This window comes from Cyanistes caeruleus, chromosome 5, assembly GCF_971803275.1.
Source record: "Cyanistes caeruleus chromosome 5, bCyaCae1.hap1.1, whole genome shotgun sequence".
Taxonomy (NCBI): Eukaryota; Metazoa; Chordata; class Aves; order Passeriformes; family Paridae; genus Cyanistes; species Cyanistes caeruleus.
Genome location: NC_141705.1, coordinates 7,035,635 through 7,255,477, shown reverse-complemented (window position 1 = coordinate 7,255,477; position 219,843 = coordinate 7,035,635). Strand labels below are relative to the sequence as shown.

General features: G+C 39.7%; 2 protein-coding genes and 3 long non-coding RNA genes across 33 annotated transcripts; 3 read left to right on the top strand and 2 right to left on the bottom strand.

Annotated features, from left to right (window-relative positions):
• Positions 1–32,075: 32,075 nt before the first annotated feature.
• LOC147652904 (uncharacterized) lies at positions 32,076–33,646 on the top strand. The gene is made up of 2 exons (XR_015287056.1): positions 32,076–32,115; positions 33,545–33,646. It is a non-coding gene; the product is annotated as an uncharacterized LOC147652904 (long non-coding RNA).
• Positions 33,647–34,088: 442 nt separating this feature from the next.
• On the bottom strand, positions 34,089–81,563 carry UVSSA (UV stimulated scaffold protein A). Its single transcript, XM_023925669.2, has 13 exons — positions 81,181–81,563; positions 80,612–80,942; positions 77,178–77,298; positions 75,579–76,007; positions 74,406–74,515; positions 73,695–73,823; positions 60,323–60,437; positions 51,907–52,084; positions 50,853–51,002; positions 46,043–46,226; positions 45,049–45,160; positions 40,458–40,641; positions 34,089–37,384 (listed from the first exon to the last, which is right to left on the bottom strand). Exons 1-13 carry the CDS (start codon positions 81,276–81,278, stop codon positions 37,291–37,293), a joined length of 2,235 nt encoding a protein of 744 aa, XP_023781437.2. The 5' UTR covers positions 81,279–81,563; the 3' UTR covers positions 34,089–37,290.
• On the top strand, positions 80,914–85,933 carry LOC147652903 (uncharacterized). The gene is made up of 2 exons (XR_015287055.1): positions 80,914–81,010; positions 85,462–85,933. It is a non-coding gene; the product is annotated as an uncharacterized LOC147652903 (long non-coding RNA).
• A 10,737-nt stretch (positions 85,934–96,670) lies between these two features.
• On the bottom strand, positions 96,671–145,650 carry MAEA (macrophage erythroblast attacher, E3 ubiquitin ligase). Of its 27 annotated transcripts, none has more exons than XM_086889994.1 (12): positions 145,193–145,390; positions 137,300–137,397; positions 135,762–135,944; positions 127,295–127,477; positions 123,632–123,835; positions 110,508–110,630; positions 109,550–109,663; positions 107,494–107,570; positions 101,368–101,476; positions 99,241–99,374; positions 98,345–98,540; positions 96,671–97,942 (listed from the first exon to the last, which is right to left on the bottom strand). In XM_086889994.1, the coding sequence occupies exons 4-12, from the start codon at positions 127,400–127,402 to the stop codon at positions 97,847–97,849; spliced, it is 1,161 nt and encodes a 386-aa protein (XP_086746120.1). In that variant the 5' UTR covers positions 127,403–127,477; positions 135,762–135,944; positions 137,300–137,397; positions 145,193–145,390; the 3' UTR covers positions 96,671–97,846. The 27 variants fall into 27 exon arrangements, with proteins under 27 accessions (XP_086746120.1, XP_023781440.1, XP_086746121.1 ...); XM_023925672.2 differs by having other exon boundaries at positions 145,047–145,236; XM_086889995.1 differs by lacking the exon at positions 145,193–145,390 and adding an exon at positions 144,683–144,995.
• Positions 145,651–145,797: 147 nt separating this feature from the next.
• On the top strand, positions 145,798–199,816 carry LOC147652902 (uncharacterized). Of its 3 annotated transcripts, XR_015287052.1 has the most exons (7): positions 145,798–145,973; positions 148,888–149,041; positions 181,672–181,799; positions 184,012–184,107; positions 184,659–184,778; positions 184,886–184,986; positions 199,658–199,816. It is a non-coding gene; the product is annotated as an uncharacterized LOC147652902 (long non-coding RNA). The 3 variants fall into 3 exon arrangements; XR_015287051.1 differs by lacking the exon at positions 148,888–149,041 and having other exon boundaries at positions 145,807–145,973; XR_015287050.1 differs by lacking the exon at positions 148,888–149,041 and having other exon boundaries at positions 145,807–145,973; positions 183,750–184,107.
• The last annotated feature ends 20,027 nt before the right edge of the window (positions 199,817–219,843 follow it).

Here is a 219,843-nt window from a genome sequence, read left to right as displayed (position 1 = left end):
CCTTTACCTCAATATCTGAATGTCTCTATAGGATTATACCCTCATGACACTGCTCTGGCCAGGGGCACCAAATACTGTCCCACAGATGGGGAGCTGAGTCACTGGCCATGGAGCCAATCACAGAATCATGGAATGGTTTGTGGTGGAAGGGACAAGTAGCAATTCTCTTCTGCAATGGCCAAGGACACTTTCCACTAGACCAGATCACTCAGGTCCCCATCCATCCTGACCTTGAAGGTTTCCAAGGATGCAGCAGCCAGAGCTTCTCTGGGCAACCTTTTCCAGAGTTTGTTTCACCACCCTCGTAATAAAGTTATTTTCTTTTATTATAATGCATCTATCCTCTGTTATTTTAAAACTACTACCTTTTGACCTATCACAACAGGCCTTCCTAAAAGGTCTGTCCCCATCTTTCCTATAGGCCCCCTTTAAGTACTGGAAGGTGCTCTAAGGTCTCCCTGGAGCCTTTTCCTCTCCAGGCTGAGCAAGCCCAGCTCTCCCAGCCTGTCTCCATAGCAGAGGGGCTCCAGCCCTCTGAGCATCTTTGTGTCCCTTCTCTGGACAGGTGCATGTCCTTCCTGTGCTGGGGACCCCAGAGCTGGACACAGCACTGCAGGTGGGGTCTCACAGGGGCAGGATCCCCTCCCTCACCTGCCCACATTGCTGGGGATGCAGCCCAGGGCATGTTTGGTTTTCCAAGCTATGAGCACAAATATGTAAAAGCAGAAAGCAAGTTCCAACTCCACACTTCAGGGCTGCCCTTCTTTCTCCACACTCTGCTCAATCGCCCATCGATCAACACCCATTATCAACACTGTGGGGAGCACTCAGGGAACAGGGAATCTGCACAGAGAGATCCAATCTTCTTGTAGTAAAAGGATGCAGATCCCCAAATGTTCAGGCTACTTCTGGAGGGTATGCAAGGAGCTTGAGGTTGTAGCTCAAGTTTTAGGAATCACCTCGGATGTTGAAATGAATGAAGCTCAAATTAAAAGGAAAAAAATCTTCTATGCATGAGTTAGAGAGGAAACAACACAAATGTCATTTAATTTACATGACAAAGTGCTGCCATTATTTCAGTATGACAGAATGCCACTAAGGGCAATTTCTGAAAATTATTTAAACAACGTAATGAGTTAAATGTCAACATCAGCTAATTATGTTTATGCTAATTGTTAATTAGCCCCATAATGGAGACAGTCTTAATTAACAATAGTTATGTGTGTGTATATGTGTGTGAGAAAAGGAGTGTGTGTTGAGAGTGAGAGGCTGTGAAAAAAATGTTGTAAGTAATTTCATTTCCTGTAATCATAAGTATTTCATTTCAGACATTAACGAGAATTTTTCAATATACTTTGGACAAAATATGATTAACTTACAATGTATCTGTAAGCAATCCTTTCTATACAGCATCTGTTCTGCCACCATAACAGAATTTTATTTTTTTTAACCATGAATTGTGGAAAGCTGGTTTTGTTTCTGTGCTGCAGATTTCTCCTGTGACAGGGGAAAATGTACACTTTGGAAATATAGTCAGGGTTATGACAGGGAGGTCAACATAACTGAAGCTCAGGACAAAGATGATCACTAATTTCCAAGATAGCGAGAAATTCTTGTTATATTTGTCAGAGAAAAAGTCATAAACAGATTGATGTTCTTATCTCTATAAAGAGTTGACATTTTTATAGCAAAATTAAACTACCTACAAAGGGGTCTGTTCAAATAACAATAATCTAAATTTAAAAAAACAATACTTCTTTTCTTTTTCTTATATAACATTGGGAAAAAAACATATTATGACAGCCTGCACACTCACAGTACATGGGTTTAGAGTGAAGCTTTTAAATGCAGGTTTTAGCTTAAAGAGGATACTTCAACCTATCCCTACCTGCAAAGCAACTTGGAACATCTTAAAGGCTTTGCTGAGCTCAGATCTTTATCCCCAGGCTCTCACTCCAGTTTCAGCTGGGGAAGATCATGTCAAAATCTTCCAGAATTTTGTGTGTTTAGGATACTTAAACAAGCTCCAATATGTGGATACATGTTATAGGAAAAGCATATACAGGAAAACTGGGAAATATCTGTTCTGGAGTTTCCCAGTCCCGCTTGGAAGTGGCTCTCCACCTCCACAGCAGTTCTGCCTGACCTTGGACAGGACTTTGGTAAGGAATCACTTTGAATTGGAGAAGGTTGGACTAAACTAGGGGAGAGGGGCACCTGCTAGCTTGAAAGAACTTGCAAAAGAAAATTAACACATTAAGCTGTCATTGAACAGCCCAGGCTGGAAGGGACCTTGAAAGATCATGTGGTTCAAATCCAACCTTTTGTGGGAGAAGAAGCCTAGATGTGATCCCCAGATGTCCTTTGGGATTAGAGTGAATTATAGGCTTTCTAGTGCCATGAGGTGATCATCAAAATTATGGAGCCAGATGCTTTGTAGAATTTTATGGTGGGAGGATGAGAGATAAGAGGCACAAGAGGAGACAAGAGAGACTGGAAACAATCAGGAAATTTTTAACAGGCAAGCAGGGGACCAGTTACCTAGGGAGGATGTGCCTCCATCCTTGGAAGTTTTCAAAACAAGACTGGATAAAGCTGTGAGCAAACTGGCCAGATATGACCTTGCCCTGAATTATCCTACAAGCCTGTTTTGGATGCACGGCTCTACTCCACAGGCCACAGCTCCCACTACTCTCCCCCAAATTAAACCTAGCAGTGCATTTTTTAGATCTGAGTTTACTTGGAGCTGAATGACAAAACTCATCTCTGAAAACCAGAAGACAAACCTATCTGTCCTAGGAGAACTGCCCAGGTGTAACTGAGAAGAGAGGCTGGCCCTGAGTGCATTTCCTAAATCCAATTAAATGTCCGCAATGCTGTTAATAATGTCAGGGCTTTGATTTAAGTTACACCACCACTAAATATAGATGCAGCCAGCAGTTCAGTGGCTCACCAAAAAATAACAGAGGCCTATTAGTGACATTCCAATTCTTCAGGGCTGGGAGAGCCTCTGGGAATGGGATACCAGCACCTACAGCTACCCTCACTGTGCACTGCAAATCTGTGTTTGTGATGGACCTTGCAAAGTCAGCAGCTCTTGGCTGTGTGAAGCTCCTCAAAAGGAGAGTTAAAACTTTTCTTGAACTCTTTAGTGGCTTCTGTAGGGGAAAGAATTCTCACACAGCCATGAAGGTGAGGTAAGAGTGCCTGGAACAAGCACAGGACTCAAAGGGTCTGTGAGCTGAGGAAAGCTTATAAAACCAAGGTCATCTACACAGCTGATCCATCACTGCAGCCATGGCTCTCTGTGCCATCTTCAAATTCACCATGTCCAGTCCCAGGAGAATCTCATTGAATTTGGCCCTGAGTAGAAGACATATTTGCAAATGCATGACATAAAACTGTGAAAAAAATCAGTAATTTCCCAACCAACATGCCAAATTGCTGCTTTGATGCCTTTATTCTGTGAATGTGAGCATGAGAAGATCAGTACTTTTAATAGGCTTAATTAGTGTCTGAAAAAATTACTGTTGCCTTAGAAATACAGTTCTGCACTTCAGTTCTGCCATATGTATGCAGTAATGAGTATAAATGCAAATGATTAAACATAGAAGCCTGCAAAATTACCTTTGTAGCTACTTGTATATAACATAAAAGCAGCTTTCAGTCTCTGAGATATCAGTTTATAATTACATTCATAAAAATAAATTAAAAACATCAATTAATTCTACAATAGTTACATAAAAGAAACCAGACATCCCCTTCACAATCGCATTCTCCACTTTTTAGCCTGTACTCAAACAGTGGAAGTTATAAGTTTGTACATGAGCTTTTCTAACAGCAAACTCTCAGCCTAATCCCCACAAAGGAAGTCAATGAGAAAATTCTCCAGTTCTGGGCAAGGTCAAGGCTGAAATGTGGCAAGAGAAGGTGGGAAGTATGTATTATTAACTGATTAGCACACATGTTGTGAGTCACACTTCACAAGTGGTTTGGTTCAAATGGAACATTTCATTATATTTTCCCCTGTTTCTATTGCATATAACGTGATACCCACATCTCAAAATGAACAATCATTTCAAAAGTAAACTTACAAATCAAAAAGTTCTCTACAGGGATGCTACATTCACCATTGCCAAGACATGACTATCGGGAGATAACTCATACTGATACTGTTTTGAAAAGCAATTCAGTGGCAGTCAGAAACCTCCATCAACAGGAAAATGGATGTTTCCCTTACCTGCACACAATTTACCCTTCAACACACCCATTAGCCCATGGATCAGTCTACTCCCAAATGAGTAATACAGTATTCAGCTGCTTTTTTAAGGTTCACTCCTAAGATGTTCTGCAGTTCTTGAGCATCCTTCCAGTGCAAACCCAGGCACTATTGACAGCCCAGAGAGTTTGTTTCAAGGGCAGGAGAGATGCAGCTGAAGTGCCTACACTGAGCCAGGGCAAGGAAAAGCCCAGGATGCAAGTCCCTGTGACAGGACCCTGTCATACATCATCCAGCACACCCACTGGCCACAGTCAATCCAGATTACAGAAAGGCAGATCCTGATCCCAGACCATGGCACTAAAAAAAGCTCCAAAAATCTCCCCTTCTAATCCAAGGCCATGGCTGAACATCAACTGTGTGCAACGTGTGATGCTGGAGAGTTGAGTCATATCTGTATTTACCTGAGTGCAACCCTGTGTGTTGTGGGTGCTGCTGGGGAAGCACAGCAATATGTCCATAGAGGATATTTGCCACCTCATCATTCCCAAAGGAAAAGAGAAACTCTTCCACATGTGCACACACAATCCAAGTGGCCTTTTCTGTTCCAACATAGAGATTTAGTCACAACTTATGGTACTTGGGGCAGATAGGAGAAATTGGTCTTAATTAGCTAAACACTCTTTATGTGCTATTGCTCCACATCTATGTGGTTAAGGGAACATATGTCCAAGGAAACAATTTTGTTGTCGCTTCCTTTGTGCGTTGGTTTCTAAACAAGTGAGTTATTGTTTTATTAAGGCAGCGGATTCCGTGATTGATGGCTGCATTCACAGGATGACCTTGTCATTGTTTTCTCAAGTACTTGTAATTGTTACAGTGGAGAACATTGGGCTTTAATTATCTGTGCAAAAAAATTCATACACTCTGGTTACACTCTGCTGATTGTATTGGATTCACTACAATATTTATTTGCTGGAGAGGGAAAAATGGCAATGGCAAGTCAGTCTAAGGACTTTCACAAGAGAAAGTAATGGTGGATATTACAGGTTCCTAAAATACTGTAATAGCATATAGTAATTCAGGCAAGCCTGGTAATCAGTTGATGCTCAGGTTCAGTACAGATTAACTGCTATTGTATCAGGCAGTCTCTCAATCTTGAGAAAATATCTGTTAAGGTATAAACATTTAAGCGAAAGAGGTACTGAATGTAAATACTGTGGATTGGCAAACGGTGCCTGCTGCACAAACATCACGACTTCTTTCCCTTTTTAAATGTAATATATTCATTTCACACCCCCAGCCAGTGGTTAGCATTACCTAATTGCCAGGCATGCTCATTATAAATAATTTAATTCACACAGCCCTTCAACAAAGTTCAGTCCCCTTGAGAGCTTCCCACCAGCAGCCTGAGACCAAACTTTGAGCCAAAGTCTGTCAGCAACTACAGTGGGGGCAAGACAAAGAGCAGGACTACGAATCTAAGGGCTCAAAGACACTAAAAACTTAGAAATATACATTTAAAAATGTCATACTGTCACAGAAAGACTTTGAAGAAATAAAAATGTATATGTATATATGGGTGTAATCAGAGCCGTCTATGCCATGCCAGATTCCCATTATTATAACAATACTAAAGCATCAGGTTTCTGTCACCAACTTACTGTAGAAAACAGACAGAGAATATTCTGAAAGAATAAATCCATATAAAATATGAAAGAAAAGCTGAAGGAAAACAGTCAGATGTCAGAGATCCATTTAGTCTAATGGAGAAAAACAAGACTTGGGCCACTAGCTGTAACTGAGGCAAAAAAGAAATAAGGTTGACATTCCCTGCTTTTCTTCTAACAGAGGGTTTGTAACTCTTGGAAGGAACTGCTGCTTTGAGGAAGAACTCAGATGCCATTCTCAGAGACAAGAGAATCAAGCCCTAAAATCTGTTGTTTGTTCAGGGACCATTTTTCACAGAAAGTGGCATTAAAAAAAAGACTTAAAAACAAAGAAAAAGTCATGTAATAACTGTTTTGCCTTCATTGCTTTGAAATAATGAGGATGAGTTTCTAAACAATAGTGGGCTGTGGCTGAGAGCTGGTGGCTCTCTTTTAGAAAACTTGTATTTGTAACACCAAACATAGCTTTTTTCTGTAAATCCAAAGCAACATAACCCATAAATCCAAAGAAATGTAATAGCCAGAACCAGCCAAAAAATGTAAAATGGTTATTACTGAATTGGGGTGAAGTACTGAAATATTTCCACACAGAGATAGAAAATATGGAAAAATATGGAGTGTGTTAAAAAATACACCAGTTCACAGCCAAGCTCTGAAGGAGCTACAGTAAAACACCTCATGAAAGCGAGTCTCTACATAAAAAGACAAATTCTGTGGCTGCATGTTCCCTCCCTGACAACTCATTACAGGGATAGTCACTACCATAATATTACTGATGCTCTTTGCTATTTTGTTTTTATAACTTTGAAGCCCATTTTTGTCATTTTCTGCTGCACTTTATTACAGTTGGTAGTGTTTTGAGCAACAGAATTATTTGGGTTGGAAGGGACATTTAATGGTCACCTTGTTCCAGCCCCTTGCCATGGGCAGGGACACCTTCCACTAGACCAGGCTGTTCCAAGCCCCATCCTGCCTGTCCTTGAACACCGCCAGGGATGGGTGTCTGCAACTTCCCTGAGCAACCAGTTCCTGTGCCTCACCACCCAAGGTAAGATTTTTCCTAATATCTAATCAAAACCTACTCTCTTTCAGAGCGAAGCCATTCCCCCTTGTCCTGTCACTACCTGCCCTTGTAAAAAGTCCCTCTCCATCTTTCTTGTAGGCTCTCTTCAGGTACTGGAAGGCCACAATTAGGTCACCCTGAAGCCTTCTCTTGTCCAGGCTGAACAAGGCAATTCTCTCAGCCTTTCCTCAAGGGAGAGGTGCTCCATCCCTCTGAATCCCTTGGTGGTCCCCTCTGGGCTGGCTCCAGCAGGTGGATATCATTGCTGTGCAGGTGGGATCTCACAAGAGGGGATAGAAGGGAATCCCCTGCCTTGCCCCACTGCCCACGGTGGTTTGGGTGCATCCCAGGGGATTTCAGGGCTGCCAGTGCACCTGGCTAATTTAACAGCAAGTGCTACAGGTATGTCACATGTGAGCAGGAAAGGTGTAGCATGCTTTGGAGAAATCTTACTCCTGTTTGGATTTTATTATTGAGTTCATTTCTATCCTAATTCCTACATGTCTCCTATGACCAGGCCTTTTACAAGTTTGTCTCCCAAATACATGTATTAAATAAAAGCTTATTGTTGTTTATGGTGTAAACATCATATTTTTTGTTAAAAATTATTTTACAAGCCCACTTTAAAGTTGCTTCAATCCTCAACTAATCCAGCTAAACTTGCATATATCTACTAGGGATGACTTACAAGCCATCATTGCAGCATTGTGGTGAAGAGAGAAATGTTTGGCATACAAAAACACTGATGCAAAGTGAATTCGTAGTTAATTCATTTCAGTTCACAAAACACACATTCAATAGTGAGAAGTGATTTGAGAATAATTTTGTTTGTTATTAGGTTTAACATATTGTGGCAGTATTAAATAAAGCACATCTGTTCAACTAATTCTTTTCATTTTAATTCCCTCAATTAAACTGAAAATACGTTACAGTGGGAACTGAGCAAAACCACTTGTGCCAAATTCTCACCCATGAAAAAAAATGCTGCTTTCATTTTGCACCCTTTTCCTATACCAGCCTGCCACCTCCAAGTGTGGAAAGGGAAAAACAGCTGAAAGTTATTTAAAATGAAAAATGGGCATAGTCACTGCCAGTGTACACACTTCAGAGTGATCTGTATTTTTCTACTAATGTGACAGACACTTAAATGAAAGAAGTGAATTCACGGCCACAATAAAACAGTGGCCAAGTCTCCCTTACCCTTATTTTATTTCTAGCAACAGTAATAAAATGGCTGTTTATTGAGCTTTTCTTCACTCTTTCTTTTCTCTCTGTTTCACAATCAAACAAAAATGTTATTTTTGAGAAAATAAATTAACTTATTTTATTGAATTATTTTTCTTGTGGCTCCACAGTAAGTGATGGCAAAATTTTATATATTAACTGGTGCTGATAACATTTTCTGCTTTAATAAATGCTTGGATTCACCTAAAGGGCTCAGGTTTTGCTCAAGCATTTAGGATGAAAAGCAACACTGTAGAAGCACCATAATCACTGAGCACGTGTTAATGATGACAAGGCTATGCTAGTTTTAGTTTAAAATACCCATGAAATCTGAAACACTAACCAAATAAATAAAGCACGTAGCTATGCACGGGGTATGGGTTTAACAGTGTTTCTCCATCCTTGCAAAGCCATGCAAACAGTTTCAAATGCAAGACCAGTATAGATGTGTACAGAATATATTTGTACACATCTAACTCCCCAGGGGATGCCAGAACTTGTGTGTCACTGAGAACCTACCACCCCCTCCCCAAAGTCAGTGATGGGAACAGATGATCAACACTTTGCCTTGAAAGCCAGCCCAGGGCAGGGCAGGCAGTGCCCCTCAGAGCTCCCACAGAGCTGCAGACACACACAGTGGCAGCCCCTGGGTGCAGCTGATGGAGTTACTCAAGGACCAGGGAGAAGCAGAGTGTCATCAGCAGTGACATTCCAGGTACACCCTGCACCCTCAGACCTCTGTGTGCATCCTTTGGCTGCACTGCACAGCCCTGTGGAGCCCAGCACACCCTAGCTGGACCAAACATTGCTTCTCTGCTTCCCTCCCTCACGTGTGAATTCCCATTAACCTGACTGAATTCCTACGTGCATCAGCCAGGTACAGCTTGACCCATTTCCACAACAGCCCTCTTCATTTAATCCTCCTGCAGAAAGTGTCTGCTTGGATATTTGTTTCAATAAAGTTATTGATTTCATATCTCCACCACTTTTGCTACAGTATTTTGGGTCAGTAGGCCATGTGGCCCTGCCTCATCCAATAGCTGTCTGGTCGATAACTTAAAAAACCTCTGTATTGACTGCTGGAAGAATGATCATGCACAGAAATGGACCTGACATCAGTCAAACAGATTGTGTTTGGCAACCCAAGGGGGTACAAAGTGAACCTATACTGATAACTGGGTCAGTCTAATAAAGATACATGTGTCATCAGCTTTACAGCAATTGATTTGCTTAAAAATTAAATGGAAATGCGAGTGAAACAGTCTTTGAACTGAGCCTGTGTCCACTAACACAAAGATTCCCCTTGGTTTCAATTAGGCTTAAAATCAGGGTGTAGGACACAAGTGATGGCTCACTAAGAAGGACATGTATCTGATACAAACTCATCATCTTTACAGTTTGGAAATAAAAGTAGGACTAAGGCAAAAAGAACGTGCCAGAAACATCAATTTCAAAAATACTTCTGCCCTTCACTCAGTCTCCCAAAACACCTGGGAAATGGTTATGTGTGCTTGTGTGTTTAAACAACAAGCTGTTAACCAGGAACCTGGACTGGTTTCTCTGCCTGAAAAGGCAGAAGGAATGGTGCTTGTTATGACCTGTGTGAATTTTCTGTGTGCCTTGGATCCTAAGGAATCCAAGAGAGGTGGAATGAAATGTCCCATGGAAACATTTTCTTCTATACAGTAATTAAGGTGCCAGCTTAGACAGCTAATGTGGAATAGACAATTAAATTTTGGACAGCAGAATTGAAAGATAAAACTTGTAATTTTGGGAATCTTTCCAATCCCTATCTATTCTGATGTACTTTCCATGCCAAGTTTATTATGAGAATCTGACATCTGGGAATTTTGTTCCCATTCCTTGTTCTACTGCAGGTACAGATTATTCTTCTTGTCTGTGTCTGCAGTTGTTTCAATAGCCAGAAAATGGGAGTTACAGCATTTATGGGAAAGAACCATTCTTATAGACAAAATTATATCTATTTATGATTTCTTCTCCTTCCATTTATGATAAGCTTGTCAAAGCAATGTTATATATATAGCTGTAGTTATATTCCCATCATCCAGTGATAAAAACACGAGTGAGTGCTGCTTTCCCTGAACAGATGCTGAACTGGAGCAAGGACTCCAGGTTTGACACACAGCTCTGCTTAGTGGAGAGTGATATCATTTACAGAATGATACTATTTTCTAAGCAAAGCCCAGTGCAGTTCTGTTATAAATAGCTGAGGGTATAGTTCTGTTTGTTATTTCTGTAACTGCAATTACTGTACTGGCTGACACTTGTTTTTAGTGTTCTGGGTATTGTTGATTCACTACAAAGTACAATAAATATTATTCTTTTAACTACTCTTTTTTTTTTTTTTTTTTACATGTAGGGACAGGACAGGATTGCTTCCTACTTTGAACTTCAAACTGTTCAAAATTACAACTTTTCTGCAAATCTTTTCCCTGTTTTTCCCTAATCCTCACGAACTGATGTCCCACTGATATCAAAAAGGGTTCCAAATGTAACATTATTATCACCCACTGACCTACCACACTTTATGATATTTTTTCTTCCCATTCAGGATTCCTGACCAATGGATCCCACAAACTCCTCATCCTGTAGGACTGAAGGCAGATACCATGTGTCAGGTGTCCAATAATTTTCCTAGCACATACACATCAGCTAACATTGCATCTTTTAACATCTTTTCTGGCAATCAATCCAACTGCTTGATGAATATTTTTAATTTAAATAATTAATAAACTATAAATCAAACTGATTCAGACTCCAAGGTTCCTGGTTAAGAGCTCAGATCCAAATTTTCATGTTGAATTTACAGCTAAAATAGTAGTCCTAACTTGCATTTGGCATCCAAATTACTAAATTAATAAACATTTCTGTGTAGCACAGCAATTCTAGTCCTTCTTACCTAATGCAGTTTTTTGCATTTGTTCTAAATGCAGAGAAAATGGCTGCAAAATGCTTCAATATACCCACTAGGTTTGGCTATAAATAAGAGGACATGCTTTCAATCTGCATTTAGGCAGCCTAAAAAATTTCATTCCCTTCTTCCCAGTATGGAACTGAATAGTGAATTACCACCACTCAGCTGGGACCACAGTGTTAAGAAACAAGTAACTGCATGCCAGGCATACTTTAAACCACTCCAACCCAGTTACAAAAGCACTTTGGGTAGTGCCTTCAACACCCTTAGTTGAAAATGCAGGAAGTTTCTCAGTACTGACAGGAGCAAGGTTTCAAGTATCAACAGGGTCTCACAATGAGAGCATCAGGAAATTTTACATTCAGCCCCCTCCTGTGTAAATCAACTGACACAACCAGCCTAATTTGCACCAGTTTGTAAAGCTGCCCCTTAACTCTCTAGCTTACATCTAAAAGGGTTTTATTTGCACTAGTGTCTCATATCTTTATCATCTGCATTTCTAAATGCTTTAATAACAAAATCACAAGAGATGAGTGCTGCTCACCCATCTGAGGTTGTCTTTGCAAGAGGCATTCAATTCATAACTATATGAACAATCTATGGGCCTGCTGTGTCCCTTACAAAACAAACTTCACCACAAGTGGTGTTTTGGGGTGTCTTGGTTTGAAAATACAGGTGTCTACTAAGGAATCTCCTTTGAAATGGAAAAATGAAACACCCTCCTCTCCAAATCATTATAATCTTGAAATCAAGGGGCTCTCAAGCACAGACACTGGAATAGCAATAACACTTCTTTACTAGGAAAATTAAAATAAAAATCCAGTAGTAAAAAAACACAAAAAACAAAAACCAAATCCAAACCAAAAAAAAAAACCATAACACTGACAGAGTCAGAATACAACCTGACAGCCTGTTGCTCAGGGTGTTGGTAGCAGTCTGATTAAATGGTGGCTGCAGTCCTGCTGGAGTGACAGATGTGGTTCTGTTGAAGCAGTGATCCTATAGAAAGGTGTAGTTTTCCTCTGAAGGTCCACTGGTGATGCAGATGGGTCTGGTCTCTCCTCTGGGATCCAGTGGAGAAAGGCTGCCTGTGGTGTTTTCAGTGTCCAAAGATATCCAGGTAGGAATGCTTGGCTCCTCCCCCTGGGTGGAGCATCTCCCAATGGGATGATGTCATTTTATCTGTCCTGCAGTGAGACTCAATGGCCCAATAACAGAAGATATCCCCTGGAGGGAGGATGGGTCATGGAAGAGATAAAGAACACTGCCACACCTGGTTTCAACAGCTGGTAATAGAATACATACTTTATTTACATCTCGCATTGCAACTCGAGACATGGGGACATCAGTGAAGTTCTGCAGCAGATGGGAGAATCTTGGGATGTTGCAAAGCTTGGTCAGAAAACTGGGACCTGACTATGGAAAGACCCTTGGCACCATTTTCTGTAGCTCACAGTATCGGCAACAAAAGCAACCTGTCAATACGGGTAAATTAGGGATGTGGCAGTTGTTATTGAATTCACCAGGTTTATCCTACTGAGCAATTAAGTTGTTAGGCTGCTGTTTTGGCTTCTTGCTCTGCTCCTGACCTGAAACACTTTGGAACTCAGTGCCAGCTCCCTCCAACTGCTCCATGCAAGCTCACTCTTCACAATCCCTGGCAGTGTTTGAAAATCACTCAACCATTGACAAGAGCTGGAGACGTTTCCACAAACCCATCACATCTGCTAAGTCCTGGAAGCATTGCTAACCTCTTCTATAAACATTAGGAGTAAAACATTTAGGTCTTCTTGTAAATTTACTCCTATACATATGAAATAATGAAAGAAACAGAAGAATCTCTTTTTCTCCCTTCCTCCTCATCTCCTAAGACAAGTACCTTCATTTTGCCCTCGGGTTTGCCACATTTACCACTACTCCTGCCTGAGGTGCTGTGAGCAGCACCTGCAGAAGATGTTTCCCATGTCCATCTAGCAGCTTCTCAGTTTTGCCTTTGATTGGCACCTCATCATCCTGTAACAGCCTTGTTTAGGCACTGGCTGAGGAAAAAGAGGGAAATATCCGTGTTGGATGCAAAGGAGACATGGGACAGGGCATCTTATGCAGACTTGGCTTTGGCTTTCAACTAACAACAGAGAAAACTGGGGAAGGAACAAATCCTGTGGAACTGTATCAAACAGTTGTTCCAGAAAGATGTCTGCCATTGCAAGAGGTTTTTTTAATACTTCAGTGGTTTCCAGTTCTCAACAAGGACTATCTTATAAACATAGTGCTGAGAAAAGTATGACCAAGAAAGGCCTATTGAAAGTAGTGGAATTAAGGTGCTCCTTGGGAAAAGAAAGGATTAGTACCCTGGCTAATCTAAGCATAACTAGAAAATGTGGTTTTCATCATTCTGTACTAAAGGATGTTGTTCAACACATCCTCCTGTAACTAATAAGGGTAGAACTAAAATGAAAAATAACACACCCCTAGAAAAAGGATTATTGTAGCAGTAGAAGGAGCGATTTTTATAATCGATGTAAAATAGGTAAAGCCCTGAGTGTCACACCTCGAATATTGGTTAGTAACGCTGAGCAAGGAGTGAGTTTATAATGGACAGGGTCTGGCTTGAAGTTCATTTGCAGAGAAGGGAACAAAGCCATTTTATGTTCCTGATACATACAACACACATTAACACTTTGAGATAGAGAAACAGATGTATTTATATATGTGCATTACAATGCAGTCCTTCCTCATGTTTATTTTGTGTACATTCCTATAGAAACATAGGATAAAAATCCATACATTATATTATATATCCCTATATAATATATTCACAGATATTGCTATTTACACACACATGCATGTGCCATTAGTGCCATTGGGATGTAGAGATACATCTGAAGCCACTGCTTGAAAGCTGTGGAGATGCCAGGGACAATGTCAAACCCCACCTGTGAGCAGGGGCAGAGCAGAATTTGAAAGGAGGGTTGAACTTCATGAAGAGAAGACACCTGAAGTGTCCCCACATCCCAATAATAAGAGAAATTTGCTGCTAGGGGCAGGGGCAGGATAGATACTGTTGACTTGTTGGGGTTTATTTGGGATGTTTTTTCCCTTTTTTCTAGCATTAATGCCTTAATTCACATCCAATCTTTTCCCTTCTCTGGCTTCCCAGGGACTGTAGCATCCCAGTGAGATCCAGGCCTCTTCCACAAGCAGTGGGCACCTGCATAAAGGAGCAGGAGGAGATGCTATCGGGGCAGCACCTCTGGCTGGGAGATGAGCAGAGCAGAGGTGTGTGCACTGAGTCTGCAATAGCCCTTCTCCTCCCCTCTCGCTCTATCTGAAGTCTGTTGTATATTTGTTACTTCACGGCTCCTCGTCCTTAGATTAGATTTCTCCTTTCTCATTACCAACCTTAATAGACCCTTCAGACCTCATTCCAGCCCCAGATATTATCTGACCCGTATAATTAATTAATTATAGCCCAAATATTATAGATTATTAAAAATAGCATAACTAATAGTGTAATATCTCAAGCTGTCGACTTTAATAGTCAACATTGTCTTGGTCTCTCTTATCAGGCTGGGACACCCGGTGAGAATATTGATTTCTGGTAATTTTAACCATCATCTGCCATCCTGATGGGTAATTGTCAGATTTTCACCAGAGTCAGAGCTCATTTGAAATCGTTAAACCGTCGGCAAGGCTCACAGTTGATCTTAATGTTTCCTTTTTCTCCCCCTTCAATATGTTTCAGCAACAGAGAGGAAAATAAATAGAAAGAGAAAGAGAGAGCAAGAGAGAGCTGCGTGTGCGCCGGCCATCTGATTTCTCTTTTATTTTCTTTTTCCCTTTACATGTACGGCCCCCACGATGCAGAGGGGCTGTGTGTGCCCCCTTCACCACTGCTTCTCCCCCTATTTCAATCTTCCCTTAGAAATAGTAGTAGCAATAATAATAATAATACTAAATAATACTAATGGTAATCGAGCCGCTTGTCCTCGCAGCACGTGTGGGTCCCTGGTGCTGCAGCACCCGGCTCGGGAGCTGGGGGCAGGACAGGGGGCGGACATCCTGGCCCCCATCCTGGGCTGCTTCCCACGAGTGTCACGGGGGCTGCAGCCGCGGGACTGAGAGCTGCAGTTGGTACCAGGGCAAGACGGGGGCATCTCCCCTCCCTGCCCCTCCCTGCCCCGCATCCCGGCGGGCGGCGCGGGGATGGATGCTCTTGGCGGCGTCTCCAGCCTCCTGCCAGCAAAACGGATCGGCTTTCGCGAGGTGTGTGAAAAAGCCCCTGCAGAGCCGATCCCAGCCGCGATAAGTGACAACAAGGCATTTTATTAGTATTTTATAGAAACTCCCGGGCGCTGGGAGATAAGCGCCCAAATTAGGAGGCGGGGAGGAGCGGCTGGTTAAACGGGGCTCCACGGGGCTGAGGCTTGAAGGGCGAGGAGGAACCGTGAGTGCTCTGCCCCTCTCTCTGTCCCCGCGGTGACACTGGGGGCATCTCCCCCTCGGCCCCCTCCAGCAGCGCCCATCCTCAGCCGCCCCCGGGCTGCCCCCGGGCTGCCGCGGAGCAGGGAGGGAGCCGGAGAGAGGGAAGGGAACTGTTTAATAGATCCTCCGAGGATTCCCCTAGAGCATTATTTAAACTTCTAATTATGATTCATGTGTGTGATAATATTAATTTAATAATCAAGGAGCTGTGCAGGAAGCATTAACCTCAATTAAGCTCATTACTACTCTAACCTGGAATCCCCAGGGCTTTTAAATCTTCTACTATGAGGACCTGACACCGCATTGATAGAGGGCGAGATCTGCTTCAGAATCTTTTTTTTTCGTCCTAAATCATTTGCCTTCGTGGGTAAAGTTAATTAATTCCGCGATTTTAGCTTGGGGGTGTGTGTGTATGGATCCCCACTCTCCCGAGGAGAGACGGGCATCCCGAGGTGAGCGCTGATCCTCAGTTCTGCCCTGCACGGGGAGACCCCGCGGGGCACAAAATTAGGATGAGACCAAGAGCCATGTGCGAGGCTCAGGGGCTGATCCTGGGCCTGATTGCGGCCCCAAAAGCAAAGGTGGTAATACTAGTAGTGGTAATAATAATAATAATAATAATAATAATAATAATAATAATAATAATAATAATAATAATAATAATAATAATTCGAGAGTAACCCGTTCAAAGCAAGATGAATCTTGGAGCCCGATTGCCCCCGATTGCATTTGGAAACAATATGGGCAAGTGCAGAAGTCCAAGGGGGTGGTGGCCCCCCGGCCGGGCAGACACGGCCGTGGAAAGCGCCGCTCTCCCGGGGCTGCGGAGCCTCCGCGCCTGGTGCAGCCACCGGAGTGACCTTCTCGGAGCAGTGAAGGCTGCTAAATTGTTTTACCGCGGCGATAAATGCCCTTAATTACCCGAAGCTCCAGACCCCAAGGGACAGAGAGAGGGCTGGCTGGAGAACACTGGAGAACAGTAAAAAAAAAAAAAAAAAAAAAAAAGGAAAAAGAAAAGGTTGCTCGTTGATCGGCAGGTCGCTGAAATATAATTTGAAAATCGGTATTAACTAATTAAGTTAAAACCAGGGGGCACCCCGGAACCCGCAGAGTGCATGGCCTGGCTCCATCCCGGTGTGAAGGATGACCGGGCACCGAGGCCAGCAGGGACAGAGCCCTCAGCGGGTTCCCACCTGCCCTGCCCTGCCCTGCCCTGCCCTGCCCTGCCCTGCCCTGCCCTGCCCTGCCCTGCCCTGCCCTGGCAGAACCGAGACATCCATCGGCTCCCGTCCTCAAACGCGACTCCCCGGGAGCGCCCGGGGCTCGGCGTGGCCGAGGGGATGGAGGCTCCCGGGAGATGCTGTGGCCAGCGGTGCCTTCAGGCTCAGGAAATATCACCTCCCCGCAGGTATAATTCAGCCTAACTCCAGAGATAACCATCGCTGCGGCGGGGAGGCTCGTAAAAACGCGAGGGTGTTTCGTGTGATTCCCTATTTATTTAGGAGAAGAAAACGTTTCCGTGGGAGCTTTCCTCAGCAGGGCAAGGGATCCGGGCCCAAAATACGGGGACGTGGCTCTGCAGGGCGCCGATGCCGCCTGTGTGGGGGTGCCCTGCAGCCCCTCACCCCCAGCACCCTCTCAGCTGGTCCCCCAGGACAGCGGCGCTCGGAGCAGTGAGTCAGGGGAGGCTGTTGCTCGTCCACCCTGCAAGGAAAATGGAAAGAGAGGAAGACGGGACCGGTCACCCGGCCCGACCACTGGTGAGATATTACATGTCACAACTCATCTAGGGCCCCATAATCAGCGCTAACTTTCTGGTGAACAGATAACCAGAGATGGCAGATGGATGGAGATTGCACAAATGAGGCTCTAATTGACAATCAATTGTGATTAGGAGCAATAGAACATCTTTATAACACTCGCTTTAAACCTCCAACAAACAAAAGCGCCGTGCGGGCTGGGGGTCCCTGCGGGACGGGGCCCGGCAGTGCCTGCCCAGCACCCCTCGGCTCCCGGTGATGCGGGGGTGTCTGTCGGTGTCCGGTGGCACCTGAGAGCTCTGTTCGGGGGTGCTCCTTAGGGATTTGGGTCCTTCTGTTCCCAACACCCAGCGCTGATCCGTGAATTTGTGCTGATATCGCCGCTCTGGGTTCCGCACGCCTGGGAACGGTCCCTGCCCTGGCACAGGAGTCAATCACAATTAGAATATTTATTTTATTTTATTTTTTTTTCCTAAGAGGCACTGACCCAGGGAATAAAAAATATTCCTACCACTGCTACTCCCAAATAACCGCACTCGCTTCCCCCTACCCCCTCCCCCCACAAAAGAAAAAAAAAAAAAAGAAAAAAAAAAAGAAAAAAGAGGTACAAATACAGTCGAGTACGACAGCGAATCTGATACAGCCGAGTCACTGGCATCTACCTAAACCACCATCTATTTTTTCATAAATAATATCCCAGCGCTGTGGTCAGGAGTGATGTGAGGGAAATTTCTCCGAATGAAAAGATGGGACCAGAGGCACGGCCGGAGGAGGAGGAGGAGGAGGAGGAAGGAAAGAGGAGCTGTTAACAAACAAACAAACCAACAAACCCCTGAGTGTGTGCACACGCAGATTAAAACTTCACTCTCGCTGTGTGTTCGTGGCAGCCCCGTCGGTGAGGTCAGGACAAGGGGGAGAGGTAATTACCTCCACATGATCAGAGATTATACATACCATTTCAACCCAGGAGGTGATTTATAATTTAAAGATAAAGCATAATAAAGTCATAAAAGAGAAAGGACACTGTTGTGGTGTCTGATTAAAATCTAAGGGCTGGTGTATAATATATGAGCGGGGGCTGTTGTGGGCTCCTGCTCAGCGGGACTCCCCTGGGCCCAGCCCGCTGATGGACTAATCATGTCCAAGACCTACCAAAATTACAAGCTGATTGTTTTACCCATTATTTCTCCCAACTTTTAATTTCTGCTTTCTAAAGGATCATTGCCCGCGGTAATTGCAAAGGACCTGTCCTTGTATGTGTCACCAGCCTCAAAGACAAAAAAAAATCTAATTTTCCTTTTATGCTTTCTCTATTTTCCTACCGCCCCCCCCCCCCTTTTTTTTTTCCTGGCAGCTAATTCAAACTGAGTAGCGACTGGAGCGTCCAAAACAAGAATGAAATTGATACGATCAAAGAACACACAACTATACACGAGAGGGAAGGAAATTAGGTAGGGGATGGGAAAACATGCTGTATAATTCACTGACAATTTTATTCCTACGTCTTAATTTTCTACAATTAAAACCGTATTTAATAAGAAAGTATTTTTCCAAAGTGGAACTTAGGTCTGGTTATACCTTTACTCCTCGCATGCAAGGGAATAGACCTTTTCTCCCAGTTACTCAGGATTTATTTATCGTCGTGTTTTGTCTTGTGCCGTTTAAACGCATTAATTTTCTTCTGGCACTTTCCTGGCACTTACATTTGAGATTTAATTTTAATTAATTAGCTAAGGAGGAGAAAGAAGCGTGTGAGTGTACGCGGACACAAGCTTCACTCCAACCGCTAAACCTCCGTCCATAATTTTCTCCTTTTGTTCTAATTTAATAAACCCAGCAGGGAAGGGAAACAGGTGCTGGGGGCTGACACCTCTGAGCCCACACACACACACACAGTCCCCTTTTGATCATCTAACTCCACTATTAGGGATGGAAGACCTTAAGTTCCCCTTTTCTGTGTATAATATCTTCTTTATATTGATCCCGCAATTATTTAAAAGAAAGCGTCATCTCCTCCCACTTCTCCAAATAAGGCTATTTAGATGCTTTCCAGATGAGTGGAGGTGTGCTGAAACAGAGCTGACAGCCAAGTATATCACAGCCAACACCATCCTTCATTCGCTCTCTCCCTCTCTGCCCCCCTCCCCCCGGCACACACTTCCAACGTGTCTCTCTTCCAGTGATGAAGATTACAGACTATTATGGGCAAGGGATTAATTTGTAGCCAATTACAATCCAGTGCTAAATATGAATGCATAAATAAGATACAGCCTTGCCTCTGTGTGTGTGAGCGAGAGAGAGAGAAGGGAGGGGGGGCAGGAGCGCCTGGCAGCCTGGCGAGGATGATGAGAAGGAAGAAGGAGCAGCTGAGTGGAGGCTCTGTGCCGAGCATCACCTTGTGACTCCCTGCCTCCCCCGGAGGCTCCCGGCGGCTGGACCCAGCGCAGCCCCGGGGAGCTGAAGGCAGCGGCTCGTCCTGAGCCGGAGCGGAGCCGGGGAGGAGTTTCCAGATCAACTTCGCCGGAGGAAGGAGGGGGAAAGCAAGAGGGGAGGGCAGGGGGGAGAAGTTGCAACCGAGAAGGGCTCTGCAAAGAGTCATGAATGTGAGCAGAGACAAGGTCGGTGACATCTCCATCCCGGCGGTGACAGCCCCCGCTGCCGGCATCGGCGGGGAGCCCCGCGGCTGCCACGGGGAAGGGATGGACAGCCGCGGGGAGCAGCGGCTCTCGGCCGGCGGCGAGCTGCCGCTCTACTGCCCTGCCAGCCGGGACAGGCAAGGGGACAGCCAGAGCAACACCCCCGGACAAGAGGGGGCAGTGGCCGCGCTGCCCATGGTGCACAGAACCACCTCCTTCTCCGTGCTCGACATCCTGGACCCTAACAAGTTCAACAGCAAGCGGCGGCAGTGCGCGGGCTTGTACAAATCGGCGGGGAGCGAGTTCACTCTGGGGGCGGAGGATAAGCCCGAGGACTCAGGGACGGAGCTGGCCGAGCAAAAGGCTCTCGCCGAAGATTTCGACGCGTGCAAGAAGTCGGCAGAGCTGATCAGTAAGTAGGTCTGGGGGCTCGGAGCCCCTCCGAGCCGGAGCTGCCCCGAGTTCCCCCAGCAGGGTCTCGCATGCTTTGACATCTCATCCTTGCCCCGCTGGCAGCCTGCGGGCAGCCGGCTCCGGGGAAGGACAAATGCATCCTGCGCTGCTGCTGCCGGATGTAGAGAGGTGGCATTCTGTGTCAGGAGGAGGGATGGCAAGGGGGGAGCCGGGCGCATCCTCCCGGGACTGGCCGGGCTCCGCTCCCCGAGTGGCCGAGGAGCCCCGCGGGACACCCGGAGCTGTTCGTGTCGTGCACCCCCGGGAGCTGCAGGATCAGCCCCAGGGATGCCGGCCTGGCTGGGGTGGGCAGGAACCCCGCCATCCTCCTCCTCCTCCTCCTCCTCCTCCTCGCAGGGACAGCCAGCGCTGCCTGTGAGCTCCGGCTCAGGTAAACTTGGAAGCGGCTCCTCCAGCTTCGGAGGGCCGGAGTCCCGTTCCCGAGGGTGCGAAAACCCTCCCTCGATACCCCCACCTCGCCTGGGCCCCCCCAGGCGTTTATGACTTTGTGTCTCTCTCCCCAGCCTCGGACCCCTCTCCATCCTCCCCCCGCCGCCGCCGCCCGTTGCTCTGGGCGACAGATTCAATTTTCTCTCTCCCCTTGGCTTTTTTAGGACAAATCAGACTAATTGTGACAAAATGCTGGTTATCTCTGGAAAAACAATTAAATTCCTTCGATTACATTTAAGGTAAAATGTGCTTAGCAGCGTAAAGAGGCTGGATAATGGGGAAAATCGCCCCAGAGTGGCATGTAGGACTGCTTGGATCGATATCCTATTATCGAATTGTGCATATCTCTTTCAAGCACCTTGCAAACTCTTCCCTAACATCTAAATTATAGGGTCAAAATTCGGATAATTACTCGATTAAAACCTATTACACTTATTAGGGCTCGCTATTGATCGGGAATTGCATTCGACCCAAGCTCTAGATTGCTTTTTCTTTCTGGGTCCGAATATCCCAACTTTCTCACCTCTAAACACCGCCACTCTGGGGATCGCGAAGGGTTTCCGGGAAAAGCGGTGGTTGTGGAAAATATCTATAGCTATTCCATGTCCAGAGAGGGGAAAGAAGAGGCAGCGAGCTGCAGGAAATAAACTTCTAGGCTTAGGAGAAATAATTTCTCTGTGTCTGGGGCCAGAGAGGAGGACTCGGAGGTTTCCAACCTCGCCATAGAGAGACTCCTGTCAAGTAAAATTAGGCAGTGAAAGAGGTCTGGAATCTGCTCCAGCCCGAGCCATGACGCATTTTTCATCTGTAAAGCAAAAACAGCAATGGGGCACTAATAGAATTCAAAAGATATTGTTAAAAGCAGTGCGGAACTGGAGTAATTATTCCTCTAAACTCATCTGACTTTCGTCATATTAAACAGATCTGGGCGATCAAAAAGACTGACGAGGTTAACCTATCGCTAATCTCACACTTTTATCTCCAGACAAGAAGAGAAATGCAACTGCATCTCTTCTCTCGAAATAAATATGTTTGGAGGCATCACGCCGCGGTGCGCTTCGCCCGCTGCCACAGGGACACTGCACACAGGGACTCCTGCGGTCACATCGCCTTAATCTTATGGCAGTGGCCAGGAATAGATCTGGGACTGCTAGAAAATCACGAAATTTAATTCTTTTCTTTCCCCATCGTAATTAGTATTAGTTCAAGCGGTGTCTTAATGTAGGAGAAGCGTTCTGGAAAGTAGTTCTGTCCTGAAAAGTACCAACCCCTCCGGAAAATGCAAAGGCTTTCTGGCCAAAGGAGAGTAAAAACTGCGCTCGTCACTTGCCGCTCGTAAAACTATTTTAATGTTCAAAACAACAGTTCAAACTCCCCATTAAATCACAATTTAACACGTTCCAGAAACAAAATAACAAATCCGGCGTTCATCTCCGTCGCCAATTCTATTCGCGGTGCATTTCTTTTGTCTTAAAAAATTTTAGTTGAGCAACGGATGGGAATCCTCGGCTGGAAAATGAAACTCGGAAAGAGCTGCAGGTCCCCGCTCCGGTCCGTGTGTGCTGCTGGGGCTGCCCCCGAGCCTGCCCCCCAGGAGCAGCTACACGCACTTTTTATAAATCGTTGCTGCAAAAAAAAATTCCGTCCCGCAATTTCTAGCAGGTCCTACAGGTTGCAGGACACTTGTCTGCACTCACTGGGTCGGGATGGGAGAAAAGTGACCCGGTTCTTTTCTGTTCGGCCGCGATCGCTCGCGTTTTCCATCCTCCGACCGGAACAGAAAGTTGGAAAGGGTTCTTAATGAACCCTGAGTTATTAAGGGATATTTTCGGGGTGAAAAGGACAACAGAACTCTGCCCTAATTTCTCCTATTGAAACAGCCATATCTGAAATCAGCGTGTTGAACAAAACACGCTTTTAAAACCACGTCTGATTTTACATGCGGGAGTCAGGGGGTCGGGCTTGAGGAGCAAATTTGAGGAGTGTTCAGGTTTTGGGGGGATTATAAACAACTCAAGTGCGGACGGGATGAGGGTGACAGAGCAGCGGTTCATTTTCTATTCGCGTATCTCGGTTAACCAAGTTAAAGGAGTCCTTGATTAGGAGTTCCCGGAGCTACAGCCCCGTTGCAGAAGTGAGAGGAGGGAAGTTTAGGAGTGTCTGAAAGCACCGGCGAAAAAGGACGGTACTCACGGGCCTCTGCCCCCGACCTGTCCGCGGGGCCTCCCCCAGCCCCGTCCCGTGGAGAGGATTCACCTCTCGCTCCCCCGAAGGAGCCCGGCCAGGATGAGGAGGAGCCGGTTCTCAGGAAAACGCGATTTGCTTTCAGGCTTCATAATGACAGAATCGTCAGCAGAAGTCCAATAGCCTTAAATATCGGATAATTACCCTGTTCTCCGATGGAGACCCGTTAATTGGAGCGTAATATAAACCCAAATAAATTAAATGACCGTTAACTAGTTTGTACATTGCACAAAATGAGTTTAATTAAGTTTGTATCTGCTCTGCTAATCAATACAAGTATTTACTCCACTTTAATACTTCCATCTCGGGAAGTGACAAGAGGTCAAACCAGACGCAGGAAGGGTTAAAAATGCCAGAGCAAAACCCAGCAAACTGCCCATCGATTCGGAGATTTCCGTCACTAAAATTGCTAGAGGCTCTTTGCCATCCCTGCCCGCTCCCCCGGCACGGCTGGCTCGGCCCGGCCAGGGGGTTCTCCCTCGCCGCTGCCAGCGCCCCGCTGCCCCTCCGGGTACCGCGGGGATCCTCGCCCTGCTGCCTTCCCAAAGGCTTTTCCAGCCCTCGGGTGTTTGCTGGGTGCACTGGTGGCCGCGGGAAGTGGGGTACATGCCCAATCCCGGCCACGTCTGGGTACCAGCTCTTGCTGAAGGTGACTGGCTCGGAAGGGGCAGCGTTGGCACAGCCTCCCCGAACTTGAACAAGCCTTTCCCGGCCCCAGAGCTGCAGTTCCGAACGCCATCCCCACCTCTTTTCCGCAGCTCCTCGCCCTGTCCCCAGCGCACTCCCGGCTCAGGGCGGCCGGGGCAGCCCCGCACCCGAGGGGCCCGGCCCGGCCTCATCCCCACGGCGGCCGGAGGGGCCGGGGGGACCGGGGGGACCGGGAGGGACCGGGAGGGCCGGGAGGGACCGGGAGGGGTGGCCCCGCTGCCCGGGCAGCCCTGTCCCAGGAGCAGAGGGGACACCGGGTGAGCGAACTCCCGGGACGGACGGGTTTCCCCGGCTGCCCTGGCCCGGGGGCCGCACCGGCGGGGCTGGGGGCGGGCGGGCAGGGCCCGGGCCGGGCGGCGAGCCCTAACAGCGGCTGTCGCTTGTCCGCAGAGGACGGGGAGCTCTACAAGGCCGAGGAGTGCGACCTGGACTACAGCAGCCGGCCGAGCCGCAGCCCGGACAGCGAGCCGCCGGACGACGAGGAGCTGTGCAGCGAGGAGAGCGGCAGCAGCAGCGGCAGCAGCGGCAGCTCCGGCCCCGCGGCGCCCGGAGAGCCCGAGCCGGGCCCGCTCCGAGCCGAGGCGGCCGAGGCGGGGCCCGTCCCGCCCCCGGCGCCCCCTCCGCCGCCGCCGCCGCCCGTCGGGGCTCAGCCCGGCCCGCAGGCCAAGCCCAAGAGGAAGCGGACGGGCTCGGACTCCAAGTCGGGCAAGCCCCGGCGGGCGCGGACAGCCTTCACCTACGAGCAGCTGGTGGCGCTGGAAAACAAGTTCAAATCCACGCGGTACCTGTCGGTCTGCGAGCGCCTCAACCTGGCGCTGTCCCTCAGCCTCACCGAGACGCAGGTGAAGATCTGGTTCCAGAACCGCCGCACCAAGTGGAAGAAGCAGAACCCGGGCGCCGACACCAGCGCGCCCACGGGCGGCGGCGGCGGCGGCGGGGCGGGGGCCGGGCTGGGCGGCGCGGCACTGCCGGGGGGGCTCAGCCCCCTCAGCCACTCGCCGCCCATGGGCGCCCCGCTCTCCATGCACGGCCCCGGCAGCTACGCCGGGCACCCGGCCGGAGGGCTGGTCTGCGCCGCCCAGCTGCCCTTCCTGCCCAGCCCCGCCGTCCTCTCGCCCTTCGTCCTGGGCTCCCAGACTTACGGCGCTCCGGCTTTCTACACCCCGCACCTATAAGCCCGACGCTCCTTCCTCCTCCTCCTCCTCCTCGCTCCCGGCTCCTTCCCGCTGTGCCCGCCGCCCTCCGGGGCTGAGCCGGGCGGGCCCGGGTGCCGCTGGCAGCACGGCCCCCGCACCCCAGGGCTGGAACCGAGAACCGACCGGCAGCGACCCCGGGGGAAAGGGACAGCCCCGTGCTCCTGCCGCCCCCGGCTGCGACCCACGCCAGGGGCACGAAAGGAGCGGCCAGAGGCTCCCGGGACCCTGCGAGAGGCTCCCCCGCCCTCGGGCCTTTCTGTGACCCTTTTTGTACGCGATGTGTCCGGACTGCGCTGCTGAGGGAAGGAGGAGGAGAAACCTCCCTCCCCCGTGTACATACAAGTAGATGTAAATCATCGTTACCTGTATTTTTATTTTCACCGTCTCTCGTTGCTATGTGGGTTTAATTAATTTATTATTAATATTAATATTATTTGCCTTTGTTTTTTGTTTTTGTTTTTTTTATTCTGATCTGGCCACTAGCGAAAGACTTTCAAAGAATAATAATAAAGATTATGTACCCATTTGACTCTCAGGGTAAAACGGAGAACTATCGGTCCTGTCCCTGGACACTGCAGAAGCAAAGACCCGCCGCTCCCTCCGTGACCTCAAGGTGACAAGGGATATTTTTTACCACGTCACTGTCCATCGACCCCCGAGCGGGGCCGGGAAGGGGCGGCCAGGGCGGCTCCTGGGGTGCAGGGCTGGTTTTTTACGTTAATCGTTTCTGTATATTTCTGGTTGTTACAAAAAAAAAAAAAAAAAAAAAAAAAAAAGTTTTAACTTTATAATTAATGTATAAGACGAGGGAGTAAAGAGCAAGAGGTGATAAAGAGAGCACTTTGTTTGCTAAACACTTTAAATGAATCAATAAACTCTAAAGAAAAGGCGCTTTCCGTGGTGGCGAGTCCCTGGTTTTCGGGTGAATCTTTGTAAGCCAAGTTTCCTCTGGAAAACGCCTGCCTCATGAGACGCTCGGAGGGATGTCTTGCATCATCCTTTTTCTTTTCGTTTACTCTGAGAGCGTATTTCTTACACGCAAATAAACTTTATTCTTCTTGTACGAGGGAGGGTATTTCCCTTCTTAGTTTCCTTGTTTGCGTTTTCTTAATTGGCTTTGCCGATTTGTGCAATATTACGGACAAAACAAATTCATATATAGAGAGAATCCGACATTTCTTCCATGTTTCCGCTGATGGGAAGTCCGATATTTTGGATTTATGTAAATTTAATAAATCGGCTCTTTCATTCAGATTCCACAACTCTAAAAATAAAATAATCTTTTCATTGCCGTTCCTCTGATTACTTTTAAGTTTGTATCAAAGTTGATCTTTTATAATACTTTTTTTAGAACTTCAAAGGAAAAGTCTATAAGCGCCGTGAGCACCCCGAGGTGGCTCCTCTGCCGCTGTTCCCCCATTTTCCCACTCCCTGCGTGGCTCCAAAGCTCACGCCGAGGAAGAGTTTTCATTTTCCGCTAATTTTTGGTGGTTTGGGGTTTGCTTGTGGTTTTTTGTTTGTTTGTTTGTTTGTTTTCCTTCGGGAGCAATTCTAAGAAAGCGGTATTTTCCGGAGGGATTTTTGGGGAGCAGAGCATCCCCTCCCTCTCGGCACCCGCCTCCTCATCCCCCTGCTCGGGGGGTGCCGGGGGTCCCCGGGGTGTCCGGGCTTTGCTCCCCGCTCAGCTCCTTTCCCCTTCTCCCCCCGGACCCGCAGCCTGGCTCCGATCTGGGATTGTGCTCCACAGCCGCACCCCACTCCCTCACACCCTCTCCAGGATGGAATCAAATGTTTCAGCCCTCCCGTGGAAATAAAATCTGCCGCGACGGCCGATATTGGAGACGAGGGGGGAGCGGAGCCGGCTCCAGGCTGCAGAACCCGCGGGGCGCTGGGTGCGGGGTCCAGCAGCCCTCGGGAGCCGCGGGGAGGATGCGGGGAGGATGCGGGGAGGATGCGGGGAGGATGCGGGGAGGATGCGGGGAGGATGCGGGATGCTCCAGGTACTGCGGGATGCTCCGGGTTCTCACTTCTGCGTGCAGAAGCCCACAAGCACCTGAAGTCTCTGACCAGACTCGTTTGCATTTGTGAAAATAAGAACTTTTACGATGAAAGGTGTTCTGAAGTAAGTTTTCGGGGAAAACATGACAAGTGATAATGCTTGAAGTAGTGCTCTGCGCAGCTCTTACTGGTAGAAGAAAACCAGCTAAATTGGGAAACAGGCACTCAGGAGATTCTCTCACACTATGCCAGGTTTGAGTTAAGTGACACTAGCAGCCAAACTGTTAGCTCAGGTGAGGCATGACACAGATGAATAAAGAGATAATTCAACCCCTATCCTCACTCCAGGAGCTCCGAGCAGTTTCCTGCCAGTGGGAAATAATTTGGCTCCAGCAGGAGCTGCCCAGAGCTTCAGGGTGCTTGATTCCCCTGCTCCAGGCCAGTTAGCGTCCTGCCAGTGAAACCTGTTCATGTGAGTATTATTGCTCACAGCTGCTGGGTGAAGGAGTCGGTTAGCCTGAGATTCCCGGTCATTAAATGCGATTTAACAAGGCTTCTCACATTTTATGGCAGTGCTGAAAACAGAGCCGCAGGTATCTTTCTCAGCATAGTTTAGGAAGTTATTGATAACCCTTGCTCCAGTGCCTCATCCAGAGGTCTGAGATCATAAAATTCTGGAGCAAAACTGCACAGCCTCAACTCTAGTGTGCATCTTCCCCAGCATGCAGCACCAGCATGCAGTTTTACACTCTGCCCACAGGTACTGTCTGTGTCCAGAGGGCATTTGGAGCATCAGCACCAAAGACCCAGCTCAAATAATGATCCCTGGACCAAAACTCTGCAGCTGGCTCATGGTGTTGGATCAGAGCGTGTGGGTTTAAGCTTGACAGTGAGAAGCTGATGGTGTCAACACAGGGCAGCTGTTGAGGAACATCTCAGGTGTGAATGCTCAGCCCCTGGTGTGCTAAAGCAAAATGTTCCCACTTGTCTGAACCTCCCAACTCCATCCCCCGTGCTCCTGCCTGCTCACGCTCTGGCTCTGCAGGACAGTCAAACAGACCTTGGTGCAGCATTCGAAGTTGTTGCATTAGACAGTCACAGAAAGCCCCCAAAGCTCCTACAGTGACCCCTCAGCAAGGCCCAAAAGCCAATTCCCATGTGGTGCCTGTCTGATGTCCCAGTGCTCCTGCACAGAGTTCTTGGAGCTCCTTTTCCATGAATCATCAACGAGCCCTGGAACAGAGCAAGTGGAACACACTGACTGAGGGGATGATGGTTATGACACAAGCAGGAGGTGTTTGCTCTGGTTCATTCTGTCAGTCAAATTATTTTTTTAATTACTTTATTATTCATTCATAAAATTTAGTGTTAGGGGATTCAGGACACGGAACACATCCAAGGGGACATCGATCAAAGCGTTTGCCAGAGGACGGAGTCTCAGCTCTGACAGACTGAGCAGCACATTCAAAGCCTGATTCAGTGTGCTCAAGTGACGTCTTTGGCATGCACCAGAGATGATCTGGAGCATCAGCATATTTTTGGACTAATTCCCATGAAATCAATATTAAATCCAAGGCTGCAAACCTGTATTAGTAAGAAAAGATTCAGACATTAATAGCATCTTACTATTGTTCACTCTGAATGAATGAGGTTAAAAAAAGGAAAGTGCATCTATTTTACTTTAGGTTATGCTGAACAAATTTCAGTTTTCAGTAAAATGTCTACCAATCAAAACAATAGAAAAAAGCACATAAATACAGACAGATATGTTCCAAACAACTGAGAGAGAACTGAAAATATTTTGAAATATTTTGTGTCATTGATTTCACTCAGCAGTCAATGATGTTTCACAAAGTCACTGCAAGCCACTTCTGCACTATCACCTGCAAAATTCCTCGTGTTGTTTCCACTTGAGCAGGGTGCAGTGAGTTACATTTTTTTAATTCTTAGAGGTTTTTGACATGTATCTCAAACTTTCTGTTTCAGACTGAACTCAGTCATGTTGCTCATTTCTAGTCTTATACTACACAAGTGCAATGTTAAAGATAAAGCTTTGTCTGTATAAACTTAAATCCATTTCCCAAAAATACACCATGATGGCTGCTTGTAGTCTGCTGTATTAAAAAATATCCATGAACTCCTGTATTACATGACAAAATAATTCTGCTCAAACAGTTGAATTTAAATACTCAAGGGAAAATGACAATGTCTGGACATTTCTGGTCTTCAGGTTCTGTCTCAAAGATAACCAAGTAAATACAGTTGTTGTAGAGCCTTTCTTAAGAGCAAATAAAAGAAAGATTTATTTTTTTTTCTGCTATTGGAAGATTTTCCAAACTCCAGGAGGCAAAACAAGGCAGAGAGCAGAGGGACACTGGGGATGAAGGAGACAGACAAGTAAACAAAGAGGATCCTAATCAGTTTGTCTCTCAAAGTGGGCTTACATAAATGGTCTGCATAAATCACATTCTTCTCTGTCTGGTGGGGTTTTTTACTTCTTTCCCTCTTGGTCACACACTCATGTTCTGTGCCACATGCTCTCGTTAAACAGACATCTCAGGTGGACAGAATGGGGGCTGTCACAGTGAAAATAACCCTGACAGGAAGAGCTCTTTCTCCTTTCCTGATGCTGTCTGGCAAAGATGTGAATTCATCGTACAGAATAAGCTTTAAAACAGGTTATCACAGCCTTGGAAAGCTACAGCTTTGTGCCCACTCAGAAGAAACCCAACTGATGCTGGAAATCCTAAGAATGCAGCCTGTATCAATAGAGAAGGAACCAGAACACAGAGCATGGCCAGAACAGAAAAGTCTGGACATACAGGGTCAGGCAATATCTGTTCATGATTTACTAATTTATTCTTATGATGTGACACATGTTCAACTAGCTAAAACTAGCCAGGTCCACTCAAAGTGGTAGACTTTATTTTAGAATACATCTTCTAGATTTTCTTCTCTGCAATGACACAAACCAGAAACATTTTACAGTGACAATGAGAGATGACATCACAACAAAAAACTGAAATATTGTTACAGTAACATTTATGTGGGATGATGGTTTACACTGCAAACATTCACCTCCTTCAGTAAACTGCTGCTCTTTCAAGAGAGCCAAAATAATTCTATTAAACTTAGTACAAAGAAATCAATTATTGCTCTTTTTCTTCCTTTGTATTTTTTTTCCCTGTAAGCACACACATACATTACAAGAACTCATCCTGCACATATAGGGACTCTTTCCCGCCTTTTCACTGTCACACAGGTAGAGTGACAAGTTTATTTCCTGTTCCTCAGTTCCCAAAGTCTGCAGGAGGGGAGGAGAAGTGTAGGGAAAGAGCATTTGAATGAGCTGCTGCTTGGGCTCCCCCAACTCCTTGTGCTGACCGAGAGCTCACAGCATCAGTCTGCACTCTCTGTGACCTGTTAAATGTTTTGAGAGTTGTGATTAAGGATGCTCTTTGGGACTTCAAGCACCAGCACCATGCCTTGTAGGTGTGATTTGGAGTGAAATACTGTGTTTGCCTTGAGCACTGCAGCACACCTGATCACACTCACCTCTGCTGCTTCTGCTCCAGCACTGGGGAAAATAAACACTCGTGCACACCTGGAAGCAGCATTTGATTTCTGCCCTAGTGAAACCGTGTGGCACTCTCCTGGTGGTACTGGTAGCCTTCAGCTGCCAAAAATACTATTACAAAAACTCAAAGATATCCAAAAGCAATTTCCAAACAAGCAGGATCATATATTATATTTCCATATACCTTTTACAGTGCATGAGAATAAGAATGGCTCCATAATGGCATTATAAATACAGCAAATTAATGGTGGATGCAATGCCAACACCTTGTCATTATGCAAATTGGAATGTCGGCAGGAATGGTTACCCAACAACCTTTTTCAAAGCAACCAGAAGCCTAATGCTGCTCATTACATCTAAACTAATTAGCACCAGATTAAAAAAAAAAAATTAATAAGATTTTCCTTAACCCCTCAACAGAGAGGATTCCTCATGATAATAGAAAAACATACAAGCACTTGGCACAGGAGAGCTGGGTTTTCACTCAGGGCACTGGCAGGCAGAAAAGCAAGGGGAAATCTACCCAGAAAGTCAAATGATGATATTTCAGTCACAGACATTTAGAGATGGAGAAACAGATTGTGCTGACATAAGCCTAGCTCAGTTTGCCCAGGCTCTGGTGCAGCCTGTGACTAGCACAAACACCCCATGCCCTCCTCCCAGCGTGGCAGAGCCTGCTCCCCCAGCCCTCCCCTGAGCTGGCACGGCACTTAGGCTCTGTTCCCCAGACCCAGCTGACAGGAAAAGCTCAGCAAGGACATGAATCCTTTTTTTCTCCACTCAATCAGCTTTGAAGAAGAGGAGGGAAAGCATCAACTCAGAAACATGAGGGATCTTTCTCCTTCTTTTCCTTCAGGAGCAATATCTGACTGCCACCCCTGGAAGAACAACTTTATCCCTTGGGCCACAATTTGTCCAGCTGCAGGCAGCCCTAGCTCTCATCCACTCATATTTTCTAGGGGATGTGCTAAGTTTTGGTCTCTTTAGCATCCCTCCAAGCTGAAGGGGTGGGGAGGTGCTGCTGGATGGGGAGGGTTCAGACTGGTCTGATCTAGGCTGCTGCTTTGAGGCTTTTCCTTCTTTCTTAATTCCTTCAGTTTCTGTAGAGGATTTTGTAATAGGACCATTACCACATCCAGTAAGAGGGATGCTCCAGTAAGAAGGCTCTTAATGTACCAGTAGGATTTAATTTCTCTCATTACCCTCTCCCCACCTTTGTAATCCTCCTGGTGTCCCCATCCCACACTCCAGCAGGTGCCCAAGCTCTGCCCTGATGTGGCACAGCTGCAGCACCTTGGCTCAGGCTGACATGGAAACAGCTAAGCTGGGAGAGACTGCCCAGGAGCCTCCCCCTGAACCCTCCAGCAGGTCACAGGGGAGCTGCATTTCAGTGGGGTCTCTTGCCTGAGCTGTGCTTGGCTTTGTAGCTGACTCTCACCCTGATCTCTCCTTGCTGACTTGGCTTCAGACCTGCCTTTTATCTTGGTGATTCTTCAGGTAACTGGTGTCTGACTGTTGATATTGCCAAGATTGTTTCCTTGTTTGGGGGTGTGTGATGGTGCCCTTGTCAGGAAGGATATTGCCCTGATTTTCACCTTCAGCTCCTGGCTTGCCTCTCCCTGACACCTCGAGTCTCTCTGTTTTTTCTTTCTCACCTGGCTATGGACTAACTTCCCTCTGCACTCCCAGCCCCATCGAGCGCTCCTTGGGCACTGCTTGGGGCAGAACTTGATTGTTTGCAGATGCAAATTCAAGTGTTATTTTTACCCAGGAGCAGAGTGCTGTTAACTGTTTTGAGTATACAAACTTTAAACTTACATGCAGCTGTGCCAGAGCACCCTAGAACAGACATATACAGAAATTGCTCTGCATAAGTTACCAGAGTAACTCCTTTCTTAACACCCTTCTCTCTGTCTTTGGTGCCCATGGGGTCCTGAGGGCTGATCTAGCTGCTGACGATGTCTATGAGGAAGCTCCCTCCTGAATCCATGGAGTTCAGTGGTATTTTTCCTGGCAGTGTCTAGGGAATAAGAATGCAGATCCAGCCCTCCCTTGCCCCAGTCTGGGGACTGTAATCTGCAGAGATCTTTTACTCTGTCTGGTTTCCTACACGAAGCCAAAGTTTTACAGTTTTAGCTCCATGGTGGTTCAATTCCAGTTCTCACAGGGGAACAGGTGATGTGAGCTGTCTCACTGCATTTAAGCTCCCCTGAGGGCTCCTGAGCCGGGACACGGGACTGTCACCCCTGAGGCTGAGAAGGGACCTGGGCTCCCCCTCCTGAACGAGTGCTGTAAAATGCATCACGAGTGCCACTGCCTGCTCAGAGCCAGTGACTTTGCTGAGGCATTCCAAAACGCGCGGCTTTAAGCGGCAGCTTCTCATCACTTGAGTACTGCTGAAACAGCCTCACCTTTTCTGGTGCGTTACCTACAGAGACATTGACATCGCTCCGAGGAAAAGCATCAATGTGTCTAACAGCGCTGGGTAAGCCCCACACGGAGCTGCACCACAGCCAGGCACCTGCAGAGTGTGGGAGACCACCAGGTGGCCACCTGCCTCTGCTGTGCACTGTGACACACCTGAACTGCCTTTGTGCTGCCTGGGATCCAACACCTCTTGCTTCTGGCTGGAGGCTCCTTACAACTACTAACACCCTTATCACCCATTTCCACTGCCACTTGAAATGGAACAGGTTTACTTTTTGTTTTCCACAGAACAACGTTGGTTTCTTTGTTGTTTTTTCAATAATGCCCACTTTGATTAACTGAAGCCTTTCCCCAACATGCAAACTATTCTGTGTGGCACAATCTACTGTCCATGCAGAACTGCTTACAAAAAAAGAGCTACAAATAAATATTTTAACCATGATTTCTAGGAACTTTTTATTGTTACTGCTTTCTAATAGAAACTTTCTGCCCTACCCAGGTTGATAAAGCCAAGCTTCAAGTGAGTTTAGAGAAAATGAGGTCACAAGGCATTGTGCAAAAGACGAGTACGGGCCCATCACCCTGTCCCAGGAACCTCGGAGGGGATGTGCTGAAGGACAGCTTTCATTCAGAAGCCCCACTCACAAGCTCTACACCAGGCTCATTTATGTCACTAAATTCTTCCTATTTGAGTGCCAGACCATATGTGCTGCTGTATTTTTTCCTTCCAGGCTTTTACTCCCCAGGTGTAACCATGTGCTCAGGGAAGAATAACCATGCAGTCTGCTAACAGGTCTCATTTTTCCCACTGACACAACCCTGGCTAAAAAAGGATGGTTTAGATGCACCAGCACAGCTCACTTCAGCTCAGATTCCCTTCAGACACACAATATTCAACCTGTATTAAACTATTCATCTTAACACTCTAAGGACCAAATCAAGGTGTCTAGGTACCTGGAAACATACACAACATCCTCAGTAAAGTAAGCACAAGTACAATTGCAAAGGTGTTGGAGTGAGTTATAAAGACAAAACCATACATAGACATTATACGAATTATACCTTTATTATTTTTTTTTTCCCTCAGAAGTCCTGAGGACAGGAATAGAAAAGTTCCAGTAGAAATATCACAGGGACAGTTGAATGACATTTGAACCAGTGAGCCCAGGACCTCAAATTTGTAAACTGCTGTAAGTAAACTGACACACAAAAAGTGTGATGTATCAAAAACTGATAGTTTTTGATAGTTTTGGTGAAAAAATAGACTGATCTATTTTGAGTTTTTGAACTTGAAAGGATTTCTATTTAGTGAGGGTATACTGGATCTTTGGAGAGAGATGCCTTTTTACATTTCTTCTTCTAGCACAGCTACAGATAAACTCAGGAAAAGGAGAAAGCTCCCCCAAACCCTCTAAATTATGTCTGACCAAGTCTAACAAGAATGCTTAAGTGACAACATTCAAGACCTGTTGCATGTATACATGCTGAGTGGCTCTTGTAGAAAAATAATTGGATGAAAAGTGTCAATAATTAACATGGGTGTTAAGGGAAGGGTTTGTCCAACACTGGACCAGGGGAACATAAATACAGTGCTACAGGGGTTGTGCTATCTACACATTTTCCTATGAAGGGTCAATGGTTCATCTTGCCTCAAGGCAAAAAAAAGAAAAAAATGTAGAAGAAAAATACTAGAAGAGCTTTAAAGAAAGTCATCACTGGCCATCAACCTGTCCCAAAGTCCAGGTACCTCTGTGTGAGCTGGCCATTTCTGAGTCACCTGCCAGGGAACCTTAACTCTGAAAATTCTCCTTCTGCACAAAAGAGGCACTCCAGGAAGACACTTTTTTTTTTTTTTTTTTTTTTTTTTTCCCCAAGCATGCATGCTTCTAATAAAGGAAGGGGGAAAGCACACAGATCATGTGATAGGATCAGATTTAACTGCCAGATTAGACAATTGGGTCCAGACAGGAAGTTTTAGCTGATAATTCTAGAACTGATGTGACTGAGTAGCATCACTAGAACCACAGCATGTTTTGGGTTAAGAGGGCCCTTAGAGACCATCTATTTCCAGCCTTTCTACCAGAGCAGGGACATCTTCCACTAGACCAGGTTGCTCACGGTGGAACATGACTGACTAACCACTTTTTTTTTTTCCCCTCAGATTTGTGCCATTTCCATTCCCAGTCTTGCTCTTTAGGATCTTTATTAAAGACCCATAAAGGGAACTCCATGGGGTAAAGTGCATTGACAGTTTCCTGGGGACTTTGTAGTGCTGACACTTCATGGCCCCAGCAAAGCAGGGCTAAGTGTCACTGTACAACATAAATTCCCTATTCTTCTTACAGGGAGAAAACCTGTTTTATAAATGAACACCTTCAGCTTGTGCAGGCTCAAGAATCTCTGGATCAGTGGCACAGTGATCTTTGTGGCTCTTTGAACGTTAATCACCAAGTGTCAGTTAAGTTTGGGCTGTCTGGGAATCCCAGCATCCAGTGATTACTATCACATTCTAATGTGTGTGGTGGTGGAGTTGTTTGGTTTGTGTGTATTCTATTTTTGTGTGTGTGTGACTTTGTTCTTAGCAAGAAATCAAATCACTTTAGCAGTTGATTCAACTGACTTGGTGATGAACTTAGTTTGTCCTTACCCACATTTTCACCTGAAATCTTCACTGCTACACTAGCAAGACTGATAATAGCAGTGGCTTTACTTTCCAGTGCAGTCAGTAGATATGACTTGAAATTCTGTCTCTTTGTTATATTTTCAGTATTTCAGAAGTATATCAACCCATGTTGAAGAACAAAATACGTCTTCCAAATTACAGAGATCTTGCAAGATAAATTATCAGAAGTCAGCATTAATTGCTTCCTATGCAGTACGTGTGCAAGTCAGAAAGTATTTAGCAGAACTGTAAATTAGCTTTTGTTTGAGGTGGTCAGAAGGTAGAATGATTTGTTAAAATTTTCCAAACTTTTAATCCTTAGAGTCTTCTTACACATGAGGAAACACCTCCAACAGGTGAATAACGAAGCCTGTGCTATAGAGAATCCATTCTATTTTATAATGAGTATTTTACTGGAGACTTTTGCAGGTCACTTTGAAACTGATTTCCAAACACCACCCTCCTGATTCTCTGGATTATCTTTACCCATAAAGCCATATGAAATCTTGCAAGAGCACAACTGATCACTGTTTCATTCTCTCTCCTTAAGCTTGACTACAGCCAACAAACAAGTTTGGGAGATTTGCTTACGTACCCAGCCAAGAACTACAACCCACACTGAATCCAACTACACATTAACTCCCTGGAGTCAGGAGATTCCAGATTCTTGTGTTTATATCTGGGACCTTAGCCACACTCTGAGGCTTTAGCCTGATGTAATTGTATCTGATCCAAGCCAGGCAGTTCATTTGTGCCACTAGTTCAGTGTGCCACTTGAGTGATTTTTTTTTAAATCTCTCACTTTCACTTCAAACTGAGCTTTTTTGACAGCAGTTAAACTCTAGAGCACATTCTGTGTAAATCTACAGACTTTCACCATGTGCTGTCCAGTAGCAGTTCTGAAAGATACTGGGGTACCACCTTGGGAGGACAAGAAGCAGGCCAGGATGATCTTTCCCATTTCAGCTTTTCCATCTGTGCCACAGCTACCAAGATTCACTTAGCTCCTGAAATTCAGTTTGCAGAAATCAAACTCTACTCCATTCATCATCTGAAGGCATCAGCTGATTGTGTGCCAAGGTGTTTGTAAAGATGCTGCAGGAGCTGCTGTGCTGCTTGATGTGGCTCACTTTGTACAGCAGTAGGCTGAGAAAATGCTCTGTGTATTGTCATCACTGGCAGCAATCACATCATTTTTAAGGTATCTTTTCCCCTGAAGGCATGAATGTGGAATATTAAACATGTTTTGTCAAAGGACACATAAATTACACAAGTCCCTTAGGAAGGAAAAAAACCAAGCCCCAAAATCTGAGCAATCTACCCAAATTATGTACAAGTCATAAAACACCTCTATTTCATTTATATTTCAAATAATTATCAACTTTTTAAATTAATTCAATTCCATACCACATCTTTTCCAAAATTAATATTCATTATCAAATAAGTTAAACATGGAAACAATTTTAAAATGACACCTGTAAAAATGTGCCTAGCAAAATATTGTAGTGTAAATACAAATATCTTTGATTAAGGGTTTTGCAGTTGCACTCTTGTAATAAAGAAGGGCAGAGGTGAATAAGAATTCAATTCAGTGCATAATTAAACTGGTTGGCAAACTTCTCGTGCTTCCTTTGGTCCACCCGGTTCATGGCTTTCACGACCCGTTTCATGGCACCTCTGAAAGAGAAACAAAACAATAATAACAGTTATGTTGAGTCTACTCAATCCTGAAGAATGTTTATGAATGTTGGGGAATTTGATTAATCACTACCAGGCTTCTGAGCATGGCATTGATGAGGCTGAACAAATTTGTCTTGTTAACTAAATTAGCTGCAGCAATATAAATAGTTTAATTCAGCAATGATTTTATTAACAGGAGTAAACAAATTCAAGTCTCAGTTTAATGGCTGTGTATTCCACCCTCCCAGCATTATTTCTTAGAGCCACATAGAGCATGTTTGATTTTCAAAAGCACCTAAGTGCTCTCAGGGAAAAAACAACTAATAGTATCTAAAAAATATCTTAAAAAAAATAATACTCAGAAACCCTTACAAAATCTAACCCTCAATCCAGAATGTTTTTGTGAGGGAAGGGTTTGCTGTTCACTTCATGTGAACTTATCTAGCAACTTCTACAGGTTACTAAAACTCAGTTTCACCAGACGTGGTCTGAGTCAGACTCTTTTGCTCACACCAGTAGTATCCCCATTCCTGAGCAGCAGCTTTTAAGCCACAAGAACAACTCTAGTTTAGGAAGACACCAGATTATTGTGTATCTCTACACACAGACAAGCTTCTGCTGCAGAAGTGTCCAGAGTTTAGTACAGGCAGGACACTATGTCCAATACCTCATTCATACATTAGGTGGAAATGGGATCTCTGCTGCCTCAGCATGGGCAAGCACTTGTGCCCTCTGCATCTCCTGCTATGCTTGAAGAAGGTTCTAGAACATTCTTCTGGTTCAAAAAGGAAGTGAGGGAATAAAGTTCAGAGCTGTTAAGTTTTCTGCTGCTCCCAAATCCAGTGAGGGCCTGTCTGTGTCCCTGTTGCTGCTCTATTGGCTGCCACTGCTTCCTCCCAGTAAAGATGTACCCAGAGATTTCTCTTGGGATGGACTGCAATGCTTCTGAGCTGGGTAATTAAGACACCTGCACTTTTTTCTCCTCCACAAACTTGAGTGAAGATCACACAGCTAAGATTTTGAGGGTGAGGAAAATGATGCCTAGACAGCATGAACAGGAGTAGCAGATTGTCATAAAAGGCAGAGAGAGAGCAGGCCCCTATATCCTCCAGATGGTAAGGCAGAGGAATAGGTTCACAAATGCAGAGGAGTAAGAGGCAGCAGAAGCAGTCAGGAAAATGTTCTGTTGTGAACATCTGTCCCCTCAGAAACTTAAAGCAGCTGCTGTGCAGAGCTGAGAGCACCTTGCGTCAGGAATTTTGCTTCTCACTGGATTCTAAAGTTCCAATTTTTACTGGTTATTTAAGATGCCTCTGGCACAAAAGCTCAGCTGAGGCTGATGTTTGCAGGCGTTCTCAGCTGGCACCCTGCCTATGAAGGATGTTATCTCCTAACACCAGGTAAACACCTGGCTGTTCTGCTGATGTGAGAAGGTAGAGCAGCTAACAGGCTTGGTTTGAGGGACAGTGTCCCATTCAAAAACAGGGCACTGACTGATGTCTCCTTTGATTTCTACAAGTTTGGTAAGTTCCATTACACAAGTAGATGGTTTCAAGGCCCCTGCTGTTAAGACTCTACATTGTCACAGTCTGTCTTTATTACTTCTGTGGATGTTTCAAGCTGTGCAGGAAAATGAAGATAAGACATGCACCTGGGTAGAGTTCCTCAGCCTCTTTCAGGATCAGCCCCTACACACTATTCCAGCTCTGATTCCAGGGTTATCTCCAAGAAACAAGCTGACTTCTGGTTTGGTAACTGCTCTATGTAATGGCTTCATTTCCAAAGCCATTTTGAAACATCTGAAAACAGAGGTTTCTTCTTAATAACGCTCTAAATGGTGGGATTAAAGAGTTTCTCATCAGCAACCGCAATGAAAACCAACATTCTGAAAAAAACACCCTGGAAGAGATATACTTTTAACAAACTTCTGCCAATAAAGTTACCAGAGTAAGGAAAATGTGGTCATGGTTTTGCACTTCAAATATTACCTAATTGGTAGGAGAAAAGTGAGCCTTTAGCAGTGCAGAGTGGCCTTGACACTTTCATGTCATGTAGGTTTTACATTAGCACCAGTGGATTGTGTGATACTGTAAATGAAATGAGATCCCACTTTGATGATCTGTGTGCAATTTCACTTAGCTTTATTGGCAGACTAGAGCCTGGGTTTATCACCTATACATTTCAAGTAATTTGGGGTTGTTATAAGGAGCCAAGGTTATCATCTTGTTTAGTGCTGCAAAGCATGAAACCTATTAAAAACTTGACAGGTTTGATTCCCTATGCCTGGCACTAACACACACTCAAAATCATTAGCACAAACCACAGTAAACCATGATATGAAAATCTAATCATTAGAACTGTATGTCTCTGACTTCTAACTAAGACCAGGTGACATGAGTATTTCACAGAAAATGTGCTATTTCCATAACCAAAAGCAATGTGGATTTGGCTTTGTTATTATAACCAGTACATCAGTGAAGGGAAAATTGATTTTAAACAATACTGTGCCTTGGATGCTGTTCAACTCATCCAGTATGCATAAAGAATAACCCACCATATTGTAAAAATGATTTTACAATAATAATTTTTCTTTTTTGATTTGACAACTTTATTTTCCTTTGACTCCTTCATGCTTAAGCAAATTTTTGTTGTAGCCACATCTAAGGCAACAGAACTGTAAATAGTGGACAGATGGAGCTACTGTATGTTCTAAAGCCCATTTGGGAGTAGCTGGCAGGGTCCCACATTCACCTGAGCTGTTGTGCCTGACTCGTAAATGGTCATCCAGAGAAGCCAATCCAGCAATTAAAGTTTTTTAAAAATTGAGACAGGATGAAAAAAGTCTTTCATAGGGAAATTTTGCAAATTAATTGAAAATCAGTTTCAAAGAAATAACCTTGGTTGTCAGTACCTGCTATTTTTTACCCTCCACACATATGGAAGACATTCTTTCTTGCAGTTAGCCAAAAAAAGCTGTTTAGTAAGTACATGTTAATGTAGAAACAGAAAATACTGTTGAATCAAACAGAAATAGTTATTTAACAGGCTTTAGAGAATGGAAATATCTTACTTATTGAAAACTTTCTTCTCAAGCCGGGAACGAGAAGTGTTAGCCTGTTGCTTCAGGTCTGTCAGATTTGGGTATTTTTGCTTCTTCCCTTTCTTTTTCTGTCCTTTTCCATTACTTTTAGAGGAACCAAGATCCAGTCCTGTAGCAGCTTCAACTTCTCTCATGAATTCTGGATCTCGCCACTCTGTTGAAAAGACAAAACATGAACTTTGAAACTCCAAACCCAGGGAGGATTTGCAGTCCCCTAAGGAAGAGGATCTTGTCACCCATGGGTGAGGGCAGAGCCACTGTGATGTAAGTTGCACACACAACGGAAACAGAGGATAAAGCAGTTTCCCAGAATGACAGATCTTGATGAAGCTCTGCCAGTCTGGGTTAGTATGTATTAGTAGCTGCCATGGATAAAACTGTAGGAAGACTAAAGTTTTTTCAGTAGCACAGTAGCAAAATTCCAAGGAAACTATTCCATGTAGGAGAGATGAATAAACACAGTGATTATTATTTAGAAATTAAAATGCCAACAATGTAGCTGAGGAACTTATCTGCAGAAATAGACTCTGCTTAAGCTTAAAAATAAACCTAAAAAAATGGAATATATCACCTTTTGAGCAGAGTAGGGCTGACAATTTCATCAATAATATTTACTTTAAAGCATGAACTTGTATCTGACATCTACATTAAATTCTTAACTAGGACAACATGACCCTGTTGCCATGACATCCATTTTGCATCTGAAAAAGATTCTAACTATCCCACATTGCCTCTGTTTATTTATCAAAATCAAGTTTCTTCTCTTAACAATGGCACAAGTTAATTTATCTAAAAAAAATCTTGTTTTACATTTTTTCAAAACCTTAATGCTTCAGAATCCTGCCATGCACCATCAGTGGATTCTGATCCTAGATGCCACCAGAGGAAAAAGCATGAACTATTTAGACTGTGGACTGTTTAAGGAGGCTGCAGTTTTTCACTTTCAGTGTGGTCTTGTGTATCAGAACAAGGTAGCACAAAGTAAAAATGTGGCTGGAGGATGGACATCTGCCAAGGGGAAACTGAGAAAAAATTCATTTCATTGTAAAGACTTTGAGCATATGGGTTGGAAAAAAATCTAGGAAGTACTGCTTTAAAAAGAACATGGTCTAAACTCAGCAGAAATGCCAGAAGTCTGCATTTTAAAAACAGTAATTGCCAGTCATTTGTCATAGTTTCCCTTATGTCAGTCAGCCTTTCTTGCCTGCAGAAATTGTAACACAGAATGTCTATTCCTCTTACATAACATCTTTGTAGATATAGAAAAATAAACAGTCCTAAAGGACTATACACTTCATTTATACACCAAGATGGTGACTGAGTGTGACAAACACTGCTAACAACATTTCAGGAAGGTCAGAGACAATGTCCTCACTTAAGAACATGGTGTTAAGGAATACCAGAGCAATTTTCCAAGGAAAGGTTAAATCTAAACTACCATCATACATGAAAGCAAGGACTGACTAAAATCCAACACACCAAAAAGCATGAGGAAAACTTGAAGCTTTGAAACGAAGCTGTTCAAGAGTTGCACAGGAGGGAGAAAAGGGAGAAAATAGAACACGTTCACTCGATAGATCATAAGACCTCACAGACTTCTTTTTTTTTTTTTTTTTTTGAAGTGAGGGAATACAGAACAGCACAATTCAGACACAGGAACGATTAATCCAAGATTAAGGAAAACTGTCTAAACAGTTTATCTCCCAGTAATAAGAAGGCGTCACAGTTTAGGAACCCCGTGAATGGAGCAATTGTTTAAACACAAGGAAAAAATGCCGGCATCCAGTAGAGATGAAATGAGCATTTGAGTAAAATGAAGGAGCAATTTAAAAGCTTTTGAGAAAAATCAATAGAATGCCAGGGAAGAGCAGGCTTTTTGAGCATTGATGGGCCCCTAAAGCTCTTCATACATTGTTACTGAGTTTAGCAGCAGGGAAAAGAAAATTACACAGTTTGCAAGGGTAGGCGGGAATCAATATTGTAGTTAGTAAAGAGATGCTATTTCACATCTGAGTGGCCAGCGGCCTGCCTTCACCAGCCTGTCCTGATACCTGTTTGTTAACAAGTCACTAAGGGCTGAAAAACCAGATACTCTTCAGGGTTGACACAAAAAATAGGCACTTAATTTGCTCCTGTGTGCGAACTATTGGAAAAGGATGAACGCTGCAGATTAGCGGGTCAGCGTAATCCCACCTGATTCACTGTTTCAGGACTGAAGAGCCCAAAGCAACTTTCTGTGGACATTAGCTAGAGTTTAAAATTTTGTACTAAGAAAATAAATGATCCATAATAACAATGACAGTGCTGTCAAAAGACAATCATTAGTACACAAATCACATGACTTTTATATAACTGTTTCCCCATTTAATCACACAAATATAGAAATAGATCTACCATCCAGTAGGAAGGAGATGCAAGAATTTTTATGCAACATACATACAACATACATCAAACAACTGACCCCCAAATTTAAGTGTTTTCTTCCAAATTTTTCAAACTGCCATCATTTATGATGTTGTCAGTCAAACAATTCCTGATTGTTCAGTGGGTTCCCAGTTGTGTATTTCCAACATCAGCACTGCTCAGATTTGCTTCAAGACCCTCATTACCAAAAAAAACCCAAAACCAAACACCACTGAAAACCAACCAAACACACCCCTCCAAACCACAAGCTGCAAAACAAGCAAAAAAAAAAATTAAAAATTGATGAAAGTACTCCAAAGCAAATATAAAAATAGTGAGGCAGAGGAAAAAAGGAAGTGGATAGAAGTATTTAGTGACATCTGGTAAACGTATGGCTTCAGAAACATGGAAGGTTTTGTCCAATAAATTAAGTGCCACAGCTTGTGCAGTACATCCCCAGCCAAATGGGATGGACCTTTGTGTGACATCTCAGCTTAACAACCACACTCAATAACACAAGGAGCAATGCCAACACTGGTTTGGGACTAACACACACATCCTTGTGGACCAGAGGTGAGAAGCCTCTAACAACACCAAGCTGACACTGTAATAAAAATAAATACTATGTCTAGCCTCAAGCAACGGCAATTTCACAGGAAAAAAAAAAATCAATATTTTTCAGTCCAAGTGATTTTTATACCAGAATATTGGTTTCTAGTTTGAGATTTCAAGAACACCTATCAGTTTAATTTGCTAGTTTTAGTTTGTCTTAACTAAGGTGGGAACTTTCCTTTCTAACACAACATCCATACCCCTATCCTAGTTTCCCTGTGACAGTCCAACAGTGTCTGTGCTGCTGGCTGGATGCCAGTTTAAAGCACTTACTGTACCTGGACAAGGATGGAAACTACCTGCAAATGTAGCACTTTGGCACCTGCAAATACCAGAAGATGTTCAGTAATTGCTGCACTGGTGTGCTGTTGTAACCACCAAGCACAGTCACTCAAAGATGGTCAAACAATTGTATGTTTAAATGCACATTCATCCCACACAGATCTTTCTGAATACTGATTCCTGTTCTGAATACAGTTAACAGTTCCTCAGGCTCTCAAGAGGTTTCATGAAAGGTTCAGTAGCTTCATTAATAATATGCACAGCTGTCAAACACCAAGTCAGTCAAACCTAAAGAGAGAACTCCTTCAAGGAAGTATAGTACAGGATATCAAAATGCTAATGCCTATGGATAAGTTAAATTAGAATGCAGAATAATCACCTATAATAAATAGCTCAAACCAGAGAAAACTAAGACCTGCTGGAGGAAGGTAGATTAAAGAAAAGCTGTTCCCTCCAATTATAAACTGTGTCTTTGCTGGATAGATCCCTCTTTCCCATCTTCCTTTGCAGTCCATCAACTTCCAGTAGCTTCTGGGTTGTAGTCCACCAGGTACCTTCTGTCCATCACTAACAGAGTTTAGTTGTACTATTGCAAGAAAGTCTCTTATTCCCCTTGGAAGTCTTCCTGCCTGTGTACTCATTGCCTGCATTCCTCACCTACCAGTCCAGAGCTGCACCTTGGCTAAAAACGCCTGAATTATCTTGGGGGAAGAAGGAGCTTTCCCCTCCACACCTGAGGGCTGCAGCCAGGATGCGAGAAGGCAAATTGTTTAAAAACAAAATCCAGCCCCTCCTCCCCATACTGGTGGTAACACAATGATCCTAATAATATTATCATTATATTGCATATATTATATTGCATATATATCAATCAAAACTGTTAGGGACCAGCAAGATTAGACATTTTCCTTGCAGAAGCACAGGAGTAGTTCTGTCAAGCACTTCCCAAGGAACAGGTCCAATCATCCTTGATAAACATGTTCCTTAAGAGAAAGGTTATAACTTGGCTGTCTGAGCAGTGCTGGGAACATTACAAAAGCCACTGTGAATAAAGCACAAATGCAATGTTAACCATATTCTGTCTACACATGTATCCACATTTATCACATAAGCAAGAACCACTGCAAATGAGCTGTAATTTAAAATCAATAGGAATGCAAATGGAAGAATGTGGTTAGGAGCAAAACAGGTAACAGGTATTTCCCACCTCTGTGTAGTAATTTTTTTAACTTTTACTTTTATAAGATGCTATGCAGACACAGACCTGGCTGGGCCGCCTGCTTCTCAAACTTCATCTTTTCTTCTCTGGCTCTGTCCTCTGCATTTACAGGAATTCCAGAGTCATCCCGAGGAATTATCTTTCCATGGAAAGGGCACTTGAGAAAGAAAGGGGGAGAAAGAAAAAATCTCACAGGTTTTGAATGGAAAGAAAATGTTTATATTCTATGCAACTCAGCTTAAACCTGGAAAGTGGAATTGAACAACAAAACTACACTTGACTCCCAGTCCTCTTTAGAAAGCATCAGAATCCCATAAACATCATGAGTTTCATATATTCAGAATCTCAAAGAAATAAGCTCTTTTTGAAACAAACATCCAATTTAAAGAGACCAGGTGGCACATCCTTTCAAGTCTGGAACTAGGGCACCAATGCTGCATCATATATTGTTGTTTATGCTATATCTCTATCCTGTAACAGTCCCATTAAAATACTGAAGTGCATTCAGATCCTTCAATCTTAGATAATACAGGAGGAACAGGGATACTAGAATAAAGTATTTAAACAAAGTAGTTCTGCTCAACAGAGCTCATAATCTGAGGCTGTGTAGAATTTAGCTTTCATAAAACTTAATTCATAAATAAAATTTCTTTGCCCCTCAAACATGTGTATTTCTAGAAACAGTTAATATCAAATATGCTCTGAGGAAAAATTTTCAGCAAGGAACTATCTCTGCCTTACTGCCAGATACTCACACATCACAGTAATAAATAAAATCCAAATAAACTACAATGAATGCCAAAAAAATTAAATTTAATTTAAATTAAAATTTAAAATTAAATTTCTTTAAATGTTTACAGCTTCTTTACCAAGAGGATGTTTCCCTTACAAAGCATATACTAACAATGAACTTCTCCAACACAATGTTCTCCCACTCTCTTGAGCTATACTTAAAATGTGAAAAAAATGTTTATGGATGTTCTAAGGAGATCTTCTCCACACAGCACAGATCTTGGAAGTCATGTAATTTAGTGCCTACCTTAATTCGATCTTGTCTTTCACACAGAGTTCCACCTGGCATGGGTGCTCGACATTTATGTTTTACTGGCTCAAATTTGCCAGCAAATGTTATATACCTGGTTTTTAACATTTCCGTTATTTCTTTATTTTCCACCTCTTCCTCTACTTCACTGGGTGCCCAAAATCGATGTTCAGAGGTAAATCTGGGAAAACAACCAATGAAAATAATTCACACAAAATTGTAAGAAAACACATAGAGAACCATTATCAACCTGTGCTAAACTCACATGTGAAAGGAAGGGAAGCATTACTAGTGAATTAAAAACCCAGGAAATCTACCAGTCTTTCTTATGGCTCCTGTATTATGAAAATACTTTTAAAATACCACCAAAGCCTGTCTAGTATTGATTTCCTATTTAACCTGCTAAGCTAGTACAAGTCTTAGCTTTAGTTCATGATCTGACATCCAGAGTCAGTTATCCAATTTCCAGATTCAGTGAAAAACTTTTTAATTCTGTACTTAACATTCTTCATAACAAAATACTTCTATGATTAAGCACAGAAGACAGACCAAGGAGGAAACAGTTTGATTTTAACGTGTCTGATCTTATTCCTGATAGCTGGACTCCTGCAGCAGCAGAGAAGCAGAAGCTGAAATCAGAGGATGTTACAGTCAACTGAGACCAAGGGAAAGAGCAAACAATCAGCTGAGCCTCATACAGATTCTTTATTCCAGGTTCTCCTACACAGTGTCTGTAAATCTGAGAAATTATCAGGTGTTCCTCTAGAAAATTAAGCTAATCCATTGAAAATCTATTTTGAAATTAGAGACCTTACCTATATTTACAGATATATAAGCAAACAAACATTTTCTCATCAACATTCATATAATTTCATTTTAGCCACCCTGAGCTGCCAACAGTCTTTAGTGAAAAACAGGCAACCCCAGAGAGCAATTACCTGACTCATTTTAGATGCTAATCTTAGGAGGCAATGATGGTCCCTCTGATGATAAATGCTTCTTTCTCGTAATCATGAAAAGAAATTAGGGTGATCATCTTAAGCTTAGGTATCTAATTTTAAGATATCTGAAGCTAAAAACAAGCCAACCCAAATTTAAGGAAATATTAAGAGGAAAAAAATATAGCTAAACTAAGGGAAAAAAAATGCAGCTTGCATGTCTGCTGCTCATGACAAGCAAGATGGAGATACTTAGATGACAGATGTCTTGATAAGGACATAAAATTCCTAAAGGAACCTTGCAATCCCTTTCTTCCACATAGTTCTTCGACCCAATCAGTTCCAGAGTTATTTGAGAGGATTTTCTCTGTCCATATCCAGTTCCTCTCCCTCACTAATATCCATTCTGAGACTGCTTTCTGTACACTGCAGAGCCATATATATCTGAACACTGGCTTCACTCATCACACCAGTCACAATTTGGTAAAGCACATAAGCTAATACTTGAAAGAATTACTTTAGAGGGTCTGAAAAGTTTTGATTAATTTTATCTGACCAAGTTTTCAGCAGATGACAAGGAAAAAGATAAGTAGAGGAAAATATCTGACCATAGCAACCTACAATATATATAGCTGCTGGTTTTAATGCATTCGTTGAGAATTTGAACTATGTAAAGAGGTTAGAACTAGGTTAAAAAGGGATTAAGAAAACTCTGAAACTTCTGATTTGCCATCATCATAAAAATGTTCAATAAAATTCTTGTTAAACAGATTGATTCTATCCAGTAAATTCTCCATCAAATACAACCCATTAGTGCCAGAGAAATGCTAACCTGCCATAAAGTGCAAATAATTTTCTTCTGGTAAATTAGGGGATAAAGGCAAGAGAGTTCCAGTGGAGGCTAGTTCAACAGTAAACACAGTAATGTATTTTCACAGTTTTTGGTTAAACAAGGTGTTTTTAATTACACACTTCTACAGTGTAGCAAAAAACCCCAAAAGCCCTGAGAGTCTTTCTAAAAAATCAGTATTACATCAGCCCAATATTTGAATGGTACAGTATTTTAGCTGCAAAAATTACGTGGCAAGATTGTACAATAGACAGTTAATAAAAGAATGTCATCAATTTCTTATTTGCTTTGTTTAATGCAATACTGAAAGCAAGACTGACTGGCAGCTCTGTGTCACTAACCTTGCAGCCACGTGGAGAGGAGAGCATTCCTATAAAAGGCACCATATAGATTTTGCAGGCAATCTTACAGGATCTCTTAGTAAAATTCTAGTGTCCTTTGGTGGTCTGAACTCCCCTCCCCCTCTAAATTATCAAATTACAGTTACATGAGAATGAAGAAGAATTTAACAGTTGTGCATGTCAACCCTGCCAGTTAGGAAATAGTTCTATTTATTATATTAGTAATTTCTGTCTCTCTTCCCCTAAATATACACCAAACAAATGTCAAGAATATTAAAACTATGTTTTGCCCTATGTATTGTTGACCAGTATTTGGGAACTGAACTTAATTAGCCTGATTCCTACATACATATTAATACATATTACTGTTTACTACAAGCATATAACTTATTTTCTCCCAACATGACTTCCAAGCAGGTGAGAAAAGAACAAAGCAGTGGGTTTGTTTTCTGATTTCTTATTGTAAGTTAAGCAACATTATAAACAGGCAGACACTTGTTTGAAAAAATGATTCACATGACAAGTAAACCCTGCTTGTAAGATGGATCAGAAAAGGAACAGATAATCAACTAAAAGATGAGAAAAATCAACACCTCACTCACATTTAGAGTGCTCCTAATCCAGATAAATAACAGAGGCTTTAATGGCAATGACACAGCAATAAGGAGGAGGAGGAGGAGGAGAAATAAAAGACAAGTAAGGGTTAACTAAAATCTAAGAGAAAGCTCTTGGAGAACTGCTGCCCTCTTACAATGAATTTATATAATCTTAATCTCTGATCTGACAGGAAGCTTATAAAAACATTGAATAAATATAAATTCTAATCCCAGATGCTTACAGAGATCCTGAAGCAAGTACAAAATGGGCTAATTCAGACACTTTAGTCACAGTCAGTGCTGCACCAGCTATTTTTTTCTCTGCTCCTAAGAGTGAGCTGATTGAATTCAAGGAGGATGGTAGATGAGTTTGGCATGTCCATACTATCCAAAATAAGTCTGTTAAGCTGACATAGCAGACTCTACACAATTCAACACTGCGCAGCACACAATATTTTCTGCTCCCCCCACAAAAAAACCCAACAAAACTTCTTTAGAAAATCTTCCTGGTAGCTACATTCTCACTGACAAAGTCTTAATTTATTGTAAATGCTGTGATTAAGTAAATGCATTGTTGAATGAAATGGAGAGACTTTTCCACTTCAGATTTTAAAAATTCAAATTCCATACACATCCCATATGTGTTGTCTATTTTTCAGTTTCCTTTTTTCCCCTAAGAATCTTACAGAGCCAGTATGGGTGCATATAGAAATGCTAAAGGAGATGACTGATAACTACCTTAATTTTTCAGTAAGTCTATTTTATACCTGGGTCAATGGTATTGTGTGTGCAGAGTTACTTAAATTATCTTTAGTTAGATTGGCACATCTGTAGTTATAGACTGTATGGTTCAGAAGTGTGCCCTCTATTTTATTGGGAAGCATAAAAATAAAACAGTACAGCATGAGGCAGACAGGCAGTGAAATATGCTTCTGATTTCACTTATGACTTGAATAACTCATTTGCAATGTAAAATAAGGCCTTACTACCTTTTTGGCATTATCACAGACAAATGCTTCTTAAAGCCCTGCTGAAAATCTTTTCATAGGCTTTGAAGAGCCTATACCACATGAGATGGAATCCAAAGCCTGGGTTGACTGTGGTAAAGCACTTTTATGCATCAAATGGCACCAGTTTTTGGTAATTTAGAAGATATTCAGCAAAATCAGGTGTGGAGGCAAAGATTTCCTCTTGTTCCTTTCTGCCATGACTGTTATAGCACTGTGGTTACAGGCTGGGGGTATTTTTCTTTGTTTTGGTAATAAAACAAACTAAGTTAAAGTAATATGCTAAGAATATAGCAGCTTAATTTGCAACCCAGCCAGTCAATGATTTTTGCCTTGTTCAAGCCAGGTATGATACACACTGACACCAAAGTTCTGGTGGACTTAAATGAAATTTATACATAGAGAGAGGACATTGCAACCCAACTTCCATTTAAAAATTCAAAAAGGGGTTTCAAAAACGGACTGCTAGAAATAAATTCTGATGTGTTCCTACGACCTCTACTCCCCAGCAGTGCTAAAGCTTTCCCTAAGTCAGCAATGCTTCATGAAACACAAAACCTCCTAAATAGCAATGGAAAGTGAAAGATCCAAATCCAAATCCTGTAACCGCACCTTTCTCTTGTGTGACTGAATAAGCATATCAGTTTCCTCAATTACCACTCTGTGAAGTCAGGAAAAACACTTCCCCAGCCTTTCTCCTACCTTGCCTGCTACTTATTTAGTTCTTAAAGTCTCCAGCTCAGGGAATGTCTATTGCACACTTGGCAGAGCCCTTTGCATAAAGAGGTACCAGCTTAAATTGGAGTAACTGATGCCATGCTGCAAACATAAAAAGAGCAGGAAAAAAAATTGCTTTGAAGCATCAAAGGATATTTATATTTAATTAGTATCACATCTTCTCAAAACAAATAACATTCAAAGGTAGAATTTCTGACTTTGTTTATGGGTCCTACAACACAAGGTAAAGAAGAAAAGTAATTATCAAAAGAAATAGCAGTCACCTCACTGCATGACCTCTGAGTATAAGTAAATCTATTTATTTGTTTAATTTGTTTTAAAAGAAAAAGAGCATTACTTGATAATCTTCCCAGCACTTGGCTGATCCTCTCCCCAGTAGTGAAGATCTAATCCAAAAGGCATGAGGGGAGCTTTAGCTCTTTCTTCTAGTTTTCTTCTTTTACTGTCAGGATCTTCCAAGTTTGCCGTCTCAGAAGTTGCAGATTCACTGGAGAAAATTGATGAGAAGTCAATAACAGGACACCAATGACCACAACAACTTTTCTTCTGTTCTCATTAGATTTTTCTAGACCAGCACTAATACTACCTTACACGTACAATTACAACTACTTTTACAAGGTAGTCCTTTTTTTTTTTAAAGGCAAACCATATGACACAACACACTCTCTATGCAGCTCACTGCATGTTCTGCTAATCCTGGCTAATACATATCACACTGTGGGGGCAGAAGTCCAGAGATCTGATGGGGCAGCAGTGGATCATGCATGTTGTACTCCCACAGGAACCACAGATGTGGTACTGAAAATCTCAAATTCCAGTTTGCTACGTTTTGGGGGCTTTCATGGCCCATGCAGAAGTGTCTTTCCAGGAACATGCCACTAAGCAGAGGACTCCAGCCTTATCCTCAAATCACAGCCAAATGCTAGGCAAGGCTGGAGTTTCACCAAACTTTGAACAAGATTGATAACAAATATGTCTTTGGAAGCAATAGAACCACCTCCAGGCAGCACTGACAGCATAAGTCACTGGGAACAAAGAGATGTTGAAACTACTTGCTAACTGAACATTAGGATACACTCTGCTTAGCTCCAAACAAAATTTACACAAATAAATGGGGTGGGGGTGTTGTTAGCAAGGAAGGGAACAGTGTATTTTCATAAAGGCCATTTACACCAAGTCAGGTCTGTATTAACTGAGCAGTAAAAGATTCCTTAAAAGATCCTGGTGCAATCACCAACAAAATCCCAAACATTAAGCAATGAATGTAACTTCAAAATGAGACCCAAGTCAGCCTTGTCAGCTTGCCTGGTTTATGAATGCTTTTCTGTGTGCTGTCATGACTAATAAACACAAGAGCAAGAGGTTTGTACAAGAATTAAAATAAAAATGACCTGTCTTGAGGAGATGGTAACTTTGGTAGTTTGTCTCTAATAAGTTTCAGTGTGGCAGCTGCACAAGTTGGATCAAGTTCATCCTCATTCCCTTTGAGCTGAGTGTGGGAGCTCAGCGGAGCTGCTCCTGTTGATGCCTTCATCACCGGTGCTTTTGGAGGTGACCGGGGTTCAAGCCCTGCAAAATAAACCTTGATGTTTAGGAGTGATTCACTTCTCCCACCCTCACAGTCCCACCCAAACAGCTCAGGGTGCTGACTATGTGTTCCTGATTTCAGTTTGCATTAGACATCAATCCCATTCAGAGTGAAATGGAATTATTTGGAGAACATTTATCTTTCACAGATACTAAACCACACAATTTGCCAGGAGAAAATATTTAAGTGCTGGCAGAAGCAGGAAGTATGACCAGAGAGTCTGTCCAAGAGACAGGAAATGCCTGAGCTACCCCTGAGGAATGAGCTCTCTGCAAGGCAGTGCCAGGCACTGATGTTCAGCACCAGCAGCTCAGTGGTGGGGTAACTTTAATTACTTTATACAGCCAGATTAGAGACTCAGCATGGACTGTAAGGACAGGTAAGGTGCTGTTAGCACCTGCATCTACTTGCTGAGCAGGAGGAGCAACTCCATCAGCCAGTAGTAGCTACAAGAACTTTTCAGCCAATAACAGCTAAAATTGGAAAGATATGATCCCTCAAGCCAATGTGGTCTGTCCCCTCAAAAAGCCTTTTTATAAAATAATTTCTTACGCAAGGTCTCATCCCTCAAGAAATATCCCTAAATTTTATACAAAAAATATTCATAATTTCATAAACCTAAGATTTTTAGCAAATTATCTGAGCTTTCTTATGAAAAATAACTAAAGTTTATCTAACATCTTTTGGCCATTACTTAATTGTAACTTGTAATCTTTTGCCCAATTCTAACCAGCCCTGAAGCCACATTCAGAAGTATGCTTACTTTGTACGTCATTAAATGTATCACAATATATTAAGCAGAAAAGGAAAAGCTAATGTGGTATCTGTGACCAGCCACCTGAGTAGGAAATTGCAAGACCCACACTGGCAGGGAGGCTTGGTACACAGAATATTTTTATTTAAGAGAATAATGTATTTTCCATGAACAAAATTAGAACAATTTGCTGTGACCCATCTTACCACCTTCTAAGGTCTCCCAGTAATTCATCCTGACCTTGATTTGTTTGCATCACTCATTCCCTTTAACCCACAGGGTGCAACTGCATGGATAGCACCAGCCACAGGCCAAGGTGCTGAGGTAGACACCTTTGAGATCCACCTTCTAGGAACACATTTTCCAAGTACCTAGATCAGGAGCTGAGTCCTTGTGCAGGGAACGACATCCAAACCTGTTTTCCAAAGCTCCAAGCTCAGGGCACTGAGAAGGACACCTGTTAACCCTAATTCCTGGACAGCCTCTTCCCAGAGACAGTAACAATCCTAATTCAAAATCCAGAGTCCATCCTGCTGCTGAGCACATCTGGCACTAACAAAAGCTATGAACACTCTACATTCTCCTAAGTCAACAAGCCCTTAAAGAACATTATCCAAAAAAAAAAAAAACCAACCCCAAAAAACATTTAAAGGACTACTCTCTGCACTAGGAAACAGTCTCAATATTAGCAGAAGGACCAGGAATAAAGGAAATGGTAATAAAATATAATAGTATGGATCTAAGCAGATAAATACCTAAGTTAAATAGCAAAAGAAATAATTTCATTACACTTATTAGGCTGTGGACTTGCTGTTCAAGAGGGAGAATGGTGCCTCCACAAAAATGTGCTTTTAAACAGCACTTCAGTAACATAATAATGCAGGAGTTTTGAATTTATGTGTCTGGAAAGGGGGCAGGGCAGGGCTCCATCTCAGTTCACTTCACAGGCTAGAAAGGAAAAATGCCTTTCTCAGGTGCTTTTATTGAAGTGAAACAGATCCCAAAACACTGTTGTAACCACACTTTAGAAGCATCAGTACTTGGAGAAGTAAACTTCCTTTAATGATAGAAACAGTTACAAGCAGGGCCTCTGGCATGAAGGTTAACTGAGAAGAATACATCATAGATTATCTGTACTGCAGAACTGCTTAGACTGTATTTAGCATTTAAACTGCTTTCTTTTTCCTTTTTTTTTTTTTTTTTAAGGACTCTTTCTGAAAAGCATTGTTTAAAGCAAATGTTTTGAGAGCACTTGTATGGGTACTATTTACAAATAGTAAAAAGTAGTCAGAAGACAGTAGGTTTGTGTCACTCACACACCTCTCATCTTCAGAAGAAATATGTGCATATGTATTAAAAGTTCTCAGAAAGCCCTATTTTTTCCATTTATTTTACTGTGATGTTTACAGGAAGCATGACTGCTTGTTCACAACACTGGTTTTGTTGAGGAGGAAGGTAACAGCAAAGACAAGCAGACAGCAACAGACAGGAAAGGCAAGAGAGATAAATGGACAATGTGACATTTAGACAGATAAAAATCACATCTGGAAGATCAATACAGGAATTCTTAAGAGTAACAAGAACAAAATATTTTCTCATTGATTTCTTATTTTAAACCATTAACAGCAAAATAGCTAAAAGTAGATACACTAAGACATCGCCTCTACTGTGGAGTTTTAAAGAAGTATTTGTGCATGAAAGTAGTTTTTGCTAACAGGATAAAGACAAGAGCAACCAGGCAAACAGCCTCAGCTGAATGGTGTCCCATGTCAGGGTGGGGCTGCTTTGTTTTGGTTTTAAAATATAGATGGGATTAAGTACAGTTTTAAAAGTAAAAATTCCTCTTCAGAATCCTCCTGCACTGTGTGGTGTATTTAGTAAGTACAGTCCCTGGGTTCAAATTCTGACAGTAGCAGCTTTGAGAAAGAATCATAAAAGTGTTTAAATCCTCCTTTTTGTTTAAATTGACCAAATGGCACCTATTGCCTGAAGCAATAAAGTAGCCCGTGTTCACAAGATAAATCGATAGAAGGAAAGAGAGAGGCTGGGGTTTCAGCTGAAGTTAGGCTGCTGAATGCTGACATTATTGATTTTAGCTAGTTCAGCTGGCCTTGTAATTAAAATGTAAATTTGAGAAAGAGATTATGTCCTGACAGAAATGGTGGGATTAGGGGGAGATAAAAGCCCCTCAGTGAAAATTCAGAGAAAAAGCAAGCCCAGGTTTCCTCAGCTGTGTGGATTTAGACGAAATCAAACTACTTCAGATTCACTGAAGTTTAATTGAAAAAATGGAGATAGAATATAAACAAGTATTATGGACTTTACCTTTCCTGAAAAAAAAATTAATAATTTCTGTTCCCCATTTGTTGAATCTTAGTCAAGCCAAGTGTATGTGATTTATATTAATACAGACACTGTCCCAGACTGTCAGGAAAATCCAGCAGTTCAGATACACTATTTCCCCACCTACTCTACTGCGTTTACAATGAAAATGCCTGCTGCTATTTTACTCAGGAAGCACAATAAGCTTTGGACTTTGCAAAGCTTCCCACTGCCTTTGAAAGTAGCCTTGCTCATTTATGTGAAATGTTGGAATCCTCCTTTGGAAATTCAAATTAAAGAAAAAAATATAACTACGGTCCTTAACAAGAAGAGTTCACTAACATTACATAAACAATTTGGCTTACTGGAATTACAGAATATGTTGTTATACTCTCATTAATTAACCTTATTTATTACTGTTTTACAGTCATAGTTAAGAACCAGAAAAGCTCAAAACCACAACTTTGATATCAAGACCTTTCTACAGCTTACACCCTGACATTTTAAGCTTCTTCCTTACGATTTTGCATCCCCTGGCCATTGCATAGATCCTCTGAGGGATACTGCTGTGGCAAACTACTTCAAAATGTACCAATATCCTGTGCAGTGAGTATTGACTTCCAAGAACTTTAGTAGAAACCAAGTATATCTCATATCCTGTTAAATTTTCTGGGAACTATATTTACATAGAAGGATCTCTCCTGAGAATGAGGAAAGTTTCCATGATCAACTGACCAGGATGAATCAGAAGAAATATCTACAGTCAATAATTCTACATGGATGTTGAAGTATTTTTTGGGAAGGGATAAAAATTTTTCATAAATGTGAAAGGTTAATCTTAATTCCAAATACTGCATTACAGTTTTACTCATTTATTGTCCTAAGTGTAGCTAGGTCTCTGTAGGTTCAAGCTGCACTAAATGATGTTCAGGTTGGATGTCAGGAAATATTTCTTCACTGAAAAGAGCAATTAAACATTGGAAGACGCTCCCTAGGGAAGTGCTAGAGTCACCATCCCTGGAAGTATTCAAAAAATGAGTAGATGTGGCAACTCTGTGGTTTAGTGGGCATGGTGGTACTTAGTCAAAGGATGGACTGGATGATTTCAGACATCTTTTCCAATCTTAATGATAATTCTGTGTCCATATAGAACTTGTGCTTGTGCATATACATGTATACCAAAACACTCTAATATAATGAGGCAATCTCACTTGCAAACTTATAATTAAATATTTCTAGAGTTTTATATCCTAAGAGAAATGGAGACCACACACACATTTGATTACAGAAATTGTGTTCAGTGATTTTAATTTCAATGCTAAGTATCTGTTTTCAATACATTTATGATAAATCAATACATGATATTTACATCATGTAACAACTATATCTGTTTTTTTTAAGGGATTTATAGTAATATTAATAGAAAACTTATTCTAGATACTAGACTTGTCAGGCTGAGAAACACAACTGTGTGTTATTTGCATTTTCCAAATTTATGAAAAAGGAACCTGAATTTCAAAGAGGCAAATAAGTAATTCTGTCTGACATTCCCCCTGTAAAACATGATATGCTTTTTCCCCTTAGAGAAGTCAGGTAAAAGCCTTATTTAGCTTAGACAGTGTAATTCTAAGTCTCAAATTCAGCCCCTGACAATGGTGCTTCACACACTCTAGAGTCTGCAGGTTTGTTTCTGCTGTGGTCTCCACTGAGCTTTCTCCATACCCTTCACACTCAAGGAGAATTCCCTCAGAAGCTCCTGAGGAGACCAGATAAACGAAACCTGACTGAAAAGCTAGACCCAGACGGAAATCACTGCAGTAAGGAAGGAAAATGCTTAGGTATAATTTTTAATTTCCATCTAGCCAGCACATATGTGTCTATTTAAGGATTCGGCAGTAGCTGCTTAACACACAAGAAAGTATGACTGAGATACCATCAGATTAGGAAAGACAGTCTGGGGATATCCAACCCAAAAAAAGCACATCACATTTTGAGGAAAAGAAGGACAAATTACAGAAATTGATAGAACTAACCCTTGGGATTTTAGAACTGTAGCTTTGATTCCCACATGAAAGAAATCTCAAGCAGACTCTAAGATGCAAGGTGAACCAGTAAAGTAGCTATCAGTGACCTAAAAACATTCAGCTTAAGGCTCAAATACAAGAGAAATAATCTTATTAACCAGAGTAGAAATAATGGTTTGTGTCAGCACAGTCATTCCTAATATAATTTTGGATAAAGATGGAACTTGATAACCAACAGACTGCTTCCATGCTGATAGTCCCGAGTCAGACGGTTTCCTCATGTCACCTCTTGTAAAACAACAATAAGACTCCCCTGTTCTCAAAGCATTATTGCACGGGTAAGTAATGATTGCATTGAGACAAGAACTACCAACTGAAGTGGGTGCTTTGAACTAGAGCTGAGAATTGTTCTAATTGCACATGGAAAAGCACATCCCTCAAAACAGATCATTTCCCATGTAAGTCAGAGCACAGCTGCAAGCCAGGTGAAGACCACCAAGGGCAGGAAGGAATCTCTCATCCTTTGGCATTCTGTTCTATGGGACAAGAACAATGTCAGGGACTGCACAGTTCCATCCCTTACCTCATCCACCTAAGGCTTTAATGCCAATGGAACCAACAGCTGACCAGCAAAAGCTGTGAAGTGGAAAATCTCCGGTGGAAACAAGATTTTATTTCTCCCTAAAGTTTTCCTTTAAATGAATAATGGCTGCATTTTCCAGGGCTTGACAATACCAGCCATACAAGGGCAGGTCACTCGTCAGTGGTATCAGCAACATCAGTGCCCAGTGGCAGATCTGAACAGTCGTATGAAAATTATTTTCAGTGTTGTTTCTTTTTCAGCCAAATATTCCTCTTGAGCACCACAGTGTATTTTAAATGACCCTGTGTTCCCACAGGAGGGCTGGCCTCTTGTCAACTGTAGACATCAGATGCAAGTGTAAATAAGGATTATACAAATGGGAGGTCATTAAAATTCTGGTAATGCTAATTTGGCATGACACCTCTAATGGGTTATATCTTCACACTTCAATTATCTAATCACCTAAATTCTTTTAACAAATTTACATTTCATTTTACACATCAAGATTAAAATTGACTTGTTCAATTCTACCTCCATCCAAACTGTACCCATGCTCAATTCAACTTCTGTATTTAATATCATCACCAGTTTTGAGCTTGTAGGTATTAATCACATAAACACACAGATAATACAACTCCATATGTCTATATACTTACGCACAGAACTTGTCTTTCTAAATAAATTTTCATTTTTTAACAAGGTTTTCAGCTCTCAGGAGAAGCACAAAATTTACCTTGTTGGTAGGATACATTTTTGTGAGAGAAGTGAAAGGGAATAAAGTGACATTTAAATCAATAATTTACATGTCACATTTCAATCCATTTCCACAGCCATGTTTTACAGCTTTGTTTTCCGGTTTACTGTAGCAAGTTAATCTGCCTTGTTCAGGAAAAGGAACAACAAAAGGAAAAAAGCTTTTAAACATTCACACCTTCCATGTAATGCTGGGATTTTATTTAACGTGGAAGGTTTAATGTTCCAGTTAGAACATTTCACTCATGCAGACTTTTGTTTTCTAAGTTGTGATTTTCAGGAATTCTGAGTTATTTTAGGATCATTTCCTACACTTGGAATTTACGTAATAGCTGTAAATGGCAGTAAGTAAAGCTGAATGTCTTCAGAAGCATCAGGAATTATTAATTTCTTTCAAAATGTTATTTTTAACAAACACAACAGATAAAAAACTGCCAAGTGTGACCATTAGCTCCTACATAACCACAGGTATACAGAATGAGAGAGAGGTTTTGTTTTCTGATTGATTGACTTCTTCATTATAATGTATTTTCCTATCAGCAATAGTTTAAATACAAATTGGGAATTTTTTAATCTATTTTATACAGATTTTTAAAATATCTCTGAGCAGATAGCAGGCTTCTTCTTTTATCCTTTCCTACAAGAAGGAATTCAAATAGCAGCCAAGTATTGTGTTAGTGTGACAGAAAGGGTGGTAAGATGCTTTATTTTAAAAAATATGTGTCCATGAGGAAGATGGGATAAAAGGGAAGAGGTGAATACATTTCACTTCCAGTGGAAGCTGGCAAGCATAAACAGAATTTTTGCATGTTAGGATTACTTAGGCTGCTGCTAAAGATATGGAAATCGAGTTCCAGGTGGTAGCTGCAGCCTGATTTTTATAAGGTAAACTGCAGAAATGGGAAAAATAAGCATCAACAGGATTGAGAAAGCCACAGCATCAAATAATCATAGACAAATGTCAGAGCAAGATATGTCTTACAGGTTTTTAACTTCAAGCTTTTTGATGGCAGCTACCTTTCTCTACGATGTACTGAAATCTTGGGAGTTCTCAAATATATCAAGTTACACAGAGATAAAGCTGCAGACTTACTAAGCAAGAGGTGCAAAGGACAAGGAGCAATGTACTGAAGTTGAATTTCTCAGTAATACCACTCTCAATTGCACAAGAACACATAGTAAGTATTACTTCATTTAAAAATTATCTACTTTTAATAAGAACACAAAATTATAGCTTGTCATCTGGTATGTGCTCTGTGGCTGTAATTCTGCACTTGAAGGCTGAGCTGCATTTAACATCTTCTGGCAGCAATACCTAAACAGAAAGAGCCACCCAGCAGAGGTCTAAGTTGGCCATTCTATGGAAGTCAGTGTATATGCAGCTGCTACTAATGCAGGTGATGGAACAGCACCTTATCCCAGCTCACCAGACTGGCACCAGTATTTGTAATATTCAGGCTCATTGCCAACTTTACTTTGCAATCCCTTCACTCTCAATATGTGTTCTGCACACTTAAAAGCACACAGGGTGCTGCTTGTGGCTCTGAACTCCCGTGGAAGATGAAGGAATGAAATAAGCTGCTCGTCTCAGTTGCTCTTGCTCCTGAAAGTATTTGTTTATCCAGAGCCAATCGCTGCTCCGGTGTCCATGTAATGACTTCCTCAGAGCAGGCAGAGATTACCCACACCGCTGATCACTTTATTACTTCAGAATGGCTGTTTATTTACCTTAGTGCAGCAGTAACATGCAGGGATAAAGCTTGTCACAGCTGGGCAAACTCACCATATTCCTTACGCAGGTGGTCTGGAATGTGGGGCTCATAACCTTCCTTCTCAGGGACCTCCACAAATTCATCTTCATCCTCATCCTCATCATCCTCATCATCCGAGGCTTTAATCTACAGAGATATTTTTGTTGGGGTTATTTTCTCTTTATTTTAATGTGAAGACTGTTTTTCATTTCCCTTCACATTTTGCAGACATCCTGATAGCCCTACTGAGACTTCTCTATGTCAAAAGTATTTTCCTAAATATGTATTTAATCTTTATCTAAGATTAGGCCTTAACATTTTATCTGCTTAACATTTTATCTCTAAAGCCATACTCTATCCTAAGGGCTTCTTTAAAGCCCCTCTTATCCATTAGAACACACACAGTTGGTGAAGTCTGAGAAAGTGTGAAACTACAAAATAAGACCAAAAAATCTTAAAATAACATCAAGATTTTGACTTAATGAGCAAATTACAGTCTTACCTCTTCTCATTTGGATGATTTTACTCAGTTAGTAGCACCCAAATAATCTGTGGCATGTTAAATGGTATCACAAATTGTTTAAGAGCTCAAAACCAGGCAAACAGGAAGGGAAGCTGATGAATGGGAAAGCTAATAGTGACCCAAATAAGAGTATTCAGATCTCTATACTACAGTGGTTCAGTGTGTTTCTTCACAACAGCACTAAGAATAATTTGATACATTAATTTCTTAACTGATTTGGTACATCCCAATCATTTATACCACCAGACAGCACACACTACTGTGGTTAAGACCAACAAAACAGGATTTTCTTAAATGTGCACTTGGTCTGTCTTGCAGTCTGAAATTGAGGATCTATGAGTAGGTAGAAAAAAACCCCAAAAAACAGGGAGTTCCAACTAACCAGTATAATTCATCCACATAAGTGGCTTCCTATATACAATTTTAGCTAGCAACTGCTGTATATGTGCCATCAAATCTACACTTTTTCTAAGCTTGTTTCATACCTGAAAATGTTTTTTATTTCTAAATTGCACATAATCTAAAAGAATCTGTGTCACCAGACATTGCCTATATTATCAGAGTACTAATGCCAATTACTCTAAAAAGCCAACAGTGATGGAGACTTTATTTCCTTTGCCCATGCTCAGAGTAACCTCATTCCCAACAACATAACTAGCGTTCTATTTTATGTTTGCCATGTGCTTTTACAAGGAAACAGTAAGAGGTATCCACGAAATCCAACCTTAGCACAGGCTATCACTTTTTCCACTTTGCTGCAGCAACCCAAAGCAATAGATAAGGAATAGTATATAGTTCAGTATATAATTTATATATAAAAACTATTATATCGTTTATATATATATACTATTATATAGTTTAGTATATAGTTTTCACTGTTTTCAACTGTGTTCTTTACTTCTATTAGTGCACCTGGCTTCTGTTAATATTCATACCAACTACTCATTGTTACAAGCACCAGAGGATACTGCAGGTTTTGCCTGCAGGAGAATTTTCCCAATCTAATTCACTACTCTAATCTTGTTTCACAGCTGAGTTCCTTTAAGTCATACTCTGAAGCCAAAAATCTAGCAGCTAACCTTTGTTTATTAAATGTAGTTAAAAAATTAAAATAAATAATAACTTTTTAGAAAAAAATTAGTATTTCTTTTTGGCCATAATTAATTGTAGGCTGCACTGTATTAATTTCTAACAAAGAATGTTAACTGATATTAATACACAAATACACATTAACACATAATGAATGGGCAGTACAAGTTAGAAGTAAGATTCTTCCCTGTTTCAAAAGTTACTTTGAGCTAAGAAGGCTGCAGTTCCAGTGAAAAAGAAGAGAAAAAAAAACAGATTTACCGTCCCAATGACAAGAGCTGATTTACTATTGCATTCTTACTAGGGAACACCTAATTAGCCTTCATTTCAAAATAGTCTCAGGGCAATCATGTTTGAGAGCACCCTGCTGCCAAAGACAGGTAAGGAACCCAGTGCAGTCTCAGCCCAATTATCCCTCTCTTGAGAGCTGCCAACATTCAGGCTCTGCTGGTGGATCCTGCACCCTTGGTTTACTTTTGGTTTCCCACTGCAATCATTTTTCCTGATCTAAAGGAGAGCAGCAATTCAGGCCATACCTGGCCCAGCCACGACAGATGCACACTGAGCCTGACCTCCTCAGCAGAAACCAAAATAGAGTTCTAATCAAAGAAAGGATCAAATGTTCCACCACTAATCATAAACTCCCAACACCACTAGATTGGAAAGCAAAACATCTGTCTTAAACTACAACTTTTAGAAGACATTCCTAATAGCCCTTAGAAAGAAAAAAATCATGTTTTCTACTGCACATCTAAAGAAGGCTGGAGACTGAAGTTGGTTTGTACCTTGGTTTTGAAATTCTGCTCATGTTGTCATTCCCTTTTCATCTATTAAGGACAATTTAAATTTGGAAATAACCACCAGCAAATAACCTCCAGTATTTCTCCAGCTACAAGCAGGACATCACCATAATTCTCATACTTAGGTTCTATTTCTTACCTAGCTATTAAAAATATATTTCACCAAGATAAAACTTGCCATAGATTATCTTAGTCTACAACTTTGTGCCATAATGTACAAACTGACTAACTTTCATGTCATAAAACAGGGAAAGTAAATTCAGTGTATTTCCTTAGTTTTTACTCAGCCTGTAAACAAACAGCAACAGGTGTAAAGAACACAGAAATATTGTCAAACTAGCAAGAGGAAAAAACTCAGTCCAGCCTGATCATTTAACTTAAGTTGCCAGATTATGCCTAAAAAAGCAGGGGATATAATACCAGTTCTTCCTTGCATGTCATATCTGAGAGGACTAGAGGAAAAGAGTGCTATCTTTAATTGAAATTTCACCTAATTTGTTCATATCACTCGAGGCACATATCTCTCTGTATGGTAATATACTAAAATTCAGTGGACTTCACTAATCCTCCACTTGAAAACTGCACTGGAAGCAACTTTGCTGTATTACCTGCATGATCTAAAACTTTAAAGCACGTGAAAAGCCTGACAGAGAAAAGGCATAATCAGATGCAAATTCACTTTGTTTAGGTACAATCCATGAACTGTGCATTCAAGTACTATAGAAAACATTAATCATAGGAAACTGTAATTTTTGTTATCAGTCTAACACTAATCAAAAGGGAAACCTGTCACTACCGCTGACCTGTGAAACGTCCCAATTATACTCTTCAGAAATGACAGGAGCACTTAACTTCCTCACTGAGTAAATGACGACAATCAATCAAGTTTGAATAACAATGAGCCACGGAGCTGAAAATTATTTTTTGTATAGAATCTACCCAGGAATTTATGAAAGGTGAAAAGCAACCCAAGGTTTTAGGGGCATTATGGCTTTCAGCTAGTGCAGCACATATCAAACACTAAACAGAATTTATGTGTTTTAATTTTCTAAAAGGTAGATGTGGACTTGGTGCTACAATGCATAACATATAATGCCAGATTTTAAATATGGGGGTCATTTTCATAAAATATTATGCGTATTGTTCACACCCTTGAATTTCCCTGGGGTCTTCTATTAAATTTAGATTTCCTGTAAAAAAAATTAACTGCTTAGCTAACTATCAGGAATTAAGTTCTCTCTTCTCCTCAAACAGACATGAAGTCTTTACCTGGATAAAATCCTGAACAAGATAAGTTATTTATCTTTTTACTTTAAAATATTAAAGTTGTCACTGTTGGAAATCACCAAGTTGCACAGTAACAGCAGGTAGTTATATCTCAATTTACTTCATTCCAGTGGTACTTTATCAGAACCATCCCATTTATGTTGGTTTGTTCCATTTCCTTGCTAGAGAAATTGGGAGAGCTCATGGGCAACATTATTAGTTAGAAAAGTATGTTTTGTTATTTTAAAGTTTTGCTTTGCAAGCATGAAGACATCTCCAAAAGCAACTTCTACAGATGTAGAAGGAAAACTCAATCACCTCCTATCTATGTTTCCACTATAGGTAAACTTTTTCAGTCAATTAAAAAAATAAAAAGAAACAATCCTCCATTAAATCAGAAGAAATAAATATTTAAGACAATAGTTTTAAGTGGCCGATTAAGTAAATTATAATTCTTTTAGGAATGAGGGGTTAAGATACTTCCAACCATGAAAAAGGAGACTAAGATAAAAACAAGCAATACGAAATTTCTAATGTGCCATGTCTGAAGGGAAGGGAAGCAAAGTATAAGATCAAGTGATAAATACCACAATGTAAAGCTTTTCTTGTAGTGTACAAGATTAAATACCTCGAAGATAGGTAGTCACACAACTGCTTGTTTCTCAATCACCTGTCAAAGAATGTGAGAAAAAAGCTCCTGGTTTCAAATCCATTCTAATTATCAGGTGATGTGAGGAAACTCACTAACACAGGCCACCAGTCTTATCAGAGATGAAGGGTGAACAACCCCTCTCTGTCACTAGAGAATGGTCCACCTGAAGGGAGACCAGATCCCCAGACATCAGAGGCTGCTTGCACCACCACTGCTCTTCAAGTTCCACAGGGAAGGGAATTTTTAGCCTGTTAATCTGCTCTAAAATGCTGATATTTATTTTTGTATTTATTTATCCAAGTCACAGAATGATGCATTTGCAAAACTATGCGTTGGTTTTTGGTTTGTTGCTTTAACATGGTAGGATCACTGACTAGATATCTGTATTCCTGTGAGAAGAAAAGGGATTTAGCTAGACAATTTTCAGATTCTTGATCTGGACTTATTTACATATGAGAACATGGCTTAAAAAAAGACAGAAAACATACACACATTATTTCCACTGTAATCCCTCAGACCATCTTCACGAGTCTCCTGATTTTTCACTAAAAACTTTAAATAGTGCTGACTATTCCAACCAGACAAGTGCAATCAAACCATTTCCTCCTTAACTCATTAAAAAAACTTGAAAAAACAGATGTTTCCTTATTACTCTGCATTATTAAGAAAACCTGGAGAAAACACTGGATGCCAGTAGAAATGCAATTGTTTCTTTTACTTTGCAGTCAATACTCCATCTGTTAGTGCAGCTCAGCGCAACCAGAGCCCCAGTTAAAGGCCTTGTTCACCCATCCCAACTGGTAATGAATGTGAAAAAAGCCTCCACCCACCACACAACACCACACAACACTTGGAAAGATGTGAAGAAGAGCCCTTGATCCTACCCTTTTCTCACTTTTATATAAATCGACTGCTACATTCTGTTAAGAGGATTTAAAAACCCGAGTCTCTGCAATCATAATAAAAGCAAGCAATAAAATTACTGAAATATACAATGCAATCAGTTTATAGGGACTAGATGTACAGCCACTACTAATTATTTTAGAAAAAGAAAAGATAGCACACGAAGAAGTCATATCTACTCTCTAAAACACCACTTGCAAACTACAGCTGGGACCATTAAATAAATTTTGCATGGTCTAATTAACTTGGTTTGCAATCTCAATTACTTTTCACCCAAGAAATCACTTTTGTTCAGTTTTATGCGTGCCTGTTTCCCTTTTCTAAAAAAAAAATGATGTAAGGCATCCTCAGACAAGTGAACTCTAAACTTCATTTGTCTTTCAGCAGGCTTGATGGCTATGCATTTAAAAACCCATTCTATCTTATAAACTAAAAATTAAATGTACTCAGCTGTGATGGTCGTCATTGCATCTGCTATTTATATGCTAATACCCTCACTGAAAGATCTTGCAAATTATTCCACCATGCCAATATCTCATGTGCATCTACTCAAAGCCAACTAAATATTTTTCTAGAAGATTTTGGTTAGGGAACCAGAATATTTATTGCTGTAGAACCTAGTTAGAGGGGTAACCTTAAGCACATGCATTTTTTATTCAACTGTGACACAAAACATAGTTCAGTCACATTAAATGAAATTTGGGGATATTCTATGTAAGAAAACAGTGACTGGGGTAAAAATCTTCAGTACCAGTAATAGAAACTAAATAGTCAAAGTGTGTCTTTAATGTAAAGACATGTTCCTCCTCTTCCATTCTTTTATATCATCCAACACAGGGTGACATGGAAATAAATGCTGGCATTTGGACAGATTTTAGAACCATGCTTGAGTTTTCTCATGTGCAACACAAGGAAACCACAAACTACAAACAGAGCTGTATTTATAAGAACCTCCCACACACCCTCCCTCCCCTTCACTCTGTGATAAATTCAAACCCCGATGACTGCAAATTAGATATGTGGTCCAGGCAAAGCACATTTTATGTTCACCCATAAAAGTATCACCATTCATTCTATGTGTAGTTGCTCAACAGCACATAAGCATCTTGGCCAGGCTGACTTCTATTTAGGAATGCACTTTTCACAGTATTTCCTAATTTCCAGTAAAAATGCTTAAAGGGTTCCAGCCCAACACTTAGCCAAAGTACACTGAAGAATGAGCATACCTTGGATCCAAATTGCTTTGGCAATGTAACAGCTACCTGATGAACCAATTTTTCCCTAAAGCAAGAGTGTGTGAAGATTCTCAGAGTCCTGGAGGGCCAAGCTCAAAAACCAGTTCAAAAGACTCTGCATCTTCATGAATCCTTTCAGAAAAAACTGGTACATCCAATAGACCCAGAGGACCAGTGTGTGCCTTCACAGTTTCAGAGGACAGCAAAAAAAGGCACTCTAGTAAACTGGTACATTGGACAAAATTGTTACCTCAGGCAGATATTGCAAGGCAAGTTTAGTATTTCTCTAGCAATAACCTCTCAAGATGTGTCCTCAGATGTATTTTCATACCTCACCACTTGAGCTCCTACCATCTACCAAAATCAACAGTACATGGTTGAATAAATCATCTTAATCCTTAAGTAGATACATCAAAAAGGCCAAGTTCTCATGCACAATCCACATTTTTCATAAAATAAGTACCACATTCAGGGGAAACACAGCAGTTTTAGTTAAACTAGTGAAGGTTTCCAAGTGTAACAATAACAGGTGGATATGCATCTCAATTACATAAACCTAATTTATTACAGACAGGTAAACAAATTATTCTATGCAAGATACACATAACCTTACATGTATTTCTGATTGCGGATTTCAGGTACAAAGATACTTTAGATGCGAATATATTTATTTTCATACTGCTCATCGCCTGAATTTGGATGCATTGATATATGTTTCAAGCCTAAAAATTTTCTTCCTTTTCCATTTTTATAAATACACATTTAGAAATGTACCTCTATGAACCTCACAAAAAACTTCAATATACTATTTCCCCTTGTAAGGCAGGACAGATAAAAAGCAGGAAGCAAATTTGTATCTCCTACTTGCAGAGCACACACTGCTCAGTATTCAAAGACGAATCAAGGGAGATGACCCTTCGGCCTGAAAAACTTAAATACTTAAGGGTTAACTTGATGATGGAGACATCCTACTTTATTTTACACTCTATTAGAAGAGCTCCAAATTGCATTGTGCGACCTGCGAATCAGATAGGGATCAGAGGTCGTCACAGCGACAACCCTAAGAATTCATGGCTAGATCTGCATAACAAGATATTTTTAATAACTTCATAGCAGTGGCAGGCTGCATGGCCAGGGCAAAGCATAAAACACACCACAGCAGCATTCAGCTCTCAGGAAGGAACAAAACCAACCAAACCCATCATCCAGCTGATCAGACACTTTAACAAGGGAGTGCTGTTTTAAGGTCTAATTTTACAGTGTTCTATTTTATATCAGTCCTACAGCCTAATAAAACGTAAAAAAATAGAAAGCTCTTTTAGCTGAAAAGTGATTACAAAAGAGACATTTAACAGAAATAATAATAACATGATAAACATGACAATAAAAATATCACCAATTAAAATAGGGAGGAGGGAAGAGGAAGCATTAAGTATCTGTATAACCTATTTAATACTCTGTGTTTAATTTGACCTGGCTTTTTTGATAAATATTACCTAGACAAAAAAACCACCAAACATTTAAATGTTGTCTGGGCTACAAATCTGACCACATAAATATTAATAAATGTTATTATTTATTCTGACCTCACTACATGCTAAAATGTATAAAATCTAGTAAAGAACATCTTTAGGTGTAATGCTGATGTAGTTATCAAATATTCCTATATTTCTCTATAGAAAACATACTAACAATCAACATCAAGTCACCATCTAAATTTTAAAATTATATGCTTCCAGTTATCAAAGGGCAACTTTTTGTTAAGAGTTGGGGCTTTTGTTAAAAAGCAACACCTGGGCAAAAGACCTCTACAAAGGTGCCTCTCTTGCTGCATGGTCTGAGCATGTTTTAGCAAATGTGGTTTCAGGGACTGTGAAGGATCACAGAGGACAATTTTCTAACCTCCAGAAACAGTTTCTCTAAAATGAGCAAGAGCAGAAAAATGTAAGGATGTGACTACAGGAAGCTGTTACAGAGAGCTGTCAACAGGACTGGATTTTCTATGGCTAAAGAAGCAGAAAAAATCTAAAATTCAAGTGCAGCTTTTTTTTCTTCTAAAGTAGACACTAACTTAACAAAAAGAAAGACTTGAAAAGAGCCGGTTATAAAGCTATAAAATGATTAGGCAGAAATAATTATTTAGAATTGCTACAATGCCAAACTGTAGATGAAGACATGGAAAAAAAAAAAATCAGCAAGTAGTTGGCAGAACTCTTGGCTTAACTTATAACATCAAAATTTTAACAATTTAATGTATTTTAGGACTAAATAATTAGCAGCAAATATTTAGATTGCAAATTTGGAACAATTTTCTGACATCACTCTTTCTGAAAAAATCTGACTTCTATTATAGTGAGGTTTGAGTATCAGGTTCTGGACAACAGAAGGACAGGTTCCTCCAAATCTAATTATTAATGGCACTATTGAGTTCAACCAGATGTTTCACATGGATAAAATTAAGTACAGGAATAAATCAAGATCCAAGCGCATGCTCAGATTTGACAGAAGATAAGGAAAGGTGAAACAAAAAGTAGTGAATACAGTTAATGAAAAACTATGTATCCCTGGTTGTTAGTGTAATTTGAAATTTAAAAATTCAAAGTGTAGCAGGTCTGTTAAATGATCCCTCTGCTGACAAGACACATGAATGGGATGTTTCTCACATCACCTTTCCTCCTGGATTCTCTCTGCCCAAGTTTTAGCCAGTCTGAGTACTAAACCTTCCACAGCTTCCCAAGGTAATTACATGAGACATACTTTGAGTGTACAAAATCCAGCAATTAAGCTACATTTCTATTAACAATGTCAGGATTTCAAGTATTATCCTAATGAGTAATCCTTTATGGAAAGGATGTAAGTGAAAGGTAGTGTGCTTGATTTAAAATACAGTACATAATCGTCCTCTCTAAAACGGCAAGATCATTTGCATCTAATCAGAAGCAAATCAGACATTAAACAAGAAAAAAATTAAAATCCAGTACTATAAGAGAAGAAGACTTTGAGAAACAAATTTATTTCTAACCACCAAAAAAAAAAATTTAAGAACAACTTGATCATAAGCTATTCCTGCAAATGAATCAAAAGTCTGGGAACAGCAGTGTCTATTTAAACACCAATCTAAGTCAATAATTACAATTCTACTTTTACAATAATTCATAGAGTCACGAATTGACTTGAAGTGTCTCTGGTATGTTGCTGTTGTAGTAAGTTTAACTGAAAACACAGACTGAGCAGATGGCTGGCTCTCGATCAAGGTGGTACAGAGAAAAATACGTGCAGTTTGCACTCCCTCTACTGGGCACTGGAATTATCCCGAGCAGGCACTCAGAGAAGAAAGGGCCACGGCCGAACATCCTGGTACCATGAAATAAAAGCCTTTTTACAGCTCTCCCCACTCTTCACCTGGATTCAGCCAAAACCCAGATTCACAGAAAAATTAATTTCAAAACCCTTAAAATGTTTATACCCTCAAAATGCATTTCCTGTCAGGAACCTGACTGACACTCGAAACAAAGATTTAACTACAGTGAACGTGACCCATGTAAGCACATAAAAACTCATTTGCCTTTGACCAATAAAGGCAGTCAGTAACTTTTTTTTGTTCACCTTCCACCCATTTGAAAAAGTAACAGTTTGTAAGAAATGCCCTGACCTCTGATCTGCTGGGGGCATGGCAGTGGGAATGGGGAATGTGTAGACTGGCAAACTGGGATGTATTAATAATTACAGAATCTGATGTAAGGGATTTGTTTCTAGACAGTCAAAGTAAAACCTTTGTTTTTCTTTTCCCTTTCCTCCCACAGCTCCTGACAGGCAAGCACAAAACAGTCTACTCATGCTAGAAGGGTGTAGGTGACAAACAGAAATGATGGCCCTCCTTGTAATTAAGACTCCCTGATGGTTTGTGTTCTTCACTCATGGAGGAGAAAATAAAGAAGTAGTTATAGCTCATGTCCCTAGAAACCATTTTAAGTCAAAGTGTCTCCCACTGTATAAAATTCTGTGCTTTCCTTCAAGTGACTTTGTATAAGTGAAGTTCCCTAAACATCCTGTAAGTTCTCCTGTGGTTTGCAAAGCAGTTTGACTTTTCCATTTTTCAGTAAAGATAAAGGTAAAAAAGAACTTCAGAGAAGGTAACTTGTGCTAATTGTGTAACAGGCTCTGATTGCCAAAGACTCCTTCCTTGGAGGCTTGTGCTCTGTGATATGGAAAATGGAAATGAGAAACAATGGAAAACATGGACGTATTAATAAGGATTGCCAAAAAAACACACCTCGTGAACCAAGCAAATATTTCTTCTGTGGAATCAGGTCAGGTAACCACTAATTCCTTGCTCTCAGTGTAATTTACATCAAGCTACACTGCTGGTATATTCATATTAAACTGCAGCATCAAGAACTACTTCAGATACATACAATTATTTGCATTTAAGCCATATCCATGTGTAACTGACCAGCTAAAAAAGAGTAGTAATGACACATGGCAATGGTAAGGCACCCCAGGACCTTCCCTCTTTAAAGTGGCAATTCAAATCTCTGTGGGATTGAGAGTTATAGTAGAGTTAGAGTAATAAATCTTCAGTTTCATTGTCTCTCACTAAACCCTTCCCTTTATCAACTATCTTGATCTCAGTTTGAGGATGGGTAAAGCCTTTACTCCCTGTTTCCAGACAGAACAGAAATAAAGCACAACATAGAACAGATGAAAAGAGGGAAATCAGTGACCACAGAAGCATGGAGATTGAGCATGAAGAAAATGCAAAAAGTCCCAAGAGAATGGGCAAGCCCAGCTCAGCCAAGTTGCCAAGTCCCCATCACTGTTATATTTGCTGATTAAATAAGACCATTCTCTCTCTGAAAGAACAGCTTGCTGTAGTGCAGGATCATAATGACAGTTGAAATGAGCAAGTACACAAACAATTCACCTTTACAATCTGCAGTTCAGGATACATCTGCCACAGAGTGCACCACCAGAACTGCTATCCTATCCAAACAGAGATGGCACAGACCACCTACAGACCCGTTCACATGGGACCCTCTGCACTCAGACACTTGATTCACGTTCTCCCTCTCTGCTTACTGAACACTCCCCTCATTTCCAGGTGTGCTCATCTCCACACATGAGCAGGTCTAGCACTCACTGATCCCATGTGCCAACAAATCACATATGTAAAGCCTTGGCAGGACAGGGTGGCTGGGAGTCAGGGCTTTGAAAGACACACAGGCTGTCACTACTTCTTCTCTTGGCTTTAGAAATACAGAAGACAGGAAAATTTTGGCATGGCAAGAGCTACAACTCCAAGGGCATGAGGACACCTGGACAAAGCTGTAATACCTAACACAGACAGCAATGCTCAATTAAAGAGGAGATGTGTGCAATGTTTCACATGCTGACATGTAAATATTTGACAGATGGGATTTAATAACCATGGCCTAAGAGATTCTGTTTATTTTGCTCTATCAGACTCCCAATTTGCCATGTTTTTACGTTTCAATAAAGTCATCTGACACACGAACAAAATATAATTTATGCAGTTTCCTTCTGCTGTACACAGCTCTCTATGTTCAGGTTATAAATTTAAAATAACTCAGCACTAACACTAAATTTGGTTATTTTCCACTGGAGAGGAAACCTAGGAATATTTATACATTGTTTTCAATGCTTAAATTAATTCAGTCTGCACTGCTTCATTTTGAAAGTATTGTGAGCACTTTGAACTTCCTATATTTCTGGCCTTTTAGCAATGGAATTTATTAGCTTTCAAATTAATATAGGTATTAGTTCTAAACATACTATATAAACATACAGATAGCATTGGTCACTCTCATAAGTGGTAACAATACCATTCTAAACACACACACATGCATGTTCACACACACACATAGGAAAATCAAGGCTTGAATGTCTTTTATATCTTACAAGAAATATAGCAACCAATATTCCATGCAGAGGTGCAGCAAATGAAGTCCTGTCAAGCAAATGGCAGGAATGACAGCAGATGTCTGGATTCCTTCATAGCTGGTTGCATAAAGGTAGCACACATATTTCACTGGAGACAAGTCTGACAAGACAGTCTTTCAGTACTTTTCATTCAGAGTTGGCATTTTTGACTGGTGTGGCACATCAGGAGGTGTTAAGATGATGAACCAGATTAATCTTGATTTAGCTTCATTTGTACAATGAAGGCAAAGTCAACAACACTCAGTCATGGCTAAATGAGGCTACACAGTTTAGCTCAAGGTGTTATGTCCAGATCAAATTCTTACAATCCAGTAAATCCAAAGCAGACTCTAGTCTGGACTCTGACCCAAAGCACTTATTTTCATGTCAAGCAATGTGGTTATTTCATTTAATCACAGCCAACAGAAATTAGTATCATGCAGCCCTGCTTTCTATCTATGTAAACCAGCCATAGACTCCTTTCTGGACCTCAATAATGTAGCTGATCTTTCATTCAGCCTCTGTTTATTTGCAAAGTCTACCTATTTCACAAGAACTGTCATAGGTAGTTAATCTCTATGAAATAGTCTGATGCTCTAAATTTTCCTATGATAACCTTAATCACATGCTTAGTACAGAGTAAATGCTACAAAGCAGAGAAACTACTTTCCTGAACTGAGAGACTGTCAGAGTTAGCAAGCTGTGAAAGAACATGAACAGTACAGTGTCTACTGAGAAGTATGCACACAAGAAGCTGAGGACTTAACAGTGTTACACATAAAGCAACTAAGAGTAAATAAAATCTGCACTTCCTCACTTCTCTATCCTAAACAACAACAGGGATGCTTTAAACAGTTTTGGTCTAATAAATAGTCCCCTGGAAAATTATTCAGGTGTTTACTGCTCCTTGAAGGAAGCCACATTCAGCTGAATTAGTGTACTTTACAATAAAACTTGTGTTGAAAAGTTTCCCATGTTAGGGATTAAGAAACTCACCACTTTTCTTTTTCTTGCTTTAAAGGAAATGTTCATTTCTTTATATTTCTTCATAGCAGTCTCCAATTTATTTTTGAGTTCAATGGCACATCTTAGCCGATCATCATTGATTCCTGCTCTGGTAAGTAGCTGCAAGCCAAGAAAACAACATTCTTATTCTCTTCTGGAAGTCTGAGCCAAAAAAAAAAAATCCCAATTCATAATTAATGAAACAATGTCACAAATTCCTTCGATTTACAAGTGACAATTAGTGAAGCCAATTCTTTTTCCATCTAGACTATAAAAACTAATAGCAACTAGTGAAGCCAAAGAATGAACAGCTGTTACAAATATCTTCTGAGAGCGCCCATCAGCAGGCCAAATTCCACCCAGGAGGGTCCATGATATGCTGCTAACCTGATAAGAGAGATGTCTAACAAAAATAAGCTGTGTTTTAGTTTAAGACTTTGCAAAGAAGCCAAGCTTTACCTATCTAAAAAAAATTAACAAAGAATTACCTATAGGTATCATACCCAAGGCTGACAGCTAACAAACAAGCCACATAGCTCCTGCAGACTCCTTTAGTCTACCCTTACTGAAATGGAAATCTTCTCCAACTGTTCCTTCATTTCCTTTTGGCTCACTCTCCCTCAAGCTTTACTGTATCCCAGTCCTTGTTTCACCATCTTTTTATTAAAAACTGAAGAAAAAATAATGATCTCTTTACTGCACCTGAATCCAGGACTGCACAGAAGGCCAGAACTTGTTTCTGAGAAGTTTGTGAGCATCCATGACACTGTTTATGATGGCAGTATTATCTTCATTCTCTTGCACTTTAATATCTACTCAAAACAGGGGAAAAAGAGTTTGTGTATGGTATTTATGGTATCTTTACTACAGGAGCTAAAGAAGGCAAATAACTCTTTCTAAGGCATTTGATCACTTCAGGGGAAGTTACAAACATCAGAATGCTTCTCTGTTCCATTATATTCTGATTATTCTATTACTATCCACACACTCAAAAATCTGAGGAAAATATGAAGTGTTCAGTCCAGAAAGAGTTGTTAAGCCATCATTATTAAGGAATCACCAAATAAACCACAGCAAGTTCAGTCTTATAATTTACATTACATTTTGTTCCAAATTCAAATAAACTGGGCCTTACTGTACCAATTTCTTCATATTCAATATAAAGTAATCCCTACCCTGGTAGTAACAGGGGGTCAATTGCCAAAAAGCCAAGTATGCCATTATCCAAGTAAAAAATTATACTTTTTACCCACTGTTGTCAGCAAACAGAGAAGCAGATATCACCCTTACTGTCTTTAGGACAGGAATTGTAAGAGACTTCCAAAACACAAATCATTCTGATTTTTCTACAGGTAATTCACACTAGCAAAGTTATACAAAAAAAGGTGCAATCACTTGCTAGCAAAACTACTTACTTCCTTGCAAGGAAAAAGTCTCAGAAACACTCAAATGCAAGATTTTTAAAGTAGCAGCTTATTCCCCTACAGCTACAGAGAGAAAGAGGTGAATAGCAAAGAAGGAAATTGTATTTGATAAACAGTTCTTTTTTTAAACACAAGACTCATTATAGATACCATGAAGTATAATGGGTTTTCAACAACTACTACAGAAGTTCAGTCTTAGAAGACAATTAATGAAATCTGCTAATCATATGCAAGGACACCCAAAACTATGAACAGTTACTAGAGGAACCAGTAAAATAAAAAATAACTTTAAAAAAAAATCAAAGTGGTGTAGAGGAATCCCAGATCAAAATGGTGTCCAGTAACCCCAGCATTTAAGTAACAGAAACTAAACCAAATCCACAAGCACAAAACAGAGCTCTCTTCAGAGAGAGGCTGCCTCTAGCTATATGTCAAAAGTTTTTCCAGATACCTGTGGAGATTTCAAGGTCTAGAGTATATTTATGTGAAATAAGCCCATGGTTCCTGACAAAAGTCTGGTAATCATCGTCATGAAGAACAGGGCCACTGTATTGGATGTCTGAGCATGTGCCCCCATCCAGCTCTTCTTGCCCAGTCTTCTCATCTCCCTCTTTGTTTCCATCAGTTGCAACACATTGAGAAGGAACAGGAAGAATGTCCTTGCTGCAGCATGGCTGTTCATCATCCATGCACCCCAAATAGGATGGGTTAACTTCGCCCTGGGAGGACAGGGGGGATGCAGGGCCGGCCTCATTAGCAGACGTTTGTTTGCTGAGTTCTGGGTCAATGTCGTTCACCCCAAAATTGAAAGGATCTGGCATCAGAAGCTGGAAACAGTTTTCCATCTCTGTCAGTGTATCAGCAATCTCTTGGGACATTTCTATTAAGACACAAATGTTTTTTAAATGGTTAGACATGGTAAAATGTTAATGTCTCCAGAGCAGGCACAGAGGTACAAAACATATATGACTGCCAAAGGAGGAATCTGTTTATCCAGTGATGACTGAGCCATACTGATCCTCCTCTTCTGCAGAAATTGTCCTTATAGAAGTAACAATACCTAAGCAAGAAATCTAGAATTTCCTGAGCCAGGCATGTAGAATCATTTCATGCTTTCCTTCTCCTCTCTAAAATTTCAGTATGTAAAGATGACTCAAGTGCTTGACAGAATTTCAAGGAAAAACAAGATTTAATGAGATATTCTTCACGATATTGGTGGGTATTCATTTTACAGCCATGAATTTTATAGCTGTGTGTAGGAACAGCCATGAATGTATGTTATTGCTCAAACAGATGCTACCGATACAAATTACTTTAAGAAAGTTAAATCTCTTTAAAATTCCACTCTTGTGCATGAAAACATTTCCAGCATACAGAATAAATGCAGATACAATTGCATGCATTACATACACCAAAGTAATTTAATTAAATAACCCTTTGTAACTGCAGCATAATATACTTACTATCTCTGTTGTTCTTTGGGGTGACAGAAATGCGTCTGCTATTACTGTGTGTCAGCACATATTGCTCAGAGACTCAGACCCCAGTTACATTTTCTAGCTGCACTGTGATACTTTCCAGAGTTATCCTACACTGCATCCAGGACTCCTGTGCAGACCACTGCCTGTATTTTTGGAACACAATAACTGTATATAATAAGGAATGCCACTGACCAACAAGGCATCAGGAAGTGTGTGCCTAATAAAAATTAAGACACTAACTCCAAAATGTCTCATGGTTCATTTACTTGGGGTGATGCACTCATACTTTATTGAATTAGAGGCCAGATCTTTACTTGATAACATTTTCTTTCTCTTCCATATCTTCCTACTGAACTTACATGATAGTCACTTCTTTCCCCTGATATTCTTTAGGTGAGAAAGAGGGAGGGTTGAGCTCCAACAAATGCAGTATTCCTGCTTTCTGTGGTCAGCTATTATCTGGGTAACTACTCTCTCAGAATTTATTTTATATAACCTTAAAAAGGTTGCTTTAAAAAATAAAAACCAAACCAAACCAAAATTGCATTAAAAGAATCAAAGTAACCAACCTTCCATTTCTTTTTCAGTTCTTTTGACTTTTTCTTTGTAAATGTTCTCCAGTCGTTTTTGCTTCTCCTCTTCCCTCCTCCTTTCAGCCACAGTTCTGGCATGCACATCTTGAAAATCCACCTAAGGAGGAAATCAAGAAAAAAATGTAACATTCCTCGTAAGAAATATATAGAAAATCCATTTCCTAAGATCCTTATCTGTGGTGAAAAATCCTGTAACATCAGCTATCAGCCAGAAGCTCAGCAGCATTTCCTTTTATCTCTTCTCCCCCTTGAATCAATAACTACAGCAATTGTGAACAGACTTTTTACTCCTACTAATAAAGGACTGTTGAGAATCAATGGCTTTCAAAAGGAAATCATAAGGTAGAAAAACAAACCCCTCAGATTTTCACATCCAGAGTGCAGAACAAACTGGGATTTGGGTGACTTCTGTCACAGCACTGGAGTTAGGGAGAATGGGTAGGAGGAGTCTCTAGATCATATCTATGCAGGGTAGATATTAAGATCACATGAAAATATCACACTAGGTCCACCAGGAAATACAGGAAAATTTGTAAGCAGTATAACAACTATTATACATATATAACTTACAAAAGAACTTTGCAAGAAAGGAAAGTAAAAGAGATGACCCTCAAATTTATTAAGAAAGACTAAATTTGTGATTTTACAATTACATACTTGGATTTTGATATTGAGGGAAAAAACATTCAGTCTCACTTCCTTATGACTGAATTATAAATATTAATCTGAACAACTTAAAACACTGTTTCTTAAAATATTAGCAATGTTTTGGTTTCTTTTTTTTTTTAACTTTGGTCTTAGAAGACATTGAAATGCAAAAAAAAATGTCACTCCTGTTTTAAAGAAGGGAGGCTTGATTGCCTTAGTGCATAGGAAACCCTTTTGAAAAACACAGAATTTCCTTTGATTGCTACCACATAACTTTTATGAGCTGCCAGACAGACAATGCTGAGTGCTGAGAAAGCCTGCACTTTGCAGATCCTGCAGCCCACAGACTCTCTGGTGCAATGTATCCATCACAAACACTCACAGAAGGTTTATCATTCTTGCCATTGCTAGATGATCAAGCATGTCAACACCCAGTAGTGGCTCTCAACAACCTACATCAAAGTTTTGAGTCATATAAATGTTTTACTCTAACAGCTGTCCAAGAAACTGGCATGGAGGTACCATAGGCACACTCACCAAGCTGTTTTTTCAGTAGGGAATGGGTGGGCAGAAGGGTGGTTGGGAAGAGGTCTGGTTTCACAACCTACTGCATCATATGGATCACCCGAGTGAGCTTTCTTGGTTTTCAGGACCTAATTTTCCTACAGGTTTGCATAGCTCCCCATGCAGAACTGAGAGAAAGAGACGCACCCGAAGAGCAACACTGCCCACAAAAGCAGAACAAAGATACAGAACTCAGGAACTACAGCCACCATTTGCTGGCAGTCAGACTGGACTGCACAGAAAACCAGACACAGCCACAGCTTCCTAAAGCACAACTTCTGCCTTATGCCAGAGTACCTACAGTGGAGTCATTTTCCCATTCCTTCCCATTCTCTCTACCAAAAGGACCATGAAGCCTTTTATTGCTGGTCTGCAACTATGGAACTAAATGTGTGAGGAGCAAAAATCTGCTCAACTGAAAGCTAAGCAGCAGGCTGAGACAATTACTGCAACTTTTGTGAAAATACTGGAAGACAGAAGCAGTACACTATATGTGGATCTGTCTGAAATTCTTTTCTGTAATTCTATCCATGCATTCCTCAGACACAAAGATACTACAAGTCATGCGCCCAAATACGCAAACATTTGGAAATATGTGAAGTATTTTTCCTCTTTCTTCTTTTAAACTTTAAGATGGGAGTTTGAAAACAATTACTTTCATGTATACTGAAACATTATTTGCTCTTGAAGTTAAACACTTATAGAGACACCTGCTTGGTACCTACTACTACTGACCAACTAACATTAAAAGACTGGGGAGCTCTCTAGCTTTACACCCTAAAAGAGCAGCAGCTATCATCTGACTGTTTATAAAGTGATTTTGGTGATCATTAAGAAAACATCAACCAAAACCCAACTATGGATCACACATAGAGCTAACACTCCACCCAAGTTGTCCTATACCACTGTGCCAAACCAGTAAAACTCCACAGCTGATTTATTTTACTACAAAAAGGTAGCAAATGCCTCCTCAACCAAATGCCTTTTAGTTGCTTCTCACACTTCAAGCATTAAGCTGGCAAAAGGCCAGTCAGCTAACACCAAGTCTTTAAGTACAAAAGTTACCAAAATACCTGAGATTGCTTCTATTGATATTAATGTTTGTAGAGGAATTCAAATTCAGCTGCTCTAGAAAGTAGCACAGCTTGTATCAAAACCTGGAGACGGGTCCCTCAGCTGTTACTGGGGAACAGCCACTGACCACAGGAGCACAGACAAACCTGCCAAACTTCAGCAGGGCTGCTGTACACTTGTGTTCAATTAGGTGAAGCTGTGTTAAAGACCCCTTGTCTCAGTCTTGCACCTCTCCTCATCACTGTCATTTAGTTTTCTTCCTTTCTTAAACAAGATAAAAAAGGATAATTCAAAGACAATCAACTTTTGTGAGCAGATGCCAAAATCTGTATAAAAAACTAGCACAGCACTGTTCAGTTATGGAACCAGAACAACAGAAATATGTCATGTATCACAAAGGTTTTTCATCTACTGTTAGGAAGGCTGAATCTGTCTTTCTGAAGAGACAGAAAATCAGTATGTTTACTGAAAGTCTGTTATTATCATTGTAAGCAGTGTGAATGCTAGAACAGTGCTCCAAATTTCACTGTTGCACCTCAGAAGAAAGACTAAAGCAGTACAATGTTCCAAACACAGTAACTTGAAGTGGCATCATAAAGCTACGGTTTACATGAAATTTCTCTTTCATAAAATCTATTTTCTAGCACAGTAACACTGCAGCTAAGGGTGCCAGGCACATGCACTTGCAAAGCTGCACAGCAAAAGGGACCTAGAACTGGGCAGCTCAGTAGAGAAATCAGGCTACTTTAAAATGGCATAGAAAGATTTAATAGCTGTTTATCCTCAGGCATGACCATTTTTGCCCTTCCCAAAAGAGCTAAACCTTGGGGCTCCAGTCAAGAATCAGTGGGTGAAAGCCAGCTGAAAGCAAGCAATACTTGCACCCTGAGAAAGGCACAGCCCAGCTGTGAGCACAAGACTGGGGTTTCTAAAGCCTGCAGCACTGCAAGATGAGCAGAAAGCCTGGGGCTTGTTTTCCAAAGACCACGCTCAACAGGAGGTGTCCTACAGGCAATGTTGTTTCCTACAGCTTTTTTTCTTTTTTTACATTTATTGGTTTCCTTGCTTTGAACATCTGGTGACCATCACTTAATACCATAGAGCGGAGCAGAAGCACAGAATACCTTCTTGTTCTGCTTTAGGAAGTGGTACCCCAGGGAAAGCTGCTTGTAGGCCTCCCCATACTTCTCGTGCCAGTCTTGCACTGCCTTGATGGCCGCTTTCCTCAGCTTCTGCGCCACCTCCTTGGGCGGGGGGAGCGGCTGCTCGTGGTCTATCCCCACGGTGAGCTCCAGGAACTCATGGAAGTTGGAGATGAGCAGCGTCCTGAACTGGTGGGACCTGGCGAACAGCTCCTGCACCACCTGGAAGGCGGAGAAGCGCATCTCGGCGTGCTCCTCTCGGAGCCGCGTCACCAGCAGGTGATAGGCGTGGCTGATGTGCTCCTCCGACGACCTGAGCACGGAGAAAACGGAGAAAAAGGAGGGGGGAGATATTTAGAAAGAGGCTCAGCACATAAAAACGTAAGTCTGGGGACGCAGTTTATTTTAAATTTTAAGTGAGCAGCTTCTGTGCTGGCGGCACCCAATCCCCACAGCAGGCCCCAGGAACGGCGCTCGGGACGGCTCCGCCCGGGACTGCCGGCTTGGGGACAACGAGCGAGGCCCGGCTCTGTCCCTCCCTCCGGCCGTACTTGCAGATCTTCTTCAGCTCCTTCATTCTGCCGGGCTCCAGCTGCGGCTCCCCCGAGGTGGTGAGCTCCTCCACCAGCTCAGCCAGGCGCTGGTCCATCTCCGCCGGCACCGAGGCACCGGAGCTGCCGGGACACCAGCTCCGAGGATGCCTCAAGCCCGGGCAGCCCCGGCCGGGAGCCACCAGCACCGACGGGCCCGGCCGCGACTGGGCGGCGCCATCTTCCGGCCCTCAGTGGAGCCCCGCCCCTGAGCCACCTCCGCCCCTTGCACAGGCCCGGCCCCGTCTGGCCCTGCCCCATAACTCACGCCCCGCCCACCGAGTGCCGAGGCCACGCCTTTCTCCAGAAACAACGCCCCCCGTGTGAGCCCTGCCCCTTTGGGTGCTGCTCCCCCCGCCCCGCGGCGGGTGGTACGTTCCTCCAGCCCCTCTCGGCACCTACCACCGTCCCCCCCCCCGCCGCTTCCGCATGGTACCGCCCACGTGACGTCCAGTACCCGGAAGCGCGGCTGGGAAAGGGCGGGGAAGCCTTAAAGGAGCCGTGCCCCGGTTTTGTGTTTAACCCCTCGTTGTCCGCAGCGCTGAGCCCGCCGAGAGGGGCGAGCAGCCGGCACACAGCGCCCGTGCTTATCATAAAGTCAATTGCACCTCCGAGATCATCTACACCCACACAGTGTTCCAAATCTCACTTCCACCACTCCAGCCTTTCCTTAAACACCTCCAGGGACGGTGGCTCCACCACCGCCCTGGGCAGCCCGTTCCAAGGTCCAATCGCCCTTTCTGTGAAGAAATTCCTCCTAATATCCAACTTAAACCTTCCCTGGCGCGTCTTGAAACTGTCCTCTCGTCCTGTCGCTGTTTGCCTGGGAGCAGAGCCCGATCCCCTCCTGGTCACCATCTCTTGACAGGGAATTTTAGCGGGCCCCTCCGAGCCTCCTGTTCTCCAGGCTGAGCACCCCCAGCCCCCTCAGCTGCTCCTCACAGCACTTGTGCTCCTTCCCCAGCTCCATCCCGGTCTCTGGACAGGCTCCAGCTCCTCAGGGTCCTCCTTGTCATGAGGGGCCAACCCTGGACGCTGCTGCACCGCCACCAAAATGTCCTTGTTCATTACCTGCAGAGATCTGGTTCAATTACGGGACATCTGAGACTGCTCTGGATTCACTGCTGGCAGAACCTGACCGCCTCTGGTTCTGGATGCTCAATTACAAATGCTCTGAAGACCCCCAACTCTGAAAGTGCTGCTTAACCTCTTGGAATAAGTAAGACCTTGCAGGTGCCCTCTTCGAGCATCCTAAGGAAGAAATCGAAAATATCTGTTCCCGTTTGAAGATGCTGTCAGCTAATTGACAGGTATTTCCATTAATCCACAGTTAAGGCACGTGTTGGAAGCGATTTATGTGGATTGGCATTGCAGCTGTGTCTGCTGGCTCCTGTGATCGGGAGAGATGGCATTGGACAATTTTCACTAGAAATGGACTCACATCATCAACCAGATTTACTGCAGTAAATGGATACAGCATTTTGCAATGGCTCTGCTGTTTCTGACTCAATGCATGAAACCAATGACATCCTACTTTTTAATAATGTTTATCCATTTCCCGCTGCCTTTCATGAAGCACAATGCATTTCCATGTGAAAGTCATGCAGTGGCACAGCACGTCTTTAAAGTTTAGATCAGTTTACTCTTTCACTGTTTATATCTATTTCTTTTCTTCATTTGATTGAAAGTGCCAGAACAACTGCTTTCTGCTAGGGTATGACTTGCAAAAGGAGCATTGCTGTGCTATCTGGAAATGGAATTTCAAAATGAGCCTCAAGCAACAGACTTACCATCTACAAAGGCATTGATTTCATAGTTTTGCATAATCTTTAAAGAAATCCCTGCAAGGAGCCATATGGTATTGCAAAGAATCAGTTGATGAATGAATGAATGAGTGCTGAGTTATGTAACTCATTCATGACAGTCCCTTAGGCAAATCCCAGTGACAGCCAGGCTATTTATTTATTTATTTATTAAATTGAGGACAATTACATAAAATTGTGTTGGCTTAAGTTGCTGAGTCTCCTTTTCCCATCTACTTTTTAATGAACACGGCAAATATCCAACATTCAATCATTTCCCTACTCTTTTTATCTGGACCAGCCTGATAAAAGGCTGAAGAGAGCTGAACTATGAAAAATGCCTTCAGCTGCAAAAGTCACAAACCTCTGCACCTGTGTTGATTTTCCCAAGCTGACCTGGGATGTTCCATGGAGGGGAACACTGTGAAGCGCAGACGCAGAGCTGAACACCAGCTGATATCCCTTCAGACCCACAGAGTTCAAAGCTTTTTCTGTTTACACCTGGTTTCAGCAAAGCCTGGGTCTTTAGATTCATGTTACATGGATTGTTGTATCAAGGAGTTGCATTGCTTATGTCTGTCCTGAGACACCAGGAAGAGCAACGTGGTGGCACTTTGTGAGTGCTCTGAAAGGAGTGACACCTTGCAAGAGCAGACTCTTCCAGAAACACTGTCCTGTCCACCTCCTCTCCAGAACACCCAACACTGTCATTGTTAGCAGGAGGCATTTGAAATGGGAATGTTCTCCTACAGGAAGGCATCTCCAGTCAGGACCAGTTGGGCCATCCGGAGGTCATCTTCAGCCGGTCTGGTACCTTTGGCCAAACTCATAGGCAAAGGGAAAACTCCAGAATTTTGTCCACTGACAATGATTTGGGTCTGGCTGTTTTTACATTAAAGAAGAACCATTTGTTCCATTACAAATTTAAAGGGTCAAACTCATGGCTCTAGGAAGGATTGTTTCAGGCTTTGTGCAATACTGAATTATCTGGTTTAGTTTTTTTATAAAAGAAACATCTCAGTAGGAGTTCCACCATTTTACTAGATGATTCTTTGCCAAGGGTTGTTTTCCAGCATTGCAATAAAGGAGAATGTCAGTCAAAAAAAACCTCCCCTGAACTTTTAAGAGAGCTATATTCAGCTTAATGACATGAAATTAAAAAGGAAGATTTCTTTCCCTGCCAAAATGGAATTTAGGCAAAGAAAGGCTTCCCTACAAATAATTTTAAGTTAAAATAGCTTTTATTTCTGGTCTAAAGATACAGAAACACAATAAACACTTATAATAAATTGTCACAGAGTTTGTGCCAATTGGGCTGTAAAGAAAATTACCTTCTATGTGGGCTGAATAGATGCTGAACCACCAGTTTGAGTTAAGCAAAAAGGTGACAGATATTTCAAAGCTCTGAACTACCTTGTAAGGGGTAAAGACTATATTTAAACAGGTGTTCTTAAAGGGGAAATAGCCTATTCATTAAACCATCAATAATGCAAGGCCAAAGGTGACCTCCTCCAACTATAAGTAGTGACTGTGACAACACTTTAGCCTACTGTAACATTTTATAATTCCGCCATAGGAGGAGATGAATGAACCTGCTCTGTGTGGCCCAGATCACAAATTGAATATCCACTTGTGAGTTAGATGCAGCAGCAATAGTTGTAGGAGAACCATCACAAATCAAGGAGCACCTTCCTATACATGGCTTGTATTCATGTCTAGAATAATTTTTAAAAATGATCCTACATCAATTCCTGAAACTGCACACCAATGTGGGCACACTTGATTAGTATTAATTAGGGTAAATTGTTTTTTACTTCACTAGAATATCAGTGCAGACTCAAACTGGAGCTTAACGAATATTTTTCTGGGTTAGACAATACATATCCACACCAGGAGCTAACATTTCTACATGAATACACCCAAAAAAGACCAAGGCACATCCCAGTGCACTGCTCAGAGGTGTCTTTGGAGGTCAGGGGGATACCAACCTTTAAGGCACGACTAAGATCAGATGGTGCAGAAAAGGAGCAGCTTGAAGGTGGTTAACATGTAGAAAAGGAGACTGCAGAGGAAAAGAGGACTCTCAAGGCTACCCAAAGAGGAAATACAGCCCAAATTCTGCATAATGACCCTCTGATACTAAATCATACAGAGACAGAAATGATGCTTTCCTGCGTGTGTGAATACTGCTTTCAAACATTTGGTGTTAGCAGAAATTTCTTAAACAACCTGAAGAGACTGGTTTGGATGTCACACTGACTCACTGATGGTACTGTTTAGAAGCTCCTTCTGCCTGATGGGTGCCTGATCTGTCCCATCCTTGGAAAGCCTTAGGCTGTAGAAGAGCTGCAGTTGCTCAAGCTGGTTTCTCCAAATGAGAGACTGCATGGATCTGTGGCTCAGATACTCAAATTAATTCCTTTTTTCTTTTTTTTCCAAGGATGTGGGAGGGAGAGAACTGCTCTGAGGCTGCTAAAAGCTGCAGTGATGTCTCCAGTTGAAAGACAGTGAAGTCCATTCCTGGTGAGGAGCTGCTGTCGGCGTTTCAGACAGGGATGGGTGCCAGGTCTGTGTGTGTCTCGCAGCCTTCACACACCACTGCACAAGCACTGTCTGCTCTGGGGTTTTCCATTGCAGATTCCTCTGTCCTATTCAGGGACACCTGTCCTACACCAGGCAGCTTGGAGCCACAGTGACACTGCAATCACTCACTCAGAGGAGCGAGTCCTCAGCCGTCCATCTAAAGCTGCTGCATCCCCTCAGCACCAGGAGTGAGCCTGCTCTTGGCCTTCAGCTCTCTTCTGCATTTCCATCATCCTTTATTTGCAGTGAGCAAGAAAGCCTCATGGATCAAAACGAGCTTTTCCAGGGAGTTTCTTCTACTCTTATGATAAAATAATGCCTTGTCTCTATGAAGAGATTGTTTATTCAGGTTGGCTTTTGCAGGCAGGAGGAAAGTCCCTGGCTTAAGGAGATTATGAGGTAGTTGGGACAAAAACAGAGTGCAAGGACCACAGTTTGAGAGGGAAGAAAATGTTGAGGTATAACTAAAAGGAAGAAGAAAGTGTCTTGAAAAGTAGGAGGTAGCAAGTCTTGTGAAGTGTCTGTAGCTCTTTATTTATGCTTTTAAGGAGGTGTGTTGCACTTCTGTGGCTCAATACCTAAGTTGGAGAAGAAGAGGAAAATATTTATTTGTATTTCATGTATTTGGACCCCTTTGCATGCTCTCAGTTTCTGCAGGAAGTGCATCACAACAGTTCCACTGACCAACATCCTTTTATATTTTGCACTACTAGGATTCCTAAATGTTTCACAATTTTTTAAGCTGTTGAACCTCAGTGGAGCTTGTACTTGTAGGTACAGCCAACACATATGATCCCATCCCTTGAGCAGCAGCAACTCCTATGGGGTGATCTCAGCAGTGCAACTCATGCAGCCAACCCTGTTCTGTGTTTCAGCTTGTCTCACCTGAGTGCTAAAAGGCCTCTTAAATGAATCATTCCTACTTTTTCCTCTTTGCACAAATCATGTGGTAAAACTATATAAAATACTGAAAAAGCAGTATTTATGGTGAACATTTCTCAGTAAAATGTACAAAAAAATTCACTTGATATCCTTGACATCCAGTTCTGCTCCAGGTCATGGAACCTGAATTCAAGCAAAGTAGGGGATTTATTTTTTTGAAATGTAAACAAAACTAGCAGGCAGTAGTTTCAAGTGGACAAGGTATATTTACAGGGATAGTAAAGGAAACTGCACTGCCAGCACTGGTCTGAGCTGGGTGATTGTGAGAGCTTCTGCTCAGCTGAAATCACAGAAAATACTCTGTCATTGCCTTTGTCACTGCATTCCTGCATGGCCATGAGAGGCACAGCCCCTGAGAGACACAGCCTCCTGACTGCTGAAGGAAAAAGCTCTACATCTATTTAGAAAGTTTTTTATTCATTTAATAAAAAAACCCAAAAATACCCAAACAAACAAAAAAACCAAAAATAATAAAAAAAACCCCACTAAAGTTATGTCTTTTTTAGGGAAAAAATATATTAGTTAAATTCAAAGAGATATGTATATATATATATATATAAATTCAGATAAGTATATTTTCAAATGAGAATAAAAATGAAATTTATACAGAAGCATAATGTATTTTTACGATTACTTTATTTGCAGATAAGAATAAAAATTGACATTATAATTCTCTGAAGTTCGTCACTCTTCACCACAAGTGTGTCCAGTGAATTACGGACACCATAGGCTCTGTTTATTTCCCCCTGCAGGAGCAGCCCGGGACATTTCTGCCGGGGTAGAGGCACAGGACCGCTGGAGATGGGGCTCCTGCAGGAGGTGTCCCCGTGTCCCTGTCCTGGCGGAGCCCCCAGCAGGTGGCAATGCAGGAACACCTGTGGCCCGTCCAGCCGGGAAAGGCTGGGGCTGAGACCGCTGTTCCCGGGAAAAGCCTCGCCTTGGAAATCCCGCTCGATGCTTTCAGCATCAACTACAAATCGTGTTCACTTGTCAGCGAGAGATTTGATTTTGTTTTTAAGCCATTTGAGCTTACAGGCTTTGTAGCAGCACCCTGTGGCAATGGATGTGCCAGATCCAGAATCTTATGGGTCACCTGGGAAAGTAATGGAATTATTTATGTTGGAAAGGATCCCCAGAATAGTCAAGTCCAGCCATTAACCCAGCAGTGTCAAGGCCACATGTGACAGATCTTTAAATATTGCACATTATATTTACACACACACACATACACACACATACATGTGTCTATATATATATATATATATGTATTTGTATGTGTATATTTTTATACACACACACACACACACACACACATATATATGTATACATATAAAAAATGTCTCTTAAGAACCCTACTCACAACCCATTTTCCCATATTCTGTTGCATCTTCCGTCCCTGTGCAAAGCCACACTGTTTCCAAGCCAGGAATAAATCTTGAAATAGATCCGAACCTTTAAACATAATCACAGTCTCACAATAAAATCGGCAAAGAGATTTTGTTTGAACAAAGCATTCCTGAGTATCACATCATAGAAACTAATATTAATGAGAGTTTAAAAGAGAACACATGTCTATGAGAAGGCACTGAAGGTGGGGGAATTTTCCAAGAAGAATGACTGCGCTTGTATAGGGAAATGAATGGAGTAAACCAAAATATAGAAACAGAAAAATACAGAAACATTCAAAGTGTCTAGTGGTACACTGTCTTTTTTCTAAACAGACACACACTCACAGAAAAGCCTGGCTAAAACAAATAAAACCAACCCCAAAAAATCCCAAACAAAAGCACCTCCTCCTCCCCAAACTCTAGAGCCAATTTTAAAAATCAATATGGAAGATATTTGAGCTTGTTAAGAAATCAATGAAAAAAGCTTGATTGCGCCAAAAAGCTACTGAAAAAATTATTTTCCCTTCTTATAATAACTGTAAAACCTGTTCCTGTCAGAGAAGTGAGTCTCCCTTGAAAGGCCAGTGCTGGTGAACTGAAATCACAACAGAACTGCCAAAACACTGCCCTGGGCAGCACAACCACAGGCTGGTTAAAGTGCCTCCAGAGGAAATGATGCAAGTGCTGAGAGGTTCCCTTACAGGTGTCAAACACAGTGTAACTTTACTTAGTACAAACAAGGAATACAAATTATCTGCAATCAATATGGTTTCTCTCATCTCCAAACTCTTCTATTGCTGTTTGGATTCTGGTTTTAATGGTGCAATAAAAACCCTATGGAACAAAATTTATCTGATGCAAAAATACACTGCATTGTTTCTTCAAAAGTATCACAGATCTTGAACTGCACAGAAATATTTTAATATCAATCCATATTCTGCACTTGCTGCATAGAAAAGCAGCAGTTCTTGCTATTTTAGAACCATCAGCAGGTTTCAAATATGTCTCTATTATATGGAATCACACTGTGGGAACAGCAGGGTTAAACAGTTTCAGAGCAATAACAAAAAGCACTAAGTAGTTTAAACTCTGTAAAATGTGTAAACAGCACAGCAAATACTAAAATAATGCGCATTTTAAAAGTTCTTTAAAAAATTCTGTGACATATAGGAAGGGTACAAGAACAAACAGCAGAAAAGAAATAGTTGCAATAGTGCCTACTGGTAAAGATTTAAATCAGTTTCGATTGTTGTGGGGTAACTTGTTCGTAAAATAAAATTATCTTCAGGGAAAAATATCACATTAAATGATTCTGAGTATAGCAGTGAAAAACATGAGAAACAAAAGATTAATTCAAACTGGAAACCAGGCACATATTTTACCAGTGAGGAAACAGATTCTCTGTGTCACGATGATGTTTTTCTGACAGATGTGCTTGAACCAAACAGCCCTGGATTGTAAATAGTTTTGAGACTTGGCATCCAAAATCGGGACACTGAAGATCTGTTGCTACCGGCTCTTTTGGGAAGGCATTACATTACAAAGAAGACTTTTTACACAAAACAGAGATGGGACATGAGAATTCTGGTGACTCAGACAGTAACTGTTAAAGCAGGACCCTGGCTGCTCGTGCTGTGGAGTTGTCAGTGGGTCCTGGAGAGGGGACAGCACAGAGGGAGAGTTTTGTAAATAGAGTGTAAAAAGGATATTGTGTCTCTGTAAAGCATCCTTGATTTGAAGTGACTACTGGAAGTTTTCAAGAATGTTCCAAATGTCAAGACTTAATTACCTAAAGACAGGGAAGGGTGATAGGAAGGTTCCTCTCATTGTGGGAACAGCACCTCTAACTGCTTGGAGCAGATGAAGGTTTGAGGTAGCATTTTTAATCTTGGGTATTTTAACAGAACTGATCCATACTGGTGTGTTTAATGGTATTTGCACAAAGTTTTAGAACATTCCAGAAATGCTCTATTAGACTCCATGTTTTAGCCCAGATCTTTTAGTATCTCTTCACCTGAGCATGATCTTCACTCGTACCTTGAAATAATATTTTTTAAATAGTCACTCAAAGTTTCAGTGTTAGGTTCACCGGCCCAAAGATTCTTGGCTTCACTGGCCAAGATAAAACTGGCACCATGATTTCTTTTCATGGTGTTCCTGAAAATACAAGATGTGGAGGGAAAGAATTAAGCCAAACACTTTATTTAGATAAAAATTTACTCCAGCATCTCACACCCTCAAATGCAGAGATCACAGGTGATGTTATTTATGGTTTCCCAGTGCAAAGAAACCAGTCATTATCCTTTGCTAATTGGTTTAGAATAAGAGAGGTATTTCTGGATGCGGCAGCTGCTAATCTTTCTTCAGTGAGGAATTCTTAATTTTGCCTCCTCAGAAGAAGGTTCCAGAGACACAGGGAGTAAGTTTTGGCCAAGGGTAGGATAATTTATCTCTTAACAGGGCAGGTGACATTCTTTCCAGCTATTATAAAAATTATCTGTGTCAAAGAAGGTCTTTTACTGAAAGAGCAAAACAGCAATTCAGCTGTAGCCTCTGGGCTTGTCTCTATACATTGTAGATAAACAGAATCATTAGTTGTCCTATAACACCAGCACCTTGTTTATTCACTGTTTTTTGAAGTAGGATAATGCAGCACGGAAGCCAGATAGCTGGCAATGGATGTGACACTGACATTCAAAGAAAACAAATGCCACAAAGCCTGGATCATCAGAGGGTATGTATATCTGACATCAACATTTGCAAAGTGCTGCTGGAAAAGAAAAGCCAGCAGATTTGCATCAGCAACATCAATTCTCAACTGTTCTTCCCTGTCTGACCATCTAACAAGATAGGATCACTCACTTGATGGCATTTGTCCCATTCCAGGGTTGTTCCTCCTGAAGCTGGCTGTGTCTCAGCTCCCACACACAAAGGTCGGTAGCACAGCTGCTCCAGGCACCTTCTGTACCCAGAGGATGGGAAAGTTGTAAATGCCCCGAGGGCAAGATCCATGTACAGACTCCAAGCCTGTTTGGCTCAAGCCTCATGCTGACTCCAGGAGCCAGGAAGCAGGCTGTAATGCTCCTGAGAGAGGAATGTGATGCTGGACTAGTTGATCAGAGCTGGGAGTTACCCTCCCCTCCCTAGCAGACCTCCCCATCGTGCTCAGGTGTCTGCAGCTGGCACAGACAGCACGAGATGCTGCTGCTGCTTCCCTCGCTCCAGCAGCCGCCATAGAGATGCTCTCCTGGTGCATCCCCCACCACCCAGCATGAATTCTTCTCCATTTCCTATGGTGGAAGTCAGCCCTGTAAACTGATGTTCCTTGTGGCCACAAATAGGAACAAATAATTTCATGAGCTCCTGTGCATGGAGAAGCAGGACAATGAGACAGTGACTTGAACATGCACGGCTTAAAATAGAAAATCGTGTCAAAATCCTCATGGAGAAAGAGCCTCTTCCCCCACACCACTGATCAAAACAGCTTCCACAGAGGAGCCACCTCAAGAGGATGGGGGCCAGAAACAAGCAGCCAGGGGTTCAAACACTGCCAGCTGTGTTTCTTCTGTCCCAGAGCAGTTCTGCCAGCAGGGCACAGAGCTGGCTCCAGTGGAGACGTCAGATGGGCATTGCAGCACAATTCCAGGATGATGCCCTTCCTGGCAGGAATTAATACAAGGTTTTCCTTAATGACTGCATCCAGGGCAACTTGAGCTTTTCTAAGATCAATTTCCCTCTGACCCCTCCAGTATTCAATAAAATATTTCTCTGGTTTGCGTCCCTAATGCTGCTACTTGAAAGAGGAGGCATCTCTATAAGGGGCATGCACAGGCACCCTGAAGAACTTCCCACAGCTCTGCTCCTGGCTCTTCTGAGAAATTTGTCTTGGTGTGGTTTGCTAAGAAAGAAAAGGAAATTGTCTACTGGTTTATTATCTGTTTATTTCCTTTTGAGGAATTTGTCTATATGATCCTGCTTAATCTCCATGGGTGGGAAACAAAATATTTAAATTAGTTAAACATCTTTTTGTCCCGAAGTGAATAGATCTTATAATCTTTTTCGCCTCATTCTTCCTTCTGGCTCTGTCAGGGAGAAGTCCTGTTTGGGAATGCAGATGATCTCCCTGGGAAAATTTGCTCCTCTGCTCTGTGGGGTAAGTAGAACTATTTCCTTAAATGCACAATGACGAGTTTAATCTTACGGGACAGGAAATAGTGTCAAAGGAGTAGGTACAGATGTTATCCCCCATTTAACCAGCTTTAGTTTTCCATTTGAGTTTGGGAAACAGAACAGTGATTTCTGTGCTCCAACTGCAGTGTAAGAGGCATGACCTGAACACCCAGGACTGTGCTCCAGCTTCCAGCACAGCAGCACCAGACCCCTCTGCAGCCCCAACATCGGAAGGATCTGAACCTGCGGGAGTGAGTCCAGAGGAGGCCACAAAGGTGGGCTGGAGCCCCTCTGCTGTGGAGACAGGCTGAGACAGCTGGGGGTGTTCAACTTGCCCTCTGGCTTTGGGGAGACCTTCTAGCACCTTCTGGAACCTAAAGGGGTTACAAGGAAGTTAGAGAGGGACTTTTGACAAGGCCGTGGAGTGACAGGACAAGGGGCAGTGGGCAGGCTTAGATTCGATATAGGGAAGAAATTCTTCACTGTGAGTGTGGGGAGGCCCTGGCACAGGGTGCCCAGAGAAGCTGTGGCTGCCCCTGGATCCCTGGCAGTGTCCAAGGCCAGGTTGGACGGGCTTGGAGCACCCTGGGGTAGTGGAAGGTGTCCCTGCCCATGGCAGGGGGTTGGAATGAGATGATCTGCAAGGTCGCTTCCAACCCAAACCATTCAGTTTCTATGTGATACGATTCCCAGACTGGATACTAGAGCAGCTTCTTTCCATTAGAGCTGAACAATTAACAATCCCAGGAGTCTGATCACTTGGTTTCTATAACAGGCACGATTTTTTTCACTTCCATGTTGCTAAGTTATTTCTGGTTTCCTCAGCGCATCTCCCTCTCCATGCCGCCCACTGATGTTGCACATTCCCATCTTTATTAGGAGCAAGCAGCAAGGTGCTGGGTGCAGTTTTGTAACAAAGTCTGCATCTCTGTCACACAGTACTTCCATGTTAATTTTTTCTTCTTTCACTTTAAAAAGCTTCAGTTATTTTAATCTCTTTGAAAGGTCATTGGCTGATAACATTTCTTAGCTCTACCCTGAGGCTTGATCTCACTTTTAATGAGTCAAACCAAACAGCTTTTCTTGTTCAGCAGCCCTTTCTGTTTCTTGTTGTTCTGCTATTTCCTATTGTTCCTTTTGTGGTGCTACTTATCTTACAGCTGATTTCCTCTGGCTTAGGATACAGATCTCTGATAGTTGTAACATGATCAAATAGCAGGATTTTATGGTGTAGTTGAAAAAACCCGATTCATGACTCTGAGCTCCTCAGTGAAATCAACTTGTTTCCAGCTAGGAAATGAGGAGTAATTTTATTTTTGATGTTAAGAATTCCCATGTAGTTTTAGAGCTTCAATTCAAACTGAGATCAGGACTATGTCTTTTAGGATTTTTTTCCCAATGACTTGTTTTCACAAAAGCCACCTGTAAGGTAGAACTACTTTGTGCTGGCTCTACAGCTGCTGTGCCAAAAACATCAGCCCTCGCATCCAACAGTTACTGAACTGTAACTTCTTGCTCCCTGCCACTGGCCTGGACTGTAAATTTTTTCCCCTGACTGTGCCAGGGATACTTCTACATACAGAACCTACCTGGCTTTAAGATGTGTTAGTAAACAGATAAGAAATTCTATTGTCCTGCTCTGCCCATTCTACATCTCCTTCTAAAACAAAGTTGAGCTCCTGAAAACTTCTTAGAGCTTAGCAAACTGGGCAAGTCTTTAAAATAAATGACTGAATTAAGAAAAATGCTGCCTTTCAGTGTGGCTGATCACAAAACCAGCCAGACATGGAATCTTTGGAAAAGCATAATGGCAGGGAGATCCTGGTGAATATCTGACACCCCTCATCATCAAACAAGGAATAGATTCAGTGACTAGAGGAAACTACTGGAAACTAGTTTATCTGTTCAAGGATGAGATGACAATCAGTTTCAACCAACTATCACATGGATCTGGGCTGGGCTTTATTTGGTGAACAGAATAATGAGTTCAGAATACATCATTATGGAACCTGAAAAAGCAGGATGGGAAAGTTTTAAATACTCAATTTTATTGTATCAAGTGACCTCTATCGTGCATCAGAACACCCAGTGCACATTGTCACAGTGTGGGTCTCAAAGCACCCTCGATAAAAGTATTTAGTGTGTTTCCCAACAGGAGCTCAGGCTACCTGAGGCTGAAAAAAAAGCAAGTCAGAGTATTCCTTTTTATTTTTCTCTGAATAGCAGTCCATTATGCATGTTCAAAAGCTTCTTTTTGGCAGATTTCCAGCTGTAATTTTCTCATTCTTCCTGTCCCAAATAATATATTCTTTTTTTTTCCCAAAGGAGTGATTTTTTACTGAGTAGTAAAGGCCATGCTTATATTACAAAAAAACCCCAACCCAAACCTTTACCAGTTCATCAGTCTTAAAGATTGCAGGAAAATGTTTTGCTTGAGCTTGGTATCAGCTTTGCTATTTCCTACCTACAAAAGGTGACTTCAGCATCCTGAACTCTTCTCAGCCTGGAAGATAATGGAAGCTGAAACAGCCTATTCCCCAGGGCACTGTGAAGAGTTACAGTATCTCTCTTTTCACAATACTGGAAAATCTTCAGCATTTATTAAAGTAGGGTTTTGAACCACAACAAACAGAAGGAAAGGTCGAGGCAATTCTCATCCTTGGTCTAACTGTGGAAATCAGAGGAACCTGTCCTGATCACTACTGGGACAAACTGCTGCCTTCAAACAGGAACACAGTAACCAAAATCCAGAGCCTTGTTAAGTTGCCTGGCAAGACTAAAAAAAATCAGTTTTGTTATTGTTCATTTCCAGCTCAGCCAGATCTTGAGAGGAAAGAGTCTTTGCTTTACTAGAGAGCTTCTACCATTTCAAATAACTTTATACTCAGCGTGAGTCACCTGCTGCTCTTGGTTTGATGTCTGGGGCCACCTGTGAGATGAGCTGTGAACAAACACCTCTGTTGGATCGGGAGCTCAAGGCTGCACTGAGCAGCCAGGGAATGCAAACCAGAGCTCCAAGCTGCACCAAAGCAGTCTGTGCTTGCCACCATTTCTGACCCTCATACAGCTGGAGGCTTCCAAAGCCATGGCACAGCAAGCCTGAGAGCAGCCCAGCAGTTCAGAGGGGCCAGCCAGGAGGCAACAGCTGCCTGTGGCACACAGGCCTGGCTGCATTTTAGAATAGGTTGTGTGACTGTAGATTTCCAAAGTGAGCAATCAGAGCTGACAAACAGCTGAAGCTCCCCTACGCTCCTTCTGGAACACTCCCTTGTAACACACCATCAGGGACTGAGTCCTCATGCTGGCACCTGGCCCTCTGGAATCACACCTCCCATAAATGAAGGCCCTCCTTGTAGGACAGCTGTTCTCCTCCCATCCAAAACTAGGTTTTTTTGGAGCATGTGGGTTTCTCCACCGTTCTTCTCAGGTCACAGAAATCAAAAAAGGCTGGTCTCAAGAAACCACAGCTCTAACTGGTATTTAAGAGAAGCAAAAGCAGCAATTTCCATGCCCCACAATTGTACATTTACCATCCATTCCCCCAGGTCCAGCAGAAATCTGCTTCTTTCCTGCTTTGGTCTTTTATGAATTTCTGTAAAGTAGGGAAATGTGAAGTTGCTATGCTCAAAGCTATGCTTGCCCTTCTGCAACAATGCTACAGCGTCCCAAAGAAACAGAGGTGCTGTTCCATGTGGGTTTGAGTAACACTGCTCCTCAGGGTGACATCTTCCCCCCTCTGAGTTGAGGAAGCTCCAACACTTGCCCCAGGAGAAGGAAAGAGAGCAGTTACTGCAAAACTGATAGCACATTATTCCAGTTACTAATGTAAGTTCTCTCAGTTAACTGTCTCCACCTATTCTTGGTACATTGCACTTGTTCTAAGGAATCATGAGATCTGCCACTTCAGAAAATGCCCAGAGAACAGACCCTTCCCTTCCAGCAGTGCGTGCATGAGCACTGGCCCGTGCCAAGCTGGCAGCACTGCAGTGGTCCAGCCACACCTGTTCTGAAGCATCAACTGATACTTAGTGAAAATGGAACCTTTTCAGACACACCTCCCTGGAAATCCCATGTATTTACAGTTTCACAGTGGCTAGTATCAACAATTTAGCAATATCTGTGACCTTTAAGTGTTGAACATGAAAAGTTGTGGTCCTTTGTTTGTGCTTTGTTAGCATTCTTTAAAGCATGAAAAACCCACACCTAACATCACCCACATTTTATTAACAGGGAGGCTCTAGGACATGACGAAGTCTAAGAAAAGACAAAAAACCTGTGCAAAAATATGCTGTTCATATGTGAAAAGTTTAAACCAGAAACACTTATTTGACTGAAATGCTCTGAAGACCAACATTTATGGCTGCTGTGTGGCATTTTTTTTGGTTTTCTGGGGGATTTTTGGGGTTATTTGGTTTGGTTTTTTGTATGTGTGCATGTTGTTGGTTTTCTTCTTTTTCTTTTTAAACTTGCAAAACACTGAAAACCAACACTTGGAAGTTACACTCCTTTAAGAGAGGCCACTGAGAGTTAATTCTTTTTACATTTAAACAGAAAACAGCTTTCTGATTTTATATAATCAAGAAATGGAAAACAATTTTTATTAACATGTCTTACATTTACAATCTTTTATTAGCTAATCAACATCAACATGCAAAAATAAGCGCTAAATACAAACCTCTACAATATGGTTTTGTTTAAACTACAATGGTTTAATTCTTTTGAAAAGTCATAAGGATGTGTTCTGCAGTTGTTAAAATTGAACTATTAGTTTCAGTAATGAATACTATTTAGACCCTAAAATTATGTAATCATCCTGCAAGGCATCTTCAGAAACTTCGCCCAACACTTAAGAATACCAGCTCATTGTCATGTGAGTACATTCTCAAAGCAAGAAATAAGGCAGTAGCACTAATGATTTCATATTGAACCCTATGCACATAACTAATAACTTTAGAAGGACTTTAACACTATGGTAGACTGGAAAAAGAACATTTAAACAAGCATTGGATTTTGCCTGAAATGTTCTCAGTTCTTCTTGATACTTATGCAACCTCCTTAAAATATTTGGGTTTGGAAAAAGTCTTCATACTCCTTTCAAACCATTCCCTATTTGATCCTCCAGAGAAGACACCTTGTGTCAAAGACATAAAAAATATCTTCCCATGGAAATAAGTTACATCATTCATGTTCAGGATTACTTCACCAGAGGATCATAAAGAAGGCAAAGAGGAGCTTAAAGGAGAACATGTTGGTAGTACTGAGATCTTTGATAACAAAAGGGTCTTGGACAATTGTGAAAAAGAGGGAAGGAAAATGGATTTCATTTCAAATCTGTTGTAACTTTTCCCCCAGTGCAAGTGTCCATCTTTAAAGAAAGCTATCCTTTAGAAGATGAAAGTACTTTTCTTTGAGAAGAGTCCAATTTTTGACCTTATGTTACAAAACCTTAACAATCAAAATTTGCTTTTGCGTTTTTTATTCAAGTACAAACTTAAGTCATAATTCCTCTCTTTCTTTTTTTTTTTCCTTTTTTTTTTTTTTTTTTGTTTTTTTCCTTTCAAGAGTGTTTATTGTTGCTCATTGATCTTTGGTCGCAAGAAACAATAATGCCACCGACAGGTCTGCTCCCCAAGGTGGCAGATTTTGCTTCTTTGCCACACATTAAGGCCCCCCACTTTACAGGGTATGCCAAGATACACTGTTTCAGAATTCCAGCGGCACTTCATCGTGTGTTTTACAGACCTACATGATGTAGACTTTCTCAGCTTGTGAGAAGTTGAAGACTTCTTTGGTTCTTGGGCAAATTACTTTGTCATCTTGACGAATAGAAAGCAGAGACTGAAAAAGAGTGAAACCAAAAGATAATATTCACAACAGTCATTCAAAGCATTATTGAACTGTTTAGGAAATGAACTTTTAATTTAAAGAAATGTTGTGGTCTGAGATCAAACCACCTTTGCCCCCAGAAGTTACTTATTTTTATGTTATTGCCCTCTGGAGGGAAAGCTTTCCAATGCCATTTGATCTCATGCTATAAATTCACATAGTTAGGTATGTGACCATTAATATGTCTTAATTAAGACCAATTTAAGCAGCTAAATATATGGTCCTTAAAAAAACATTAAGCAAGAACTATTCTTCTAGCTTCTGACTGAGTTCATAAACTCTTATTTTGATCTAGCAAGTTATTCTAACCGCTGCTATTTTAGCCTTCAGCAAGTCATTGACTCCAACACTTACATTGTATCCATAGACATATCCATTTGGTAACATCATAGGAGGATTATTTTCATTCATTACATCCCCCGAAATCTTGCAGACTAGTCGGGAGTTGGCACAATGTGCCATCGGCAGGGGCTGAGCCAGCTTGTTCAGGGATTTGCTACACACAGGGCAGTCGGGGTTTTTTGAGCTCCCATCCTCTTTATAACACTGTCTGTTAACAGCAAGTCAGGGAAGAATCACCACAATGAAACCATAGTTAGTTTCTCCTTGTATGGAAAACATTAAAATTAAAAGATGGGCAGCAGCTGTGCCAACAGAGCCCAGGTGACAGAATGCGCAGAACATTTAATTCAAGTTTAACGTCTACACAAAAGAATCAAGGGTTTGCTCTGTTTCAAGGAACAAGAGAGAGCAAAATGCATGTCTGGCAGCCTGCACAGGCAAAACTTTGAGGTGCAGCACTCCAGCAGCACCAGCCCTTCTCCAGCACAACACACTGTGCAGCAAACCCAACGGCGTTTCAAAAGATGCAGCTATTTTTGAATATTCACACAAAACCTGGCAGGTAAATTTGTGTTTAAGTGATTAAAAACCAGTAACTGTGACCCAGCTCACTAACCCTTGCAGGCATATTCACTAATTTCAGACATGAAAAGACAGCCAAACCAAACAAAATGTGACATTTGACCTTAAATTTTTTGTTTGGGCATGCCTTTTTTTTTAAAACAATAATGCTATTTATTATAATCTCCCCTTAATTTAATTTATACTCCATTTGAACAACTCATGAGCAAAAATACTGAAGTGTCACATTTCTCATTTGAGCTATCTGAAAAGCATCCATAAGCCAAAAATAAACCCCCACAAGGCTTTTTTTTTCCACTCCCAGTAATATGTGCATTAAAGGATACGGTGTTTTTATAGCTGAAAGGCCTGCCTGGAGTGTTATAGTAAAAACAGAATTGTTTCCCAGCTGATGTAGTCTGTAGTTATCATATCTAAACTGTTGGATCAGCATTCTCCATCGAGCAGGGTCCAAGAGATCCTGTTAAAAAACAACACAACTTTAAGTTGCTTTCAATCTAATTGTCCCAGGGAGCAAAAGCCTGGGAGTGACAAATTGTACAAAACTCCCTCAAGCAAAGCAATCACAAAACTGAAGTGGACATCCCAATGCAAAGTGTTTAAAAAGTACCTTTTAACACTACTTTATTGAAGCAAGTATTATTTAAAATAGCCAGAGTAATATTCAATTTCTATCATCTATGTTCTAATCAAGGTATGTAAATCCTGGTGAGGTTACTTCTTCCATTTAGTTTCCTAGCATGCTGGACTTCTTCACAAACAGTATTAGTTGCTAGGGCAGATGAGGACATGGTTTTGTGGTGGTTCTGGGTTGATGGCTGGATTGGATGATCTGAGAGACCTTTTCCAACCTTAACAACTCAATGATTCTACTGTTCAAAGCCAGGTTAGATTGGGCTCCAAGAAATCTGGTCTAATGGAAGGCACAGTGACAACATATGATTGTTCAAGGAATATCAAAAGAAAATAGCTTGTTTTGCCACAAGGAAATAGTAAACATTTTCCTTTAAGTCCTGAAAGGAAAAGGTGGAGAAAGTTCTATTCACTGGTCATAGAAGGTGCTTCATTCCTTGGATTCATAAAATCAGTTGGTTACAGATATAATCTCACAAACTTTGTCAAAGATTTAAAAATAATTTCCTTAAAGGCATTTTAGGAAGCCATTTATGAACTCATAAACTCATTTATGAACACAGAACTCATAGTCAAGATATTAAAGGTAACTCCAAACAACCACTTGCTGTGATTGTGTTGAACTAGGTAATTATTAGAAAATTCAAAATTTAATTTCCAAAAACTACAATGTTTTAAGTCATATCCATAAGTGTCAGGGAATTTGTTCTCATTGTGTGGTTGTACATGAAACAATCCTAGGTTTTTCTCCTTGCTCTCCCTCACTGAAACACTCCATCCAAACCAGCCCTTAGAATAAAACATGGGATTTTTATTTCCTGCCTATTTCTTCCTAACTACTAAAATAATGATAAGCTCTATCTCACACCCACAGTCTTCTAACACATCTATCATTTATACTCACAACTTAGATCAAATCTTGCATGTAAAATACCAGGATCCTTCTAGGACTCTGAGATGAGCAAAGAAATTCATATTGATTCTGTGGGTTGCTCATTTCAGGGTTTTTTTGTGAGCTTATCTTGTGAAATTATGATTTCATCATCATGTTTAGAAAATGTGTTTATACTGGCACTGTCTCATATTGGCTTGGCATTTCATGGAATTCTTGTCTTGCTTTGACAACTCAACTCTCCTCTACCTTCTGCCTCCAAAGCCAAGTTAGAAAGAAGTGAATTAGCACATGACCATAGAATTCAGTCTAAGTAGAAAGTCTCAGTAGAAAAAGTAGCTACCTATGAATTTTGCTTGATTTAAATTTAGATGTAGATATTAACACTAATAGCTGCATCAATTAGCATAATCCAAACAAATGAAAACTTATTTTAAGTAACAAAAATACTGCTTTCATATCATTCAAATCATCCTTCCTTTCTTCATCCCAATCACTGCAACAACAGTAATGTGAAAAGTTGAATTAAGAATTGCTGCTGGTATACTGAAGCCACAGCTTTGTATGTTGAACACGACTCTTTTTTTTCCTTTGTACTTCCCCATCTTTTGCCTCTTGTATATTTAATTACTGTTCTTCCAGCCCTAGAGATCTCTAATGCTGGGTTTATGGTAAGCCTAGCTCAGTGTGAATCCATGTTACTATTACAATCCAACTGAAACAATACAAATACTTTCTGGATTAATGTACAAGGACTGGTTACTAAAATTAAAAACTCTTACAAAGGTGGAATTTAGGAAGTAAAATTAAAAAAAACCCACATTTATTTTGATATTATCAAAATCATTATCATTTTCCTGAAAGTGCTGAAAAAAGAACTGAGACATCTGTTTTAATGTTGTGTTGTAGCACTGAATTTCAATGTTACCTTATAGGGAGAGATATGAGTGTCTGAAGGAAAGGCCAACATTCCCATCACCTGTCGAACCTCATCCAGCTGGCTTCCCTCAGCTTGACTGAAGTGCTTTCTTGCATGTCTGAAATAGAGAATTGATACTTTATTAGACAGCCTTGTTTCTAAATCAAGTAAATTTACTTAATTATGGAAGATTTTGCAGAAAACCTCTAGATTCTGCTCTCAGTAGATGAACTCCAGAAGTGCTCTATCTACATTTAAAGGACTTGAAGAAACACATCCTGCAAATGGGAATGCAGGAATGACTAAGCATTAGCATTTTTACACTCTAATTCCTTAGAAACCAGAGTCTTTTTACTTTAGTCTTGCCTCACCTAGAACTAAACCAACCGTGATTATTAGAAGAAATGTCTCTTCTCATGGAGGCTCAGTGTATGACACTCCTCTGGCATACACTCACAAGTGAGATAAACCCAGTCTGAAAATCATCTGTGCCAGACCCATTACACATCAAGAGTACTCAAATATCTGCCCTGTTTATACTGACATCTGGGGCAATGTTTATTTTGAATAAATGATTTTTTGGGTTCAGGGGTATAGGCTAGAAGACAGTATCACTTCCTGTGCAGACTACAATAAATTGTAGGACAATGTAATATAAAACACCTTCTTAAGAGCACTTTTTTTTAGCCAGGAAAATAAAAATTAAATCAGAACTTTAGTATAGATTTTTGTACTTTAACATATACAGATTGTAAGGGATACACACATGGCTGAAAGCTTGGATATCGGAAAGAAGTGACAGAATTACCAGAAACATATTTAAATAAAAAATACAAACTTTAATATCTTTCAGGAAATAGTAAGAAACCACAAAATTATTATCAGATTATGAGGATATTCAGCTACTTTAAAACCCTTTATGAAAGTTTCCCTAGTCTATCCTCCCCAAGATCAGTAATTCTCAAGTTGGAGTCTAAGTGCACAGGAAGACCCTTCAGCCTTTAAACTGGATGATCAGTTCAGCATTTCTGTGGAAAGCTCCTGTTTTCAGTGGTGCACAGATGTAGCACAGCAGGCTGGGTATGGAACCAGCATTATATGGAATTTTTGGCATTGCATAAGAGTAGGAAAATTTTCCCTGTGCTGTCACTTCTGCGCAGTTTGTATTATGGGGAAGATATCAAATCATCGCTCAAGTTGTCTACTCAGAGCTTGCTCATTTTTAATTTTTGAAGAGTCTATTATTAATTCTTAAATTACTTTTAGGAATAGATAGTATTTTCAAAATTCCCATTTCATGGCTTGAATAAGAAAACCTAGGCAAGTTGGTTTGGTTTTTTTTTTTTCCAATTCTGAATTTGACTACTACACTGAGGTCATCAATACCATGAGAACAGTCTCTTTAGCAGTGTTTCAGAACTCCCACTTCCTCTCCCACCCAAGCCAGGAAGCAATGGAAGTTATGTAGGACAGAATGTTTCCACCCAATTTCCTATGCTGGGTGAGCAATTCAGGAATGTAAACATTGTTCCCCAGGTGATTACTGCTATGAAGGCAGAAGCACAAACCCCCTGGCCTGAGAGAAGAGACAACCTGGAAACACTGGAAGAAAGCTAAATTAAGGGTGGAGAGCCGCAGATGAAATGAAGAGCTTCTGAAAACAAAGATTAGGCAATCAAAAAAATTCAGATCTACCAGTTGAGACAAATTACTATCTGTGCATGCATGAGAGAAAAGAGGGGAAAAATTCTTCTCAAAAGAAATGATTAGATTTCAGTTGTGTTCTGTGATGGCAGAACAGAAGTGACAGTTCAGTTTGCAACAGCTTGGTTAGTCTTGAGGTTCTCCTCCCTGCCAGGCCATCAGCCATCCATCACTTACAAAGTACTGAGCACACTGGGATGTGGTGGCTGGTTTGGGTTCAGCCAGAATGAATTAGTTTTCCAAAGTGATCTTGTGTCAGTCAGTATTTATCTCCAGACTTTCCCTCTCTCCTGTATTCTTAAAAAAAAAAAAACAAAACAAAAAACAAGGAAGGAAGGTTTCCCACAAGGTCTGCATGCAATGGCTGAATTTCCTCCACTGAGAAATTAAAATGGAGCAAGATATCTTTCAAAGGTGAAGCAAGTTCATTAATTCATAGCACTCAAGTATTTTTTTAGATTGGTGCACACACACAATACTATAAGTTACTTGGGAATAACACTTTATTTGCCCTCATACCGCTATTCACCCCTTTCCTTGTCATTCAACTATTTCCCCCTCTGAGCAAGTGTTGTTATGCTCCTGGAGGTCTCTGTAAACATTACAATGCTTAAATGCAATATTTTTACCACCATTAGCACATATGAGTTTCTAAAGCTAAGGAAGGGAGCTAAATTTTTCTAGAAAATATTTTAAAAATCCTGGCAACAGACCATCCCTGAAGCCACTAAATTCCTGTGACAGATCTAAGTAATAGATAGAAAATTTTGTTTTTCAAATTCCAGAACGATTCTGTAAACTCTGTGAAGACAAAGTTCATCTTCTGTGTGCCACTCCACCCCATACATGTAGAGCTGACATATTGTACTTAACAAATATTTACAAAGACTTGAAGACCTACAGTTCACTAAGGGTAGATTAAATGGTTACAAAAGGATCCACATGTCCAGCTTATATATCTACATATGCCTGAATGTAAAAATGAACATACTTATTGGGCAGTGGCAATAACTGAACACAAATATAAGGTGTTATCAAGAAAGGACTTGTTTCTACTCAGTTTTTTGGCCAATGCCTGATTGGCTTTATCTCAGACCCTTATGACAAGCAGCAGAATTTATACTCAAAGTGCTCAAAAGTTTTATTATTTTTATACCCCTCTTCAGCCTCACCAAAAAAATTCATTCATCCTCGTAGGAAGGAAGTTGACTAAAATGATAGACTGTAGCCATTTTCTACCAACTTTGCCCACCATCAGCTATTATTTACTCCTTTTTGTCCTTTGTATCCCCAGAACAAGAAGTGCTCATGATGCTTTGTTAAGCTTTTAGCTGAGAACTTTGTGTATCACTGGCATTGCATAAGAGCAAAATATCAAAATGCTGTCAGATTTCCCAGAATGAAATTAGTGAGAGCTCCTAAAGTGTGAAACTGGTGTCATCAGTCATTCATTGTTACTTTAGTAGGTACAAATTTGACAAAAAAACTCTAGAGACAGAGTTAAAGGCTAATGATACTAGGCAAAAGACTTTGTGTTATATTTAAGGTTAAAAGATTTACTCTTTGTACTCAAGAACAGTTTTTTACATTCTTGGAACTTGCACTTTCAAGGCTACTCTGATAAGGTACCTTAGAGGAAAGTCTGTTTGTACTCATTCTAAAAAGCTACACAAATTCAAACACTTATTAAGTAAGATGGATAATTTTAAAGTTCACATCAATTTTAATGTAAAAGCAATGTCACTTCAGAGGTTCTCAGCAGGCAGCAAAAGCTTTCAAACTTATTTAAACACCAGCTGCGTTTCAACAAAATGTCAGTTCCCCCAGTTCCACTCATACAGGAAACTCCTTGGTAAACAGCCTCTTTCTCTGCCTTCTAATGGATGCCTGACCTATTTATTGCACCACAGACACAATACTGAAAGAATCCTGCTGCAGGCACTTAATAGAAGCAAGCTAATAAAACCACAAGTTGCAAGGGTTTGCTAGAAGCTATGAGATTTATGCCACACCTCCCCAAAACGTACTCCCTTATTCATTACTTACTTTGAAATTAAGTAGAATGCATTGGTAAAAACCTACAGTTTTTAAGCCACATGATTGAAAGGAAGCATTGAGATGTTGAGGTCTGAATGTACAAAATAATCCTAAGAAAGTATAAAACTCATCCTTCTAAAAAGGAGTAAATTAAGATATAGAAAGACTATAGCTCCATAGCTCCTTCTCCTTTTACAATTGGTTATGAAGTTAAAGCAGGAATGCCATGACTGGCAGTAATATAATTTCTAAGTATAAAATGTATGTCAACCCTGAATTTCAGCAAGTATATGGAATATACACACTCCACCTCAACAATACTCAATATGGATGCCTTGTCTGCCATATAGACAGAAGCTTTAAGTTGTAACCTCAACTCAGACATTATTCCACTCAAAGCATGCTGTGTCCTCTTCAGGGCTGACAGCTTGCAAATTTTACTTCTTATGAGGAAAAGGGATGAGAGGGAAACAAATACCCAGTAACAATAAAATACAGAAGGACCTTATCTGCTTTGTCCCACTTCTCAGCCTATTTCCTTATTCCAGCTCTGTGCCTGCCCTCCAGTTTCCAAGCTACACAAGGAAGCTGTAGCTCAAAGAAAATAGTTTTTAGAGCATGGACTACTCATTGTTAAGATGCATGACTGCACACTTGGCAAAGAAACAAACTGAGAATAAAGCTAAAGGCACAGTATTCATTTGGTATAAAGAGCACCATGGGCTTCAGAAGACAGATAATGGAGTTGAGTCTCTTTTATCCTTTTCTTAAGTACTTGACAATTCCTTAGGATTTGATAATTCTATCAAAGGGTAAGTGCACATATCAAAATGCTAGCTTGTAGGTTTTGTTTTTAATTATGTTTGATTTTAATTATTAACATTAAAATTAGCTGGAGTTTATCAGATTGCACATTTGCATTGGCTGGGACCAGAGCAAAGATGATTTAAGTGCAAGTAGGGCAAAGCAGGAATGATATTAGCTCAAAGCAAGCCACGCATTTGAATGAGATTAGAAAGAAAACCTCAAATTAACCCTAAAACTTTGGCCTGCAGGAGAGCTTCTCCATCTAGATTTGGGAATATGCTAGAATGTTTTCAGTCTGTGCATACATTACGATAAGTTTTCTGTATATCTGTGCTGCTCTGACCAAAAAATCAGCTCTGCCACAAAAAAATATGCCACAAAGTTTCAGTTCCTGAAGCACCTAGTCTGCCTTTAAAGGCAGCAGAACTTGCAACTTCCTTCACATAGAAATATTATGTGGCAACAGTGTCTTCATCAGGATGTATCAGCAAAGCTTCAGGTTGGGCCATGAACTTCTCACCTCTCTTTAGGTTTAAATATTCTTACAAAATAGAACCTGCTGAGAGTTCTCCCTCCCTTGAGTGCATGTAAGCTCCAGTAGCTCTGCCACCTGCACCGTACTTTGGTGCTGGCAAAGTCACTGCTTATCAAATTATCAATGCATTTCTTTGTCCCAGTATCAAAATTCTACTTATTTCAGCAGGACTAGTTTCCTGTGTTACCCTGGAACATTATTCCACCTTAAATCAGGACCATTAACCCAGATGTATAAATTGCTTCATGTGCTGATATGAGAAGTATTGTCAGAAAAACTCTCCTGTGGTTTGAGTCAGGCAGTGCTGAGGTGTGACTGCACTTCTGTTACTGATCCACAGCCCCACTGGGCATTGTTACTTTCTCCCTGTAGTCCCCATTGAATTACTTTAGAACAGGAAAAAATGGATATCGAGTTGGTTTCTTCATTTGGAGCCAGAGGAACAGAGTGAGGAAAACCTAACACAGCTCATCCTTCTCCCACCCACAACCATACAGAACTCTAAATCAGGCATCAATACAGGGAGTGAACATGGCCTTGCAGGTAACCTGCAGAACAAAAGGTTTAATGAAGATAGTACAGCAGAAGAGAATTCAGACAAAATTGAAATGTTAAAGCTGTATCTACAGGTTTCATTAGCCTTTTAGTATTTCTGGTGATTAAAACTGTAATGAATTGCCTTGTGAAGCTGGCTGTATCCCTCCTGAAGATTAGTTAAGAGTGAATATATATTTATATAGTACACTGTATGACACCAGAAAATCCATGTAATTTTTAAAACAGGTTAGTTTTCTAAACCTTGATTTTGAAGACTAAGAAGACACAGAGTTTCAGGGACAACATCAATACTTTAAGAAGGTGCATTTGTGGAATGACACTTAGCCTTTAAAAAAAAATCCAAGCCCAGCTTAAATCCAAAGACTTACAGCAGCCAAGAGACCCTTCAAGGCTTTACAGGGCTTCTGGGTGTTGCAACAATAGTCACAGATTTCTAATGAAGCATAATACCATCTTGTTAAGAAAATTGTTTGGAAAGCATCCTAATTTCATACCTCACAGCATCCAGTCTCTTGTTCTGTCGAATGAGTTCAATGAACTCCTGAATCCTTAGGCTGAACTCCAGACAGCTCTGAGATTAAAGACAAGACAGGGTCTTAGATAGTGCCAAAGTTGCACCGCATGGTTTGTTAACGACTATGTGTGCACAACAAAAAGAAAGTGTTAATAACATGCAACCTGGTTTGCTTGCTTTTAGGCATTCATGCAAAAAAAGTTGAAATGCTGACTCTACAGACAAGATCAGCACAGAATTCCCTAAAAGCAAACAAAATCATACTCCTCTTGCCTCCTTTAAAACTTCAGCAGGGATGAACTTTTTCCTCATGACTGAAAGCCTTATTTCCTGAGACACAAATGAAAGTAATAGGTGGTTTCTTTCTAATCTCTTACAATTTAAAGTAGTAGACTCAACTATAGTTTGGGGCTATGTGATAATTTAGACAGGTCTACCCAGAAGACTGCAAGGAAGAAACAAGCCTTGGAATATATTTTGAAAGACCCCAATATTAACAAAAACCAGCACAAAGTTTAAGTTGCTGCAATACCCTCCCCTCCCTTTCTTCAAGCTTCTATCCCAACTTTCTTGTCAAACACCTAAAAGCCATGCTGGAAACAAGTCTCAAACAAGAAAACCAAGTGGCATTTACCTGTTTATGGAAAAAGGTAAAATTTGAAGCCTAACGAAGTTGACAGTGTCCCTTTAAACCAAATTCCATCACCAGTTCACAAAATCTATAAAAAAACTTTGAATATGTGGAATTAAAAAGATTCTCCCCCCTGTAAAAGAACAAATCACTATGCTTCTTTATAGGGACACAGTCAACTGTTTTTTTACCTTATGAAAATAATGAAAACCCAGAGTGCTCTGAATCATGTAAAGAACTCTATTCTATTCCCTGTGTTCCCCTGCTCCACTTGCTGAGTGTTTTTTCTTTACCCATGTTTCTAATGAATAGTTGCCTTTTGTTTATTGTCATCAGCAGAGTCATATCAAAATTCCTCAGTGTCTTCAGTAGGAATTTGAGCAACTCTGAATTTCTATCAGTCAGCTGCCTGAGGTGACTAAGGCACACATTGCAACAACTACTTATTTAAGATTTAAAACATAAGCCATTTGAACATAAAAATTATGCATTCTTTTATATATTAAAACTTGCTAGTTTAAGGAACAGAAAAAAGTATTTTCCAACTATGCATTTTTTCTGTTTTCAAGCCCAGATTTAGCAGAAAACAAAAAATTCTCCTCTTGAGGTTTTCAATAAGATTGTTTTAAAATACCTTGTTATCCAAATCTACACAAACCCTTCATCTAGAATTTTAAATAAGCTTGTTTCTACTAAAAATCTGATCAAGCTTTTTAATTGTTAATAGTATTCAATCTCAGGGCTTCCTATTTTGCTAAGATGTTTCAACAGCAAAACCCATATGCCAAACAAATGAATTTTCAAGTAAGGTGCCAGCCAATGGCTGCAGGGGTTCTGCAGACAAGTGTAACTAGAAGCAGAGTCCTAAACAATCAGATGAAGCACATGCCAACTCTCTGTACCTTCAAACAACCCACAGCAGCTCTTCACAAGATTTCAGATTGCTCACATCTGTAAAGAGTCCATGACTGCTTTCCCAGGCCACCAAACAGTTTAGATTTTACGTAAGGTTTGCATTCAGGTAGGTGGTGGCTGGGATTATAGAACATTAACGTCGATGAGTAGCTAAGCAACTAAGGCAACCAGAAGCAGAAATATTTGTGTTTTGAAAAGAAGCATAGCAATTTCTCCCAACTCTTGTCTCTCACAGCCTTAGCTTTGGTTTTTGTTTGATTAAAAAAGAAACAAAAAAGAAAAAAAAAATGTAGGGCTTGCAGAAATAGATTTTTGTTGTAGTTTGTTTTTCAGAAAGAGGACGGGGAAGATTTTTTCTTGTTTACTGCTTGTTGAAAATTGGTGATGAAAAAGTAAGACGTTGAGATTTTATTTCTTGTATTACTTAACATTTTAAGATTACACAAGGGGGATTTTTTATCAGTATAATTATGCAACGTGGTTTACATACCAATTCTGGTTTTCCTTTAATGGTTTCCATAACAAGATCATCATTTTCTCTAGAGTAATCACTGCCCGATTTACTTTTGCGTCCCATCTTCGGCTCGTTCTCAGTTTGGCGCCCCTGAGTGACAGAGAATGTCACTCTTTGCTTATTGTTATGTGCACTCAAACATTATTGGTTAAAGAAAGCGCTTAGTTTAAAAAAAATATAAGACACAAACATCTTTGAGGGAGGCGGGGATTTTGGTTAATATCTGTTAAAAACAGATTTCTGCAAGCCCTATAAAAGACTACAGCATGTTCTGAAATGCATAATTTAACAGACAAGGAAATTTAAATGGACTGCATAGCAACAAGTACACAGGATGTTCAGTTCATGGCTTGAGGAAGACTTTTTGTGTTTATTATTTGATTAGATTCCAGCTTTTATTTTTGTATTTTCTCACTATAACTTAGTTCTTTAAAGTTTTGTCTTCTTATATTCAACAGCTAAAAATTACTAAGACTAAAATCTGCATGTAATTTCTCTCAAATTTTAAACCTGAGGGAAGAGATTACCAGTTAATCTCATTCTTAAAACACCTCCACATATAAACTGAGTTACAGTCTCACCAGGATGCACAGAGTCATAAATGTAAGTTTACATGCATCAAGACACTATGTATTTCTGCATTTATTTGTTTACAAATTGCACTAAACCCAGCTGAGCACTGTATTTTATTTGAATGTAATTTGTTGAGAAAACACTGAATCCAGAAGATGACTGACTCACTCACTTCCAGGTCTGACATTTGTGAGCCTGTTTAGCTCCAACTACCTTTTAAGAACATTTTTATACTTACTGTCCTTACTTTTATACAAGACCTTTTTCAAGACCTGTTATTTAAATCATATTGACCACATCCAGCATCCAAGTAGTTTAGAAAATAGTTCAAACAAAATGCGAACATGTTACATTTTCATACCTTCATTTTTCTGAGTCTGGATTTGTTGTCATGACACCAAGCCAAGCAAGTCATAGTCTCTTGTCTTTCCAATGACTCTTCCACTTCTTTAGCAGTCAAAAACATCTCAATATTTACCAAGTCCTTCAAAAAACAGAAAAAGGGAGGAAGGTCTTGTTAAATTGCACTCACACTTTACACAGCAATTCTTCAACTTAGCTGGAATACAGAGATGCAAAAGACTTTGTTCTCAAGAACTCTGGATTTTAGAACTGTACTTTGCAAAAAGACATTACAGAGTATTTCCAGACTGAAATATTCTGATAGCAACAGCAGTTCTCTGAGTCTAGTTATATAACATAACTAGAACAAAAAAACCCCAAAATACAATCCCCCCACCTTTATTATTAAAGATTACACCTAGAATATTGCAGATTTTTATACAATTGACATGCTTAATATCACAAGTATTACCATAGCTCTAGTGAACAAAACCACTCTCAGAAATAGATGGCATTTTCAGCTGAACAGCTGAATATACTTAATCTTAGAAGTTCTACCTTCCATAAGACAAAGCTGAAAACCAAGACTAGCATCAGCTATATCACATTCACATCTTGCGCTTCATTAGCCAGTCTTTCCTTATAAATGCATGAAGTCTAATACCATTGGGAGAGTGGACTAAATCAGGTTAGGGTTAGCAAAATGGTTATTTACAGAAATTTAAACAAGCCACATGAATTTCTGAAGTGCAGCAGAACTTGTACCTTTTACTAAATCTTTCTCTCATTACTTGAATTTTAAAACCAAAACATTAACATCTATTTTATAAGTTGTATGATCATAGCAACAAAACCATTTACTATCAAAAGAATAAACAGCCTCCCACAGCTCTACTGATATCAAATCCAGGTAAGTCAGACTGAGCTTAGAATTCAGACAGCTACAAGTTTACAGAAGAAGATTGAAATTGGACTTTAATGGACTCTTCCCATACCCTTAGTGTTAAAAAAATCCATCTATTTTATCAATGTGTTGGCAAATGGACTGAAAGAATGCCAGCCTATTCAACAGCTGTGTTTTTAAAGTATTCCTTCAAGAACATGAGAATAATCTTTTTGCTGGTCTGAAGTTTTTCTGATGATATGCTCAAGTGGAAGAAAAGTGCATTACTCTCCTGTGCATGATAAGGTGACCATTTAAAAATCTCTTGCCCGTTAACTCATCTGTGCAAGCACCTTGACACATAATGCAGTCATAATAATTATCCTGCTTGCATTCCATACAGCTGCTGAGTGGAAACACAATTCCATTTAAGTTACAAAAAAAACCACCTCCATATATCTACTCAAGCTTATTGGAGCTATGTGCCCTCTTAATGAACAGCATTTGCTTTTACAAAAAAATAAAACAAAAGCATTTGCTTTTACATAAAAAAAGGACTGGACCTACTAAGCAGAGACAAATCAGTGGTTTAAGCTAATTTGTTAACTTTTTATAGTTTAAACTTCATTACAACAAAAAAATAAAAAATAAAGAGGTATAAGGGCAGCATTTGTTATAAGCCCATGAGCTGGTGAGAGAATCCCAGATATCCGTACTTATCCATCAGGTGTTGGTACAGCAGCCCTCCACTATGAGCAAAAAGACTGCCATTGCTGCTGAGGCAGACAAAACTCTTAAACAAAAAGAGAATTTCTACATTGCTTTTGAAAATTTAAGATGAAAAAGGTTCTTTTTAACAGAAATGCTAATTAGATTCATGGTTGCCAAAAGAAGTCAAAGCTTGGCAGCCTTCTCTATTAAATAGACAGTATGTATCCAGAAAACAGAGAAGAACATTTTAAATTAAAAGAGTTTCTTTCAGAACCAACAATTACATTTAAATTGCACCAATAAATAGGATTTTCTTCTCTGTTGACTTGATAGAAAGTTAAGGAACAATATAAAAAAGGCATTAAAAAATCCTTTTGTAGAGACAGGAACAGCTTTTGCATTTGATTAGAAGTAGTCAGAAGTCTTAATCATACAGACTGATTACCACAAAAATACTAAGACACAATTAGGCAATAAACCTTTAAAAACTCCACATGCCACACTGCTTTATTTTAATCCAATCATACTTTCCTATCTTTTCTGACAGTGCATGATCTTGGTGCTTCTTCCTTACCTAGGACTAAAGAAACAGAATAAAGAAGAGTCACAGGATTTATCAAAACCAGCACAGCTCTTCTACACAGGTAAGTTGGGAGTACAACTTGTCTGCCTCATCTTGGATGGAAAGGAACTTTGTAACAAGTATCTCATAATCCAGTCAAAAAAAATCCCTGTTTAGATCCCAATCCTGAATAGCTTTCCAAAAGTATTCTGCAATTCAGAGTTGTACAGGCTGCAGACCATACAGAAACATTGTTTTTCTCAGCTCCCAAAAGAGGATTAAGATTTCACAGGCTGCTACAAAGTGCCTGTTATATAATTTACATATAAAATTAAATAAATGTAAATACACAATTTTAGAGAAATACTGGCGCTTGATTTTTCAGGCGCAGAAAAAGCAGAAGCAAGAAATCTGTTGCCACACACTCCCCTCAAAATGACACAGTATTCAGCACCATGGCAAATGTTTTCTGACTTGTATATAAACTAAAAAGGAATTCTGAGCTCTTTAATTACCCTCTTTACAACACTAGTGTCTCCATTTCACACTTTCAGCTTTCACACTGGAACAGGGGTTGCAATACTTTCCTGCCAGTATTGCAGAGCTCAGGAGAACCCTACCCTGCACACAGATTATTTCAGTGCTGGGATCAAACCATAACTCTCAGCACAGACTTTCCAGCCTCCTCTATATAACTTTGCCTAAATCACTTGATTACAAATACACAATACCTGAGGTTGGGCAGGAAGACTGATTTACGTGAAACTTTCATTTAATTCTACAACTGTACTGAAAAATAGTCTCAAATGTCTCAAGGAGGAGAACTTGGTCCATTAAGTATTAGCAACAATTATCCAGACACTCAAGAGGGGAGCTCAGTACAAACCAGGGAGTGCCACCTGGATTTTATAATTTCTGCTTTAAAAAGCCAGTATTGGACTAAAGTGGACTAAACTTTCCCTTCTATACAACAGTCACTAACCCGATTTTAGAAGGGCAACTATCTCAACACTAGGTGAACTTTATCATGAAAAAACTATTTTATTCCATTACAACAGTGAAAACTCCAGAGAAAGACATTTATTATTAGAGAAAACTGCACATGAAGGCTGAAGTCACTTTAGTGAAAGCAGAGATACTTATTTAAACAAGAATACAGCTATCCATCACCTTGTGCTCTGCCTGATTTACATATATATAGCTTTTAAAATATCACTGCTTCTTTTTAAGCTGCAAGTGCCTCCAGGGAGGGAGGTTAGCAACCCTGTGATTCTGCACAGAACTCCAATTATAAGGTATAAAATACTATGAAGAATAAGGATGCTTTTATGATGATGATTACTAGATACATACTCCTGGCCAACATAAAAGCTGGATCCCATTTGCTCAGATGGGTTCCTAGTAAGAACATCCCAAGCATGTTTCTGCACATCCCCTCCTCTGAACAGCTTCTGGACTCTGGTGAGCGTGAGCAGGAGCTGATGGGCTGAACACTCAGGGCAGCTCACTCCTTGCCAGGGTGCTCTCCTTAGCAGTGCCTTGCTTTCAGGAGACTCCAGTGCCTGCCCTCACTGGAGGGAAAGACTGCAGCAAAAATGAACACTAGTCTGAAACACCAAAACTAAGAGAACAATGAAAATGGGCCCAAAACATAATGAATTTATGTGGTTGTGTTACAGAAAAGAAGTGATTCACAAAAATACAGTGAAGGCTGTGGAGAATAACAGCTGTGAAATAATGAGAAGGTATGTATAAAGGCAGTAGGGTAACTTGGTTTAACTGGCAGATATATAAGCTTTGCATGAATTTAAAATTAAACACAGCTATGTCTAGTGTAAAGTTGTGAACCAAACTGGAAAATATATATCAAAATTCAAATTTAAACTGAATTTAAAGTGAAACAAAGGCTGTAACTTTAGATTGTGCACAATTAAAGAGAATTTAGCAGTGAACTGGAAAAGAACTGAGATCTACATGTGTGGCTCTAAATTCACCAAGAAAACTGCTCAGAATTTTCAGCATTAGATGCAACAAAATCAGCAACTTTGTATTAGATCGTATGTCAAAATGACTTAGAAAGAACAAAAACATTCTCCCTGCAGTAGCAAAATACCTACAGGAATTCATGTAGTGTTCACATGAGGATTTTTATGTAACATTTTAAAATTTGGAGCAGTCAGGTCGAGTCATTCCTCTCCATTGGTCTCCACTATACACATGAACTGAAGTGCTTTTACTTTATGAGCTCTCCAGTCACAAGTCTGGAAAGCTATCAGAAAGAATGTATGATAAAATCCCTTATAATTCATATGAACATTTATGTATGATATAATCCCCAGAATATTTCACATCAGAAATGTGAATCTTTAACAGGGCTCAAAAACAACCAGAAAAAAATACTAGAACACCCAGTGCTTAATATTTTCAAATCTCCCATAAGCTATTCTCAAAACAAGATTAATTCATCAAATTCATCAAAAAAGAAATGTTAAGCTTAAACAAGATAAAATGAAAGTGAAAAAAGGCAGTATTTTGCAGGAAAGAAAGTTTCCTCAGTGGAAAAAAAGCATTTCTCATAAAACAAGCTATTTGTTGTACAAAAAAAGCAGTTCATAATATCATAAGATGCTGTTTATGTATTTTTTTCTAAAATGCAAATTGTTTATTTTTAATTGCTTACTAGTATCAATATGAAATTGAAAATAGGCCAGTATGCCTCAAGCTATCAGTGGCTCATTGCCAAGAGTATGTACCAATAACAGCTTTAATAAGACTGACTAGCTATCTATCTATATACATTACATGCATAAGAGCACTCCCCTCATAAAGAAGCCTTTGCTGATGCACTTCAGCATTCAGCAGCATGGTAAACTACTTGTATATGAAACACAATAAACACCTAGATCACTCAAACAACAACTTCAGAAACAGCTGTGTTAAGCTTTTAATGACTACTCACATACTCTCCACTTGAAACACAACCTTCAGTATAATTTAGTTCTATGGAAGTGAAATAGAAATGCAGTAATGAACAGTTACAAACAAAGAGGTCAATTTAGTCTTCTATATTAATATATTCATTTGTTAAAATTTCCCCTGTGATGAACATGCAGCAAATCCAGGCATCATCTCAGGCTGTGATCATTGTTACACAATTCAGGGAGAAGGCAAATGCAAGGGGCTACAAGGTAAGACCGCAGGAGCAGCCGGGAAAGGAGAGGTCAGTGTATTCCCAGAGTGGGGAAACAGTGAAAGAGGTGTCACTTGGCAGGAGCAGGAAGCCTGGAAAACACCACAATCACACTGCCCACTTGAAAACATGCGCAGGAAGGAAAAATGAGGTGCAGGTGAAGAGGGGGACAATGCAGGTGGTTTTGATGGCAGTAACAGCAATTGGGACCCAAATCCAATTCCTCTGCCCCTGTACAAGGGAAGGAATAAAAGGCTGCTGGAGTAACAGTTTCTTTAAAGTCAACACTGGGTATGTATGAACTGCACTGACATTAAGGGAGACACAAATTAAGAAAATAATGGCATAGGTGGTGACAATACCGCAACACCACAATTACTGAAGACCAGTTAAAGTGGGGCACAAATTAACAGTAAGGGGCCTCCTTACTCTCTGCTCATAAAATAACATTGTCTGAAGTTCATTAAGCTGCTATTAAGTGTTATAATGCTACACACATTAACAGGATTAGAGAGAAACTAAACAAAGTAACTGAAAGAATTACTCAAAGCCAGCTGCAGAGCCAGTTATTGGGGGAAAATGCAAAAACAGACAGCCAAACCACAAGTTCATCAGCAGAAGAGCCAGAAATGTTTTTGCCTACAAAGTAAACACAGTACCCATCATGTACAGTTGAGCTTTCACATGAGAGCATCTTCCATACCCTCAGCATAGCACAGACCTTTTAGTTCTGCCTGGTTATTTTCGAAGGATCACAGTATCTTACACTTAGTTCTGTCAGAGGAGCATGGTCTTTATGTAACGTTAGAGGATACTGGTGCTTTTGTTAATTAGTTCTAGTGATTAATTCATGTTAATTTATAAAACATATCTTTATGTAACATTAGAGGATACTAGTGCTTTTAATTAGTTCTAGTGATTAATTCATGTTCTAAACTTATGTCCAACTTCAATTTATCTATCTATATTACAAAACTCCTTGGTATTTGACCTCTGCTCTCACACCTACCAAAAGCACCTACCCAAAACATTTTCCAGTCATCTTTTCCCTCCAGTTTTTCCAAAAGCTTTCTGAAAGTGTGTTTACCATAACTATATATATTCTGGCACTGGCTGCTCTACAGCCAAGCTAAGTGTTTCGTCCACTTCCTTTCACTCAAGGACATAAGCTGCTTGGAAGAGACTCAGAGTTGAAGCACTGAGGTTGGTTATTAGCAATCTGTTTCCCCAATGCATCCTCTGCTCCTGCATCAGCAATTTCTGCAGCTCAGCAAATGGCTACACCTTTACCCATCAGCATATTATACTATGCTAAGTATAGTAAAAAATGACTACACTACAGTAGTGTGACAAAGTGCTTAAGACGGATCATTGGGTAGAAAAAAAGTGCCTCATTTTCTGTCATAGCCTCTTCTAGCAGATGAAAAACACCCTAAACTTTGCCAGTGGAGCACAAGCCCTGCAGCTTTTGTCCATGTAGGATCAGTCTGTCTTAGTAGCTACACACATTCTCTGACAAAACATTATCCTATCATCTAATGTAGTAGTAGGACCAAGTGTTAAATGTGAGGTAAGATTTACACTTGAAGGAATGTCTGTCAGGAAGAAAGGACAGTAAGAAGAGGCATAACTTCTACTGCTGGGTAATTTCCAGGTGATAACACCATTACCCATTTAGATAAAATTTCAATTCAATAATTTTTATTGCTTCACCTGCCTTCCAGACTAAGTATTTTGTAATAAATTAGCTCAGTTATGATACACTACAGGTAACCCACTTTGTCTAAATGGACTGAAAAAAACAAGATGTTCAACATCACAGCACAATTCATGTTGTCGGCTTTTGAAGTGCCAAATGATTTGTAATGAGGAAGTTTGTTATTCTGCTTCGATCTTGACTATTTCACATTTACATAATTCTAATTCCTCAAGATGCTTGAGACAAACAGCAGATGTAAGGCTGTGCAGGAATTGCAGCACTTTGAAATTCAGATGAACACACCCAGACATTCATTATACCAATCTATTCAAAGTTGTCATGCCTACGCTAGGTACAGCCAAAACACATTTGAAGGAGTTTCTGAGCAGCTCTCTATAGCCTGGTACTGCAGGGTGTCTCCAAACACCACAACCTAAAATCCTGGCACCTTTAAATCAGTTATGCCAATTTAGGAGCTCCTTCATACATAGTTTTCCTGTAACATCTCCAGTGTGGGAACAGCAAGTCAAAGGAGAAGGACACAAACAGCTCCTGGCAAAAGACACCTTTTACCATTCAGCCTGCCTCTGGAAAGTCAGCTTGGCTATGTTCTGCATGACAGTGAAGTAAATAATACATTTAAGCACTATGATGAATATTATTTACCTATTTGAAATTGAATTGTTTTGACTATAAATGTGTTTTGATTAATTACTTTAATACACATGTATGTGTTTGCCTACAAGCCATTCTTGGACTATGCATCCTAACAAGGAGGATTTCTAAAGGTACGTTTGTGTGATTGTTAAAAGATGTGTTTATTCAGCTTTAACTTTTTTGAGTTAAGACTTAATACTGCTCCTTTTTGTGATGCTCACATATGCAGGTTATTTTCCATCTCCCATTTTCTGAGAGAATCATCAAATAGAAAAAGTTATTCAGGGAATGGATTACTTCGAAAATAGCAGCTTCAGGAAGATTTTGTCCCATAGCAGACAGAAATCCTCCAGCAGTATTCTACTGAGGTGTCAGCTGAAAGATCCACATCACAGTGCTGAGGAACACTTCCATAAAGCAAGGAAAGAACATTTAACTTTGGGGTTGAAAAAAGGAACACTGATATATAATAGCAAAGAGATCAGATACTTGGTCAAAAGCCATGAAGCTTGATTTTAAGAATTCAAGTTTCTCTTATACCACAGGACATCAAATAAGATTTCACAGCTTTCTGTAACAAAATTAAGAGAGTGGAACACACTTGAATTTGTTGCACATATCTTTTCTAGTTAGGCTAATCTCTCCAAGAACAGTTTTACTGCAATGATGCAGTAAAAAAGACTAACTGGACAAAACGGGAGGGAGAGAAGATCAGATGATAAGCTGTTTTTCCAGTGATTACTGTTCCTTATTTAAACAAAATTAATTTTTTTAAAATAAATGTATTTACTACATTTAAAGACATATTTTTAGACTGGCTTTTCAGTATCTGCCCTGTTTTGATATTCTCCAGTGAAAAACCATGACCAGAGATGTAGTTCTGCTCAGGATGGAGACTACTGACAATAACTGAAGACCTGAACTCCCACTTCAAGAAAATTGTTATCTTTTTGGGACTGGGTCAATTGTCAATACTTTAAATGTCAAGAAGCCCTTCTAATACTGATCAATGTTGACAATGGCCATATGTCTAGCCAAAACTTCTGAAGTCAATGGAATACTTGGTTTTACTCCCACAATTCTCAGAAGCAAAAAGCACGCTGTGGTATGAATGCAAAGGGTTAGTTAAGTATCTTTGAAGGATGATGCACATACTTAATTATTGATCTGAGAACATTAATTGGCAGAATCTTAATTGATATAGATAATCCCTGATTTACAGTCAAATTAACCAGTTTTAAGCTATTTAAGAGTTTTTTCAACTCAAGCAATTAACTGCCCACATTACAGTGTCACTGCCCACCCTGCCCAGGGGTGCAGTAGTTCTTCTGTTCCTTAGTGAGTTATAGTTTTTAAATAATTTGCTTCCTGACCCTACACACTAAAAATTAGGTTGTATTTATGCTATTCTTCACAGAAAAAACATTGCCACTTGTACAACTTTTGTACAGCATGAGCATTAAGGCAAGGAGACACATACTTTCACTAAAATAAATTAAGCAAAGACGGAAAGAGGATTTACAGCATATGATAAGGGAAACTGGAAGCTTCAGAATATTGCTTTGTTTTCAATCCTACAGGCAAAAATCACTACAGCTATACATAATTAAGCAAAGAATGTAAGGACACTTTACATGTTTATTTTTTCTTCCCAGCCTATTAAGGAAAGGGCTGGAAAAACATAAAATTTTAAAACCCACCAGCTCCAGAAACAGTAGACTAAGCACCACATACATAGGCTAATTATAAAATTTGTCTACAAACAGAAACCAGCTTCCAACTGGAACACCACTCTTCCTAAACTAGATTTGCATATCAATTAATGACACAAAAATGAGATAGCAGTGTAGCAGAACATAAAATAACAAAGTTGAAGTTAACAAACAACCTTGCCAGCTAGCTGAAAATAGGAATCTGCAGATGAAAACAGGCATTTTTATATTGGTATGGCATTACAAGGTTGTAATAATGACCTTATTTTGATTCTATTTATTCTAATAAGTCTATACTGATGAGTTTTATTCATATGCAACAAAAAAGCCCTTAACATCTAATTTGTATCTTCAATCCAAACTGTTTTTCACATCATTATGGAGCCAGAAGACATCAAGAATAATGTCCACAATAGAATCCCCTCTAACCCATATTTACTTTGGCACAAACATTTCTGTCTTTGACTGTCAGCTTTTCTTTCAATCTTATTCACATTCTAGTTTACTTTCCCAAGCACCATTATTTTTCTTTAAAGACATAAAACAAATATTTAATGTCTGGAATTTATTTCTTATATTGCCTTAACTTTATACTGTATAAATGCCTTATGCCCAAAGTTATTCCTTACTTGAGCTAGTTCATAACTCCGATATTTAAAATTTCCCTATAATTTTTCACATCCAGCATGGCTTTCCATTCTGTTTGCTTCCTAGTTTATAACCATGGTTTTCAAGCACCTATCTTTGATTACAAGATTTCATAGCTTATCATTCCTATGGAGGCAATTAATTTAGGAAATAGCCTAAAATTTGTCACGGACCATCAAAAACTATTAGCATCGGGCAGTATCGCAAACAGTCAATCTTTGCCAATAGCACAGCAGACAGTTTGCTCAAGCATAGGAATGATTTAATGGTTTCCCTTTGGTCACCGAAGCAGAATCCCTTCTGATCTGCTTTACCCACGAAGCACCTTGGCAGCTCTGAGGTCTCCTCATATTCAGGAGCCACACAAGAAACTTAAATCAGGCAAGCTGAGACTTGCTCCCAGGACTGGTCTAACAGCTACTGGAAAGTGTTTAACCTGGGATCCCCAAGCTACAATTGAACTGGAAAGAGCTGCTTCCTTCAGAAGAGCAGCAAAGGGTGCCTCGGCCATTTGCCCACAGTCAGAGGAACAAAGTCACAGAATGGTTGAGGTTTGGACCTCTGGAACTTTGTCGTCTCCCTGCTCACAGCAGGGTCACCTCTAACAGGTTACCTGGGATCTTTCCCATTCCAGTCTGGTTTTGAGCATCTCCAAGTACAGGGTGACTCCACAAGTCCTTGTGTCTGCCGGGGAGCCCAGAACTGAGTACAGCACTCCAGATGGGTCTAACCAGTGTTGAGTAGAGGCTGGAGCACCTCCCTTCTGCTGCTGCTGTTTATCCCAGTGCACCCCAGAGTGCTGTTGAACTGTCTTTGCCATGAGAGTACATTGCTGGGCCATGCCTCATTTGTCCACCAGCCTCACCTCTGGCTGCTGGACAAGCTGAACAATAACAGCACCTTTTCTCAGGTTCTTACTTAGGGTATAATGTCTACCCTGTGGTAACAAAATCAAGACAAGACTGGTGGTGGGGATATTAATCAAAATGCCAGGTGAGACCACAGTAAACAAAGATTACTTGGGATGAGAGAATAACATGGTATTTCGTAATCTCTACAGTGAAGTTACATTAGTAAGCATTAGAGAACACTTCAATGTTCACATCCTTTAAGAAGAAAGGAACAAAAATAAACAAAGCTGCTGTCTTATTAAACCAGCAAAACCACAAATTCTGTGTAATAAACAAGTCCCAGTATCATACACCGTAAAAGCTGTTCACAAAGAGGATAGCCATACAATAAGAAAGAACAAGTGCAAAGCAAAGAAACTGAGGGAAGCCTTATCTTCATTAAGCCAAAACAAACTGTAATGCTGACTAAAATGCATAATTTGAGCAAACTAGAAGAAAAATGGCCTCAGTGCATTCAATATGCAACTATGTTCTGTGTTATTCGAGTTACTCTGATGTTATGCAAATTATAAGAGTTAGGCTTGCAGGCAGAAGGTAAATAATCGTCTTTAAAACTTCCTTTTTAGCACAAAATTTTCTATTCAATAAACAGAATGAAGAGCTTTAAGTATGATGCTTTTACCACAGGGTCTTGCAGTATGTCATGACAGACTTCCACACTCACGTCCAAACCAAAGCTGAGCATTATTTAATCAGGCATAACAGAGCTGGCTATGAAAGTGAAAATATTTCCACAGTGCTTTTCCAGCAGACCTAGTAGGTACAGTAACATGATGATTCAGCAGAGATGAGCTCCTGCTCAAAACAGAGGGAAACATCTACCACAAGTGGGAGAGCTGCTGACCAGTCAAGCTGCAGTTATCCCAGCGTAATTGCCTTGGGTATTTTTGCCTCACGTGCATGGGCTGTGTCTCTTGTGAGGCACAACAGCCTCTTCAGCTGGTATTTTCAGGACTATTTCCTATTAATACTTTGTAACCCACTTCCCCTCTCATTTCTATTCAGTCTCTACATGCTATTTCCTATTTGGCATTTACTGAATTTACTGAAATTGCTGCTGGCTGAACAGGATTAGACCAGTAAAGCAGCCAAGGAATAAGACACACATGATAAACAGGTCCCTGTTACATGACAAAGAACTAGTACATATGCGGTAATTTGACATCAGTAACAAAAGTATCTTCTTCCCCATCAAAATGAGAGAGATGTATTCAACTACTCCACCTAAGAAAGGCAAAGTACATAAGTCATGTAAGAGAACTCAACTTTCAGCATCTTTAGAAAGGTAAAATTTTGACTATAAGAGTTGCATGCCTTCTGGAATCAGGAATATCAAAAGAAGATTCAAGGATCACTGAGGATCAAATAGCAGAGACTACCTAAAATCTGCAAAACATGATTTCTCCAGACAAACAGCAAATTCATTAAAAAAATCAGTTTTAATGTTCTCATGACTGTCAGAGGACCCCAACCAGGATTCATTGGTCTGCATAAAGAACCTACACCAAAGCACACAAACGCCAAACACTTCATAACCCACTGTGAGCCCAAGCAAAACCAACTAGCTAACCAGTAAAAAGGAAAGCAAAAATCACAAAATGGTGAAACAAGCAAACTAGCAAAACGTTCTTAGGATCATGCAAGATATAATGGCTACTAAAAAACCCAAACTGTATCAAAATTTCTTTTCCCAAGTAAAAGCCAGTCTTCTTCTCAGGGCATCAAACAGTGTAATGATACAATAGAACATTGTTCCTGCAATCAGCAAATGCTGTTTTGTTCAGCCTGGTCACCTACACGTATCAGCTGAGTGGGGCTAGACAGATGGGAAGCTCCACCACCTGCTTAATCAGCAGCCTAAAGGCTTCTATCAAGAAATTTTGTATGACATTTGAGAATTAATCTGAGCTTTAACAGAGAAAGGTGTTTATCTAAAAGCATTTAATTTGTGACTAATAATTATGACTTCAATTTTGACTTATTTAATTCATTAAAACACAATTTACGCCAAGCAAGGAGAAAAAATTCAAGCCTAAAAAGATTAACAGATAAACATTAGCAAGGAAGGCACACCAATACATAAAAATAACTGCTACAAGGCTAAAGCAGCTTGTTCTCATCTTTCAGTGACTTCTTTACTACTGTTTTGTTAGTCCACACTGCCACCCACCTCAATCCCACTTTGTCTGGCTAGTTTTACAGCTGTGTTGTAGTAGCCACAGCGTAGGAGATGTTCCACCATCATACGATCCATGCGTTTCTTCTTCCACATGTTGGCAGGAGCTGGCTGGTCACTGCTGTGCTCCTTCAGATGTTCAATCCTGCGTTTGCAGAGCTTTGCACTTTCATCTTCAGCCTGGATTGACTCAACAGCCTAAAAAGTAAAAGCTAACAGTAAGAGCTACACATTTTCAATCTCCTTTCAAAGCAAAAAACAGTAATTGATTGTAAGCTTTCTTTATATGTTACACACTACTCCCAGTAGTGTTTCTTTTTTTTAGAAATATTTCCTATGGCAGTGCATAAGTTTCTGCATGGCTGGTCCAGTTCTGAGAAATTCTTGCACAGAAGTAAGTTTTGATATATTTAACATTATGAATATATACATTTTTCTGCTTAATTTGCAGTTCATACAAAACCAGAAGCATATCAACTATGGCAGCAACTGCTGTAATAGCCTTCAAAGAGCTTTGTGAAGGTTTGCAGTCATCTGATCCAAACAGTTGAAAAGAAAATTTTCAATTTTCTATTGAAAATAGAAACCTCTAACCTATGCACGGCTTCTTCCTCCAGCAGCTGTCCTGCTGGATTACTTCTACTGAGGAGTGATGCCAAGTAAACTCTTATTACTTTTAATACACTGGAGCCATTTTAATCACTCATGCAATAATGGAAATTATACAAATGGTTGGCCTCTTGGCACCTGTAATTGAAGGATCTAAAAGCAGTTTTTCAAAATCATCAGTTTTGTTTAACTGGCACTATTTTATATAACTCTGCTACTGTGGGAACATGCATCCCTTCAGGAGCTTTACTCAGGAAAACACATTTGTCCAGAAGAACTGGACTGATGATTTTAAACCAACATATTGGCATACTCAGAAAAAAACACACACCACTCCTCCAAGGTATTGCCGCAGTATTTTTTTTTTAAATTAAAACCAAAACACTCAGCTCATAGTTGCTTTCCTTCAAGTCATCATTCCAAGCTGGCTGACTCAGTACAACTCTGGGCTATGTCAGGCTACAGAACTCCAGAAAGCTGGCAGTACCTTTAAGTGCCTGCTAAGATGAAGGCAAACCAGCAGAGGATGGTTAGTAACTTTCCCATCTGCAATGTCACACTAGTGATGCAATTGCAAGTAAGGCTGCCTTGTGGTGGCTTTAAGCTTTCTGGCTTGTGTTTGAATGACTGCACAGCTCTGGCAGCTGGGAGGCACAGGCAGAACCTGGCAGGCTTTTGGCAGCCCACTCTGCACTCCATGCTGATGCAGCTACCTTTCCAGAACTCAAACGATAGTATCATATATGGTACAGTTCCAGCTCTGGAAGCACAGGCTAGTTCTAATTGCATTTACCATGCCTGCCTATAGACATACTTCTGGAAGGATCAGTATGAAGAGCAAAGTGAAATGAGAGAAAACTTGCAAGGAAAGCTCATCAAGCTTATACCCCCCACCCCCCTTAAGCCTGACTCTGATCTGGCCCTTGATACCAAATTCAAGTATCTAAAACACTAACCGCTACACAAGAGTCTCTTAATAACATTCATGTAAACATCTGTAGCATGAGTTATTTTTACTACTGAAGTCTGAGTTATTTCTGCTGCTGACTTTATTTTGTAACATACAGTTTGGAGACAAGTATTTTATTTGAGTTATAAACTGTGTCTCTTCCTATTCAGCAAGCAAACACTTATTCAAGACAAAACACATTTTCACTTCTTAGATGTCTACAGTATTACCAGATGTGAAGGCAACCTTGAGAAATACTCCAAATACAACTAAAAACTCAAGGCAGGCACAAAGTTTAGACCCTTTTGACTTCTTCCTAAGGGCTCTTCTTATATGGCTTTGTATCTGGACCTATACAGCTCTTGCTGGGTTTTTGATCCTTCTACTACATTCAGAAAGGCTACAGATCCTTTTCAAAACCCTCTGAAAGAAGTCTATCTGGACTTGCCCTGCTGGACATTAACAGAACTTGGGGGAACAAGCATATTAAACAGGATACAAAAGGGAAAACACAAAGGCCTAGGTTTCCCCAGCATCATTTTCAGAACCCAAGAAACCTGCTGTATTTAAAAGCTCTCTTTCAAGAGTGAGTAAGGTGTTAAATAAAGGAACTATTTAATTCTATTATGGTCATCTCAGCAGTTCATGAGATCCTTGTCTAAACACAGGAGGAAACAGATCCCACATGGGTCCAAAGGCTCTAAAGAAAACAATCATTTTGCTCGGGGCAGAGATTATAGAGAAGACAGTTGGGAGTTGAGGGTTTGGAGCAGAAACAAGACCGTTGTATTTCAGAGGGCTTTTACTGTTAAACAATTTTTTTTTTGCCTTTTGTTCTTTCTGAGCAGCTGTAAGATTCCCCAGAGTCTTTCAGGCAGTCAAAAACAAATGAGCAATTAAACTAAAATGGAGCCTTGCACCCAAAACATTCAGCAATGCCTTCTGACACACCCCCACAATCAGCAAAGCTTTAACAAGTAAATAACTTTTACTCTTCCACATCATTACTACACATCTACAAACAACATCCAATACCTCTTTCAGAAATAGCTCCTATTTTTCTGTAAGTAACAGAGAAGTGAAGAAAACATATCCTTTAAGACCTCTTTAAGTCTCACAATTCGAGTATGAAAAGAGCAATTAATTAATGAAGTCTTTTGCAGAACAGCTTTTCAACACCTTGCTAACTTGCTCAAGCAGAAAACCCCAAATCAACACACATGACAGCGTTATTTTCATGTTGCAAACCTCCAAGGTATTTTGATGCTTCACATAGTACTGTCTCAAGATTTATATCTGTTGGTTATTTCATTTAAGTTTTAATGAAATGACTCTGCCACTATGTTTCATCTATTTATTTTTGGAGAAGCACTGCTCTCAAGTCAGGCGACAGAGTTATTTTCATTTTTCTGCAAGACTTGTTTCAAGTAAGTGTTCTGATGACTCTAGGGATGAGTAATATTCCCATCCAAAATAAGGATGGCTTATACTTCTTCTGAGAACACATACATTTTTTTCTAAGAAAGATGTGGTAAAGGCATGAAAGGATGGTTGTATTTTGTTCAAGCTTAACAGCTAGAAGCAGGTTATCCTGCCAAAGTTTGTTTAAAAGGCTCTTAATATTCCCTAGGAATCTTTCAAATTTCAGGTTGAGTGCTTATAAAAAAAATTTAAGTAACAATCCAGGATAACTTGCACTTTCTTCTGCAGAGAAGTCTCAACACTGCATACAACTCTCCCTGCACTGGGGGGTTTCACATTCTTCAGCTTCTTCTATCTGTTTTGCTCTTCCAGTGATCAATTAATTGCACAAACCTTTACATTAGACAAGCAGGTACTGATACAAATCGATTAATTTTGCTACTGTTTCTTTTCTGTTAGTAAAGGAAGTCCTTTTGAGGACTACAAATATATATTAATTTTACCTCTCGATGGAAGTTTGCTATACTTAGACAAGGACCACCAAATCATGTTTCTTAAGCACAGTGAAGCAAGGTTTCACTGTGCATTCCAAGGCCTTTAAAGAGACAGTAATGTATGTTATCTTGACAAGAAACTCCAAGCAAAAACCATTGCAATGAAGGTAGAACAGCACTCACCTTGCGTTTCAGAACGCTGAGTTTTTCAACGACTCCATCCAGGAGACTGACAACTGAGTCCACAGCAGGACAACTGCTCAGCGTCTTTTCCAGCTCTGCCACCACCATGGTAACGTGGCTAGTCTCTCGGTCAATGTTCTTCTGTGCAGCTCGAAACCGTTTGTTCAGTGTTTCATATGGCACCTGAAGGATAAAGACCAAGTCATCAGAATTTCTGTATTTAAAAAGTCAGGTCCTCTAGAGCTTGGAAAGACTAATGATTTCATCTGATGCAGCCCAAGGAACACCTTGGTTCCAAGGGACTAGAGGTCATTGATTAAACTTGAGTTCCCATACTAAAACCCTTATTTAAATTCTCTCAACAAGGAGCTCACACTTTAAAGATTATGAAAAAACAACAGGAAAAATGCTGCAGTTTCTTGTCTGATACCAGGTTCACTTATTCTGCTTTGGCTGTAGGAAGCACTGATGGAAACAGTTCAGGGAAAACAGAAAGTGGAGACAAATTAGTACCTACTAAAGGAAAGCTACAAATTAAACTACAACAAAGAGATCACCCTTCAGAACATGACTTTCTAATTTTACATTTCTTCCCTTCATGAATTCATTAAAAAAGAGAAAGTTACCTTGGACAGAAAGCATGTATAATGCATACTGGCTACTGAAAAATTTATACATAGTATACCAACAGTTATTCAGGAAATCCAACAAGTCTATACACCTCTACCCATGAAAGATTACCTTTTTAGTATTACTTCCCCAAGGACTATAAGGAATGCCAAGATAAACCCCATATAAACTTTCTTTTAGCAATAAAAGCCTACAGTGTATGACTAAACTGGTTAATGTCCTCCAATCTCCATTCCTGAGTTAAGAGATTTGCCAGTCTTGGAGGTCTCCTGTCCTACTTGTCCCACACCTTTGTGGAAAAGTCGAATCAAAACTGCTACTGATGGCCATTAGAGACACATGGATGGGAGCAGTCTGCAGCCTGGGGAACGATTTGGGAAAAGCTTACAGGAAGCGTTAAGCTGCTTCCACTACAGTGGCAGCACAAGCAATTTAGACAGGAAGTTCTATTACTTCACAGAAACAGGAATTTTAAAAATCATTCCAGTGCTATACACTTAATTCAGCCATATCTTTAATCTTTAAAAAGTCCGTGAGAAGTTCTTTCAGGTAGTTAATGATAATCTTGATTGCTTTCCTATTAATCAAAGGCATAATTTAGCTAGCAATCAGATTATCCATGTTAAAAGTAAAACAGGAAACACAAATCAGTGCTGTTTGGTACATATCACGTATATGTTTGATTACAAATCTTTCAAGCATGTAACTTCTAATCAATTATATCAAGGTCTCCATTTTCCTCATTCTAATTATCTGCATGCAAGGAAGTATCCCCAGGGGCCACATCCCTTCTGGGCTCTATTAGGAAAGGGGTTCCTATGGAACCACTGCAATTCCCCATTAGAGGACAGTTTGGTTCAGAGGAAGGAAGATGAGCCAAAGCATTTGCTTTCCAAGACTTTGCATTACCTACAAGAGGCTTCGCTTATTTGTGGTAGTAATAAAAGACAAGGATAATCCTGATAAGATATGAAAGGGCTCCTCAAGACTGAGACGATCTATTTAATGGTTCTTAGTATCTCAAACTAAGACCCAAACAAATGACAGGACAAGACTACCACAGGAAGCATCAAGCCAAAACGATTATTTTCCTTATACATTTTGTCCTAAAATCCCAGCAGCACACCCACCCAAAACTCAAACCACATAAATCATGACAAATAATAGGCTTCAACACCTACTTAGTTGTCTATATAACCATCTTCCATCTCCAACCCTCATTTCTTTTTTCCATTTCCACAAAAAAATATTAAATACTTTAGAGACCCACAAATAAAAAAGATGTTATAGGAGGCCATTGTTTTGACATTTCATGTTTTTGAACAAGGAAACTTATTTCCAATGTTATGACCTGATGCCAGACAGCATTAAGACAACTTCTTCCCTTATTTTTCCCCCACTGCATTTTTCTTACTGCTCACCAAACAATATTTCTGCAAGTATTTTGCTAATCAGCTTTCCATGCCACACTGAAAATCTGCATCAATGAAGACTTTCATAAGCTACTATTAATTTCAGTTATCTTTTTTAGTACAGAAAGTGCTTTTGGAAGTTTTGAACAGTCAGCTGGACACAGATCTACTCATTTGGAAAAAAAGTCTGGTTTTAATCTCCCTTTTCCCTAGTTCCTTATCTGCACTCAGGAACAGTAACAGCGCCCATTTCCTGTGCTCTGTCTCTTCAGCATGCAGACTTCTGGCACAGTTTGTGTTCATGTGACATTTGGAATAATTGAACTTTCAATTTCAGCTGTATCACTATATATCATTTAGAATGTGTCTAGGTTTTTGAATCTTCTCTTATCCTTCCCCCCCCACCACCACCATAAAAACAATCTGAATATCTTGCATAGAAGAGACTATGAGTTGAAATGTTTTCACTATACACTCTGAAAGTAAATAAAAGTAGACATACTGAGAAACATAATTTAGTGTGTCATAACAAGGGAAATTAAAGGTACAATGAAATTATTTACATAACTGAAGCTGACAGTAAATTCACTTTACCAGAGATTTTCATAATTTGCACAGGCACTTGTTTCTTATTATAGAGCCAGCAGTTTTCATGAAAATATTTGTGAATCATATCTAGGTACAGCTTTTACACTCACTTTACAGGGACAGAGTCTACGACTGCCAAAATTTAGAACTGTAACTGCTACATTCCTTACAAAGCAGCATTTATCTTTAATTTGCATCTTGATCCACTGGCTCTTTTATTACTCCTACAGCTCCGAAGCGCCAAAAGACCCAGCTCCCCAGCACTGGCTTGCTTTCCTGCAGAACCATTCAAAAGTTACACACATTGTACCAACAGGATAATTTTTTTCCACCAATAATGAAAATTAATGGAAGGAGAACATATAAGAAAGTGTTCTAGACAAAGCAATTCTAAAAATTTTTAATTAAAATTCACTTTGATTTTCAGGTACAATTGTTAGAATACTGCGAAAACCAAACTTTTCAGACCAAGAGACAGATGCAAGATTTATATCTCATTAATCACCATAAACCTATTAGAGACTTGGAATCTTTCCTGCCAGTACCATTCTGTGACCAAACCTGGATTACACAGTCATTATTTAGAGACAAGAGTGATGTACAGAACTCAGACTAGGGAAGCATTACCTTAAGGAAAAAAAAAATAAATCAGCTACTAGAAAATTTAAAATAAAGCAGCAAGTACTAACCAAAATGTGTTCTGTATAAGCACAATATTAACTTGTCCTACTCGTTAGAGCTTGAAAAACCACACCCAATTGGCTCATACCTTGAACATACAAGAGGATACAAAAGAGAGTTGTAAAATATTAGCGGGGAGCACATTTAAACCCAGTGGCACTAAATAGGTTCTGCTCCTTTTGTTCATCAGCTTCCACAGCTGCAGACACATTATTCAACCTAAGCATGTACTAAACCAGGTCAAACTTAAACCTAGTGAAAAGGAATTTGATTGAAGTTAGAACAACATACACAAGGGGTAAAATTAAAGTAACACAAGTTTTTCCAAGATCGAAATTTTGCTGTGATGTTAAGAAAACTCTGCTTCCCTGGAGGCTTCTGCATCTGTAGCATGACTGTTTCCAGGTGCTAAAGACTAACAAAAAGGCAGAGACAACTGATTAACCTGATCCAACTATTTTCGTCATTTCAGGAGTTACTTCATTCTGTTTTTAAAAAACCAAAATAGTGGTGTGTCCCAGAACATGCTCCAACAACCTCTAGCTGTGGAGACAAGGCTTAAGAAGAGGATTTTTCTGGGTGTACAAGCTTGAACTGGCAAAAGAGAAGGAAGGACTGCCATAAGAGCTACATGCTGGTCGCTCAGTTGAGAGCAGGGAGTAAAAAACTGCAGAGCTAAGGATGTCAGAAGGAGTTTTTAAGTGTACACTTAGGAACTCAACTGTGATGTTTATTACCTGGCCTTCGGCCCAAGCACAGTCCTCTTCCTGCTCATGAATGCAAATAAGGTACCAAAGCAAGGCAGAGCTCTCAAGTCGTGAAGTGGCTAAAACTATTCAAACTGGGCAACTGTAGGCAATCTTTCTTTTCATAAGCCATATCAAATGCAACTTGAAATACCCTTAAGCATTGTGAATTTAAATATATTTTCATAAAAATAAATTTTTCAATAAGCCATTTGCTTACAAAGTGATTTTATTTTCTTGAGTTTTTTGAAAACACATTAAAAATAGAAAAAAACCCCAGCCAGTATTAAATATATTGTATATTGTTGCATATATTGTAACCTGATGTTTTGTAAACTGTATACACTTCTCAAGTGTTAATTATCAGCCTGCAAATAAATGTTTAAAGTAATATAGATAATATTAACTGCATACAGGGCTGTAACAAAACAAGTTTGAGCAGCTGGTCAAAGGAGGCAATCTTGCCCATGTACTCTATTCTTGTGAAGCCCCACCTGCAATGCTGCACCAGCTCTGGGGCCCCCAAATACAAGAAGGATCTGAACCTGCTGGAGCAAGTCCAGAGGAGGCCACAAAAGTGATCAGAGGGCTGCAGCCCCTCTGCTATGGAGACAGGCTGAGAGAGCTGGGGGTGTCCTGCCTGAAGAACAGAAGGCTCTGGGGAAGACCTTATGGCACCTTCCAATACCTAATGGGGCTATAAAGAGAGCTGGATAGGGACTTTTCTCAAGGGCATGGAGTAACAGGACAAGGGTGAGTGGTTTCAAAATGGCAGAGGCAGAGTTAGATTAGATTTGAGGAAGAAATTCTCTACTCTGAGAATGGTAAGGCCCTGACACAGGTTATCCAGGGAAGCTATGGATGACCCATCCCTGGAAATGTTCAAGGCCAAGCTGAATGGGGCTTTCAGCAACCAGGTCTAATGGACACAGCAATGAGGCTGGAATTAAATTATCTCTAAGTTTCCTTCAAAGTAAACCATTCTGTGACTCTAAACCAGCTGATCTTTTACACAGCATCCTACAATGCATATTGCTTTTACACTCATCAAGATTTTACTGAGATTTAGGCTTCTTTTCTTCTTAAGGTTTTCTGAATGTATCTATGTGTGTACACTTTGTACTCTCACCATAAATTGAATATATAGAAACAGCTGCTGAACACCCTCCCACCTCAGCTCTTGCTTATCTCTAGAGACTCACAGAAAAATGCCTTTAGAAAACATGTGATGAGAACATACCATCTATGACCTTTAACAGTATCAAAAGGGAGAGGAGAATGCAGACCATTTTCCCCTCAAAGAAGTTCATTAATTTAGCGATCAAGGCTTAAAAAGCTTTGCTACCTCAATGGCATTTATGTTGTTGGAAGTCAGACATCCAGATTGGACTTATGCTTATTGTAGCATCTTGAATTCTATTAAGCAGCTTAATGGCATTTAGAGAATGTGGCGAAGTTTTAGCCTGTTGCCCACTTGCAGCTTCTAGAACTGACATGGTCACTCACTGAGCACCTGGGGTTTGCAAACAAATTGAATATGGACACTGCTGAAGAGCTCTCTGCTTGGGATAGAGTACAACATAACAAAACAAACATGAACTGTGGTGAAGTCTTCTTTGAAGAGGTGTTGTAGTTGTCCAGCCACAAAAGCCGTGAAGTCACAGCTAAAAATCCAGCACTTGTTACTATCACAGCCAATATATACATCCACTTCATTCAACTAGACTTCAAACAAGTAATTGCAATTACCAGGGCCTTATAGACACAAGTAGCTTAAGGAAGATGAAAAACATCTACAAAATTAAGTTTGTGACCCAGCTACAAAGGACAACAATGTCTCACTTCTAAATCCCTTCTCTGTGTTTACTGGTAAAGTCTTTTCCTAAACCTCGTTGATGATGTATGAGCAACTGAGTCTGGGGCAAGAGGTACTATTCACTCATCTAAGAAGTCCAAAGCAAGCTGAAGATACACAGGTACATAGGAGCAGAAGGGATGAAAGGAGATGACACTGCAAACCTGCTAGCATTGCTGGAATGTCATGGTGAACAAGAAAAGTCGTCTGTGACTGAAAAGGGCAAGTCTCGTGCCTCTACTCCAAAAAGAACTTGGAAGATCACAAAAACTACTGGCTGGTCTGCTTCATCTCAGCTCTTGTGAAAGTCACAGAAGGAAAAAAAAAATCATATGGAAACCATTTCCAATCTTATAAAGATGACTAGGAATAACCAGCCCAGATTTATCAAAAGCAAATCAAGCTTGACAACATTGTTTGCTTTCAGAGACTCTGAATGGCAGGAGCACACTGGAAGCCTTTCATGCCAACAGTAGTGAGGCTTTTGACATTGTCTCACTTGTGGCCAGACAGGGCCACACGTCTGTGGCCAATGGTTCACCAATGGTCACTGAAACAATGGTTCAGTGGCTGACTACAAAATGAGCGAGGGACTGACTGCATAGTCAGGCTCTAAGAATAATGGTCAGTGGTTCCAAAGCTTCCTGGTGGCCAACTACAAGTACTGCTTGACTCCCCAAGAATGTTATCAGCTCCAACATACATGCCATCTTCAACAATCTGCACTAAAGAACACATTAAGAAAGCTCACAGAGGACAAACTGGTGGACTGCTTGATAAATGGGTGTTGGAGTTGCCATTCAGAAAAAAATGACAAGCTGGAGAAATATACCAAGAACTTCTTGCAACATAATCAAGGCAAACACCAGGGCCCTGTAGCTGGCACAAAAACACCCCAGTTGTGGAATAACTGGCTAGGCCCACCACTGCAGAGGTCCTAATGGATAGCAGTTTGGACGTGGATCAGCAACAAGCTCTCATGGCAATGAAGGTTAACCTCACCCCAGGCTGCATTAGCAAGACTAAAGGCAGTGGGTTGAGAGGAGTGATTGTTTACGCTCAGCATTCATGCAGACTCATCTGGAATACTGAATCTGGTTTTCAGGTCACTCCTCACTACTAAAAAAGAGATGCTGACAAACTGGAGAGAGTCCAGAAGGCTGCCACCATGACAGTGAGCTGGTTGGAGAACTAAAAAAAAACAAAAATCCAAGAGAAGCTGAGAGGGGCAGGCTTGCTTCCATTGCAGAAGGGAAGGCTACAGGGAGTTGGAAGCGGCACGATCTGACAGAACCTTTCTACCACCAGAAGGTGAAGGTCACAGATAAGAGCCAGCCAGACTTTCTGGAGTTACAGACCAAAAAGGAAGGAGGCAGAATTGACAACTGTCACTAAAGAAAATTCCAGCTGGCCATAAAAATATTCCAGTCAGAAGACTTCGTAAGCACTGGAACAGCAGCCCAGAAAGGTGACGGAATCTCCACCCTCAAAAACTATCACAACTTGGCAGAACTCTGAGCAACTCAGATTAGCTTTTGAAGTTAGCCAAGGTTCAGGCAGAAGCCTGAATTTAACACTGTCTGCAGAAGTACTCTCCTATCTTAATTTAATGAATTCATCTTTGCTAATTTAGACATCAAATACATTTCCATATGAAGATCTGAATGACCATACCAGATAAGACCAACAGTCCCCTCTCTGTCGCTATCTTTTCTCGGATGATATCCAGAAAGAGGATGGCATTTGAAAAAAGGCAAGAACAAAGTTACTAATCCCAAACTCTTTGGACTTCATGAGCCAGAGATGGAAGTTTAATAGTAGAAACACCACAAGGTGTTTCTCACTCGTGAACTCTGCTGGTTGCTGTTGACCCAAGTTGTAACACTGCAACATCCTGTTGTGAGACATTTCACAGGCTCATGCTATGTGAAGAAATACTCTTTGACTTTTCAACAAATTTGAAACCCTTTTGTTCTTGTTTTGGACGCAAAAAAGGGAACCCTCTCTTTCTCCGACATACTTCTCAAGTATCTCACGATTGGAGAGACTCTTTCTACACCATTCCTTGAAGACAGACATTCCAGCTCTCTAATCATTCTTGCCCTTCTGTAGACATTTTCCAGTTCTACTACATCCTTTTTCAGGATGAGAGAAGGGAGTAAGTAAGATTAACTCATGCTGCTTGAGAGAAGAAGAAACCATGGATTTTTACTGTTGTGTATTGAGCTCTCCATTTTTCCCTTTCCCAACACTTCTGTCCTGTGTTGTCAACATTAACCTGGCCACTCACAGAAAACATTCACTATTATCCCCAAGATCCCACTGACCAATGATGATCATTTCCAACTCAGTTATATATTTAAGACTAGGATTAATTTTCTTTCCACCATACCTAAAAACTGTATCACAGTGCACTTGTCTATACTGCATTTAATGTATTTTAACACCCATTCAGTCTCTCACTATTTTTCTCTAATGGTTCACACTTGGGCTACCTCTGTAATACTTCAATTATCTTAGTAGCATCAAGGAAACTGCTTCATCTCAGCACTTACTCTTTCTTCCACGCTGTTCAAACAGCTGAATATCACCAGGATGCCAGCAGAATCCTAACACCAATCTTCCTCCATTGCAGAAGCTGGTTACTAAATCTTGATGTTTGTTTTCTATCTTGCCCAGTTCCTTATCTACATAAGGACTTCAGTCTTTCTTGCAAGAGTTCCTGGTAAGGCTTATCTCTAAAAAACATTCAGTAATATGAATTAACTATCAACCAAGTCCACCTCACTGCCTCCTTCAGTTTTTTTAAAAACAACTCCAATATCTTCACATGGAATGCACTTCTAAAAAGTCACATTAACTGATGTACATTATTCTGCATTGGATTAGTCAGGATACTATTTCTGCATCAATAAGCCATTGGTTGGAAGGGAAAAATCAATTAAATATATTAGGAAGTCTTTTACATTGTCTTTCTTCCACAGTTATCCAACAAAATCCCCAAACTACTTCAGCATTTATCAGAGAATTAAGAGGAGGACTGAACACAGGAGAAAGGAATCCTAAGACAAAAAAGCTTTCTATAACAAGTGTTATGTGCTGAATTTCTACTCTTTTTAAGGTGTAGGATGTTAGGCCAAAGTCTAATGGCCACTGTGCAAAATTCCAAATACCACCTTGATTCTGCCCACAAGTTTTTCTAACTGGTACAGACCAATACTAAAAGACAGAATTACACACTTCTTTCTTGAGTGAAGTTTTGAAAAAAATGTAAGCTTTTATTTTCCTCCATATCTTTAGCCTTACTCTAGACTTTAAGCTCAGCAGTTCTCACATTGATCTGGTCACATTCTGTAACACTGGACAAATTCCTTCTTTACTCATGTAGATTCAAACCTATGGAGGTCCAAATAAAAACGGAAACTAAGACACAATCACTTTCACACCACAAGATTATTCAAAATGTTTCCAACCCACAGCAACTGCATAGATGAAACCAGTTCAGATGCAGCAGAAAAAAAGTAAAAACAGTTTGTATAGCTATCATTTGGCTGCTGGGAATTATAAAGTGAGACTTCAAAGTTAATTGAAGGAAGAAATATTTCATTTATAAGTAAGACCATTAACTATTTTCCAGATTCCTGTTAACAGGAATTTTCAAAGGTTTCTTTTCTAAAAACTGATTTTCACAGAAAACAGTATAGACAACAGAAACAAGCATCTTTCACATAGGTTTGCAATTCTGTAAAGAATATCCAGTTTCCTTCTGTATTAGGTAGAAAGTAGTTAATTTGATCTAACTAGCACCAATTCCTAGAGGGAACTTTTAACTATATATCCTGACTTGACAGATCTCTGTGTGCATCTTCCTTCCTTAGTGTTAAAAGTATCTTGGCTGAAAGTAACTCCCTCCCACATAAAATGTGAGCCTTCAAAAAACATTAAAACCTACATTGTATATCTTTTCAAATTAAGCTCATGAGCAGGAGGGAATTAGAAATGGATTTTTAAAAATCGTATCAAGTATATGAAGTCACAAAACTATGGGGAAGAAAAAAAAGTTTCAAGAAATATAAAATAAAAAGAGTCCTACCCGATTACGTGGGGGGAACCATTACAGAACTATGCTCTCCTTTCAAGGGTCAGAAAAATGGCGTGCTTCCTCTCCTCAACTGTGTTAGCTTACAACACCTGAAAAGCACCAGAGATTTGTATGAATCTACATCCAATCCAAGACAATTCAGTTGAAGACTTTGAGCTATAAATAAGCTTTTTTCAAATGCCCTTACATGAAACTAAGCCTGGCCAGACAGCTAGGGAAAACAGAGAGGTGCGGTACTGAAATTGCTTTTCAAAAAACTAGAAGCAAAGACAACTTAGTACTACTTTAGGCAAGAAGAGCAAGGAAATATAGGAACATATAAGAAAAATTAAGCATCTCCTGAAGAATTTTAATGAACAAACACTGTCAAGAGAAAAACTAAACCCCACAAGAAACATCTTCAAGCGTTCAGCTGTTTTCTTGAGACTAAATTAGATCACCATGCTCACCACTTCAAAAAAACAGAGAAGTAGAGGACATCTATTATATATAATGCCATAGAAAAATGAGGCAGAGTACAATAAACTACTGAAAATTTTCCCTTAAAGAAGTAGAAATTAAGCATTTCCATGCAGAATTACTGAAATTCTGTATATAGTTCATCAGACCAGAGTCAATATCATTATTTGTCACTGGACTTATCTAAAAGGCAAATGATATCACCAGCTCCTCTCAGAACCCTTCTGATGGGTAGCTCTTATCAATTCCTTAAAATAGTAATAGTTTTTCTTTGTTCTAGGCAAAATCAGAAACAGAAAATAAAGTTAAAAGAGTAGTAGCATATTTCAGGAATGGATGGCTTAGAATAATGTCTACATTCAGGTTAATTAGGTAAAAGCATTAAAATAAAATCTTGAGGAGATATAGGTCCAAACAAAGTAATTTCATAAGCAGTTGGAGGTAATTTGGATTATTAAAAAATAGTTCTTTTTAGAAACAGTTTCAATGTTTTGGAAAGGTAAAGCCTAGTAGCTTGCCTTAGTTACAAATAAATCAGTTTTACAACTCAGGAAGACAATACTGTGTCTTCTAGAGCAGCTGTGTCTCAAAAGAAACCATCATTATATTATTCAAAGCTGTGACTTCAATACAGGAGAGAACGAGCAGCAAAAATTCTTGGACTATCCATCTGCTACACACATACTTAGTCAACAGAAGCAATCACACTCCTTCAAAATATTATCCTGTAACACAGACTGCAAGTAACATACTTCTGAATATATTATGAACTTCTGAACAAGGCTTCCTATAAGAAAATTAAGTGCTTTACAAAGCCATTTTACTGTTACAGGAAATAGTCTTACATACATATGGAAGTTGACAGCCATTTTAGAGCCCTGTCTAGAACTACCCTGGGGACATCAGAGGTCAGTCCTTTTCAATGCACTTGTTTATAGCTACCACCCTGGACTTACACCTCAAAAGAAATGTCTTTGCTTTTCTTCTTTTCGTAGGAATACTGGAGTACTAACAAGAACCTAAGCATTGCTCCCTGGCCAAAGAAGCAGCTAAGTTGCAAAACTAAGGTCACTCAGCAGGTTTGTGTCCTGAGCAAGTCCTTCCATTTGTTTTGATCCTTCTTTCTTCACCAAATATTTGTTCATTTTAATCACAGCACCACCTCTTTACCTCTTTAAATGAAAGAGGTCATTGTCCTTCTGCACGTTTGCACAGTCCAGACACCACGATACTGGTTAGAGATCCCATTTCCAATGAGATTCCTCCCAAATACCCTATTCCAGCCAAAGTGACAGCACTTTTAAAACTATTAGGCATTATTGATTCAAATTAGCAGACCTATATCAGAATATATGAATGACCAAAGTTCTACTCAATGTATTATCTGTTTTGCTTTCATTTTCACTAGTTTACAAGACAAGTTAATCCACAGAGCTCTTAAAAAAAAGCTGAGATAAACCAAAAGAAGTTGCGAAGTAGTTAAATTACTGGATATCAAAGTAAATGTGTCTTAAAAATTGCTTTATTTAAATCAAATCTCACATATTGTAAGTAATCAATTACTTTGGCATATTTCACATTTTGGGTTAGCAAATATTTCCCACATAGTGTATCTTCAGGCTATAAGTTGTGGGAGGCCAAGTGTACAATGCAAGCAGCTTTTTGATTTAACAAGGACTGATGGATCCTGTCGGTGTGCCCTTACAGCAAACACCCATCTGCCAGAACAGTACTTCCCTAAATCTGTGAGCCTGAAAGGTGCACACTTCTGTTGGTTACAGAGGGAAAGACAATGGGAAGATGCTTAGGGAGCCCACTGAGTAAAGCATTTTCCTCCTATTACAGTATTCAGGAAATGTTTGAAGCTCATCTTTGCTTGTTTCCCAGCTCTTGAAAAATACTCATTATGCTAACATTCAAATCTTGTCAACATTTAAAGATCCCAATGGGCTAGCTACCATACATATTATTCCTACACCAGAAAACATATACAAACCAAACTCGCAAGACCACAGGCCACTGTCCTGTGAAAACACTACAAATTGAATATGGTGCAACTAGCAACTGCAATATCAGGTAAGTGTTCACTTTGAAGATACTAACACAAGATCTTCTGTAAGATGTTTGAGAACACCTTTCTTCAAGTATTTTCCTACAGGCAAAATTGGGTACTGAAAACCAAGCAACAGCTGTGGCTCATGACCACAGCATTACTGCCTTTTACTGTGTTTTCTTCCTTCATTAATTACCTTAAAATGTATTTTATAGTGAGTGGGCAGGTGTGGAAAAGAGACCAATAGGAGTCAATTTCTTCAGCTACTTTACAACATCAAACTTCTTACAAAGTCCCACAGTGTTAGCTTTTTCTTAAAACAGTGTTTTTTAGAGCAGAGCCTAGTGCAGTAAAACAACAGCAGTACAAAAGATGTCACACTTGTTTGCTGACACAAACACACACATAGGACGTGTCAAAACAGGAAGTGCATTATTCAGCAGCACAGGAACGCTTGGCATGGACATTTAACACAGTCGGTGAGTCAGAGCAGCCAGGTTGAGGATGGATTTAGTGTGAGGTAAGTGTTCATGATGAGTTAGTCAGAGCTGTTACCAACATCCAGGCTTAGCTTATTGTGCCAACCCTCTGTCTCAAAAGCACTTAGAAAATCTTTCAAAAAAGAGCCTACAAGAGAGTTGGAATGGGACTTTTTGTAACAGCAGGTAGCAAAAGGACAAGGGGGAATGGCCTCAACTAAAAGATGGCAGTATTAGATTAGATATGAAGAAATTTTTTTTATTGAAAGGATGGTAAAACACTGGAACAGGCTGCCCAGGAAGCTGTAGATGTGTTCTCTGTGGGAGTATTCAAGGCCAGGTTGGATAAACCTTTGAGCAACTTGGTATAGCGGAAGGTGACCCTAACCCTGGCAGGAGGGTTGGAACAAGATGATCATTAATGTCCTTTCCAACTCAACCCATTCCATGATTCTATCATCATACACAGTTTTTTTACAATAATGTACAGACAGTGAATTAAATGTTACAAGAACTTCTGTCTTAAGTTCTGCTTGAACCATTTTCACTGAACAATTTTTGCTGCTACACATTCAAAATTTTGACAAAAGTACTCTTGACTCTTAAAATTAGGTTCAAAACCAACTTAAGGGTAAAGCTTATAAACATGGGAAAAAAAGTACTGCAACCAGCTATACAAAAAATTAAACTTGCACTTCTTCCGCCTCACTGTGTAAAAGTTATCTGAACTGTTTGACTTCTCCGTTGATCTCAATTCTCATTGGAGATGATGGGTCAGAGTGCACCTCCCCAGTCTCCAGAGGACACAAAACTGGGAGGAGCTGTTAATATGCCAGGTGGTTGTGGTGCCATTCCTATGGATCTCACCAGGCTGGAGAAATGGGCAAACAAGAACCTCATAAAATTCAAAGGGAAACAGTCTTCCACTTGAGGAAAAACAACCCTTTGTACCAGGGTTGTTTTTTCTCAAGTGTAAGACTTTGTTTCCCTCCAGGACATGCTGGAGACCAACAACCTGGGAAGCAGCTTTGCAGAGCAAAGCCTGGGGTCCTGATGGACAAGTTGCACATGACAGAAATGTGCCTCTGCAGCAAAGGATACCAACAGCACCTCCTGGTGCAGTTGGTACCAACTGCTGGCAGTGTTAGGAAAAACACTGCCAGGAGGTCAAGGAAGGTGATCCTTCCCCTCTACTCTATAGTAGAACTTAGACCCATCCAAAGTGCCATGTCCAGTTTTCTCCAGTACAACAGAAACATGGGCATACTGGAATGTGTAAAGAGAAGACCTCAGAGATCACTAACAGACTGGAGAATATGACATGGGAAGAAGGGCCAAGAGAGCTGGGATTGTTCAACCCAGAAGAGGCTCAAGGGAAGCCTTACCAAGGTGTATGAATACTCAATGGGGACAACAAAGATGGAGCCAGCAGTGCCCCATCAAAGTACAACAGGCAATGAGCACAAACTAAAATACAGAAAATTTCTTGTCAACAAAAGATTACTTTCTTTTAGTACCACAACAGTCAAACGCTGGAATAAGTTTACCAATAGGGGCTGGAGTCTCCATCTTGAGAGATAATTGAGAAGTCTGGCCATGGTGCTGAGCAAGCTGCTCCAGCTGACCCTGCTTGGAGAGCAGGCTACTGGACTAGACTGTCTGCAGAGGTGCCCTCTAACCTCAACTGTTCTATGGACTCAGGACAGAAACAATACACACTTCATATAATCTTAGTCTCGTACGTGATTCCCTGTAACAATCCGACAACTGCATTTCCATGAGAAATTATTATCTTATTAAATCTGCTGCCAGTATTTTCCCTGACAGAGCTGCCAACAAAACAAACCAAACAGTAGTTCTGGGAAGGCACTGACATATCCTGTGCTTCTACAACTCTCCTGTTGATCAGCTTTTTTAAAAAGCAGTAGCTGACCAAAACTGCTTGCCAACAAACCCCTCAGAATATTTTCAAAAGAGATCATCCCTGCCTCTGGGTCTTCCATCTTCCACTGCAGGATCTTAGTCTATACAGCTTGCTATCAGTTTAGTAATTATTCATACTTCTAAAGATATGGATGAATTATCCAGCTTCCTGTCACCACTTGTTTATTATTTTCAGCAAAGAACTATGATAACAATGTTTGCATTCATTCATTTTAAAATTGCCAGCTTTCATCTTACATGCTCTCATCTGAGACTAGCAGAATTCCCCATCAGTAGGAAAAAAAAAAAAAAAAAAAAAAAAAAAAAAAAAGATTCCACAGCAGCTTGGTAGAAGAATAGCTGACAACCTTCTTGTCCTTGAGAAGGGACTGGAGAGGGTGGGGGGGAATATTCAAGAATTATTTTATACACCTAAAGAGCTTCTCTAGATTCAGTTGAAGAGCTCTATTTACTTCCCCTGAGCTGAACTGCTGAAGACAGCTAAAGTATTTCCACTCCAGCAGCAACCACAATTTAGCTATGGAACAGGGATTTCCCTCTGCAGTTTGAAGCACTCTTCCACATAAAAAGCGCTCTGTGGAACACACTGTAAATGTAGAACTATTACACAACTATTATCTAGTGATGCTGGCATGAGGAAGCTAGAGGGAGGAAACAGGAAGGATATAAATACAAGTCTGCAATCTTTTATATTTTACTCACATAAGGGAAAATCACCAGTGTCCAGATCTCCAAGAGAAATAACTGAGCTACTGTGTTAGTGAAAAAATAAATAATTAAAAAGTGATACACATTCATTTTACACTGCATTTGAATAAACAGGATATAAAAATTCAGAGCCTCAGCTGCACAGAAACTTTTAGGTACGTGATTCCTAAAGAACAAAATGAGACTCCATATCAACTCACTTTAGCAGAATCTAGCCCTAGTGTTCATTTATGTGTGCTGCTTTTTCACCTCCACCACTAAAATGTTTTGATATATGACTCACAGCTAAGAACATTTCAGAGGACACATTCAAAAGATTTGAGCAGACACTGTTCTGGCAGGTTTTTTTCAAACAATGAAAAATGTTGTTAAAGATTACAGGAACAACCCAGAAGTTGAACGGCTGCTGGGAAGAGTCAATAAACATCACCTTTGCTTGGAAATTAAGACTTTCAGTGCAAGGGTGTCTCACCCACTTACTATTTAGCTTGCTAACTTTACAAACAACATTCCATTCTATTATGTGTATTTTTGTTAAGATATTTTTGGGAAAAAGAATGCTTGTGGAAATAAAATAATTAGTCCAAAATATTCTCTACCTTTGAAATGGCTGGCACCTTGACAATTCATCTTAAGTCATAAGCACCAAAACAAAAAACTCACTGATCCTCACTGCCAGTAATTTTTCAGGAATGTAGCAACCAAAGCTGTGGTAACAATTGGAATACACCTAAAATACAGTCTTAAAACGATGTTCTTAACATTAAATGGCTTCACATTGTTCTGGCTATAGAAAGTGCCAGAGAGCTCTTTACAGCTATTTTAAAATTTAAGCCTGATGCTGTTAGGTTCAAAGTACTTCTGGGTGACATAATGGAGGCTTCACATGTAAAATGAGAATTAACACTTTGTCCTTCTGCTTCTCGGGACCTGAGCATGATGGAGTTAGTGGAGGACATGCACAAGAAGAACACGGCCAGAGAGCCTTCAGAACCAACACTGCTAAGAGCACACAATGCTCGGCATGTGAAGGCACAGCATCATCTCAGCACAACAAAGTTGACTTTGCAAAAACATTTTCTATAGATGGCAAAATGCGGATAGGCTGATATGAGAGATGTTTAAATAAGCATTTTGCAATAGAGATCCTTCTCCCAGGTCCCTTCCACAGTTGCTGCTATTTACGTGGTAGACCTCCTGTATATACAACACGAGACTTCAAACAAAGGTTTCCGTTGACTCCTATGAGCATCATCCTTGCAGTTCAACAGTTCCCGGAGGCACTGAGCGTTAAGGTCATCGCTGAGTCCTTCACCTGCCTCTTAACACCTGGTTAAAGCCCAAGACCATTTATACAGGCTTGGGAGACCTCCATCCTGCAGGCAGACGCAGTATCTCAAGGAACAGCTTTTACCAAACTGTATTTTGCTTATTCGCCTCCACAGCCCTCCAATACGTCTGTCCCTTTTGTATTTTAAGCTCAGCTCCATCTTCGGGGGACCAAGCAGCCAGGGAACCATATTATACTGCCACCTCCACTCCCTCCCCTTTAACACGTCTCCTAACAACGCCACGTAGATTCAGATAATCATCTGGGATGAGCACTTCAGGCAGTCCTCGGTGTTCCTGAGGGAGTACGTTCCACTTACACACCCCAACCCCTCTCCCCCAGCCCGGCTCCGGCCGAGCCCACTCCCCCCTCACACAGCCCCGCGACCACAAGGACCTCACTTCTCTCACAGCTCCTTTCCAGCTCTTTTTGTGTCCCCACCGTGTCCCGGGGGCCTCCCCCGTCCCCTTAGGGCAAGGAGACACCAGGGAAGAGCCGCATATTCCAGGCACGTCCCTCTCCCTCCGCGGAGGGGGATGGGAAGAGCAGCAGCGGAGCGGCACCAGCCGAGACGTCAAGCGGAGGAAAAACGGGGACAGGCGGGAACTACGCGATAGGAATCGCTCCCAACCTCCATCCCGCAGCCCCGGGGCTCCCAAGGCGGGGAGAACGCGGGGTAGAAGGGGCTCCCCCTCAGCGCTGCTCGGGCGGGACGCTGAGGGCGTTAACGCGCTCCCCCCGCGCCGGGGGCGGCCCGGCACCCACCTTGAGAGTGGGGTACTCCTGCACCTTCAGAGTCATTGAGAGCTGAGCGGCTGATTCCTGCACCGCCATCTTGGATCGAGCACCGGCCTCCCCCCTCCCTGCTTTCCCTCCCGCCCTCCTTCCCAGCGCGTCCCGGCGGGAGCTACCTACGGCGCGCGCGGCATGCCGGGAAACGGCGCCCGCCCCGCCCCGGCCCTCATGGACACGGGCCAAACCAACGCCGCACGCTCCCCCCCGCCACCCCGCGCCGCCGCGGCTTGGTACGCTCCGCGGGGGCGTTGACGGAGGGAGAGCGACGGCACACCGGCCAATGAGCAGCTCCCTTCCTCACGTTCCCCTGCCGTGAGTGTTGACACCGCCCCAGAGCTCGGGGAGCCGCGCGTGAATGGGCAGCGGGTGTGGGAATGGGCGGGGCCACATGGATGCGCGGACAAATCAAATGGGATTACGGCATCGGGATAGGCGGGATTTGGGGGGGTTATGGACACCTAGCTACCCAGTGGCGGCTGAGAGCGATTTCCTGTGGCCCAATCACAACATGCTCTGGGGCTCAGTGGGCGGGACCTAAAAGTAAATTTTGCTGGTGACTTCAAACGGCCGTTTTAACACCCCCGAGGTGTCCGGGAAGGGGAGGGGCGGAGCGAGGGGCGGAGCGTGCTTTGATGGACAGCGCCGCCAGCCAGTGCTGTAGCATCTCAAATTGACGGGCAGGCTGCTGAACCAATGGGTGGCGCGTCTGGGGCGGGGCGGCGGGCGGCGTGTGGCTGTGTGTACATCGAGAGGGGCGGGGCCGCCCCCCGTGAGTTCCGCGGGGCGGAGGGAGCGAGTGGGAGCCAGTGAGGCGGAGACGGCGGGAAGAGATTTAAATAGCGGACACGGTGGCAGCCCCCTGCCCTCGGTTTCCCGGGCCGGCGCCGAGTTTCCCCGGTGAGCGGAGGCGTGGGGCGGTCGCAGCTCCCGCCGGAGCCGGGCCGGTCCCGCCCGCCCCGCGGGAGACGGGGTGGGGAGGGGGGGCGGCTCCATTCGGCCGCCGGGGTCTCTGGAGGTCCATTCGTGGGTCCTGCTGCCCTCGCAGCCGCGCCGGGGAGCGGAGCTGCCGTCCCCGGCACCGCCCGGTGCCGCCGGGCGCTACAGGTGCGGAGTTGGGGCTGCTGTGGCCGGTGCTGCGTGCGCGGGCTCCCGGCGGGATCCCGGCGAGCTGTGGGTCTCCATGGCTGCGCTCAGAGGCTTTGCGTGACCCGCTGACCTCTGCCCGGTCCCTGTAAGGTGACGAGCACCGGTTTAAGCGAGCAGTAATTCCTCTGCCGGACGTACGTGATTGTTTCCATTAAAGAAAAAAATAGAAAAAAAAAAAAAATAAAAAAAAAGGGGACGTGATCCTGAAGATTTCCTACTTGTGCGAGGGAATAAAACCGCTCTTGGAGTGTCAATCCTAATATGAAAGCTCCTTTCTGGGTAACGCGTAGAGCGCAGTGTGTCGATGTTCGGCTCCTCGCTGTGACCTGGGCACCTCAGTGCGTGACACAGGGCGCTGGGACAGACCTTCACCACACCAAGCTTGCAGCAGAAGGGAAATGTGCCCATAGGACCTGTATTGTGCAGTAAATACAAACTTCATTCTGCTGCTGAAGTTGGTGTCAAAAGTTTAGTTTCTCACTGCACTGGCATCAAATGTGCTTCAAGTGGTGTGCTGCTAGAGTTTGAGGCTTTAAAGACACCCCAAAGTATGTATCTGTCAATAACCATGATGGTTTTTTGCTCTCTAAACATTGTAGTTATGTTTTTACTGGTCTGCAGAAGACTGTGGGGGGAAAAACCCACCAATGCTGCCAGGAGGAGTGAACACATTTAACTTTCCTGGTTTGAAAGAGCAAGTATGTTTCTTAGAATACTTGGTGGCATTGTTTCTGATGTGCATGTACCTCATTGCACTGAAAGTACCTGCCCACCACAAAGGGATGGGGGTAAATAAAAGGGAACATGGGAAATCATTCAGTTGAGTGTTAGATTCTCTTCAGCTCTCAACTCTGAACTATTTACTGATGCTTACTCACAGTTGCCCTAGCATTCAGCTTTCTACTGACCATAACCAGAAAATGTATGCTAAACATAATTTACCAAGCCCACACCAGGTGCAGAGCCTTTGTTTGAGAAATGTATTAGTGAAAACTTTTGTCTTAGTTACACCTGGGATTAGCATTCATGTCTAGACACGATCTTGGGACCAGATCCTGCAAGATGATTTTTATAAGGGGGATTTTGACTCCATTAAGGTTCTGTACAGGGAATGGTTTACCCTGAGCTGCTTGGGTGGAGGATTGAAAACTTTGCTCAATTGTTGCTGTATTTACAAACATAATTATGTGGCATTGTAAAATATTCCTGTTCTTCCTGTCTGTCTTAAATATCCCGTAAGCTAATATTTAGAAGGAAATTTGCTCTTCAGTATTCCACATGACTGATGGTACTGAGCAGTTTGAATCTGGCATACCTTAACTCTGTGATGCTTATAGGGACTGAAGAAGTGTGACTTGCCTTGTAATAGATCAAGTCATGTATGCATTTGTCCGAGACACTTATATACAACGAGTTTTGTTTATATGAAATCTCTTAATGGTCCTTTCTGATAATACAGTAGCTAATTTAATGTAACACAGATACTCCGTGGATACAGGTTATGTGCTCAGGCTGTGTCTGCCTTTAAACTGAAGGGTTATTGGTGAAGCTTTGTCAGACATTAGTAGCCAGAGCTAAAGGGGTTGCTTAATGGAACAGATGGCCAAGCAACCATCATGTCAGAGAAAACAGCATGTATTCGTGTATTCTTAGTTTAACACAAGAGGGAGCATGTCTAATCTTTAACCTTTAAATATTGCGACTTCAGGGAGAAAGCTTGAAGTGTTGAGTGTCAACTAATTTATGTTCAAGGCTCCATGTGCAAATATTGATACAACCTATGCATATTTCTGGCATGTTTTCAGCTTTAGACTGCAGCTGTTGATTTATAGTGTAAATGTTGGCGTGATAAATGTGGGGATGAGAACCAAGCTAATGATCTTTTGAAGTTGTTAAAAATCTGTAGTTTCCTGCTAAATTAAACAAAATATTTATGGCTATTGTTATTCCAGGGTATGGTTATTAATATACAAAGGTTGTACTTTTTTCTTTAATATTAGGTTAATATATGTCTTGTGCTTAACCTACCATACAAACTTAAAAGATGAGTCTTAATTTAATTAAATTTAGTTTAATTGCCTATGTACATTTGCTTTTAGAGTTCTTATAAATCCTACCACTTTATTCAATAGGAAGTATGAAGTTTGATCTACTGAGAAGTTTTGTACAGTATCTTCTTTATTTTTTTCTTGTCCTCTGGTGTCATAAAAGAAAGATGAAAAATCAGTTTCCATTTTGTATTTCTTGGTATTGTCCAGCTGAATCATAATGTGTTAATGTTTGTCCTCATTCAGTGTCTTGTTAATGTGAATTAGCAATTAGTTTAACTTAAGCAGTGTGCACAGAATACTCCAAACCTTTAGGAGAACTTTACTCATTTGTTTCCAGTAGCCCTCCACTCCAGATTAATGATCAGAGAAGAACATCTGTCTACCATTAAACATTGCATGCAAATTATGTATCTTTCAAGAACATAAACACTCGGTGTGTTATTTGTTGGAGCAGAGCAGAAACCTCAGTGCTCTGTTTTCATACACTGGAAACTGCTGTGGATTGAGATTTTACTGCACTGGCTTCTCTTTCCTCTCTGTGGCCATTATAAACCCAGTGCCAGGTGGCAGAAGTGGGTGTGTGTCACCATCACCATCATGTGTTGTATTTGCAGAGCAGCCTGGCCTGAGGCAGGAATGTGAAGCCCTGTCCTGGTTGGAAGGAGTGCAGGTTGTCCCACTGTGTTCAGTAGAGTTCTCTTCCTCCAAGTCAGTGGGTGTGGTGGTATTGTCCATTATAATGGAGAGGCAGAATCCTTCACTATTCTGGTGAGTTATGGTGTTTGTTAAATATTTAGGACCTTACCTTTAGTCTGTGTTAATTTTTTCTTCGATTAATGGGAGAAATTTTGGTATTTTTTAACCAGTGTGCACAGCATTGACAGAAGAAGGTGTTAATATCAAATCAGCTTGTCTTCAAAACATGCCAGGCAGCTGTTCTTGCAAGGCAGAAATGTGAGATGACCTGTATTAACATTGGACACCTGTACTAATATTGGACACTAACATGGAATCATGGAATGGTTTGGGTTGGAAGGGACCTTAAAAATCATCCAGTTCCAGCCAGTGTCTATTGTATGGATATTATATATTCATCAGATATTAGGACTTTTTAGAAAGATAATGGGAATGAGACAGTTGCTACTAGGGAAGTTGCTTTACTGAGTTATTCACAGCAACCAAGCATCTTTAATGGCTGGCTCCATTTTAATGGATGCAATTGATTTTAAATTCTATGTATGAAACAGTACTGTGGAGTCAGAAGTTCACAGAGACCAGAGGGATGCTTTTTGATGGAAAAGTTTTGATGGACTTGAGTTTTGTAAGGATTAGATGAACTGCCTGTGTCTTTGCTATTCCATATCAGTCATGACTTATGCTTTGGTTTTCTTGCCCAGCAGGCTTAGGCTGCTGCACAGTCTTTACAATAAAGGTGTATTTTTACTTTAAAAGAAAGTAGTAATATGACTGTATAGTTCATGCTTTGGAGTTTTTCTTCTTCATTTTGTTATTGTAACTTTAAACGTAACCAAAAAGTGTCTTAGTGCATCTGGCTTGTGTAAAAAGGCTGGGGAAATTTTATTTCTGTACCTGAGAGGACATTACCAAGAGTAAAAACCCAACAAACAAACAAAAGAAAAAGCCCCTACGACCACAACCTGTCGATTAACAACAGCAGCAGCGACTGCCCTGATGTGCCACAGTTTAGAGGGTAGTTGTAAAGTAGTAAATAGAGATCAAATGCTTTGTTTCCTTATTTTAACTTGATTATGAGAACCCTTTCCTTATCCGAGGGAAATGCAGATGCTCTCAGCAGTTTGGGTTACCAAGTTACCATAATGAATTGGGTTTGAGACCTCATAGAGCTGTGCTGGATCGTCTGTGGGAGCATTTTCATATCTCTGGTACCAATCTGGTACCTTTCGGGCAATGTGTGTGTAGAACTTACTTAGAAATTATCCCATGTTCATGCAAACCGGGTTTCGCTGTTAAGGTATTTTTTATATTGCTTTTATTAAAAATGAAGTGGGGGCATTCACAATGTAGGTCAAATTCTTGTGAAGCCTCATTAAAAAAAAAAAAAAGACTGTATTTGCATAAAAAAAGGCATGTGGGACTGCCTGACCAAGTGCACAGCCTCCTGTAACTTTCTGAATGGTCTAAATGGGTGATTTAAAATGCAAAGGGAAGGGGGTTTACCTGCAATATTTTTGACCATAAGCATTTTTTCTTTTTTTTCCTTTCTGAGTTACAGCCCCCTGAAAATGGGGGGGTTTAGAAAGAAAGTGCTGACACAGCCTTGACTACAGAGCAGTGCTCTGCGTGCTGCTGCAATAATTGTCCAGGCAGTGTTTTTTTGCTTCCCTGCCATTGTGCTTTACATTCCTTCAACCCATTCAATTTTTAACTTTCCGAAAGTTTGGTATTATTGCGAGCCCCCGGCGTGTGTGCAGCCGCCGGAGGAGCGAGGTTGGCAGAGTAGCATGGACTTGTTAATCTCAGCCTGATCTTGTCAGCAACAGCAGAGCAGAGAGGGAGAGAACTCCGGCTGGGGCAGCGCTCCAAAGGTTCGTCTCTTGTGTTTTCTACCTAAATTGCGTCTCGGTGGCGAAGCGTTGGGCGTGCGGAGCGCGGGGGGCTCCGCGGCGGGGCCGGCTGCGCCTTCGGCCGCGGTGTTTGTGAGCCGGGGGAGGCTCCGGCTCCGAGACGGCCACCGTGTGTGTGTCTGTGTGTCTGTGCGTGTGTCTGTGTGTGTGTCTGTGTGTCTGTGTGTGTGTGTGTGTGTGTGCTACGGCCGGGGAGACGCCGAAGGAGAAGAAACCCTGTTGGTTCTCCATGCAAATGACCGCTTTGGTTGTAACAAAAGCCTTGATGTTGGGCTTGGAAAAATGATCTGACAGTGTAACAACCCCAGGCCACTTTCGCCATGTTTTTGTTTATTCATGTTTCATTCCGTTTTCCGTAGCTATCTCGCAGATGTTTCCAATTTCACTGTTTGTTGTTGGTTCGGTTTTCTCTCTCTCTCTTTTTCTTTTTTTTTTTTTTTTTTTTTTTTTACACCGTCGAGCCTTTTTGGAGTTAGCAAGAAAACGCGTGAAAGAATGTTAACAAAACAGAGAGGTGTTGCAGATGTTTATACTTTAGTTCTTGCGTTGCGCCTGGCGATTCTGGCAGAGGGATTCAGTGCATATGAAGGAACGTAAGAAGCATCTGTTTTACCTACCGAGCTCGTGGTTTCGAAATGTGCCCATTGTAACTTGAATATTTACATAAACAGATGAAGTGAGCACGTTCCCGGTGCAGTGTGGCAGGTCGAGATTCTCATTTGTTTGCTACTGTTTTTGAAGGGGGGGGGGGAAGGGGGGAGCAAAGGAAAAGAGCGAGGAAAGGAATATCTGTGACACAACATGTATGCTCCTAGATAAACTCCTGCCATCTCGGAGTGCCTTTAAATATTTGAACAGCTTCAGTTAAGTCAAATAAAATTGGTTACCATGAGAAACAAAAAAGTCTAATAGAATAGTTGAGCACACTAATGAAAATATGAATATAGCATTGTTTCAGAATCATTCAGAGAACTGGATTAGATCGAAAACCTTGTCAATAACGGTGATAGTAACACATTTAAACATTTTTGCTTCTGAGATCCTGGAAAACAGCAGTACACACAGTACAGAAATAGCAGAGGTGGATAGTATGTTATCTTACAGTCGCATAAATTGAAATGTAATTGTCTACTAATGATACTAAAATCAGTCTGGTTGTAGAATTTTATGCTTGATGAATGTATAGAGGCATACACAAATAAAATCTGGAATCTTAAAGGACAATGATTCAATGTCCAGAGCCAGTGGTTAAATCAGATGTGGTAACTATGGTGAGAGGTAAAGTTACTTAGCTTCCCACAGACCATGCATATGTGGATTTCTTTTCGTATAATGGAGATTAAGGAGAAAAGGATTAGAAAATCTAAAGAGAAATTTTGAGTAGGAGACCTGTAGCCTTGCTCTGGGAATTAACACTGTGGAGGCTTTTAAAAGAGAGGCAGGGTGGAAGTAAACACTCTCTTGTAATATATTGATGATAATTCTAGAAAGGAGTCTTTCTGGTTGGAAATATCAACAGCAGCTCATGCACACAGGAGCAAAATCAATCCTCTCCATATTAAAATAATCCTCCTACTCCAACAAAACAAAAGCAGAACCCAGCACAGATTTCTGCATTACCAAGTGACAGCACAAAATCAGGTAAAGTCTGCTATTCTGAATGAATGTATTTTAGGTTTTTGCAGAACGAAGCAATATTGATTTATTTGGATTGCTTCACATTCCTATTTTTAAGCATGCATATGATATGTGTTTAGGATTTTTTTAAACTTCAAAAATGGTGGTCATAGGAAGTAGGAAATAAAATCAGAGCTTAGTGTTCTAGCTGGTAAATATTGGGGGAGTTTGGACTGCAGCCAGAGAGACTTGGACCATGTTTTTCATTTTCCTTGAGTTGAGAGGCTTCAGTGTTATCCTGAGTTTCTCAGGGAACAACTTCAGATTATGCTGATCAGCTCCAAGGGGTATGGGAAGGATTGTCATGCTTGCACATAAAACTGTGGTGTTCTGAGAGAGCAACCAGAGATGCTAATTAGTGATTAGCGATTTGAAAAGCTTAGGAAACAGAAAGGGGAGAGGTCAGGTTCAGTTTCCAGCATAGAGGGACCTGTTATAGTGCAAAGTACATTTACTGTGAGAGTGCAGAGACATCTGGGGGCCGTAAGGTGTGTTCAGCTTTCTAGTAATAGATGCTAAAGTGTATTGGGGTTTTGGCAATGCATTAGACACATCTTCAATAAAATACTGTAAAGTTTTGGGTTTCCCCTTCTCCCTGCCCCCACTGAGGTTGTAAAACACTTGTTTTATGAGAAGTTTGCAGGATAGTTGAACATAGCCTAGACACACGGTATTACGAGTTTTAAGGTGTTTGTGGATTTACTAGGAAACACTTTGAGCTTTTTGAGGGTCATAATCCCACAGTTTCCCTTATCACCTGCTCTAAGAGGGTGTTATCAGGTACCTGTTCAGGAGATCGGTCACTATCACTGTGCAACGCTGTGGGTTAAACGCATGAATGGAATGTATGCTTCTGGACTTGAGGCCAAATCATAAAAAATAGACCAAACAACAGTGACACCCACATTTGTTACAAATTGTTTCACACATTTTATTGATTTTTCCTTTTAAATTGTTATTTATTCAAAAGTATACAAGTCCACTGATTGTATTCTGCACTATTAAGGAGGAAGAGGAGGGAAAAAAATTGCTGCTATCAGTGGACAGTATTTTGCTTTTTTTCTTCATGTTTGAGTTGATATTTATGGAATGGTACATTGTTATTACATTGGTAATGGATTATAATTTCAGAGGAAAATTTTTATTTATAGAGAGATTGCTATTTTAGATTGGAGCAGAAAGCTCCATATCTAAAGTAAAACTCAGATATAGCTATTGATGTGTAACAACTAATTTCCTTTTCAGTGTGTTTTGAAATTGTTTTATCATCCTCCTTTATTAGGATGTATTATATTTAAGAGCAATCCTGTACCTGATATTTCAGGTGCAGGATGCTGTATAACCTAATGGATAGGAATAGTGGAATTGGAAGAACTAGTGTTTTTCTTTCTTTGCTATTGGGTTAGGGCAGGTCAATTCACCTTTCTGTTTCTGTTTTCCATCTACAAAACAGGTGTAATGGTAATTCCTTCAATATCTACTGGTGAAATTTTGAGATAAGCAATATTTTGTCTTACAGCATCGTACATGGTAGATACTGACATATTTGCATCAAAAGTCCTAAAACATTAAAAATTATTAAAATACTAGTGATTTGATAATAAAATGCTTCCAGAAAAAAAATCAGAGTTAGTGCTGATGAAGCTCTTTCAGACAGTTGTGACTGTTGTGGGGGTTTTATAGGGTAGCTGAGTATCAGCTGGCTGATTAGTACCTCGAGAGTGAGTATTGACAGATTTTACATGTCTGGTTTAAATCTTGAACAAAAGATGGGCCTTTATTGAGTTGTTCAGGTGTTCTGTTGGGATCCAGTCAGAAGCGCAGTTTTAGCAAAACATCTTAGCATTCTGGAAAAAAACCCCAACCAACCCTCCAGTCAGTCTATTTACATTAGTATTGGAGAACCTCTGGACTTCCCAAATAAATTTGTAGATTGCAAGACTGGGAAGTCCTGTGGAAATGGCTGTGTTTGTGCTCACCCTCAGAGAGCTGAGTAATTCCACTGAAGTCGTTGGGTCTGCTGAAGTGAATAAGGGTTTCCAGCACTAACCATTGCAGTATTTACCTTGTTCTCTTTAAAAACAGTCATGGAAATTCTCCAGTGGGATGTGAAGTCTGAAGTGCTCTCAGGTATTTGAGAGATGATTCTTGTTCCATTTGCACATTGTATGAAGTTGTGTAAATCGGTTTCAGGTGCAGTATAGAATATATGGGGGTAGTTTATTGCTGAAAATTGTGAGATAATATTGAAAGAATTCAAGTAGACGGTCAGCCTGTGCAAGTTATTCATCACAGGTCACAATAAGGCTTATCATTTATGACTTGCCAATCTGATCAGTATAATCAATTGCCAGAGAAGAGCATTTACATATAAAACTTGATGACAGAATTTAGGAAATCTTAGTTTGAAGTACAAATTGCACTTGAAGTTTTCAGTTTCCCTCATGTGTGACCCTGCTTCAGTTATCTACTCTTACCTTTATCTTTGTAGACAGTAGAGCCGGTATTTTGTTACTGAAAATGATCACTTGCTGTGGTTTGGTTTAGGGTTTTGGATGTTTTTTTGATGTTATTGAAATAGCCCTTAACACTTTGAAAAATACACTTTCATTTTTCTCTTTAAAGGACAAGATGTTATTCTAAAAAGGACTCTAATATTAAAAACCAATTTTTCCAACAGTATTCCATTTGAAAGGAATATTTTTCTTCATCTGGAGAGCAAGACAATATGGCTTAGTTTGTAAAATTTGTTTATACAATGGTATTTTCTGAGTACACAGTGCCTGGAATATGTCTTAGCACATAAAAAATAGAATAAATAATAGCTTTTGTATCCAAACAGCTTCTGTTTATATTTCTCAGTAAGAAGTGTGTGTGTGGAGAAGGATTCTTGTAGCTTTGAGAAACTGAGTGTATGCTTTGTCTTGTAAATTATGTCATTCTTTATCTTGGTAAATCTTAGAGCAGCAACTACATGACAGTTTCCCTTTAGAACAGTAAAGATCAGGTGGTGTTTCTGTGTAAATGATTCTAACTTATGCTGTGTTCTTGAGGTATTTCTCTACCTTTCTCAGGTATCCATGCTTGGGTTTTGTAGAGCAAAGTTAACCAGGGATAATGATGTGATCTGGTAGTCCCTGTGCAAACTGCAATATATTCCCAGTGCTTTGCAAGGAAATAATGATGATTTGAAAGCTTTTACATGCCTTTATTTTTTTAGATCTTTCATAAATTCCCTGCTTTGCTTACTGATATTCCTCCAGAAAGAATATGGCATGACATTTTCTCATATCTTCTTTTAAATTGTAAAATGTATGTGTATTTTTCTGGTGCTTTGTTTATGCTGCGCTGTGACAGGCGTAGAGATAAAAAAATGCTGTACTTAAAAATACTTAGAATAATATATTCTTTAAATAACAACTTCTAAGATCCTCTCTTCTTTCATCCTTTATCTCTGCAGTGAGGGAGTAGTATCAGGGAGTGATAGTCATTCTGACTTTTTCATGTAAGTGATATGAATTTGATCTAATGCAGTTACTACATCATTCCTCAGGCCCTCTAGTAAAAACAGGTACAAAAAGAAGCCCATGATATTCAATGTGAGTTGAGAGGTGACCAGTGGAATTCAGACTGTGAGAAGCAGGCAAAGAGATGCATTGCATTTACATTGTTGTGCACAGGTTGATGTGTTTCCTCAAATGTTGGCACAGAAATAAAAGAAAAGATCCTGTTTACTTTTAAGGTCAAAGTATGTGGGAAGGATTCTCCAGAGAAACAATTGCTATTTCCCATTTTACTCTTTGACTGTGGGACGGGAAATGGATTTTGCAGATTTTTACCTCCTGGGAAGTCAGCTTGAAGAAGGTAAAGATTGTGGTAGAGTCATTGGACCATAAGAGTTAAGCAAATAAAATAATTTAATCTATTTGGGATAGAGTGTATTACTTTCAGCCCGATGTTGTTAGACGGGTGAAGATGTCAAAAACAAGGTGTGTTCATTCCAGTTGGAGTAATTTAAAATGTAGCTTTTCTGATCCTTATGAGACTATATCAAAACCAACACACTTGCATCCTGGCTGTGTGTCAAGGTTTCTGCACCTTATATACCTAATTTGAATAAGACTTAATTAAATCTCTGTCACATTGTTTTTAATTTGAGCATCTCTGCCACCTAATTAAGGGAGAAGTTAACCTGTGGAAATGCTAAAAGCTTGTACAGAAAGGATTGCCTGCTCCTGCTGTGATGGGGGCAGCAGTATAAACCTAGAGAGCACGAGAAGTTAGCAGTAGAGTGCACAAGTTGAAGGAATAGGTAGTTTCAAGTTTCTAATTAGCATTGCACATCAAAGTTAATAGATGCATAGAGAACTATGGTAGGTAATTCCAGCAGTCTTTAATGTCATTCTAAGTTTTGTATGCTTGCATTTGATTTTGTTCTGTATTTGACTACATTTCTACCTCTGTGCTGAGTTGTTGTTTCAATGTTTGTAGTTGATTGATAGTGTTTTGTCAAGCAGTAATGTGTTCTAAATACATATACATAATTTTCTTTTTCTGATTTAGAGTGCACTGGCAATTTCTCTGCCTGCTGGTCACAGGTTTCTCGGAAATGCCAGTAAGGTTTTCTGTTCCTCTGGATATGTTTCTAGATGGAGCAATGTCCGAATTAGGTAAGGAAAGGCACAACAGCCTGGTCTTGAGTTGGTTTGTAGATTGTGGTTGGGAGAGAGGGACACTCTATTAGCAAGCCTGAAGATGTAAGTGGGTGCTTTCTGTGGCAGTCTACAGGATAAAATGTTAAAGTGACCCTTCTCCTAACATATGGGCAAGCATGTTCTAATAAGAATTATGAGTACAGTCTGGGAAGTTCCTCAGTATGTTTATGATTGCTTCTGCCTCAATAAACAACTCCTTGCCAGCTCTTTTCTATCCTGGTGCTTTGATTTTGTGGGCAATTTCCGTCTGCATAATATTGATGAGTCAGAGTATTGTCAGCTGGAGTACCTCAAATTATATGAAAGGACATAGGGTACAAAATATTTCCTAGTGTTTTGAGAAGAGATGATGACATTCTGACAATTGAAAGGTAAGGCTGAAATGTGCAGGACACCATGCTATGCATTTCTGATGTATGTTTTGGGTGCAATATCCTCAGCTGGACTAGAGTAATTTTTGGGAATTCACTTCTCTGGTTGACAGCCATTTCCAAAATGCTATTTACAGGGAATTCTGGCAATGTCATATTTGGAAATTAATGTTTGATAAGAAGTGATCTGCACCTGGAACAGTAATTTTATTAATACCTGGTATCAATTTTCCTACTCCTCGTTAGAGTACCTCCCCTTCGTGATACATTTAATAGCTTTGTGTTATAAAAAGCGAGGGCTTTTGTCTAGTCTCAAATGTTACTTTCAGATTGGGATGACTTTTTTTATCCTGAAAGGTGTTGTCTTCATTTCATCATTTGGCATTAAATAGTAATTTCTAAAACATATTATAATATACCATCCAGTACTTGCACTTTGATGATTGTTGTGGGTGTCTTCCAGCTCAGGATATTGAATGATTCTATGATCTTTCTTATCACTAAGGGTCACAATGGGCTTTTTTTAGGGGTGCAGGCAGTGATTTCTAAGAGTGTGCTCACTGTAGTTTCAGTTTTCTTTCCTTAATTTGTAATTGCTATAAAATTGGTCGTAGCTTGCAGTGACCAAGTTTGGATGGTTCTGGCAGAAATTATTGTGTGTGTTGCAGTCCAGGAAACCAGTGTGTACCTGAAGCTGCTCCGAGGGCTTTTTATGAGCCCATAGTTATTTATTGTAACTACAGAAAGTCTTTTCTGTTAGCAGGCTGTTACCCAATGCTAATTAAAAATGACAGTCACTATTGTTGCAAATAGTAACCATTGACTATGCAGTAAAAACATCTGAATAAGCCTATTAACTGCAAAATTACTAAAAATATGCAGTGAAGATATTAATTTGTCCCATCATCCTGAGAAGTTTGCCGTCACTAAGGAACCCATCCAGTATTTTTCTCTTAAATTAGCTTTTTCTTGTTATTATCAGTCTTTGCATGTGTTTTAGAGCCTTGAAATGAAAGGTGTGATGTAAACACTAGGTATTAAAAGGATCAGATAATTTTAATGTGATTTTTAAGAGGTATTTGTAGAGTTCTAGCTTTGACTTGCTGCACTTTGATAGCAAAAATGCTACATATTTCAGCAGCTTGGGACTGCAATAAAATTTTATTTTAGGAATAGTGTTATATCCAGCTACTTGTTAAAATAATCCTGTGTATTGGTTTCAGTGCCATGAAAGTTTTACACAGCTTGCAGTGTGATTCAGTATTTTTTCAAATTGCTGTTCACATTGATGTCAAGACTGACAGTAAAAATGGTTCTCACAAAAAGAAGGATAAGGCAGTAGATTGTAATTCAGCATTATATTTTTTTAGTCATTCAGCATTGATACATACCTCTGGATAGGACAGTTAATTTGAGATTAAATTAAAACTAAATTCAGTTCAAATTTTAAATGAAATAAAATGCTGGTACATTAGCTATCACTATGCAGTAACAAAGAAATTGTCTTTTATTATGTGTGTGCTGATTCTCTGAGGAAGAATATTGTTCTTTCATAAAACCATTATGAGTAATGGAACCGGTGTCTACACAAAATGAGTCTATATGGGGTTTTAACAAAAGGGTGATGTATCAAAGACGGTGCTTTCCAGTGGTATTTTTGTCAAAGGCAATGCAACTCTTAAGCTTTACGGGTGCAGCTTGTCATCAGAATAAACAAACATGCTGTCGCTGTTTAGTTATGCTACCAAAATAAATAACATGACATTCAACCAAAAGTATTTTGCATTGTCCAAGACAAACATCCACAGCAATTGGCAGTTGCATGTCCCAAAGCACATTCTGTGATGGAGGCTTCCCTCTTCAACACTGACTCTTAAATAATTGGGAAGGTTATGCTAAAAAAACACCGGAGGAATTCCTGCTGTAGTTCTTGTGTGGGAAAAGAATTTGTCATGTTGCCAAATGCAAAACCCAGATCCAACAAGAATCTGAAATTTGAATTGACAAGCCAAAAGCTTCCATTGTTTGAGTTTTCAGACACCCTGGTACAATCCAAAAGGAGAGTCTTGAAAGTTTTCTGTTTTCAGAAATATGTGATAGAACTCTGTGAGGTTAGTCTACCCAGCATGGTTATAGTGCCTTATTAAACCAAGTTAGACACTGTTGGCAGTTATAGACTATTGGACACTGTGTCAGTATGGGGGGGGAAGTGTATCCTGAAGAGTCTGTCAGAACATCTAACAGGAAACACAAGATGGATTCACACATTAAGGAACTGTGAGAGTGAACAGGAAGTTCTCTGCAAGCCTGACTTGTGGTGGTGACACTTGAACAAACAGTAAAATTGCAGTGATGTCTGAGCTGGTTGTAGTGAAAGGCTTTTGTGGGCTCTGAGGGACTAAGTGTTTGCAGGTAAGGTGAAAGTAGACAATGGTTTCAAAAATATCTACCATTCTGTGTGTCATATTGATGGGAAAGGTGGCTCAGGCTCATCAATGTCCCTGTATCCTGCTCAAAGTGGAAGCTGAAATGGATTTTCTTCTCCTTCAGAGCAAAAAGTGTCCTACAGCAAGTTCTGTAGTCACCTGATGATCTATATATGATCTTTCTTCTTTTCTAGAGAAAATATCTGGGATCTTTTCACCAACTGCACTTAGTGCTTAAACTTGAAAATTTACAGTCTTCATCTCCTTCCCATGTGGTGTGGGGATGGATTGTTTGCCAAGACTTAATACCTATTCAAGCAGAGCAGAAAATTCACTGAGCCTGGAAATAAAATCATGCATTCAAATGGCAAGAGTTGATACAACCCACATCCTCTCCAGACAGAAACCTTCCCTATTCATTCTTTGCATTGCTTTTCCCTTCTTAGTGATGGTTCTTTGCTACCTTGTAAATCCCTTACCTGGGGAGGATATGATAGAGTCACTTAGATAACAGTGCAAGAGGGAGTAAAAATTGCCGCCTTATTTTTGTGGCTGCTGTTTTTCAAAATAGGCATGATTCCATTTTACTGTTCTTTTTGACTGGGGATGTGCTATTGCAAGATTTGAAATAAACTACTAATCATTTGTATTTGCTTATTTTTGCTTTCCAAACTCAAGGTATTGTATGTCACAGGGTACTGTTTTTCTAAACACAGAAAGACGTCCTGGCCATTTGGAGATGCATGTTTTATAAAATGAATAATGTCATAACGCATTTTTGACAGTCGTGTAATATGAGATGTTCTAACAGATGTGTCACAATTAGGTGTTTAAAAAAATTGGTGTTGACCCAATTTTTTTTTTCAATATTCTTCATTTGGTATTGGGGAGTATGATAGAAAAAGACTGAACATAAGTATCTTTATTAACTCTATAATATGCTTCATATGTGAAAGCACAAAAAGCAAAAGAGGGGTGCTGTCAGTTTTCACTTCTCTGTGTTTCAAAGTGTGGCACCTTCATTGTGGGCTTGTGCATCCTTGAGAATCAGGTTTAGAATAATGCTGTGATACTCAAATTATTAAGCAACTTTCTGCTTCAAGTGTTTGAATGAGCTCAGGAGAAAGAGAATTTGTTCCCTCCTCTACATGGTTTTGGGGGATAAGGCTTACATTTGATTTTATAACATTTAAACAGGCCGTTACATTTAGTTCTAATTCCAGATAATTTTTTGGGAGATAGTTGGTTGTGGCATGCTCTTTAGGCAGAAGTACACCTTTGTGGGGTGAAGTATGCTTTTTTGGTGAGGAATCGATGCTGGAAATGCGTAGATTCTTCTTTGGTAACTCAAAAAATAATCAGATGAACCCTTGGGTGTTCCAGAAATTTGTGTTAAAACAAGACTCTGATCAATCTCGGGGCTTGTATCTCCTGGCTGAAGTGGTTGCTGCTTTTATGAGTTATAGATCTCCATACTTCAAGACAGCCAAAAGAAAATGTGTGATTTAAAGATGACATAGAAACTTTTATTGCTCTAGATTCAATTTGTCATATAAAACTATTGTTGTATCTGATGCTGATCAAGTCCTAGGTTAAGGCGATAGTCACATTTATCCAGTGTTTGTAGCTTTCTGATAGTTTGATGTGGCTTTAATGGATTTGGATTATGGTCGATGAGCTACAAAGATGACGTAGGCCTGAAAGGTAAGGCAATAATCACCCCCTCTGTCTTGTGTCTTAGTCAGGTTTACAGCACAGCAAAACCCTGCCAAGCAATATAAAACCTTGTTAACATCTGTTGGGTATTAAAACAAATCACTGGTACTGTAATGCCTTGTTCCTCTTAAAGCTGAACATTGTTTCCTCCTTCCACTTCCATTGGAATCACTAGGGGATAATCTTGGTGATAGAGAATTGTGCTGCAAGTTGTGGTACGGCCAGATGATTACCAGGACAAAATTAAGATAATGCCTTTAGGATTTCTTTCTATTCCTTTTTGGTTTGTTTACTAGGTTTTTTGTTCATTACTTCTGGTTCTTTGTGTATGCTGGATTCTGAAACTGTTAGTGTCCAAAAATATAAGGCTGAATATTGCTGAGAAATCAACAAAGGCATTAAGACAAGTTGTTTTTAATAAAAGTCTGTCTGACGTAAAGTCCTTTTCTGACCTAGAACAGGCAATAATCTTATTTATAAACTGGATTTTCAATGTTGAAGACCTAAACTTTGGAAATAATCTAAAAAAAAAGAAAAAATTCACTTTTGCTCTACAGAAGTTTTGTGACTTTTCCTATTTCTCTGTGAGGGATTGCTGGAAGAATAATCTTGGAAAAAACAACAGCTGCTTTCAGCTTTTATTTGGGTCAGATGTTTTTGTAATATAGCATGTTTAAAATTGAGACAGAAATGAATCTGTAATTATAGAAATGCCTTTCTGTGAAGTAACATAAACTGACAAAGCCAGTGAGAGCGATGTGTGAGCTACACCTCAGTCATGTATTGTGGTCCTGGAGCAGTAGAGGTGGTGACAAAACTGTTCATGGGAATTTGTTTTCCATCAATACCAGTACAGTAGGAAAAGGGAAGGCAAACAATCCAATAAGAAGGTATGTGCCAGTGTGATACTTGTATGAGAAAAAGCATCTGGTTTGTCAGTTTGCTCATGATTTTATCTGTGAAAGTTACTGATAAAATTGTGATGTATCACCTGTAGTGATACTGAGGTTGGCTAAAATATTGAGACCAAAGAAACGCTTTAATTTCTCACATTTAGCTTTTTAAAATGTTGGTTTGATTTGAGGTTGTTCTAGGATTCTTTCAAGATTTTTTTGTTTGTTTGTTTCATAGTACTTCATTTTATGCTGGATTTTATTATAATATATGAAATTCTACTAAATTATATTAATTTTTAAATTGTATTTAATTATCATGTAGACTTAAGTCTTGGAAAACCTGACTTGCAATGAGGAATAAAAGAACTAATTAAAGTTTAATTTGAAGAGAAGGTTACTAAAGGTCAATGTAACAGCTTTTAGGTGTGCAAGAAGTATTTGTAGAGACATGGTGGGAGAGTACAAGAAATACAGAACTTGGATCAAAGCAAGTGAGTCAGGCAAGGTTGAGCTTTATATACCCTTCAACCAGCAGATATATTTTTTGTTAAGCATAATAATACAGAAACTCTGGGGACCTCTGCCTGGAAATCCTATGTGGTCTTTGTTACTGGAGACCTTAATCTGCTGTTGAGACAATTCTCTGTGGATTGAGGGAAGATGATCTGGGCTTGGGAGAGGAGCAGGCCACATGACCTCTTGATCAGGTCCCTTCCAGTTACTTTTTCTATGAACCTAAGAATAGAACAGCACAACCATTAGAAGCTTCAATACCTCTCACTTTTTTTTTAAATTTTTTTTATTGTGCTTTTTAATGATGGGATATAACTCTGTCAGCATGTTTTATTTGATTTTTTTGCATATGCATTCTGGGGCAGTCAGCTGTTGGCAATCACTACCATGTTTAACCAATTTCTAGTATGAAGCTATGAGTGCTACATGCTATAAGTTTAAGATTCAATCTGTCCATTTAATTAAAGTGTTCTTTAATACTTCCTAGTGTGTGCAAGGACATGAGTAGGCAGCTGTTTGGGAGCACCAGTCAGTGAGTTGGTGTGATCTGTGTTTTGGTTTTTGTCACTTTTCAAAAATCTCTTCAGAGTGTGCCACTTTTCCCTATTTACAGTTTGACATTAAAGATACGAGATGCAGCTCCAGAGCATTTTCATCCTGTGGTTGTTTTGTTTTTTTTTTAAATCTGGTGTGGCTTGCTATTTTATGAACTCAGTGCATTTGTATAAATGCTTATTCAGCCCTCATGGGTTTATTCATGACTATATTGCTGAAGCATTTGGGAGTTCATTATGGTCCATACTTCCACATGAATTAAGTTGTTTTCTCAGAAAGTGGAGTTTTAAAAGAATTTTCTTCTTGATTTCCAGAGCTGTTTGGCCTACTGTTGTGTTATTGTGCAATTGCTGTTTGGGCAGTGAAAGCTCAGCATTTTCAGCCCTTCTCCTTCCGCCCAGGCATTGCTTTAGATGCTGAATTTCCAGGACAGGTGGGTGGAAGTCGGGCTGCACGAGTCAGGCTCCACTCTGTGTTTACACCCCTTCATGGAGTCCACTTCTGGAGACCCCCCTTCTCCACTCCCATCCCTCCAAAGATGAGAGATTTAATGAGAAAACCTTTATGTCCTCCCAGCATAGGCTTAGTCACATCAAATAAGTGAACCTAATGAGCCTCTTGAGGAGAGTGGTGTATTTACTGTTCCACCTGAAACCTGTGCCCAGAAATTCGATGATTAGATTTATGTGTTTGTCCTTAAGGGCAATTCTGTCTACAGTTTTAGGGCTGATGGAATTTTTTTGCTATCTCATATGTCTGGCCAGACAATTCAAAGTTGTGCTGGAGAAACAGTAACTTCTCTTTTATTCTCATGTCCGGAGTGTTTAGTGAGATTTAATTAATCTGGATCTTGAGAGTTCCACCTAGAGAAATAGTATGATGAAATTGATCAAATGAATTTTTAATTAGAGCACACACCCACTAATGACAGTATTTTTTTTATTTAAGATTTAATCTACTGCTAATTTGTACTCGAAGGACCTTAATTTTTTTTTTAATTTTTTTTTTTCTTTTACAGCTGATTTGTTTTAGTAGTGTCTGCATGGAACTGCATTCCCTTGCTATTTTAAGGGGGGAAAAAAATCAAACTTCTGATATGGAAAGACTTAAATGTTGTTAGACTGTGCAATTTGAACTGTTCATTAATCCAAAGGTTTAAAAAGACTGTTTCCCAGACTGTTTTCAATGGCTGATTGACAGATAAATTCTTGAGCTTTACCATAGGACTGAATTATTTTTATACTTTCAAACCTGGTTCTTTTTGTCTGCCTCTTTCTCAGCATCAAGTTCTTGAAACTTCCTTTTGGATGATTTAGGAACTGTCTGCTCTGTGCTGCTGAACCAGCCCATGGAAATATGGCAGTGCTTCATGTGGTTCTGAAATCAAGAGCAAGGCTGTTGGAATGTGCCATGTTAGTCTAGCAAGGACTGCAATCTGTTTGGTTGTTCCTAAATTAAATCTGATTTATGCCCACAGAGGCTACTAAAGCTTCTCTCTTGCCCCCCCTTCTTACTTTCAAGTGTCTGTAGAAGAAAGTATGCTTCTGGATATTGAAACAGGTGGAACCACTTAGCCAAGAAACTATAAAAATAAATTAGTAGAATATCTGGTATCTTCCCCTAGAATCATGTGGGTTTTCTGTGCCGGAAGAGTCTGGTCAAGTTCAGAAGTGAATCTGGGCTTTTAATCTTGTATTCTGTTGAGGGTGAGTGTGTCCTATTGTTCTCTAGACTGCCTTGAGTGCTCCTGTTACTTGAAAATGGAGTTCTCATTGAGCCCTCTATACTATATTTTACATTGCTTTCGGGCCTGTTCCAGAAAATGGCTCTGTACTGTAGTAATAAATTTGTAATATTTATTAAAATAATTAGAAAATAAATAATGAAAATAACATTATATCTATCTATGCAGAAATTCTCATGCTATTTTTGAAGTAGTTTGACTCACACAAAGAGTCATGTTTGGCTATCAGAATGATTTCTGAAAATATCCCCTGTAGAAAGAATTGATATTAATTTTAACCACCATAGGTAGGTGGCATTACTCTGTTGTTCACTTTGCTTTTTCTGTTACTTTTTATACTTCAGCTGAACCTCTCTAGTATACTAAAAATTAACAAAGAATATCTATGTAGTATCTAAATGTTAAATTATAGCTTATATGGTTTAGATTTTATTCTAGAGGAGTTGGAAAGGAATTTGCAAACTGTTTTGTAAATGTTCTTGCATATTGTAATTTAAAATAAGTATCTCATTGTGTTACTAGCATTACTCATAAATTTGCATTTCTTGTTTTTCATTCTCAGTGTGTACATTCATATAGCAAAATTGCAGGACCAAATATGCTGATTCTCAAATTTATTAAGTTTTCCTTTCTGCAGCAAAATTTGTCTAATTTCCAAGTGCTTTAAATTCAAGCTTGAAAATACCTTTTAATAAATATATTTTTGTGGGGTTTTTAAGCGAATTGGGAGTATTTGAAATAGGATACTGGAACTTTTTTTGTAGTTTTAAGTATTTGTGGTGTGTAAATATTTGACACTAGGAACCCTTAAGAATTGTTTTTAAAGACAAGGGGAAAGGAGGAAGCTAACAAAATGCTTTTACTTATCTTGAAATTTTCTCTTGCTTTGTAATATTTAGAATGGTGACACTTCTATATGACAACTGCAATTTTTTGCTAAAAAGGAATTAATAAAATAAACTTCAAGTATTTGAAAAAGAGAAATAGAATTGTAGAATCTCTGATCTTTTGACCTTTCAGTGGGGACTTGTGGGAGAGCTGGTTGGAGTCAGCTCAGCACAACCAGGATGTAAAAGTTAAATAAACCAGCTTTTGAAGCTTTGCAGTACGCTTGCTGCTTTCTGGCAATACCTAGAGTATATGAAAAGCACTTGGATGTTTAGTTCTGTAAAAGCTGGCTAACAAGTTGTGTGTTTCACAATTAATTTTATTTGCAATACTTAAGTTACTATTTGATTGCTTGTTATTTTAATTACAACCAGTAAAGCAACAACAAACTGCCAAAAATTATACAGACTTGAATACTGTTTATTGATTCCCAGGCATGAACTGGAGCTGATCTGCTTTGCAATACCAGAGGTGGAACAAAGAGATGGAAAGAGCAGAATGGAATTCTTTCCAGTATTTCAAACAAACATTTTTTGTTTGTAATATAGCTCAGTCAGGGATTTTCTATTAAAAAAAAAAAAAAGTAAATGAAAAAGGATCAATTTGATTTAAAAAGAAGCTTTGCAGTTTTCTCATTAATGTAATTTTTAATATTGTTGGAACATGCAGTTTGTGACTAACAAATCCATCAAATGTATTAGCCAAGTGTTAATTTTATACTAGTGTGGGATGTTGCAAATAGAAAAATAAAGGAAAGATGAAAAATAAAGGCAACTTAAAAATTGGCATTAAAATGAAATTGCATGTAGCATTAAAAATCCTTACAATATGGTTTTTCTCCATCTCAGAAAAGGATAAGAAGAATGACATGTATCTCCAGCTGAAGAACATTTGAAAAAGGAGGACAGTTATTCATGCTTTCCAATGCTTGTTGGAAATTTGGGAAGATTGCACTTGAAATTTTATCTGATTATTAGCTTATTGGAATTTGCCCCAAGTGTTTTCATCAAAACTTGAAAATAATCACCTCAAAAAAGAAATAGAAACCTCAAAAAGTCAGTTAAGGAGTTTCTGGCTATGAACCTGTAGTCCATTAAAATGACATTGCTGTCAAAATAAGAACAGAGGAGTTGAAAATGAAAATAATTGGACTATTGAATTATTCAGTTCTTTAACCCTTCCCCTTCCCAATGAGATCATCACATGCTGAATTGAGACCAGGGGAAATGAAACACACGGTGACAGGACAAATGAAACACTCTTCTGATGTGTCATATGTGAAAATACAGTTTGATGTTCCCTCCTCCCTTATCCTCTATTGAAGTCTAATTCCTTTTAGCTGTATAAACTTTACTAATGACGTAAACTGTGCTTAAAAGGTGGTTGACATTTTTGTGGTCTTTTGTTTGATTGTTTGTTTTTTCTTTGATTAAAAAACGCAAACGTTTCAGCGTTGTGTTGCACTGTGCATTCCTGTGAACAGTTGCATCAGCATAGCTGGGAGTATTTATGGAGTGATGCCCTAAGGCCTGGTCTTGTTGCCCAGAGACAATTTATATCTGTTTGTTTTGTGGTCTCTGTCCATCATTGTCACTGCCCATGTGGCAGAGCAACTATGGCAAATATGAAACTTTTCACTATCAGTAATGTTCTGCGTGACAGAATTTTTATTCCTTCCATTTTAAAAAGGGTGCTGGAGGGCTCAGTGAATGCATAGTGCATACTAAAATAAGTTATGAGGTTTCCAGAATAAAGCCCTCAGAATGTGGTAGATGGATATGCTATTCACTATGATGGCATCTTTTTTTATTTATCTATATATTCTGTTGTCAACAGGGTTTCTGCTTGACTCTGGGTGTATGCTGGAGGTGTCATTTCTTGTTTGTGTGCAGCCTGTTTGTGGCAGCCCAGCACTCTGGCTTGTAGATGGGTCAGTGCAAAACTATAGTAAGAGAAGTCATTGCTTATGAGGAATGTGCATGGTTCTCAGGAAGTGGGTACTTCTCCTGGATAGATCTGTTCCTTAGGATACAGCAGTGGTGGGTATCAGTTAAAATCAGAAAAGCTGTTTTCTGGGGAAACAAGACAGATGTTTCTTCTGTTCTTGCACTGCTAGAAAGATTTCTGATGGCTGGGTATTTTTCTGGGGTAGTTGCTAGCTTTGGCAGTCTGTTCTTGAGCCAGTCATTCAGCGGGATGAATGTGTAACTTGATCCAACAAACAATTGCCTCCAAGAGGGAAAATCCCATTCCCCCTCCTGAAGCTGTCACTTTTCTTCCTTTACATCAAATCTCCTGCTTGCCAAACTAGTTTAGCTCACTAAGTCAGCAGAAGTCAGTAATTTTGTGGTTATCTTAGTATTATATTCATTCTTTGGGATGTATTGACTTGCTGGTTAGTCAAATACCAAGCTGTAGAAGTGAAGAATGAGATCTCTTGTCTGGGAGAATTGAAGGGAGACACTTGAAGATTACCTTCTTTTAGCAGCAGGGACTGACCATACCTTTGGAATGGTGTGATGTGCTTTCAGACAGGGCTTGGATGTTTGATTGTATGAATCATGCCCTTTGACAAGTCAGGTCTAACAATCTTATATTGGCTATTTGAGTCATTTAATACCTCTGAACTTAACCCTCTTATGTCTTAGTTTCATTATTTTTCAGATTGCAAAATATTCTTTCTCCACAATACATATTCTATGAAAATAAATGAATGTATGAGTACTCAGGTATTACAGTTGAAAATGCCACAGGAAAGCACATTAGAATTTTCTTTTTTGTGAGCAGGATTTGAATAGTGTAAAATAAACAAATTCTAGAGGAATAAGGTGGGATTTCTCTCATAAGGTTTCTTCCTATTTAGAAAAATGCAGAGCAAGTTACTTTCTAATTTTAGTGTTTCCTAACTTTGACATGCCTGATTTTGCACCCTTAATCATGTTAATTTAATCTGATTTAATTGTGTCAATTAAATTTTCTGTGCACTAAAATGTAATTGATAAGGCACTAAGAACAAGCCTTAAAAAGAGAATTCGGGATGCATATACTAACCATGTATTTTTACTAGTCAGTAAGTTTAGCATTGATTTTAATATAAGTTTTGGAAAATACTGCTGCTTCTTTGGTTGAATATTAAGTGTTTATTGGGTTTTTAAACACCTTATTCCTTTATTTCCCTAATATATAGCTGCTAAATATGAGAGCTTTCAAAAAACTAACCAGTATAAAACTAGAATTAAAATAACTAAATATTTTTGCTATAACCAGTGGTGAAGTGATTTTAACTAGAAGTTGAATTATCAGGGAGCTATCTCTTGGTTGCTTACCAAAAATCAGTTTAAGCAGTTTTTTACAGAATTTTGTAGTTGATGACAAGACTGTGATATGAAGTAGGAGAGAGAGTAAAACCACAATCAAATTTTGTTCTCATTCTCATTTTTTTAGCCCCCGTTTTCTGTTCCCTCACTGTAATTTTGATTCTTGCGCTCTTAAACCTGGCGCTTCTGCCTCTTTTCTGTTTGGGGTGGGTGAGCAAAGCTCAAGGCTGTAACCACTGCCTGGGATGCTCATCCCCTGACCTGGCTGATGTGCAAATGTCAGGCCTTGGATTTCCAGTAACTTGAAAGTCAGCGATAATCAGAGCTATTGCTGCTCACTGGATGTTTTACCAGCCTCTGAATGTTCTCTGGACAAGAAATTGTCAGGAACCAATCCAGCCACTGCTTTGCAAAGTGACCCTAACTGTGTTTTTGGGGGCTGAACTGCCTAGAATATTTTTGACCAACTGCAGGTCTATCAATAGATTTGTAACTTCCTACTTAGAATTGACTCAACACATTTCCTGTTGCAAACAGTAAGTTTAAAGAAAACTTAATTTCTGCTCTTGACTTTGTATAGTGTGTAACTACTGTAACTGGAGACTACCAAGGGACATTGTAATAAAGAGAGGATTACAGCCAGGGAAAGCAAATGCTCATTCTCAATGCTGTTTTTACTAAAGTCTTCTGAAGACAAATCTGTGTTTTCAGAGCCCACATATCTGGACAGTGGGAGGATGTTTGATCATGCGGAGAGTTTAAATTTAATTTTTACTTTATTCACTGGAGAAACTGTAATTCATGTTTGAGAGTTGACAAAGTAAGAAATTTATGTTGCTGGAAAGCATAACAGATAGACTGATACAGCAATTCAGGCATAACAGATGGCTGCATTTCAGGAATGGAATGAAAGTTAAAGTGAGATTATAAGCTAGGTATAAAGTACATCCAAAGACCTGATCCAAGAGAAAATACCAAGAGCTGCTTCAAGGGTCATTATTGGGCACACTTAAGAGTTTGTTTTTCAAGCTCTTTATAGTCATATGATGGTTATTTTATAATTGTATTCTGTGGGTTTAAACTGTATTGCTTTGTGCTCTGATCCTGGCTGTGATAACACAGATAATTTGTGAGAGGCTGAAGCACTGGTGGGCTCCCCTGCAATGAGAAAAAAGGTTCTCTGCCTTCAGCGCTTTAATGACATCGAGGAATTACAATATCATACTGTAAATAGAAATACAATAACGAATTGTAGAGTAGAACAACAAAAAACATGTTTACATGGGGAATACTTTGAAATAGAAGTCCTTGACTAGCAATCCCAATTATTTTTTGCACAGCTGCTCACATTCCAGCAAAAGAATGTCTTGTTTTGAATTAGCTTCATGTAGTTCAACAGGGAGTCTTATTTATAGATCAAAAGTATTCACATGGATCTAATCAGGAATGATATAAATTAATGTCTCATCATAAACAAGTGCAGTGACTTGTAAAGTTTCCCTAATATTCTCTTTGCCAAGTTAGACAAGTAATTTACAGCTTCTACACATGGCACAAGCAGATTTGCACTGCTCTCTGAACAGTGTGCTGTGCACAGTTGTTTCCCTTTTCTAGCAGGTGGCAACATGTATTTGTTTACTAGCTTAGTGGAATACTTTTATGAGAAATATTTCTGCAGCCTGAGAATAAGGCAGTAGGAATGCTGGCTTTACAGCAATTGTGTGCTGGGAAGCTGGGAAATGAACACTGCCTCCTTACCTTTAGCAGTGTAATCATCTTGAATAACCTGCTTTGGAAGTTGAACTGCCAAATTTGGGGTTTTTTTAATATCTTGAGTGGTTTCTACTAAATGTTGAAATTAATTCAAAAGCAGATAACAAGACCTGAGCCTCAGCTGGATGTCCTTTCTTCTTATAGAATAGTCTCCTGTACTTTCTGTCCTACCCCTTTTAGCTTTGAATTCTCCCCTGTGCTGTGCCTCAGATGTGACCAGATGTGTAGAAGACATCCTTTTCTAGATTTGCTTTGCCATAAACTCTTTTGGTAGGTGAGAGGTGTGGGTTTTAATCCTTCAGATAAAGTAAAACATTTTTGGAATGCGCTATAAAAAGCATGGATGGTGCTAAATCTTTATAGTTTTTCTTGTGGAGCATCTGCTTTAATAGCTGATCTCTGAGGGTGCCTGCTTGGGCATTTGAGGTGCCCTAGAGTTTGTTAGAATTGGTACAAAGTTATGAACCACTGTAGCTAAATGAATTTGCTGATGTTTGTATGGGAACTTGTCTGAAGTGTGAGGGAGACATCTCACAGCAGAAAGCTCAGGGGTGCTTGCTTGAAAATGCCACAGGTGTTTTGGTGGAGTCTGGCTTCATAGGTTTGGGAAAACATAATTTAATTCCTTTCTGTTGAGTGAGAGGCAGTAGTTGTCATTGGGAAATTTTACAAAGTCTTCAGAGTGCAGATTAATAATTTGTGTTCAGTGTAGTGGAGAAGTGGGACGCAAAAATGGATGAAATATTCAAAAGTTAAGCCAGCTTTACGGTAGCACGGTAGAGGCTATGAGAAGGGAATGTATTTTCAGATCAGAAAAACCCACAGAATGAAATAATGGAAATGTCTGCTGTAGCTGGGACTAGATTTTTAGTTACCTAGAATTACAAACCTTGGTATCAGTGTTGTTTAGACCTTGCTTGAATGTGAGCACCTGAAGAAGCCTGAAGCTAAAATTGGCTCCAGTGTCACAAATGCAATGTTGATAATGCCTACTGTGACCAAGACTTAATTTTGTCTTTCCTACCAGACAGATACATACTAATGTTCGGCTAAAATGAAAAAAAAAAAAACAACCCAACCCTGCAGCCAAGGTTTGTCCTCAGGAGACTGAGATATTTTGCTATGCCACGAGCCAATAAATCAATTAGTTTAAGGTCAGCCTTTCAGTTAATGCTGAACATTTCTCACAGACAGAAGCTTTAGGGGAGGATGTGGAAAATTTGCAGCTCCTTTTTTTGCTTGGGCATAGCAACTATCACAGACGTTCTTTTCACCCAGCTGCAATATTGGTTTGGATTAGTTAGACCAGTTACTTAACAGCTGAAACCTGGAGGCTTGTAATAGTTAACCTTGAAATAGTTAACAAATTTAGTTTTAGCAGAGGTTGATTGTACTTGCATGAGAAAATACTCTAGATAAATTAGATGTGAAAATTTACTTCTCTTGGCTAATACAGAGAACCTGGCTGAGGGAAAATAAGATATGGAAGAATTTTTGTAAAGGGTTCCTGCAGATTAGAATCACAAACCTGTGGGGTTTATGGGACTTCGCCAGGATATCTTGTCCATATTGCTCCCCATCAGAGCAGAGCTCTTGACAACACGAGGTTGTGCTGGCTCTGGCTTTGTCTGCGTCATTTTGGAGATCTCCAGGGTATAGCTTCTATCATCTCTTTGGACAACTTATTCCTCTGCTGCACTGCCAGTGCCCTAGGAAAAGGTCTAAGACCAGTGTGAACCTCTTCAAGCTGCAACTTTGCTTTTGAGCTCTGTTGTTCTCTCTGCTGCTGAGATAAGTTTGGCTCTGTCATAGTTTTTTTCCCCAAGCTGACTCCTTCAGGACCCTTCCAGCAGGGCTGCAGCCTGTTCCCTGTCTGTACTGAGGTGTGGTCCAGGTGTGCAATTTTCTACTCCTTATTGGTACCCTTCTGCTGGCCCAGCCCCCTAGTTTATCAAGGTTCCCTTGGGCTGAATCTCTCTATTATATCAATCCTCCCCTTTGCCAGCTGGATACTGTACTGGATTTGCTGTAGATGTATTCTGTTTCCTCTGAAAAAAAATCATTTGCTGAAAATGATTTCAGACATTAATAATTGCTTGGTTTATATGCCACCAGCCAAGGCACTGATTTAATCTCTTTGGGCTGAGTGGTGCAGCCAGTTTACAGCCTGTGTGACCCCTTGGTGCAGCTCCTGCTCCCTCTCCTCCAGCTCAGACTGCCAAGAGATGTGAGGCTTTGTCCTTCCCGTGGTCTTTTGCATCTGGGCTGGTGAAGCATGATGTGTCTGTGGTCAGTCCATGTTTGTGGTGCATAAATACCTTCTTGGTGTGTTTTTGTGCCTCTGTGTGAGATGATTTCATGTCACAGAATCACAAAGTTGGAAGAGACTTTTAAGATTGAGTCCAACCCATTCCCTAATGACCCAACTAAACCATGGCATTGAGTGCCACATCCAGTCTTAGGAAATCCAATATAAGGAATGCTAAAATAATCAGTGTGTGTATCTAAGATCTCTGCCATATTAAATTCCTTCTTGCACCAGTTCCCCTTCAGTACAAGTTTTTTGCTTGATTTTCTAGGGGAATTTAGAAAAATCAACTACAACTTCTCTTCTTTGTTTTGATAATAAAATATTTACATGAACTAAACTGTAACTGAAGCAGAATTCATACAATAATTCTAAATTCTCAGGCAGAAAAAAGGCATATTAGTATTGAGTAGCTTCAGTACCTACACCACTATAGTGGTGCAGTTTGTGATGGTTTGTAAAAGCTTTCCCTGAAAAAAAAACCCACAACAAACCCAGAAATTGACTCAAACTTTGCATTCTCAGGAGCTGGAAGAAGATTTGTGTGTATAAAATATGTATTACTGTGTAGGGAAGCATTTTTGTAAAACTTAAACTACAGTGCTATGGGGAAACATTTTTGTAAAACTTAAACTATAGTGCTATCTGGCTTGGCTGCCTATTGTTTTATTCCCACTAAAGCAACCTTGAAAATTAGAGGAAGGCAGGAATTACATGAAAAGGGAAAGAACAGAGTTTGCCTCTAGCGAAACATGTTTACAGTAACAGCTGCTCTCAGAGGAACTGCAGAATGTTCACAAAATAATTTATTTTTGTGTTTGTCTATATAGCTGGTAAAGAATCAAATCAATTGACTTAGATATATAGGAACCTAGTATTAATGTTCTGAAAATCAGCGACATTTTCCCACATGAGGGTTTTTTGAATAGTTTATGAATACTTTTGAAGCACAAGATGTAGCAATAGCTAACAGAAGTCATCAGGATGGTATTTTCCACATAGTTACATGGAAGATTTATTTTGATGAATCATGGGCAGGCGCTTAATTTTGGGGGCATTTGTATGATCCATCTTATTTTGGTGACCGTTTTTCTGCCTTATAAGAGAAAGGTGAGGTGTCAGTGATTCAAAGTCTTGAAAGTTTACTGATTTAGTTTTTTTTTTTAAAGCCTCTTCTTTTTTTTTCTGCACAACTTGTCTGTTGTACCCATCCTGTATAAATGCCATCAGCAAAAAGCTTAATCAAACGGCAAAGATCTAAAGCTTTTGTAAGTCATGGATCTAGAAATGGCAAGTATTGTGCTTCAGAATGAACAGAGAAAAAATAAAATAAACAGAATTGAGTAAGTCCAGTTCCTTGAACTATACTAAATGTTGCAGTTCAGTTAAAAGCATGTGTGGTATAAAAAACCCCAAACCAAACAAAACAATGTCTGTGTGAAAACCTCCTGGATGCAGCAGTTGATGCATGGGCATCCTTGTGGTTATGTTTGTCTCTTGAATTTCCAGTTCCAGCCCTTACACTGCTGGTAAGTTCATAAAGGCTGCTGTATTGCATTAATCTTTGTCTGCTATTTTAAACTCAATAAAGCTGCACCACTTGGTCATGACACAATCTAATATCTCTGAGAAGTAAAAAAAAAGCTCCCAAGGATGCAGCAGTCCAGTGGCAGCTTGAGTTGTGGTTGTTTCTCCTTTATTCCTAGTCTGTTTGATCTGATTTTGCTTTGTTTTATTCTGTTTCATTGTTGTTAGGTTAAATTTGTGAATCCCAAGCCTTCAGCTTGTGAATCAAGTCAGCTGTTGAATATGGGAAAAGTCAGTGTTTGAATATGCATTAAAAATTATTGTTCATGCTACTCATTTACTTTTTTTACTTCAGTTACTTTCAAGAGGTTTCAGACTAACAGATATTTGGATGATTTGCACGTTCACTTCTTGGTAGCCTTTTATATTGTGTTTCCAGAGTTGCATTTATAGGTGGCTTCATTTGTTCATCATTGTGTGAGTGCTTTTACTGGACAGAGTTTCTCTTTAGAAGATGGAGGTGCATTCTTCACAAAGAAGATGTAATACTAAGCTTGTTTTTTTTCATGGAATTTTTCTAATGCATGTGAGGTTTCTTTGGGCAAAGTCCCATTCAGTCTGTCAGCACTGAACAACTAATTTGGCATTATTTTTTTTTTAGTCTCCTGCCATGGACGGAATGTTCCAGGGGTGTGTTTATCCTATCAACTTACAAAAAAGAAACATTTCTCAACATCAGTCTTTGCTCCTCATACTGAACACTGAATCTCTTGCATTTTACAAATGTTATTACACTTTTCAAATGATATGTACTGGCTACTGTCTTAAAATCTGTATATTTTTAAGTGTGTATGCAGAAAAACAACTTAGATGTTCTAAGTACTGTACTTCTTGAATGTGATCTAAAAGCATATAATGGGTTTAGGACCAGATTAACAGTTATTTAACAGTTATTTAAATTAAATTGTGACAAACTGCATATGAAATATAAATAAGAACATTCTGAGGAGGAGAAATAAGAAGGAGCTCTCATGTATCACCTGCAGAGCCCCATGCTGGGTATAAAATAGCTTAATGTACTGTGGCTTGAAATATTCGTAAAATATATAATAAAAGTAAGGTATTTATTGTGTTTTATGCTGTATTTAATAGTGTATTAGGTTTTGGTGCTGCAATGCTTTCAATTTTCTCTAATAAATCCAGAATGTACATTCAGTGCTACATTGCATATTTGTTGCTTCTGCGTATGACCCTTTTACTATCAGAGTCAATGAAATGTATCACTTGCAGAAGACACCCCAGGGACAAGTTCTCTATTAAGATGACTTAACAGGTCTTTCATGTCTCCGGGTGGTACAATAAGAACAAGTCTAAAGTCATCTTGGCTGGAATTTCTGGATGCAAAGGGTGTCTGAAAACATCTTTGGTAATTTTTTTTCTTTTGAATTTAACGATTTAGTGTGCTCTAACTATGGGAGAGAAAAATACTTGAATGATTCTAATAAATACTTAAGGAATTGATGCCTAGAACAGAAATATGCGGATTAAATTACTTTTTACTTCAGATTGGTTGTAGTTTATTGGGTGCATATACACAACTACATGTCTCCAGAATTGAATTTTTTTTTTTTTAACCATCAGAAATTGTGTTTGTATGAAATATATGTTATTAATCCATTAATGTTTTTATCAATGATGTACAGCTATAATCAGTTTTTACTAACTGCACTGTTCTATAAATTTTCTAAATACAGGAATATGTCACTTTCCCTGAAAAGTGTAATGACTTAATATGTGCAGCATTCTCTCCTGGGAGTAATCCATTCTTACCAAGTGACTTAAATTGGAGTTTATTGAACAAGTCACAGAAGTTAAACTTTACTTTTAAAGGCCTTTGCTATTTGAGAATAGCCCTGCAATGCCTTGTTTTCTTGCAGTACACACCAAATATAAATTTTATGTGGAAGAGGAGGACACAATGAATGTGCTAGAAATGCTTGAATCGGTAACTGTTATAGCTGAGGCTTGTTTTGTTTTTTTTTAATTAAGAGAAACATCCGTTAATGTAGAGGTGCAGTTTACTTTGACAAAAAGGAAGTACTGCAGGCATTTTTGGAGTGCAGTGCAGTTGTGAGCAATATTCAGTGTTACTACACTGTACTTTAAATGGGAAGTAATGAAGAAAATCCAATTTTAGTGTTTCACAGTTACAAGTGATGCTTTCAATTTTTTGTAACGGTACTGAGGGGAAGGAAGATATAACAAAATGTAAAAATGAAATGTGGCTAACCTTTTTTTTCTGAAAAGGAGGGAAAAAAGTCACTGAAAATATTACAAATACATTTCTGAAGTATTTTCTGGGGGAAAAAGCCCTGTTCTATTAGGCACAAGTCTGACATGTTTTTCAATAGAAGACAGCTGAGTTAGTGTGGCTGTCGCTAGAAGAGAAGACAGTCTATATTTTGTCTTCAAGAAGAAACACTGGCCTTTGGAACAGCTCTAAGAGAATCAATATTAAACTGTAAGGGCCTTTTTTTACTGCTTTACTCACTTTTTTTTCTTTTTGTACACTGAGACAATTTATGCTGTGGGGAAGCAAAGTTCTAATCATTGCAGAATAATCAAACTGAGATTTTTAAACTGGTGACCTCCAAAGTTTTTCATGCCTTGCAGATTCAGTTTCCCCTGTCGACAGTTTGAGTATTATCACACTAATATTTGAACAGAAATGCTTCTTTAAGGGTTTTTAATGCATCTTATATAGGCATCTGAATCTCAGTGTTTTACTTCATCTTTAAAAAAATTACTTGAACTCTCTCTCCAGGGGTAATTATATAAATAAAATGTCTTTGCTCTTATGGAGAAGCATTTAAAGCAAAGAAGTAAAAACTTAATATTTGACTTTTCACAGTTCAAATAAGATTAAATTGATGCTAGTAGATACTGATACAATGTTTATTTTTTATTATACGTTTGAGTTCTTAGGTCTTTACAAAGGGACTGATTTAATTTTCATTTGTATTAGTCTGCTGAAATACTTTAGCGTTAGACTCAAGGACTGGGGAAAAGGTGTCATCTTTACCTTGTTACTTGAAACTGAAGGGCTTTGGGAGGAGACATTAAGGAATCACAGATCAGAGGACTGGCTGTCACATTCTTCAGAGCTCTTTTTGCTGGCTGGTGTGAAACCAGGGAGTCCTGTGGTGCCTGTACTCATGTCTTTTTTGAGTCCTTTTTCCCCTCTGATTTCTTCTTCAGATGAAAAACTTTAAAACAGTTGGAAAGCAAATTGACTGTAAATTATTCTGAATCAGAAGCATACAGGCAGAATCACTTGAATCTCATTTTTCTTAGGTATGGTGCTCTGCTTTAAGCCTGTGTAATAAATGTGAGATCACCTGAAAATCCACTCTGCTGAACGTTTCTAGAGTGCAATTCTGCCTCATTGCTGGTAGAAGAAAGGAGGGCGGTCCTCTGAATTGTGATTTTTCATAAATGAATAAAACTGTTTTTCCTCTGAGATTTTGTGAGGTTTTATGTAGATTTTAGTCCTGAAAACTAGAAGTAGTACTGTAAGTAATTAGAGCTTGATGGTGTTTAAGGTGGAGTTTTTGATTTGTTTTTTGTCCCAAAGGTGGGAATACCTTTTTTTTGAATTAGAATTTTGGTCTCTGGGAAGAGAAGTCCTTGTGGTGTTTCTGGAAGACTTTGTGGTTTGCCCAGTGACCTCTCCACATTTGCATCTTCATTTTGAGGCTGCAGATGTTCAGCTGCATTAAAGTTTTGGCAGCAAGACATTTGTCTTCTTTTTTGTCTTCTTTGGTAGAAGACATTGCACAAATTTTCCAAGAAATCATACCAGTGGCGTATTGTTATTGAAGCTGTTGTTTGCTATAAACACAGGACCAGGCCTTATGGGTCTGTGCTGGGGGTCTGGAAACCTCAGATCTTACCTTTTCCTAACCTCTTGCCAGGAGTGAGATGCAGGTACACAGACACGTGTATTGAGATACAGATGCTAAGAGGAAATGGCCTGAAGTTGTGGCAGGAAGGGTTTAGTTTGGGTATTAGAAAGGTTCTTCACCCACAGGGTGCTGGGGTCCTGGCACGGGTTATCCAGAGAAGCTGTGGCTGCTCCATCCCTGGAAGGTCAGGTTGGATGGGGCTCTGGACAACCTGGTGTGGTGGAAGGTGTCCCTGCCCACAGCAGGAGGGTTGGAAGGAGATGATTTTTAAATCCAAATTTTCCATGATTCTGTGACGGTAGACTTCTGAATTTCATTGGAACATTCCCACAGGAGTACCCTAAGAACTTCGGGTAGATTGTATTTGGAGCTGTACAAATGTACTTGAGATTTGAAGATAAATAAATGTCAAAAATGAAGAATTCCAGAAGTGTTCCATGCCTCTTGGGAAGACAGATAGGACCTGAAGTGATTGTTCACTTTGGGCATACAAAACTCCATAGGTTATTTTATGACATAAAAGCAAATTGCTTGGATGGCTTTCCTGAGTTTTCCCTGTAGCTGCCAGACTGCTGAGGGTGTAGTTCTAGACATTGCCTAAGCCAGCTGTGGTTGTATAAAATGACATTTTTCTGGGCTGTGCACTGGAGCCCTGCAGCCTTGGGTTGGCCAGCAGACCTTTGGGCCCACCTTAGCAACAGATGGGCAATGGTTTGATAGCTAAAAACTTGGTTCTCTTTTGTGGGAATGGCAGCAGTGTGTCACAGAGCAAGGTTTTGAGCCATTCTGCATGTTTAATCTGCTTATTAATTCTTACATTTCCTCCCTGGTTATCTCAGGTGCAGCCTCAGAGCTATAAAGCTGCTCTGCTTCTGATTCTGTTTGCTATAATTTTTATTGTAAGGACTGCAATAAGATGGCTCCAGATAGAAATTGATTGCCAAGCTTATTTTAGGTCTTAAAACCATGAGAGATGCTCTCTTGTACATTTGTCATTATATATTGGAGAATTAAAACATAAAATGTGTGGAGGAGGAGAGGCTGCTGGTTTCTAGCTATAGAAATTCCTTTCCATTTTCTGATTCATGTGCTTATTTAGAATCTATACAGTGTATTTTATTGCTGTTTGTAGAACATAGACATTTGTATAACTTTGTTCTACTACTTCAGCAAAAGTGTTGGAATAGATTAATTAAATGAATGCCAGCATTTTCTTACTGTTATTTTATAACTGGTTATGCCAAGTTATTTTGGAATTGTGAATGGTTCATTCTAATTTAACTTTCAGAGTAAGCAGCAGGTATGATAAATTCAAATCCAGTAAACAGATCCTTCTTTTCATTTTCAGAGAAGAAAAGCCTTCTGTGCCTTATATTTCAATATTCACTTATACCCAATATATAATCTTTAATTTTTCCATATTTCATAGTTTATTCCTGAAGTTTTCATAAGCTAGTTGTGTTTATCCTGATTATTTGTTCTTGCTATTTTCATCTTCAGAATGTTGAAAGTTTACTTTAGTTATTACCTTTTTTTGGTAAATATTAGTTTTGCAGAGTCTTTTCAGATATGTTCCATTCTACAGGTTCTGAGCAGTGATTTCCAAACCCAGTAATAGGAGCAGCTGTAGTCTTTAAAGCTTTAAACAAAAAAGGATGTTTATAAGGGTCAAAGTTTGATGAAAAGCCAAGAATAATGCATAAAGTAATACTTGATGTAATACAGATGGTCTAAATTTCTCATCGTTGTAGGGCCTAAATTTCTTGTCTTTGTAGTTAATCTTTAGTGTCCACTTTCAGCTTTAAAAACTTCTGAGAAATTAGTCTTTATTTCATGATCCCGTTTTTTTAACCTCAGTAATCAAAAAGGGATATTAGAGTGAGAACTGTCTAAATGAATTACTGTACATTGCTTTTGATAACAGGATTTTTAGTTATTTTTTATATGGAGGCTTTTTTTTTTTTGTCTGTTTAAAAATCTTGAAAGCAATTAATGATCTTACTTCAGGAAAGCCTTTTTCTAAAATTCATTATAAGTTTACCTTTGGTTTAAATTTCAATTTTCTAATGGAACTGGAGAACTTTCCCATTAATTCTGTAGTCATTATTTGCATTTTTTTATTAACGGATGTGCTACCTTAAATGCTCACTTATTTCCATAGTGATTGTCCAGTGCATTTTCAGGTTAATGTCTAGTTTATAACTACACTTTCCAGTACTAAAAAGATTAATAGTTGTTCCTCAAATAATTTCTGGAAGCTATATTTCTTTTCCTGAAAAAAACCTGGCTAAAAAATTAAGCTTTTAAGGGAATTACTCACTGAAGGAAAACAATAGTGTAAGTACTACATATTGAATATGGATTTGAAAAGAAGGTATTTGTTATTTGCTTTTGTTTTTAGATTTTTCTTCTCCATCCTGTCTCTCGTGAGTAGCAGGTATAACTCTGGAAACATGAATATGTTTGAATGAACGTATGAGTCAACTGGGCTAACATCAAAATTAGAATGACTCTGGATCTAAATAGCCAGTAAGTTTTTTTAAAGTACCTATTGCATCAGCACAGCAGGAAATTTTTTATTAAGATACTTGAAGATTTAGACTGGTATGTACACATATATATAAAATAAATATAAAACCAGATTATTTTAGAACAACTCAATAACAGCCTGCTTTTAGACCATGACAAACATAAGGGAAGTCAAGTTAGTCAAGAAGCTTACTTCCATTAGTTCTTGATTTTAATTGAGTGTTTCATCATTCAGGTCCTATTTTGTCAGTTTACCTGCCTTTTTCTGTGATGTTTGATTGATATGTGACAATTATCCTTGTTGCTGCCTGGTATCATTCACAAGCAGAATTTGTGCACCAGCAAGATGCAACCAGAGCAGAGACAGTGTGCAAAACTGGAATACATATCTTTTAATGCCAAATAGGATTTACAGAGGACATATAGGTTTTATAAGTATAAAAGTATTACATCTAAAAATCAAACTGTAGAATCATTAAGGTTGTAAAAGACGTCTAAGACCATTGAGTCCAACCATTAACCCAGTATAGCCACGTTCACCATTAATGTCCCAGGTGCCACAGCCACATGTCTTTTGAACACTTCCAGGGATGGTGATTCCATCTGGGAGCCTGTTCAGTGCTTGACCACCCTTTAAGTGAAGAAATTTTTCCTTTGTTTCATAATGGTAGAGACTCAAAATACACCTTTAGTTTAGAAAGGTTCATCTTATCACAAACCCCTTTATTTTGCATGAAGTACTTGTTGGATTTGATGAAAGTCAAATTTGAAAGGGATTATATTTTAAAAATATAATTTTAATAATGTAAAATCTGAAGTTCACAACCTTTTTTTTTTCCCCTAAGTTTTCCTGTGAAGCGATAAATCAGTTTTGGTATTCATGTTCATTGATCAGGAACTGTAGTGATAGAACAAGGAGTAATGGGTTCCAACTGAAAGCAGGGAAATTTAGGTTCAATATTAGGAAGAAATTCTGTACTGTGAGGATGGTAAGGCACTGGCACAGGGTGTCCAGAGAAGCTGTGGATGCCACATCCCTGGAAATGTTCAAGGCCAGGTTGGACAGGGTCCTGAGAAACCTGGTCTGGTGGAATGTCTCCTTGCTCATGGTAGAGGGTTGAAATGAGATGATTTTTAAGGTCCTTTTCAGTCCTTTTCAACCCCATTCCATGATTCACTTAGAAATCATAAAAATATGTTGTGTTTAGAAATATATATTGGTGCGAAATGCTTTGATTTTTTTTTTTTTTTATAATCCAGGATATTTTTATAATCCAGTACTGAAGATTTGGAGGGTTTTTTAAAATAAAATGTTTAAATATCAATAGCTCCTACTGCTCCTGAGATGCCAGAAAGATGCACTGAGTTCCATATTATGTATTTAATTTTGATGGAATGACAATCGAGAAGGAAATTTCTTTGTAATTGAGAGTACCAACAATAGTTCTTATAATTGGTTTTAGGCATGGCTTTTAGTGTATAATAGGGGTCAGATATTGATCTCAGTAAAATAAAACTTTCTATGGGTATCATTAAATCATTTATTCTGTGCTGGCATTGGCCTAAGTTACTACTTAACTTGTCATTGTTATAGCCAAAATTTCCTTTGAAATAATTTACTGCTCAATGGGATTTTTAGCTGTGCTAATTAATATGATTATTGGTTACTTCCTAGTAATTAAATATCTAGGACGACTTTTGGGATCTCTTGCCTTTGTCCATTAATCTGTCATTTACTGTAATAATATCCAAGATGTCAGTATCAATTCAACCTTTATAGACTTACTATTATTAATTTATGGCATTGTTCTTTCAGTCCTTGGGATCTGCAGTAAAAAGTATCCCAACCCCTGTGATCAAAATTTGCTCACTCATAGGCAGCCATTTGTTCTCAGGATTATAGGATGTTTTAATGATTCTTAATTTTCTGTTGGTTTTTTTTTTTTTCAGGGTTGTCAAATTTGCTATTTTTAATAAGCAATAGAGAATTAAGAGTTAGAATGGGTCAAGTGATTCACTTTGGGAACAGTGGCAGATGCTTTGCTGCTTTCTAGGCCTGTTGTATTTGTGCTGTGCACTTCTCCAGCTGTGTCCTCTGGGGCAAGCAGAGCCAGTTAGAAATGTCCATCTAACATCAAACAAAAAGCAAAGAAACAGCAATTTTATCCAGTGCCAAGTCTGACCAATGTAACTTCCAGATCTGCATCCGCAGCTTATGTTAAACATTAGATAATTGCTTCTACATGGATGGAAACCAAGATGAAATGTGTCAAGAAGGATTTCTTTCAAAAGAGTGCATTCTTAAAAGGTGATTGTTGTACTTACTGGCCATTTAAATAAAACATTTTTTAAAGTGTAACTTACAAATGATGTGAAATATTTGTCAAGGCTTAGTTTAAAAGGTCTGAAGTTGCTATGTTTGCCTTGTACAGAAGTCAACAATATTGCTACTATTTAAAAGCATATCAATGTTCCATGGTATTTCAGAGCAGTGTTTGGGTAGTTGTAAAGTAAAGAAATTATAAAAGTTAGATTTCCAAGCTTAATATTTCCATTTTTTTCAAATGCATCTTCTGGCTACTGCAAAATCTGTCATTGCATAGGAATACTTGAAAATTGCATACTCTTGCAAAATTTCATTTCTTTCTATTAAAAAAAGTAATTTTATCTTACATTTAAATATGTATTGTCAAGGCTGATTACTGCCTAATTGTATTTTTGCAGGGAATATGTATCTAATGAGAAGGGAAAGTTTATTTAATGGTATATCGTTTTTGCTTTCTAACATATGGTAATATTTTCAGAGTTTATAAATACCAAACTGTATAATTGCCAACCCGTATGTGCTCTTGCATATAGATTTCAAAGCATCAGATAACAAACTGATGCTTCAGGAGGGAAGGAGCTTTAGTTTCAAGTTCTTTGGGGAGTTGCTCCAAGTATTAACTGCTGGCCAGAGTCTCATCACCAAGGATGTGGGTGAGTGTGACAGGGGCATTTCTCTGGGTGCAAAAGCTGCCCCCAGCACCTTGGGGCAATTTGTGGTGGACTTGAAAATTAGACAAGATTAGATGTTTTGTTTTCAGCTGCAAGAGGGAAGAGGAGATGGGGAGATTCAGCGAGACACACAAGCAGAGGCAGGTCCTGTCTGAAGGAGAGGGACAAACTCAGCTTTCTGATACAAATGGTGAGTGAGATTCTGTCAAGCTCCAATTTGTGGTGGTGGAGGAGGACTGATTCTGGATATTCCTTTGCAGAGCAAATGTAACAGCCTCCTATCACCTCTCCTGTGTCTTGCTTTCCAAAGCCAGGCTGCCCTCTGGCAGAAGAGGCTGAACATTTGCTATCTGAGCATCTTAAACTATAAAATACGTCCTCACATGAGGTGAAATGGATAGGGTTGAGCATTTCTGCACCTGCATACTGCCAGTGTTTACTAAAAGCAAGATCTGGATCTTATTAAAACAACTGGGAGAGAAGCTTTTTTTCCCCAACCTGGAATTTTGTTAATCAGCCAGAATGGAAATTCTTGCACAAACAGAGAGCAAGCTTTCTAAAATCTTTAGCTATGCATTTTCTAAATTTTTTTTTTTTTTTTTTTGCCCAGTGGGCATTTTATAGCAAAATAATAGTTCAAAATTCAGGTCCTTAATTAACAAGTAAAGAACTGACCCAATGCCAGCAACAACTGAATCACTAATATTTGAGGCCATCTGTTGTAGAATTGTCAGATATTCAGAATTTGACATTTTACTCCCTTTATGCAGATAATTTTCATCTAGATCTTGACACAGGGAAGCTAACAATCTCAGTCCAGATACGCAACACTCGGATAAAACAAAGGCACATGTTGTACTTTGGTCTATTTTAAGACTTGATTTTACAGGGAACAATTTTTTATTTGCTTTTGATATAATTGCAAATATACTCATCTTGAAGTCTTGAACTCTGATGTTATTTATTCAAGCAAAATACTTTTATGTTTTCGAATCTAATTATGTGTAGGGAGAGCTATAATTCAAACATTCAAGAAAAGGTTGCAGGGTCTTTATATTCTGGAGGCAGTCTTTGAACTACTTCTGAAGAAATAATACCAGCAACCAAAGCAAGATAAGTGTTATTTGGGCCCTGGTTCTCATGTGTTTTCCCCATATGCAGATTCCATAATTATTATATTTTATCTGGTTTAAAATTCATTTGTATACAATAAATCAAAACATAAAAACTATGGTGTTTATAATAAAACACCTAAGCTGTAATTTGCGTTCTTGGTTCTCTACATATGAAAATATTATAGTTATGTTGTGGACCACTGTTTTATTTTTCTTTAAGTCTACTTGTTTTAAGAATTTTTTTGAAAAGAGACTTTTTTTGTTACCTACTTGCTTTTAGAGACAGAGCATCTCTAACAGGATTTTTTTGGCATTGCTGTAGTTCTAACCATACTCCAGATATGGTTTAGTAAAGTTGCTGCAATCTCTCTTCAGACTGTGGAGGAAAATATTTTGGTTTTTAGTAAAACAAGCATCTCCTAGTATTTGTTTTATAGAGAACAACAGGATTGTCTCTTTTAAAGTTTGTTTTGAATTTGCTGTTCAGAAAAGTGGATTTTTTGGTTTGTGTCCTTTGTTTTCTGAAGACAGGACAATATCAGCTGGCTATTCAGTGTCTAATATTAAGTGGTGGAACAGTTCCAAGTACTTTGGTGGAGATGCTAATGCTGTGGAAGGAAAGGATATGAGGCAATTGGTCCCAAGTCCCTTCCATACAGGCTCCCATATTAAAAAGGTGAACCAAAGTTTCATCCAGTTCTGAGGGGATAATCTAGGCAGTGTGATGGGCTTAGGAGCTTTCCTTTCCTGACAGTGTAGCTAACACCTATGAAGGATCAAGGAGGAATGAGCAATACCATGCAGAGTTCAGGAGTCATCTTGAGGCGGAGGTGAGGAAGCTGCAGTGCAAAGAAAATAGGACAGCAGGTATTGTGATGCTCCAGAAGTAAGGAAAGCATGAAATACTAAGGTTTCCCAGCAATGAAAGCAGATTCCAACAGCAGCAATTTTGTGCAGTGATTCCTGCAGATCTTCTGATGAAGACCCTTGGAGTGGTACTTTTGAAATATTTGGTCAGTAAAAGAGTTATGAGCAATTTGAACTACTAATAATTAAAAGTAGCACAGTGAGGTTTGCATGGAAGACTTCTGTTGTTCCTTCTGGATGCAAGACTGCAAAATTGTTTTTTTCTCCAGGTACTCTGATTCTAGCCAAATAGAATTCATTTGACATTACTAGAAGAGAGAGCTCATAGTATACCAGAAATTAATGAGAAGTTGATCTACTTTATGTAAATTTTTATCTAGACCTTTTACAAAGTCAACATTGTGGCAGAGTGTGCCTTGGAGAGCAGCACAGGCCACTGCTGTGAGGGACTCACTGATGGGTGGTGAGTGGATGTCTCTTCTCATTCTTGGTGACAGTGTGACATTCTCATAGGCAAGAAATGTCATTCTTCTCTCTGACAGGACATCAATACAATCACATGGTTCAAGGGTTTCTTAAAGAAGCATATGCAGTATATACTGACACGGTCTGACACCACCACATCTCCTCTAGGAGATTATTCCATAAGGAATAATTCTTCATTTATAGTCATCTGCCTGATGAGAGATTAAGGTGTTTCAGGATGTGAAGTGATGGCTTGGGTGCTGCACATAATGTGCAATGCTACTTCTCATGTCAGACCTCCAGCTTTCTTCCAAAATTAAGGAACACAGCTCTGGAGGCATGCAAGCTACTTTGTCCCTGTCTAACTTACAGTCTTTTTACAAATGTTTTGTAGTCTCTATTTAGATCTTGAAGGAATATTATATTCACAGCTTTGGCCTTATTTTCAAGATGTTATGAACTTGTAAGTTTAAAACTTCTTGATTAAAACTGCCCTCTTCAGTAACAGAAGCATTCTAAATAATCAAGAACTAACCTTCAAGTTAATATGGGTTGGAAATTTTATTTCCTAGAGTACTGTAGGACTGAAATTAATTTCCATGGTCTTATCACTTTTCAGACCAGCTGCCAAGTGCATTTGCTTGATCTTTCTTCTGTAACAGATACAAACCAGCATATATGTTCAAATAAGGAAACTAAAAATATCTAGCTGCACAGAGAGTTCTCTTCCCAGAAATGAGAGAGAGTATAAACTGTGGTAATTTATAGTTACATCAGTTACCTCTCAGAAAGATATTGAGATGCAGTGATGAATATAGTTGCACTAAAACCCTTCTGGGATAAAACAAAAGTTTCATGCATTTGAGCTTTCACTGCCAGGTTATTGGTGTATGCAATGTAGAGATCCTGCATTCTGACATGAGCATGGAGAAATCTTCCCAAGATTTCTCACACCTGCCTAATGATTTTCCGTGCCTGTTTGTCCTGCTCTGCAAGCTTCAGAATTGCTCCACCAAAGACTAAATAGTTCTGCATCGAAGTATCAAACACCAAGCAAGCTGCTGCTCTGTAGTGTTTGAGAGGCCTTAAACTTTTGAATGCAGAGATGAAGAACACAGGTCCCAGGTTTTCAAGATCCTTTCTCTAGAGTGACATCTCAGCACTATGTGAACAGAAGAGAGGAAAATCTAGTTCAAGATCTGTATCTGAAAGCAAATTTTGCAGACCTTGAGCTAAGAAGGGATTTTAATTCTCTCTTCTGCCTTTCTACTGAATAAAAGAATGAGTGGATGAGCTTAAATGATGAATATAGACAAAACAAAATCAGTTTGGAAAATAAGTAGTGTTGGTTACAATATATTATGTCCTACCAAACACAGTTGTCAGCCAGTTTCAGATGCGTGAGACTATCTAATTGTACTTTTAATTCTTTGTTTCCTCACATTCAATTGTGTTAAAGGATTCAATATCCCAGCCACTTAAATTAATCTTCTCCATAAGCAATCCCTGTAATTGCGACGAAGATTGTGTATAGAATTTAGCAAGGTGTGAAAGTGCACTGTATTACTATGACTGAGATGGGAGTGTAGTTGGCTGGAAATTTCTTAATGAAATGTCATGTCAGGAGATAGAGACTGACACCAAAGTGTGGGGGAAAGAATTGCTAATTAAACAATTTCTCTTGTATGAAAGTTGATTGTGGGAAGATGGTCAGTGATGCCTTTGAGGCTGGATATCTGTTTCCAGGAGTCCAGGGGTGAGGGAGCCACAGTGGGAAATAAACTGATAACTAAACTTGTAGATATTTTTGTAGAATTAAATAGTAACTTTTATATATATATATATTTATATATAACTTTTGTATACTCTAATAGTTGGAGTTTTTACAGCAACAATTTATAGCACTTGCAAACTGTTTTGGATCTGTAAAATGCAACATCTTGATGTGGTTGTGCATACAGGGATGCTCCATCATTTGAAGCACTGGATGAGGCTTTGGGTGACCCTGTGTAGTCCAGGGTGTCCCTGACCATCATGGAGGGGCAGGGGTTGGACTAAATGGTCTTTAAAGGTCCCTTCCAAACCAAACTGTGATGTGGCTGATGGGACTGTGGGTAAAGGTGCAAAGCTTGACAAAGATGGCTTAAATGAAAGCATAAAGGGTATAAATGGAACTTGTCACTTGTTTGGTCTCTTGTCTTATATTGCCTTTTTTTTGCTTAGCAAAGAGGGAAGACATTTTTTCAATATCTAGTGGTACACTGGAAGAATCCTTTTTAATGTAGTTACGCCTGCTCATAAAGAAACTTAGATCTTTTGACTCCACAAACTTCCAGAGGATTTATGTTCCAGGTATCAGTAGAATTACATTTCAAAAATGTCAAAGAATTGTAAAAATGCTATTGCTAAATGTTATCAATGATCATGTATAAATTTATAGTATTTTTAATATTGATTTATGGAAAATGCAGAGTAAATCTGATTGGTCTTTACCATTTTAGTATGTTTAGGTGATAGAAATTGTCTTATTAAAGTAGGAGAAAGAAATGGTCCAGCATTTGTAATATAGTAAAAAAAACCCAACAAAACAAACCCAAACACATGTAATTTATAGATGGCAATGTACAATTTTTAAAAAAATATACTTTAATTCGGGTACTACTAAAAATTTAGTTTTACCTGGACACCTGAGCAAGCAATAGATAAATAGCCAGACTCGGTATCTTTTATTCTGACTAGAATAAATTGCTGTAGTCTGAAGAGTATGAGCTATAGTAGCAAAGCTTTATCCTTGGTATTTTCTTTAAGCCAGAATATAACTGGAAGCAGTCTTTGGAAGTCTAATCATGCAAAATGATTAGTTTTATCCTTCTTGCTTTCTTCTTTCTTCCAGTAACTGAGCAAAAATTGTATATGTAGTAGTTAATTGGTGAAACAGTTAAACTTCTTTTCTTAAAATCTATAATGAAAATTCTAATTAACACAAAATATTGTAAAATTAATTTGTACCTACTTGATTTAGAGATGCCTTAATTGAAGGATGTCAGCTGTATCCAACCTAGTGCTGCAGTACTGTACATCTTGACATCTTGAAAAGATGCAATGTTAGCTTTCCATAGGAAGAAAAAAAATCTATATTCTAAGGTTTGTGGTGTTGTGATAGTGATCCTGCTGTGGTGATATGTTGCTGCCCCAGGGCAGTAATATGGGAAAATGAAAAATGTGACCAAGAATTGTATTTGCCTTATCTGTAGAAAGTTATTTCATGAAAGTACTTTCTACGTCTAAAAGTAATATTGAAGAAATAATGCACAATCATAACATTTAAATATTACTCAGTTTACTTTTTGAGTGGAAAGTAAAGTATTCAATCTCAAAAATGTTTTCCCAGTACTTGACGTTCTTTCTTTCAGTAGCAAGGATGCACATATCCATAGAAACACAAAATGCTTGGAGTTGAAATGGACCTTAAAGATTGCCCAGAGGCCTGGCCATGGGCAGGGGCACTTTCCACTATCCCAGGTTGCTCCAAGCCCTGTCCAGCCTTGCCTTGGACACTTCCAGGGATGTGGCATCCACAGCTTCTCTGGGTAACTTATTCCAATGTCTCACCACCCTCACAGTAATTTATTTCTTCCCTGTATCCAATCTAACCCTGACCTCTGTCTGTTTGAAGCCTGTGCCCTTAGTCCTGTCACTCCATGGCCTTGTCAAAAGTCCCTCTCCAGCTCTCTTATAGCCCATTTAGGTACTGAATGATGCTCCAAGGTCTCTCTGGAGCCTTCTGTTCTCCAGGCAGGAGACCCCCAGCTCTCTCAGCCTGTCTCTGTAGCAGAGGTGCTCCAAGGCTCTCATCAGCCTAGAGGCTTCCTTTGGACTTGTTGTGTCCAACATGAGGCTTTTTGGTGTAGAGAAAAAAACACCTGGTCCACCCACAGTTCTTTTTCTAAACTTAATCAGTTGTAAATAAATTTCTAACCTAAATGTCTTTAAATGTGATTTTACTTTCAGAATAGAGCTTTCTTTTTTTCCCTACTCTTTCTTTTCCACTGCACAAGCATATGTTTTGTTAACCAGGAGTTTTAAGTTGTAAAGCACAGGTTTCTGGACATCCATGGGCTATTTTTAATAGTAGATCTGTGACAGATGAACCAGTTTCACATGTGGAGTCCGTGTGCCTAGCATTTTGATGTGGGTTTGTGTCTTTCTTGGAGACAAAAAAAAGGGTCAATAAATCAATAAAAGATTAAAAGTAATCTTTTCTCCTTGGTGGTTTGAATCCTTTCTAGCAACAGAGATTCATGAAATGCACCAGTAATTGTTTCCTTTCTTAGAGAATTCATTAACCAAGGCATTAGCTTTTTTATTGTCATGAGCGCTGATTAATACTTTGCATCCTGTTATACTTTCTCAGGTGCATGAAAATATTAAATACATATTATTCCTTTGAGTTTCTGATTCAAATAGTGATAATCTTCTGTTTTGAATTGGAGGCAGTTCAGTTTCACTGCTGTTCTCTCAAAGTCCCTGAGACTGTATTTCATTCATTTACACAATTCCTGGCTCTTCTATCCAAATCTCCAAAAAGGAGGAAGGTTTCCAGCTCTTCTGCCTGTTCAGAAAAAAAACCTCTCTGAATGGAGATTGATCTTCTTTCAGTCTAATGTTCTTTCTTTTCAGACTTAGAAAAATGCAGAAGTGATTAACACTGATCTAACAACTGACTTACTTGACATTTCTGGATGGTTTTTATTTGGAAGTTCCAAAGTACTTTGTAAAGCAGTAGTTGTGACGGATCTCTGGGCACTGGATGTGTGTTGCTTTACAAACCAAAGCAGCTGTGGGTGAAGTGAAGGATGCACCCATCAGGTTCAATTCCTCAGGTCGGGAGAGTATGAGGCAAAGCCAGGAATTCAGTATGTGAGTGAATCAGGTTCATGATGTTAGACCACACCAGTTTGTTCATTTTCCTTCCTTTAAATCTGTTCATGACTAAGACTGAGGATTGTTACAATGTTGGTCTTCCTGAAGAAATACCTGAAATGGAAGTTTTTAGAGATACTGTTTGATGAGAATCATAGCTGCAGTATGAGTGCACTTAATGAGTGTTTTCTGACACTAAAGAAATCAGTTCAATTTCACTTAAAAATGTATGTCTTAGGTCACCAGTCTTTAATAATTTTCTAATAGCTTGAGTTATTCAATGAAGTTTTGTTCATGACCTAGAAATCTGGGATAGCAGAGATGCTTCCCATCTGTCTGTAGTCATACACATCTGCAGTAATTCATTTTCAGCAGTGAGTAATTTTTGGCTTGTGGACAGATGTATAATTGAGAGAGAATGTTGCTAAGAGGAAAAAAAAAAAAAGCTCTGGGAAAAAACCCCTTATGGTGAAGACAAATACCTCATAAAAAGCTTGTAATGACAGAATTACTGCTGCAACCTCTTCTACTGTTTTCACCATATTCCTTGTCAAAAAGGCCATTTTACAGTCCTGTGTCATAAAAATAAGGGCTTATGATTATCAAATTATTACACTAAATTTTGGAAGGCATTTTATTTGGTGCTAAAGTAATTAAAAAGAAAGAATAGTCCAAAAGGGAATTCATAGCATTAAAAAATAGTGGACAATATGTCAAAAGCTCATAAGCCTTGGTTTTAGTGGTGTGCTGATAAAGAGTCTTCCTGGCCTTATTTTGAACATTTTTATCAACAGGAATAAACACCTTCACTCATAAATAGAGAAAAAATGCTGATGATACTGAAGTTGCCTTCCAACCTGGATGATTCTGTGATTCTGTGAAATTGTGTTCAAATTTTGGGTCATAAATACAGAAGGGGAGGCTGTTGGCTGTGTTCCTGGAGCAGAGAACCCCATTCTAGTAATAACTGGCTTTGCACAGGTGATGAAAAAACTGCTGGAGTGAGTACAAAGTCTTTTAATGTCAGATGTGGTCCCTGAATGTATTCAAGGACTGTGAAAGAGAGTGGTGAAAGTTTTTCTGCTTTGGATATTGATGTAACTGCTCCTGCAGTTACAAGGCTTTGTCTTGTTTTAGTACTCACCAACCAGTATTTTAGTGACTTCCTCTTGAATTTAAGGTTTGACACAATTTATGATCAGAAATATGACGTCCTAGGAGAGTATCAAGGAGCTTGGTCTCTTCTGCAAGTAGACCAAAGGATGGCTTGGTGATATCTAAGAGGTACCTGTGCAAAGAACATGAGGGAGTTTTTCCACCAGGCAAAGCTGCAATAAAAATCTAATCACTGGATGTTTAAGCCAAACTGACAAGCAAAACCAGCCAGTAATAAAGGACACTGACTTCTGGAAGAGCTTTCCATGTGCTAGGGTGGTGTCTGTGGCACTGTCAGTTTTTTAATTATGATCATTTTCTGGGTGTCTCTTAGGCTTTACATTGGAGAGATGGTCAGCTTGGCGATTCCAGCAGTACCTTTTGAGTGTGTGTTAGTACTAACTTGTTCATAGTACTAATAGCTAATAACTTCAGTTTTATTTTGCACTTAGGATGTTTTTTGTGCATCCCTGTGGGCTGTAAACCTCACTTTGGCAGGAGCAATCCCTTTTGTAGCTTATCTCTGCATTTCCTGAAAATGTAAGGGTGCCCATGTATTGGAAGGTGTTGCAGCTCCATCTCTTCCATGTGCTGGCTCCAGAAGTGGCCACTGGTTTGTGCTAGAAGCAAGTATCCTGTTCTGCTCTTGCCCTTTTAATGCAACACCTCATTTCTTGGCAAATGCTGGATGCTGAACTAAACAGACATTTGGTCAGTGGAACACAGTGCAGTCATTGCTGACTGTGAGAACAAAGCATGTGCTGACATTTTCCCTGCCTTTGGCATTTACCAGCTTATGGATTTCTGACCTGGGTTGGTGTTGTGGCTGTTATTATCAGTGGCCACTGATGTGTTTTCCATAAGCTTGTCTTATCTCTTTTAAGAACCACTTAAGGTTTTGGCATCCACTATACCTGTGACACCAGATGTTACAATTTAATTACATACTTCATGACAGAGCTTCCCGTTGTTTTTAATATTCTGACTTGCTATTTCACTGTGTGCTCCCCAGACATTGAGTTGAGACATGGAGTGTATTTTATATGCCTTTGTTGAATTCTATTCAGTCATACTGTCTTCAGGCTGGGGGAGTTTTTCAGCAAGCTATTTCATGCTTTGGACCATGGTTATTGCCTGTTCAGGCACTTTTTCTAGTCCTCCATCTTTTTGAGACAGATTCACCTGTGATTTAGGTAATGTCATTAGAATGTTTGGGGTTTTAGTCCTTTTCTGAGTAACTAATGTGTGTTTTGGTGTCTAATTGTCTAATGGCTTTGTTTTTGTGATCAATTTATTGATCTTGAAGCTCCCTGTACAGTTTCTCTTAGACTGTACTGACATCTAATGGTAAGGCAAAGTGGCTTAGCCATACTTAATGCCGAGATAAATTGTATGACAGGCAAATATAATTATGTATTTCCTTCTTAATTCAGTATTAGATTTCGTAAGACAAGATGGAATAACTTCAATTTTTGCACAAAAAGGCTGACATATACTTTTTCTTCTGGCAATTAATCTTTTTGTTCTGCTCAATGTGCCATACTTATTTTTAACCATAACTTAAACCTTTGCAGGAATATTTTTGAGCACAATGATGGTTTCATACTGCAGAAGTTTTCAGCATAAGTCACAGGATCCTCAGGGAAGGATGTAAGAAGGAAAGCTGTCCTGCTAAACTTGCAAAGAGGATGTTCCAGTGTTGTTGTAGCAGTCCCTGCTGCATTTTGAAGAAATACCCAAACAAAAGTCTTTATCTTCTTCTACTCATCCTCCTATTTGAGGTTCTTCCATATCTTTAATTGAAAAGTTTTCAAACACCAGTGGATAGGTACTTATACCAATGGATAAGTATAAGTAAAATATTCTATTTTATAAATAGAAAATAGAAAGAAAAAGAATTCAGATATTTCTCTTTATATTCCATGTTTAGGTGTAGTACACTATATAATTTCAAGTTGTTAGCATTACTTAACATCCATTATGAAACACCAGTCCTCTGATCCAAAATTTCTGTTTTATACAGAACTGATACTGCTGCTACTGACATTAGAAAGGTCCAGCTGCAAATTGTAGAGCTTTTTAAAGTGGGGCGTTTCTTTCTTACATCATAAACTTTAGTTTTTCTTTTTACAGAGTTAGAGCCCATTTCTTGCCAAGGCCTCAGAAAGCTGACTGCTTTACTGAGGAAATGCTTCTTTAAGTTAATGTTCAAATAAAAGAAATTTCTCTTATGTCATTTTACTTTTGTCTCTTCATCAACACAGTTAAATCCTCTCTTTTACCAAACACAAGATACTTGTTTTGTACTACAGAAATATTTTGAAATTTTGCTGCATTTCCATTTCTTAGTAATGATGTTGAGGTATGGTTGACTTCAATATAAAGATTTTTTTCATAGTGAGGGTGATGAGACACTGGAACAATTGCCTAGAGAAGTGTGGAGACTTTCTTATTGTCTCAAGGCCATGTTGGATGGGGTTTGAACAACCTGGTCTAGTGGAAGTTGTCCCTGCCCATGGCAGGAGGGTTGGACTAAATAATTTGCTTACTAGCTGAAACAAACAGTTACTGGAAAACAAAATGCATAATTATTTAGGAAAATTAAAGTATTTCTAACATGAGAAAAAGCACTTTCATTATATTTACTTAGTGTTTCCAGGGCTGTACAGAATGGCCACTTCAGGGCTCATGAGGTGTGATAGAAAATAGAGATGTTATCAGTTTGGATGGGAAGGAAGGAGAAGTAAAGTGTTAGTCTGGCTTGTCTTGGAAATTTATCCAATTTTTGATCATCAAAACTGATGACACTGGAATTTGGAAAGTAACCTTAGAGTGTTTATTGTGATAGCATTACATTATACTTTTTGATAGTTATTAGTAAAAAGGAAAAATATTTGAATCATTCACTGTAGTCTCAGACAAAGGAGTGCAAGCTGGAATGGCTGATTTAAGTGAAGGTTGAGATTGCCAAGGGTAACACAGACCTTCATGGCCTTATCCTCTAATGACCTGTCTGTTCTGTGAATGTAATTTCTGTTTTGGATTTCTCATGCTTCATCTTGTGATTTGGGGTGGCCTACAGATCTCTGCCTGCAACTGACAGTGGGGCAAAGATAGAAATCAACCTTCTGCACTTCATAGCCTGTGGGTGAGAGTCTGCCCAGGAGAGTTTGTACTCTGGATGTCTTTGGGAGTGAGGTAACCAGTCTGAGGTGGTGCAGTTTTTCTGTTCAGATCTAGCTGAAACTGCCTGGTCCACCCCTCACTCCCTGATTAGACTGATGCAAAGGAAATGCTCCAGGCCCTGGTCTTGTGGAATTTGTCACAACCCACACATACACAGGGTGTGTATAATTAGCCTACTGTTTTGCTCTCCGAAAAAAATTAATTTCGAAGTTTGCTTCCTTTTCATCCTCTTTCTATGGAAAAGTCATGGTTTTTGAATGGGCCTTCCTTCAAATCTTCTCACTCACAGCTAATGTTTGTCCTTTATTCATTACCAGTATTATCTAATTTGAAAATTGAATTCAAAGTTGATTTACTTGTTTATCATTTCTGTAGGATTTTCTCTCTCTGCTGGAAACATGTTGGAGAATCACTTTTCCTCTTACCTTGAAATCTCAGAGTAAAGCTCTTCCTTTCTTAAGAAAGAGTTAAATGCTCCAGCAATACCCAGAGACATATTCACATTAAAAATATACTGGAATCATATGCTTAACTGAAGGAAAAACTCTAATATTGTTTGCAGCAGTGTATATTTTGATCTAAAATGCATAGTGCTTAAAAGGGTTCTGTGCATTGATGGTATCTCAGATGACTTTGTAGATACTATTTGACATATAATAAGCACTATATGTTCTTAAATTGGATTCTCACTTAATCTTAAAATATTGAACTACAGGAGCCTGGTCTTAAATACTATTTGGTATTTGGTGTTCAGGTTTTTAGATCATCAGGTTTTTAAGCACTGTGCTTGTGTTTTTAATGAATTTCTCAAATACAATTATTCATGTTGTGGTTTAGCAATTGCAGTAACTAACACTTGCACAATTACAAGGCTTTTGTTTTGCTGGGAAGCGCTTCCCATATCATCATGTGCTCTTTCTGTCGGAACACGATGTGTAATAAAACTGTATGAGGGTTCAACTTAGAATGGTGTTAACATGTTAATTTATTTTTTCTCAATTATTTTTTAAACTTATGACAACTTGCTATCAATAAAATAATGTTAAAACAATGCTTGAAAGCAAAAAAAAAAAAATCCCGTGATTTATATGGTACACTTTGAAGCCACTGTAGACAGACAGAAAACATCTGGTGACACTTTCAGTGCTAGGTCAATAGTTACAGATGGTCTGTTCTTCACAGCTGTCATCCAGCTTTGTATGCAGAGTGACTACAGTGGAAAAATCTTTTGCTGAATGAATAAACAAAACAGCGCAAGGAGGCCAGCAGGCCTATGTTTCTACAAGATGGGAAATTAAATAAGCTATACAAATTTAAACCAAGACTAGTGTTTAAAATGTTCATTATATTCTGGTTTGGTTTTTATGTTTTAGATCTTTCTATGTGGTAATTGAAGGAAGTAAATTATAAAACAGGAATGATAAGCAAATAAATTAATGACTAGTTTAAGGCAGATTCTGTGCACAGGTTTGGGGCCTTGGCTTAAGCCAAGGCTGGTGGTTATGTAGTTCTATACTTACATAGTTGGCTTTTAAGATTACAAAATGCATGTTGGGTTTGATGTAATGCTTGTGCAGTCACAGCCACATTCAGTATTGAAGAACATTGTATTTTGGAAGAATACAAATTTTGAGAAATGTAAAAGTGAATTTCTAAAATGGCAACAGTCTTTGTTTTTTAAAAATAAAAAAAAAAAAGGGATTCTGCATTCCTCATAAGTTTTTCTTCTCCCCTTCATGATGTGATGTTACATTCAGCTGGAGTCACACACTGTGCAAAACAGCAGAAGAATCTTGTATTTGAGGATAAAGAGGTGTGGAGGGGAAGTGAAGAGGATGATGAAGCGAATGAAGAGTTAAAAGCATGATGAATGTTGCATATTAACTTCATTTTAATTTTAAAAAAAAGCACAAAAAGGAACTTTATTAAAAGTCCAAATGCACCAAGCAGGGCAGTAGTGGTAAAGATACTTAGTTTAAATGCAAATGTGCAGTTCTTGATACGCAAAATATTTTTCTTTATAATTTCACTTGGAGTTCATGAATCTTGATGATATGTTAATGAAATGTGCTTATGTTTGGTTTTAGTGAAGTTCAGCCTCTCGAAAGAAACAAGCAGATTTCTAGGTTCAGTCACTTGTAAGGCCATTTAATCCTATCCACTGATGTTGAAAGCTGCTAGGCAGGAATAAAAAGAAACAGGGAGGTTGATTATTTGGCTCATTTTAGTGTGCACAGTGCTTGTACTACAGTGTGCTCTGTGTTTGTTTCTCAAAGTCTGCTCAGATATTGAAAGGTGAATAAAAGTGGTGCTCTGATTATGCTTTTTAGAGCATCTGTATCCGTAGTTTTACCACATCCACTTGCTAGTGTGCATTTTATATTCTGCTATGATTAGGTTCTCATTGAGGGATTTTTCCTTCTCTCTCCCCATCCCCCTTCCCACTTCTCAGTGCTTTGGCTTTAAATGCAGCCTGCTTGTTGCAATGCCTTTATGCTGCCTTGCCCAGCTCCACCGTATCTGAAAAGTGCCTGGCTGTATCTGCTGCCAAAGAGCTTTGCCTAGTCATGCATAACCTGCTCCAAATGCCATTTACTTGATAGAGATGTTGGCATTCTCTGTTGTCACTGGGATGTGCTTCCCCGTGCCTGTGCCTCTTGACTTGGTTTCCTTCAACTTCCAAGCTGAAACCCTGAATTATGTTATCATCAAGAGCCTGCAAGTTAGTAGTGAAAGGAGTATTTTCTCTCACTGTGAGCTTTGTGATGCAAAGTTGTGGCTTTCCAATTTCATCTCAGGCAAACATGTTTCTGTCAATTTATAGGAATATGGACCTGTGCCTGCCCAAGGTGCTGCATGAGTTCGTGGTTTGTTGAGTGGAAGGGCAGAAAAGTGTTTGCCAGTGAAAAGGCAGAGAGCAGCAGCTGTCCTGGAACATTTCCAGACTGGCTGGTCCGAGCTGTGCCATGTGCTGTGTATCTCTGTGCTTAGAAGACAGTTTGCTGTGAAATAAATACCAGTTTACCTAATATGATTTAAGAACTTTTTGGGTTTTTTTTTAATTCTTTAGATTACATACAGATAATTTCTGATCATCTGGGCAAAGGTGCCAAAAATGATGTATTTTAAAGTTTATCTTTCTGTTCACAGGTAGAAATAAGCTTATAAAAGACCCAGCATTTCTACCTGGTGGCTGGTGTGAGAAGAGCATCACCAAGCTGTGTGGGGACGTTCTTTGAGCTTCCACTTTGATGTCTCTGATGGACAAACACAAAGTGAAGCGGCAACGTCTGGATCGCATATTTGAAGGTTAGACGTTTCAGTTTCTAATGTTAACTGTCTTAGTTTTGTGGAATACTGGTATTTTCTTTTGGTCATTCAGTGTATTTTTAATTGAGTTTTAGTTCCTGTTGAGATAAAATTGAATGTGCAAAATTGCTGGTTTTTGGGTGGAAACGGATCTAGACAAATAAAAGAAACTAGTCTATGACCTATTATACAGTTGAGTTGTTTTTCACCTTAGCATTTTACAACATTGTACCCAAATACTGTAAATGATTGTAGATTTATATAAAACAACAATTGCAGAAGGACAAGATGACTACATAGTGCTCTCAGGGCTCTTTCTCTACAGGCGTGCTTCATGTAGGTTGATTTAACAACTTGTATCTGATCCTTGAAAGGAAGTAAAAAGTCAGATGAAAACAAAACAAAAATTGCAGGAGACCCCCAAATGTTAAATGAGTATTAATAAAAATAGCATGAATTCTAGTGAAAGGAGTTGTAATCATTTCAGTCTGTCCTTTTACCTTAGGTCACATATGATGAATTGCGTATTCCTGCAATTCTCTCCAAAAGGGCTTTTAGAGCTTGTATGAAAACAGGTCAAGGGATAAGTTGTACTGTTTTTAAGAATATACATGAATGGTTTGGACTAAATTAATTTTTATATTAAAATGTTAGTTTCTTACTAAAAGGCAAGGGAATAATTAATTTCTTTTTGACATGATGGGAGACAGTGTACACATGTGGTGGGCACATGGTCTCTGCAACATATTAAATGATGTGAACTGGAGGTAAAACCTTTGCCTCCTCCACATGTTGGTCTTGAGACCCTTTCCCAGCAGCTGTGTTGTGTGAGGAGTCCCTGGCAGTGGACCTTACCTCCTTCTTTGTGCCGATGTGAGTGAGACTCTACCATGAGCTACATTAAGAAGGTGACTCCTATGAAAACCTTTTGTTGGCATATTTTCCATTTAGGTAAATTCCTCAGTCCAGGTCACTGTTCAGCTGACAGAGCAGTTGCATGGAAGGGGCAGTTGGAAAAGCTCAGTAGGGTTGCTGGGACTGTTTAGCCTAATGTAGCCAGAGAAAGACACATTTCATCCAAATATCAAAGGATGCAGCTCCACATTTGGTGTGGGTGATTAATCTCCTTGTCAGTCTTTTAAAACTGACCAAGCCCACCCATGGTTGCCAGGTCCAGAATGTTACTGTGTCCCACCTAGACTGCCTGGCCAAGTGGCTAGTTGATCCTTCTCGCTGGAGACTGATCCCTGCTCAGAGAAATGGGGAACTGACTGCAGAGGATGATGAAATTGGGAAGGCTGCCCCACTTTCTGTGCGTCTCTAGAACCAACCTGGGAGTGTGCAGGCTCCTCTTCTCTACTCCCAGTCTCAGCTTTCCATCCTAGAGTTTCTGTATCCAACTCTTCAATAAAAAATGAAAAAATATAAACTTTTTTTTTTTTTTGCCTCTGTTAGTCAGCTGAATTGACAAGTTGTGAAGAAGAATGACAAACCTGTCCCTTTTGATGGCAGCCAGCAGTTAGAGCAGCTCAGCCCACTCAGTGCAACTTCAGCCTTCTTATAGACTTATTATATTGAGCAACAGAACAACGTAAGAGGCAGAAAGTCTGTGATGACGTGGGAAGGAACATTACCAGGAATAGAGGTGACAGACCAGCAGCCACTGTGACTGAAATAGCAGTGGCTTCCCCCAGGCTTTGTGCTCACATCCAGTGATGCTGTTTAATCAGTGCCTTTTGTCTGGTTTGTTTGTCCCTGCCCTGCACAATTCACTGCATCCATCCTATGGCAAAATCTGTGTGGCCATGCAGTGGAAGGCATTGATCCACTTGAAAAGTAATGTAGGAAAATAAGGGTTTTTTTAGCTACCTCTCTGCTTCCTTAATCCCATTTACCAAATAGCCAGGTTGGGAAAATAGAGTGGGAAGGCTAGGCAGAAGATGATCAGGAAGAGGGGATAAAACAACAGATATTTATACATGCTTGAAATTTTATGGCTATGGGAACCCAATTTGGCTCCCAAGTGTTGGAACTGTGTTCTGCTCTTGTGTGTCTATATGTTCAAATGTTCTTTGAGGCTTGTAAACACATTTCCCTGTCTGATAATTTCAAAATAGCATCAAAAGGGACAAAAACTAGGGGGGATTGGTTTGTTTTATAATGGCTTTTTTTCTACATATGGTCCTGTTCAGGTTTAAAAATTAATTTTCCAGAATTGTTTTCTGATGTATGTGCCTTTCATAACACAACCTAAATATTTTATAATTTAGAAATATGTAAGATGTTTTACAAAGCTCAGGGAATGTAATGAGCTGTAGAGCTATTAAAGGTGGTTTATCTTCTTGGTCAGCTTTTCTGTTCATCAGTTTGTGCATTGCTTTCTTCTCTTGAACTTTTCCTTAGAAGAGAATATTTTAAAGATGCACTTTATTTCTATTGCAAGTTCACTTAAAAATAAGCTGTAATAACTTACTAACTGCACTATGTATTTTTTCATGAATTTTTGAACATAATGTAGCTTAATGCAGCTGAGTAAGTGATTTTGTCACTGAGGTACCTATGATTCCCTCTGATGATTACTTAAATATGAAATTGAATATTTGCTTTTAATTCCGAAGCTGTTTGCAATTATATTTTTTGTGCACTTTTCAATGTTTTGCTATTGAAGTCTATCCCTTAAAAAAGCCAGGTATTAAATTCTGGTTTCTAACTTCCACAGTAACTCATTCATTCACAATGTAACTCAACAATTCACAGTAACTGTGAATTATGCTTAGGCGTAAGGACATGATTCGAGGCACTCTGAGATGCTAATATTCAACTCACTTCACAATTTGTAAAATAACATTTAGGATTCTTCCCTTGGAGATAAATGGTATCAAGACATGTGAAGGATTAATTAGTTACTGATTATATTGTTCTTTGTCCCCCTCTCCGGTGAGGCTGGTGATTGCAAAGCATAATTATAGTAGTATACATTTGGCAGAACAGTTGGAAGTGTCACAGTGCAAAAATAAAATGTGTTCATTTTGTGGGTAATTTGGAAAATTCAAAATGTTTTTGGCATTTTGAAAAGTTGTTATCTCTAATTAAGGTATTATTGTGCTTTATATTGTAACAAACTGTAAACAATGCTGTTTATTTGCTTATATTCTAGAAATCTTTAATTAAATGCGTGTATGTTTTACTGACCATTGCTTGGCAGTTACCTTGGGATGTCTGACCTCTGTTGCATTTGCTGGGTGCTAATAGATGAAGCAGGAAGGAACAGAAGGTGATGCATGCAGGGGGAATGTCTGAATTGTCTGTAAATGGGTTTGGTGAACACTCTGAATGATTTTTAAATACATTACTTTGGCTGCCTGAGCACTGTATATTTATTATACACTGCCTTTGGTGGGTATCCAAGCTTTAGGGAGCACTGCTGGAGGAAGAAAGGGGCTTCTCTCATTTCTTCTTGCTTGTTTGCACAGGTATTAAGGATTAAAGTACAGCACAATGCTGGAAATGGAACTGGAAAATTGAGAGTGACTTTCCCAATTAGGTAATTGCTTGAAACCAGGAATTTCTTCCCAGAGCACCTCATGTGATATTTACACAGCAAAGACTGCAACATGTGCCAAGTACAAGTCTGTGAAGACCCTGTCTGTCCCCAGCCAGATGTTGGGGTTTTTTTTCCCTTCTGGTTTTGATGAAGCTAAAAGCATCTTGGCATTCAGAATGCTCAAATAATAATTTCCTATTTTTTTTTCTTTTTGTATTAATGTTATTCTTTGTATGCATGTTTCTTCATCTTTTTAAAAAGTACCCAGAAGAAAACTTGGAATGTATGTTAGCTATTTGAACAGTGATGCTTTATTACCTAAGAAATGAAGAATTGGCTGGGATTGTAAATTGGAAAAGAAAGTGCATATTAATGGGATGAATTTCTGAAATTTCAGATAAAATCTGTCATCTTTGCTTTTATGAAGGGCAGCCTTTCTTTGGGAATGTTTGATTACTGGCAAATACCCAAGTGTGATGTACTTTGAAGGACAGTAAAAGTGCACGATAAATTAATAGTTTCTTTTCAAGGATGTGGCCTGGGCTTTCTTTCCCTATAAGGAAACATCTGTGTTTTTAGATGTCCTTTTTTCTGCTTGAGATTTAATAAGATGCATCTTCAGTTCATAGTTGATGTGGAGTATGTTGATGGTTCCAGGAGGAATGCAGAGGGGAAAAAGCAGCTTTGGATTGACTTTGATTGTCTTCCCAAATTGGTAGAAAAATCTTGTAAAAAAGAGTAACTTAATTAGAAGAAAAATGCATTCACTTTCCTGATTTCTTTTTCTTGTGTGTGTAATAGCTTGGCTTCTCAACAAGTGGGAAGTACCAGAGTGACAAATACCAAGTGTTTTTTCATGACCATTGATGGATCCTATCTAGTTTGTGTAAACTCTGATTTAACCCCTTGCGGTTGTGTGTGAGGTAATTAAGTTTTCTGCATATTAATAAGTAGATGGCCTACTTTGGCAAGGTCTGGGCTTCCCCTGAATTTCAAAAAGAATTTTTTACTAAAGCTGGTCTGTACCATGTACATCAACTTGTACCATGTACAAGTTGATCTGTAAATAAGAGGAAGGAGGAATAAATGTTTCCAGGCAGTGAGTGCCCTCAGCTCTTTCTTAGGTAAGTGGGAATTGCAGATGTCAAATTCTTCGGAGAACAAGAGCTACAGTTTTCTTAACTGCCATCCAAATTCAAACATGTTCTTCCTTGTCTCACTTGCAGCACATACTGGAGAAAAAAGAAAGGAAATAATAAAATGCACAGGCAATGGTAAATCAAATAGTACTTTAGAGAGTTTTCTTCCTGTGTACTGATCTTAGTTCTGGGCATACTTAATATGCCAAATGTTTCTTAAAAAGGGATTAATGGGCTGCCCTCGTTGCTTGGTGTCTTTGACAGACTTCAGAAGGCAGCTTAGTCAAGGGTTTAGGGCAGCAGAGGGAGCTAAAAGATTCCTAATATTTTATCATTTGTTTCCTAAGTCAAAGTAGCTTCTTTATAAAGTACCAATTAACCTTTGCAAAAATGTGATTTTCTAACCTTAAGTGCCTTCAGCAAATACATAAGGATTTAAACTGGAGTAAATTCCTTTTCTTTGTAGCAATCCAGTATAAATTAAATTAGGAATCAGATAGTAAGAGCTACCAAAATCTTTCTGCAGGAACAGCCATCAGACCTTTCAAGTGTAGCAAATGGGTGTTTAAGCAAACAGAGTTTTCTATGAATAGCCTATAGAAGAATATTCTATAAGTAAATCAATTTACATTCAGATACAAGCATTTTAACATAAAAATTCACACTTTGGTGCATTGCATGCAAGCATGTTGTAACAATTCAACACTGTTTTTCTGTGTTTTGTTTGTAAAAACTTTGGAAGTATTTTTGAACATGTGCTAATACAGAGAATTAGGTAAAAGTTGCCTTCAGGGAGTGGGGAGGGTATACTAAGATGAGTTGACTTTAAAATAATAACAAATGGTGCTACCAGGAATCTCAGTGTAACAAGATTGCTTGCCTCTTTCCAAAGGAAAATTATCTGTATATTTGGGTTATTTTTACTCTACTGCAAAAGCATCTTTATCTCATTAGAATTATAGTGTAAATGCCTCATGCACAGGCTTGTGCTTGGTTTTGGGCTTTGTCCTTAATGTCAGTATTTGCAGTGTGAAGTGTTTTTTAGCTTTCTTTTGGCTTTGTGCAGTAACCTGCATCTGAATCTTCACCTAGACAGGCTTTGGATTTGCATCCACTTAAACACTGCAATGTTGCAGAGGTATTACAGTAACAATGCAAGTTGTATGAAAAGAGAATTGGCTTAGAAGCCCCTTTTGCTCTAAATGATGTTAAATAGTAGCTGCTGATGAAAAACATTATTTCAGTAACAAAATTTGAGCGGAAAAAATATCTAAGGAGAAAAGAATCTGAGAATTTTAAGTTTTGCTGAAATGTTCATGTCACTGATTTAAGCTATGAATGTTGTAAAGAAGAGCTGCAATTTTGTGGTGTCCAGCACCATGCATTTATCACATTTGTGATGTGTTGTCACGTTTTGGTTGGTATATTAAAATAAAATACACTGTTTGGTTATGACAGCAATGTTCAGCTGTGATCCATCCAGAAAGTTGCATCTTGACACTGTAGTAAAGTCAAAATAATTTCCCTTAATGGTAGTGTCAAATACAGTGTAAAATACAGAAAATAATATAGCATGACACTGGTTTTACAGGGTTGTATTAATTGTATTTGTAGTATCAGATATTTGAATCAGAACCCAGTACAAAACTACACCTCATCTTCTAATTCCTGAATAATCTCCAGAGAATTTATTCCTCCTATTCTTCTATTAATAAAAATATTTTCAGGCTAGATATTCAGCTTTTATACAGTACAGATGAGTGCCTGGTAAAAATTTTAAAAGCTTCAGAAGTCTTAAGTACTTGATGGTAATATGTACTTATTTCTGCCTGGGGTCAGGGAAGATGCTCTGATGTTGCTTTACACTGTGCTCTGGAAAACTGAACTGTACAAAGATTAAGTGTCTAGGTAAACATACTGAAAAATTTACATAGTCATCTAATTAAAGCAGTCATGTTCAGCTTTCACAGAGGCAGTTCCCATCCTCAGGGAAGTGCAGTCTGAGATGCAAAAAAGGATTTTATTTTGTTTCCTCCCCTAGTGCAGTCAGGATGGGAGTGTGATTATGCAAGTGGAAACAAGAAAATAAAAGCAGAGACAGTCTTTTAGTGCTGGAGGCTTCTGCTGCTCCATTCTTGTGTCCTGGTTCCAGGAGGTCAATATTGATCTTGAAGGGTGCCTCTCCTTTAACAGAAGGAGTTGCATGGAGGCTTTGCCAGGGAGGAAGTATCTAGCAGAGATGTCCCTCCTCATGAGAGAAGTCATTGTGGTCTGATGGACAGGTCATTTGGAGTTAAGACACCTGTGTTTTATCTTGTAGCTCTCCTGAAGTCAGGCAGCAGCTTAGAAAAACAAAAGCATCCTTCTTTTTCTGTGGCAGAAAACAGTCAGAGACATTCTGGGATATAAATAGCAGCAGGCTGTTGTAATACTCTTGGAATCCCTTTAAAACATGAGGCTTTGCTAATTGTGAAAATACCTGGCACTTGCTGCAGGTGAAAACACACCCTTTGGTACCGCTGGAGAACTCTGCAGTGGTTTGTGGCCCTGCTCAGACACCTAAATAAAAATGTTCCTCCTTCCGCCCTTTCCTATGAGAACTACATCTAAATTGCTTGTGACTTTGAGCAGATGTATTTGGGATATTTTAAAACTAGAAATTAGCTGGTAAAAATTATTCATGTTTCTCTTTCCCCTGATGCTTATTTTTCAAAGTATCCTCCCATGCACTGAATTTTCAAACCTTTCATTCTGCCAATTAACTGGAGACACAGCAAAAAAACACACCAAAAATTACAGGCAGCGGCAGTAGGAGAGCAAAAGGGGAAGAGTAAAGACTCTTTATTCTTTTGATCCTACCTGTATTTTTCAGAAAGTTTCCTTGTGTGCTAGATAATGACACTCAAATACAATTAGACTATGACTCCTGCTAATAGGTAATCAAGAATAATTATAAGTTTTAATTAAATGCACGATAAATGCCTCTTTTTGTCAAGGAGTGCGCATTTGAAGAAATAGTTTTATTAAGTGCTAAGAAAACTTTTTCCCAGACAATTTTATCACTATTTCTTGTTCCCTGCTGTTCCTTTCTGTCTTGAAGATTGCATCAGTCACACGCATGTGGTTTTTTCCTGGGTATCAAATACCACTTAGGCAGGTGTTACTTAATTTCCACAACATCTGCCAGTCATTTTTGGTGGTTGTTGTTAGTTTAGCTAACCTGCAGATGGTCATGTTTGCCCGTTTGTGCAGTGCTCCACACACTCCCATGCGTGTTCCCCAAGTGCTGCCCTTCACTTCCATGCAGGCATCATCAATTTATCAAACTCAAATAATTTTGTAACAGTTACATTTTCTTGCATTAAACAAAAGCAGCTGCGCTCTAGCTATCCTTATCTGCATGAATGCATAGATTGTAAAGGGCTTTTCTGACAAACAAGACAGAAGTTTAGAATTTCAAACTGGAATTTAGGGCATGTAAGTCAGAATGAGTCGACACTGATGTTTAGAAACAATATAATAATGCAGAGAATGAATTAGTTACCATAGTAACTGCTTTGTTTTAATAATTTGGTGGGGCAATGAATAGAAGGAGCTCAGAAAGAACTAGTATCACTCTTAATTACATGTTGTGCAACGAGAGAGGTTTTGTTCATTAATAGTGGAAATTAATTTGATTTTATAACAGATTGAAGAATGAATGTATAAGTTTTACTTTGGAAAGGCAATAAGAATGATTTACAGGTTTTTTTCTTGTTTTTTCTACCCCCTGGGAAAAATATAATCACATTTTACATTTTATTATGGCAATGCAGATTATTGATTTCTTAACAATAAAACATGCTCAGTATATTGCATTGTAAGCGTGGCTTCAATCTGTGCGCCGTGATTTGTTGCCTGGCAGTTGTTGGCAGCCTAGCAACATGCTTCAGTCCAGATCTGCAGAAGGATGTAGACACCCAAAGTTAGGAGGTACAGGGAAGGCAGGTTTCTCAGCACTTCAAAACCCATATAAAATCATCAGCACCTTGAAATCCCTTTGTACTTTATGGATGAAATTTAAGTACATTCCACACTTTCAAGATCACAGAATGGCTTGGAAGGGACCTTAATGATCATCTCATTCCAACCCCTCTGCCATGGGCAGGAACACCTTCCACTAGACCAGGTTGCTCAAAGTCCTGACCTTGTTAATTTTCTTTCCTCTTGCAGATTTGAGCAGTTTTTTGCGCGTTTTGTGCATAAGACAAGGCAGGATCCTCAAACTGAACGAGCTCTTACGGAGGCAGACGCAGAGCGAGCAAAAGCCTCCTGTGATGGCAGGCAGCACGAGTCAGCTGGAGCCTGTTTTGCAGAAAGATGGAGGCACAGTGGTGCTTTACTCCAGGATTTCGTGTGCACTGCCTGTCCCAGCGCCTCTCACGGACGCCTCTGTGCTGACGAGGCCGTGTCTGGAGACTGGCAGGTCTCATGGAAGGGATTACTGCTGATGTACCACTGGAGCCTTTCACAGGGCACAGCCTCTAATTTGTGTCTGCTTTCTCATCTGGTGCCCTTTTTTTTTTAATTCTCCTTGAGACTACTGGCAGCTTTTGGCTGAAATTTGCCGGTGAGTTAAAGATTTAATTACGGAGGGCCCAGTGGGTAGATGGACAGACACAATTAGGTGAGCCTGGCTTCCTTTGAAAATCTGTCTGAAAGGTGCTTAGACACTGCAGACAGAAATAAGAAATGCCACCTGATTACTCCTTGGCCAAGGAAGTGATGTCTATCACCAGACCCAAATCATGTTCTCTCCCTAAACCAGGCAATCTTAGAGTTAATTCTCAAAGCACTGCTCTTTATAGTGGCTCCTCAATAGGTAAAGATGTCTTCCCAGGAACTTTCTTTTCCAGGTTAGCATCAATCCAAAGCTGATTAGTTTTTTTGAAGGGAGGTTTGTTACCCTTTCTGTGTTGTTTGCTGATTTGTGCTGGGTAATGCAAGCTCAGCTCATTGTGTCAGGGGATAAAAAAAAGGAATAACTAAGCTCAGTAATGACTCAGGAAGGGAAATTCAAGCTTCTCTGTTTCTAGTGCTTCTGTGTATGTACATTCTGGAATGAGATTTAAAACTATGGATTGTTTCTTCTCTTTGAGGTGAGTGCCCCCATCACTGGGCTGTTCATGTCCTTGACACCTCTCTAGTCTCATAAGAAACTTGCTTTAAAAAAAAATATTTCTAAAAGCTGTGTATCATATCTCCAGACTATCTTTTCTTCCTTCTTCCCCTATCACTTAGCTGTATCTAAATAAAATTAAATTGTGATGGTTTTGAAACCCTAACTTGGTTTGAACTTTCCTTGGTACCTAATCCTTCACTAGAATTCTGAAATGTTTGTTAATATAATCTTCAAGTTTACAAAATCCTTTCCTGTTTAATTTTTGTGTGTCAGTCTGTGAAACTTCTCAAAATGTCAGATGATTAGATGTGTTTTGCCCCCTGTCCAAGATGTTGATGGAGGGAAGTAAAAGGAAGTTCATTCCAGAGCTGCAAACATACAACAAAGAATTTTTTAGTCATTTGTTTCCTTTTATCTGTGTTAACCATAAATGAGTGGTTATTTTATAGGTTCCTTGTGATTACAGTAATCAAGAACACAACTGTATCCTGAAATAGTTGGTGAAAGAAACTTCACAGCAACTTCTGAAAGGTGCTGGTATACCAAGACCAGCACTGGTGCATCTGATAGTGTGTGGTCTTGCAATCAAATGTGGTCTTTAGCTGCCTTTTCCCCTGCAATTCTGAGTCTCATTTTCTTTGTTTTACTGCTTCTCTTTTCTAATGAGGGAATAAAATAATTTTTGTTTCATTCCCAGTTTTCTAATGTTTCTTAAATTATTCTTTGTGATATGGGTTTGGTTTTTTTTTTGCTTGGTGATACACAAGTGTATTTCCACTGAAATTCATTAGCATTAAATGTTAATTTTTTCATTTAATGATCAACTCTGTGCCATTCACTCTGATTTGCATTAGTCTTTTATGAATGGAGACACCTCCAAATATGTTCCTAAAATCATAGTTTTCCACATAGTTTCAAATTATTTACCAGTTTACTAAGGGATCATTTATGGAAAACACTCCTGCCCTGCCTTGAAGTTGTGGATTCCTCCTTTTTAAAAGAAATACCGATGAGGTTTTCATGTCAGCTCTCCTGGTGGTGCCAAAGGCTTGTTGGATACAAGCTGTGGTCTTTGCTGAGCCATGAAGTGCTCCAGAGAGATGATTGACTTGTACCTCCTAGTACAATCATCTAATTGGAAATCATGCATGTTGAATAAAGTTTGTTGGATTGTTCTAGATAAAAACCTTGCATTTTATGCAGTTTTAAAAGCTCTATTTTTAAATTATTTATGAGGCAGGCTTGTAACTTAGCTTAAACTTGCTTTAACTTACAGTCAGGTTTATCCTTTTGCATTGATAAAATTTGACAGAAAATTTTTCTGCTAGGAGGATGGAGTTCAAAGTTTAAAAAGGTAGCTTAGCCTCGTTATACAAGTCAGTTATGAATGTTCAATTTAACAGGAAAGAGTTGTACTAATAATTGTGTTAATTGAGCCCAGTTGGCACATACAAGAGAACACTATTATATTTTGGAGTACTTACTTTTAATAACTTCATGCATCTCTTAAAATTCCTTTTGAGTACATGTGAGTACCCATACACGATACAGATCACTCGAAATGCAATCAAATATTTTGTATCCAAAAATGAGCTATTTAATTTGTAAACCTTGTTTAAACAGGTAGTTGGGGTATTCCTGCACCTGACTCCTCGGTCTTGGAGTAGCTGTGACCTCTAGTTTGCCTCATGTTTGTGCCCATTCTGTCTTTTGTATCCCTTGTTTAGTTCTTTGGTCTGGATGCAGTTTGTATCTGTTCCCCCTTTTGTTTTCTCTTGATGCCTGAGTGTGGCAGAGTTTGTTGTTTTATCAAAGCTGGACTCTGGTTTCTGGAATTCTTTGCCTGTTTGCAACAATTCCATAGGCCAGAACTGCCACAAGGTACAGAAATTAAAGGCTTATCAGCATTTCTCCACAGGATCATAGAGGTATATTTTCTGTTGAAAATCTTTCTTTAATTTGGTGTTTTAGTTCAACTACATTACACCCAGCATAGAAGGAGGTTGATTTATTAGTTGCAATTAATTTAAAAGGCTGCTGAATACTCCCTGCTTCCTTCTGCAGTATGAGTGGCTTTTTTGATATTTTGGTAAGTTTTCAAATGTAGCTGAAGCATGGGACAGACCCTGACTTAGGCTGCCAGGTTTACAGATGCCAGTGTTTTTATAAGCCTTTAATTGTCTTTTGAATAAAGACTTCATAAAATAGTAGAAACTGAGTTTTCATGATTTGTAGAAAATCCATAAATTTATACTTAATTTAGCTGGGCTACTTTACTATCTGAAAGGTTGAATTGATATAAAGGAGTTTAGCTTGGCAAAACTGCTAGAACCTCTTATTTTAGGTAAATGTACTGAAAACTGTAAAGTTCTAGAAAAGTGATTCTATGCAGCATTCCTTGGCTGTGAAGGACAGAGCAGGGGGAGGGAGGGAAAGCTAAAATTATACCTAGGAGCACGCTCAAGATATCATCATATCCTTGACACTAGGAGTATAATCTTTGTTGTAGATTGGCAGTAATGCCTAATGATTTTGTATCCAAAACCAGATGACATTGTTCTCCCCACTGATATATGCATAATGCTTTTTTGTGGTTTCTATTAATGATGTATTTCCCTTTTAATCAATTACATCTCAATTACATTATGTCCTTTCAGTAGCATTAAAGGATTATGGGTTGAGAAAATAAAAACTAATTTGGTAAGAAAGTATAAGCTGGATAAAAGGAGTTAATTTCAAAAAAACCCACTTCAGTATTCATCCACTGATGATGATTCAAGAAACAAGATATACTGACACTGTTGCCAATATTTTGTCTTTTATGACACCTAAAATACCAGGCCCTCGAACCAGTTACCTTCAAGCATTAGTTGAGTGTTCAACTGCACCTACTCCATCATCTTTTGTGACCTGTGGTGCTAATTTTATTGTAAAAGATGTTTTCCACAACAACAGTCAAGTTGCTAGTCAAGTACAAGGAAATGTAATATTTAATGTAATATTTAGCTGAAGTAAGCAACACTGATTTGGTTCTGTTTTACTTCCTGAAACGTTTTTTGTTTGGCCTCTGTAGAAGGTAAGAGTAAGCTTTTTCTTTCTAGGTTTATTTAAGAATAATATTGGTCATATGATGTTATCAGCAAGAAGAGAATCAGCATAGCTGCTACTAAGACAAAAATGTATCTAGACTTGAGGTTTCAGCAGTTGTTAAGGTTATTTTAAGATGCACTCACCATTTGAAGATGTTCCATTAATGCTTGAGATTAGCATATTTTTTAAATGGCAGGAAATTTGACAGAAACATTTAGAGTATGCTGGATGGGATGTTTTCAGAACTCGGTTTCTGTGAAGCTTGGCAATAATCCTCCTCCCCAGTTTTATGTTTTTCAAATATGACAGTGTCTTTTCTAAAAACACTTGTCTGGTTGATAATAAAGTGGAAGAAAAGATTGCTTGATAAACCAGGGTGTCATTCACTGAATTTGGCGTTAGTCAATTCAGAAGTGATACGGAAAAAATGCATTTACAGTTTTATTATGATACCTATACATACACTGCAAAATACCATAAAAGCTTTCTGTAGCAACTGAGCATAAGCACTGTGACCTGTCAGCTGAATCAGGTCATTGGGAAAAACTCCTCAGCTCTCATTTTCTCTGGACATTTTATTTTCTTCTAGTTCTAAATTTCATAATTTTTACTGTATTTCATAATACAGGAAAAACCATTCTAACCTCATATTTTAGGGACACAGTGATGTCCATGATATCTTAATTAAATCATAAATTGCTGACAGTGTATTGATTATTGATCTTGTAGCTGCAGCCTGCATTGACAATGTTGGGATGTCTGTTCTGGCCTCCACCAGTCAAATGAGGGAAACAAGAATTCAAACAGCTGGTGTGGTGTACAGATGAAAACTCTTGACAGAAGTAAGCTATGCACTCAGGATTGTTTTTAGGTTTGCTGATGTGATTTGAAGGTGCCTTCCTCAGATATCCAAGCTATGAGTGGCATCCTGTAAACACCTAGGAGGTTGGTGAGGGCTGTTGGGAATTGAAAACAGGCGCCTTTAGGAAGCAGTTCAGGACATGCCTGAAGTTTGTGATCTTCTCCATGGCTGTATGCGGATCCAGCTGGCAAGCAGGAGTGGGGAGCACTAACATTTCTCCTTGCAGAAGTCTTGATGAGCTGTGCTTGAAAAGTACCTGACTCAGCACTGCACTCTACGCTATTGATAGTCAGAACATCAAGTCCCTTTCTGGGAATAAGGAAGAAGACTTTAACCTACTTTAATGGAAGTGTAGCACTTAAAATATTCTCTTCAGCCCTAGGACTGGAAACAGTGTCCTACTTCCCGCACAGGAGTCCAAAACCCCTTTCCTGTTATCTTTGCAAACTTCTTTCCATTCTCAAAGTGATGATAACCAGCAGGCACCAAGAGAAACTGCTGTGTGTAGGTGTAGAAAGCATTTCTTCATACATCTGGTGAGTTATGAAGCTCTACTGCAGGATATTTTAGGTTACTGAAGTTTCACAAGGGTAGAAAGAGTGAAAAGGTTCGTGGACGAAAATCCACTGGGTTTGCTGAAACAATTCTGATTGATAGAGTTCTTGAATGGCAAATTGCTGGTGGCAGGGAGAGATTTTGAAATACAACTCTTGCCCTTTTTTAATCTTTTTCTCACTCTGTTCCTGAATCTAGCAGCAAGGGAAAAAAAACCAAGAAAACAACAAACCAAACAGTCACTATTTAGCAAGATGGATCTTTGGTCTGAACCCATAATAAACTTTTCTTGCACCCTCAGTTGTAGAAGGCTTCTGTCTTCCTTGCCTGAACTTAGTAGAACTTTGGAGAGTCCTTCAGTTCTTTGAGCCTTTCAGCCTCATTACTAGAGTCAGGAATTAGAGCCACACTGCCCACCTGTAGTGCACGGTCCATAACTCAGCACTTCAGTGTCTACAGCCTCAGGTTCCTGCTGCTGTGCATTTCTCACACTTCCCCATTAGGCCTGGCAGTGCAATAAATAATGCTTTTCACAACTTCAAACATCCGTTCTATAGGTGTTGTAAAAAATAATAATTTTAGAGATCACTGTTCAGGGTTTGTTGTTGTTTTTTTTTTTTCTGTCTAGCTCAGAATGGCTGAAGTATTCAAAGAAAGAGAAGCAGGATATAAAAAAATAAAAACTCCCTGTACTTGCAGCAATGCACAACATGGGCTTGATTCATGTAACACATCTGTGACCAGATCCCTACAAGTGTTGTGGTGTGTGATTAAAGATAAAGATACAGGAGATCAGAAGAAGGAGTAGCCAGCTGTGCTTAGAGACCTTGTGGCAGCAATTTCTCCCTGTAGTCATTTCCTTACGTGTGAAAGGATGATAACACTCATCTGTCTGAGGCTTAACTCATTACTGGTTTTATAGCAAGGTGAAAACTCTATATATGGTTTAATAAAACCCTCAACAAGCTATTATAGAACAGTGTTACTTAGTGTTTAATAATTTGCCTATTCAAGCAACTGTCTATATTAAGGAATAATTGAAACATATTTACAGAGCAAGTTTGAAAGAAAAATAATAGCATTATCAAGCTAAAAAGCTATAGCACGTAATTATTATATACTTCATGATTCAGCAGCTGAGCTGTTTTTGTGCATGTAAATGATTTTTACTTAATGGATTATTGCAGCAGTTGTGAGTGAGCAGCACAGGACTCTCCGAAGGGCGTACCTTGAGGACACTGCAGCAGCAATATTTTGCTGTGTCACGAGATTTTATCATGCGTAAAGGACAGATTCCTTCATACTCGGGAGTTTTCAGATGGAAACCACAGATACATTTCTGCTGCCAGTGCACAGTAATGCAAAATGTTCTTAAAAACAAACTGGTTCTGTTAGTACAAGGGTTTTTGGTTTTTTTAAAATTTGAATATTGCCTCATGAAGTGTTTAATTTGTAACAGCAGTTATATAAGCTACATCAAGAAAATGAAGAAACGTATATCTAATTACAAGAATTTTATGAGTGGTATCTTTTATTTCTTATTTTTGAAGCAGGAGCAATAAAAATATAAGTGGATTTTAGTTTGCTGTTACAGTGCTCTATATTTGTCAAGTCCTATTACTAAACAAATAGTAAAAATACTGTGTTGATTTTATTGCTTGAGTAATACAGTTACCAGAACCACTTTACTATACTTCTCCAAGATTTCCAGCATGTTTGAGAGTGAGTACATACAACTAATTTCTCAAGTTTGGACTGCATCCAGTACATTATGGAAGTGATCTTTCTACCCAGCCAGAGATTTGGGTACTAGATAAGGCAGGTATAGTTGCACTAGGATGAGATTTATCTCCAGAAAAAGAAAAAATTAAAAATGTAATTACCAGTAAATGGCATTGAACTGGGGATCTGCCCTAAAATAAGGGCAGTGATGCAAACATTAACTAGTAGATATTAACTAACAGGAATCTACAAATAAAAGGGGGTGATGTGTCATTTCTAGAACAGTTTATTAGTCTGGGGTATGGTCTCCATTACAATTCTGTGTCCATGCCAAGCATTCTTTAGACCCTAAATGTGTGAAGTCTACATGATGAGTCTGTAGGCTGTGCAAATACAGCATTGTGTTGACTTGTGGTTTTTTTTGAAGCACAACATCTTTCTACTGCACTGATAAAGTTAAGGGAAGAATGGAGAAATATCCAGCAAACTTTGGCATTTCTGATGGAGCCTTTAATGTCAGTCCAAGAAGTAATAGAGCTACAGAGAGATGTGAAGATGCATAGAATGAAGCTGGTAAAACTGTTTGCTTTGGCCTTCCCTCAAACATCTATGTGATAACAGGAAACTTATTGTTGAACTTGAGAGACAAATAAATTAAAAGAAACATTCCTACTTAAAGGAACCTCGGCCCCAGCCAAAGTGCAACTTTCTGGTTTATTGAAATGTAATTTCTCAGGTTGTTGAAACATAACACCAATTCAAGATTTTGGGGTTTGCCAAGATGCTGTTTGATGTCTGTATTACCACAACCATGTTACTGTTTTCACTCCCCTTGGCAGTGGCTGTTTCAGGGAGGAGACACTAGCTGAGCACCCTTGGACACAGTACCTTTTGGCTATGACCACAGAAGAAGATTTAACAAATTCTGTGCAGGTGTGCTTTATAAACTTTCTATTTCTGGCCTGAATTCAGAGTTCTGTCCCTGGGTTTTGCAGCAATGTGATGAGCCACAGTTAAGCCAGCGAGACCATGAGTGGAGGAAGAAAGGTCATCTATAAACTGTCAAAGGTTTTACTTAAGATGACATGACCTGGAAGTTTCTATCATTTCTAGTCAAATGTAAAGGAACTTGTACTTTGGATAACGTATCTCCTTTAGGTTTTTCAGGTGGTAGGAAGGATCTGAGCCTGAAAAGGACTCAGATCAACTTCCTTGGATCTGAGGGTTAGATGAGAGAGCAGTTATTCTTGAAAGCTACCCTGTTGGCTATGTTTCTGTATCTTTACAATAGAAGTCACTCATTCCTGATGAGAGAGCATTTAGAAGCTGAAATGTATCATAGGCTGTCCACTGTGCTGTATTTTTAATATTGAGGACATCAGGAGCTCTGAAGGCAACACTCCTTAAAAGCTGTGTGTGTGTTTACGTTTCAGAGGGGGGCAAAGAAAAATATGTTGTGTGTTTATGCCTGTACTGAAGTTGTACAGTCCTGTTGATCTCTATATCCACACTGGAAACACCTTTTCAAAATTTGGTGTTGAAGCTGAATTGCTTTATATTTTAATTTAAATCCCTGTATGTTGTGATGGTAGATCCTACAATTATTTTGTATGTTAATTTTCACTTGGAGCTCAGTCTCTTGTCTGGGGGGTACAATTGCATGTTTCAGTTATGGTTTATATGTCCATTCCTTCCTCAATAGGATGTCTCCAAGAATGTCCTCTCCTACAATGTCTCAAATTCTGAAATAGTTTCCCTGTGTAGTCAGCATAAAGCCATCCTTGTGTGTCTGCCTACCCCTGTTCCCTTTAAAGTAAGTTGTGTATCAGATTATTTTTTGTTTCCATTTAAGTCTGATATTTTGGTGCCCTTTCTTCCTCTGTGTATCAGAATCCACTTGCATCATCTCAGCTGATTTTACCAACATCCTCATTACTTATGCTCCTTCACACACTAAATTAGCATTGAATTATGTGTTGCATGAATTTACTTGACAGATAAAAGGAAGAACATTTCTTGTGTCTTGAATGAGGAAATGAGTACAGTTAAAACATTGTGAAGGCTGGCCATCTGCAAAGAGGGACAGTGTCTGTTTTCTGTGAGAAAGTGAAAAACAATGCAGTGTGCATTGCCCTATCAGAGCACTTGCATCCTTTATACAAAGCACAAAAGAAGGGATCCCAAGTATTCCTCAGTTTTTCAGAGAGAGGCTTCATTATATAAAACTGGCATAAATGAAAAATAAAAATTGAAAATTGCATATTTGAAGGTACATGTGAGCAAATGTACAGAAACAATTCTTTGCTGATTCAGCTTCTAATTAGGTCCTTATCTCAGAATCCAGAGCTGCATTCCCCTGGTCATTATTTCTTCTGTGTGTGCATCATATTTTATACACATTTTCATCTGTGTGCATCAATGAGGCAGAATGCCTGCTCTGAGTAAGCACTTTGGATTCCATCTCCAAACTCTGCTTTAATCAATATTGTTTGCAGTGACAGAGTGCTGTGTAGAGGCTCCTTTTCTTGTCTAACCTCAGACGGGAAATACAACAGATGGGTTTCACCGGGTGTTTTTGGCAAGGAATAGCATGAAAATAGAAATAAACCTTATTACATATGTGCTTCTCAGCACGATACTTGTAATCTGCAATAAATATCACTAAAAAAGTGCAAACTTATTGCCAGTTAACCATTAATCAGGGGAAAAATTTTAATAGAATGAGCTTGAGAGCAAATGCATCTTAACCTTTACATTAAAAACTGGTGGTAGGGTGTTTTTTCTTGTGGTCTCAGATGAGATGACAAGATGTGTCTCAGTGTGCTGTCATGAGCTGAAAGAAAATGCAGTTTTTCCAGAAACAGCAAATCCATTGTTGTGTGAGCAATATTAAAAATATGTAAAATATAACAGACTAAAGGAAGGAATATAATTAGAAGACAAAACTCCATATCTCTAATTTTGTTTTCAACAGTACATATTTCCACAAACGACCAATTAAGTCACCTGAATTCTACCATTATGTGAAAATCACCTAGGTTTTGTAGATACTCAGTGTTTTCAAGAAAACTGTAGCAAGTTTTCTGAGCTCTGGATGATCCAACTGTTATCAAGACATTTGAGATGATAAAGTAGTTAAATCTGTAAAATGCTTCGAGCTGGAATGGAGATGGTAGAGGTTGTCTGTGGTTGCCTGTGTGGGTTGAGAGCCTTGACTACCTTGATATCTGAGCCATGCATCCTGTCCCAATTCCAGTGATGCAGCTGCCCTGAGGCTTTTTGGAGGTCATAGATGAGCATGTGTGTTTATCCAGGACTACCAGCAAGATTTAATTTTAATAATGATTCATCCAGCCTCTTGTGCAGCTCAGCTCTTAGACTAGGTTCTGTGTGTTAGTACACCAAGTTACTTATTTTTTAAAAAATCCTATCAACTAGGATAAATAAAAGCTTAAAAATATTTTTAAATTTAGAGATTAATGGTTGCTTGAGTTCTTTGGGTAAGGCTAGATTTCTGACTCTCTCTGAAATGCTGTGTTCTGTAGGATAATGCACTCTTGTTCTTTCTACTGAGGACAGTATTTTCCTAGCAGTGATTTCTTCCTCATGTTCTTCAAATCTCTTCTTCAAGAAGATGTTAATCCCAGGGCCACCTATAGGATGTCATGAAACCCTTCAGGTTTTTCCATTATAGAGCAATTATATTAATTTTTGGTGATGATCCTGCTCATTCTATATTCCCCAACGGCCGATGCAACCTTCTCTGACCCACCAGAGACTCATCAGCCATGTCAACTGCTCCCTGAAAAAACAAAATGTTCTCTTTAACTGGAGACCCTGAAGGAAAAATTAATGTCACCTCTTCATCCTTCCCATTCAGTGTTTCCATCATTTCACTGATGTCAATTCTGTACTTCTACTAAAAACAGTGAAAAACCAGTCAAGATTCAACTG

What these genes read in the sequence shown, in the direction of transcription:
- MAEA (XM_023925670.2), bottom strand. Translation starts at nt 145,115, where the DNA reads ATGGCGGTGCAGGAATCAGCCGCTCAGCTCTCAATGACTCTGAAGGTG. An exon ending in CCAGACAAAGTGGGATTGAG is followed by an intron (nt 110,631 to 123,631) that starts GTGGGTGGCAGT and finishes TGTTTTTTGAAG; the next exon opens with GACTTGGTAAATATTGAGAT. An exon ending in CTTTCAGCTATAAAAACACC is followed by an intron (nt 98,541 to 99,240) that starts GTATCCTTTAAT and finishes TGCTGTTAACAG; the next exon opens with ACAGTGTTATAAAGAGGATG.
- UVSSA (XM_023925669.2), bottom strand. Translation starts at nt 81,278, where the DNA reads ATGGACCAGCGCCTGGCTGAGCTGGTGGAGGAGCTCACCACCTCGGGG. An exon ending in AGTGCTGGGAAGATTATCAA is followed by an intron (nt 46,227 to 50,852) that starts GTAATGCTCTTT and finishes TTGTTTTCCCAG; the next exon opens with ATTTACCTCTGAACATCGAT. An exon ending in AAAGACAAGATCGAATTAAG is followed by an intron (nt 45,161 to 46,042) that starts GTAGGCACTAAA and finishes TTCTTTCTCAAG; the next exon opens with TGCCCTTTCCATGGAAAGAT.